Here is a 285,104-nt window from a genome sequence, read left to right on the forward strand (position 1 = left end):
CTGTGCAATATATTCATACTGCACTAATACTGCATTTATATTGTATATTTCAACTAATATTTCTTATTTATACTATTCTAGCATTTTAACACACTTTTAGATCCCATTTCTCAGCATTATTTTTAAACTGTTGTTATATATTGTAGTATGATGCACATATTTTTTACATATTTCTTATTTTTCTTATAATTTCTCTATGCTTATGTACATTTATTTTCTAGAATGTGAGCAACTGTAACATGACCCAGTTTCCCCTTGGGGAAGTATTTTTGATTAAAAGCTAATTCCCACAGTATGGAATATTATGGAAATGCAGCACTGATTTTAACTAGTTCACTAGTCAATTTATTACAGATTGAAGGAAATAAAGGGCATGTAGCCACACACACACACACACACACACACACACACACACACACACACATGCACACACACACACACACACATCATACCCTTTATATGCTCTTAAAGGCTTAAAATATTTGTGCCAATCCTTGTATAAATATTTCTAATAAATAGTCACATCACTAATATTCCTGTTTATTATTCTGCTCAGATTCAGATTTATAATTAATCACATGTACTATTTTTTAATTAGAAACAAAAGAAGACAGAACTTTTTTTCTCAAAGAAGGTGGTGTGCGTTTGTTTTGTGTACCTGCCTGCACAGTAGCTACATCACCAGACCGAGGGCGCCACCGTGCAGCAAAACCAGCAACACTTGAATATTTCAGCAGCCTGCTCTCCCTCCCTCTCCTCCCTCTCCTCCCTCTCACTCTCTCTCTCCATCCAGCCTCCCAGTGGTTGAAGGGAGGAAAAGATGGCACCTCAGGAGCTGCTGTCAGCCACTCCGCCCGGCTTCTCGTCCTTCGGACAGCGGCGTGCTGCCTGCTGAAATGGCTCCGACCGAACCACCAGCCGCCTGACAGACACCGGAGAGCAATCACTTATTTTAAAAGACAGACCTGAAAACTGTGGACATCCGTGTAGCATTTATCCACACCCTGTCGCCTTTCCCACCCCCCCTTCAACATCTGCACATCCAGCCGGCTGCAGGCTTCGCCGGCAGCACCGCTGTTTTTATTAAAACATCCAGAGCTGCTGCTGCTGTTGGATCTGGATCATTTTATAAGAACTGAACTGAAAGGACAAAACACTGAGCAGATAGAAAACATCATTCATCTCATTCAAACGGACAGGAGAGGAAGATGAGGTAAGCAGAAGCATGCGTTGCTCTTTTGCTGCACAATAAAACGCAGACTGCGGTGATTCTACTGCGTGTTATTATGAGATATTAAAGGATAAAGCAAGATAAAGACAAAACATCCTTTTAACAGGCATGCTGTTCGTTTTATTGGCGCAGTTTGACTCAGAGGCCTGTGATGTGCATGTCACCGCAACACAAAAGGTGTACCAGATGAACACGCGCTTTTATTGACCGGCAGGTCACCTGTTTGCCGACAGAAAATGAACCTTTAAAAGAGACAGTAATCACAGCTGAGCAAGATTTCCACATACAGAGCCAGAGGGCTTTGATATATGAAAGCTAACATCTCTGACTCCAGCTCTGTGATGTGTCACGTGGAGGTTGTCTGCAGAGAAAAGGATGTGTTGTCATGGAAACCAGACTACAACTGTGAAATTGTGATATACATTATGATACTTAATTGCGACAGACAGCTGACACGTTTGCATCATTTGAGCACACCTTTGTATGTGCTCACAGATGAAGCGCGCACACGCATACACACCTTCCCAGCTGAGAGCCAATCAGCTACGAGTATTCATTAGAGCATCCAAGTCACAGCTGTTTGCGGGGATGCAAGCACTGGATTTACTGGCTGACTGTGTCGGCCAATCAGGTAAAATGTTACTGCCAGGACTAGCCGGTGCAGCCAATCAGGTGTAAGGCTGCTGCTGCGCAGGGTGGGTGGCGCCAGCACCAGCATTTGGCACAGGTTCACCATAAACAGGAGGAACCCTGAGCTGACTAATTGCTGTTGGCGTTGAAATCTGTGTGTGTGAGTGTGTGTGTGTGTCCCAAGGTCAGAGTGGGATTTGCCACCAGAGTGCCCTGCAGTAGGTCAGTGTCTGTTTTCCCCCTCAATCTCTCACTGCTTTTCTTATATGGCTTGACATGAGCCCTTGAGCAAGGCTTTATATACTCATGTAAGTTAATACTGTAGTCTATTGTATGGAAGACGGCAGATTAGATAAATGCACAGTGACGTGACCAAGTGACACCGCTAATTACCATCTTAGATTTGGCAGATCACATGTTTTATTCCATCTTGGAACAAAACATTTATACTATTTCATATTACTACTACTACTATATACTAATTGTCATATTGTTTTTTTTCCAGATAAAAACAATAAATGTATTTCACTATTCTGTAATGTCTAAATTTTTGATTATTTTTGTTTTCTGAATTGTTCCTTGAGCTGTTACACCACCATCCATATTTTTTTATATTATTATAACTCTCAACAACAGTGTTCATCAAGTATTTTTTAGTATGCACACTGACTTTTTGAGCATACTTAGTATGTAGTATGCAGTTTTGACAAAGCTTTATTCCTGCATTGTGATGAATCTCATCCTCATCAAAACTAAAACATGCTGGCTGCAGAATGTACTTATTTCACGTGTGGATCCACAAACCGTTGCCAGTCGAAGGAGTGTAACTACAGAGGTGCTGGGTTTTTGACAAGCTGTCTGCTGATACTGTTATAGTTTGTGTGACAGCCACTTAAATACACAGCTATGATATAGTATGAGGGATTCTGTGCTTCACGGAGGCGCTCTGTAGGTGGCAACATAGACTATGACTCACCACAACAAGCCAGCACTTGGTAGAGTTTGGTTCAGCTCAGCTGGGTGCATGTGAGTGAGTCTCTGCTGGTCTGTGTGTGTGGTCTTTTGAATATATCTGCCTCTCTGTTCATACAGTGAGTTGTGAGCGTGACATTGTGTTTATCTTTGCTGCCCTGCTGTAGTGTGCATGTTAGTTGGATTTAAAAAAAAAAAAAAAAGTTGCTGATATGCTCGAGCTCCACCTCAAACACACCGTACAACTGAGGTCAGATACTGCAGCATCAAGTCAAAACACTAAGACTAAGTTGTTTTTAAGTGTTTTTACATGCTGCAGGTCATGGAAAAGGGTTGAGATTTAACATCAGCACACAGTATATATAAATATAAATGCTATACTTCAGAAAGAGAGAACAGAGTTGTCTACTCTATTGTTCAAACCAAAAATTCACAGCCACACAAAAGAAGTATGCACAATTTATACTCCATATTTTGTTCCATATTTGAGTTAAATAATAAAAAAACAACCAAGGCTCATGCTTTATAAATCCTGGTAACTGCTACTCCTATTTGTGTTTTTCCTTTCACCAATTATTGAAGGAGTGAAAAGCTGTATCTGTTTCTCATTCGTCAAGATTAGATGCATTAGTTTCAATTATCTCCAGCTGTGGAGAGGTGGAAGGTGCCTCACGTCTCTGGGGGAAAATATTGGGACAGTAAAGCTTGTGTCAGCGATCCTAGTCCGGGAATTTGGGGTAAAGCACTGATCCCTGGCTTGATGGAGCCTGTCTGTCTGTCTGATTCCTCTTCTGGAGGTTGAGCATTTCTCTCTTCAGTGTCCTTCTTTGCAATCCCTTCCTCTCTCCCTCTTATTGATTAATAGACTGTGTTTTGCAAAGGCAGCAGCCTCTTTTCTGCGTTAATCTACTGGTTTGACACTTCACCAAAAATATATGGTGTAGCTTTTTAACCAAACAGGAAAACAGTACAAAAACAGCTTGACAACACCGTCCTTGGAACATAGTGAGGGCCTTAAACTGCCCAACCATCTACCAACCACTGACTATCACGCATTTTTCACATTTTGCTAATGTTTGGGGAGGTTCACATCGTCACCCACTACACCAAATATTGCAGTGCAAGAGAGGAGTGGTTCAAAGGTTGTCCAAAGACCTCTGAGAGAGATTTAAAAATACCTGTCCAGTACTTAGTTAAGTGAAGAGCAGGACCAGAAGGAGGGAATAAGAGACACAGTCTGGATTTTACACCTCGCACATAAGGGACTCACCCCATATATTTTGGCAAGTTTCTCCTTAGAAAGATAAAGATATGATGTAGCTTTTTGTGGTACATACAGTAGACACTGCCATGACATCGTCTCGAGTGCTCGTTAATGCTGAAACGAACGGTTGATTAACTGACTTGTCAATCGAAAGAAAATGAATGGCCAACAAGTTTTATTATTGATTCATTGAGAAGTTACTTATCAAGCAAAAAAGCCACAAACAATGCTGAAACTAGCAAAAAATTTTCAGCTTTGCTTGTTTTTCATGTCAATCACTCTAAATTGAGAATTTCTGGGTTTTGAGCTGTTAGTTTTTGTGATTGTGATGTGAATTCCTGACACTTCATAGACTAAATAATTAAATAATCAATTGAAAAAACAATCGAGTGGTAACTATACAGACCACGAGGCATTTTATTTACTCTTTGCAGACAGATCTATAATTAAATTGCTAATGTGAGAACACTGAACAAACGGCTGATTTCTTATCTTTTTGTCCGTTTCTGTGATAAGACTTTTGGTATTATAATAATCCAGTTTGAATTTGTATTCCAAGTGGTCACCTCATTTATTTTGTATTACCATCTCTCTCATAAGCCCAATGCAGAACTGACATTTCACATATGGTAGAAAATATTTATAACAGATTGACACTAACTGTCAGTCTGCGTTGATGACTAACTGCTCAGACAAATGCTTCTCTGACTAACTTGTACTGAGGTGAAGCTTTGTGTAGCTGTTAGTTACATGTTAAGTGGTATACTGTGACTAAACGATCCCTGTCTTCATTTGCTTGTGACTGACCCACCCCTCTCATACAGTTTGACAGCAGGATTGATGTGTGGTTCAGCCTGCGGCCTCAGCCTTCCCGTGGTGGCCTCCCGCCATCGCCGCCTCCCACATTTGCGTGGATTGGAGTGTTTCATTATTATGCTCTGAAAGCAAAGTGTGGGCTCTATCGATCTGGCATCATCGGAGTTGCCTGATGTGTATTGACAGGAGTGGTTTGTGGTATGTGTGTGACCCATATGAAACAGCGTGCTGGTTTATGCAGGACAAGGGCAAACACATAGAGGTGAACTCAGTTTAACCTGGATGCTCATTCATACCAGCTGACTGCCTAATTCAGGTGCATGAATGTAGCTACTGTGGGTGTGTTCAACAGGAAAATCAGCTTCAAAGAGGTTGCTGATATGGGGGGGACAACTTCAGCATGTGCATTTCCTAAATACACCAGCACTGTAAACCAATATTCAGTGCATCTGGTGCCAGACCTAAAATAAATCATGAAAACGTCATGGTTTATGGTGTTGGCTGTAAAGTATTGCTGTACCACAGAGTCATGCCTTGCAGTGGAGGTCAGATTTCTCTCTCAGTGCATTGTTCTCACTGTACAGCTGTGTGCTTTGAAGATTGCACAGGTGTGTGATCTTGATTACAACCTCGTTATAAAGTTACAACCTTAAAAGTTGAGGTTTTGTTCCTGAAAGTGTTGGAATTTCCCGTCAGGTTACCAAAGATGCGACCATCTCATGTTCCCTCAGTATGGTAAACACGGCACTGCTTTTTCACACATTTTATAATATCTTAAATGTTCCACGGCTTCTTACCCAGTTAAACATGTCGGTTTGAAATGTGGCTTTCACTGTCTTCAATGTTATGCTAAACTGATAACAGTTGCGCTAATAAGATAAAATGCATAATGTCACAGCTAACAAAGCTAAACGGCAAGCACTAAGTTACAATTAATCACATGTTAAAGGAATAGTTCGACATTTTGGGGAATAGACATTCGCTTTCTTGTTGAGAGTTAGATGAGAAGATAGAGACCACTCATATTTGTGCTCCAAAAATGTAGCTACAACCAGCAGCCTGTTAGCTTAGCTTAGCATAAAGACCATAAATAGGGGAAACAGCTAACCTGGCTCTGTCCAAAGGTAAGAAAATTTGCCTACCAACATCTCTAAAGCTCACGAATTAACACGTTATATCTTCTTTGTTTAATCCGTACAACAATCAAAGCACAGAAATGACATACTGTGGTTTTAGAGGAGGCTATGTACCTGGCTATTTCTTTTTATGCTTTGATTTTTGTATAGATTAACCGAGATATAAAATGTTAATTAGTGAACTTTTGAGATACTTGTAGGCAGATTTTGTAACCAAACCAGCTTAGTTGTTTCCCATTTTTCCAACTTTTGTGCTAAGCTAAAGTAACCAGCTACTGGTGGTAGCTTCATATTTACCAAACAGATATGAGAATGATTGGCATTATCATCTAACTCTCGACAAGAAAGCGAATAAGCGTATTTCCCAAAATGTCCAACTATTCCTTTTGGTTTTAGACCACAATGAGATGGCAACATGTAGCCTTTCTGCTAACAGTTACAAATAACCAGGATGCTTTTGATTCATTTTGCTCTTGCCAACTACACTTTAAGCCAAAATTCATTAAAAAAAAAAAAATGCTGTTGATGGATCTGTGACAGTGTATGACCGCTGAAAGTTCAGCTGTGGTAGCTTGTGTAGTTTCTCTGCTTGCACTAATTAATGGACTTCCAGTGACTTGTATACATTGATATATTGCAGAAGCTGTATCTTACAGCTTGTACCATGTTGCTTGTGCAGCCACATTGCATTTTTGAGCAACAACATGCACATCTGTCATAATGCATTTCAACATACATGTAACCTGAAATGGAGAAGGATGTAGCACACTGTGATACATCCAGTGTCAGGTGCGAGGTCACGTGTCTTGTCTCTGTTGTGAATCTGTATATTAACACACACAGTGCATTCTGGGTAATGACAGTGTGGTTTATGAGTCATAATTATGCACACTGGGGCGTCACAAGGCAGAGTGTTGAGGCTTATCCACACAGACGCATGTGTGTGTGTGTGTGTGTGTGTGTGCCTGCGTTGCCTGAGTTGCCTGAGTGTGTTTAAGTGAAAGAGAGAGAGAGAGAAGTAATCCAATCTTTGTGAATGAGAGGGAAATCACTCCCTCCTCCTTTTCCCCGCTCTGTCTCCCTTCCCCCTCTGTGTCTCCTCTGCCAGCTCCCATTGGTGTGTGGCGTAATTAAAATGATCAGCTCATGTGAATCAGACATGTGTGTGTGTGTGTGTGTGTGTGCATTTGTTTGCAGCTGAAATTCAGTCCTGAGGCCTGAGAGGATGAGCTAGTGTGAGTTAACTGAGAAGACAGGAAACGTCAGAGATCTTTAACCTCCTCTCTGTCACACCTCTCACACTCATTTAATCCCTGTTCTTTCTCCACCTCACTTTACCTTTGTGTAGCGTGACTACATACAGGTGGATTGTGGGTGTTGAGGGGATGAAGGGAGTGGGAAGTCAGATTGGATTATACAGAACGACGTGTGACGTATGTGAATATAATCTGTATGTATTTGGACAGTGACACATTTTTTATTGTTTGGACTCCAGAACATTGGATTATAAATGAAACAATGACAATGAGGTCAAAGTGCTCACATTCAGATTTAATTTGATGGTTTTCACATCTACTGTATATTGCATGAACTGTGTAGGAATAATAGAGTCCTTCCTAAATCCCCCAATTTAAAAATAAAAACAATTGAACAATTGGCTGCTCAGGTGTTTCTTGTTAAGGTGTGTTTCATTTCATGGTAACTTGGAAATAATTGTCATCTCTCAATTTGAGGACTAAATAAGTGTCAATGCAAGTAAAGCCGGCCATCGTGAAGCAGAAAAATCAGAATAAATAAGAGATCAAACTCTTTGCAACTGTCCAGCAGTTAAAGAAGACTTCTGATATGTGCAAAAACTACCATTAAGACAAGTCAGCATGGGCTGGCACAACCTCAGAGAATTGATCACAAGCTTTTTTACGCCTCAAGAGTAGAGAGGCCAGGTTGCAGTGGCAAAAAAAGTTCACTTTTATTGTCTCCCTCAGGAGAAACTTTAATGTAATATCCATTACTTGTGTTTAACTGTGATATAGAGTTCTATGCTCTTTCACAGAGAACAAATGTCACAATGCAGCCAAAACAACCGGACATTTTTAACATATTTTTCTTAATGTTCCTTGGCCGTAACAAAATATGGAATAACACTGGTGGGGGAAGTACTACAACAGTGTGCCTACTCAATGGGGAAGTACTGCTACTTTAGTAAGTAAGCAGGCTAGCAACTGTACATAAAAAGGTGTCTAGATACAGTCCACACTTAAACATACTACACTTCTACATACAAGTGCTAAGTCTCAGTTTTAATTTGAGTAGGTTTACATCAATATAGAGAGAACTGTGTGGGAGTTATGGCCCTTTTAACACATGGTGAAGCACAGAGCTTGAAGAACCAAAAACTGTCCAAATACTTACTGTCTGGACCATTTATAGACAGATGAGGCAAAAAACCCCACAATAAAACACCACAATATGAAGATGTTCTGTTGTATTATTTTAATGGAAATGTACCAGCCGATTAAAAAAAGTAGTTATTTTTCAAAAAGAATAAAAAGTGAACTATGAACATTATGCATTACCCAGCACCTTCCAGCTAACCAACAGTGCTGCCTGTAGTGTATCAACACACTTCCCAAATCTGATGCCACCTTCCCTGCCAGTCTCTCATCAGCAGCATCATTTTTCTCTCGATCTTTGTTATATTGACCCTGTCCTGTCCTTCCTGCCCCATGTCACACACACACACACACACACACACACACACACACACACACACACACACAGGCACACTTAGTCATGCTGTGCGTGGGACAGAAGGCCATCCCTCCTGCTGTATGCTAATAGCCAGGTTGTTACAGTAGCAGTTGGCTACACTTTCTCTCTCTCCCTCCCTTCCTCCCTTTAACACACACACACACACACACACACACACATACACACACACACACACACACACACACACACACACACGCATGCATGCACACACACACACACATTTGCACATGCTCATACAGTGGAAACAGAGGTGTGTAGCTTTGAGGATTAGAATAAAATCTGCTGCCTGTTTCAAACCTGAGAGTAGAGATAGATTGGGGGATGGGTGTATACTGTAAGTGGAGGCTGGATGTCCTTTCACCCTTTCTCTATTCTCTCTCCATCTTTTTCTCTCTCCCTCCCCCATGTTCTTGCCCTACCTCTAACTCTCTCTCTCTCTCTCATGCAGCTTATCTTCATCCCTCCCAGTCATTTAACTCAGATGGACAGACTACCTGTCTATCCATCTGTCCACTCCTCTATCCCCTTCCCTCAACCCCTCCTTCTTTTTTCTTTTACTCCAAATATCCCAGCCTCCTCTTTCATCTGTATGTTATAAAATCATTCCTACTCTTTTCCCCATCTTTGACCCTTGATCTGTCAGTCTGCTGTGTTTTTTCTGCTTTTGTTTTTTTCTTTTACTCAGTTTCTCTTCTCTGCTCACATCGAGACTGAGGCTGTATACTCTCACAGTACCGCACACAAACACACAAACTAGAGTGAAGACTACAGTGGTGTCCATTTTGGTACTAGAATATGGTGGTAAACAAGTTGTTGACCTCCTGAAAGAAAGAGAAAGATGAATGAAGTTAAGTCAATGAGAGCTAATTTTCATCTTGCATCTTATTTTGAGCCATAAAGAATTGCTTGGTTACATGGATGCTCTTATGTCATAAAAAATGCCACAGATTTTAGATTTCTGACATAACTTGATTTGTCAGAAAGAGATTATATCATCTAACTGCAGATTTTTTGGCTTGTTTTAGGAAAATAAAATTTAATGTCTGAATAGCAGACTAAATGCCTTAATCCGGGATCAGACTACGTAATATCAGCCCAATAATGGACTGACCCACACTGGGGTCGACACAAGGTGCAGCATCATGATGTTAGAATGTGAGCATTTTTTGCCTTCTCACTTAGTTTTGCAACGTGCTTTGTGACGTTGACCCAGAGGAGCACAGAACGCACCTGTTGGTGCAATATCACCCTCTGTTCACTATTCTAAATATATGCCGCAAACCACCACGCTCACCCTCTTTCTGCTATGTCAGAAGGATAGAGACGACGCACCAAGTGACGATGGATGATCCCAGTTTCACTTTCATGCATATGTAAATATGTGTTGGTACTGTCAGGTGGAATAGTGAAGTTGGCCCCTGGCTCTTGCTTGTTCTCCCTCGTTCACCTACAGTATGTCATGGAAGTTGTATAGAACGCCATGATTGGTCTAATGTATAGTCTGCCATGTCTTTGGGCCAAACAATGGCAATAATGTATGACCTAATTTGACACAGTTACCATCTATAAGGTAAAACATTTTGTAGTCTGATCCCGGCTTTTTATTTTCCAGTGCATCATTGGCTTTTAGCAGCTTGTGTTAAACTATGTGGATTAATGTAAAATACTCTAACATTCATTGCCTGAACTTACCTTGTATGCATTAATCTGGCTGCATGGAGCTGTTGGGCACAAAAACTGTTTAACATTTAAAGTGGCTGCTGAACTGACAAAACAAGCTGAAACAGAGTTTGAAGCCACTTGACTCCACCAGTGAAGTTCAGTTTACTCATCATAGGAAGTACCACTCAGCCTGTAAAAACAGAGGTTTTTTTTAACAGAAAAGCTTGCCTTACTAACTGGCATGACTGGCATTTACTAGGCTGGGGGGAAGTATGGGAAATGTAAGACCTAGCCTTTTTGGCACTTGACCCAAACTTAAAGGACCAATGTGTAGGATTTAGTGATATCTAGTGGTGAGGTTGCAGATTGAAACCAAATGAATACACCTTCCCTCCCCCTCCCCTTCCAAGCCTGTAGGAGAACCTACGGTGGCCGCAAAAGTTGCGAAAAACGTGAAAGGCCTTCTCTAGAGCCAGTGTTTGGTTTGTCCATTCTGGGCTACTGTAGAAACATGGCGGTGCAACATGGCGGGCTCCATGGAAGGGGACCCGCTCCCTCTGTAGATATAAAGGGCTCATTCTAAGGTGATGAAAACACATTTCTCATCTTCAGGTGATTGTAGACTAATTAAAACATACTTATGAATATTATATTTTATTTCTGCCAAATCCTTTCCATTAGATGCCACTAAATTCTACACACTGGACTTTTTAAAGTCAAGATATCTCAAAATGTGTCTCTTGCAAGCCTCCCAACTTTGTGGAGCACAAAATCACTGGAGTACTGCTTTAAATTTGTGCTTCACTTCCTCTGGAACTGTAACGATGCCTCATCTCTGCACGCATGCTACATGATGCAACTTAATGCAATCTAATTTGAAGTAAATATCTTTCTCCAGGGTCTAGTAAATATGTGAACTAATATCACATGGATATAAAGAGCACAAGGATGAAATTAGATTTATTCCACTAGGTGAGACTTGTGGCCAAACAGCATTGTATGTAGGCAGAAAGCCAGCTCTAAATTGCTGTCAAATTGCAATGCCGACTGTCGTCCACACCAATTACAGAGCAAACCATGTCATGCAACAACTGTAAAACCAGTCCGATCAATGAAATTGCCTGCTGGCAAAACACAGCAGGACAGATATGATGTGGATGATGTGAGGGGAGTGAGCTGTACTAGAAAGAGACCACGGGTGGGATATTTTCCCGGGATATTGGAGTGTGTACAGTAAATATGTGAGGGATTTATTGGTTACTGGCAGACCAATGTGATTGGAACCTACCCAGAAGATTAGTAGCCACACACCACTTTACTGTATGTATCACTATAATCTACATGTATCTGGATAAATGGAGCACATGAATATTAAAGGGGCAAATGTTTTTATTGCACTGACAAATTTGGTGGCTTTCTTTGTGTTTTGTTGATAGGAATTGACCCTTATTCCACTGTTGCACTATTTTATTTTATTTTTTTCCAGCATTTTCAAATTGTATGGTGTCTTTTAGGAATATTTTATGAATTGAAAACCTGCAGAAAATGCTTTTCTATATTGTAATGTGGTTCACATTCATTCTGTTCACTGGCAGTTGAGGCTCATAGTAATGTATTGCTTTTTTTCATCCCACCTGTATCCTTTTTTATTAATGAACATCCATTATAAGCTTTCAGTTCATGTACGTACATGTGTGTGTGTGTGTGTGTATGTGTGTGTGTGTGTGTGAGACTGTGTTGCATCCGGAGCTCCACCCAGGCCTGGCATGCCACCTCAAATCATATGCGAGAAAGATGGGAGCCATCAGATGAATTAAAATCTGTTGCTCCTCCTCCTCGCCTCTCTTCCCTCTTCCCTCTCTCCAAGCGGGCTTACGCATCCTCGCCTCAGCCAATCCGGCAGCTGAGAGAGGAGAGAGCCGAGGGGGGGGTAGGGGGTGTGAGAGGAGGAGGAAGAGGGGAGGGGGAGGAGGGGCAGGACCAGCAGCCTCCAGGGCTGGCGGCCCATCGCTCTTGTCACAGCTGGGAGGGGAGGATGGCTGGGAGGGGAGGAGAAGGAGGAGGGAAGGGGGGAGGGGGGGGGGGTGGAGAGGGAGTAGGTAATCCAATGAGACACAGAGAGGAGAGGCAGTGCGAGGGCAACGCCTCACAGCACCGGGAATCTCTCTCTATCTCCATCTCTCTCTCTCTTTCCCCCCCTCTCCTCTGCCTCTGAAGCGTAAAAACCAAAGGACTCTCATCTCCCATTCAGTCTTCTCTGTATGTGGCTGAGAGCTGCTATCATATTTTCAAGTCTCTTTCATATTTTCACCATTTCTCCTTCATTTTTTTGCCTAATTTTGCCTCTCAACCAGCTAAAGGATGAATTTGTGACCAAAAACCAGGATTATTTTGGTTACTCGTGTGTGTGTCTGGGAGGCAGCATCTTTTAATGGAATCATCTTTGTTCTGAGCTCACAGCTGCTGAGTGTACAGAGGCTGCTAGTGGGGAAATAGGTTAGTGTGCCTGTTCGGTGCCGGGCAGCAGAGGTGATTGAATGTTCTGTGCACGGAGGAGACCGAGAGGAGGGGGATGCCTTCCTGGCGGTAGCGCTCTCTAGCCCTGCAACCATTCGGGGAGAAGGTGACCGGGATGCTGCCGCTAACCTCCGACCTCTAGCGAAGTGTCAGCGAGCAAATTCAGCGCAAACAAAAGGAGATTGTAGCTGAAGAAAAAGCAGCTGAGACAACAAATACAGACATTTTTTGTTTCCATTTTTGTAGTCGCGGAGCAGGACTGACCTGTGTGTCTGCTGAGTGTGGACACCATGGACATCAACCTTCAGTCGCACCGATTTTACTTCCCCCAGATCTACTGTGCTGATCCGGGGGCTCAGCCGCAGCTCACTGAGTTCAAAGTCAGGTAGGCAAACAGGGGTGGGAAAGGTGTTTATGATGGATCCATCACTTGATGAGAGATCTATCACTATTCCTGAATGGAGTCAGGTGTGATGTCTCCATTTGCCTTTGTCACAACTCATGTTTAGATCTACCTAAAATATAACCCGAACATCATGATAGTCTTTTACAACAGATCCCCAGCTGCTGTTGCTGCCGCTGCTGCTGCATATAAATTTTTGTATATGATGAGTGCCGCTGTGAGCGCCTGGTTGCCCTTGCAGGGGGATGGGGCTGCATGCTAATGTGTTAGCTAGCTGTGCAGAAAGTGTTAGGCTCCTGGGAGAAGCAGAGGGCATTGATGGCCTATGAAGGAGCTTGCCAAGTTTGGACAGAGGGGGTGACAGTGCCGCAGTTGTGTTATATTCGCCGTTTACTCCCTGTGGCCGCTGTAGCCCTCTTGTTGGCTGCCTCTGTGGCTCTTTTGTTCTCTGTGTTTGCGCTCTTTCTGCTAGTCTTCCTCTCCAATCAACGCTGAAAGTGCTCAGGGTGCCTTGTTGCATCCACAGCCGACGCCTGCCGTCATGGTTTCAGAGCGCTCCAAGACGCATGCTCAGATATGCAACAGCTTCCCTGCTCTTTGTCTTGTTGAGACATAATTGTGCTGGATGGAGCTGTTGCATTCAGCCGTGCAAGAACTCACACCTGATGCTGTGTGACATCCAGGCAAGAAAATGTTTCATTTCACTTCAGTGAGGCACACATTCACCTATTATTTTGGTCTTCTTTCAGCTATGTGTCCTTGTATCCATCACCATACATCCATCCTTGCATCCATGGTTTGAGATGTCCTTGTAATCTGGTGTGCGATATGTTTGACGATTCCTTCTCTAACAGCTCTGATTAGTGCAGCTTTAAGGGACTCAGCCAGAGTTTTGCCCCACTAAGCAGCTTTTAGCTTGGCCAGGGCTCCAGGCGGGAGCAGCTTTATGGGGCTACAGCGTGTCACTATCACGGCCTGGCCGAGCTCCCTGGTGGCTCTATGGGAGTCTGAGGGCCACATCACCAAGAGAAAGAGAGAGAAAGAAAAGATAGAAGTGAAAGTATCTGTATTTTTAACCATCTCTATTAAAAAAAGGAGGAGAAATAAGGAATAGTGTATGTCTTTACCCATTTCAATTTTTGTTATCTTTGATGATGACTTAATTTATCACATTTCTTTTAGATTATTTTTTTCAGGCTTTTTGATTTTATTTGACAGACAGTGTAGAGACAGGAAACTGGGGGGAGAGAGAGGGGTATGACATGCAACACAGGTCCCCCGTTGGGGATATGAACGCCATGGACGTTGCGTTCATATGGTATGCACCTTAACCATTAGGCCACCAGGGCGTCCCAATATATCGCATTTTTAACCCTAATGTGATACCGTATATGTCATACCTGCTGTGTTTTAGCATCGTCCTTTTAGTCCACAACGGTTATTTACACGACGTTTTAAGCCTAATAAACAATTAAACAGATTTGATCCGCTGCAGTCTCACTTCAGTGACCTTTCGTGAAATGTCTGCATCGGCAAACATCAGAAAATGTCAGCAAATATCAGCGTTTGATGTGTCTGTGTAGACTACAACCTCAATGGGGGAAAAAAATACAGTCTCACACATTTCCCGGCTGCGCCTTTACACCTCTGCTCTTCTTAGCTGCAAGAAGGACACACAAGGGAGCAACACCAACACACACAAACACACAAACTGCCTGCATTTGTAGAGATTAAAGAGGTTTAAAGTGTGATGTGTTTTCATTAAACCAATTCAAGCTCACAAATTAGATTTTATGTAATGATTACTCACAGACTGCTGTATCTATTTCTGTGCAGATTAACCACTTGCCATATTTTTCTTGAATGTCAAAGTTAGTTCAGCGCAATATAAATAGGAAACAGCTACACAGGCGGCATCAATAACCATATTATTGCAATTGCAAGGTGAACCTATTAGAGCTTGAGTGAGAGGGAAGATGAAGCAGAGAGACTGTAGATAAGAAAATGAGAAACCAGGAGAGACAGAGGAAGAGAAAAAGGCATGGGAGGGACATGAGATGAGAGGGAGAGAACATAAGAGACCAGGGGAGAGAGGGGGGATGGTGAGAAAAGCAAAGCTAAGCAAAAGGGAAGAGAGAGTGGATTGAAAATGTGAGAAGGAAACGGGCAGACTGATGGAGGTGGAATTAGAGGAGAAAGGAGTGATTGTAGGAAAAAAAAAAAAGGAAAATATGTTTGAATGTTTTGGTGGGTTTTTGGTGCAGCACATGCCTTGGAAAAAAACCTTTACAAAAGGATGCTGGGATATTAGCACCAGCCTGGGCTCCATGGTGACCGATGTAGCCACGGTATAGCCAGATAACCATGACAACCAGTGCTTGCCAATCCATGCGAGCACATAGACACATGTATCTATGTATCTACATGTATGTACAGACATGCACACACACAAACACATACAGAGAGAGTGAGAGACCTTCTGCTGCCGTACTTCAAGCTATAAGGGAAAACCCCTTCTTGTTGTGTTGTGTGTTCACATCCATGTTTTCTTTTTCCAGAGGATGCACAGCAATTATATTAATTCAAGAAAAGCAACTTGTTCATTTCGAAAACAAATAATTGTGTCATTTTTTGATTGTCCATCTGTTGACATGCTGAGCACTTGTTACAGCTACTTTTTTGATTGATATTTTCATGGGCAAAGAAAAAGAAAAATAATGAGGATAATCAACTCTAAATGTCAAATAAATTCAAAATGGAAGACATTTTGCTTCAAGGGGCAAGTTTTAACGACTGTAGCGCACTGAAACTTGCTAATTCGCTGATAAGCTACATTAAAATGTCAGCAGAACAGTAAGGTGAGGTTTTTTGACTTTGGTGTGTGATATCAGATAAAACTAACTGTGTGTTTCCCCTTTTAAATTAACCTAATTGACTTGTATTAGTGTTAATATGAGATTTGATGTGGCTGTAGGCTGACTGCTAGCGACGCTTTGCAGCCATTTTGCCACAGGGATGTTGACACTTCTGTAGTTCTTTTCACCACGAAGGAAATATTGTCAGAAATTCAGGATGAAATCACAATAACTCTGACTCAGAATTACAACTAGGAGTTTACATGATCGTTTTTTCCCCGCTCTGCATATCATAATTGAATGATATGATGTGAATGAGACATTAGCTCTATTAGCAATTAGCCAGTCTTCCCTCCGGGTGTGGTATCCACTGCATACAATACATTTGTCTTTAGAAAACAAATATAATGTGATGGAATTTCACTACAAATTAGTTTTACATAATTGATAATGACATTCATTAAAAGCAGACTGGATATACAGTATAAAGCTGTTTGTTTCTGTTGTTAGCTAGATAGGGATGCGCTTTTAAAGGGGGTCAGATAACGGATAACTTTACACATCTCAACATGCCCTGTGCTAAACACCAAGGAGATTAGATTCTTGCAGCTTTACTCCCAAAGGATGAAAGGAAAGAGGTGATCAGAGGACAATTCCTTTTTCTCTAAGTTTCAAATGTGTGCTTAAATCAAGACAACTTCAGATTTTCTGACCCCACCCACTCCTTTCAAAAAAATGAGATTACGGTTGTACTTGCCAATTCGTCTTCAGCTCCTTTACTTCATTCACCTTAAAAGCCTTTGACTTAAGTCCAAGAGCAGCTGTAATGTAGCCTAAGTTATTGCTTGAGGATTAAGTCTTGGGATGATGGAAGGGCTTTCTGTTTTTCAGGATTCCCAGAGGAGACCAAACGTCAGTATTATTCCCTCAGTGCACTGTGGTCTGACAGATTAGAGATGCAGTCCACCGCACATGCATGTCAAACAGAAGAAAGCACTGCTGGAAATTTGTGACATATTCTGGGTCATTGAATCCACTGAGCAATGATTTGTGGCACAAAGAGAGACGGCACACAACCACATGTCCACTGTGGCACTGAGTATGTTGCAAAAGATGACGAGTCGTCCAATTACAGATGCATCGGATGCCTGGGAGTGTGTGTTATGCAGACTATCAGGTCCTACTGTAGTCTGCAATTGAGAGCACTTAACCTAATGGCCCTCAGCAAACGTTCAACTGTAAAATGGATCACATGGAGTCATGTCTGCCTTGTGTGTGTTTGCATCTGTGCATATGTGTGTGTTTGTGTGTATACCTTCACAGTAAGTAACAGCAGTTAAATGGCATCATGGGGATCAGAGCACAGCTCCAGGGCATCTCCTCAGCTTCTCCGTCTTTTAAACCTACTTTTCCTACTTATAGATGGATTCTCTATAAGTATTGCTTTTACGCAATCGGTTCTCACCTACAGCGTGAGCATAGCCGGGAAAAATTTTTCCCCTCCGCCAAATGGAGACGCATGCATTTTTTAAAGCTAGCCCTGCTCTTCACTGTCGTCCCTATCTTCCGTATCTTTCTGCCTCCTCGATTTATCTTTCTATCTGCTTTAATCTCTCTTTTCTCTTCTCCCTTGTTCTCTTATCTTCCTGTCGCTTGTTTCTCCCTTTTTTTATTTTTGCTCGTTCTCTCTCTCTCTTCCTCTCAGCATGGGGTCTGACCGCCTCTGCCCAACCGTTTGATTCATGGCTCATGCCTGGGCTGATTGGGAGAGTGATTAATCCTGCCTGCGTGCGTGTACACTGACACACACTCATCGGTGGAAGTCAACAAAGTGTGATTCCTATAATATGTTTACAGTAGCGCTCAGCTTCAGCTGGAGGTAGACGAGGACAACCTGAGGCTCTAGACTCGCTATTAAACATTCCAGCAAACGCTCATTAAGCCGAGATCAAGATTCCCACGAACAACAAACTAGACAGGAATGTCTGGCTCCTTGCTGGACTCGGAGTCTTAAATGCCACAACAGAAATGAAACGTCCTTTAAGGTGATCTACGTGCACCTGCAGGATTCAAATCTCATCTACATGCACCTTATCAAATCTCAGCTGTTCACAGCAGATTTACTTGTTTGTTTAGGGCTGCAGACAACTCATCAGGGATCTATTGACCATGTGTTGTCTCCGCTGAAGCTTATGTTATGTCAGAGGATTTGGCCGTCTTTGCAGAGACATAAAGGACCATCCGAAGTCTAAATCCTCCACCGCTGAGTCTCTCGGTTATTTTCCACTCTCTCTTCTGTCTCCCTGATATAAACCCAATGGGGTCAGACATGGACAGTCCTTCCTTTTTATTTCAGTTGTTCTGCTTTGCATTTGTGACAAGTCAGGAGGGAGCAACGCGATGTGAGGGCGACAGTTAAGAGTTAAGACCATCCAAAGTAAGCTGAGCTTTTTTTTGGGAAGTCTCGCCAACTTCTTTATTAGAGCTTGCATACCAGATATTTTTCTGACGTGACAACACACCTTTACGAGCTTTTACATTTTATACAAAACACTCAAAACCTCAGGAAAATTAAAACATCTCCCTTCACAACCACGAACACACCACTTAAACTTGACGTTAATCTCTTAAGGCAAGATTTTCCCATCCGTCACACTTAATAAAGCATGCTGTTATTGGCCAAACATAAGAGTTGAGAGTACCTGATCTTGCATTAAACCTCTTGAATCTGCCCTCCCCAATGAAATTTCCCACCGCTGTGCTGCTTTTTCAGGGTCCCAGCATTAGCGCTCAGGGTTGAGGAAACTCTTAAATGCTTTATGTGATCATGTGGAGCAGCAGTAAAAGAAACCTCATCCTTGCTCTCTCCTCACAGGCTTTCAGCTGGAATTAAACCATAAATTCAGACCTGTGTTTTTTTACAGCACCAGGACGTGGCTTTATTCCTTTTGGACGTCCCAGCCGACCTCTGCGGGCTGATTCCGACACTTTTAAGGCTGTATTAACGGTTTAAAAAGAGAACAGAGAGAACCCCCAAAGCAAGGAAACATGCACAGTAGACACAGCAGATAGTTATATATGCTTTACGGTCTGCGGAGTCTGTCGCATCTGCCTTCGAGGCGATGGTTAAGTGGTTAGAGCTCATACAATATTTCATAGCAGCACGGCGACTCCCACACATTCACATGGATGCATACGCCCGTGCTAATACACAGTTGCTACCTCGTGAGATGAGTCGTTTGATTATCAGAGGATGAGACAGGACATTGTGTAGTATTGTTGCAAAGACGGTGGGGTCTGTAATTAAAGAGCAGACTGTCTGAAGGCTTATGTTGTATGCTGTTTTTTTTATTTATATCTCACTGCTCATTCATCTTTTCTTCACAGCCATATTTTCTAGGCCAAGCAAATATTCCACTCCAGTTGTCATGCCAACAGATTAGCGTGTTCTTGCGTGGTCTCAGCAGTAGAGTCTAGGAGTGTGTGTGTGTGTGTGTGTCTTCTCTGCAGGGTCTCCAGGCTCTGGCGTGCATTGAAATACACACAAGTTCAAGTACAGACACACACACATACACTCACAGTTTGATTAGCATGCTTTTGAATAACTTTATACATAAAGGTGTTTATGTTTTAACTCATTCTCCTAAGCATACCATAGCTTTATAGATGGATGGATGCAGGTGTCACACCTTCTCTCGCTCTCTTGTTTAAAAAAAACTGTCTTGAGATGATGGAAGAGCTAGGAAGTGCTCGTATGAAGCTCAGATTTCAGTATTAGTTGCCCAACAGCACTGAATTCACAAGCTTTGGTGCTGAAAAAAACACAAAGAACTCAGAAAACATCATTAAAAACATTATGTGAATTAGCATTAAAACTGCTGCTTAAATGTCAGCGCTCCTAGCATTTAAAGTACTGTCAGTCATAATGTCAACTTATTTCATGTCTCTGACAGCTGATTTTTCCACAGTACTGACTTGAACTGAAACCAGAGTCTGCCTTTAAGGTTGCAACAACACATTTATAAATTTAGTCTACGGCTAAAATAGCAGCTCTGTGAGGCTGTACACAGCAGTGTTGGGAGCTAAATGCCATGTGTCGACATGCTAACGTGCTCTCAATGATGTTGATTACATGCAGGTATAATGTCAACCATTTTGCCATCTTAGTTTAGCGTGTTAGCATGCTGATGTTTGTTAATTAGCTCTAAACAAAAAGTACAACTGAGATTGATGGGAATGTCTTTAGTTGAGCAGGTTTTGGGCCATAAACCAGATTAAAATATTGTGATGGTGGTTCTAGATGAAATGTTAAAGGATGACCAAAGTTATTACAAGTGGTTTCAATCAAAAACCAAGTGTTAACCTAATGGTGGCGCTAGAGGAGAAGTCAGAGAGTCAATCAAAGCCTTTACACATCGCACATGAATGTCTGTACAAAATTAGATGACAATCCATCCAATAGTTGTTGAGATATTTCAGTCTGGATCAAAGTGGTGGAGTAACCAACCAACCAACCAACCAACCAACCAACATTACCATCCCAAGAGCCAAATGTCTAGCCAGAGGATTGTCATAGTGGCTAAAAATACAAATAAATGTGATTGGTAGTATGTGGGCTTAAACTTGCAAAAACACTGGCATATGTTCGTTTAAACTGATATTTTCTGGCTATATTATGTCCCAGCAACTGTGTCATTGGTCTAAAACTGTGTACAGTTTGCTAGATTAGTTTGCACAATAGCCTGTAAAATTGGGCCAGTGAGTGAGGTGATTTAAAACTCCAAGTCCGTAGAGATGAAGTTTAGAAAGCGCTGTTCTATTTTGGTTCTCATATGCAGTGTCATATCCAACAATAATAACTATAACTGAGTCATACTTCAGCTTTCCCATGAACTGACTGTCCTCTCTGTCAGGTCAGAAGACAGCCTGTCCTTAACTACAGCATTTACACAAGCACACAGTGAGTGAATAACTGAGTGAGCATGATTCCCAAAAACGTGTAACCTAATTCAGCCAAGGCCAGTTATTTTTAGACTCTCCATTCTCAAGTTGTGCAATTTGGTTTGTTTTATAACTGTTTGTATTAGGGCCGGCAGCCTGTTTTGAAAGTCTGCTGTCAACGCAGGCCCATTTTTCTCTCTTCTGTCTCTTTTTACTCTCCCTGTTTCACTTTTTTCCACACACACCCTCCCACCCCCACCCCTTCACCACCAAAACCTCAAATACGCAAGCAAGCAAGCTGCTTATGTAACTGTCCTGCAAACCAGCCTGACAGTTCGCTTTCTTTTGGACCAGTTTTCATAGATATACACATAAACATGCAGTGGTTTATACCTCATTTTTGGATTCTTGTATCAATAAATGGGGATATTCTTAAATAAATGTAGAAAGAATCAAACTATAATATGTGGATGTCTTCACCAACATGTTAACATTAAATATGCTGTACATAGGCATTTGTACTGGATCAGAAATGACATATATAGCTATTTAGTTTTAATTTAAGAGGGCTTTTTACAACACATCCTCATAATGAAACAACCACATTGTACCTTATACCATTGGCTGATTGTACCTGCACTCCAGAATGACTCATCGGAGCGTTTTCTAATATGCTGCCTCTAACTGCAGTAATCGTAAAAAATAATGATGTTTTATGGTGTGACAACGCTGTGGTTAAGGTCTGGTTAGGTTTAGGCACAAAAACCACGCGGTTAGGGTTTAGGGAAAGATCGTGGTTTGAGTTAAAATGATCCCTTGAAACGTGGTGTGGGTTTAAGTTACTACTTAAAGTCATGCAACCTTCGTCATTATGGCAACAATAAACACCACAACACCCCACAAATCACCCCACCGTATCCCATGCAAAGGGGATGCATTATCTGCATTTATGCATGAATGTTGGACTATATGTGCATTTGTTAATTTTTTAAATAAAAACTCTTAATTATTGTGGACATATAAACTTTTCATTTTTAATTTCACTGCCGTTTTTGAGCTTTTAAAGGGAAGTTGTGTTCTGCTGTTGACCTGGTTATAGTTTTGTGCAGTAAGAGATGAACTCCATGTTAACGCCACACTTTGCTTCACGCTAAGTTAACTCCAAACCCAGTTGATGTTCGAAGGCCATTTCCTGGAAATAAGTGTGAGTATTTCAAAGATGAGTTGTGGTTCAGCGTAGGTGAGATAATAAGTTTTCTTGACATCTAGGTCTTCACAAACATAAGGCAACACACCTTTGTGAAATTAACATAGAAACACATATCACAGTGTGTGTTGGTGTTAAAATCACATGTTTTATTTTGTGTCAGAAGCACAGGCCACAGAAAGTGGCACAGAGAAATCTGTGCTAGAAGCTTGGTGAATTAGGGAATATTTGCTGGACCAGTTGGTACACTGCTGTAGCTGGAAAGCTAACCACGAACATGCTACCCAGCTGGGAACATGCAGTCATAATAGCTCCCTCAGTTTCTTTCTATTTCCTCTGTACTGTGCTGTTTACTCCTCCGTGGTATTTTGTTGTTGGAATTTGTGCATCATTTCATTCAACAGAGTTACTGAGGAAGGGGAAAAAAGCTGTCCGAGCTAACAAGCTTGTTCGCTCTTAAACTCAGTCGCTACATTTAAGTTGCATTCAAGCGAATTATACAACTTTGGTTAATGCTTGTTTACTATATTTTGTCACTGTTAATGTAAGGTGGTGTGCTGAAAGAGAAAAGCTTTTACTAAAAATTAACAGACAAGTTTTAGTTTTTTAATTCAGGGAAATATGGTTTCTATCTTTCTGTCAGTGTTGCTGCCTGCAGTACTTCTAGCTGAGTCTTTTCCACAGTCTTTTTTTGGGGAATTGTATTTTTGTCTCACTTTTCATGCACAGAGAATACATTTGTATGCCAAAACTTTGTGACTGTTATACAGAGTTTCAGGAGAACGAACTGCCTGAACATTTTTGCAGAGCAAACACGGCTGACATCCAACATAGCAAGCTCTAGTTTCTCAGATGCTGCAGCATCAATGGCATCTAACTGGGACAAACTCTTTCTGTCAGTGGTGCATCTTCCCTGTAGTAGTGATTGACAGGGGATGAGTGTTTAGACACTCAGATGGGAGCAGAAATTATTGTCACTTAACCAAAGTAGCTCCTCGTTATGCCAGCTGACCCCAGCGGTTGGATTGCAGTGACGATTTAGCACAATTTATTCGATTTTCTATTAAAGCTGAGGTTTAGCTCAGGCTAATGTAGCTTTGCCTGGCATGCTTATAAATGTTTAAGCTGTCAGCTGTTCTTCTTTCTGCTTTATGCAGCTTTGATGTTTCATGCAGTCGATGCTCACACATGCAGATACACACTTCAAGTCGGTACAGACACACACATATTGTATGCATGTATAAGAAGTGTCATTGTGCAGCATTTTTGGCCAATTTGCAGGCACAGGATCCTCCATCATTTTCCTCTTGTTTAGGAAAACCGAGAGCATTTTGTAAGAGTTAGACAAAAGTACAAACAATTTGTGGTGACAATTGTTCTGCCAGCTAACTCTCGGGATTCGGCTGTTCCCTCTAAGCAGCTGGCTGCGTGACACAAAGACACTTTTTGTGATCCGCTCTCCTCTTTCATCGCTACTGAACTACAAATTCAAAAGATATCTGTACCGCTTTAAGGTATACAATGAAAAGTTGTAAATTGAATCAGCAACTGTAATTGACAAAAATAAAGATATCCTACCACTGAGCTGAATATTGTTACAACCCAAATTGATTTTCTGTCTTGTCTTCACCTGTAGGGACTTTTAACATCCTCTTTAAATAAAACAGTGAATGTGACAGGCGCAAAGGGAATGAGTAGACTCAAATTCATAGTCTGTTGAGACACCAGAACAGCAGACAGAAACATTAGTCAGGAATGTTGGAGCTAAATCTTGGTCTGGGATATAATGGAGCCGCTCGTCTCGTCTCAAGGTCTCTGTGTAATGATTGTATTGAGGCTAAGAGAACAGGACTGTTGTTTTTGCAACAAATCTCAGAGGAGAAGCCAGTATTTGGTTTGCAAATGACTTTGCCAATATATTCCACCTCAGATCTAAGTCTCACCTTTAAAAGATCACACACACGCACACATTCTCTGTTTGACGGACAAGAAAAATGATATTTGATAGAGGACTGAAAATTATCTTCACTGACTGAGCGAGCACAGACTAATATATTATGCATATGTGCCATTTGAGCACAATTACTCACAGTATCTTACAGTATATCAGGTAATGTCATGCATCAAGTGTAAAGAGACAGAGAGTAGAGTACATTTAAGTGCAGTTCATAAGTGCAGACAGGTACTTAAACTTTTTCTTTTTGTTTTTCAAAGCTGTAGCCAGCATCTATTCATGTAAAATATCTGAAAATTGCTTAGTAGTATGTTTGTTTAGTAAATATAGAGGCATTTTTTCCTGATATCCTCTCATTTTGAGCATGTCGCGAAACCGCAGCTCTGTCTTGTTGTTCTGCTCATGTTGTTTTCAGTGTTTCCATCTCCCTCTGTGGTGGTGCGTCATCACAAGGTTTACTATGTATTAACCTCTTGTCATTGGACGGGCTAATCCATCAAATCAGTTTAGGACATTTTGATCTCCTAATGACAGCCACTGCTGCCCGCTGGCAGGTTTCCATGCGTCGACAATATTGTCAGTCAGTTTGTTTGCTTGATTGTGTTCAGATTTAGTCATGGCATGTCTCTATTAGACTGCAACCTGCAGACAAAGACTGCAAGAATTAATTTGATGTAGGTGGATGGTCATGTTTAATGGAATATTGTCTTATAGTATGTTATGTATGGACACCAGTTTTGTTATTATGCAGGATTCTTATGTTTTTATGTCCAAAATATTTGATCTGTTTCTGATTAAAGCTTTATATCATCGCTGGCCATCATGACACAGTGCATCCAGGATAAACCATCATGAGGTCAGATGGCCCTTCATTAACAGAAAACACTTCTTTGCTTGTCAGAGTTGTAACTTGTTAAAGATCACTGAAGCTTCGTTTGTTATAAGAATCCTGTGAGTCGATATTGTTAGAGTATGAGACAATGAAGTCTCAGCGTTGCAAAAGCCTGCCACTAACTACATGTTGAGCTTTCATGCGTATAAAAACAAGAAAAATAGAACCAGAAATGGATTGTTTAAAGCGAGAGTGATCTGTCATTCTCAGGGTGTACTGGTCTAAACCCTTAGATTCATGGTGCTCAGTTTGTCAAATGTACAGACTGGTTTGTTGACAGCTATATTTTTTCAGAAGAATGAAGGTTTCTTGGCTTTTCAATCTTGGTGCAGCAACTTGAGGACCAGTTTTCAAAATAGTATAAATGCAGCCCAGTTTGTGCTTCAAACTAGGAAAAAAATCACTGTTGTAGGTGATTTTCACATCCACTCTTAAAGTACTTTCATAAGATTTATATTGAAAACGTGGGGCAACTAACAGTACATTTTAGAGGCCCTTTATTCTAAAAAGCATTTTCTCTATATCATGATGCCTGATGTTGTCTCATGTAGATTTATGTGCTTCATTAACTTTAACACCGTCAAAACAAAGACACATTCATGAACAGTAAAAAGTTTCTATTTTGTGTTTCTGTTTCATTAACATCATTGTCAGTGCCAAGAGAGAAAAAAACACAACATTACAGTATCAGTCGCACACTGCTGGTTTGTGACCTCTGTACTATTAAAAACCCTCAGTCTGATTGTTGGGAAACGCCTGGGAAATAGTTTGCAGAACACTGAATTCACTCACTACTGTAAAACCAGCTGCAATTTCCATTTTCTGCTCATTTCCTCCATGCGAACATCCAACTTTTTTCATCATCAATCACTTATTTGAGCCAGTCAGGGTGCAACTTTCAGTCACCACCTATCTTTCGGTTACCTTTACGGTCTTTGTTTACCCAAACAGGAACAAAAATGTGAACACACACACAAATTTTCATGCAGCGACGTGTGTGGCTGCATTTCTATTTTGGGAGATTATTCTTTGTTGTTAGAGCACCGCTGCCTTGAGTGCAGAGGCCCCGGAAAGTGGAGCAGCACAATGGCTTTGATGCTGTGATGTCTGCAGGGTGGTGTAAAAGCCGCAGCCTGCCTGCTGTGTGGACAAACTGAGACGCATACGAGGCCATCTGACAGCGCAGATTAGTGTAAGAGACGGGCTAGGACTGACACGTGCAGGCACTTGCAGCAGCTCACACTGACAGGAGTGTGTTCACACAGGGAGAGCAGCACAAATGTTTGTAAGGGAATACACGCTTGCACTAAAAGACTGTGATAGATTGACAGGAATGCACTACAGAAGACATTACAGATGCTCAAGTCTCACAACTGACAGAGATTTTGGCTCTTCACTAACTTTCTCCCTCTCTGGATGCTACTAATTCATTAAAACACACAGAAAAATGAATGAAACTTTTTCAGCAATAGATACGCACTTTATTTATCCCGGAGGGAAAACTAATTGTCACAACAGCAATAAATTATATGGAAATTTGAGCGTTGCCACCTATACTGCAAAAAATGCCATTACCATGCAGTTATTGTGCTAAATTTAAATTCCACCTCCAACTGTTTTTGGCAGTTTCTTCAGCAGAGGAGAGGATCAAAGTGCTAATTATGTTTCATGCTTCAGAGGCTTTTATGTGTACACGTCTCTTTTTCCTAGGCGTTTGTACATGAGAAAAGATTTGTTTCCTCTGACTCAGAGCGTATCCCTCTCCTCTGACAGCTCGTGGTTGCGCCGTTCTTCTCGGATCAGAGAAGTGATGCTCGCGGAGTAAATTTAGTGCAGGCAGACAGGAAGTTTGGCACCAGAAATAGAGAGAGGGGGAAGTAAACACTTTGACACTGTTGGTTAGAGTGAGTGAAGTGTGTGACCGGGCCAGGTGTGAGCAACTTCTTATGTCCTCATTAGTCGTGCGAGGGCACTGCGGCATGCTCGTGAGCAAACACTCGTTGCATCAGACTTGTGTGTTGTAGACATAAGGGAAATGAGACGGGGAACAGAAAGTTTCGTTTTTGTGTGTGAGGGATGGTTCAAGGAGTTTATGGTTAAACAGGCATCCCAATAACCCTGCAATGACCTGAGACCCAAAGGAGAGCAACTTAATGGGTCTGTTGTGTGTGTGTGTGTGTGTGTGTGTGTGTGTGTGTGTGTGTGTGTGTGTGTGTGTGTGTGTGAAAGAGATGAAAAGAAGTGTGTGGGTGCATTTGAACAATAATTATTCTTTCCATCCTTGCAAACATTCAGTGGTGGGGATGAATAATTCATCTGTTTATCAGTACAGACCCTCTTTAATTTGGCCTTAGACAGACACACTGTCCTATTAACTTAACATGTTTGATGCTGAAAAGTAAAATCTAACTCATTTGGTTGTATAATATAATTTTATGTTATTCAGTCATTTACAAATCAGACTTAACAGGACTCTTTGGGATACATGTGGAGAGGTTTTTTTTTGGAAAATTTCAACTCAGCTTCATCATTAATTCCTGTAAGAGTTGGACGTTGAGTCTCTACCACGTGTGTTGTTTGAGTTCACACAGTGTGCTGAAAATCTTCTCTTCAGTTCAGAGCAAATTCATCACAGTCAGCAGTCGCCGAGCTGAACTGAAACTCTGAGCGGAATATCAGAGGAGTCTGAGAGCTGCAGCCATCATTTGCACACATTTGCACACATTTCTCCTGCATGCAGTCGCTCCCGGTGTTTGTGTTGCATTCGACTGCCTGCAGGTGTAGTCATCACTGTTTAAGACGGTCAAGACAGAGCCGCGGGGCTTTAACAGTGAGTGAGCATGTATTTGATTCCCCCCTGCACCACTCATAGCTGCTGCTCTGTGATTGGACAATTCTGTGGAAGGGACTGAAGGGTACGAATCCTGAGCAGCTCTCTGTGATTTCTCTGTCTGTCCCTGTCAGAGCAAGTTTACTGTAGTGCCAGGTAGTCATGAAGAGTGAGGAGGAGGAGGATGGCATTTAAAGTGTGCGTCTTGTGTGTGCATGAGCGTGTGCTGTCAAGGTAAATTCGGCAGAGGTCTGATTTATTCATGTCCTGCGGAGAAATTATTAATTTTTCAACGAGTGTGGCATGGTACGATCTACACTACACAGTACTGTATTTGTGTTGGAATGTGTTTGTGAGTGTGTGTGTGTGTGTGTGTCCCATAACTGTCAGTCAAAAACTTTTTTTTTTTTGCCTCAGCGCTCCATCATAGTCTCTCTCGCTCTCTTTTTTTTCCCCTTTCACTCGCCTTCTACTTGTCCTGCTCTCCTCCATTTTTCCAAGTCTCTTTTAGCACAAGAACCTCATTTATTCATGCTTCTGGGCCTTCGATGCCATTTTCAGCTAGTTGCCAAGAAGTCCTTTTTAAAAATTAACAGAGTCGACAAGTTAAAGAAAATAAATTAAACACATCGCTGCCCTGCTGGTGCTCAGGCTGATTTCAAGTGTGTGCACATCAAAAAACCACTAATGCAAGATAACGTGGGTGTAGAGTAAGACTCAACCTGGGAAATACTGTAGCTATTTATACCTCTGGTTTAAATTGCATTCAGAAGCTTTTTTTTTTTCTTTTGTTGTGTGATGTGAATGGATTCTGGTGTTACACAAGTGTCGAGTTTTCAGCTGCAGCTGCGCTCCTGTCAGTGTGCTTTGAAGGGAGGAGAAGAAAAGCTAGTATTATTTTCTTTATCCTAATGTAAGCTTGATGCTTCTTTTCATTATCATCAGATGGGGAAAAATATGTTGCTGTTTGATGCAATTTGTGCTCGAGTCAGACGCTGTAGCTTGCAGTGGATGTTCCACATACTTACGGTTTCGGTGAGGGATGCCGCCAAGACATTTTTTAAGTAATTTGTTTCCCAAATTGAGTCATTTTCCCCACAGTGGAATGAGAAAATTCTAAATATTAGCAAATGAAAATGTATCTCCCTTTTAAAAGTTTTGAATTTTGGGAAATGAGCTTTTTTTTTGCAGAGAGTTTGTTGAGAAGATTGACACCACTCTCATGTCTGTGCATCAAGTATTGAGCTAGTGGCTGGAGGTGATTAGCCTAGCTTAGCATAAAGACTGGAAGCAGGTGGAAACAGCTAGCCTGGCTCAGTCCAATGTTCGAAGATATGCATACTGACACTTCTAAAGGTCACTAATTAACATATTGTGTCTTTGTCTAATCCATACACAAACAGAAATGTATAAAACTCACTGATTAAACAATTTATTGTTAAACAACAGTTAATCCACCTTTGCAGTGCTTCTGTGAAGCCTGACAACCCCAGAGTGAAAACCATGCATCCAACCAGGGAGCAGTTCCACACACAAACTTCCCATTAAACCACAAACAGTCATTTTTACACTTCTGTGTGTGTGTATGGATTAAACAAACAAGATATAACTTTTTAATTACAGTTTCTGAGGTGGTGGTGGTGGGTGGTTGATGTATTTTTGACTATCGGACCGAGCCAAGCTAGCTGTTTCCCCTGCTTCTAGTCTTAATGCTCCAGCACAATACTCAACATACATATACATGAGAGCGGTGTCGATCCTCCCATGTAAATGTCAGCAAAACAAAAGCACATTTACCAAAATGTCATGCTATTCCTTTTATAACATTCCTTCCTTTCATGTATGAAGCACCACTATGCTGCATTCACTCACTTCTCTGCCAAGAGCCGAGACTGTTCCCTTTTTCTGTTTTTTCCTTTCTCTTCTCTGACGCAGCTTTTTCGTTCGGCCTCAGGGGTAGATCCACTAATTTTAGCTTGGCAGGGAGGCAAAGACACAGATGGGACTCTTCTTGTTAATCTCATTTGCAAGTCAAAATTGTTTCTCTTTTCCTCCACAGTGTTTTTTTCTGCCTTATGTCTCATATACTTCCACCTGATCTTCTCTTTTCCCTTCCACTCTGGGGGGATTCAGCACATGCCATTTGTTTGTAAAACACATGGAAAGGGTCATGAAACACCACTCTCATGATGGGCACTACTGTTTACTGTGTGTGTGTGTGTGTGTGTGTGTGTGTGTGTGTCTGGTACGGTGAGGGAAAGTGCGGTACAGGAAGAGAGAGTGAAAGCGTCTCAGTGGACTGTGATAAACACAGTCAGATGGGAAAGCGGGCAGACCAAACACTGGAGGCCACACACACACACACACACACACAAGTTGTCCTAGTTCACTTTTTGGGACATTACAACTGGACAAGCCGTCCTCAAGTAGCCTCTGACAGACCCACATGCACACAAACATACACATTGTGATCGCCTCTCATTAAGAACATCAACAGATGCTGGACAGGCGCTTGATTACATTTGGATTAGACTATTAGTGTAACACAGATTAGAAGACTGAGTTGTTGCTTTGTTCACTGTAATTATCTCACTTACCTCTAAATACAAAGCACACTTAAAAAATACTATTGGAGATATCTGCTGACTGGTGTACATTTTATTTTTCACATAGAAAATTCACACAATAGAAAAATCCGAAAAAGACTGAAACTAGCTTAAAACCTCTTAAATCTATGTCTGCTTGGGGCCTACTTCAACCAAAGACTGATTCTTTCTTCTCAGATTGTCTGATTTGAACAGTTTTGGAGGCCTGAAGACCTAAAATTACTCAGTAAATTAGAAAAAAAAGAAGTTTTTTTAAATTGACATTACTGTATGTAACTTTTTCTGAACAGTGGCCACTGGGGCTACAAAGCTAAAAGCTAACTTACTGCGCAGCTAAACTACTGTTTATCATTTAGCTAACAACAATGTGTTACATTGTGTGTCTTAAAAATCATTCCTGTAGCAGAAATCTGTATGAAACGTGTTTTTTTTCCCTCTACACTGTGCTGATGTGGGAAATTACAAAGTGTCTTTGACCCCGACGAGGCAGGTTGATGAAAAATGGATGATATCATGAGGTAGCTTGTGAAACATGTTCAACATTATAAATTAATAGTATCAAACAGTAAGAATATTCAAGGCTGGATATTTCCTTAAGTCAGTTGTTTCTTGAATGAACACTGATTCACTGTTGAACTGAATTCTACACAGTCTGCACATAATTAACTCTCTCTTCCTCATCTTTGTCCCTCTGTTTCACTCCCAGCGAGCAGAGTATCTGCCAGGCGCGGGCCTCGGTCATGGTCTACGATGACACCAGTAAGAAGTGGGTGCCCATCAAGCCTGGACAGCAGGGATTCAGCCGCATCAACATCTACCACAACACTGCCAACAACACCTTCAGAGTGGTGGGCGTCAAACTGCAGGACCAGCAGGTAACGGCCTCGACACGCAGGCTGCAGTGTGAGGAAAAAGGATTTTAACATACAGGACATTGTGGCTATTTTAGATAGCGTGATTGTGATTGTGAGTTTTCATTTTAAGTAACATGCAAGGCAAAATTGCTGTCATCACTGAAGGAGAGTTTAATAGGAGACATGGTGGTTTAAAACAGAAACTGGTGCATGTGAGCAATGAATGCATAGTTTGTGGTTATAGACACAGAAGCAGTGGGATATAAAACACACAGCAACAGGATTTAAAAAAAAATCTCTTTAAAAAAACAGGATCAGACACAAAAGGAATCAATAAGAGAATTGGACAACATCAAAGATGAAAATGGTATTAAAAAGTCTATAAAAGCACATCAAATTGAAAGCACATCTCACTCGCATTTACCACTTACATTTGTCAAAGTTATTTGATATGAGGTTTTTCAATGAAACAGAGTTGGACACATTTTGAAAGCAAAATATTATTATAACAACCAGAACTTTGCTCAGTTAACTGTTACCTTTAAAAAAGCCTAAAACCTAAGTAGAATGAAATGAAAAATACAGAGCACATACTCCCACAATCCAACCTAAATAAAAAAAATAACTTCAGTTTCTTTTTACAATAAAGTATTTAAATAAAAAAATAAATATGGAACATTCTGGCACATTCACCTCAAGTGGAAAAATGTAAAATAAGTGTATTTAAATATTTAAACATTTTCCAGCAGCAGACTGTAAATTTTCTTTGTGTGACCATATCTAATTTTGCTTTAAAGTGTTTTACCCATATATGATGATGTCGATGAATAGCTAAAAAAAAATCATGACCATTTTCATAACAGTGTTTGTTTGTTGCAAACATGTGTCTATTTCATATTTTCTATTAAAAAAAACAACAACCTGGTGGACTATGAGAACTACAGACGTATCTCCAGTCTCCCATTTCTTGCCAAACTCCTTGAACCAGCCAGCTCCAGGTTCATATGTCCAACAACAACTTGTGGGAAGAGTTTCAGTCTGGGTTCAGAACAAAACACAGTACCAAGACTGTCCTCAACAAAGTTACAAATGACCTGCTTGTAGCTGCGGACTCTGGTTACCTCAACATCCTGTTAGATCTCACTGCTGCTTTTGATACAGTCTGTCATAATCAATTAGCTGGTTTGAAACTCTACTTGGTGTCACTGGCACTCCATTATCACGGTTCAAGTCCTACCTCATAGCTAGAAAACAGTTTTCTTTCCATTACCAGCTTTAGGTCTCCCACATCCCCCCTTTCCCATGGTGTCCCCCAGGGCAACCTGACAGGCTGCTTATATGACATCAATGCTTGGATGATGTGCAACTACCTCAAACTTAACCAGGATAAATCCGAGGCTATACTCATTGCCTCCCCAGCCACACTTCACAAAGTGTCTCATCTAAACTTGGCCATCCCTGGTTTCATTACATCCTCTGTTGCTGAGGTCAAAAATCTTGGTGTTTTGACACATACACACACATCAGAAACATCACCAAAGTGGCCTTCTTCCATCTGAAGAACATTTCCAGACTCTCATTCAAGCCTTTATTACATCACGACTCAATTACTGTAATGCCTTTCTCTTTGGTGTACCCACTCGGGGGCTAAATAGACTACAGTATGTCCAGAATTCGGCTCCACGAGTTCTCTGCCACACGTGGTCCTGGGAGTACATAACCTCCTCTTCCCTTCAGCAACTGTACAGGCTCCCATTTAAATGCCACATTTGTTTTAAAGTACTTTTTCTTTTTTTTTACAAATCTCTCCATGGCTTGGCACCTCCTTACCTATCCATCCCTACACACCTACTAGCTCGCTACCTTCCTCTGATGTCCATCTACTCTCCACTCCCCCCTTCCAGGCTCTGCACTATGAGTGACAGACCTTCAGTGTAGCTGGCCCTAACCTCTGGAATGCTCTCCCTCAGGGTCCGCGCGCCAGTGCACATCTGTTGTTTCTCTTAAGTCGCAAATGAAAACTCACCTGTTTAGATCGGCCTTTCCTGGACATATTCTTTTATCTGTATATATATTTCATTGCTGTCATTGCTCTTATCTTTTATTATGTATTGACTGTCTTATTAGTATTTGTGAAGCGTCCTTGGGTGACTTGAAAGGCACTTATAAATAAAATGTATTGTTATTATTTACAGTGGGACCCATTTTTCAGGCAATAACATAACGGATTTATGAGAATAGCGATTATGTTGTATTTATCTCCCTTCCCTGCCATCTGTGGTTGTACATATATCATCTTTCGGATAAAGAATGGGTGTTTAAAACGAGAGATCCACTGTGTTTTTTTTTACATAACCTCATCTTTTATCTGCTCTCCTCCTCCTCTCTCACAGGTGGTTATCAACTACTCCATAGTTAAGGGCCTCAAGTACAACCAGGCCACCCCGACTTTCCACCAGTGGCGGGACGCCAGGCAGGTCTATGGCCTCAACTTCGCCAGCAAGGAGGAGGCCACCACCTTCTCCAACGCCATGCTCTTTGCCCTCAACGTCCTCAGCGCTCAGGATGGAGGTGAGCTTTCCCTTCATTGCATCACACACACACAATTTCTACACAAGGGAGCACACATGGAAAAATGTTTTGGAAGCCTATTTTAGAGGATTTCCTTATTTTAATGAAGTGGTCATTACCTACCTGACCTGCAGCTGCACCTTACCTTCTTTCCAGAGGATGAGATGGGATTTACAGGCTCATGTGGTTAATTCAAAAACCAGACTGAACTTGCAAAACATGGCAGATTGATTTGGGCAAACTATATGTCAGCATATAAAATGCTTGTCATCATCCTGATGAAGGTCATTTTTAGGGCAGGTGAGCTGGCCTGTATGAAGATAGTAAGTAAGAGACAAATAAAGGTTTGCAGTCAGACCCATATTCTTGATGCTGTAATTTATGAATATAGCCAAATATTAATATAGTCCATATCAATAATAAATACAGAAATTTAGAGAGCAGCAGGAAGCCACTAATGAGTAATTTAGACTGCTGGTGCTCTGTCACACATCTCGTCTGCTAGAGCAGCTAACAGTTCCCTCACTCCATCCTCCATCTATGTGAAGTATCTGCCTTAAGTTCAAATAAATATATTTTTCATCATCCTACTGCAATCAAGTATTTATTCCGTTGCCATAAAGCAACGGAAGTGGTAAAAGTTTACTGTAGCAAAATGTGGCTGTGGCTTGTAGAGAGTTTGCACATAACCTTAGACAGACAGTGTGTTTTTATAGTGTGTAGGTGTTTAGCATTAAAATATCTTGAGGATGATGATTAAATATTATCATTAGAAGTTGTAATAGCAGTCTGACAGAAATCAAGGCAGGTATATAATTTGAAAATGGAAAAATATGTAATAACAACGACTAAAATAAGGAACAGCCCAAAAGTCTAACTATGCGGTAAAGTGTGCTACTGTACAGATGAGCACTCAGGTACATAAGTGCATTGAATTCAAACAAATTTGATTTTTAGAGCATGAATCTGAATCCGAGGCTGAACAAAAAAATCAGCAGCAGTGTGCTTCTCTGTAACTGTAATCTAACTGTAACAACCAACACAATAAAATGCTTATATACAAACCAACAGAGCAATTGAAAGTTAAAAATAAAAACAATAATAAATCTGAATTAATTTGCACATTCACACTGTAAAGTAAGTTACAGATAATATAGTTGTTTTTAAATCTATTATATTTCTTAACAAATACTTTTTGCTATATACCAATTAAATGGTTTATAACACACTATAATGTAGTTTTAAGCAGATATAAGTGTTTATGAATGTATTTAACTCCTCCTGTGGGCTCCCACAAGTGGATGCTGGTATATAAACAGACCATGATAGACAATATAGTAAAACACAGTTGTAATAATACAAAATATGTCTATATAGGAGAGATTATAATTCCAGAAAGTAAGTTTATATATGCTTGTAACTATATTATTGTACTACATTATGCTTATGAATGCTAGATAGGGGAAATTAAAGATAAGTTTTATATTTACTGCAGCTTATGTAATGGTGACACCTACAGTACTCTCCTCTGTTGGTCACTTTGGTGAAATAATAACACAGCATCCTTGGAAAACGATAACTGAATGCAGATGCTGAGATACATGTATGATGTACATACAAGCATGATAATTGTAGGTGCAATTGGTATTGATCCTCGGTTAAGATCCTCACATCTTAGAGGATAAACTTATTTCCAGCAGACATTTCGACATGTCACTGCGGGGAAGAACACAGTTGTAATTTATGACATTAATAACAGTTATGTTACGCTGTGCTTGCTGGTTTGCTGGTATGACACCCTGGGACACATCAATCGGACGGAGCCATCGTTAATGTTATTAGTTCCACCTGTGTTTTTCCCGCTATGATGACAAGTGCCTGCTGTGAAAAAGGTCTATTTAAAGACTTCTTTCAGCTGTGAATTATACACATACATGACAAGCAATCATATCCTCTAGAGCTGTGTGTGTGTGAGAAAATGAGAGGGACAGACAAATATAAATTGGAGGTGATAGAATGAGAGACTGACAGACAGACAGAGGATCACAGCTTGCCAGTCGTTACTCCAGCAGCAGCAGCAGCAGCAACAGCAGCAGCGTGTCTTCCCCTGCAGTCCCCTCCAGCCTCTTAATTAGAATGAGTCATTGAGAGGATCTCCCCTGGGTCCCGTGCTAGAGAGCACATCTTTTCATCTGCCTAATAACACGGGACAGAGAACAAAGAGGCTCAAGTGACAAACACAAGTGCACAAATACACAAGCGAGGGGTACACACACTCGACAGATAGACTGATAGCTTTTATGTAAGCCAGCTCACTAGAATACAGCAGCATGAAGAGGTATATTCAGTGTGCTTAGGGGCAATAACACTATCACGCACATTCACGGGTGCACATATTTTTTCTATCATACATGGCAAAGCATCTGATTTCAGCACTTCCCTTCCCTCCAGCTGATTATATAAGACACATTCACACCTTGTAAAGCAAAGATCAGGCTCCTGTGTGATTTTTCCTCCACTCTAAGCAGGTGTGCCTACCCCCTCTAGTGGTAAGGAGGTCAAACCCTGACCTTTATTCCTCTCTATTGCTCTTAAATTGGGAGATAAAGTGAATACATCATGAGCAGTATAATGCAGGAGAAGGGCTACAAACTCAAAGAATTATTACATTTCCCATACTTGTTTTGATACTGGGTGACTGCAGACACTGCAGAACTGTGAGTGTAAAAAGGCTGGATATGTCAACCCTGAAAATCAGTCTGACTTGAGATTAAGAATAAGACCAATGTCAGTAGTTAGCTGATCAATGTTTGACGATCAGTTGATGAAGAAAAAATGTACTGTTTCAAGTTTTTAGGACCAAGAGTCAAGGAGACCAAGGAGTCAATATACCAACATTGTATTAGTTACAGCTTCACAAAAGGTTATTTCATATCATTCTGTATTAAATATTTGGAGATCAGTTGATCAGGCTAAACAAGTAGTTTTAAGAGATATATTTGTATTTTTGTAACTACTGTAATGATGGACATACAGGATGTCATACACGAGTTTTGGCATTTTATAGAGTAAATGATTTGATGACTAACTGTGGAAACAATTTATAGATCGAGAGTGAAAGTTGATTTTTGACCTTGGTAACAGTAGTTTACAAAAATCTCACTACAAGATCCAGTAGCTGTTCTGGAGCTTTCGACCGTAGGACACAATCTTCCTCACCTGTTGCAGTTAGCCCAGTTGTTGTTTGATGGTAGATGTTTCTAACGAAAAAAAAAAAAGGACATTTGTCCATTTGTCTGTGTAGGCTTAAAGGTTGAGATTGAATATTCATTCTTGACCTTGAAAGAAGTAGTTTTAGCTGAATTGAGAATAAGAATGAGCTTTAGCTACAAACCTATTCTGTGGATGTTCTAGTCAAAAGTGCTCGACCTTTGGCTGCCATGTCAAATGCCAACTGCTCAGTGAATAAAACACATCCATTTTCTTGAGTGACATCTTCATTTGACAGCTCATCGGACAATCCTCTTACGTGAGTCTCAGTATGAACTAGGGATGTGGATCAGCTCGCTTTAATATGATGTGTGTGTGTGTAAGTGGCATTAGACTGCGCAGCCTAAAGACAAACCTGACCTTTTGAAACATGAACCGGTGATGCTCGCTGCGCTGCTGCTGCTGCCTGGAGGTGTGCGTTACAAGGAGATGACAGATGATACTGTCTGTGGCTGGGTGTGGAGGAGGGGATGGAGGGAAGAGGGAAGCAGGTGAGGAGAGAGAGATTTAGGTGATGGAGGAGGTGGAGGAGGAAGGGCAGGTGAAGGCGAGAGATGGTCAGCGGGGAGTGGATTTGTCAGTGTCTTTGTGTTTGCTACAGCCGGTTCCTCTTCTTCAGCATGTCATGTAGGTAGCAGAGCTCTGTGTGTCTGTGTGTGTCTCAACTTCTGCATGACAATTACAATTTTAAGTGTGTGTGTGTGTAATTATACCATGTTCAAAGTTGCTGTGTCTATCCCTACAAGTGTGTGACTTGCTTACACTAACTGGCAGTTAGTGCTGCCATCAGCTGGTATGATTTTAATAAGCGAAGGCCAAATTCACTTTAAAGTCAACAATCATTTACTAAATAATGTAAATTAACCCAACTTTATCCTGTTATTGGTGCTCCATAACAGCAGTTAAAGAGTGAGTAATGAGTAAATGTAATGTTAACATACTGGTACTATGCTCGAAGAGTAAAACATAGCCCTTTCAATATATCAAGCTACTTTTTAGGACTCAGATTAGATATGATCTTTGTGACTTTGTGACTTTGTGAAAAGGCTGATTTGATAGAGTTTACAAAAATGTTTTTTAATAGCAAACAACCTTTTAATTCTTAGTGGTGGAATAACAGTGCAACATACATACAGCAAGAACTGGATTGAATCTTGTGTCAGAGTTTTGTCTTTATTGAATCCTGGAGTTTGATGTGTCCATGTATGCTGCATGTAGGTATATAACGCTGAAATAATCAGTTTAATTGATATACAGAAAAAAATAATTATGATAATCAATTAGTAGTTGATTGAAAGTAGTTTATCAAGCAAAGACTATATTCCAGTGGCAACAATTGCTGATTCCTTATACATAAAAGTTCCCTTGAACTGTTGATGATGGAGGAGAACTTGTGATGGACATTCCCCACTGACATTTTATTGATTAAACGTTTAACAAAGCCAACATCCATTATCATCCAATTCTCATTGCTCTTAGCCAATAAAAAATACACTATTTTAAAGTTTGAATTTGGCCTAGTTACTGAGTAGACTTCAATGAATCGGTAATGTCAAGTTCTGACATACACGTTGCCAAGTGACAGAGTAAAACATGCAGCATGGCTGACATGACCAACACATTATACATGCTTTTTGGGTTTCAAGAAGGTCTGCTTGGGGGATATCAGAACCCTAATTGGCCTTAAATCAACTGTAAAATGAACAAATACAGGGACTAAACTTCTCCAATAGTTTTACTATTTTAAAGTGACAAAGTCTAAGTAAAAGCAACATAGTGTTGGGCTTCCTATGTGCACATGTACAAACATGGTTAAAACTACTATTCATGGGTAAACTCATTATGAAACTGTATTTGTAACATTTTGTACTGTAAAAGTATACTAAAGATATGAGTTGACATAAAAAATGTAAATTAAAAATATTCTATTGAGTGGAAAAAATTTTGGTAAAGGCTGAAAAAGTAAACAGTAATTGGATTGATAATGAAAATAATCATTAAGTGCAGCCCTGATGTATTTATGTGTCATTTAGGGGAAACAAAGTTGTAATTTGTTGGCTTGTCTGTGGTTAAACAGTGTGTGTGTGTGTGTGTGTGTGTGTGTGTGTGTGTGTGTGTGTGTGTGTGTGTGTGTAGGGCGAGGTATCAAATGGGAGGCATGAGTCAGGTCTTTTGTAGTCCTGTGTTATTTTGGGGTTTCTGTTACTTGATCAATGGCGGCCATTAGCACCGTCGGCTCGCCAGAGAGTCACTTCCATTAGAGATGTGAGCAGTGGAGAGTATCGTCAGTGAGTATTGACCCTGAAAAGGGCCTGACTGCACTGAGCTACTCTATAAAACTGTTATGTAAGAACCTTTTGGATGTTGACCCAAATTATCTCTGTTCAAGCCTCATTAAAGGATGCAAGTGTTGTTTTTGTAGAGACTGATGACAACTTCCCATTAGCATTTAATAGCGGAGCAATCATAAATCAGCATGAAGTAAAACTCTTACCGCTGCAGGGCTTCTCATTCACTTCCATAAACCGTGTCAAAAAGAATAAGTGACTGAGCTACTTTTAGAAGGTTGATGGTTTCGTTTAATTTTTCAACTCTTAAAAAGACCCTGGTGCCAAGTTACAAATGTGTGCGTAAATCATGAACCTTTCCTCTAACGTTGTTCCCAGGAAGAACAATGAAGATTAATGTCCCAGAAGAGTTAAGTGATGAAGAAAGTTTCACTGAAAGCTGGTGATTCCCTCTGATTTGATTGTACTCCCTGGGTTGACGTCCTCTTGTCCTCATCTTATCATGTCTTAAATTAATTACATTTCCTATCCGTCTCTCCATCTGCAGATCTCATTCACGGTGTTAAATGGATTACATCGCAAGTGCCTTGTAGCTCTTGTCACATCATAAGCAAGACGGGGGGGGGATACTAGAGAGAGTTGCACATCTTTGATTATGAGCCTCCTCTCCTGCGATGTCTGTGCATCCGATACACTGATTTCACATCTTTTAACACAGAACTGTCCCATGCGATTGAGTTGAAATTAGGAGGGATGATGCAGCGTTCTTTAAAAAAAAATTAAGATTTCAGTCAGTGCTTCACCGCAAGCACACTGCACCAGACCTGCTTGCAATGTATAAACCAGGACGGCCCCTCAGGTCCTCTGGCACGAGTCTTTTAGTTGATCCAAAGTGCAGAACAAAAACTTTTGATGAGGCAGCTTTTAGTTTTTATGCTCTGAACAGTTGGTACAGTCTGTCTGAGGATCTGTGAGCAGCTGAAAGTGTTTATCTCTAAACATAAACTTAAAAAACAACCTCTTTAGCCTGGCTTTTGATGAGAATGTTTTAGGGCCATCATTTATCTTATTTAATTTCTTATTTTGCTGTATTGATGTTTTAAAATGTTTTATTTCCTCTTAACTGTTTTGTGTGTCATTATCTTTGTTTGTTGTTTTTTTTATTATGAGTTCGTCAGTAACCTAAAAAGCACTTTGAATTGCACTTACCTATATGAAAGGTGCTACACAAATAAAGTTTGATTGATTTGATTGATAAAGGGCATGCTGAAATGATGGTCAAACTCAGATGTCTCCTGTCACCTGTGAGGCTGCACTGCAGACAAACTTCCTCTGTTTCCAATTCAGGGCTGTCTGTTCGAAAATAGCAGCTTAAACACACACCAGACTTCATTTGCCTGCTCTGGCTTTACTTCCCCCTAACATTTGACCCACCAGCAACTTGCATTTCAAGATATACAGAGACATTTAGTTTCAAATAACCCTTAGTATTAATAATCAAATAAAGCATTGTGTATATCTAATAGAGCATTGTAGGTAACAGACAGTGTGACAGCAGGGCCAAGCAGCTCCGTCGACATGTGCAGACACACTTTGGATTATGTTCTGCTCGCCTTCAACAGTACAAGTGGATGAATCAATTTATGTCCCTTTACCTTGAGTGAGGGATTAATATGCTTTTCATTTCGCATTACTCAGTACAGAAGAAAGAGCACATAATGATCAACTGCTGTTTAATTCCCTCTCATTCGGTAGTTAATTGTCTTGACTGGTGCTAATTTTAATTAACATTACAGTGCTTGTAATGGATTATTCAGGTCAACTTCATTTAATCTGTGTCTCTTTCTGTCTCCCTGCTTTCATTTGCATTTTTAGGTCCAGCTGTCCAGCGCCAAGTCCAGAACGGACCAACTTCAGATGAGATAGAAGCTCAGAGAGCAAGGTAAAAGTTTGCTGAAATAATTTAAAAAATCATGTTTAGAGAAAACTCGGCTTCATATCTCAGAGCTACAAAATGCAAATTCTAGAAATCAAGCTAGAGCTAGCATGAGACTCTCCCTCTCCCTGCTCCGTCACCCAGCCCTTCACCTGTATCCTCGTGGTCGTGGACATCCAATGTATTGATTTCTCCTCTGGGACTGGAGAGGAGTTTGTATTGATTGACAGCTGTGAGCTCCCACCCCAGACTTTGACCTCCTCTGATTGGTTAGAAGGGTGAGGCTCACTTAAAAACTTGAGATGAGAACATCTCTGCACTGCTGCCACGCTGTTCAATGAGCCTGGGTCACAGAAGTCCTGGACAACACCGCTCCACAATAACATATGCTTTGGAGCATATTTCAATTAAAAAAAAAAAAAAAAGAGAAAAAACTCACATACTGTAGCTTTAGGTATTTCTCTGTAACATTAAACCAACATTCATTTGGACATTTAGAGACATATTATCACCTTTTAAACTGATATGGTGAACATGTTAGCAAACAGTCGCTAATTTACACATCCAGCAGAAATGTCTTTCTGGCCACCTGATGAATTTAAGTCTAATATTCACTCTCCTTTTATCTCTGTTTTGGTCTCCACCAACTCCTGAGATAACATCTGGCTCTTTAGCTGCTAAATGCAACACTATGTTCACAGGCAAGTCACTTACTTTGTCGGTCTCCCGTTTGCGTAGGTAGTGTAGAGTGGGTTTTTAGAGCTTTTTCACTGAAAACAGCTGCCTGCTGCATCTCAGTCCTGATTGAGGCACTGAACTGTGCGACATCCCATTTTTCCAAGTGAGCCCTCTGTCCACTTAAATCAGTGACAAGAGCACAGACAAAAGCACAAATACAAAAGCCTCTTGAAAAATTACCGAAACTGTTAAAACTGTGGCAGAAAACTGTGTATTCATGTAAGATCCCATCACTTTTAATAAGACACTCATTGAGAAAATAAGTTTTCAGGGCCTTTAAATAAGAGATGAGAGAGGAGCACTTTCTGGAGATAAGCAATGCAACAAAGAGTGACACTCCAAAGACTTTTAAAGGAGTTTAAAAAAACATTTTTGGCTATATTTAGAGCCTCACACCTGTGTTGTGACATTTACCATCTGTCTTCTTAAATGTTTACTGGTGAGACTTCTTGTATTTCAGTGAAGGTATGGTGGCTTTTGTTCAGGACATTTTACTGGATTATCTCCAAACCAGTGGATGAACGAATAATTTAGCATGATGATGATAAATAAATGCAATCTTAAACTACTGAAAACAGACCAACTCACTATACCACGACCGCTCAGACTCACTACCACCTATGACTGTGCACTAAGCCGAGGCAGAGCTGAGGAGACTGACTCCCTATCGTTACGTCATATGACGCAATGTTCGAAAAAAAAGCGTTTTTAGGAGCTTTGCTCAAAACGGCCACTTTTTCCTCTGAATATGTGCCCTTATGTCTTGTAAAACATATTAAATCCTGCATTAACTTTTCACATGGTCATTTTCACACAAGATATAAGTATAACTTTTGTAAAAACTGAAATTTGCTCTTTAAGTGAAAAGTCCAAACGGCGCAGTGGTTAGGATTAGAGTAGTAAATGCAGTCCTTTGTGTCTGACAACCTGTCACGCAGTGAGAATATGAACTCTAGCAGCTGAGATAAGCAGACAGCTGCCCTCAGTTCTCTTTCATCCCTCTTCCCCACATAATACCCTCAGTCTCCCTCACAGTACTGACTCTCATGGACGACAGTCAGATAAAGACAGTGAGCTTTAAAAGTGGCTAAAACACATGAAGTTCTCTCTGAATCTTAGTGGCAGATTAAGGAATCCAAAATAATGGATGAGCAGTATTCAAAATGATGCTTGAGGCAGTTTCCATGGCTCACGAAGCGGCTTGCATTTCTTCCACTGTGGCTAATATTCCTCTCTCTTTCCTTGTCTTCCAACAACTAGGTCTTTGTTGCTGTTTTTAAACCTATTTCTGCTCCTCCTATTCGTTCATCCAAATGCCAAATGCCAGGGCTTAAGAGAACAAATATGATGGGAGTTAAGTCTCTATCTGATCCCATGTCTGCTAAACTCTACCTCTGGCACAAAGGATTACAGCTGTGATTGTGAGGGGAGATTGTGTTTATACGTGTGGGTTTGGGGTTTGTGTCTGTGTGTCAGCGGATGCAAATTAATTTGACTGAGGTCTCTCCAGTGGTAGTGAGGCACTATTGCTCAGCAGCTCTTCTCCTGCAGCGTGCGCTGCTGTCACATCGGGGAGGTTGCTGGCTCAGCAGATCTCCTCTCCAACACACAGCTGGAAAATTCCACTTCCTCTCTGTGAGCTGTCTCCTTTCTGCCTCTCCTGAGTCGTGACATACATATGCTTCTCACATCAAAGACAAGAGATGTGAGGGAGAATGAGGAAGGTCTGACCGGGGTTTGCAAGGGGGAAATTGGAAATGGACAGACATGAAGGACGGAGAGTGACGTGGGTTTGGATAGACGAAGAGAAAGATGTTTGTTTCATACTGTAATGGTTCAGATGAAACTGTGCAGCAAGGCCAAAACATTATATTATAGATAGGGAGATGGCTTCAAGTCACATAAGTCTACAAGCTACTCAGATTAAAAATGCCTTCAGTATGATGACAGCAACAGAGAAAAGATCATATCTGCTGTTATTAAGAACCAAATTTGCACAAACAAATTAATGGAGATCTCTCTACACACCAGAGATAAGTAGATGAAACTAATGATGCCACCAAACAGCAGAAACTCTCTAACAAAGAATTGTCAATTTTTTTCTGACACCATCTGACACATCCGTAATATGAAAGGTGTCGCTCGTAATGAAGAACTAATAGAGTAATGCCACCTGACTCTGCAGTTTCCTTCAGCTCTATAGAGTGTTTTAGCATCTTTTAGCTCATTGTTTTGGTTTTACGGCCCACAACTTTACTGTTTTAGTTCACTCTCACTGGTCTCATCAGCATCCAGACACAGCAGGCAGCTGTTTTATGCAAAAAAAAGCACAGATAGATATACTGTACGCCACCCGCCCAGCACCAAACAACAGACAGACAAAGTTAGCAACTAGTTGGTGAACTTAGTAGCGCATTTAGCAGCAAAAAGGCCAGATGGAGTTGGTGGAGACCAAACCAGAGCTTAAAGGAGAATTAATATTACAGAGAATATTGGACTTACATTTGTCAGGTGGACACAAACATGAATCCAGATGAATGCGGATGTTGCTTCTTGTCTGCTGGATGTGCTAATGTGCAACTGTTTGCTAACATCAGATTAACTAAAGTGATAATATGTTAATGCTGTGTGGCCAAAAAAAACAATAAATGCTGCTTTTAACACATTTCTTTGAAAAACGGCTTGAGAAAGTAATGAGAATATGTAGTGCAATTAAATTCCTAATTCATAAATTCATTAAACGTGTAGACATGATTTAAGCCAAAAGAATTTGAAAACTGAGACGCAGCTGAAGACCTACGAGCAGAAGTCTTTTTGTAATTTTTCCTCTACTATTTGTTTAAAAAAAAACCTAAAAGAATGGAAAAGAAAGGAATAGACTACAAATTACATTCTTCAAGCTTTTATCCTTACTATATTTAGTACTGTTTGGTCACAACAGATCCGTTAATTACTGGGTTGGAAGATTTTACTTGCCACTACTCTTTTGGCCTGCTGATGGTTGAAGATTCCTGGAGCAGCTGTAAGCCAGGAGGACTTTTTTCTCCGGCTGCCACTGTGACATGAAGATGGCTGCATTGTTCCCGTAGGAGAGTAAGATGACAGAATCGCGGACATGACAGTTGTGATATCAAGTGACCAGCTGTGTTTCCTTCGTGTCCCTGTAGGCAGATGATGGAGCAGCAGCAGCAGATGCAGGCACACATGGAGCGGGAGCGACGGTCCTCCAACTCAGGTACTCTAAGAACACAGGTCTCAGTAAAATATGTCTTCATTCAATCATTTAAGTACATCAGAGCCCAAATACTCCTACAGTTATAGCTACATATGAATTGACCACACTGATTGTCCTCCATCTTCACTGGTCTCAAACTCTCTGCAGGTTCTCCTTTCCAAGGCCACCCTGCTGTGCTCTCCGTGGCCCCTCCAGTCATACCTCCTCCAATGAACATGGGTGGTGGACCTCCTCCCCCTCCACCACCACCAGGACCTCCTCCGCCTTCAGCAGGGGCACCCCAGCCTCCTCTCCCTCCTCCATTGCCCATGGGTGGAGGGAGTCACGGGGATGAGCCCCCAGCCCAGACGGGACTCGCCGCTATGATCGCCGGGGCCAAACTGCGCCGCGTTCAAAGAGTGAGACACCAACTTATCCTTGTGGCTTTGATGTTTTGATGAAATTTCTCCAAGTCATGCAAGATATAACTGGATTATCTCTGCCAAACCTGACTGACATACTTGAAAAGTTTCTTATTTGTACATATCCATATCAGAAGGTGACACGTAACTTTCTCCTCTCCTCAGCCTGAGGACAGCTCTTCAAGCGCCAAAAACGATGCCAACCGAACGAGTGGAGGGAGCGGAGGGCTGATGGAGGAGATGAACGCTCTGTTGGCGCGAAGGTCAGAGCAATGAGTTCAGGAAATCCACAAAAATCAATTTGACATCCTGCTACCTCATTAGAATTATAATTGTTCACTGAAGCCTTTAATCAATGTGTGTTTCAGTGTCAATCATGAGTGTTTATTATTATTATTACACTAGACTATTGACATGCAGGATTTAGTTGAAGTGCCTTGTTCTTACTTGAGGCTTCTTCTTGCTCCCAGAAGGAAAGCAGCTTCAGAGAAGCCAGAGGACAGCCAAAATGTGAGTGAGACGGTTCATGAAGACACTTTGAATTACTATCATAATTAGGATGATGATTGAAGTAGGGATCATAATAATGTTTGATGTAATTAGGTGAGCATAATACTGCAATGATCATTTTTACTTTGTGTCTTAATTTTAATTAATGGTGATGAAAAGATGAATGATTATGACAATGAGGGAAAAATTACAAAGAAAGGAATCAGATAAAATGAGTCTGTACTGGGTTTTTTTGCATTTGAGATTAATAAATCTGAAAATGTTAGTCTTAGATGATGATGATGATGATGATGATGATGGTACTGTTGGTAGTTATGCTTACCGATCCTTGTGTCTTCTTGTAGGATGACCCAAATTCTCCGTCACCCAGCACCCGGGGTGGACAGAACGCCACAGGTGGGAAAACTGAGCACAGTAAACCATCTACAGTTTGTTTATCTCCTCTTAGTCTCAGAAAAGTCAAACATAATAAATAATAAAACCAACTGCAGGCACAAAGAAACACATCCAATACACAATTTATGTGCTTAACCCAGCAAACTGGGGCTGGATTATATAAGAATCATTCACAACCATCCGGCATGAAGTCTTCATCTATGTACTGCATGTATTCAAGGAGGTTGGTCATTAGAGGATAAGGTTGATGATGCTCCTTTATATAATGAAATATTCAGTTGAAACTAGATTGTTTAATCCATAAATATTCCCGTAGAAGCCTGACAGTCAAAGAGTAAGGACGATGAAGATCATACACAGAAGAATATATCAGTGATTTTTAAAATGCATCTAAAATGCAATTAAAATGTGAAAGTAACTCTGGAAAAAGTAAGAAATCAATAAGACAAGTCAGGATATAAGGGGGGAAAAAAGGAGTAATTATGATCCTAGTGATGATCATGATGACTGAACAGTGTTGGAGTATCTGTAGCAGAGTAACAAACTCTCACCTGCTTTTACTGAGCCCTGTTCTTGCCCTTTCAGTCAATGTATTACCTCCATTTTTTTGTCTGAGTGTCTGTCTGTTGGTATTTCCCTCTGTACATCTATCTGTCTGAGAATCTACTCGTCTGAGAAGTGTCAGTAAATCCCCGCCGGTTGTTCTGTCTAACCCTTCTCCTTTGTCATCTAGATGGTGCAAAGAAGCCGTGGGACAGAGCTAACTCTGCAGACAGATCAATGGTTTCAAGGTGAGATTTGGAAGCACCGCAGCTTGTTGGATATGCCTGTGAAGCAGAACGACAGAATCTCACAGAGAGTTTTTTTTTTTTATTATGCAGGGTACGGCCTGTTGGGAGCGGCGGTGACACAGACTCGTTAGACCTTGATAGAATGAAACAGGTAAAGGAAAGACACTGTAATGACTGCACACTGATTCAAAGCCAGAATATGAAATTAACACTAAGCACCAGCCAACATTTGGATGAGGCTTGTACGCTTTTTAATCTTGTGTTTTGGCATGTCACCGCTTTCCTGTCCAAAAATGTTTCCCATCCAAAAATAGCTTGTTTTCCAAAAGCTAAAAAGGATGGAAAAAACTGATTCCATTTTTTTTTTGCTCTAAACATTTGCTTCCTGTATACAAAGTTTTATATAGTTAATAAATAAATGTGTGGTGTATTATCAACTTATTTTATCAAATTGTTTGTGCCACATCAGGAAATCTTGGAAGAAGTGTTCCGTGAATTGCACAAAGTGAAGGATGAAATCATTGATGGTATGTTTGATTTTTTCTTTTCAAAAAAAAAAAAACACTAAAGAGGGATAATAATCCACATATACAGGAACATGGTCTCTTTCCTAATTTATGCTAAAAAGGCATATTTAATTGGAAATCTATCAAGTGGAATGATAGGAGTGAGGTAGTTATGTAGAGTTGTGACCACTAGGTTGCACTATAATCCCAGACAACTGAGCACTTAAAATGTTCCAACATTAAAACCTACAATATACTGTATACAGTAGACAAACAGGATGTTGTAGAGACAGTTGTTGCACTTATAATGTAATTGATGCTGAATAGATCTGATTAGAATGTGCTGATTTGGCCTAGATAATGCAATATTCAGCCCTTAAGTTATTACACTAACTAACAAATATAGCCTAATATTGTAGACTGTTACACATACATTAGAAATATATTGTGTATATATACATATATTCTATTTTTTTTTTTATCTCTGTGGGTTTTTTTTTTGCATCATTTGTTGGTTTGTTTACTGTCTCATTTCTGCAACTGTATTTGTAAGATCATTTTTATAAACTGCCATGAGGAGATTTAAAAGAAACAAACAATAAGTTGAAAAAAAGAAACATCTTCATAGAATATTATAGTAATAAATTATATTAAACCACTAAATAATCCAAATTATTGAATAAATTATTACATGACAGAGACTGTGACACATATTTATACTAAATTATAATAAAATATATAATACATTACAAAATAATCCTGATAATTGAACAAATATTACATTATAGAGTGTGTAACACTTACATTAGACACATAATTAAACATTATGCACAAAATAATGACACAGTTGACTCATAATACAGTACTATATAATAATATACACACATAATAACATGTATAATATAATAATGTATAACTCATACATGATGCTGCACATTTTGATAAACTTGTTTTCTTTAACTCTTTGTCTCTCATGTTTTCCATCTAACCTGTATTATAAACCTAAACTTTGTTCCTATGTGTATCTTCTCTCTCTCTCTGTTGCAGCCATTAGACATGAACTCAGTCGAATTAGCACGACATAATCTTTCAGAGCCACTCCCCGACATGAACCACCTTTTTCGAACCGTCGCCCCTGCAGCAGCTGCTGTGGCCCTGAGGAGGAGGAGGAGGAGGAAGAGGAGGGGGAGTCAAGAACGGAGGCCCAAACTGTGACATCTACTCATCCTGTTCAGCTGTGGTGTTGAAGCAACGCGGCAACGTTGCTGTAACACCTCAGACATGTCTGTGTAACGTTTGGCTTTGTTGTTTGTTTTGGGGGAGAAAGACGTGAATGGGGCACACTCTCGCACTGATTACTCTGATTTCTTAACGTTTCTGTCTGTTCGTTAGCCCAGTTCGCCCCTCTGTCCTCGGCCTGAAGGAAAATGGATAAAAATTCAACTTATTTTATTTGTTTTGCTTTTTTCACAAGTTTTTTTTTATTATTACTATCATTTTCATTATCATTACTATCATTTTTATGATTGTCAATGTTAATATGAGTAGTCATAGTCTAGTGAGTACGATGGTGATAATGAGGAAATGATCATGAGAATATGATAGTAATGATAATGTTGATTGTTATTATTGCACATCATTTTATGTCAGCTTTTTGTATTTTATATTGGTTGTTTTCATTTGGTTTTGTTATAGATACAGTTGCGAGCACGTCCAAATGTTTTCTCACCATCTGACCTGGAACATTTTTTTTAAAAAGTTTTTTTTATCCTTTTCGCCAACACAGCTATGTGTGGAGCCATGGCAGAAAAAAAAACAGGCCTCGACCTACAAACAGAGGGTGGAATAAACTTCTTTGGATATTGCAATCTTATGAACAAAAAACAAAAAACAAAAAAAAAAAAAAAGAAATAATACACCAGAGTATTTGTGATCATGTTGTTAATAAAATGTTTATTGGCTGCAAGGATATGGTGAAGTATTGTTCATTTTATTCTCTCCTTTTATGACAAAGTGCTTCCTGGTTTGACAACAAAAAAAAAGAAAAAAGAAACGCACTAAAATGAATTCAAATAAAACTGTGAACAATGTCTTGGATAAATGAGGCCGTCTCTTTCCTTTTGTGTGTTTAGTGTTTGTTTGAGTACTAATTTAATGTCTGGGGCTTTTTGCCTGACTATGATTTTTACTTTCAGTTTAGTTTTTTTTTTTTTTTTTTTCCAAACACAAAACCTGTTAGTATTGAGTGGGTGCCAGATATCGGAGCTGGTGCAGCGCAGAGAAGTGGAAACATCTGAGCAGTTTCTGTGCAACCTTATTGTGCTATTTAAGTACTGCACACAATGTAGGATGATGTTGCACTAACATGCCCTGCTGAACATTTAATAAATAGATTCAAAACTACAAATAATCAAATAATTTTATACAATTTTTTTTTTACAAATTCATGTATGTATTTATTGACTATTAATGAATTAAATTCACTGTAGATGTTACATTCCTTGTAAATTGGTTGTAACACCAATTCATAGATTGAACCATGAGAGTTTGTTGTATTCCTTTGAGGCCCTAATTGCTGCAGCCTCTTGCATCAAATGAGTGTAGTTATAAATGTATAATTTCACTAAAACTACACACTTTTTCAACTCCAGCATTTTAGCTTCCTAAATACAACACTAGCTGTCCACTGGATGCAACTGGTGGGAACAAGAAGGCAGGAAGATGGAAATTAGCTCTCATTTTTTCCTAACAGAATCTGATTTTAAGGCATTGTCATAATTTCCACAGTTTTCTATGAATGTACAATGTTTGCCAGGCAGAATAATACACCCCAGGCTTCAAACAGACTCCTTTAGTCTACATGAAGTCAAGAAATTACTTTGGGATTTGAAAGAAAAAAAAGAAAATGTGATTCACAGAACTGTGCAGAGTTGACACCAAAACCCTCATTGACTCACAGAAGGCAGGAAACTGCTGCCGCACTGTTTTCTATGCAGGTCACACTCACATAAGTGATGTCACAGCAGGTGTTTACCTTCAGCTGTCAAAGGCAGAACACCTGCTGTGACATCACTGTTCGGGGTGCGGCCGCTGGTGCATCATGCTGGAAAGCTTGAACCCAAAAGACAGCAGTGCAGCAGCAGTTTTCTGCCTTTTTTCAGATTTAGTGTGGATGCAACCCTAAAACCAACAAACATGTCACATGAGTTGTACAGTGTATAATCCGTATATAAACTAGATTTAAAGTGTCTGATGCAGTGAGGGTATATTTATTATATATAGAGTATATAGATACATACATACATACATACATACATACATACATACATATATATATATATATATATATATATATATATATATATATATATATATATATATATATATATATATATATATAATATAGAGAATATATTAAGTATTCTAAATACTTGAGGTCACAGTTCATAAAAATTAACCATTTTTTCTAGCTTGAAAAACAAAACAAAAATCCAGTTATTCTGGACTACACATAATTGTGGGCTCGAGTCACTTGTGATGGACATTTTCTAGCCTATTTTTTTTTTACAATTTATAGACTTAAGTATTCAGTAATTAATTTAACATAATCCATGCGTGGATTTATAAATTAATGATAAAAATAGCTGCAGCTCTGTGACTAATGAACACTTAAATCTGCTGTTCAGTCCACTGACTGTTATTGTAATTAAACCACTATGAAGTGTATCAGCAGATCATGTTCAGATGAGTGTTTTGGGAGGCAATTGTAACTTAACTTCATGTCTATAAAGTTATTTTCACAATGGAGCTTACAACAGATTTACCATTTCAACAACAGTAACAAGGCAATGAGCGCTCGAGGTCATGCACAGATCATAATACATCAATAAAGAAATAAAAAGCAAACATAAACAAAATCAAATTTTTCACAGCTTTAGAGTTTGTGCAGTATTTTAGTGTGTCCAGGTAGGATTTTAAGTAGGACATGAAGATAGTAAAGTTAGGTTTCTGTTTTGCAAATTTGGTGGCATGTATATGGAATTATGCTAATTAAAAAATAAGATAATAACATTTTTTACATTTTCTTGAGAGGCACTTAAAAAAAAAAAAAACAAATTAAATTCCATTTTGAGTTTGAGTTGAGTATCTACTGTTCTGTTTAAAAAAAAAAAGATTAAGGTCATACCAAAAAAGTCTGACTAAAGGTGCAGTCCCAAACAAAGATGCTTCATCTGTGTGGTGACAGAAGAAACAAAGAGGAACATTTACCCTATATGTTACAATAACTGAATGAACTGGATAACACCTGTGCAATATTTTCAGACACCTCTAGCACCTTATTTGAAACAAAATAATAACCATGTTTTTTCCCCCAAATCTATACCAATATACAGATTATCCCAAACAATACAGTAGCAGGTTTACTAATTGTGCCCCTATGGATTATTTCCCTTATACATTTATTATTGTTTTTATACTAAAAAAAGGATCTGAATTCCCTTTATATATATATAATTCTGGTGTAGTAGTTTGATAAAGTTTGGGGAACCTCCACTAGCATCAGCAGCACACTTATCGCTTCAATGAACTCTCGCGATGTCGCGGAGAGCATAGTGGCGACGAGAAGTGGCGTGGGACGGAGTGGAGAGAGTTGTTATCGGAGCAGAGGGAGAGCAGGAGCCGAGCAGGAGCCGAGCAGGGGGCGTGTGTGACTGTGTTTGTGAGGTCCGAAAACAGGAGCACAACACGGCGTGAATGAGAGAGGCAAGCTGGCGGACTTCAACATGGCATCCGGAGATACGCTGTACATTGAGACAGACGGCTCGGAGATGCCGGCCGAGATCGTGGAGCTCCACGAGATAGAGGTGGAAACGATACCGGTGGAAACGATCGAGACCACGGTGGTCGGCGGGGATGATGACGACGACGACGACGACGACGACGGGCAGCCCATGATCGCGCTACAGCCGCTGGTCACGGACGACCCCGGCTCCATCCACCACCACCACCACCACCACCAGGAGGTGATCCTGGTGCAGACCCGGGAGGAGGTGGTCGGCGGGGATGACTCGGACCTACACACGGGCGGCGGCGCGGGGTTCGAGGATCAGATCCTCATCCCGGTACCGGCTCCGGGAGTGGAGGACGAGTACATCGAGCAGACTCTGGTGACTGTGGCCGGGAAGAGCTCCGTGGGTCGGGTGAAGCGGGGAGGCGGCGCCGGCGGGAAGAAAGCAGGCAAAAAGAGCTATTTAAGCGGCGCGGAGGCCGGCGGAAGAAAATGGGAGCAGAAGCAGGTGCAGATAAAGACACTGGAGGGGGAGTTTTCTGTCACAATGTGGGCTTCGGGTGAGTAACGTTACCGTGAGGCCGGCCGTGTCTGCCCGCTCCGGGTGTTAGCAGTTACATGTTAGCCGTTAACTTGAGGCCCTCGCTGCTAGGGCGTTGTCCTGCTGCACCAGACTAGTTCCTGGAGTGGTTCGTTTGCACCGCCGTGAGAAGCGACAAAATAACGCATGTTTTCGGTGCAAAAGCCCGACTTAGCATATCGAAATGTTTTTGTTTTGAAGGGAGGCCATGTTTTAGGTGTTGCTGGGCGCCGCCATATTTCCCCGAGACTAGTAAGTATGGCGGCGGCCCCCGAAACAGAAAAAATGGCGATATAGACGCGGAGATGGCGGCGGTGCTTCTTTTGGGGAGAGAGAGAGACAGCAGCTGGGGTTTTGGGATATGTGCAGGCCGCAAGACTGTGGCGCACTTACTCCTGAAATGCAGCTGATATGTTACGTAAAGTGTGTGAACGTCTAAATACATGTGAAATGTTTGGAGTTATTTACCATTTAGCCAGACAACCATGTAGCAGTTAGCTGCTGCTGGTAGTTGACCAGGCAGTTTACTGTCTGCATCAGGCCTCCGTGCAGAGTGATGCTACTGTGTGCAATGCAAATGTGTCAAGGTGGTTAACCCATCATCACTATAAGTAAGCATTATATCATAACTTATAGAGTTTATATTTGCTCGGGTTGTGCATTTCATGGCACGGCTACATTTAAAAACCTTTGAATAACACTTGCACCTAATCAGTGTGTTTTTAGAGAGCACACAGCAGCTATCTGAGGCTATTTTTAGTGCACTCTGCTGGTTGGTTCAGTAGTTATTATTTAGACTTTATTTAACACAGGCACATATTTGTTTATAAGTTTCACAATCCGAAATTAAGAATGAATACATGCAAACCAGATGTTAAGTTTATTGCACATCAAAGTGCTATTTTCTATATATTTTTGAGTTTAAAGGCAACAAACTGGGGTGTAATTGTTAGCAGGTTGGATTTATTATGTGTTTTTAGATTATTGTTAGGTTATTTCTTTTTCTATATGTTTAACTCTGCATGTTAGTCATGTTTCTTTTTGTTTTCATCAAATTTTGAGCAAACTGGGGTGTAAATAATACACCTGGAACATACATTATGTCATTTTCTACTAATGTAATTATGCAACAATAATGTGGTGACTCATATAACCTGAGGGCCAAGGCAGCTGCAGATGTTTTCAGGGGGGGGGCCTCCCCTCAGGCTTGTAGGGAAATATCAATATGTTATGCGTTCAGTCTCTGTAATTTATTTTTAGATGACAATAAAGACATTGACCATGAGTCGGTGGTGGAAGAGCAGATCGTCGGGGAGAACTCTCCTCCAGATTACTCTGAGTACATGACAGGGAAGAAGCTGCCCCCAGGTGGCATCCCGGGGATCGACCTCTCAGACCCCAAACAACTGGCCGAGTTTGCCAGGTGAGAAAATTCACCTGTTTCATTCTGCTAGTGTCTAGTTTTATGTACTCGACTTGAGCATTTATGAGAATTTTGCTTCTTTATTTATTTATTTTTCTGTTGTTACTTACAGTTGGCAGACAGGCATGTCATTTTATGTGCTTATTACAAATACTGATTCATGCTATGTGTATAATTTGTATTAGGGTTTATATTGTTATGACTGTAGGGCTGCAACTATTGCATTGATGTTGATTATTTTCTCAATCAGTTATTTTTTCCTACTAAATTGTCAAAAGGTAGTAAAATATGCCAACTGTGTGTTTTTTTTTTTTTTTTTTTTTTACAATTATGTTTGACAAACAAAAACAGTAAATATTAGAAATGTTTGCTTGAAAAACTGAAACTCATTAATAATAATAAAATAGTGGTAGATTTATTTTCTGTCGATCAGTTAAACAATTAACCTACTAACCATTTAAACTTTAGTTACCGCCAGTAGACCAAAAGGAAGTTTTTATTTGAATATATTTTGAGTTATAAATTAATAAATAATTGATCACAAAAAGTGTTTTGTTGACTCAAAGAGTCAAGTTGTGATTTTGGGGATGTCTGTTGCTCAGAGCTAAAGTGGCAAGTAGCAGTTATTTTCATTATTGATAATTATGCCAGTCATTTTCTCAGTTTATTGTTTAGAAAAAAGTGAAAAAATGCAGTTTTAAGAAACACTAGTTGACACATTCAAATTGATTGTTTTGTCCAACCAGGAGTCCAAAACCCAAAGATATTCAATTTACCACCACTGAAGACCAAGACCAACCAGCATATTTTGCAACAATTAACCGCAAGTAATAGATTATTAAAATTGTTGCAAAATTAATTGTCTTATTGTTTCAGTTCTGTAGTCTTGTAAAGTGCAAGTCAGCTAAATAGTAAAGGCCAGTGAATGTTCACAGGGAGTAGCTATCATCTAATTATTGACTATGATAACTTAACAGAATTTTTTTCACTCTTCTGTGCACATGTGCTGTCTGGAGGTGAAAGTGGAGATGTAACAGGCAGCCTCTTACTGAGACTGGTTATTGATTAACCAAAAAAAAAAAACAACAACATTAAAACTAGACTATTAGATGAAATGAGCACTTATGTTTTAAGGGATGGCCTTGAGTCATGTCTGTTTTTGTTTATTAAAAACAACAAACCGTGTCCTTTTTTTTTTCTAAACAGGATGAAACCCAGGAAAGTCAAAGAGGACGATGCTCCCCGGACGATAGCTTGCCCTCATAAAGTGAGTCTGCTGATTCCCGCCACTTACCAATAATGGGAGTTCATAGTTCCTGATCTTACATCGTTCATTGATTGCATTCTGTGTAACTGAACATTATTCTAAAGATGTAGAAGATAAATGAGGAAAGCACTTTAGTTTATTGTTTTTTTATGTACTTACAAGAACAATCAAGCTGCTTCTGAACTCAACATGTTCAGCTAATGCAAAGAGCGTAATTCCCTCTATGAGCATTGCTCTAATGGAGTGTGAAGCTTCTGTTAGCAATAAATTATCACTTCAGGAGAGAAAAAAGGATTTAAACCCGTTTTCAAAGATACAAAATGCTGCAGACTCCTCACATTTATATTTACGTACAAGAAACAAAAACCCTTTTTGTGCACCACTTTAGAGTTTAAAACCCTAGCTGTGCTGTTGGTCAACTCTGTTCTGCACTCTCTCTCTCTCTGGTCCCCAGGGCTGCACAAAGATGTTCAGGGATAACTCAGCCATGAGGAAGCATCTCCACACCCACGGACCCCGCGTGCACGTCTGCGCCGAGTGCGGCAAGGCCTTCGTGGAGAGCTCCAAACTCAAACGTCACCAACTTGTTCACACAGGGGAGAAACCCTTCCAGGTTGGCATCTGGACTAACTTCACACTCCTCCGAGCACAGATAGTCTATTTTTACATTTTAAGCACATAAGCTCATTTCTATTTGAAGGCAAATTGAAGCGAAGGAGAACAGGATGATAAGTACACTTATATGATTCAAAATGAACACCCACTAAGTTCCAAATGCCAGTAAAACTTTGGTGGATAAATCAAGTCATCCATCACACTAGTCTCTTCCTGATCTCAAACTTTAAGACTCTGCTCCAGAATTTTACTCAATCTGTTTGTGAGTGAGATTTTGTCAGGTGTTTTTTGACCTTTTCAGTCGAACATTCGTGACCTTTAATTACTTTTGCTACGCCTTTCAAACTTTCCGATCTCGCACATACAGTATGTTGTTGATAGCAGTGGCAGATTCACCGTTCGGTTCGGAAATTCTTCTTCATTCTTTTAAACAAAAGATTTTCCACAAAGATAGACAAAAGTAAACTTCACATTTCTAGCCTGCGGCCATCGCCTCCGACTGGCTTTTTAATGTTTCCAGTGACGAGAATCCAGTAAAGCATTCTCACCAGCTGATGATCCACGTAGAAGATAATGAATCTATGAAGTAACAGCATTTTTTTTCTTGTATTGCAATGTAGAGCTAGTTAGCCTTAGTATTATAAGTATGATATTGAGAAATGTAAGATCAGACTGTTATGTCATTATCTCAAATTAAGCCTGTACAACTGCTTAGCTTACATAGTTGTCTGTAATTTCAAAGTCTGTTTTCACATTATTATTATTATAATTAGCATTTAGGCAGCTTCCACACTGTGGGGAAATGCTACACAGTGGATGTGATAGTTGTTTTAATGTAACCTGTAACCCCACAAACTGATGTAGTTAGTTAATGATGAGCTTCTTGTCCTGGAAGTAACACTTGGATACTACTGTTGCTTAACATTTCGACTCTTTCTGCTTATTGTAGAGCAGAAAAACACACCGTTTAATCCATTCCTCGCACTTTATGTCTTGTGTTTTAAATTTTGGAAATGCAAAAACATATACACCACCCTCCAAACTCAGCACAGTTACAGTTGCTATGTTATGATTGGACAAACTGTCAAGTAAGTTCAGATGTCACGACACTGTATGATCAACTCTAAACTTTTTAACTCTTGTCTTTCCCTGTAGTGTACCTTTGAGGGCTGCGGGAAAAGGTTTTCTCTCGACTTCAACCTGCGCACACACGTGCGGATCCACACTGGAGACCGGCCCTACGTCTGCCCTTTTGACGGCTGCAATAAGAAATTCGCCCAGTCAACCAACCTAAAGTCTCACATTCTCACACACGCCAAAGCCAAAAATAACCAATGAGAACCCATCCACCACACAGACGGGGGAGAAAAAAAAAAAAAAAGAGCGAGGCACACGTGAAACCTCTTTTGAAGACGGGAATGGAAAGCTTGAGACTTTTTGATTTCTATAACAAAAAATCTGACAGAGAAAAAGACTTTAAAAAACACTGAATTTCAGCTAGTTTTTCCTGCGTCCCCTTTCTTCTGCTGTCATATTGGATGAGGAACACAGTGACTGTTCCCCAAAGCCCCGGCCAACACGGTCCCTGTGTTTCTCCAGTGGCACTCTGCTGCCAGAAGATGGAACCCATGGACAAACATCAGAGACTTATTTTTACCAGAGCGAGCAGAGAAGCAGCAATCTATTGGTATTTTTATTTTGTCGCATAGCTTTTATTTTCCTCAAGTGTGCATATTGTACACTTGACTCAGGCTATGTTTAGTAAAATTGTGATCTTCTTTTCCTTCAGCATTATAAGATCGTACCTATGATACAAAAGGCTTCGGCATTGTATGACCTGTTTCACATGTATGAGAAGTTCAAAAACAGCTGTATGTTTGCATTTCCATACCCTCTTTGGTTGTATTTTTCTCTAACCACAAAATAACCTTGTATACTTGTATTGTATGGCTGTATTGAAATTACGTAGACATAGATAGAGGTGTGATTTAAAGTGTTAGCCAATTAAACTTTTAGTCATGAGTTGCTTTATATTTTCTATGGACTGTCTTTACACAGAGAAAATGAATAATATGAACTTACTCAGAGCCTGTCTCAGTTAAAGTATCTTAAAGCGTACATTGAATTGACTGCGAGACCATCACTTTCTTTGTTAGAATGTAATGTACAGACGTCAAACCATTAACTTCCTTTGTTGATATTTACACCCATGTATCTCAACTGCCCACAATAAAATGGGTCATTCCAACCCTGTCGAAATACTCAAAAGCTCTTGCTAAGTGTTGCTGTTCATTCTAGACATCCCCCCTGATGTACACCAGACATTAATTGTTGACTGTTCTGATCCTTGAAGACCCCTCCAGATATGTTTAAAGATGTATATAAAACAATACTTTGAATAATAATGTGTCTAATATGATTTTTCCACAAAAAACAGTATAATGATCTTGTTAAAATCCTTAAAATAACATCTACACCTTCTCCCTCATTAAAAATCCAGATCTATGAATATGCAAATATTGTTTATTTCAAAAGTTTACATGCTGGGCACAAGATGTCTCCTACTTCTCTGGAAAAAAAAGTCAATTCTCATGGACTGTATGTGCGCTGGAGGGTTTAAGTTTCCACATCACACTTGTGTAAGTTGAATACTGGACCAGGATCAGCTTTAAACTAGTAGTGATGTCACAAATCATGCTCGTAGGTGCACAGCTAAAAGTTAGAAAACACAGAAAGTTTCCTTCTTCAGTAGATGAATATGAGAATAGTCTTCTAGTGTCAAATATACATTATTCTGCATAGTGAAGCTCAAACATCCAACTGATGTAACAAGAAGAAAAACATTTTTGAGTGGAGGGGGACTTTCAGGATTATATCAGCGTTATGGCATATGCCTACCAGACGAAAAAAGCAAACTGAAGACGTTACCATGATGACTGTGATTACACAGTAGCCTCCATGTTTTAGATCAGTGATACCCAACCAGAGTTACATTTATGGAAAGAGTGTGGAGATCAGCTAATTTGAAAAAAACAAAACAAAACAGGAATTATGGTTCTTTGGTGATTTTGTTCTTTAAAAAAGTAAACATATTTGTATTTAGGAGGAGAATAAACACACAGTTGGGTCTGCAAACTGGTGTGAGACTGACTGTCACAATAACCAACGGGCTGGAGCTGACGGGACTCTGACAGGATACCTGAACACCACATGCTGCATTTGAGTTTTGCCTGAAAACGACAGCAAGTGAGTAGAGAAGTCAGAGCAGCTAGTAATGAATAAATGGTTGTACCTTTTATATAATTATTAACATCCGGTTTAGACATGGAACATGAAGGGACATTTAAGAGCATCAACAAATCTAGAAATAATGGAAAGCCTGTGAGATTTGTATTAAATGTGCAAAAAAAAAATCACAAAAATCTAGGGCTACAGCTTTGATTATTTTCAGTATCGATTAATCTAAATCTTACTTTGTAAATGAATCATTTTTTGGCCTGGTCTTTGTTCTGTCAGACCAACAGTCCAAAACCCAAAGATTTTCATTTAGACTAAAAATATTCACAATTTAGAAGCAGGAATCAGTAAATGTTTGGCATTTTTGCTTAAAAAATGACTTAATCTCTCTAAAACTCTTGCTTTGAGTCTCAATTTCTGTCATTAGTGAACACACCACAGACTTCTTACAGTGTATTTTCAAGAGAAATCATAAAATAAAAAAAAAGTGGAAACACAAGTGCCATTCACTAACTCAGGATAACAGACTTTCTGAAAGCTGCATCAGCTCAGTGGGATTTCCTCCCTTCCTCCCTTCCTCCTTTCCTTCCTTCCCTCCTTCCTTCCTTCCTTCCGTCCTTCTTGTTTCTCACACTTGCAATTTCAAGTTTTACACATAAGTCTCTTCCTTTTTCTGCTCAGCCAGCAGGATTAGCACAACTGTCTACCTCAGCGTCCTGCTAAGATCCCGCTCTCTGGCCTGATCCTGTCCATCCTGCTGCAAACTCCAGACCAGACCAGCTCTCACTGCCCCCTCCTGGCAATAATCTGCAATGAACTTAACCAGCTGACAGTGCTCTCCATGGTGCTGATCCCCAGGCGGATTCAGCATCCAGCTGTGCTTACAACTATGCAATCAAGCCTCTGTGTGTGTCTGTGTGTGTAGTAAAATATGCTGTTTGAAGAGTTCCCTCTTGAGTTTCTTTTTCGAAAACTCCTCCTCTGTCCTCTTCGCTCTCTGACACGTAGGGCGATCCAAGAGGAGAAGAAAAACAAAAGTTGCTCTGTGTTTCTGGTGTAGAAATACATTGATTTAGCTATAGTGCATTCTTGATGTCTTATTGGATTTTTTAGACTCCAAACAGCTCAGACCTGCTGCTTGAAATTCAGCACCAGGTGCACTTTCCCTCTACCTGAGACCAACTTTGACTTGAGTGATGTGAAAGCCCCCACCAACCTCTGTGTGTGTGAGAGAGAGAGAGAGAAAGAGAAAGATCCGTGTTTGTGTAAATGTGTGTGTGTGTGTGTGTGTAAGAGAGAGTCGGAGTATGTAAAGGCTGATTCAAGCATGATCCCACTTGGGGTCTTTTTTTTTTTTTTTCTAAGGGAGCATTTATTCACAGGATTGGTTGTTTTGATTGACAAAGGCAGGGGAGAGTAAATGCGCTACTTGTTATGCAGCTGAAGTCTGTCAAGCCTCCAACACCTGCTCTCTTTCAGATGCTTATTTCATTATGGCTTCTCTCTCCCAGGAGTCAAGGCACTTGTAGTTTTTTTTTTTTTTTTTCCTTTCTTCTTTTTAAAATCCTGTGCTGCATGTTTACCTGGATGTTGTTCCCTCTCTCGTTCTCACTCTCTCTGCTCTGGCCGAGTTATTTGCAGCCAGCTGTGATCACACCTACGGTCTCAACGCCTGGATTTTCTTTCATTAGCCTGTCGCTCTCTTGCAAGCAAACAAAGGTTTATCACACTGAAACCATACCAGGCACCCTCCGCAGTAAGATACCCCCAGTTGCTGCACTACACTCCCGTCCCCCCCGCCAATCATCTGTGAGTGTAGACTAAATCAGGAAATCTGCACAGATCAACACCCAGCTCTCTGTGGTTTATTATTTATTTCGCATTTCTTAATAACACTCCTGCAAAGATCTTCCTCTGTGCCTGTGCTCTGCTTGTCAAGAGCTGAATTTCATAGTCACAAAGAGATAGATGTAAATAAATCAAAAATGTGTAAACCACAAAACTGTATAAGCTACGTCTTACATTAATTTGTGTAAATCTTCAATATTTCAGCTTATTAAAGGTGAGTAAGCTTTTGTCTGCTAATACAGAACTGCACAAATGGACTTTTATGCGCACCCTCCTCTACATCCTTGGTCACATATAGTCAGAGCCTGTCAATGACTGTTATGCTTAATCCCTTCATTGCTCCGTCTCACAGCCAATTTGATGGTAAGGCATGCAGAACAGTATACTCAATTCAGTCCGTAGGTCAAATCTCTGAACTTAAATCTGTTTCTAGACACATTTAAATCTCTTGAAGTGCCTTTTTTTTGCGGTGGGCACAGTAAGAGATGCTATTTCCATGCAGAAAATATGTTGCCAAGGTAACAGAGGAGAGAGTGTGTGAGAGAGAGGGAGGCTGAGATACCCTCTGAATACCAGGACTGCCGCTGCAGACGTAGAGCACAACGCTCCACCCTGTCAGCGTTGGTACAGCAGATTTTCAACCCGTGTACAACACTCTTTACACATCTGAAGGCTGTCTTGGACTGGTTTAAATGTCAAGGCTGTGGGTTTTTTTTCATTTCCTGCTTTATTTGCAGAAGTGTCAAACCACAGAACAATACAGGTCGTAATTCATCTTTCAGTATCTGCTCTTTCTGCATCTCACCCTCTTTCTCAACTCTGGTCCTCTTGTCTCCTCTCTCTCACTCTTTCTTTGAATCTGTCTCTACCTATATACAATATATAGACTACATTTCTCTCCTTCTTCTGCCTCAGTTTCAGTCTGTCTCTGTGTACACTCATCTCCTCTGGCATCCTCTCTGTGTCAATCAAATTCAAATTTGCTCTATTGGCATGGCTGTAATTAAGTCCAGCTTTACCAAATCAGGTTATACAATGCAAGTTTAATAATTCATAATTCAGAGAGAGAAAAAAGACAAATAGTTTGCATATTACTGCAAAATATATGCTACACTAATCACCATCTATTTTGGTAATAAACTCAGTAATTTATTAAGCAAAAAGGCCAGAAGTTTTGCTGGTACCAGGTTCTCAAATGTGCTTTTTTGCTGCTTTTCTCTCTTTTATTTAATTTTAAAGGATATATATTTGTGTTTTGGACTGTTGGTTGAACAAAACAAGCAATTGTAAGGTATGACGTTGGACCAAGAAATTTGAAATGGGCATTTTTCGCTATTTTCTGAAACTTAATAGACTAAATAATTACCCTGGTTTCAGTAGTGGAAAGTAACTAATTATATTTAAGTACATTTACTCAAGTTCCATACTTTTTTAATTTTCCCATTTTATACTAAATACTGTACTTTTTACTCCACTATATTTACTTCTCAGCTACAATTATTAGTCACTTTTCAGAATAAGATTTTACATTAAGAAAGAGCTTAAAATACGATGTATTGTTAAAGACTAAACCAGTGGTTCTCATTTGTTTTGGTGTGGGACCCTTTACAAAGAGAACTGTCTAGTTGGGAGCCCTTGTCACATGTTTCAGATGTATATGACTTGTATGTTCTACCAAAGAGTGATTGTCCTTCTTAAGTTGTAAGATGGTTTGATTTGAATAACTGTTTGAGGCCAAAAGAAGTAAATTATCCAGTATTTCACAAAAAAGCAAAGATTAGAGGAAAGTCTGGAAAATAAAAATAAATGTATGTAGTAGTATTTGCTTTGTTATTAATCACTTTGTGACACACTGGAGGAGCCCAAACCCCTAAGTTGGGAACCACTGGATTAAACTGCCTATAACTATAGACTATGTTTAAAGTAGTTAAAACTAGCTGCACCAGCCAACTATAAAAGAGAAAGTCTACATATGCATCAGTATCAACAACCAATTTATCAGTCACAGGAGCCATTTTTCTACCCCTGATACTTTCAGTACATTTGCTTCTAATACTTTTACATAAATGTAATTTTGAAAGCAGGACTTTTTAAGTTGTTGTATTGCAACTTTTAGTTAATAGTATATTATATATTATATATTATATATTAGATATATTGGTCTAAGAGAGTTGAGTTTTACTTCGCTCATGATCGCCCAGATAATCTGCCACTTGGTTGTGTCTACACAGTGTCAAAAAGAATTAAAGTTAACATCAGTTTTGTGGCAGATGTATGGTGGTTTATGTATTTTTCTTTTTCTTTTTGCTGTAATTTGGACGGTCCAAATGGTGTGAAGGGGGTGCTGAGGCCAGTACTGTTGCTCTCATTACACCAGTCTCCCCATCCCTTCATCTTTCTCTCTCCCATCAGCCACCAGACGTCAATCACAAATCGACCTTTATTTGATTAATGCTTCATCTCAGGATCCTCATCACGTCCCCGCTCCGCTCCACCCGGTCACTAAAGGTGAACGCTCTTCAAAAGAGCATAGCCACTGCATCTACATTTCAAATCACTGATTGTACGGCTGCGCAGAGATGTGATCAGCCTGCAGGTTCTACATTGCACACGTGGTCACAGTTAGATCAAAAGACCTTTAAAGCCTTGTTTATGAAGAGCTACCTGACATTTTCAATTTTGCCAGCAGTAGCTCTGTCCCATCAGCTGCAGCGGATGACAACCGATCAAACAATAGCTGTGGGGCCACTGCAGTCTTATTTTGACTGCCTATATCCCCATGTGTTTTTGCGTGTACGCTTTATACACCCAATTAGTGTAAAATTCATGTTAAATTTGACACCATGGTTTGATATCTCAACTTAACAAGCACACTAAGATGAGATCACTCTGAGCAATAAATAAGATTAGTACACAGAAACACAGTCAATTCATAATCCTAGTGTAAACTGGTTGTGGAAGCCCTACAGCCATGCAGATTTCTGTGTGTGGATGTAAAAAAAAAAGTTAATTCAACAGTGGCCAGTGCAGGCATGCATGCAGTAACATGTTATAGTTTGGGACCACTTGGTGTCTCTGTGATGGGTGAGCAAAATAATGTGGCCCACGACCTCCGAACAGCTTCCTATCCTCCATTACCAGAAGCCTGAAGCGATAACAAGATTAGCATAAGCACTTTTAGAAAGTCACTGTGAATGGGATCCTTAAAGAGGCTTAAACTGTCCCCCCTTCACCATCAGCTGATAGATAGTTGGAGCTGACTGGCACATCACACGCTGTTGCTGCATTCTTGTCTTAGTGATCTCCAAGACTGGCAAATCAATGAGAGATCCATCATTGGGGACGCTTGGCGGAGAGACAGAGAGCAAATCACTTCTATAAGCGATAGCAGCTATCAGGCAAATGGGCAGAAAATGGTTCCTAATGGTGCCTGGTATGTCTGGTGTAAACTGCAGCCAGCCTCTTTGTCGTCCATCACCCTGGAGCATATGTAACCGAAAGAGAGGAGGCAGCGGGAGAGGAGAGGAAGAGGAGGAAGCATCTGTTCGTTCAGCGTGGGAACCCCTCAGGGGGGCAAGACAATAATCTGGGTTCACGTCAAACCAAATCTGGAGTCTGTGCTGTGGGATGATGCTGTGTCACTTAGTAAGTCTGTGTGTCAAACAGTGGAAGTCATCCAGTCAGCACCCCCGGTGTGTGACCTTCACTCAGCAGACTCCTCCACTCTCTAATGGGATTATAAAAATGCTCACTCATTTTCTCTCTCGGCTTTGTCAAAAATCCTGTTGGTAATTGAAGCAAAGTTGACTCAAATGCTGAGATCATAAAATATGGATGATGCCGTTTTCCAAACTCCTTGAACCGGCAAAGTCGAACACTGGTCAAGAGGGGGGAAAAAAGTAGTTTTTCAGTATGAGCCATTAACACCCTAACAGGACACTTGGCAGACTAAGTTATCAGCTTTCATAAGCTTATCGTGAGTTTGACTAGACAGTAACAGTTGGTGCTGAGTAAACAAGGAAGTCTTTAGTTTAGATTTGACCATTTCAATTATTTCCCCCAAGCCAAGACTGCTGTTTTCCCAGAAACAGTAATCACATTCACTATTAATGAGCCATGATGTTCATCCTGCACCCATTTACTCCTCTCAATAATGCATACTCTTTGGAATTGCCTGTGCATATTTTACACTGCAACACCTCCCCCTCTGTGTGCTCCCCCCTGAGAGGGATAACACCGGTGTTTTGGTCGCACTCGCTATTTGGCCCCAGGCTTTCTCTACATGTACTCTCATGGATAATACTTGCCGGGGAAACAACAGTCTCACGTGTGAGTCAGACTAAGGCTGCCTGCTGTGTGAAGATAATAAAACACCGAGTTGCTGCATGGAGAGCGAAAGGTGCTAACACACTTGTTGAAGGACCTCAGTCGTCTTCAACTAAACGTTCCTATTACTCCTCTCTAACTGTGATTCTAATAGGCTGAATTAGGCCCAATGATCTCTTTAAATAAGACAATTGACCACAAATTGGACACATCAATGCCCCGATGTGATTTTCCCCACATCATGATTGTCATTAAAAGCAGGCAATTGTGGCATCACAGACGATGTTGTTTAAAGTGCTCCATAAAGAGACTCATCCTGTCAGAACCAACTGAAACTCACACGAAGGAATGAAAAGCCCATTAGCAGTGACAGCAGAAAATGAATTTAATTGACAGAACATTGAAGCTACTATTGAGAAGGTGGGGGGTGAGGGGGGGGGGGTTGTTTCTGACTTGATGGCATTCGAGCAGCATATCAAATCAGCCCAGATGGAGGAGGGATTGGCCAGTCTGTTTGTAGAAGGCAGGTCAGACTCAGAATCACAGAGATTGGCATGTTCACTTCTCAAGCAGGCCAGTGGGTGGGTGGTTGTGGGGTGTTGGAGGTTCGGAGGGTTGTTTAGGAGCACGGCGAGTCACTTGCAGTTGAGAGGAGTGAGTCAGCATGATGCAAGGCAGTACACAAGAGAGGAGGGGTGGTGCCGGGGGGGGGGGGGGGGGGGGGGGGGGGGGGGGGGGGGGGGGGGGGGGGTGTAAGAGGAAGACTAGACAAGGACCAGGAAACACATTATAAGGGTTTCGAAAGCGGGTCAGGCTCATGTGGTGTTGTGAAGGGGAGCGTGTGGTTCTGATCTGGCCGCAGGGCTCACTCCACTCTGCTTGTTGCCAGACCTTCAGCCAAGGTCTATCACCCACTCACCCCACCACTGCCCCCCCCCCTTCTCCCCTCGCCCCCTTTGTGAAGGTGCACTGAATACTGAAGAGCCAGAGGCTGCATGGCTGGCTTACAAAGGGTGCTCTTTTCTCTGTCTCCTGCATTCCCCGTTCTGTTCCACTCTACATTCCTTCTTACTCTCCGCTCCCTGCACCCTCTTTCTCACTTCTCTCTTCCCCCTCTTCTCTTCTCTCTCTCTGAGCTGTCCCGCTTTCTTCCCTGCCCCTCTTGCTCCCTCTCTATTTCTTCGTCCTCACCCCTGCCTCTCTGCCTCCCACCCTCCTCTCTGTATTTGTTTCACAAAACCTTCCATCTACCCCTCTCTGCTTCGCCTCCTCTCCTCCTCTCTTTCTCTGTCTCTCTCCCCAGAAATGCATCTATTATTAACATACACTTGCCAAAGACTGAACCAAGGTTCAGGCCAAGCTCCTCAGCATTTTAATCACCCATAATGAGAGCTAGAAATAATGAATAAAAGCGCTTGAATTGGGTGACAGCAATTAATTTATGTCTTGCATACTGTATGTGCAGCTAATCTTAACAGATTAACTCTGTGTTCCCCTCCTTAACTCTGTATTCCTAATAAGCCGTATCCCTTGAGGTTTAATGCTGAGAGAAGCATGTATATAAAAATCAATCAGGCAGCACCTGACCACCAAAATACGCAGTGAATAAGAGGTTGTATTCCAGTGGATAATGCATATTATGTCAGTCCTGCAATAGGAGACATGACTGTAATTGTAGAATTAGGTGCGCCCAGGTTCCTATTGCAAAGGTTGTGTTTAACCTCTCCTGTGGCAGGTTTCTGCTGTAGCTCCCATCTGAGGGCGCGGGCACAGTGCTGTCATGCGAGCGCGTAGATGTGCAGGCGAGAGGCATCCCCGGTGACTAGCATGGCCTCTTTTCATCATCTGCTTCCCTCCCCTCTTTGTACAAACACAAGGGCTCAGGGCAGGGATCTGTCAGAGGTCCACTACTCACACAGAGAAAGGGGAATTATGTTGCTGCAAGACTACTGAAACCCCAAATTCATTACCGCTTTGGCTGGTGGAGTTTGCTGAACCATGGGATGCATCTATTGTTTTGTTCTTTACAGCACAGAAAGAGAAAGCTGCTCTATCTTGCTGATGTTTTGGATAAGTTGGTAATTCACAAGTCAAGCTGAAAATGAGATAAAAATGTCCCTTTTGTCACTGGTTTATTTATACTGGTAAACATCAAACAGAAACAACAGCAAAATCAAGAGCTGACGTCCTTCCATACTTGTGATTATCATTTCTCTTACATCGACAAGTTCATTTACAATGGTTGTCATTGGCGTGTCATGAAAACGTCAGTAAGTAAAAAATATGGAAATTAACCATGTCTCATTCCTTTGAATCCTCATCCACATGTAATATCACATTACTTCCTGCACCTGTCATGCTGTTGGTGTTGGTTCAATCGCCGTCGAAATCAGTCATGACAGGAATCCTATCAGAGTTGAGTCTTTATGTAATTATGTGTTAAAAATGTATCGATTCAAACCGGAGGGCAGTATTAGGCTGAGTCGACTTGTGCCACAAAATGCTGCATTGTGCTGTGTCTGGGAGTGACGGGATGAAAAGATGGAGCGCTGTCTACTACATTCTGTTCCAGCACCTCTGGGATGTAAAGCACATTCGTAATCTCCCCAAACCACCACCAAGGTAATTAAGACATGTCACCATCTGTCTGTAGAGCTGGAGACAAGAATCATGTTCAAAGTCTACAGAGATTGTATCACTTTAAGTAACAGGCAATGAGACTGCGAGTATAATAAACCCACCTCCTGTGCGTTTCGTTCTTTGTTATAATACAGTATGTCCAGGTTACTGCATTCAATACCACATGAACACTTATTTTTGTCTTGAGATATACAGCATCTCACACAACTAAACATTTTTGTACATGAAGTTGTTTTATACATCGTTGTGCCTTTCATCAAACTTTGATCAAACGTCGTTATAAAGAAGACTTTGATAGGTTATAAGGTAGAAAACAAATGTGAAACATTTCCCATAACCCTGTATGTCCGCCTTACCCCCACATATACGAGGGAAGCTTACAGGTCTCTCAATGGAGAGCACAAAAGCTCAAAACAAGGCATAAAATCCCTGTCTGTTCCACAACGGGCCACAAATCCAATTCAAGAAAACAAGAGAACGCAGGTCATAAACTCCAAATCATAAAGTGCTCTCCAGAAGCCACTCAGACCTGGAGAGCTTGTCCCTGGCCCGGTGAATGTTTGTTGTGCTCTTGAGCTGCGGCAGCTCTCCGCTCATCGAGAGGCTCCGCTTGGAGCGCAGACTGGCCCCAGTTTTGGGGTAGGCCACATAGCAGCGCTCACTATATGAGTCTGGGTTAAGGGAGTGCCTGCGGTTAACCCTTACACCCCCTGCAGGCACAGTCATGTATTGTCGAGGGGCCTGGTGGGGCCGTGGACCCCTGGGAACCGCAGTCCATTTGGTGGGCTGCCCGGGTACAGCCAGAGCGACTGCGGAGGCTATTTTAACCTCCGAGGAGTTATTCCGATTCATGTTATCGAGCTCAACATCTGCCTGAGCTTCAGCTCGACGGGCCTCTGAGGGTTTTGGGGGAGCACTGGAACGTTTGGGCCTCGGAGCACCTGGGGAAGCTGGGTGCCAGCTGTGGCTGGCAGCAGAGGTAGACACAGTGCAGTCAGGGACAGAGGGTTTGGTGGTGGCTACCACAACTGGCGGACGCTGCTTGGTTGGCTCTGGGGGTGGCAGGGACACTCTGAGGCAGTCCTTGTCATTCTTCTCTGGACGCAGGACCTGCTTGGAGAGAGACTTAGGAATCCCACAGCCCTGCAGCTGTCCATCACTGCTCAGTGACCGAATATCCCCCATCTCCAGAGCCTGACAGCAGAGGAGACAGGAGACACGTATGTGAAGAGAGAGAGAGAGGAATGAAAGCAGTTTTATTAGACACCCCTGTTTCAATATTAACAAAAATAATGAACAGAAAAAGAGCAAACAGAAGGAATCATGCCAAACTGACCTTATCTACATCTCCTTGGTTACACACCCGGTAGCGCACAATAAGGAAGATGATAAAAGCAAGCACTGAGGCCACAATAATGCCTCCAATGATAACCACAATGGTGCCGCCAAGAAACTGGGACTGCATGAAATGGCACCTCAGGTACTGTGGCTCGGTGGTGAAGTGGATACAACCGATCACCCTGGTGGCCGTCAGTGATGTCACCTGGTCATCGTAGATGGCCAGAACACACAGATCATATTGTGTACCAGCCGCCAGATTGTTTACCAGGATGTTCTTACTGGTCGGGGGTATCATTCTGTAAAAAGAAAAGCTTTGTTGTGAGTTCTGACATAGATTAGGGAGGGTTAAATTGAAAGGAGACAGAAGCAAATCAGATTATCCGTCTTATTGTTTTGTAGGGATAAAATGAAATGACAATCATTTATCTCTCAGGGGGCTATTTAAGATCTGTCTAGGCATAATCTTTTGTGGCATTTGATTTGTTCTCTCCAGCATCATTACTGATAAAAGTTTGCTTTAAGTAGCTGGGGATGCCTCAGTTTGTTCATAACATCAGGATTACAGGCACGACTCTCTAATGTGCCCCCTGCTTTCCGTAGCTGCTGCTGAACACCATATGTGTTGGTGACTTCGAAGTTCATTCGCAAAAAAGGAGCCTGTGCGAGATGCTATCACATCACAGTGATTAGCACAAAACATGGAGTGTAAGAGGGTAGAGATGAAAGAATTCTGTGTATGCCAGTTTCTCAGATGGGCATGCCTCTGATGCTTTTTGTAAAATACTGGCTGACTAGTCTTTCATCTTGCTATCTGTCCACAGCTTAGTGCTGACATTCTGTTTTGATTTTGTTGATTAAGCATTATCAGGGTTTTGCACGTAGTAAGTGATACACTGAGACGAGGGGGGATTATGAATCGAAGAATAAGAAGTCAGATACAGTGCATTAGTCTGCACACCGCAAATAATCATGTTGACAATCAGGTCCAGTTCTTAATAACTAAATATCCAAGGGGATTTAAAAATTCAAATTAGACTATAAAGGTAAAACAAGGGTCATGGGATTTTTAATATCATTCCAATTAGCTTTGGTTTATTTGCATACATATTCAGATTTAAAGGGTCCATATTATGCACATTTTCAGGTCTATATTTTTAATCTGGGGCTTTACTCGAATATCTTTGCATGATTATTAGTTCGAAAAACTCCTTATTTATCTTATACTGATCCTTTACACAGCCCCTCAGTTCAGCCTCTGTCTGAAACAGGTCGTTTTAGCTCCTGTCTCTTTAAAGGGAAATTCCGGTATTTTTCAACCTGGACCTTATTTTCCCATCATTTTCGGTCTGAATGACTAATGTGGACAAATATTTTTGGAATTGTCCAGTGTTGAGCAAGATCACTACAGCCAGCAGCCACAAAACGGGCTGCACTGTAATCCTTGGGTGCAATAGTGCCTGGTCAAAGTACGTATGCTAAAAATTTTTGCCACTGACAGGCTCAGATTGTTATTAGTCAGTGTCTGACATGGAAAGTAAACACAGGAACTAGCCGTCTGTAGCAGCATTATCGCTAACTGCATAGGGAATTACATCCAGGGCAGTTTACATGTCAGTTTGTTTACGTCTGAGGCTGTGGATAGCTCAGCGTTTGTTCTTGCTAGAGAAGTAGTAACTTAGGAAATGAAGTAAAATGGTTCATGTCTGCAAGTTTCCAAATTGCAAAGATAAAGTGACAAGATCCGCACTGTGCAGTTTTCATGGATTACTGCTGGACGATAGAGATTTACATATTGTAATTCCTGACACAGTTAGTTAGTAATCGTATTTTCTTCTAAGCTGAGCATTTGGTCTAACTGGCCTTGCTCTTTTCATCCAGTTGATTCTGTGGAGGTGAAACAGTGTCCAGGATGACATTGCTGATAAACGCTGTAAATCCATGTGTAGTAGTTACACAGTTGGGATTACACTCATCAATGGACACACTAGATTTTCCAAGTCTGGCAGCAACAGGTCCCATTCTGCAGAAAAAGTTTTCCTCTTCACTCATCAGGAGAGCAGTGACCACAGGAACACCAGCAGTTTCTCTGAGGTAACTGTTACTGTATGTTGACTTTCCTGACAGTCCTGTTGCCATTCTGTCTCCATTATTCATTTTTCATTTGTTTTATCTCCTCTCTGTGTACTCAACTACTGATCAAAGAAATACAGTTGGCCAGTCAAACTGAAGTGACTCACAGTCATCCTCATTATAGTCCATGGGATAATCTGTCATTGTGCTTAGTTTTTTTTAGTTTCCTTACAGTCTAACCACGATGACAGTCAGCCTTATACATGTTAACAAACTGGTGTGCGCGGATGAATATGTGAGTGGTTCAGTTGGCCGGCAAACTTCCCCAGATGCAGTTTCCTATGCAGTTAGCTATAATGCTGCTACAGGCAGCTAGTTCCTGTGTTTACTTTAGGGGTGTAACAGTACACAAAATTCAAGGTTTGATATGTACCTCGGTTTTGGGGTCATGGTTTGTACGATTTCAGTACAGCAGGATGGAATGGCTCATTGGCCAAAACTATTACTGAAACAGTTTAGTTGCCGCAGTGGAAAAAGAAAACAAACTTTCTGTTTCTTGCAAGGAGTCAAGACACCTGCTGACAGCTGTTTAATGCTGATTTATGGTCTAATTTTCAGTCAGTCAGAGGGGCCAAACCACTACTTTTACTGCAATACTTTTTAAACTACATTTTGCTCTCTCAGAACTGGTTGTTACAGCGGGGGAGACATATTATAGTTTCACTGCTGAGATAACAGAGCATATTTTAATAATAGTGTTGCACTCGGTCAGTGTCAGGGTAACCAGGCTAACTTGGCTAAGCTGGCTAGCATACATCCGTGCTACAGCTAAGTAGCGCGCTGCCAAAACATTCCAGGAAGAACTCATGCTCTACAATTATTGTTCCACATGTCAGACTAAGTGGATTATTTAACTATTTTGACAGACAGTAACGGAGTAACGAATCCATGTACCATTACACCCCTAGTTTACTTTCGTTGTCAGACACTTATAACAATCTGAGCTTGTCAGTGGCAAGAACAAGCACTTTTAGTGGACGTACTTTGATGGGCTCGATTGCCCCCAAGGATTACATTGCAGCTCGTTTCGCAGTTGCTGGCTGAAGCGATCTCACTCAATACTGGACCAATTCCAAAAATTGTTGTCCACATTAGTCACCCATAATGATGGGAAAATAAGGTTCAGATTGAAAAATGCTGGAATTTCCCTTAAAGGCCCTCCACCCGAGGAGCCTACTCTGTTCTGATTTGTTAGCTTCCAGAGGCTGCATCACACGTGACTTCCAGCCGCTCGGGAGGCTACGTCAAATAACCATGAAACAAACTATAGTAGTAGGACTTCACTACTTTTTTAATATGAACTTTTCAAATACATCCATACATGTTCGAGCTGAAATCTGATTTGAAGTGGACAACACAAACAACATATGGAATAAACTCAGTAACCAAGGCTACAGAACAGATGGACGTTTATTTGCATGCACCACAAGCCGATGTCAGAAGCCACTTGTAGATGGCATTTCTACATATGTTAACCCCACGTTTTGGGTCTTTGACCATGTTTAACATCTGATATCATAGCAGTGTATAAATAACAAAAAACCAGAAAAAGCATATCATGTCCTCTCTAAGGTTTGTTTACTAGATCAAATTATGTATTTTGGCAAGTACTTTATTTCTCCTCACCTGTATACCAGTGAATCATCATAGCTTCCATTGTATTGGATCTGGAACATGCGGATTCCTGGAATACTCCTCTGAAAGTTAAACTTGACTAGGGCAGAGGTGGACGTGGCCTCGGCAATTACTACTTTCTTCTCCTGGCTTGTCTTCGCGTTCCCCAGAGGCACCCCTACTGCCTCCGCCCCCGTCTTGGTCACTGTGGCGATATCTGATGATCCAGGGTCAGGCTCCTGCTCTGCGATTGTGTTGTTGGTGATATGAGGGAGTTTAGCAATGACCAGATCTACGGTCTGCTGAGCTTCGCCGGCCGGGTTGGAGGCCACACAGGTGAAGGAACCTGGAACATAAACTGATTGGATTATCGCTCTCACTGATATCTATTATTACAGATAAGTACTGCAGGCCACACATGCATTGTACAATGTTACAATTTCATTTGGCAGATGCTTTTATCCGAGGCGACATACACATGAGAGTTAATACAACACAAACAAGGATCTAGTCAGGAGTAGTAAAGTTGCAATAAAAACATAACATATATATTCATTTAAAAGAATAGTTCGACATCTTTGGAAATGTTTATTTTCTTTTTTTGCCAAGAGTTAGGAGAGATGATATTTGTCTGTTCAGCCAGCAGCCGGTTAGCTTAGCTTAGCATAAAGACTAGAAACATGGGGAAACAGCTAGCATGGTTCCAAAGGTAACAATATCCACCAGAACTACTAAAGCTCACTAATTAACATGTTATATACATCCCAAGTGTAAAAGCACATTGAAGTTGCAGAGTTTATGTGGTGGACCTACCATTATGATTTGTGACATCACAACTAGTTTGGAAGCTAATCGTGGTCCAGTATGCAACTTACACAAGTGTGATGTGGAAACTTAAAGCCTCCAGTGCACATACACTGTGAATGGATTTTTCAATGAGGGTGAAAGAGGAGATGTCATTTTAAGGTTTATAAAGAGGTAATTGGAGTTTTTTGTGGAAAAAGCATATCAGTCACATATTATTATTCCAAACAGAATCCTAAAATGTGTCTGGAGAGGGTCTTTAAAGGTCTGAGAATGTTCATGTAATGAACTTAGCCATCAAGGTGAAAAAGTTATTTTTCACTCCATTGTGACTTTAATTGGTGTGCGAACCAACACTCTTCCACACTCTCAACTTTATCAGCCGCTGTAGACAAATACTTCAGTCCTATAGGCCTCTGCGCACACAAGCAAACAACTAATTTTGTTCAGTCAACAACACAAGCGCAGCCACTGAGTGTAAACAGACCTGAGTCCTTGACAGTGCTGATGAGGATGTCCAATGTGCCGTCAGTGTGGACCGCAGCCCTGGAGGAGTTGGACATAAGGCGTCCGTCAGGGGCGATCCAGTGGATGATGGGGTCAGGGTCACCCCTCGCCTTGCAGCGCAGAGTCACACTCTGACCCTCCAAAGCTCGCAGCTCCTGAGGCAGAGAGAGGCGAGGGCAGTTAATGGGAGGACCTCAGCATATGTTAAATACACAGGCACACTAATTACATGAAGCACTGAATCCAAAAACACTTTGGGCAGACAGTCATCTCTTTAGTCTGAATAACTGATATATTAATGCCATTACTGATGATGTTGTGTTTTATTGCTTTATTCCCTGTAAATATAATCAGCAATTGATGATTGTCATGATATTGAATTAGCACGATTATGAAGCCAAGATAATCAAAATGACAGCACATTGCAGCGTATATGCTGTACCCCAAGTAAAAGATAATTTTCTCAGCAATTATGTAAAAGAGGTCTGCTGAATGTAAATGAGATGCTATAGCTGTAGTTATTTGGCAAGGATTTGATCAGATAATTTTGTTTGGATGCATGAATCAAGGGCTAAATCACTGTAAGCATTCGCTGTGTAATAAGAGCTTCGCCACAGATCCATCATAAACCTGCAAACAGCTTTATTAAAATGATAACTGAAAATCCTGCTAGAGAACTTCTCGAAAAACTCTCCACAGGCCACAGTTTGATTACATTTTAAGTAAATCCTATATATTTTACAACACTCAGTTAGCTGAGTGGGCCAGATGAGTCCCACAAGTCTTGTAAGACTCCTCTCGCTCACAAAGCTAATATTTGGTGTGACAGTCAAAGAAAGCAAAAAGTGCCACCTTGGATTTACTGAGGCAGAATCCGATGTCTGGCTCAGAGACTGTAACTGTAGCAAGTGTTATATCTTACAGTACACAGCTCAATTCTGAGGTTATACCTGAGAGTGCCTGGTGATGAGAGGAGGCTCACACAGGAACTCTTCTTCTGAAACAGTCCAGAAATAGCGTCCAGCTAGGTGTTGTGGTGAAGCACAGGTCTCCAGATCATCCTCCCTGCGCAACCTCCGCAGCCAGAGCAGCTCACAGTTACACCTCAGAGGGTTCCCTCCGAAGCTCAGCGCGAACGACAAAGGCCCCATTATCCCAGAGGTGGCCAGGACCCCTGCTCTTTGGAAAATAGGGTCTGGAGGAAGCTTCTGGAGCTTGTTGGAGGTCACATCCAGCCTCTTGAGCTTCTGCAGGCCAGAGAAGGTGCCCTCTGGGATATAGCTGAGCATGTTGTGGTCCAAATTGAGGGTGTGGAGATTGGACATCCTCTGAATGGCCACCCACGGGGCACTTTCCAAGTTGTTGTAGGATAAGTCCAGCTCTTCCAGGGCTGTCAGGTCATTGAAGGCCCCAATGTGGATATGGGTGAGCTGATTGTTGTTGAGGATGAGGTGGTGCAACTTGGACATGCCGCTGAAGGTGTCATTGGTGATGCGGGTTAGCCGGTTGCTGTCGAGGTGAAGGGCTCGTAGGTTCTCCAGGTCTTTGAAGGCATGTGGCGCGATGGAGCCGATGGTGTTCCGAGAGAGGGTCAGGTCAACCAGCTTGGTCATGTTAGCAAAGTCTTTGCGTTTTATGCTGGTTACAAAATTATCCCCCAGACGCATCTCCACCGTGTGCCTGTCGATGTTAGGGGGCACAAACAGAAGCCCCTTTTTGTCACACAGAGTTGCCAGGTTAGGGTTAAGCACCTGGCAGACGCAGCGTTTGGGACAAATTTGAACTTTGTGGGCCTTCACAGCCATGCCGAGGACCATCAGATACACCAGGAGAGACTCCATTTGGCTTTTCAGTCAGGTTAATACACCTAAAAGAGATCAGGGCAAAAAGAGAAAGAGAAAAATAATCATCAAACAGTTAAAGAACGAAAAGCATTGCAATTTGTTTAATCTTTATCAAACTGTAATTTTTGTAGCAGGGTAATCAAACATGCACTGAGAAACCCCCTTTAAAAAGTGGAACTGGGGATTCTGCTCCTTGAAGTTGAAGCTTTTCCACTAGATTTGAAAGACTATCTTTGCCAGCTCACAGCCAAGATTCACAGCGAGTCCAAATTCTGCACAGGAAGCTAAGCAAGTCAATGCCTGAACAAACAATAAATGCTGTGCAATTAGACATGAAAGTAAATAGTCACCTGCAGACTTGAGAGTGAAACATCCTCTGTAATCTGTGATTTTTGTGACAGTTCTCCTTTTTACTGCCTGCTCCCCTGATCATACTTTTTTGATATGATAATGCCAGTCCTTTTATGTTTGTGTACAGAGGGATGAAAGTCTAGACTGACAGTCCAGGGCCTCATCAGAATTAGACTGATATCTCACAGGATCATATCGCCAATAGGAAGGGATGATTGGGCCCAGTGCCTCTGTGAGGATGTGCTATGCCTTGCTATTGATTTTCTCTCTGTTCTCTCTGCTGCTACTCTTACTTATGACACAGCTGAGATGGGGGATAAAGAGGGATCCATTTGATGAATCCTGAGACCTTGTCAGGGATATAGCATGTCATAAAACTAAGAAAGTGGAGATCAGATCACAGCTCTGCAAGTGCACCACACAATGTATCAGAATGAAAGCGACATTCATGTGATTATATTTAGAACTGAAACTTAGTGTCATTTTTGGTTTAACATGTAATATTTACCTCTGCCGGTGTCCCATTACAGCACACAGAAAGGAACACCAATCTAATCAAACATAGTGAACAAGAGATCCAATCCCACAACTGTAGTAAAAATCCAAAGGCTAACCTTTAAACACTGAAGAGAATGGCTGATTTATGATTATAGCTTTCTGGTTTGCTGGTAATACCTCCATTGTCGACAATGAGTCTTGGAAAGCGTGCATAAAAATCTTGCCTCAGCAAAGAGCCTGCCAACTGAGTACCTTCATGCTTCAAAAGCCTCTGTTGCACGGGAGCCGTGACACAGAACTCACGGTGTAATAACCTTGACAGTCGGAGTATGAAGAAAATATCATAGAGCAAAGAAAACATCAGACAGGATGGGAGTGACATGCTGCCGTGTGGGGGCATGTTTTTAACTTGAGCAGGGAGTGAAGGGAGCCCGGTGGCAATTTGACAGCTGGGTAAAACGTATCACAGCCTGACAAGGAGGCAGGAAAGAGGTCGCCTTCAAATGGCTATAATAGCAAGGGAAGGGATGATATCATTGGAGGGAGCACGCTGGGTATGACATTTTCATGAATACTGCTGATCAGGCAGCAATGAATCAATGTCTTTCCCGCCCTGTTTTTACAAGGGATAATTTGCCCAGTTCAGGGATCTGAACTGGTGAGAAACTCAGTATTAAATCATGACTCTCCTTAAAGGTGGCAGATGACTTCAGTGTCAAGCAGTGCTGCAAAGCTATGTGTGGTGATTCCCAAGTATGCACTGCATGTGGAAAGTGTGATATCTGCGTCTATGCGTATGAGTGTACAAAAACTAAGGTGTACGCAAGTGTGTGTGTGCTCATGTTGGTGTTCCAACCACCTTCTGCTCTGACTGTGAGTGGCATGGCCTCTGGATGTGCAATGAGGCGGAGAGGACCTGCTACTTCCAGACTCGAATAGCGCTGAAGACGTGATATTGATTCACTCTGTGGAGATGGGGCTTTTTTTTGCTGCTGAAAACTCAGCCAAACGTGAAGAGAATGGTTGCAACGGTAATCCCTACAAAATTCGTTCTGCGAGGACAAAAGGACAACCCCTCGCTGCCGAGACAGGGCAGGAAATATCTGTTGCTGTCGCCCTAATTTGCATTTAATTATGGGTGTTCCACCAAGATTTGCATAACATGCTGCTCTCATCAGGTACATGAACAAATAAGTAGATAATCAATCTATGTGTTCATCAATCACACACTTCATCTTTAAATGTCACCCCCCCCCCCCAGAAAATCATTATCCTACAAGTTGGGCTGTTCATTATAGTGAGGTGACTTGGGAGGGACACAAATAAACAACAAAACAGATAATCTACTGGTGCATTAACCATAATCTCATTCTTAGTCAATCAAATGTTCGTTTACTACCTCTGAGCAGGTCTTTTTGCCCTCAGAGAGCAGAACAGACTGACAGCACACACCCACACACGCACACCAGTGGGTGGATTTGTGCCTAATAGAGGTAGCTCACTACACAACAACCCCCAGCTATGGAGACAGACATTCATGCGCAGCAGCAGTATACTGTAGGAGAGGATATCTATGGTCTCCCTGGGGCAGCATTCGCCAAGAAAAGCCTTATGCAGCACACTGCATGCCAATCGGCTGGTGAGGTCATGGGGGATATGTTTTCAGATGGTCTAACTTATGCTGGAGCTCATGTGAGAAAGCCTCTGCAATCCACGTCTGGGCAGAGAATCAGGGAAAGCAGCCCTGCGAGAGAAAAGGTAATGAGATGAAGTCTGCTTGGTATGCCTCCACGCAGGTCGGAACGATGGCACATGGCAGCGTCTCGGCGGTGTCTCACCTGGGTTACTCAGGGAACAGCGGCCGGACGACTGCTGCTGCCAAAAATAAGCTCTGTTGTGTCAAGGAGGTAAACTGATGCTGCAACATGATGGTAAAATGGTATCGACAAAGCAGTGAAACAGGTCCTCAGCCTGCTTGCTTTATGAGACCAAATGGAGCTGCTGCCTCTGCTGAAGTGGATCATATTTTGACTAAGCTCGTAGAAAATTTTATTTTGTCGGATAAATGCTCGTTGTAGCCCGAGTCCAAACATCCTGATCAAACACTGATGCCGTTATGGCCGTCTAACTAACACATCTGTGTTTGTGGATGTGGGTATGTGCTGTGACACTCTTTTCCTACAGAGTCTGCCAATGTTAGAATGCAATAGTTCTTGGGTGACAGCCTTGATGCCATGGCAACATAGAAAACGTCAGTTTTGGGTGAGATGTAATCAGTTCCTCGTTTTCAGATCACCTAATAATATTTAGAACAAAGAGTCCTCTCTGGAGAAAAGGGCCCTGACAATTTAGTTTCAGATAACAATTGAGGTTCTGATAAAAGGCAAGAGCAACCTCATTGTACCATTTATGGCATGAAAAGAAAGGAGATTTTACACTCAGCTAATTTTGCATCAGATTCAGTATCTGGAGTGACTGAATCATTGTCACTTTTTCTAGTCTTGCACATAATAAAAACCTAAATGACTTGATGGAGAACTCTGATGTAGTTTGAATTATTTTTCAGTCAGACAAGCTTGTATGAGAAAGTGTGTGTGTGTGTGTGTGTGTGTGTGTTTGAATCTGCGTGTGTGCCAGGGGGATAGCATACTAAGCAGACCCCACTGCATCAATAGAAGTGCTGTTCATCAGCATTTACAACTCCCCTTTGTAACTCCAAGTGTTTTCTTGCACACAGTATCAGAAGAAATACAGAGCTGATATGCTGGATATGTCATGAGTGGAACATCAGTCCAACAACAAACAAACACTCCTCGTAGTTCAGGCACCGCTGTCTTGTACTGAAGCGGGAGACGATTTAAATGCTGATCACTGACTTTGGATCTTAATTCTTGCACCGCTGTGACGAGCCCCTGATGTGAGGGCCTTCTGACCTGGGATTTTCTTCCGGAAAGAGGAATGCAGAATCCTTGAACACCAACTCTGAATATCAATATGGCTTCCTCAAGTGAATATTCTCCACAGTGTAGGCTTGCACGTCTGCAGATTTTCAATTCTGCCTATTCTGAGATAAAATTTCAGGTACAGGAAGTGCAGGAAAAAGTTAAATCCCTTCCTATCTTTGTGAAACACAATACTCTATCGCAAGAGCTTTTTTCATGTTAGAGTCTAAATGTGGGGAAATAAGGGCAGCCGAAATGAAACCCATGATCACTATATCAATCGACTTATTTTCCCTCTCTCAAAGACCCTCAGGATCCTGTGCTTTCTACCTCACACAGCAACAAAATGGCTAAATAATGTATAATCTTCTCTCTTCTTATTGTGCTGTGTTATCAAAAAGCTGCTCTCACAGTAGTCTGCATGCACACACACATACATACATACACATCATGTGGACCAGGTGTGTGCATGCATGCAAGTTTGTGAATGTGACTGTCAAATAATCTCAATGTTTCAAATCTTGATGAAAGCATTTCAGCAAAAACAAATGCTCATTTTGTGTTGAGCAAAAAAAATTTGGGTCAGTGATCGTGAAGCTGGTCTGCAGAACAGCCGTGGTGCTCATGAACCACATATCACTTCTCTGCTATCAGTGAAAGGTAGCAGCATAGAGGCTACATCATTGAGTGCATTAACATAGCAGTAAGAGCAAATAGAAGCAGCAAAATGAGGCGTGGGCCTGGTTTCAGCGGTGTAGCAGTTACAATGGTGCCTCAGGCACTCATGAATAATAAGATATGTGACAATTAACACTCGACATAAGACAAGACCATTGTACCTCATCCTTTGAAAAAAACAAAAAAAACAAAAACACTTGTCACCTGCTTTCATCCATCACTTGGCAACATGTTCCCTCTGCCCACACACTTATCCAATTATCAGTTTTGTTACAAAGGCTAATTTAGACTTTATCACACCTTAATGACTGATGTGTAATTTGCATATCAGCCAGGGTTTAACCACAGCACAGAGACATTACACCAGCAGATAGCCTATCACTGGATCCTCTGGGCTGATAAAATACACAATGAAGCATCTTATCCTGCACGTATCTGAGAGCGGGCTGAATAATCTGCACATCAGGCATGATTCTCGTTTTCACCTGTAGGGACAAAAACAGCACACAATGCATCCAAGTGGATACTGAAATAAAATTGCTATCTGATTGAATATTTAGAGATTTAGAGATAGAGATTTTTTTTTGACCTTGCGGTACAGGTCCTGGGCTGGTGGGTTACAGCCACAACCCCCCTGTCACAGGGGAAAATCTGAGCCCATTCAGATGGGTCCTGAGAGAACTAGCCTACTTCAAGTCAATATTGCGCCTCTTGAAAGACAGTCCCCCCCCCCCCCCCCCCCCCCAAAAAAGAAGAGTTCAGAGGCAATTGCAGCTTGTAAAATATTGAATTTACCTTGCAGATGAAACATCAACCCAAGTCAAGGGAGGATGGATGTGAGCTGATTCCCTCCCAAGAGAGCTGAGAGCATACTGAGTGTCTTGCCTAAAATGAGACCGACGCTGCCTCTTGGAGATAATTCAGGTGTCCCGAAACACGCGTCTTGGCTCCTATAACATGTGACGGCCTGCGAAACCACCGATGCCCTTCAAGAAATCCATGACCATAAAGGACGATTCCTCTCCGATCTTCTCACATCGGAGAAATGTAAATCAGCTTTCCCTTTCGTAAAAAAAACATACTGGGAAAACGCAAACCTGAAGGGGTCCCGGTGTGGCTTTGAGGCTGCAGCTGTGCGGGATCGCCTCTACTGCGCATCTGCCTGTATGCACCTCCAGAAGAGAAAACGCCTTTGTAGCGACAGGCTGCTTTAATATCTACAGCGCTGTGAGTGACTGGTGCTGTGCTGAATCCAGCCAGATGTGCGTATCGCTTTCACGGGCTTTTTTTTTTCTCCCCCTGCCGATGCAGAGCTCAGAGCGAGTTAATCCAGATTGACTGAAAGGTTGCTGCCATAATATATCCCCCCCTTCTGCCCCCGGACTACTGTCACCCACCGACCCGGCTCCATTTCTGACCAGAGGTGCTGTGCTCGGAATGGTAATCGGTGCGCTCCGAGCTGCACAGAGACCATTTGTGTGCATAGACAGATGCAGTGCCTCCCAGCCTATCTCAAAGGCAGGCATCATAATTTATTCATGTAGATTCAACTCTGCTGCACGAAAATGCAGCAGGCCTATAATATTCTCTAAAAAATTAAATGAAATTTTAAAGGCACAGATATATTTATCAGATTTAGACATAAGGGAGATGCAGGTATAAACAAGTCTGTCATTGAAAATCCACCCATTCCTTTAGATAAAAACCTTTTGGTGTGCAGCATCTAGTCTGTAAAGCCAAATATAGCAGCCTATAGCTGAATATTCCTGCATGTATTACATAGATTATTGGCAAGAAAGTGTTGAGTTGGCTGAAAGTGAAAGCCCTGGCTCCCCGTGGGTCTGCTTGGCACTCGACCCATCACTATCTGATGCAATGATACTATGGCCTTTTGTGCAAGTTGGCAAAGTAGTGTGTATGTGCATGAGTCTATTACAGCAGTGCAGGAGTCTTCTTGGAGGGCAATACTCGCAGACTCAGTGTTTTTCCTCTGTTCCCAAGAACAATGACGTACACTGCTCGTTATCGTCCAGAGAATTACCCTTAGGATTTCTATTCCGGATCAATAGTTTCATCCAGTTACAACACATCCATTTGAGATCAATAGGAATAGCCAGAGTGGTTTAAGCATTTGTAGTGCCATCCTGAACTGGAATGGCAGATGCTCTTTAAACAGTTAATCAAATTGTGTGTGTGTGTGTGTGTACTGTGTATGTGCTAGAACAAGGTCAGAATATGTGCTGTTATCACTTAAAGTGCTGCAGTTTGTTTTTGTTGTTTGAGTTTTTCAGACGTAATTTTCATACTAAGTGAGCAATGGTTGGCAATCTGCACAAAATCCTATAGCAGAATAACTGATTTCTACCATCCACAACAACAACAACAACAGTGTAGGAGCATTTTGCTGGTGGGAAGTGAGAGAGGCCTGTGACCTACTGTGAGTGTCTAATCTTTATGAGCTGACAGCTGGCGATATGAAATGACACCGACACGTCTTGGTTTCCACTGTGCTCCTTTACTGATGTGACTCATTACAGCTCTCACTGACATGTGTCATCCAGGAACTGCTGGTAGGTGAGACTGTCCGCCCGTTCACCTGTCCGGCTCTTCTGCTCCAAGAACAGGCCCACAATGTCCCTCGGAGGGTCAGCGACGCTGCGGCTCCACATGGTCTCTGTAATCCCCAGCAGCTCACGCACATGAGCAGATATAGCCTGCAGAGCGCACAGCAGGGGTTGAGTCCTTTGATAAAGTACACATTTACAGTATCTAACATTAATTTAATAAGCTAGTCCTTCTGAGAGAGAGTGAGAGTGGCCTTCAAGGAGATCTCATCGAGATTGCGGCATCATGATAAGAAAGGGTTACAGGGTTGTGCTCCTAAAAAACAAATCAAGGACTTAGGGGCTACAAGTCTTGACTAAATGGAGCAAAATCAATTCTTTACTGTATCTGTCTCAGGATCCTTCATTATCAGTTTATACTCACAAAAAAGACCTTTTTTTAGTTTGATGTTTCTGCAGTAAAGCAGAGCTGAATACATAAAGACACTTCTAGCCAATTTAGTTCTGACTTTTAGGGAGAGATAAGAAAAACTGTCTTTTTTAAAAACTGTAAACAGCATATATGTGATACTGCTGATGTGAGGTGTTTGCTGGCAACGATTCTCGGGTACGATACACAACTTTAATTGGATGTCACACTGTTCAAAGGGGGGAGTGCACAAGATCCAGATGAGATGTGCAACTGAGTTGGCACCAACTAGTCTTCTGGTGCTTACAGTCCCCTCAGAGATTGCCGTAGAGACATTTGGAATACAATTATTGATGCAAGTAACAATTATTTATATTGCTTGTTTGTCAACTTAGTGTTTTTTTTTTCACAAATTACCAGAGCCCAAATGAGTGATGTCCAGCAATGCTTGTTAATTTTATTTGGTGAACTGGGATGCCTAAATGATTAATTACTTATCAAATTCTAAATAAATTAGGACGCTCTCATAAAGAAAATTAGCTTCAGAACCAGATGTTAGCACTGTGTTATTTAGTAGTGTTACGTAGTTAGAGCAGTGCCATCATTAGGATATCTTGTTGCTACTGAGCCTGTTGAATCTCCCTTGAATATTGTTTGAGCTTTCATCTTTCATATGCAAACAAGTCTCTGTAATAACATCAATCTCTTCTTAATACCTGCATGTCTTTAAAATCTGTGATTCCCAGTCTTGGCATGTAGACACAATTTACATAAATGAGCTTTCTTCCAGTGATGATGTTCTCCATGAAACATGCCTGCGACAGATATGAATAATAAGGTCAGAATTTTGCGAAGTGAAATATCATCATAGCGGCTGACAGACACTCAGTCAGTGTTATCTCTGTTTAGTCAGGTGAATGTTAACCTACTGTGTATTGTGGAAATCCTATAGACTCAATCCATCTTGCAACATCATGACAACTCCACTGTAGGAACTCCATGTTGCCTGTACGCATGTTGCCATGGAAACTGTTACCTGGCACTAGGTGTTAATAAGTGATTCCTTCACTCACAGAAACGCATTTTGGTCCAGTTATAAAAGTTGTTATGAAAAGAAAAAAAGAAAAGTCTGTCAGCAGGAACTGTCGGGCATTGTTAATTCAACTTCTCAACATTTTTTCCACACAAAACTTCCCGAAGAAGGCAAATGTCAAAATCGACTCCAGTGTGTGTTTATGGAATAAGCCAATCAGCTTCTCATATTCTAGGGCGGTTGGTGAATTGGGCGCAGCGATTGGCTTTTGAATCGGGTATGCCCCGCCCACACTAACCGGAAATGCCGCTAAGCTTCCGTCGATCAACAAATCATGAGGACCGGTGCTATTCACTGACATTCACACCATTGATGTCTTGTAGATCGTATAAAATCGCAGCATCGAATCCCACCGCTCCGTGGTCTGCAGTTCCTTGCCAGCTAAAGTTCTCTTTTGCACCCCCGTGTCTTGTGGGTCGGTTGAAGGGCTTCTGAGCAGGAAAAGAGACACCTGACTCCCCACAATGGCAGCAATTCTCCTCCGGTCACTTTCGAACAAGAAGGTAAAACAAAATTCATGCACATCTTCTTTTTCAGAGTGGTTGCTTTTGTTGGACGCTTATGCAACTCCAAATAGCTAGCAACCTGAGTGGGTTAGCTAACAAAGTCGCTGCATAACACCCACGCTACACACAGCCCTCCCCTGTTTTGCAAGCAATTAATATTGGTCGCACTTTATTTTACGACACTCTAATAAAAAGTAATAAATCGTACTTCGTATCAAATAAGACAAAAACTAGGAACAATACGTTATTTATTAGACGGTAAACAAACACAGTTATACCCTAATTAGACACCATACACCTAAATTATGCTGTATTAGACCCAAAACATATACTTAGACGTTATTACATTAAACTATACTCTAATTAGAAACCAAATAGGAGATCCTAATACACTATTAGACACCATTTTACAAGATTAGTCTATTAAAGAACATGTTATTTATAGTTTTTGTCTAATTTGTTACAAAATACAGCTCTTTACGTCTTGTTACCGTAAAGTAAAGTGCAATCTTCATATTTATGTGGTCCTAGCTGTGTAAGTGAGGGCATGTTTTATTTGCTTGACGTGAACAAGAGTGACAGTGGAGCAGTCAGACTTGGCTCTTGTGCATGGGGCCTTGGATAACGACATTTAAATGAATCGGAGTTGACTAATGCTCCGGTGTTTGCTTTCTTGCAGGCACCCCTCCAGCTGGGTCGCATGTGTTACTCCTCCTCCTCAGTGGTAAGAGCCTCCACTCACCAGCTTTCCTAACTTAGCAATGAATGAACCACAGGCAGTTCATATTGTCAGTTTGAGAAGCCTTCATACCTCATGACATGTGACACATTTTGTTGTATTATGCAGTTAATCGTCGTCATTATTGGACACACTTAATGCTTATAAAAATATTTGCAAAGATTGTCTCAGTTGGATAAACAAGTGAAAACCATGAAACTCCAATACAGTCCTGAGACGCATCCTGAGCCCTTTGATTATCCATAAGATGTCTCAAGATTTTGATTGTTGTGTAAAATTGTTGTGTTAAAGGGAAACCTCTGTGTATGTGGGTCCACAGTTTCCAGATTATCAGAGCATAATTGTGACATTTACTCAAAAAATCGTCTTTTTAGACCTAAAGACTGTGATTAAGCATAAATCTGGAAAACTGTGTAACATTAGTAAAGCACTAGAAATACTCAATAGCATTGCATACAAATTGAAAAAAGGTGAATGATTTAAAGTGGCATTTGGTTTCATGATGGGAACATGATGACTTGTTAAAGGCTTGAAACACATCATCTAGGACTTGAGTTAGACTTAACCTGTCTTAACTATAGACTTGTTCTTGCCTTCATCACCACAACTCGGAGACTTTACTTCTACTTTGTCCCACCTCTATGCACAAAATACTAAGAATAATAATTTACTGTTTTTGTTTTTAAATATACAAGAAACTAACATTCTTCACTTTTTTTTATACAAACAAATTGTACAATACAATATATTGACAGCTATCAATCAAAATGTTTTTCCAAAGAATTAAATATATGTTTGCAGCTCCTTGATGTACTATGTGCATTGCATTGTGGGACAATTGTGTACATCAATGGCACACTCAAAAAAAATCAAAAAACAAGTTTTTTAACAGATTTGATTCTGACTTTTTTTTGAAGAGCACCTAATTTTATTAGCTTTCCAGTGTAAATACATTATATAGTCAAAACCTTAGAATTGGTATGTAATATGGAATTGGTACACAGGTGATGTAACATAGAAGATGTTCTGAACCATCAAATCTACTAAGCCTACTAATGAGCCTAAAACATAACTCACTGCATACAAGTGTCTAAAACGAATGCTTTAGAAACTCTCTGTGTACGTAGTGATGATGATGATGATAGACGACCCCAATGAACTTAGTCATGATGTAACCAGACAGGAAGGGATTTAACTGTGTGCCTCTGTGATCCTCTAGCCCACCGCCAAGCTGTTCATTGACGGCAAGTTTGTCGAGTCCAACACTTCTGAATGGCTTGACATTCACAACCCCGTAAGTATTCCTAGATGAACTGTACTTAACCTGCACAGAAGGCTGCAGTAATAAGATCTGAACTAGAAGCCTGCTGCAAATAACCAGGGCAACTTTGTAGTAGTAAATTAAGACTGGAAATGAGTCTTGATATGCCAGTTTATACAAGATTAATTGGAAAAGCAAGAAAAATCAGAAGCTTTTCTACGTAGCCAGTCATGTTTTCTATCTTCCAAAAGCCCAGCCCTGTTGGTGTTCAGCTTGTGAAGTTAACACATCTAGCAAGGAAATGATAGGTGATTAGAGAATGCAAAAACAGCCATCTACTTTCATCACATAAAATTTCAAACCTGGATGTAAAACAAATATTTTGCGATTAATATTAATGAATTAATGCACCTACAGTAATATAAAATAATGACTTCCCCTGCTCTCAGTAAATTTATGGACTGTCTCCTGCTCCTTAGGCCACTAATGAGGTGGTGGGACGCGTTCCCAAAGCTACCCAGGGGGAAATGCTGGCAGCTGTCAACTCCTGCTCCAAAGCCTTCCACTCCTGGTCTGAGACCTCCATCCTCAGCAGGCAGCAGATCTTCCTTCGCTACCAGCAGCTCATCAAGGATAACATTGTAAGACATTCCATCGCTCACTCATATAAACATCTGTTAGTGTATTTAAAATGAGCTAGAAAATGTTTTTAAGATGAGCTAGGAAATGAAAATAAATAAAATATGTACTGAGCATTGGTTTATGCCTAAAAAAAAAACAACAACTTGCTGACGTCTTAAATTCATCCTTTTGTTATTTTTCTTCTTATATTTCAGAAAGAATTGGCTAAGAGTATCACGCTGGAGCAGGGCAAAACTCTTGCTGATGCAGAGGGAGATGTATATAGAGGACTGCGTAAGTAAACTCCCAGCTGCACTACTGGGTTTTGATATCCTGATTGAATTAAAGAGTGCTGGTAAATATATAGCGGAGCTCAAATTCCCTTGTTGAAGCTGTTGTCTATAGTATCTGTATCTCCTGATGAAAAGTCTGTAGCTTTGTACCCCTTTATACCGTGGCCTGGATGAAAGTTTGATACCAAGTGGCTGGAGGGCGTCCATTATTTGGGTGTAACCAGACACTCCTTGCAAAAGTTGCTTTCATTCTAAATTAGTAATGGGACCAAGGTTCTGTTCTGCCCATTTTGGCATATGGAGGCCTAAACTGCTGCCCCAATTAGAGGAAAATAACGGTTAAGGCAACAGGAGTGTGGCAGCATTACATTGTTCAGTCCTTATGTGACAGTGTGACTACCTAGTTTGTTTTTCTGCCTTTCTGCAAAGCTTTTTGCAGGCTATATAAAGATAATTATGCAGTTCCCCTCATTGAGGCGCACTTGTTCACTTTGGCAGACTTGCATCAACAAGAATCATGTTGAGAAATTAAGAGCCGTGTGCTCTTGCGAATAAAGGAAGATATATTTCAGTTATTACAAGACGGGGCTGCCAAGGTATTTTTTTGTACTTGGTGCAGCTCCCAGTTTTTGAATGCCCAAATAATTCTGGCTCGCTAACTTTCAGTTATCAGCTGAAAGACAGGCTGCATCTGCAGGTGTGCTGCCAGCATTAGAGATTTCCAGTACTGGGACCAGTGTTGCTTGAAGTTTTCACAAGTTTTATTACAGTTCACTCATAGGGAAAAGAGATCAATTACCAAGTAGGGGTTTTATTCTTAAGTAAGAGACCAAAGTACAAACTGGAAAATGCATTAGATGTAGATATCTTAAATAAATCATTTTGATTACAATTTTTTGCAGAGATGTTGGTGTGTATCATCCATTAGTTTGTATTGTGTAGCTCATATTTCAGATTCTGCAGCTCATACCAGAGTTTCTTTCCCCCAGAGGTGGTCGAGCACGCCTGCAGCATTACATCCCTCATGCTGGGGGAAACCTTACCCTCCATCACCAAGGACATGGACACTTACACCTACCGGCTGCCCATCGGTGTGTGTGCTGGCATCGCCCCTTTTAATTTCCCCGCCATGATTCCTTTGTGGATGTTTCCCATCGGCATGGTATGTGGTAACACCTACCTGATGAAGCCCTCTGAACGGGTCCCAGGATGCACCATGCTCTTGGCCAAAATGCTCCAGGATGCTGGGGCACCAGATGGTACACTCAACATCATCCACGGCCAGCACGCAGGTGAGTGTGTGTGTGTGTGTATGTGTGTCTGTCTTCCTGTTTTCTCAGAAGCATGCTATCTGTGTGTGTAATAAACAATGGAGAAAGGTCCAAGGATGATTCAAATACTAATCACACACCTCAAGGCAATATGTAGATAGGAAATTTCCATAACATATGCAGCCTATATCTGTAAGTAATTCACGAGCGTTCGAGGCAGGATGATTTGAATCTCTATATTGGAGGCCTTTGTGCTCTTAAATTGTGCCTTAAGGGTGCAGCACAGATGAGAGAATTTACAATATCCTTTGTATCTTTACGTAGCCGTGAACTTCATCTGTGACCATCCTGCCATCAAAGCCATCAGCTTCGTTGGATCCAACCAGGCTGGCGAGTACATCTACGAGCGGGGCTCCAAGAACGGCAAGAGAGTGCAGTCCAACATGGTACACCAGAACTGATTTTATTTGCTAAATATACTTCTCTTACATCAGGGATTATCAGTCTCACGGGGCCAAAATAGTTTCCATGATAACCCACATATTAAACACTGTTCCTATTACAGACGAAAACATACAATATCAATCAAAAGTTTGGAGACACTTTCTCATTCTAGTGAATGGGGAAGTGTGTCCAAACTTTTGACTGGTACTGTATGGAGCAAATCATTTGCTATTACTGTTACCAAGACAACAGCTCAGTGCTCGGCTGTCAATCACTGACATTCAGAAGATGCTATTACCACTGTGCCGCTTCTGTTTTCTTCTGTGTTGTTAGTCTACTGGATAGGGATCGCTCATGATTTTTGAATAGTCTAATTATAAAGAATCTAATGGTGTATGCGACTATTGTCTTATCTTAAAAAAATACATTTTCCCTTGTTTTTACCGACACCTGGTAGTAATGCACCTATGCTCATTTTTCTAAATACAAACATGGAATAGACTACAGGCCTGAAGAGTCGCTCTTGATTAGCCTTTTATGAAGACGGACGTGTTAGAATGAATGTTCATGACAGCATTACCGTCACTCAGGTATGCTCAGAATTTTAGCCAAGTTCAAAATCATTATCAGTATCATTATGGCTCAGTTGAGGTCAGTGCACATTTTCCCCCTGATGTATTAAACAGTTTGTCATGATACTGTCTGAAACGATAAACTCGCACAAGCACCTTTTCAGCTCTATCAACACTGATGCGTCGCTATATGAGAAAATAGAGCAATAAATCTGTCTCTTTCTTTTATTTGGTTTTGCTGTTGGCATAAAGGATTTTATTAGCTTTTGTTAGGCCTGAAGAGTCAGGACCGTGTTGCCTTAAACATACCGATTTGTAGTATGACAGGCTGATTCCCAATAACCTGTCCTGTGAAAGAGAAATGATCCATTTCTGTTTGTGTGTTTTATGGGGAAGGAGATGGCGCCGTTCATTATACTCTGCGTTTTATAGGGTTTAACAGTTCACATAGATTCTGTTGTGGATTGTAGCTCATTCAGACAAGCACTGCATCACTAGAGAACAAGATATCAAAATAAAAAGACCGAACTGTTGTGAATTGTGAATGGGTTTCTCTCTCTGTCTCTCACACTCACACTCACACTCACTCTCGCTCTCACTCTAGAAATGCCCATCCCTACTACAAGAAAGAAACCCTACTGAGCTGTGTCCTACATTTTGCTTTCCAGGGTGCCAAGAACCATGGTGTGGTGATGCCTGATGCCAACAAAGAGAACACCCTCAACCAGCTGGTGGGTGCTGCTTTTGGAGCAGCTGGCCAGCGCTGCATGGCTCTCTCCACTGCTATTTTTGTAGGGGAGTCTCGTGAATGGCTCCCAGAGCTGGTGGAGCGCTCCAAATCACTGCGTGTAAATGCAGGTAACTTCCATAGTAGCCATGTATTTGCTGAGCATTTTAATAATAGTTCTTGTGCATTTTAATATAAAAGGCTACCATGTAAAATTTCACTCTGTAATGGGGAAATGTACACATGTGTCTTGAAGGTGATCAGCCTGGGGCAGATGTGGGTCCCCTGATCTCTCCGGAGGCCAAGGCCAGGGTGGAGACTTTGATTCAGAGTGGAGTGAATGAGGGTGCCAAGCTGCTGCTGGATGGGAGAAATGTCAACGTCAAAGGATATGAAAATGGAAACTTTGTAGGACCCACCATTTTGGGCAATGTCACGGTGAGCTGATACAAAGGGCGCAACATGGCCGCCCTCTTTTTTTTTTCCCCAGATGTCAGTGAAAAACGTTTTGATAAAACTAAAACAGATGTTGAATTAACTTTATTTTTTAACATGGAGACACAGGAGAAAATGTACCCATGAAAAAGGTGAATTGCAAGAACTTTCTGTGAAGAAAGGAGTCAATCACGAGAACTTTCCATTAATTCAGTGTTTTCGAGGATGCTTGTTGTTATTTTAAATCCTATATTTAGCATTTTTTATTCCCACAATGTTATGAATGTACATAGATGTTGGTCTTATCATTGTCCACCAGATTAGAAAGTTGATGAAATGCTTAAACTCCTAAGCCTAAAAGCTGGACCGCGCTGTGAATTTTTGCGAGCTCAGGACTCATTTTCCAGGCCAGCACATGTTCTGTATGTAATCACAATGTTTCTGTATACAACACGGCCGTCACTCTACAGTACAGACTTATAAAACCATCACAAGATTAAACTGAAAGTGCAAGGGTTTCATAAAGTGTGTGCACATATATCCTACACATCCAGCAACTGTATGTCAGTGACATTTTCCCTACCCGTCACGGCTTCCTGTTATGAGTGCTGAATGTCAGACATGGTACATCTTAAAATAGAAAGTAGCTATTAGTGTAACTAGATACACTCAAATTACATTTTCCTTGTCTTCTCCAGGTGTCGATATAATGTCATGAACGTTGTACATGCCAGTACTTAATGCCAGTAAGAAACTTTTTTGTGTGATTATTTTGTTGTTCTTTCCAGCCGGACATGACATGTTACAGGGAGGAGATCTTCGGACCAGTGCTTGTCGTCCTGGAGGCTGACAGTCTTGACGATGCAATTTCTTTAATCAACAACAACCCCTACGGCAATGGCACCGCCATCTTCACCACCAATGGAGCCACAGCACGCAAATACACACATGAAGTGGATGTTGGCCAGGTAAGGGTCTTCAAGAGGGACATGAGGGAAAAAATTTGAATAAACATTTAAATGGTCTGTTGGAGGTGCGGTTTTCAAAGTGACTGTCAAGGATGTGAACTGGTCGCCTGTTAGTGACTCACCTGTGTGAAACTGTAACGAGTTAACAGATTTGTGTGGGAGGTGTTTCGGATTTAGGAAACAGACAATGAGACAATCATGTGAAGTGGAAATATTCACAGTGAAGGATTGAGGAGGAATAACGTACTCATGAAAGTGATACGTTTATTGTAGATTTCTCCTAATTTTAATAGTTAATCTTTTTTTTAAATTTATTTTGTAGTGGCATTAACTTGAAGATTTTTTCCATTTATAAAAATATAGAAATCAGCTTTTTATTTGCATAGATTTTATAATACAAAAAATGTGAATCAGATTTATTGCCAAGTAAGTTTTCACATACAAGGAATTTGTCTGTGTGGTTGTGAATAACAGTCAAAAAATAGAAAGTAAGAGAAAAAACAAGTATTTATACAAAGTGAGAAAAATAATCACAAAAGACAGGTGTTAAAAAATATATAAATAAAATTTGCAGAGCTGTAGAGCTTAAAAAATAAAATGTACAAGGTATTGACTGGGAATGTGCAAATGTTCACAGTATTAACAGTATGTGTAATGTGCGAGCGTAATAATACAAGGAAGACAAATAATTGTGTTAATGTAACTCACTGTGTTGGATGTGATGAGTTCACAGATATGCAATGTAAGATTATAGATTTCACATTAATATGATGTGTAGTGACTATCAGCGGGATAGAGTCAATGTCAGTGGGGGTGCCGGGTCTTGTTGATGAGGCCAGCTGCAGTCGGGAAGAAACTGTTCTTGTGGTGTGACGTTTTGGTCAAGATAGACTTCAGCCTCTCGCCGGAGGGGAGTGTTCGAAAAGTTTATGTCCAGGGTGAGAGGGGTTGGCCATGTTCTTCCCTGCTCGCCTCAGTGTCCTGAAGGGACAGCGGGTTGCAGCCAATCACCCTCTCAGCACAGTGAATGATACGCTGCAGTCTGCATTTGTCCTTGGCAGTGGCAGCGGCGTACCAGATGGTGATGGAGGAGGTGAGGATGGACTCAATGATGGTGGTGTAGAAGTGCACCATCATTGACTTTGGCAGGTTTAACTTGTTCAGCTGCCGCAGGAAGTATACATCCTCTGCTGAGCCCTCTTGGTGAGGGAGCTGCTGATCTGTCCCCCCTTGAGGCTCTCCGAGGTGGCCAGTTGAACAGCGGCCCGGACCCCCCCCCCCCCCGCTGAGGTCGGGGAGCTGGAGATGATCTGGAGTCAGGGGGGATTTGTCAAGACTGTCCTTTTGCCTTTCAAATTGACAGTAGAACTCATTCAGATTGTTGGCCAAGCGTGAGTCACTAGTGGAGTGGGGGGCTTTCGGTTTGAAGTTGGTAGACTGTCTGAGGCCCTTCCAGACAGAGGCTGAGTTCTTTTCTGAGAGCTGCTGTTGAAGTTCAGTTGTTAAGCATCTCTCACTGCCTCGCTAAACCTATATTTAGACTCTTTAAACCCGTCCCTGTCCCAACTGCTAAGCACTTCCTCCTTTTCCAACCTTAGCTCTCCGAATTTAGCTGTAAACCAGGGTTTGTCATTATTGTAAGTAACCCTGGTGCGTGATGGTACACAGCTCTCCTCGCAGAAGGTGATGTATGAGGTCGGGAAATCAGTACTTTGTCAACCTAAAACTTCCAAGACATGGAAGGTTTTGGACAATCCCAAGATGTTCCTTAATGCAGCAGGAGCCAATTTGCAGCGGTCTCACGTTTGGTCCAGATTACATGTGATAATCGAGTCTTGGTCCAGTGGAGTGGACTATTTTAAATGTACATCATCTCTCATGCAAACAGGCGTGAATGATTTTTCTCCAGGGCCTTCATCCAAGGGGAATTTATCTGTCTTTCTCACATTTACTCTTTTACAAAATAAACCAACTAAAGAAATTAAAAAAGACCTTTTGACGTGTGTGTGAAGCTGGAAATACAGTAGATTTACTCTGTAACATCTGGCTTTTAAATAACCATCCAAATGACACTAATTACACTTTGATCCCTGTTGGTTTTGCACCTCTGCAGTAGTTATGTATGATTTATTAATAATATATGTATGTGTTTGTACAGATCGGCGTGAATGTGCCCATCCCGGTTCCCCTTCCCATGTTTTCCTTCACCGGTTCCAGAGGCTCATTCAGAGGAGACACCAACTTCTATGGCAAGCAGGTAAATAACAGAAGCAGTGTGCAATGTTTTAGATCATCAGAATAATCTGTATCAAAATTAGAAGCTTTAATATAAATGTCCTGGGTAGCTACGTACTGTATATGACACATCTGTTGTCCTTTTCTATTTTTAGGGCATCCAGTTCTACACTCAGATCAAGACGGTGACATCACAGTGGAAGGCTGAGGATGCTACTGTGACAAGCCCAGCTGTTACCATGCCAACCATGGGACGCTAAGCTAAAATGACAGTACATCCAGCATAACCTTCAGTGACTTCTCATATGCCTTAAGAAGAATCCTGTGGAGGGGATGGCAAAAAAAGTTACCTGGTATTTTTACTGTGGGGGGATAATTAGTCGGTGATTGTTTAAACTCTGAACATCCTGGACACTGTTGTAGCAAAAACTCAAACTCTACACCTCCTACGGAGAAGGTGAAGATGACTTGCACTTTTGCCATGAATGGTGCAGTCAGTCTTCACGGGTGTGTTGTATTTTGTACCCGTTTTCTCCCTCTCACTTCCTGTACTGACCGGAGAGAGTTAATCATGATCATGATATCACATTTCTGAAAACCTACAGGAGAAATCAAAAAGATCAGGGATGCTGCTTCTTAGCAGTCACAGTAAACGTCTTCCACTAGTGTTCTCTGTGGTCCTGTAACTTGTTCTGTTTATCAGAGCACTGTGTAGATACTTGAAAAGTAGATATAAATGGATCAAATGTTACAATAGAACATGGACACACCCACTCTCTCTCTCCGTCACTCCATTAAGACTGAAAATGTGGTCGCAGCTCTTGTACTCTCACTGTGTATCCTGTACTGTGAAGTGTTGTACTTGGCGTGTCTCCTGTGTAGGATAGAGGTTTAGTTTTGTACTTACTGTATTCAGAGTGATACTTTTTTTCCCTGGTCATGAATGGTATAGAAATTAAATTGCAGTGTTTTACATGTTATGAACTTGGAATCTGGTATGTTTATAGGTCAGTAATGATGAAATTGCGGGGATGAAACTGTTTGTATTTGCGCTGCTAGACACATTTTCATCCAGAGTGTGAAAGCTACTTCAAACTTTGTCCCCTTCACCTCTCTCTTACGTCTTGATGGTGCAGATTAAGAGACACGTATTTGAGCCTATATTTCATTGTTTCAATAAAGACTAGTTTGACTCAACTGAATCTGATTTGTGATGAAATTGCCCTTTATGTATTGTTATTTACTTATTAAAAAAAACACATAGATATATTAGAGCAAAAGAAGGTGCGGATCTAAACGATGCCAAATGATCTGGAGAGATGATTTATGAGGTGGTAAGGTTTTAAACTGAGTTATTCTGGCTCAGCAATTCACAACCTGCAATGTTCCCATTGTGATTGTCTGCAAAACAACTTTATCAGTAGTGATGACGTCACTGCAAATTAGCCGTGAGGAGAGTGCTGCTAGTCGGACATCATGGTGAGCCTGAAACTGTGTTTAGCGTCCTGAAAACACCCATTAAATCAGCTACAAATGTGTGCTCTTTGTCGGTGGAGAACCCTTCAGGAGTTTTATAACTTTTTTTTAAAGCTTCTTAGAGGAGCTTGCTGGCTGTAACACGCACCAGCTAGCAACTAACGCTAGCTTGATTGACTTCACAGTTTAGCTTTCTTCGAAATGTAGCTAATTGACGGTTAGCTTCGCGTTAGCTAAGAAACGTACTGTAGCTGTGGTGAATTATGTTGCATGACAGTAGAATTAACAAATAGATGTCTCTGTAATGTGGGAGAGTCTTGGGGAAAAAATGGTGAGGGAATATCAACTACAGAGAGAGTCTCTGTTGAGTTTACGTTAAAATTAACGGCCACTAACGGCTGTCTAAAACATAAACGCTGAAGTTACGTTAGCTTAGATAGATAAACGTAAATGTGGATTTTTAGCAGCGTGTCCTCCGTTTTTTTGTTTTTATTTTAACCACTTACACTTATGAAAGAGTGTTGGACAAAACTAGCCTCAACGCTATGTAAACCCACTTTCAGACATGTGAAACCTTTAATTTGCTTATGAAAAAAGGGCGATTTCACAGTTTTCTCTTCCAGTGAAATCGCCCCTTTTCCGTTTTCACAAATAGATTGAAGGTTTCACAAATCTAAAACTGTGTTTAAATGAGTCTCTGGAATCTAATTGGCAATCTAATCCAGATTTGACAAGTCTAAGTATAGTGGTTTTTGATCTAGACCTGGTCTAATGTAGCCTTGATGGGGAGAAAAAGCAGTGAAATCGCCCCTTTTTCCTGTTTTCATAAGCAAAATAACAGCTTTAAGGCTTTTGCTACAATGTCTAACACTCTTTCATAATTGTAAGTGGTGACAAAACAGTGAATCCGCCTATGTTTCCCTTAAATCTCCCCTTAACCAGTGGACTATTAACTTTATGGACACTATAGTCATTAGGTTTTTATATGCCGAATGTTTTCTGGTTCATTGCTACTAACACGACACTAAAAGTACATTTAATTAAAAAAGATTCCATTGGCCAGCAAGCGTTTTTTTTTTATTCATTGTCTCTGAGGCAGCTGCTGGAAGATCAAGGATATGAGCATCTTAAACCATTACACCCAAAGCACTGATATGATCTCTACATGATTTAACTCTCATTAAACTTCTACCAAACCTTTGGGGCCAATACTTTATAAAACCTTGTTGAACTTACTCTTGTGGCCCTTTAACAGATGCAATCCACAGTGTTTGTTTTACAGGACAATTACCACTCAGACAGTACTGTTTGCAACTATGCAGCAATGTGATCATATTTTTAATAAGGCCCTAAAGTGTGAATTTAAGGATGCAAAGTCCCAGCTGCATGTATCTAGTGCCTTTAAACAGAAATGGGAATGGGGCAATTTAAAAAAAATAACAACCTACAAGCAACTAATGCTGACAATAAACAGGATTACAGGTGATTTTGGTAAATCATGTAGGTTTCTCATGTTCTCCAAGGCTGACACGCTCCCCTTTACCCCTCCTTTCTGCCTCAGAGCACACTAGCCACACTGTAAGTCCCATTTATTAACATTGAAACAGTCACTGGAGACTGGAAAACCAGTAAAGGACAAACAAGACTTTAAGCAAGAAATCTGCATGCTCTTCTCGCATGCATCATGTTTGACACTTTTATTTCTTCACGGTTTCAAGTGTCGGCATCATCCAGTCATACATACACACTCTCAGAGGAATGCACGCAGACTGAAATGTCTGATGGTTCTGTGAATCAATGAACGCTGATGTGTTTTGACATTTAGTGTTTCTATCTTTCCTAACAGAAAGCAGCTTCCAGTGAGCAAACATCCAGACCAGAAATGAAAATAATCTCAGCAGCAGTACAGAAATGATTCATTTTAAAGTTACGCAGAGGATCATGCCCCTTTCGTAATAGCCAAATAAAAGCTGAGTAATTAATTTATAGTTATAGATGCCACTTAGCCTCCGAAACATTTCCGTGATAGATAAAGAATAAATTGGCAAAGGCCTGTCCTGTAAATGTAAAGACATGCTGTAGACAGTTATGTGTCCATTTGTTGTATTTACATTTTTTTTTTTAAATGCAACTTTCTCTGCCCAAGAGCGCAAGTTCATTGTCTGAAACTTAAATTGTAATTCACAGACAGTACGTCTCTGTCCGTTCATCTTCTACGTCAGCGGGATCAGAACAGAGCGTGACTGAGACATCATAAATCCTCATATAAAGATATCCGAGTGTATTAAAGGGATGTGGAGACATGCGTAAGTTGCAGTGTATTGATCAAAGGATTAAAGTCCAACATGATGAAATCCTGATATTTTCTAAATTGTCCACAGGAGTTGACTCAGCAGACATGAGCTATGTCTCTGTGGTTGGTTAGAAAGTGTGAAGGGGTGTGGTCTGACACCCTGGTAAATAACTTGATTGCGTCTCTCTCTACTGTCATTAGTCATTCTGTGTTTTAACATCTCTCAATACGAGTCAGCGACAGTTTGAGCTGCTTTCTTGAGCAGCTCAGAACAAGTTAATTGTAGAACAGCTGCCGTAACAAGAACACCTGTTGTTCTCCGCTGATCCTCCAGAGTGAAGATGAAGCCCACCGTGCCACTGCTGCTCCTGGTCCTGCTCTCTGTCGCGGGGCCGAGCCGAGCCCAGGTGATGACGTCTCTCCTGGACCTGACCAGCAGCATCAGGAACATCCTTCCCAATCTCAGCCGCCCGGCAAACCACAGCCGCATCTTCTACGCGGTGATGTTTGATGCAGGGAGCACAGGGACACGCATCCACGTCTACACCTTCATCCAGAGTGACTCAGGTAATGGTGGGCAGTACTCTGACCTGCTTCCCTCTGATCTTTTACTCATGTAGGTTTTAGGATATCAGCTTCAAGGGGGAGAAACAATTTAAATTATAGGTGTATTTACTGCAGCAAGAATGACATGCACCTTATAGGCATGGTCTGTGAAACAGTTGAAAAGACCAATTGATTTACAATGCAAACAGCAGAGTAACAAGCTGTTTTGTAACCTCTCTGCCCGGGTTGGGTTAAAAAAATCGATTTTCCGATTCATATTGATCTTCATTTAAATTCTACTGGTACTGATTTATAAAATCTGAGATTGATCTTTTAATATATGCATTTTCCCCGTGGATTTTAAATCCGAAATCAATCCAGACATCCGCCTTTATTCTTGGCGTTGCCTTCAATAGAGCTGCTCACGCCATGTTGAACAAGATCTCGCACGAGATTTCGTCATCCGAGATCTTGTGGCCAGATCTCGTGTATGTAAAATGTAGCCTATGTTTTCTTGAGGTATTAGCGGTGTTTACATTACTGTAGGTATGTTTGTAGCCACCTTATTTACACTAATTACCTGGTGATTCGATTTAAAATCTAAAGTTGTTGTTTACACTCTGTACTAAAGAAAGCACTGTCTGGTCACTCAATACTCATTGACTGTAGAGCTGCACTATATTGTGTTGACTGATGTAGTGTGTTCATGTTAAATAAAAAGTACATTAATGTAACTGCTTTGGGGTCAATTCTTAATGTAAACATTAATATTTTTAATAATGCACCAGATAGAGTTTTCCTTGTACAATTTACAGCATTAGTTCTCTGAGAATCTCTTTCCTATCCAAGCTAAATTGGTATTGTAACGTGAAATATCCCTAATTGAATCGAATTGGGACTTTGTGAATCAAATCGATACCCAGCCCTTTCTCTCTGCCTTTTCTCTGCTTTTCTCTCACAGCCGCTCAGTTCTGTAAAAACCTACAAATTCTTACTTCAGGGGACATAGGTTATACTTGACTCCATTTACTTTTTAGTAATCCTATTTTGTCAAGCCAACATGCCTAATCTTGAATAAGGGGATATATTTTGCGTATGTATGCTAAGCAGATTTATGCCTCTTAATGCTTTTAATAGCTGCTACATATTTGATGTGGGTGGATCTTGTATCTTTATAGAGGAGCTGCCTGTTTTGGACAATGAGATGTTCCATTCCATAAAGCCTGGTTTGTCGGCATATGCTGACTCCCCTGAAATGGTGAGTTCATTGTCAAATCTAATCAATTATATTGAGCCGAAGGAGAATGTCCGCTGGCTCTACACTGTGTTCAGAAACGCTGCCAATAGCCTCCCTCTGTGGGGAATCACATTGCTAATGAAAGCAAGCAGACAAACAAGTGAAGATGCAGCACAGCCGCAAATGATACATAATACTTGAAATGTTTTCTCAACTTTAACAAGTCACCCCTTTGTCAAAAGACAGTTCAATGCTGTGCTGATCATTGTCTCTGTTTTTAAAGGCTGGACACACAGTGAGGATGTTGTTGAAGGTGGCCAAGAAGACTGTGCCTCGCCTGGAGTGGAAGAGGACTCCAGTGGTCCTCAGAGCCACAGCCGGACTTCGACTGCTGACCGCAGAGAAAGCCCAGGGTCTTCTGGACCAGGTAAAAGAGTCCACTAATACTGAAACATGAGATACGACTGTGATCTCTCAGGTTGTTGTCACATAATCCTAAATTTCTGTAAAGCGTGCATGCGTTTCTTCCAACGTAGGGGAGTTAGAAGTCGCTACATCGTCTGACTCTTTCAAGGGAAAGCACAACCTCTTATCCAGGCAGAAAAGGAAAGAACATTTCCAGTGATATGGCAGGTGATACAGAAACAAGAGGAAAAGTATTGTTATCAGAGAGGTGTGAGCTTAGTGCAGAAGGCTCTTGCGGAAGGGATAAGATAGTAATGGATGGCCCTGGGGCACCTTGGAAGATAAATGGCACTTTATTAATCCCCTTGAGGGAATTAATTAATCCCTTCAAGCGGAGGGCACCTCTGGATGAGCTACCATTACAGTAGATAACATTAAGGCCATTTCTCCACTGCTTTCCTTGGCTCCCTTATGCTCTCTTTCTCCCTCTCTCTCATTCATCCTCCTCCTCCTCCCTCTCTTCCTTTTTCCTCCTCAGGTTCAACACGTGTTTGATGAATCTCCTTTTTTGGTCTTAGACAACAGCGTCAGCATAATGGACGGCACAAATGAAGGTAACGTCTGCCCACCCTCCGCCCCGCCAAGCAGCTCGTTCGTCACTTATCACAGCCACTCGTGCTCTCTCTGAAGTGCGTCGTAGGTGGCATCAGTCATCCTTCTGCTTTAGTTTTAGTGTGCTGTGCAATTTCTGTGTTTATTGTTTTTCTGTTTTACTGAAGACATTTACCTAAATTGCAGTAGATTATCTTTTATGATGACACTTGAGAAAATGAAATAGCTTTTCACCACAAAGTTGTTGTGACCTAAAAGGTTGTAATTATGTGGTGAGAAAAAAAATGTTAAGCCATATGTAAGGCTACGGTGTAATTGATTTGTCAGCATTTCTACCTTGTTTTTAGAATTGTAGCTCTTACTCACGTGTTTGCACTTGTGTTTGTGTATGCTGTAACCATTGTAATTTCAGTGAAAATTTGTTGTCAGCTTTTCTTAAATGAACTTGTACATTCTGCCTGAAATCACTGTTTTCTGTTTCTTGGTAGGAATCCTGGCTTGGATATCTGTGAACTTTCTGACAGGTGAGTAACTGTATATTGTGTTTTCTGAGCTCAGCTACTGTATATCTTAAGTTTTACTCTGTCTGAATTTGTCTAATTATAGACGCGTGTTCACAAATAGGAGGCTGAACGCACACAGCTACGATTTCGTTACCTAAAGGAGATTGCTCTGATCTTCTGATCTATCAGGCTCAGCGCTGGGATTTTCTACTTTTGGGTTGCACATCTGTGCCAAACAGACCTTTTGAAGATAGCATCTAAAGTATAACTGATTAGGTCTTGTTTGTGGCGGTTGCCGGATTAAAGAAGGAAATGTTTTCAGGTCACCTGTACGCACAAACCAAAAAGACAGTGGGAATCTTGGATTTGGGAGGAGGATCTACGCAGATCACATTCCTGCCAAAGCTGAGGGTTAGTTTGTTTGTTTGCATGTTTAGACTATTTAAATTGAGCCGTTTTATGATGTGTAATCTACTATGTCCTCTATATTCCACTGTAGAAAACCATTGAAAGTGTTCCTGTTGCTGATTACGTTGCCAGATTTGACTTCTTGAACTCATCATTTGAACTGTACACTCATAGGTAACATAATTTATGCGGATTTACTGTAATAGACTGTCATAAAACATACCAGTTTTATATTTTGTATTTGACTACATCATATTCATCCCTGATTTAATCTTTATGTAAGTTAAGTTCCATAATACTGTGTGTGACTAGGACATTTTGTTCTATTTAGTCAGTAGGATGTGAATAATAGGCCAACAAAATGCTGCCTGCCTATTTTCTGAATGATTGATTTGTTACATACACACTCTGTTCCTGCTTGGTTTTGTGACAATCCTTTTACTTCCTCCAGTTACCTGGGAAATGGACTGATGGCAGCGCGACTGGCCACACTGGGCGCTTTGGGTGCAGAAGGTACTGTGCTGTACATGAAGAAAAGGTTCTCTGTTGCCATTAGCTGTGGGTCAGTCTTGTTCATCCTGAGTGTGTCTCTGAAGGATACTGAGACACAACAATGAGTCAGTTATCCAAGTGCTCTCAGATGTTTTTTTTTTCCCTCCCTCCAAATACTGAGGAGGAGGTAACGAAAGATAGATGTTTTTTACTTCCTTTCTAATGAACATTTGAGACAAGTGAGACACTGTGATGAATCACCAAAGGGCTTCTGAGTAAATAGTGTTTGTGACTGCGTGAGTTGTTTAGTCTCAGATCATGGTGATCATGTGTGAGGCTGTTGAGCCAGTCAGATTAAACGTGTCTGTTGTATCACAGGTTTGGAGTGGCGAGTTTTCAAAAGTTCCTGCCTGCCAAAGAAGTTTCAGGATGAATGGAGCTTTGGAGGGCTAACCTATCAAGTGAGCGGAGACCCAGATGGTACAATGTTTGCTTTTGGTATTATTGTCTTGAACAGAATAAATCCAAATGTACTGTTTGCGGAGAAGAATACTTAGAATTGTCCTTCAAATGTTCCCTTTGACTTTTCCTCGCACATGAATTGAACCAAGAAATTTAGCAGACTACAAACATCTTGAGCGAATGAGGTTAGGTGGCAGATTTGACTAATATACATGACAGAAGATTTAGTGACGGCAATCAAACATTAGCAGTAATGTTTGCAAAACCCGTTAAAATGGATTTACTTGGATTACACATCATTTCATAACGTTCCAACGTACGATGCAAAATTTACACCGCTGTCTCTGTTTCTTCTCCAGGTTATGCAGGATACAAGCTCTGTTATCAGGAAGTACTTAAGGTGGTGAAGGGAATTATTCACCAGCCGTATGAGCGCGAAGACAGCAACGTATTCTATGCATTCTCATATTACTTTGACAGAGCTGTGGATGCAGGCCTTATCGGTTAGTGCACACACACACACACACACCTCTGTACACACCATACATAATTATACGGACCCAGCAGGATGTTATTACCCATTCCAGTACTAGACAGAGGCAGGGAAATGTGAGTCATCTGCACCCATCTCAGTGGATTTGATGAGCTATAGGTGTGTAGTTATTAGAGAAATTGCTATCCTCAGCCAGTCTAAGCTGAAAGGGCACAAGCTCTATTATTAGTATTATGGAAATGTGGACCTGCTGTCGTAATGAATGGTATAGCATTTTAAAATGTGAAGAAGATGACCTCAATCACCTCTTGTTGCAGATGGGGTCCAGGGAGGGATGCTGGAGGTCAGAGACTTCAAGAAGAGAGCTAAAGAGGGTGAGATTGGCAAAGAGTCCTGAAACACTTGGCAACGCGTCGTTATTATGACCAATCTGCAGCTTCCTGTGCTTTAGACACAGTGTGCATCTCAATTGTCTGAACCTCAGAAATCCTGCCCTCATCCTCACAGTAGAATACAGATGCCTTGATTATCCAACCTTAAAAAAAAAGAAAAACATGATTTCCTTTTGTCTGCTCAGTGTGCAATAAGATGACCAAGAACCCTTCCATCAGTCCTTTCCTGTGTATGGACATGACCTACATCACTTGTCTACTCAAGGATGGGTTTGGCTTCAAGGAGAGCACCGTGCTGCAGGTGAGGCAGCATTACACAACACAATAAAAAGGCTTTGCAGCCTTAGAAAAGATAAAGACAGAAAGGAGCATTTTTCAAAAGGTTGTTGGGTATTATGAAATCAACTACTCATTTCCTGAAGTTGTCTAGATGAGTCTTTGTATGAATCACAAGCTGTTAACTGGCATTCAAAGACACAAACAGGATTAATTAAGCCAGAGCCATCAAACACCAAACTAGAGCCAGACAAAAAGTCAGCCATGACCTTCAGAAGAATATAATTCTCACTTTTAAAAAGTTCACATATGAAAAATAAGCTGCTTGCAGGATCTTTAAGATTCATAATGAGTAAAATACTGGCCCTCTGTCATAACGTAGATGAAAAAAAAGAAAAATCACACAAGTATCATGTTACTTTTTTATTTCAATAAATACAAAAGGCATTTGAGTGATTTGGTGTTGGGGGTTTTTTTTCTCCCTTCCTAGCTGACCAAGAAAGTGAACAACGTGGAGGCAAGCTGGGCTTTAGGCGCCACATTGGACCACTTCCACAACCTGAAGATCCACTAAGGAGAAGGGAGGTGGTGCTCATTAACAAACACGAGTAAATCCACACTACCTTATCTAACAGGCCCAGACATCTGCTGTTTGTGTCATAAGGACAGAACTAACCTCATGAGTAATTCTTTATTTCTTTTAAAAAGCAATTATTCTAAAGTGTTAATACATTGAGCTGTAAATGAGCAATGTGTTGCCTTACTCAGAGAACAAGTGACGCACTGGAATTTGACATTTGAATAACACACAGTTAAAAGGACCAGTGTGTAGGATTTAGTGGCATCTAGCAGTGAGGTTGGAGATTGCAACCATCGGACGACCCCTGCCCTCCCCTCCCGGCGTGTAGGAGAATCTACAGGGGCTAGAACCAGCGTTTGGTTTGTCTGCTCTGGGCTACTGTAGAAACATGGTGGCCCCCGTGGAAGGGGACCCACTCCCTATGTAGATATAAAGGTCTCATTCTAAGGTAACAGAAACACAATGATTCTTATTTTCAGGTGATTATACATTAATTAAAACATACTTATGAATATTATATTTGATTTATGCCAAGTCCAGTCCACTAGATGCCACTAAACCTTACACACTGATCCTTAATGCAGTTTTGGGCGTTACTGGATGCACTATTTGTTTGAGATGGATGTTTTTGTGTTTTACTCAGGCTGATAAACAAAGTGGCCTCAGCTGGGAATGACCAGTGTTTACATGCAGCAATGGGATATACTGTGCTTTAGCAGTTTTCCATGCTGTGTTTTTAGTAATGTTATAAAGGGGGTATACATGTGTCTGGTACATTTTGACAGTTGATCATAAGAGCCATCGAAGTTTTGGATAAAAATAAGTGGCATTCATTTTCCAGAGAGAATATCACTGAATATCAACCACAGACGTCTGTTTACAATGATAATGCACATAATAAATGGACATTATTTTCATAAACTTTTAAACCCGTCTCAGTTATTTCTTTGGGAGTATTTGTTTTCAAAAACTTGAGGAAAAAAGTTGTTTGTACAAACTTTGCCATTTCACACTTGTCAAAATAAAACCATCGTTGGCTGCTAATTACAAATATCTACAGGGGTCAAAGTCGGTGATTAATCTATTTACAGATGGATGTGTCGGTTTAGTCCACTGACTGTCAGTCTGATGCTGCTGAAATTGGCAGTGTGTGACAGACTTCATGATGGCAGACTAGAGCAGCGCCACCACATCTTCTCCATATGTATGGCCATCGGTCGTCATGGTCACCAGTTCATGTGGCTGAGAGAGAACTACCACCGAGTCTGCAGAGCCTGAAGGGAGGGAACGCAAACACCAAATTCAAAGAGGAGAAACTACCTGGTAACAAAAAATACTGTCTGATAGCGAGACACCTGTCAACCTGTACGTACCTACAGTCGGGGTCGGCTATAATCATGAGATGAAACACTTCTAAAATCCTTTCAGGGCAGAAACCTCTACTAATATATTTGACCTTGAGTTTCTGCAAGCTTTCTTCTGGTTATTGCCGTTTGGTTTTAATGCTGACAGGCCAATTTAGGAAAAACTGGAGGACACGCAAAGACACTCAAAATACAGAACCTATAAAAAGTATTCAAAGTAAAAGTAGTAGTCCACAGGGGGCTTAGCCATGTATTACTACAAGAGGTGGACAAAACAACACAACGGGAGTAAAAACCAATTAAGTAAAAGTCCATTTGTTATTTTAAAAAAGTGCACACCAGGATATTAAGACTGACACTATTTTCACTCTCAGCAAATCTGATAAAGCAAGTTGCGAAATGCATAGTACACTCCTTTTGTTTTTTAATGTAACCCGTTAATAAAATAGTGTCAATCCTAATATCCTGGTGTCTGCACTGGAATACTTTTTTTTTGATTTACTGTATTTGCCCTACATCAGCTGGCACCCAGGAGAGAAGCACTGCTGCACACGGAGTATCATCAGTTTTTTTCCATGTGTTATTTATTGAGACTGTCAGAGGTGTTGACTGAAATCTGGTCACTTTTTTTTTTTTTTTGCTGTATTGCATAGATACCCTGTTCAGTGAGTTTCAGCCCTTAACCTGTTTTTTTTTTTTGCAAGATGTAAATCAGAATTACAAAAGGCAGTTACACACCAGTTAAGTTGAATACCAATAAATTGTCTGTTTTACTTTAGTTGGTCATCATTTGAAAAATTGTCAACATAAGGCAAATTACACAGTGACAATAGAAAGACGTCAGATAGCTGCTGCCTGAGTAGCAGGTTCATTATTCAAAAAGTCTCAAAGTCATGAGAACTAATGATAAACACAGATTAACTGGGCTGCCGAGCGTCATCAATAGCAATTGGAAAACACTAAACGGGACATTAGCAACACCACAAACTACCTCCCTCAGGAGTCACCCCGCTGAATCAGCACCTTTCACATTAACACAACAATTATGAGCTTAAATAAAATGAGAGTTTGCTACAGATGTTTGTTATTTTGTCCGCCTCCTGTGTATTGTGTTAGCACTGTCGTACATGTGCTGACGCCTACCTGGTGATCTCAGCATAGCATGATGAAGATTCATGGGTTCCACCGTTGTTGTCATGGTGACCATACTGTCTCCGTTCTCGCCGTCTGCCTCCAGCAGGCTGCTTTGTGTCAGAGCCTCACCTGTCAACACATAACACACGCTTGACAGCATTGAACACTGTGGAACTCCTGTCGGTGGCCTAACTGCCTTTTCTCAAGCCAGTAAGTCTTGCTCGAGAAAAGCGGGTCAACTCGGCGTACAACACCTTAATCCGTGACCTTTATGTTGGTCCGATGTTGGTTGTGAGTCTAAGAGATCATTGCTCAATTCCAACCTGAAATTTTCATCGCTAACTTTCTACATTACCTTTTGAGCCTTGTGTGAAAATTTGTTTTTAGGACTGTAGTTACTCCTACACCGTCATTTTAATAATTCATCCAGTAACTCAGTTATGTATAAATAACACAGTACTACCCCCTCTGCTGCGAAGCCGCTTCTTCCTCTGCTCTGCTTTTACAAAAGACCAGCCTCTTTGGGGAGGCTGACCCGAATAAATCTGCTGTTTATAATTAGAGCTTTGGCAGCGTTTCCTCTGTGGTGATTCAGCTGCGGTGCTTCCCCGCTGCTACAGAAATGTGACAAGGAGGCAAATGTGCTGTCTGTTTTCATTGTTTCACACACACAAAAATTATTTAAGCAGATTTTGTACAATTAGTCCATATGTTGGAATTAAAAGGAGCTCAATAAGAAACCGATTTTAAGAATAGTGGCAGGAGTGAACTCACAACAGAAATTATCTCCTACAGCAGGAGAATGACTCAAGTATCCACTTATTTATCTCAGTAATTTGTCAGGTGACGGAAAAAAAACACATATTTGAATAAGGCGAGGGAAGCTTGAAGACATGAATTTGAGTAACTGTGCCATTTTAACTCAGTGATTACATACTTCTCTGAAGAATCTGACCCCATCACAAGACGCCTAACAGGCCTATTTCTGCGGCAGAGTTGTGCTGTCTCTGCTTTTTCAAAGATATGTTCAAGTCTAAAACAATTTAGCTGCTGGCCTTGAAGAATAAAAATTTTAATGATACTTTTTTTTAAGCGCTAGGAGTTATTAATAATTCAAGAAATGTTCCTAAATGTAACTCAACCAACACCATCTCTATGCACATTTTAAAATGTATGGGCAGCTTGCAGCTACATAATCCAAGGATTAACATAACCACCTACCACACAGGGAGTGTGTGAGAAAAAGATAATGTGTAGAGAAAGACCTGTTTCTCTGCTTTCATTGCTGAGCCCCTCCTCTCCGTGTCTCTTCCTCATGTGGACGTTCCTGCTGCCGGACTGAGAGAAAGTCTTCCCACAGATCCCGCAGTGATGAGGCTTCTCACCTGGGAAACACACACAAACATATGAAGAAAACATAAAAACACGTTTCCCTTGTGTTCCCCTCTGAACTGATACAGTATACATCTTTTTACATGCTGATATATTCTATCTGTAGAACACCAATTACAAACAGAGCTCAGCTGGGCAGCTGTTAACTCTGTCCCACTCACCAGAATGTACGAGCATATGTTTCCGTAGACTGGAATACTCTGCGAAGGATCGCCCACAACCATCTGCTTCACATAGGAAAGGCTTCTCTCCTGGAAGCAGCCACCCACCACACACACACACACACACACACACACACACACACACACACAGATTCTGTTTAACTCCACAACAGAAAAACTTAACATAGTAAACTCTGAATTCATCACATGTACATATGTTAAAAGTCATTTTAATGGCCCAACACACTCTAGTAGCTGCATCAAACTGGCAACACAGCTCATTTTTGAACCTGTGGTGATAAGCTGACCTATTCTGACGAAGAATAACGTAAAAAATTTAACACAATTTCCTCACACTGAGTGGATATTATAGCTCATAGAAAGCTGTTCTTCCAGACTTGAGCAAAATATAAACACTTTATAGTGAAGCTGGTCTGCTAACCGGTCCCCAGATAGAAGGAGCAGACTGTGGAACAGGCCATCAAAAATCTTAATGTCACCCTAAATAAAATATGACAGAGTCCTGTTAGTCATTGCAGCAGTGAAATGGAGGCGCTAGAGCTGCTGACTCTTCAAATCTACAGCCTTGACTGCACCAAGGAAGCATTAAATGACCGGACGGCCTGAGTCAGTTATTGCTTCCAGCGTTTGGCCTTTTTATATGCGGGTATCTCCTGCTCCCTACCTGTGTGTATGCGTCTGTGGTTCTTCAAGTTTCCGGCGGTGGTGAACTTCTTGCCACAGTTCTTCTCCTTGCAGATGAAGGGCTTCTCGCCGTTGTGAGTTCTCATGTGAACCTGCAGCCTCTGCAGCACGTAGAAGCTCTTCCCGCAGCCTTCGGCGCCGCACCTGAACATTCGGTCGTTCCTAGAAGCCAAGACGAGCAAAAAAAAAAAGACTTGGTGTCTCCTGTGCGCATGTTTCATTTGCAGCATCGAACCACAAGGTCAAACAGGGATGACCGCAAAGAGATTCCCTACACTGATGATAACAGAGCTTCTGCAGTAAAAATACACACTTTTTTCTGAGTCTCAGCTGTTTGCCTTCACCACAAATGACCTGTGTGAGCTGAGAAATACCACTAATATCAATAAGATACATTTTTTTCACCATAATAGAGAAGAACAGTTGCCCTGGAGGTGAAACTGATAGTGTCTTAGTGAAGGACACTTAAGCTGGATGGAAACCTGTTTCCAGGTGAAATGTTACACAGTTTTCTGCCACTAATATCACTGTATGCATCACTTGAGAGTTTGGTGTATATGACAAAACACCTGCATCACTTTCATACATATGAATTAGAAGCCTTGTGTTTAAATGAGGCATCTCATCCGATTCTTCAGGGGCACAGTTCAAATATCTGTGCTGCTTTTAGGCTTCAAAGGAAAAAACATCTTTGAATTTTCAGTCAGCAGCTAAGATTTGATTGCACATGTGATGGTTAAAAGCTAAAATGATAATAATTATGACCAGAAACTAGTATTTTTCAGTTTCAATTTTCTAGCCAGGACTTGGACAGGGTTTAATATCGATGCTTTGGCAATGGGTATCTTGTTGGGACGACTGCCCGAATCATTTTCCTCCACTGCTGTGTGTGAACGTCTCACCTGTGAGTTTTGAGATGGTATTTGAGATGAGCTGGCCAGGTGAACGTCCTGCAGCAACCTTCAAACGAGCAGCGGAGGATCTGCTTAGAGACGGGGCGGCTGGTCCGCGACGGCAGCTCCCGCTTCTCCCCGTCTGACGGCAAGCTGTGTGTGTGGTCGCCTAGGCAACCGGAAAAAGGAAAGTGAGTGGGGGGGCTATGAGGGAAAAACAATCCAGGAGTGCCAGGTGGCCGGTCTCTGGAGCCCGGCTGTAGAAAAGCAAGTCAACGGGGGCTGACCGAGACCTGGTGAACAACTGCAGCCAGAAGAAAACGACCCAAAGCTGAATGCAATCACTCCCTTTTAACCCGCATCACTTCCTGCTTTCAGTGCCTTTAACAGGCTCAATTTTGCTTACAGCTTTCCAGCAGTAATGCACCTATAACTGATACTGCACTGCTGAAGGAAACTGGTCTAATCTAATGCAGGTCAGTGGGAGGGCAGCCTTTACACTGGCACAGATGGAGGAGTTTCACTTACAATCCGCCTGCTGTAGACATTTAAGATCTTTACACTCGCACAGAGTAATATTCCTCAATGTGCTACTATGTGTAAAATGCTTCATTTTGGTTTTAAGAGATCATGTCAAAGACATTCAGGGCTGGATCCTTTTTTTTTTTTTTTTAATATTAAACTCTTACTTGACATTAATGGAAATATGAGGTCAAGGACAAAAGTGGAGAAATCAGAAGGAGGAAGGAAAAGAACCTGTGCTAAAATAGTCCAGCTGAACTTAAATTAGGTTATAAAATAACGTGAGTAGAGCTGCAACAACTAGTCGATTGACAGAAAATTTATCAGCAACTATTTTGATATTCAAATAATCATTTTAGTCATTTTGTTAATCAAAGTTGTCACAGTTTTGTCGGTTGCTGCTTCTCAAATTTGAGAATTTTAAGCATTTCTGTGTCACACATGATAGTAAACTTAATTTCTATGGATTTTAGACTGTTGATCAGATAAAACAAGACATGTGAAGACAACTCCATGGGATGTTAGACATTATAACGGGCATTTTTCACTATTTTCTGCCATTTTATAGACTAAACGAATGGATTGAGAAAATAAAGGAGGCACTGAAGTAGATTTTCTCCATATGTAAAAATAGAAAATACATGCGACATTAAAGTCACCGATAGTCTATCTAACTTGATGTAAATAGCAATTTGCAGCAAAGCTATTACAGCAACATATAAAGTACAAGTTCATACACCACAGAAAACAGAACCGGGTTGGGATGTGAGGAACTGAACTCAGGCAAGATGAGAGAAAAACCTGCAGCTGCAATTTGCCTCAGACAGGGGTTCAGAGATCAGAGATGTAGCTAGGAGTCAGGGAGCCTTGAAAGTCATGGGTGAATTCTTTATTTAACAGGCCGCCTGTGGAGAGAAGTTAAACCGGGATGTAATGTAGTCCTGACTCCTGCTGCGGGTCAACAGCTTTCTACGGCAACACTCTGTGCTGCAGGAGAGAAATGTCTCAGAGCAGAGAGCTGTACAGTACTGTGAGATGAGACGAAGGATAGCTTTCACTAAGCAAGCAGCGGATTAAGACATTACTTTGAGTTTAGTAACGTTTTAAGGGAATCACAAATTCTACAAGGGAAGCCCGTTTATCAACTTTTAACAGCTGATATAAAGACCAACCAACCTTCTTTCTTATTTTTATATATTTTATCGACTCGCTTCTCTTCTTCCTTGTCTTCATGGTTACTGCGACTCGTCTTTCCTGTTGTCCAAGTTAAACCTGTGTCTGTCTTTCTTGTCACTGCAGCCTTGAGGTCTCTCTCTCTCTCTCTCTCTCTCTCCCTCTCTCAGCTCTGCATTATTCTTATGACTAAATGCGCATTAAATCGTCACGGACACAGCACAGCCATATGTATTAGTGCGTGAATTGATGTTTCATGATAACATGGCATTTACCACTCCACTGGATATCTGCAGTCAGACTTATAAATCCATCTAGACAAAGCTATAAATTCATTTTTCATTTAGAGACGTATGATGAGAAGGGTTTCAGTTGGTGCGGATTTCACTACATTTTCATCTCGTCACTGACCTCATTTCTCTTCTTTGTCTTTGATGCCTGAATTAAGTAGACCAGCGGATGCCGTCCTCCTATACACAGGCATTTTTAAATTTCACTTTCTCTGTTTTTTTAACATTTTAGTCTCAAACTTGACATTACATTGCAGCTGGCTGTATTTCACACACCACCAGCAATTCACACATTGGTGATCGTGTTTGTGAAAAACAACACTATAAATCTGGAGAGTCTTTGGTCATCTTCTAACATAAAAAAATACATTACTAATAGTATTTTTTGGCTTTCTAGTTCAAAAGACCTCTCATTTTTGCTGGAGTTGATACAACAAAGTGACTTTACCGTTACTGACACTTGCAGTTCTAGCATCCAGGCTGGCCTTGGCATCTCTAGCAAGCTGTGCCCGTGTGGCAGCAATCAGGCTGTCATGTGCCAGCTCCTGCACCCGCAGATACCAGGGAGCACTGCCATCTATCCCGTAGTCCCCCGATGAGACCCCTTCATCGTCATCCTCCCCAGCGCCATCTGCGGCGAAGATCAGGGACTCTGAGGAGGCTGTAATGCCTGAGAGGGAAGAAAAGGCGGGGGGGAGAATCATCATGAAACAAGGAATTCGAGGCCGATGAAATATTCTGCAAGCTCATCACTGGCCAGAGCTCCTCTAGGTCACATTGTGAATTTATTATTGTCCTCACATCACGCTCTGAGAGTTTGAGGTTATGGGTTTATTTTGGGGGGGATGAGAGGACGCTGGCCAAAAGACACACAAACACGCTCTAAAAACATTTTCTTTCTCCAAGATTTGAGTCTAATCTAACAATAGACAGAAAGTGATTCTGTCTCCTGAGAAGTCTTTTCTAACCTTTGCACTGCTTACTTCACAAAAAGGTGTATGTCAGGAGACCAAAATTTATTTTTTGGCTCTCCTGCCAAAGCCTGATGAATCAAGAGAACGTGCCTGCCAAGGATCCTTTCATCCAGCCAAAATCATTTTTTTTGTTTGTTTTTTTTTAAAGAAAATGTGTCACCCAATTTCTTTTCAGTGTCATGTTGTGTGTAAAATCAAGTGTCATGTGAAGCAAAAAGTACAGAAACAAGAGCAGATTGATAGTTTTAATGTAAAACTTTCTCATCTTTTTTAAAATGATGTTCGCAATTCATCAGAGACAGACAACAAAAAAATACCAATTACTACTTTCCTCTAACATTTAACTGTGTAACAATTCAACAGTTTCACATGGAAAGTGATTTCTGCTTGGTAGGTGTAAGTTTCAGACTCTGGCATGTCTGAATGGTTGATCGGTTATTGTTTTAGTGTTCCTTACCCTTTGCGAGGTTCAGCAGGACGTAGGAAGTGCTGTCTGACTGTTGCAGGTCATGGAGGATGGGTGGGGGGCTGGGTGAGGCCCGAGGGTGATTGTGTGTCTGCACCACTAAAGGGCTTCGCTGTGACACCCCCCCAAACTCCGACAGGGAGGGAGAACTCTCAGGCTCATGGCTCAGGCCTCCGTCTGAGGAGCAAGTCAGTGCTTGTTAGTTTTTGTCTTGAATAACATTATGCACCTTATCTGCAAAAAGAATATGATTTAGACTGTTTGGTAGGTATAATAAGGTCACAGTGTTTAAGGACAGGAGTGTAAACTGTACCAAAGAGTATGATAACATAACTTTGCAAATGTTATACGATGCATTTGTTAGGTCTTATGGATGCATTTTGATGAGAAACACTGAATAAACATTGCTGTGCTTGCTTAAAGAAAACCACACAGAGTGACTTCAAAATATATAAACACATCAAGTATTTATGACTTGCTTTATCTACACTGTCAAATATGCACTGTTTTTTCAAAGAGCATTTCCAGGGAATCACACACACAAGCAAGAAATCTACTTTAATACCCCTCTTTTCCACAGCAGAGTCATGTGAAGCTTGTCAGAACATATTTAACAAAGGAGGATTGAAAGCAATGAAACACTGATTCAAATCTCAGCAGAATCTCTTCACATCTCCTGAAACAAAAAGAATATTCACAAAGCTGGAATACTGTGAGGAACTCTCTATATAAATGAACAAATGCAGGTTTCTCAATTGGGATTTTGTTTTTAAACTCTTACTTTACATTACAAAATTGAACATTTTCATTATCTTCTTGTAAATTTTTACACTTGAAAAAAACATTTTTAGTCCATAATTGTCTGTTACTTTCTGCATTTTGAAGCAGATCCAGATTCAAAGTTTCTGTGTTGTTGATTTTCTCTTATCTATCTACTAAATAATGACATTTCTTACCACTCTGTTCAACTTCATTATTTAGAAAAATTTAAAAATTGTCTAACTGCATGACAGAGAAGTAGCCTTCCCTCGCTACAAATATTGCCCATCAAGATGCAGTAAATAAATCAAAGACAACTGTTATATTTTTGTCTTCAGTGACACAGATAGTGTTATGTAGCAGAGACAACTGTCATGGCATTCACTGCATATTGCAGAATCATCTGTAAATATTTAAATATATTGTCATTTACTCAGCAAATTCCAAACCTTACTTGTTATACTAGTCAGAGTGGAAATCTGTCAACAATGCAGCCACCCACAAAGTGTAAAGAATCTAAAATGAGTAGTGACTATAAAAAATGAGTGAGCTCCGGATACCACAGCTAGTTGTTTGACCTGTGATGGACATGACAAGAGCCTGGAGCAGTGAGTGGCTGCTGACCTGTGAGCTCCAGCTGGCTGCACAGGGAGCTGTCAGCTGCAGCCAGCAGAGGCAGGCAGGAGGAGTGTTTGGACTCGGAGTCCTCCAATCCCTGCACCAGCGGGATGGATGCGTTCTGCACAAACTGCACCAGCAGCTAAGAGCAGAAAACAGGACAGTGAGACAGGACTAGTCACAACAGAGTCCACCACATCTGTCATAAAGATGATGCACGATGATGGAAAGCTTACCTCTGGTTTGGAGTCAAGCTCATCAGAAAGCATGAGTCACCCTGTGTGGAAGCTGCAGAGGAACAACAAACTGTAACCATCACATATTGCTACTACTGCCTCTGAGTTATAAGTCTAATAAAAACGAGACTTACCTCAAATGTGACCTGCTAAATGTGAGATTCTCAGTCGGTCATAAGCTTGAGTTGCCGGTCATCTTTGAGTCAAAACCATCGCCGAGGCTCTGAGGTCAAACGTCACAGGACAAAACGTCAAAAAGGCAAGTTACAAGCTAACGTCTTGACTTTGCGAGACGACAACGACTTCTTACAAGTTTAATTGACAATAAACCTAAACTAGCCGGTCAAACAATACAGCTAAATGTAGCTAAAGCTCGACAGCACCGTCGGTACTCGACAGACTGGCTAGTTAACTTATTAGCTAGCAAGGTTAGCAGTTACCAAACTAGCCACCGGGGCTACACGTAAGTTAGCAGCCCGGTGTCAAAGCCTGGCCGCTGACGACACACGGTGGATGTATTTAATCATATTTAAATGCTCAGCGACGTGAAATTAAATGGTTTACCTCGCAACTCGTTGTGTAATTGCGCTACAGCGTGAGAGCAGCTGGATAATTGTCTCAAAACAGAGCAGCAGCAGGTTTGCTCTACGGAGTCTCTGCAGGAACAAGTAAAGCACATGCGCGTTTTTTTTTTCTGTCTGCATCATCACTGACATCCAGTGGTTAAAGACTGGACACTGCATTTCAATGTTGGATAAAATTGGGCGTTATTGCCCTTTAGTCACAATACATAAATAAACATCCTGCTCCAAATACCTTAAAAACTGAAAGAAAATGTGCTGTAGGTATACAGAAATAATAATAATAATACCTTTGTTTATATAGCGCTTTTCAACAAACAAGTTACAGAGTGCTTTGCATAAAATTAAAAAAACATAACATAATAAAATGAATAGTTAAATCAATAAAAAGTCTAAAATATTGAGTTTTTAAAAGAAGACAATGTGTTGCCTTCCCTGATCTCCTCTGGCAGGTCATTACACAACTGAGGGGCCTGAACAGAAAAGGCAGTGTCACCTTTAGTTTTTAGGTTTGATTGAAGACTGGCCAGAAATGACCTGCCAGAGGATCTCAGGTTGCATTCAGGCTCGTAGGGGGTCAGGAGGTCAGCTGTTTATTCTGGAGCTAAGTGACCTGAGAAATATCTGGGTCCTGCTGTTATGGAATTTTTGGGTCTCTTTATTAGTGAAACCCTGTTACTTTTATTGCACCACAACTGCCACCTTTATCATTTTTATATGTACATTAAGTTTGGTAACATAACAGTTTCCAGCATAGGCCAGCATAACTTTAACCTGAGCAGAGATAATAATAATAATGATAATAATAATGCATTTAATTTGTACTGCACATTTCATTCGCAGTGAATCTCAAAGTGCGACAGCATTAAAAACATATCAAGAAAATAACAAGAGTTAAGATGAAAAAGCCTTCCTGAATAAAAAGGTTTTTAAGCCTGTTTTAAAAGAGTTTAGGATCTATTCTAATGAGAAGAAGTGAAAACACCAATGTGCACGTACAAGGCCTTTATAGTCACACTTTCCCTTGCCATGACATTTGCAATCCACCAAAGACCTTAATCTAAAGATTTAATTATTTAATTAAAGCTTTATTAAGGGAAAGTGTACTGTAGAGATTGAACTGTTAATCCTTTCAAATGGTGTGTCAACCACAGGTGTCCATAAATAGTAATCAGGATCTCATTTTAAATCAAATTAAGGCACATACAGTCAATGATTTAGGGTATTTGCGTCAAGCAAGGAGATTTAGATTAAATCTAATTTGAAATGTCTCCTGTGCTTGTAAAGTCCACATATTGTTGACAGTTAATTTGTGCTATAAGAGCACAGATTTCTATTTAACCTCTTGCTTCTTCTCAGTTTGCTAGTGATGAGAGAGGTGTGTGGAGAAATAAACACTTCAGTCTTCATGTTTTTCAGATTTCTCCAAGATTCAACAGCACATCAACATGAGGCGTATAACATCATACCGAACCGCAAGTGTTTCTTTGGAATGACATTTATTAAACAAGCAATGAGACTAACATGTACAAAAAGAGCCCTAAACATTTTACACAAAAACCTTTCTCAATCTGACTCTACTGATCTTTGATTTTGAATAGTTGAAGTTATCCATTAATTACAACAATTCCAATGTCCTCAGACGTTTTAGTGCAATGAGGATTATAACATCCATCTTATTTACCAGTTTACATAGTTTAAGAAAAAAAAGATTGCCGGCGAGCTCACACTACATTCATTCTGCATAATTCCACAAAATGAATCTATTGCATTTTCCCAACACAATTCTTGGTTTAGCATAAAAACAAAATTATTTGGGCTATAATGTTCATTTTCTGCTGGTGGTGCAACTACTGAATCATCTTGATAAAAACATTCACAAACATTAACAGCATCTTTAAAATGAAAGAAGGCAGACTCAAATGCACTGAGGAGTCAAAGCTGCCGACGTTTAGATGAGAAACTCAAAATCCAGTGTTAGAAAATGACTAACACTGGTCTTACTGTACAAACACCAGTCTTTACTCTTTTTTTATTCAATTATTAAGTTCTTGTTTTGGATGTAAAAACAGAAAATGTCACAATAACGGCAACAACAATCCGTGACACGTCATGTAGTATATATTAGTGGCATCAGACACAATGGTTTGATACAGTTCGGTCAATAAATAGTCAAACACATGTTTCAAGGATCCAGGAGTCACCACAGTAGGGTGGATCCATGTAAACAAAGCCAAACATTAGACTCCAGTGAGCAGATGGGAACGATCTAATAAGTAAATGTGTTGTACTGAAAGCTGATGACAGCAGACAAGAAAAACTATTTAAAAAGATGGACTCTACCAGCATATTTTTGTGCTATTTTCAGCCAAAAATTCATTGATCTTTTTCGATATTTCAGTAGCATCATTTATTCCACTGGCAGTATTAGTACAGGATCTAATTTTAGCCATTATACCATTATAAGATTTTCAGACTTTACAGTGAATCTTTAAGAAAGAAAAATATCAACATACGCCATCTGATTAAGGAGGACAAAAGAGTTAAAAGTGATCTAATTTTAAATTCAGGTAAATGTGTGAGATGTGTTCAATTGTTGTCCTCAATTATCACATAATTGGTCCAAGAAATAAAAGAAATATTTTCATGGGTAGAGTTCCAAATCTGAACAATACAACAGCTGTAAAAGGGGCACGTACACACTGGCATTTGTTTTTGGCCAAGGCAAAAGACCAAAAACAAATGCCAGCAGTCTTGCCGCCGTCCTGGCTGGAGTGTCTCAACAAGGCCCTCTGTAAAGGTAGACTATGCAGGATTGTTTCAAAAAACAATGTATAGACTCATACAAATCCCTCTCAATCCTCACTTATGACCCAATAGAAGTATAGCGGTGTATTGATCTCCCTCTGCCTGTATTTTCTTATTATTTTGCTGTGTTCTGGACGCTTCTAGGTGTCAACCACAGGGCAGTGGGTGTGTAGCCCCCAGCTAATAACAGCGCACAGGGTGAGAGGTCGGGACTTGTAATTTAACGACCAGGTCACATCTGTCTCTGTCTCTGAGCCGGGAAGGAGGGGCCAACTTTGAATGCTTTTTGGTGCTTACAAGCACCAACCAACAAATCCTGCATCGTATACCTTTAAGGATATGTGGCATTTGAACACGTAACTGGATCTATTACAGTGACGAAGCACAAATACTATACCCTCATGGAAATTCACAAGTCTTGTCTGTCTTTTTCCATGCATTCACAATTATTTTGCAATGAGCTGTGGCTTTTAAAACTTTTGATTTGAGAATTTTAAAAGATTTACAAGTGAGGTTGTAAGAGACATGTAGATTATGGCAGGTAGCAATTTAAATCATGTTTGCAACTTCTTTTTCTGACATTTTTGGAAAACATGTGCCATATTCACACAAACACAAAAATCACGTTTTGGTTCCCTCATAAATGAATTGTGGGTCTTCTGAACATCTGGATTAAATTATAACCACATTGCACACTAAGATTTTTTTTAACTTGGTTGTGTATCAAAGTCTACAATGTCACCGTGACATGACCTCAACATATTTTCCTGCTGGAATTTATCGGCCTGTGTAAACAAAGTTGACTGTATTCATTCACTTGAGCCACATTCATGATGATGGAAAGATACAAGGAGTGAAGATATGAGAAAGTAGATTTATACAAGTCAAGGATGTCACTCACTTCATGCTAAAGCAACAGGTCTGTCATGTTTTAGAAAATACAACTATGCCCCATTAGATGAAAATCTGCTGCACTTGCAACGAAATTGGCCAAAAACACACACATAGAAAAATCCATTTGAAGGGGTCAGTTATCAGCAACCAGCGCTATGTTTGGAGGGGAGATAGTGAGACGTTCAACCCCAAAAAGATACAATGCATCTGGGGCTGTTTTGCTGACAGCAGCAGTGGTGCACTGCAGAAAATGGGTGGAGAATGTAAGCTGACCTCAAACGTCTTCAGTGCAACCTCAAACTATCAGCCAGAGGGTTGATTATTAGACACAGCATGGTGTTCCAGCAGGATAATGACCTAAAACACACTACAGCTCTGGGTCAGGAGTGACTAAAAACTGAAAACTAATTATTTTATCAGCGTTTATTGTTGGAACAGACTAACATATCATCTGCTAGTGTCATTTTCAGAATCAAAATGTCACAGACATAACTGTTGAAATGTTGGTCTGTTTATAATAAAAGCTGAGAGTCAAAACAGGATGATTTAAAAAAAAAAAAAATGAGAGAGAGATACAACAAAACTGATGAGATGTTGTTTTAGGAATGCCCACAACAAATTTATCGAACCCAAACATCTGAGTTTTTGTTTGTGTGACAAAGATTTCCAAAGTCAAGTCAAGTCAGATTTATTTATATTGCACATTTCATACGACAGGCGTAATTCAATGTGCTCAATGTGCCAAACTTTTTTTTAAAAACAGACTACATGACCTTCATGAGTGTAAATGAACTTTTTTTTTTTTTTATCTGAACTGTATTTACATTCTGTTGCACACTGGTTAAGACTGCAAAAGTAGAATATAAAGAATCCCTTAGTTGAGATGTTAATGAGCCATTTTAAGTCAACATAAGCACAAGTATATTATTTTTATTACATCAAATAGTATAATAGTAAAATACACAAACATGTTTAATAATGCGAAAACTACTGGTAATAAAAAAAAATCCGACAATGTCATAAAATTCATGTAAATGTTATAAATGTCTGTTCTATACAGATAATATTTATACACTTGTAATGTGCTTATGATGCCTCATAATGCACTTCAAGTTAAACAAAGACTTTTGCAGTCTGCCTCAATTTAATAACCATAGCTGCCATTAAATTCTGCTCAGAAATGACTTCAGAGCTACTCGCAGAACATTTTAGTGCAAATGTAAAGTTCTGTGATATACATTGAACTTGGATATTAAGGCCATGATTTATAAACTTACAAAAAATTATTAATGCAGCATCCCAAAACTCCACAAATGTTCCTAATTTAGACGTAATTGTTGGGCTTTCTTAGTCAAATACAATTACAGGGCCCGAAGTTAATGCACAACAACTGGTCTTCATCAAGAAAACTGACTTGATGCTTGTCTAATGGTCTCCACAAGGTTCACACAATGAGTCATTTCATACCATTAAAAAAAAAAACAATAGAAAGAAACGTAAAAAAAAAAGTGTGCACTTAAATTAGACAATATCGCCACTTTAAATTATATCTATGTGCATATAAAAACACACACACACACACACACACACACACACACACACACAAAGACAAATAACAACTTTCACCCAAGACACTGATAACTGGTTGAACTATAGGAAGCACCCTTTAAACAAACAAGGAAGCCTCTGAGTAGCTTGTTTAGAGCTCACAGCCAGTTTGCACTGTCACTTAGAACAGGATGGGAATGCTAAACTGGAAACCGACCGTGCCAAATCTATCACCAAGTTTCACAATGCAGCAGGAACTAAAGACACTTTAGGCACATATTTGTCTATTTAAAGATGCTGACTGGTAAGAGGCCTTGAACACATTCAATGTGACATGAAAACATGTCCATAAGCCTTTCATATTCATAGATATTACATAACTGCTACATGAAACAATTTATATTATGTACAGACCATGACCGTTTACTGGATGTCCTATTAGGCAACACAGCAGAACATAGCAATAATGGAAAACTGTTGAATGTTATGAGACTGATTTGTCAGTTTTAGATGAAATACCTGTTAGGCGCTTCAATCAAGTATTCAGATATTGAGCCTGTATTGTGCATTCAGTAAAAAAAAAAAAAAAAAAGTTTTTTATCCCTTCATGCCTTAGATCCAAATCTCTCAGGGCTTTTGGGTCTTGATTGCCAATGAGCAGAACATTTCTGTGCAGAAGAGAGGCAGTTTCAGTGGAAGTGATCTAGTCAGGCTCAGGATAGCAGTACAGTGAGCTGTGGCTCTGTCCTCGTTTGACCTTTACGGCCTGACACACCAAGCCAACACTTAGCTACCAGGCAATGTGTGCAGCCACCCACCGCCCATAGTTTTTGTAATGTCTTTCACTTCTGGGACACGTCGGCACTTGAAACGGCGGCAAAAGGCAATTAGAGAGAGCTCTCTAACTGGTTGTTCAACACAGCAAATGTGTAATTTTACTAATTTAGCATGGTTTCTCCTTGATTTTCCACTCCACGTTTTTAGGACCACAGGCTGACAAAGCAAAGAATACAATTGCAACTTTTTAAAAAAAGGAGAAACATTGGTATTCACAATTCATAATTTAAGCATATAACAATAGGACAATTTTAACACACTGGTAAAAAATATTATTATAGTTTGTTTTGCTTCCCTTTCCGTGATGTTCCCTGAATCACAGATGCAGACTGCTGACTAAAATATTTCCTCTCACACAGGTGCAGAACATACTGTATGTGCATGCTGGCGGTCAACTGACCTCCAGCTACAGCCTTGCAATGAGTTACAGTGCAACTTTTAACAGAAGACGTGAAGCAATGAAAAGTCTATCAACTCGAATTCTTTTAGGTCGGTTTGGTGTGTCAGGGCCCTACGGCAGACGGCAGCCAAAATGTAGGCCACAGCACACTGTGTGAAAGAGTCTGGGGGTGGGGGTGTGTATTGTGGAGCACATTACTTTCGGTCCATCTGTCTGTTTGCTCCAACCCCCCCCCCCCCAACCCTGGCCTGCTTTTCCCCCCATGCCAGTCTACAGGATTTACCGTCTAGCACTAGTCTAGGTCTAATCTTCTTTTAAGCTGATCTGAGCAGCTCTCTCCTTCTCTTTTTCCTGGTCTTCCTCCTGAAGGCTGGCTTGCAGTTTAACACAAATGCTGGTGTCACCGCTCTGCAGAGCCTGGAGGAAGAGGTCTGTGTGTTCTTTTAGCCGGTCTAAGTCAGTCTGGGTGCGTCGGTTCTGCCTGAGGAGCTCCTTGGTGCGAAGTGTGATGTCTAGTAGGCCAGATTTGTTCAGGATGTTGTAAGTGTTGAAGAAGCGCTTCCTCTTTGTATCAGCATCACTGTCACTGTGGTTAAATTCTTCTGGTGAGCTGTCCTGTAGGGTGACCGCCTGGGAGACAGAGATTGGCAGGTTTTTGGAGCTAGTGGTGTGAGTGAAAGACAGGGAGGGGGTAAGCTCTGACTGGCTGACAGTTGATGAAGGCCTCTCCTTGGCAGGACTACTGCTGGAGCTGGTTTCTGTTGTGGGGAGAGAAAGTCGGCTCTGGAGCAGAGGAGACACTGTGCTGGGGGTAACAGGCAGAATAGGAGTGGTTGAGCCAGACTTGGCAATACCACCACACAGACTTCTCTTATGCTTCTCTCTTTGGTTGGAGGTCAGACTGCTACCTCTCTCTGACCCTGAAGTAGACGATGAGGAGTAAGAGGAGTAAGAGGAGGAGGAGGAAGTGGAAGAAGATGAGGAGGCAGTTCCTCTCCCTGAGGAACTAGAACTGTCTCCGGGATGTGGAGCAATCTTGGGGTAGGATTTCAGGATTGGAAGATACTTCTTCGGACGTCTTTGTCTAGAAGAGGTTTCTTTGGAGGCAGGGGAAGCTTGACGAGAGACGACAGGCTGGAGGAAAACCACCTGAGGCTGCTGGACCACTGGTTGAACCACTTCCACTGTGGGGCTATAGCCCCAGGGCTTCAGAGCAGGAGGATTATCTCCAGGCTGCGAAAGCAAAACAGTCAACATGGAATGCTTTTAATGACAGGTCCATGACAAGCATTTACCCAATTCACATTTTCTTTTTTTACTATTTACATTGACACACAAAGAAAAAAACACTCTTGACAAACAAAATGACAAAGTACCAACTAGGGCTACGCATAACCATTTCATTATCAGTTAATATTCAGATATTTTTTCTAAATAAAGAATTAATTATTTAGTCTGTGAAATGTTAAACACTGAGACAGGCCCATTACAAATTTGGACAAAAAGTTTCCTTCAAATGAATTACTTATTGACCAGCGGCCAAATTCCAATTCAACATATTGTTAACTTAATAATGAGAAGAACCTAACAATTTACATTTTTACTTGATAAATGACTAAATTTAGGCGTAGTTATAAAACAGAAACCTTCTGCTTATAAATAAATACAGAGCTGCAACGATCAGTTGATTAATCGATCGTCAGAAAATTAATTGGCAATTCTTATAAATCGATTCGTCATTTTGAGTCATTTTTTAAAGAAAAAAAATGCTGAAATTCTCTGGTTCCAGCTTTTAAAATCTGAGTATTTTCTGGTTTCTTAAAGGGGACCTATTATGCTTTTCCTTATTTTCTTGTCATATATATATATGATGTTACAATGTCGGATGTTCATATTAAACGTGGCCAAAGTGTCAAATAATGAGGTAAATGTATGTAGAAGTAATCTCTATGAGCAAAAAGCACTGGCTTCAAACTGCTCTGAACGCTCGGTTTCCAACGTTTTTTTCTACTTTCAGCCTGAGCCGACATCAGCTCGTGGCAGATTTCTTTATATGGTCATCTGCTCCACACACAATGTGCGAGTTCACTGCTCCGCTCCACTAACATTATGGCATTTTTCCATTGTTTTGGGGGTAGTCACGCCAAGCCATGACTCAAACCGAGCTGGCATCCTGTGAGTGGTTTTTTTTTTACCTGTTGGAGGTGTGCTGGTTGTCTGCAGCTCTTCATCAAACATCATCATCACTGTGGCTGTTTCTGCTTGTGCTCTTCCTCCCTGCATTATTTCTAACTGATTCGCTGAACAAAGAGGGCTTAAAGAGACAGGAGCTAAGACTGCCGGATAGAGACAGAGGCTGAACTGAGGGGCTGCATAAAGGGCCAGTATGATAAATAAGGAGTTTTTTGAACTGTGAATCATGTAAAGCTACTCTAGTGGAGTCCCAGAATAAAAATAGAGAGTCGGAAATGAGCATAATAGGTCCCTTTTAAGTTCTCTATGATAGTAAACTAAACATATATATCTTTGTGTTGTGAATGTTGGTCAGGACTAAACAAAACATTTTAGGTTGCATCTTAAGCTTTGTGAAAAATTTCTGGCATTTTATAGACCAAACAACTAATCTACTAATCAACAAAATAATCAACAGATTAATCAATATTGAAAAAAATCATTAATTGCAGCCTTAATTACATATTAATAGGGGAAAAGCCCCAATGTGATGAGGAAAAAGGCCATTTCTACTAATCAATGAAAACAAGAAGGTTTAACACAGACTAGAGTGAGACCATTAAGTTTAATTCTGCTGAACAAACTGTGGCAGAAATCATCTTCGAAAGTTGAATAATAAATAAAGTCATTCTTGTTTTTTGATTGCCCTGCCTTTTTTCCAATTGCATTTTTAAAATAAATTAAACTGAGCCAACTCTACTTTACTTCTACTTATCTGCTGTTTGTCAGCAAGGAGTTTTGAAACTATGTGAATGGTCAGCCTTTTTCTGGTGAAACATTCCAGGCAACTGTGACTAGACAGTGAAGACACACTCAAGTTAAACCAGCAGTGCGGAACTTTTACATATAAATGAACGTCTGTTACATTCAAGCCCTTGCCAAATGACTTCACACAATGGTGATTAAGCCTAACCCCAGCAGGTGAATCTCTCTATTTTTCAGTATACCAGAGTTTCTAATCTGGTGTCGGGTTTGACATTCCCACGCTGGCCGGATGAACGCATACTGCACATCCTCTATGGGCAGGGCATGCACACTAGAAACTTCCACCAGCCGAGTGGTTAACTTCCGCTTAGCTCTCTGATAACTTGAATGGGGAAAAAATAATTTAACTGTGCAGCTTTTCTAGACTTGGACCGAATGGATCAAATTCTGATACTGACACAAGTAATTTTGCAGAGGTTTGTGCGACGCTCAAAACAATTCATCCATTGTTTTACAGCCGCAACAGTAGCGTCAGAGTAGGCTACGGCGGAGCCTATGATGTAAGCATGCTAGCAGTGTTTTTGTAATTCTTCTCACTGCCAGAAGGGGGAGACAAAAGTCCCGCGATCCAACTTTAAACACAGGCGCAATAAAACAGGACTGTCACTTGTGACCTAATCATACCACTGCCTGAAGTTAAAAGGTGAGAATGAATGAAATCACAGTTTTTTTATGTCTACGCTACAGAGTTAAGGTTTTGCGGTGTAGCAGCCACATACCTGCTTAAGAAGAACGTTGTTCATGATAATCATTGGTGAGAGGTTTGAGTAGGAGCCTCCCACCACAGCCAGCTGAGAGGGCTGGGGCCCTGAGCCTGGAGTCTGTGGACCCCCAACAGAACAGGGTGAGTCCTCAGTAGTGTCCATTGAGCTCATGTGCTCTGAGCTTGCATCTACAGGCCAGGAAGAGGAGTGACTTGGGTTCATTAAGTCAAACTTTATAACTAAAGCACATTAAACTGTGGCAAGGGTGATTTCAAACCTGAGAATCCAGAGTCTCTCTCTGAATCAGCTCGGGAGTCTCCAGACTTCATGATGCAAGGTCTGTTTTCTGCCCTTGAGTGACTCTCTGCCTTCCTTTTGGTGCTCATCTTCTTTCCTGTTGTACTGACAATATCCTTGGCTCCACAAGCTCTCACAACAACTACATCAGCATATCAGAGGGTAAATCTAGGAATCAACAGACAACATAGAGTAGACCCTCTTTTCATGTCAATGACAGATGGCGGAGTTGTATCTTGATATATATATATGACACAAAAGGTGTTGGATGACATGTTCAGTTAGAGCTGGGCAGGATATCAATATCATTATATGGTATTTTTGTTATTTTAATACTATGATGTGATACAAACAACTCATCCTGGGCTCAAAGGCGGCATTGCAGTTTTTTAAGGTGAATGTAATGAACAAGCCTGTATTATTTCCTGTTTGGCCATAATTTTTCCACAAAGAGCATATCTAAAAGCCACCCATAGTTTCGAGCGAGTAAGCGTTAAAATCACTGTATGAAAACACCAAAAATTTTAACTTAGCTGCACAAAATACAGATATCAAAATATTGAGATAGCTAAAAAAAAATATAACATTATTACGTAGCGTTAACTTTGTTAGCATGGCACTAACTTACATCTTTAACAACCACAAAACGTTAAAGCTGTATGACAGTACAGGGTGTTTTTAGTTAACTGGGGTAACTAAAAACATTGTCTGACGCCCTAACTAACCAAGCTGCAAGCAACTGAAACACTGAAAAACTGAAACTGAAAAAAAAATGCAAACAAGACGGACGAACAATTCAAGTAACGTTAAGCACTTTGTCTAGCTGCACTACGCGTTAACATTGAATGTAAAGCTAATGTTAGCTTTTAGCGTTAACTGACACGAAGTGGACAACGGGTACATAAACGCCACAAAACGGACACACAAAAGAATATGCGTACTTTTCTCCTGGCGCTGGTCCGACGACGCTGTTTACAAAGCTGAGGGAACCGAGCCTGCCCCCCGGTCGAGGTGCCTACCGACTGTTTTTCTTGGTGTGGCGGTCGCTTGCTGCTGCTGCTGCTGCCCCGGCCTGTACTAGAACTCGGCGTCCCACGGTACTCTCCACGAGACACACCGCCCCTCCCCTGTCCGCTCGGTCACATGCGGAGCAAGGTGGCAACAATCGTTAACCGTTACCGTTTACTTGTCCTCTGGGAACATCCAAACTCAAGGTAGGCTAGTAGCGACCTGGTTGCTCTCGCCTAACCAACCGACAACTGTTCCTAGATGGCGAAAAGTGTAACAGGACAGGATATTCGTTGCAGCCATTCTGCCATATTTGGCGATTTGGGGCGTGGCTTTGTCTAGAGTACATGTGACGTCACTTTCTTTAGGCTTCTACGCCCGCCCACTGTGCCTGTCTCCTGGCTCCTGATTGGCCGGCGAAGCCAGCAGCTTAAAAACGTGACCGCTGCCGAATGTGTGGCAAGTTAAGGACATTGTGTTCGGCGTGCAGCCGGGAAGTGTACAGTCCTGTACAGGCACATCAAATGTGTCGACGGGGAGCCTGGTGACGTGAGGTTTCGAGTGTAATATTCTGGTGTATTATATAATAGCCTGGAAGGCCTAGAGCTAAGCTGAGCAAGTCTCCTCTGCTGCGTGTCGGAAGAAGTAAACACAACCACCCCTCAGAACAACACGTCCTCACGTGCAGGCACGCTGCTCTAAACTGCATTTACTTTTACTATGGACAGTCCGTTCCCAAGCCTGTAATAACAAACTGGAACAGAAGATAACCACCATTAAGCACAGTGAGAGCAGAATAATGGAAAGTTCTCCAACAATATGAAAGAGATTATACCTCGTAGTAAGTTGAAACCTACGAAACAAAACGTGAACATCAGGGTTATGAATGTGATTCAGTCATACATTTTAATGATTTTTCATCACTCAACAAAGTTAGCCTGGCGAGCTTGGTGACCCTGCATGGTGAATTACTTTGTGAGGAAGCTTAACTGTTTGTTTATTTATTCATTTAATTGTAAGGGACCATGTACATTGTTAAACATACAGTAAATGTTACCATCTGATGTACTGTACCAGAGTTAGATTACAGTTAATTTTCATCCGCAGTCCCTTGGCAGGTCACAATTAAAACATGTGCTTGATAACAGAACAGAATAAATATTGACTCTAACCACACTGTCATCTAATATGTGTCTGGAAGGCTGTGAATGCTGTCCAAATCAATGAATACCAGTGACCCCCTGTGCTTTGTTAACAATGTGCTTACTACAGAGCCTTTTCAGATACAGAGTGATACACAGTGTCCTCACATGTTACCAACCCTAATGATCTACCAAGGCAAATGAAGATAAGACAGAGGCTCCTCGTATTTGGAGTGCATTTTATTACAGGAACTTATCATGTCTCAAAATTAGGCAGAATCAGTAGATGTTCATCATAGAAACACAGCTGAAATAACACAATTACATTGAGGAAGTCACATAGATAGTTTGTTTTCTGTTTCCATAGCTGCATAAATAATGGAGGACATAATGGGATGTATGACATTTATAACAACGTGAGTCATTTTGCAAAAGTCACAATGAAAATGAAGTTATGGAGAAGGTCTCTGGCCTCTCTTTGATTGTTGCCATTGATCTAACAGATAATCAGTGAACACTTCAGGATGGATGGAGGTCTTTCTTGCTTTTATTCTTTTTATTTGTATTTATATTTACATTTTTTAATGTAATGTCTTTATCTTTAATCATCCTTTTATCTTCTCTCTACTGTGTTTTCGCGTCTCTCTTGTCTTCTTGTTTTAATGTTATCTTAACTTTACCTTAATTTTGTCTTGCTTTTGTTTGACTTTACTGATTGCCTTCTGAGTATCCTGCTTTTGCTTTGTCTGTCAATGCACTTTGTAAACTCTGTTTTTAAAGGTGCTATATAAATAAAGTTTACATTATTATTATTATTATTAATCCTTCCCCCTTGGCAACTGATAAGCTTTAAGCATTCCACCCATTATCTCTGTATCTCTGACATGTTGTATCCTGTCTATTTTTAAAACCCCGCACAAAAGAAACAGGAGTTTTGAAATGAAAACTGACAGGGATTGTTGGCTATTACCAACAGCAATCAGAGCTAAATGAGTTTGATACGGTTGTTTAATCAAAAAAGAAAACAATGCATGGATAAGATGCCAAGTTGAACATCTAGCGGATGCACAAGATGAGGAAAGATGTTTAGATAGATGTAGAAGATGAATAGTCTTTGCGATCAGTCCCCAGATGTGCTGTTGTTCACCTCTACAAAGTCATTCATCCAAATTAAACTTTGGATGGATGTGTGAATCAGTGAAGTCCTATCTTGTTTTGAGGGATTGATGGCACCTGGAGAGACAAAAACAAACAATAAAAGAAATTGAATTTTTTAAAAACACATTAGTCCTTTTACCCCGCCCTCCCCCTACATCAACAGAATTATGACTATTCAATGAAAGGTAATCGCTAACAATAAAGAAACCTGATTCAAACTCCAAATTGAAAAGAATATATACTGAGGCAATTAAATCTCATGTTCAAAGGCATCACTAAATACAACATAACATAACATTTCTTGAGTCTGTCTTTAAGCAGGACCTTGAGAACCCATTTGGGAAGTTATGTTTTCTATCTTACTCCTTATTTAAATGTCTCTGGAGTGAATATGATCTAAGAGTGAATTTAATTACTCTATAGGTAATTACACATCACATGACATGACATGTGGAGTTCCCCAAGGCTCCATTCTGGGGCCTCTTCTGTTCAACATCTACATGCTCCCACTAGCTCAGATTATGGAAAACAACAAAATATGTTACCACAGTTATGCGGATGACACACAAATGTACATAACCATATCACCAGAGGACTATGGTCCAATACAAGCACTGAGTAAGTGCATTGAACGAATTGACGATTGGATGTGCCAGAATTTTCTTCAATCAAACAAAGACAAAATTGAAGCAATTGTTTTTGGAGCCAAGGAGGAACGTTTAAAAGTCGGCACTCAGCTTCAGTCGATAATGTTAAAAACTACAAACCAAGCCAGAAATCTTAGTGTAGTCATGGACTCAGACCTGAATTTCAACAGCCACATTAAGACAATTACAAAGTCATCCTACTATCACCTGAAGAATATATCAAGAATTAAAGGACTTATGTCTCAGCAGGATTTGGAAAAACTTGTCCATGCATTTATCTTCAGTAGACTTGACTACTGTAACGCTGTCTTCACAGATCTCCCTAAAAAATCGATCAGACAGCTGCAGTTGATTCAGAACGCTGCTGCTCAAGTCGTCACTAAGACCTAGAAAGTGGATCATATCACTCCAGTTCTCAGATCTTTACACTGGCTTCCTATCTGTCAAAGAATTGATTTTAAAATACTGCTGTTGGTTTATAAAGCGCTGATTGGTTTAGGGCCAAAATACATTTCTGATCTGCTGCTACAGGTCACCTGGGACAGATCTGCTTTCTGTCCCCAGAGTAAAAACTAAACATGGAGAAGCAGTCTTCAGTTTTTATGCTCCACATAACTAGAACAAACTCCCAGAAAACTGCAGGTCTGCTGCAACTCTCAGTTCTTTTAAATCACAGCTGAAGACTTTTCTGTTTGCCGCTGCCTTTTATTAAACCAAATTTGAGGGTTAATATTTTACACTGCACTGTAACTTTTATTCTCTTGTTTTATCTGTCTCATTCCCTTTTAGCTTCTTTTTATTTCCAAATTTAACACTTTTTAATTGTTTTTATATGTGTTTTTACTTGTGTTGCTTTTATATTCTGTTTTGATGCTTTTTATGCTCTATGTAAAGCACTTTGAATTGCCTTGTTGTTGAAATGTGCTATACAAATAAACCTGCCTTGCCTTGCCTTTTCCCTAATAGATGAGCCTCCTAAACATAAACAACTGATCATCAGTCCAGCAGCTTTTGTCCCTCTTTTGAAAGTACATTCCAGTCTTTTTTCCCCATCCTACATTTGGTAGTTCTCCACAGGCAATGGTACAGCTAGTTCCAAAATGCAAGTGGACTCTGGGGATTATGAGACCCACTAATGAGCCCAAATACTGTCTCAAAACCGCAAGTCACAACTGGAATGATCATTTTGACTCCTCCATGAATGGATTACAGAACACCATTGCCCTGCCCACAAGGCACACACCCGGGGCCGAGGGGTCAGAGGTCCCTTCATGAGTGCCTCATTGTAGAGTGAAAAAGCAAAATGTTCTCTTGAACCACTGAGATAAATTCCTAAACATTCACTTTAAGGTTGTCACAAGAATGAGGCCATCATGGCGCCATTAAAGGGAATTTGTATCCCCCTCAAGTTTTACGTAGGATGTTTAAATCTAGTTGAGTTTATGTTCAGTACTGACATCAAGCAGTGGGTGGGCCCTCCGAATCTGCTGGAGGAAAGTAAAATGTCTGGCAGAAATTAAAACGACTGTTGACCACTAAAGATGGGGTGGAAGGGTTATGTGATGATGGGCCCGTAGACCTAAGCTATGGTTTACAAAGGAATGTAAGCCAAGGCAAGTCAAGGTGCGGCACGAGCATTGCACGTGACTCGACAACAGCGAGAACAACATGGCCACACACAGGCTCCTACATAAAATACTTTTGTGGGACAACTTGCAGACCCACATCAAACACAGCCTTCCAAAGTCCATATTCTGGCTTCACCATCTCTTCTTAACAGAGGAGATGGTGAAACCCTATAGTCACTGCTTCATCATCACCCGATCCCACCTGCTTCAAACCAGTGTTCCTTGTTCTCCAAGAAGGAAAAGTACTTAAATGACTGAGCCAATACTGATAATAATGAACTTTTAATGAAGATAATCACTTGATTCTTCCAACCCAGCTTCATATCAGCTTCAGTTGTCGTGTTAAAGGGATCTTTTTATGGCATTATGGACATGAGGAACGACAACAGCAACCAAAAGACAGTTTCCATGTACTTACAAATGAGTATTGTTGTGTTTTAGGAAGAATCTAGCCTTTAACTGAATCACTTCTTAACACTACACTACAACTTGTTTACCACTTAAAATTTTGAAACCTCACACTGTAGCCTTTTTTAGTTACCAATATTTATTTTGGGAATTTCATTCTTTAAGGCAATGTCTTCATTGTGCACTCTTTCACAATTGGTTACACAACAATATCCCTTGGTAAATTGGAAAAAAAAAGCAGAGAGAGAGAGAAGCATGGAGAGATTATCCGTGACACACGCTGCCCTTTTGACCTTTACGTCAAAAGAGGGAGCTCACAGACAAACAAAACACCAAACTCACTGGACACGAAACTCCCGTGTCTGTCTGTAAAAAGGAGGTGCTGTGTCTGATAGTGCTCTGGGACTGAATTGCTTGAGCTTAAAAGTTCATCGGGTCACTTTCTCACAAGGTGGATTTGGCTGCTTTTCGGATGTATCCCTTCCCCTGGTCAGTTTCGGTTTCAAGGCTGGAATCAAGCTCCCCTGCTGTTAAACTCTTACTCCAGTTGCACCATTATACTGCCATGAGTCATGCTGTACTATGTACTGATTGAATGGGATAAAACTATGAATACAAAGCTTTACTCTATGTGAGCTAGCTGTCCTGACTACCAGAGAAAATAAAACATAAAATTTCTTTATTTCTTTATTTTGTTCTTTCTTTTTTCCTGATATGTGAATGTGTTTTTTAATCTCAATAGTCCTTGGTTACAACAATAAGCGGCCTTGGATTATTGTGCTATGAATGCTCCGTGGCCTCGCTCAGAAGCACAAGCTCATCATAAGTGGTTGGCAGATTATAGGCCTCCCAAGAAGAGAGCAACACGATATATTGTGATATTGTTTAATCTCATCTGTCCTTGGTAGTCTGACAGTGTGGAGGAAAAGGTGATAAATATAGCAATGAATGTCCAAACATTATGAAACTGTGTGTGTATGTGCCACAGGGGGATAATCCATCTCTTACTTGCCACATCCGTTTGTTGTCTTCTTGTTTTTCCTCTTCCGAGATCTGTTCTTGATAGACTCACTGCTGCTATGAAGGAAGAGCAAAGTGCAATGAAAATATTGATGTGTTCAAGTCTGATAGATGAAATGTTCATCTACTGACCTTTTATTATTTAGAAGATTCTGTCGGAGTCTAAAAACAGCGGGAAAAAAAAGCATAGAGAACTGGAAGTAAGTTGCACTGTATACATTTGCATTTGCATCTCAATTTGCATTTAGTGTTTATTACAAACAATGGACTCTCAGTGATTTACCTGCATTCACATGTCTGATGCTCCACAAAAGTGAGTTCCACATATTGCAAAGATTTGATGGGATGAATCCTTATTACCTGAGGAACGAAATAAAGGAGGAAACTGAATAGAGGACCATATATGTAATGTTAACAGAAAGTGCACATTTAAATCTCCCTCCAGGTGTTTCTGTTAACAAAGATCTTTCCACACCTGCAGAGTGATGTTGCGTTGAAGGGTAGGGTAGCACTCCGTGCTTTCATCGACACAGCAACCGGAGCATCGCCAAAGTGGGACGCAAGCAGGTTTGTAGATGTGCTCCACTTCTCCGGGGTACTCCTGCTCCACATCCACCAACTGCTCCATGGGTCGACACATGCTCTTCGCCCAAACCTCCTGGAACTCCATCACTACGAGACAAGTTGAATATTTAAATAAGGTCTAACAGCAAGCGAATGATAACTGTCAAATTATGATTGCATTACAGTTTCATGAGCACAACTTTTACCTCTTGAGAGACTCTCTTCTGGCTGTTTTGAAATCTGCAAAATACATTTTTTTGAAAGTTTATTTCATAAAAATACTGTAAGCGTGGTTGTAATGAGAGAAACTTGACACAGGTGAGAAAAGAGTGGGAACATGAATGATTAGAATAGCAGCGGGTTCATGGAGCAGTTGCAGAGCTCCCTCTTGTGGCAAAGAAGCAGTAGTGTACTCATAATAACCTAATATAAACAGTGATGCGGCACATGGTTTGAGGAGTGTACCACTGCTTGCAAATCGGCAAAAAAGCCCGCAGCAAAAATGAGCCAGCCAACAACAAAAGTGCACTTGATTTCTCAACTTGTTTTGAATACTAGCTGGTTTATTATCACAAGGAGTGAAGTATGCAAAGAATAACAGCAAAGAATAGCTGCTGCCTTGACTCATGGGAGTTTTAACACACAATAAACACTGCTAAAACAAAGGATAGCACTGAGCAGAATCATGACACAGCGTGAATTTTGGTAAGTTCTCACAATCCCGGGCTCCAACTCACAAAGGCAACGTTCCCGAATTTTGTGAACGACAAATTGAGCAGAAACACAAGTGCAAAGTTGATCTTGGCTCTCTCTTTCTTTTGAATATCAACTATCTCTTTCTGACTCCTCACCTCTCTCCTGCTTTCCCCATGCCTCCCTCTATCTGCCTCTATCTCCGAGAACAGTGATGGGAACATTGTCTTCCTAAATGTCACATGCAGGGAATTGCTTCAGGTTTTACTGCAGGATTTTTATGTTTACAGCCCAAACCTAGATGACCCAGATGCATAACAACAGCTGTAATGAGGGTAGGATATGCAGATAAGACATACAGGAATAACACAATGTGATGATAAAGTGGTTCGCCACTGGATATGAATCACGATGAGCTCCACAAATACTGTGTTTAAAATGGATTGTCGGTTTTTCCACTAAGAGCGAGAATCATGGAAAAAATTTGTGCATCTTCACTTCCCTTTCTCCTCTTTGCTTTTTTCCCTCAAAAATTTAAACCCAGTTTCGAAGGCAAACCGCAACAGTTATTTTAATACAGTACAAAAATTTTAAAAATGACATGAGATAGGGGTGTTAAGTTGATCTTGGCTTTCCTCTTTCCTTTGATTTCACGTCTTTCTCAATCCCACTTTCTCCACCTCTCCTCCTATTTCTCTTTATATGTGATTTTGAAGTGTCACGTGTACAGTATGTTTTAGTTCAGTGTTTTAAGAGATGTAATGGAAAACCCATACTTTATATCCTCTGCATCACACAAACAGTTATTGCATTTTTGATTAACTCATATTGTATAACTATGGAACATGTAACCATCTGTGCTAATTATATTTGACACTGGATCAGAGTAGGGAGTAGCCTCATCTTGGACATACTACAGTTCTTTTTTAATTAGTTGGTAGCTTTGATGCCATCCAGTACTGCACCCACATTCTAATATATTTACCACAATCCTCGCCTATAAAAAGTAAGTACACTTTGTAACTGACATCAGTCTGCAATTACACTCTGTTGTGCTGATCCCTTGCAGGGTTTTTCATTAAAGGAAAAAAAGACAACTTGGTCATTGTCAGCTGTTTATTTTCAGATTTCCACCAAAGAGACAAATAGTTGAAGGTGTATGGTTTAGTGCACTGAAAACACTGAAGTCTTATTGCGGTTGATTTGGAAGAATCTAGTAAACCAAAGTATTTGCCAAGGTCACTGTCCAGATTTGATCTTGTCTTCAGATTTTTGTGGATGTTGTTTTTTTCCCCCAGTTATCAACCTAAAAATGGGAATCTCTTAGTAGAGTTTTGACTTTGACTGCAAGCTGGGCTTGACCTGATTCTGAAACGCCAAAGGCAGGTGAAAAGAAGTGGTTGAAGATCCCAACTTCATTAAAATTTATTGTGTATAGAGTTCAAGCTTACAAGGCAAACCTTTGACACTTGAATGCAAAGGTCGTTGCAATCTTGGAAAACCTCTTTAAAAGGGCACTCCAGTGATTTAGCATTGCACTTTTGTTAATTTAGGGGACTCACAAGAGACAGGCTGAAAAAGAAACCGTCAGAATCGAAGCAGCAGAGGTCGGGATATCACGACTCGAGTTTGTTTAAGCTCCAAAAACAGGGGACACAATCCCAGATAACCTTGATGACATCATTAGGGTTATCATCAGGCTTTAGAAAGCTCACAGACAACATTATGCAACTCTTCACAGAGGTTGAGTAGTACTCCTTCTGACAAGTTAACTGAGCTTCATGTGTAAAATCAGTGGAGTACTACTGTGCCCTACATGCACAGTGCCATTCATGTTATATGACAAAGTGTAGATTGGTTTTGTTCTCATCATTTAAAAAATTCCTCCAAACATGTTTTAAGATACATAAAAAACCTTGCTTTGAATAATAGTTTGTGTATGATATGGTTTTTTCCACAAAAAGGTTCAGTTAACTAGTGAAGAATTCTTAAAATTACATCTACTCCTGCCTCCTCATTAAAAAAAACAAACCAGAATCCATAAACATGTAAATATTGTTCATTTACAAAGTTTAATTACTGGATGCAAGACGTCTCCTACTTCACTGAAAACTAAATTTTCAGTGTAACTGTACTGGAGGCTTCAAGTTTCCACATCACACTTGTGTAAGTTGCATACTAGATCACAGTTGGCTTCCAAAACTAGTTGTGATGTCATAAATCATGCTTACACGCCTTAAACTCAGATTTTTGGCGAGTACAGAGAAACTTTCCACCTCTGGCAGATTCATTTGAACACTTCATTATAGTGTCTAACTCTGCACATACATTATTCTGCACAGAAAAACAAATTTTGTAGCATTTTTAGTACAAATATTAAGATTTCTATTCATGATTTCTTACCCTGAAGACACAAACCCTTGTTAAACACATAAGTTCCCTTTAAATGTTCATTCTTTCAACCTCCTGTGCTAAGAGACTGCAATGCAGTTTCCCTATATGGCATATTCACTGTGCAATTGTCTGCAATTGCACCTGTGCTAAACCAGAGATATGGAGTATTTTAACCAACGTCACATCCAGAGGAGCAGAACCTGGAGCTACAGCGTCTCCAAACCACAGCCTTCGCTTGATTCAGCAGAGTCAACTTTCTCCAAACTTACTGATGCACCTCAAGCTGTGCACTCTCTCTCTCTCTCTCTCTCTCACAGACTTGGTTGAGTTTTTCACAGTTTCGCTCTCAGATATGTAATTCTATAAACCTCTCTATCTCGATCCGGATCAGAGAAACATGCAGCAGCTGCATCTGATACAGCTGGTTCAGTAACTATCTGTACAGATGACTGTAAACATGCCAATTCCTAAACCCCTCAATGCAGATGGTATCTTAATGGTGGGGCACAGGCAGTCAAAATACAGATAGTGCATAAAAAGGCTGGAGAGTGTAACAGATGTATCATCTCAGAGCAAAAAAACATTAAAATTTGACTCCTGTTAGCTTCAGTAATAGTTAGTAATAGTAAAAATGAAATAGTGATAGTAAAAGGAGTCAAATTTAGAGGAGTGATTGAAAAAAAAGACAAGAAAACTCCATCACTACGCATCCACAATGTCACAAAATTAACACAATTTCAAAAGGAATTTCACAAGTCAGTCAATTTGAAAAATAACAAATCGCCTAAGTAACAAAAGTAAATTCCAATCTTAACAAGAAAAATAATCAATAATGCTTGTTTTAGAGTTATTTGATTTACCTGCGCAGGTATCAGCTGCACCAGAAGAAGCGCTAAAAAATGTAAGACTACGAAGAAACTTTTCATGTTGCCAAAGAGGACAAGTTATCGTCTCTTTTCTTCAGTCGGTCAGAAACAAATGAAAACGCCTATAAAAGAGGTCGATTTTGTGACGCGGCTGGAAGTTTTGATTGGCGCGCGCTTCCCGCTGATGCGCGAGCTGGGATGGAGAGCGTGCGCCTGACTCGTGAACATATATATACAGCTGATGATCAATGGAAGAGAGTCGAAACATGAATTTAATTTAAAAAAAAAAAAAGAAATGATGATGTAAGTTACTCCAGCCTGTCTGACTCTCTCTCTCTCTCTCTCTCTCTCTCTCTCTCTCTCTCTCTCTCTCTCTCTCTCTCTCACACTCTCACACACACACACACACACACACACACACACACACACACACACACAGAGACACACACACTTATTTTTCTATCTATGGACTTATGAATATTATGGATATAAACATCATAATTAATGTATAGATAAAACATTATCATAAACTATTATAAACAGAAGATTGATTTGATTTCATTTGGATCTCTTTTAGCCCATTAGTTAATCTTCCAAGAGTCTACATTAAAAACATTTAAGCATACAATAATTCATAAATAATTCCACACATAGCCTAATTGTAACCCATACACTGGCATATATATTGTATGTACCTACATATTCATCTACATATGTTCACATATAACACCCACAGACTACAAACTTGCTGACAATGCAATACTGTGATGAAAACCACATTTGAATCTTAAAATCTTGCCATCAACAATCCAGCTGCCGTACTGTTCTTGAGTGAGTTATTGTAATGAATTCTCCAATTTAACAGTTCAGAAAATGAAAGTCTGTCTTCCCATTTCAAATTTTATATTTTGGTTCTACATAATGATTTTTTATCTCTGTCTCATTTGTTAACTTGATGTTTATCACGTACTGACAGAAGAACAGAAGAAGTGCAGTCTAAACAAAAATGTAGTGTGTTAAAGAAAAATACCAGCACTTTTGTAAGTTTTAACCCATTTAATACAAACTACATATACTTTACAGCTAACCATTTTAGGAATTTTAATGTATTTTATCTTGAAGGTAGTCATTAGTTTCCCTTTATTTTGAAATGTGCTTGAGTTTTGCAGCTCATCAAAGTGAACATCAAGTGTGCATTACTTTTCTGTCAAAGTTACATTATTGTTATGCTTAGACTTTTCAAATCAGTCTGCACTTAAACTCTATTAACACACAACAATAATATAACATTGAGTAAAAGGTTTCAAAGGCCTGCTAAGTGATTATCAGACAATACAGAAATTCATGGAAATCAATAAATGCCTGGACCAGTGGGGGTAAAAAATAAAAATGGGCAACAAAATGTGAAGTATTTTGCAGTTACTGAGCTAAACCCACTAATATGATCCTTTAAGCCCCCCTGTCCCTTTGTTCTTGGCCCGATGGTGATACTGAAACGTAAACTGGCAGTGCAGGGAGTTCCCTGTATCTCTGTACTCACATACATATCAGCTCCGGGTTCCACGACTGGATCTGGTTCCTACTTGAAGCAGTTTGGCTCTTTGGTATTGTTTATGCACTGAGCCCTCCTGAGTGTTGCCTGTTTAGTCTTGGCACGGCGCAGCAGACCTCAGGTTATCAACACGGCTGCTGCAAGAATGAGCAGAATGTCTCAGAGGTTACCCTCCTTCATTCCTCATTTTGGCTTGTTTATGCACAATCGTGTTTACAACAGATAACACATCTGGTATGAGTGGTGTAAACAACTGTTGTATAAATATAGCCTTCCTATTATATAATATCTGACTCCTTGTTGTTTATTTACAGTTAATGCTGACAACTAATAACATTCACATCCCAGAACCGCTTGCAGGTGCAGCCGAATTAGCTCATTCTGCAGGGTGTGGCTCACATGCACCCAGCTGCCCTTCCATTTATTAGGATGGTGCGGATGTGTTTTCACAGCCAATGTGATTTACGGGATAATTGGGCTGCTGTGTTTTGAAAAACAGCCTCTGTGGATGAGATAACGAAGATGGATGATACCTTCCCCTCTCATTGAGTCTCCCTCTCAGTCCTCAAAGGCTGCGATGGTGACCAGTTTGGGTACTTACGTAGGAAATGAATCATATTTATAGTACATCACCTTGTACATGAGATTAATTAATGTATGAATTGTTTAGGATTCATGATGTTACAGAAAAAAACAAATCTAGAATCTCAGAAAGTTATTTCAATTCAATTTCACTTCCGGGTGTTTTCAGCCATGGCATCATCATTTAATCATGTGAACCCATCACTGACAATAAGTGGCTATTATATTCTGAAGTGTGAACTTTTTCTGAACTTCCCCGTGTTCCAGCGAGCGCTTTGCCAGCACTCCTTACAAGCCGGGCTCACCCACTTTCCGGGGAGTCCCCTTCCCGCTCAGACTCCCAGTCTGACATACAGAGGTCAGACGGACAGCTGCTGCTTCCTGTCTCTGGGAACCACACTGATGGTCCAGTCCCAGTCCCCATCAAGGGAGGATGGGGTTTCCCTAAGCTGGAGCAGAGGCAGCAGGTGGGACAGTACAGCTCTATATGGTCCACAACGGGGTAAACAAGCAAGCCCAGCTTCCTTAATGTACGGGCAAGGCGGTGGCCGTCATCTGAGGATCATTTGAGGATATGATTCATCGTAATTTGTACAAAGATAGGAGGTGTGCACTCGTTCTGCTTGAATACGAGCATTTGAATGAGTAACAACGCTTTTGTTTTCTTCTCCAAAACACATCTGGAGTCGATCAGGCTCTATATCATTTATATCTTTTAAAATTAACCTGCATCAGAAGGAAACAGACAACTAAATTAAATTAAAACATTAAAAAAAAGTAGTCTTGAGTTTCGAGCCTAGATTGAAACAACTAACAAAACAAAAGGATAATGAATGTTCTAGGGAAGTAGTTTGACCTTCGACCTTGAGGGTTGATGAGTGTACTGGGGCAGGACAGATGAACAGATACACACCTCTTAACCTTCCTCATGTGGAGACGTTCTTAATTGCAGTAGTCTCTGGTTCTCCTCCCTCCGGTCAATGTTTACTTTTCGTATTTCTGTGATCAGAATCCAAAACTGTATCCATTTCCCACACTTTTTTTTTTTTTGCCAGTTTAAAGCTGCAGGTGCATTGTGGGTAATGCTACTGGTTCCCAAGCTCAGCCAGACGGATCAGCATTCAGTGATGAATGTGACCCAGAAGGCCAAACAGATGTAGGTCCATTCTGGGACACACACAGACATTAAAAAACATGTAGAGGATTTGTGCTGTTTGAATTTATGGGCGACATGCATTCCTGTGTCTCAGTTGTATTCATAGTGAAAAGGATGCCGTCAACTATTCTGATGTAAGAATTAAGAATGAGGTGTAATACACTTTAAAAAAAAAAAAATCATTGCTTGTTTTCCAGCTTTTGGTGGAAGGTTTCAAGACTTATGAAACGGATGTGTTGTTTATAATTCAAGCTGGCCACAACAAACTATCTTCAAACAAAATAAACAATGTCTGTGTCTGATCTACTACCCCCCCCCCCCCTAATTTTTCATTCTTTAAACATACAGCATTACAGGAAAAAAATGAGAAAACAAGTCTGATTCAATTCTGAATATATATTTGTTGGAATAGTTGAATTTAAACAGACAAAAACTGGCTGAAAGATATTTTTAAAGCTCATACACAACTATGGATGACACACACACAGGTGTTTCTCCATTATTTTGCTTGATTACACCTCTCTGCAGGACTGTATGGGTGTGTACGAACATGATTTTCGGGGGGTATTTTCACCTCTATTTGAGGTGAAGTGGAACCATCTTTATGTCTCTTCTGAATAGATGAAGTTTAGTGACCTCAGTAAACTCGCAGCATTGCTCCATCTCATGCTAAATTCAAGAGGATGTTATTTTTTTTAAGAATAACTGAGAATAACACCTGTGTGAGTGTGAAGGGCCTTTAATGACTTCAGCAAATCACTTTACACTTTGAAGTACAAACAATAAATAAATGAAACGTTTTTTTTCTTTTTCTGAAAAAAACTTCACGGGATGTTACCGTCATAACCGAACTTTCACACTGTATCATACTCAAATGAAGATGGGCGATATTTTCTGTAGATTTACTGACAAACCAATGACTAAAAGTTCAATGACGTGACTCCTTTCTAAGTTTACGTTTCTCCATATAAGTTGGGCAACATTTTCTGTAGATTTACTGACAAACCAATGACTAAAAGCTCAATGACGTGACTCCTTTCTAAGTTTATGTTTCTCCATATAAGTTGGGCAACATTTTCTGAAGATTTACTGACAAATCCATGACTAAAAGCTCAATGTCGTGACTCCTTTCTACATTTCTGTTTTTCCTTATAAGTTGGGCAACATCAAAACAGCAACGTTCAATGATCTGACACATTTTTGTTTTTCCAGTTTAACTGTTCAGTAAATTCAAAAAACTGGAGTGATAATAAGAATTAGCACGTACAGGTTGTTTTCTCTTGCCCAATGAGACTCCCAACAAGGCTGCACATAGCGCATGAACCATTGAAATTTTAACACTGTGATTTTTTTACTCACTGATGTTCATATTTAGTGGAATACTCATGTAACGACCTTGAATCCCAATATCTGTTCTGTCTCGTAAGGTCAGAAAACAGCTCACCTGATTATCAAACAGTCCACAATCAGTGCATACAAAAACTTAGGCGTGACTACTAGATATTAAAAACATCTAGAGCTCTTTGTTTAGGTAACACGTTAAGTCGTTTTGTGTGGAAATGTTACATTAAAGATTACTGGACTGTTCTATCAGAAATTGAAGTACATTGTTTGAATTATATTGCAGCACAATCTACTTCTCTGTGGAGAAGGCTCTCTTCATGAGTGGAGGAGGGGTCTTCCCTGCTTCGTACAGAGATTCAGGAGGAGGGGAGCTCAAGCAGCACCAGTCTGGGATGCGGCCTGTCTGGTTGTAGTAGTCCCGGGACACCGACCTGCTGCCCAGGATGTCTTGCAGCGCCCCAAAGATGGCACCTGGTGAGCAGAGCAGAGGTTGAATACAGAAAGGGGACTGAAAATTACATGAGAGGTCACAGCCAATAGTTTCCAAATATCTTCTTGTTTAGAACCGAAAAAGGCTGACAAAATTGGTGCCCTATGACTAGTGAAAACTGAGAAAAAAGCTGTAGATTCCCCACACACCGCTCTTAAGGGGGAATCCTACAACAACAAGAATGCATTGCGTGTGTCCCGTCCAACAAGCTACCAATGAGCTACTCAAGGTGTGTTTATGATGGTTAGCAAAGACTGAGCAGCATTAAATCTGTTTACTGAGGCTTCTTTTCATTTACAAAACGTTTTTCCTCATCCAGTCTGGACATGCTGCAGCGCTTCTCTCTTGGCTGCAGCTGTAACGTAGCTCTGGTGGTCGCTTCCTCCTCCACGCTCTGTTGTGTCTGATTCTATGGCGCGATATTCTGCCTCATAAGTTGTAACAGTAGCGCCACGTCTCTGCTCCGACATTATATTGTAAAGATAGTAGTTTGTGTTGGTGTTAGGACCACGGGGAAACTCATTAGCTCATTAGCATTAGCTCTGTTGTGTCTGATTCACAAGTATTTTTCAAGTATTTAGTAGTATGATATTTTAGTGTCTGCTTTTCCCTATTGCTAGCATAACATGGTAGATGGGAGTGTTTTGGGAGACCCACATTTTAACTTCCTTGAAGGCACAACTACAGAAAATGAGGAAACGTAGTTTGTAGTCTGAGGCTTATCTCCAATGTCATGTCACCCAGTGAACTTTTACTCACAAATGAGCGAGGAGCTCTTGGTGCAGGCAACACGGAGGGAAGTTAAACATTTGCATGTACTACCCACATTGTAATGATAGGGTGCTGGTTGAAAAATGGCAAAGTTTCCCCTTTGAGCAGGTGGTGATGAATATTTAAATGAAACCTCATGTCTGACCTCCGAGCCAGGCGGTGCAGTTGGGCTTGGCGGGTGGAGCGTGTATGCGGAAGCTCTTGCTGGCCAGGACGTCGCTGTACTTTGGTTTCTCCACCAGGAGGCGGATCTCCGCCAGTAAACGGTGCAGGAAGCCTGGCAGCATGGCTGTCCCTCCGATCACCACCAGGTTCTCAGAGAGCACCTTACGTGTGTCAATGGGGCACTAAAGAGAAACACAAACACACATTTTCTCAGATAGTTTTTTTTCTTGAAATAAATTAGAGGAGCATTACAATGAAGAAATATGTTTATCAGCCTTTCAGCAAACAAAACAAATGAAAAAGAAAGAAGGAAACCTAAACAATCATCATCCACCTCTGTCTGTCATATTAGTGCTGTAGGAGAAAAGAAAAGGCAGGAGGAGGAAGCAGCAGCTCCACCACTAAAGATTATATCTTCTGGTTATCAGGACAGGTGCAGACTAAAACAGAATGGATGAAAGTAGCTGCGGCTGGCTTTACTGCAGTGCCTTCTCTAGTGTATAGAGCTCTACTGGTGCTTTACATCAATTGATCGTGAGCAGCGTACTGCTGCTTTAATATTGCTGTAATGTCTGTTGCGATATGTATTAAGATTAATGAGGCTGTCCGGGGCTGACTTGAGCCTCACATGGAACAACAAAAAAATACACTCAGTTCCCTGGAATGGCCACAGCTGAGCATCGCCATGGCAACCACATTATTAAGTTAAAACGGTATGCTGGATTCCCCTGTTGGACAATATGGAGAGAGAAACTGGGACTCTACATTCCTTCTGTGAAAGATACTGAAGCTTTGCAGCAAGATAGTAATGAGAAACCACATTAACTAAGATATATCTGGAGCTGGAAGTAGATGAGAGAAAACACTCCTTTCATATCAAGGCTCGTTGCTCCTGCCTCGATGATAGCCCACTGATGTGCAGTTCATAACAAGTCAGTTACAGATTCCCCTCACTCATGCCGATACATAACACATTTAAGACTTTTCCTCTACCTTCACCAGAGCGTCAAGTATCAGAGAGGCCACACTCTTCTCCTCATTGTCCTGCTCAAACAGAATCTCCATCACAGAGTCCCTGTAGGAAAAAAAAAGAGAAACTCATGATCTCAGCAGCCATGACAACGAAACTATGCAATGACTCAGTACAAGCAACCAGCGAGTTAAAGACAAATAAGTAGAGGCAGTCCAGCAGACAGACAAACAAAGAACACAGCTTACACAGAAAAATAAAAGAATGTGCAAATCTCAAGATGTAAGACACACTTTTAAAGAAAAATACGACCCCAAATTTTCAGAACTGTCCACTCAGTGAAAGGTGAACAGCGTCATTTGATGACCTACCTGATGGATCCTTTGATATGCAGGATTTTCTCTCCATCCAAAGGGTAATCAACATCTGGAGGAGGTGCTGGACGCTACAAACACAATCCAAAGAAAGAAGAGGTGTACTTAAATATTTGAATACAGACTGAAGATAACTGAGACAATCAGTTAACCAACAAGATGTCGCTCACCTCAGCGGTGCCGTCCAGGTTAAATTTGGCTTCCTGAATCTTGAGGCCTCTCTGCAGGTCACTGACAAAGCATGTTCTGACTGCAGGAAACCAAACCAGCTGTTATATAACCGAACTTACACGATAGGTACATTTTAAGCAGTTTCTATAATTGCTTTAACCAAAGTGATCTCTTAAAGAAAACAAAGCATCAAACCTACCCTTGATATCCTCCACAGTCTCCTCTGGGATGGTCCCTGAGGAAAAGATGGATAAAAAAAAAAAAAGAGAGAGAGACAAGAAATGGAAGTGAAACTTAATTTCCTTTAGCTCACTTATGCAAAGATAAGCCTTTTCCCCCCCGTTTCACTATGATGAGACTGAATCAGCGTTTGGGGAAAGTATGAGCTGACACTGCAGCAAATGGCGACTGTGACTGCTTTGTGACAAATCCCTTCAGGAAACTTCTACATCGTTGCCAAATAGAATTGTTTTGTTTTCTGGTGTTTTGTCACCGCTTTCCGCATTCAATTTTCTTCTTGAATTATGTGCGGTAATGATTTATTGATTACGTAGCCCTTCTGTGCTTAATGCAGAGATGCACTTTAACAGTCCAGTCAAGTGAGTCAGCCTGCTATCTGTCTTAATTATTGATGTATATATGTGTAGTTTCCCCTCACTGTGCTGCAGCTGTAGATCTCACAGCTCAACACTATGCGTCAAGAAAAAGTAGGAACTCTAAAATAGACCGTATGCATATGTATAATTCACAAATTGAGAAAGGGATTCACTGAAATGTCAAACAGAAACAAGTTCTTCTTATGAATAGTAAATGATGCATAATAAGTCAAAGCAATTATATTCTCCTGCGCTCTGCACTGTAAAACAAATCAACAGTCCATGTCAGAGTTACACATCTATCTTTTTAAAAAGTAATGGTTTAGAAGTCTGGTATGTAACAATAATTACCGATGACAGCTGGTACGGTCTGCCCAGTGGTGGCGTCTGTGTCCACGGTGCACTGTTCCACAAGAAGTCCATCTAATTCTCTACAATAAATACAGACACATGAAGTTATATGACAAAAAAAAACAAACACATCTAAAAGAAAGTTTCATTTTACAGTCACAAGGTTTCAAGTGTGAAATAGAAGTGTTCTTTCCACAGCAAAGTGTTCAAAAATAGGACACCATCATGCAATGTCACACTCTCCTCTTAAATCTGTTAGAGCTACTTACTTATGGATGGCTTTTCCACCCAAAGGCAAAGCCTCCCAAGCTGGCAGAATAGGAGTGCACTCATAAACCTGGTTTCACAGTCAAGGCGGTAACATACAAATCCCAAATTGAAAATTAATAAGACATTTCTGTATCTGTTTTCTACTACCAGACGACAGGAAAAGGATACAGGAAGCACCAGCGTCTCTGTGTGGCCACAGTCCATCACCAGGGCGGAGTTGATACCCAAAGACATGATGGCCATGAGATGACTTGGTGCAAACAGCACAGAGGGCACCTGGGAAACACCACCAGACACAGAATAAAACATCAGAAAACCTACTACAGAATGTAGCTAACATTTATGACTAATTTTGTCTGTTAGGTTAAAAAAAAAGGTGCGTTACTATATAAGTCAGTTAATTTAGATTATGTTTGGAACAAAACTATTTATTCTTGCCAAACTAAAGTTAACATCTAGCAGCACTTGCTCAAAACATGATCTGCAGCTTTTGGTACCTCAAACTGTTTGAAGAAAACCTTGGTGAGCGTCTCCCTGAAGTGAGACGGGCAGAGGATGGACTCGATGATGACCACTCTTCTGTCGCGAGGGTTCACCAGCAGGTGCCTGATTGAGGCAAATACGAAGACAAACTTACATATGATGAGGCTGAATCACTCAATTTTCAACTGACAGCAGCATATATTATGTATAGTTATGTATCTATTATGTCATGCACATTCAAGTGCCAAGCCCACATGGACTAAGACAACAAATACAGTTACAGTGGTGAAACATTTATCAAACATAGACAAGTAGAAAACGTCTTACATTATATTGCAAACAAAGAACTTTCATTCAGAAAAAATCATCAGAAATTATGGACATTTTACTAAATAGTGTGGCCCTGAAATCATCATATAATGAGCAATAAAGTCAATAAAGTCAATGCAATTAAAAATCCTAGTCATTGATTTGTTACAGTATTCATATATATGTTCACTGAGTTGCAGATGACAAACAGTATAAGTACTTAACTAACTTCTTAAACTTGCTAACAGCGAAAATCAAGAGTAGTAGAGTCTCACCTGAAGTACAGTATGTGGATAAACTCTTTGAGGATGACATAAAGCTCTTCTGTGTTGATGTTGTACTGAACCACTTTGGTGGCCTGTAAGTGAGGCATCACACACCAGGTTAACATACATTGCTCATTTTCCATACATGCTTCCAAAAAGCACACCGACGTCTCACCTGTTGCTGTCCTGGCCTCCGGATCTCGCTCGGAATTATGAACCTGGGCCCCGTTTCCCCTGCAAAGCCACATCTGCAAGAGAGGGAGGCTGTCAGGTGAACTGCAGGCAGAGGCAGCAGCGTGTGCATGGGCGGAATATTAATATTTTCATTTCTGATTGTTCAATAATGTTAACTATCAAGAAATGCAATCATATACAATAATATATACAATACTACTGGACTGCGTACAACTGAAATCATGCATACCGACATGGCAATCATATTTTTATCGAAGAACACTTTGTATTCAAGGTGCAAACACTTAACTAGAGGGCGCCTCAGATGCTCAAAAATAAAATAAGCAGCTCTGTGTGTGACAGTGACTGCAGACAAAGATATCTTTGTTTATTTAAGTAAACCAAAAAAAGAGATCAGTCCTCTTGATCTTCATGTGATTTGCCTCAGGCTAATCTGTTGTCTTAACATTACATATAATATCTTCTGCTGAATTCCCACCAAGTTGCAGTTCATTACTTAGCACTGAGGTCATAAACACTGCCAGCCAAATTGTTTTACAACTTTAATTCAGCATTTAGGGGAAATCTCCAGTAGTTTGTTCACCTTGACCAGAGCACCAAGTGACGTTTAGTATCAGACAGCTTTAAGATGACTAGGTGCTTAACGTTACACACAACTATTTAGGTCACTGACGCAGCAGTAAACGTAGGAGGAACGAATCAACAACAGACAGGCAGGACATTTAGTCTGTTGTTCAGTTTCTCGATTACTTCTACAGTACTTCAACTTTCACCAACGAAATAAAACGCTTCCACTGCATGTAAACAACGCTAGCTACATGAATATGATAGTTTTGAGCTTTAAATAGGCCCAATGTCTAAAAATGACCAAAATACGAACATGTAGGGCGTTTTATTTATCAGTATAGCTGATTATGTTGCTGCTGATATTGAGTATAGATGTTTTTCTTATTAACGTATTGATTAATATCCAACGCTTTCATAACGCTGACACGTTAGCATTAGCGTTAGTTGTCGGTGTTTACAATTATGCATCGTGTCTTTGTGAAGTTTAATTCCTGTATCAGGCTTAAAGCACCAGGACACGGTCGGTTAGAAAAGAAAAACACAAAAAATATACGAAGATAGCCACGTTAGCATATTGTGCTAACCGAGCAGCTATGCTAACGGCTGATACTCACTTTGTGTAAGCTGCTCCTAAATCAATGACGATCGCAGTCTTCTCTGCTCCACTTCCCAATCCATCAAATAATGGCATTTTACCGATTTGTTTGAAATTAGTGTTTGTAATTAGCGTTGACAGTGGCAAATTTGCATCGTATAAAAAAAATCTGTTGTCTTCCTGTTGGGCTGGGTTGGGTCTTCAGAGACGTGATGACGTCACGCAGAGTTGCCTGATCAAAAATACGCACAAAAGATGCGACTTGAGCAGATTTATTATCGATAATATTAACTCTGATTTCACTTTATGTCTAGAGAATGTTTTCTTTGGTTTCAATAAATGTAATGACAATAAAATCAAAGAATATTATATTATCAACCTAATCATTCTTTTGGCAAAATCCACAAATCCAAATTTAATAACTTTAAACCCTTGATTATTATATTTGAAAAATGAAACTAAGCAATACATGAAACTATTTTCTCCTACAATAAAAGAAGGCTATCAAGACAATAAGTTTTTTAAAAAATCCTCAAAAGATGTATGCTGATGGAATAACTGTGGGGAAAACTTGTTTTTCATGGCAAACTAAGAATAAAAATAAGGCAATCTGTCAACTTTTTCAACAAAACATCATAAGTACACCCTCTGCCTTATCATACTGGTCCACATTTAATGAGAAACAGTTTGGCTGTTGTCACATAAGTTTTTTAGGGTTGTTTTTTTTTTTGACTAACAAAGTCAAATGCTTCACGTTTTATTCAATAATTATCCTAATTATTATTTACAGAAACATTGATGTAAGCGGTTACTTTTGTGGGGACCAACTGTGGAGTAAAATGTCACAATTTATTGCTGCTGACTTTGGAAAAATACATTGTTTGGATTCACTGAATATGACAGGAATCTCTTCTTGCAGTTCTACTTAATTAATTTGCTTACCATTTTGACTCAATTGTATATTCACAAATCAAAATTCTTAGCAAAAAGCCAAACTTTTCAGAGCTGACAGTCAATATCAACAATACATTTCTTCAATATCTGAATGCACAGATAAAAGAGGTGTTAAAATGAATAACCACTGTAAGATTTACAAAATATTTATTTAATTTACTTTTATTACAACCTTTAGCCCCTCTGGTGTGTTTGTGATTGTAGACTCAAGTTGTACACACAAGGCGCTGTAAACCTGCTGCATACTTGTTTCAATAAAGCACAAACATCCTTTTATGCTCTCAGAGTGAAATAACAATGACATTTTGACGTCATTTAAATTTTCATGTTTTCAATACCACTAATGTTACTCACAGTTTTAAAGATATAAAGATATAATTTGTTACTATGACAACATGAATAACAATCTCTAAACTATATTGTTAACTTTTTTTTTATTTTATTGGGAAAACAAACAAAAAGTTCCTAGGTTCCCAAACCTCTTTCCCTCTATTTCTTGATTGAGTTTAAATCAATGTGTAACTCTTTTGCTCTTAGAATATTACAGAAATATATTTGATGAAACCCCCTGAGGTCAAATTAATTGCCCTTTTCTAATGTCTATCCTTATTTATTTACTTATTTATTTATTTATAATAATTAATTTTTTGAAAACATATACAACTGTCTTTATTTTTGATTAATCTTTTTTTACTATACTTTTATTATTATTTCATTGTCATTGTCCTTGACAGTGACCTTGACTTGATTATAATTTCAATTAAGTCTTAAGTTATTTTGACTGTAATGAAATGGAATGTGTTATGATAAATAAAGTTTAAATTAAAAAAGAAAACCTCAAATCATAAGATTAATAGAGACTTATATTCAACTAATAAATCTCAGATGCATCAATCAAATGCTTTGCAAATAAATACGAAAACACATTTTAGAAATTGCCAACAATGACAGACAAGTTCAAATTCATTCATTCATTCATTCATACTGTGTACAAACAGTATAACTTACTGTATCTTCTTTGAGATGTGGGTAACTCTTGGATTCTAGAGGAGTCTGGGGACAGTTGTAACAGTGAAGAGCTGTAACATCACCGATTCAATTGACTATAAGCAGGAAAAAAATGCATTTAAAAGTTCTCTTTCATAAAGATGACAATTTTTTAAAATATATGACCAACAATGCACAGGTGTAACTCATAGTGTCACCTCACTGTGCCACCAGTGGGGGTCACTGGAACTTGGTCTGTATGCTCAAACTACAGTATATTGCTGTCACTATAAGCCTACTCCAGTTTTTCCAGGCTGTGTGTTCATAATAAAACTTATGTTCATGTCCCCACAGGATTCCCATGAAGCAATTATATCATTTGTTATACAATTACCATACCATGTTATACCATTAACTGCTGTCGATGCCATTTGATTCATATATCCGTATGTCCCACCTCACTATTCTTCCACAGCAGTCCAATATCTTGCAGTATGTTTCTTCTACCACTACTTTATTGTCAATGCATCCAACAGCTAGTTACTCATAAAGTTACAAATAAAATTTATTTCTATTGTAAGGATGGGTTGATTGGATTTAAATCACTTTAGCATATCTGACTTTTCAGTTCACAAAAAAAGTTGAATACAATATGTAGGTTATAGACACCGTGTTTACTTATGAAGAAACTGACCAGTCCTATTCAAAAATGTTTCTTAAAGGTATACTATACAGGATTTTCCTAAAGAAAACAATGTATAGATTTACTCAAAAGTAATCCCTCTCAGTCATCACTTATGACCAACTAGAAGTATGTGGTGGTGTATATATCTGCAGAAACTCTGCCCTCTGCCTGTATTTTCTTATTATTTTGCTGTGTTCGGGACACTTCAAGCATCAGCCTTTGGGTTGTCGGTGTGTAGCTCCCAACCTTTGTCATGGATGGATTAAGAGCCGCAGATCTGTGTGTCTTCTTGACCAAGTGTGGGGCTGAGCCACAGCAACGCAGAGCAGAGAGGCCACAGCGGACGGGATGAAGCTAATGCTGCTCCCTCTCTTCATTCACTCTCTAGCTTGCTTGACCACTGCTGTTTTAAAGAAAGTATTGGGCCCCAGTTGTTGAATCGTACAAAATGGTACAAAATAAATATGCAGATCAGAACATGTTTCATGTCTGGATGTATTCCTTAAATTGATACCATCAGACCAGACACTTTCTGCAAAGCTGCATTCTTAATCATTGAACCTGTGTTCTTCATCAGATAATGATGAGATAAAATCTTATGTGAAATAAGTTTGACTAAAATGAAAAAATTATTGGTTTTGGCTCAACTACATTGACTGAAATGTTCAATATAATGTGATGGCTAAAAAAAGACTGAAATATCAACAGTTTTCATTGACTAAAACTATACTAAAATAGTTTTTCTTTGACTAAGGTAAGACTAAAATGACTTTTAGTCAACTAAAACTTGACTTAAAAAACAGGATGATGTTGACTAAATATGATAAAAACTAACAAGGACTAAGACTAAGACTAAATTTAAAAATAGCTGACAAAATTAACACTACTAGTAAGGAAATTGTGTTACAAATGTCCCTTGTCTCCCCTATTCTCAATGACGAGCAGGCGACCTTTAACTTAAGGTTAAGGAGCTGTCCAATCAGCACCACCAGTTGTCTGACATGGCCTGTTTAATAAGACAAGGAAAAAACTATCAAAGTAGACAGTGCAGGCGAAAAATGAACTGCTGATTATACAACAAGGAATTGATGTAGCGGAAAGGAATTGCACAGTTATCACAAATCAGAGGCTGAACCCGTCAGTTTTAATGAATCCGTGCAGATTTGAAGCATTTGGTGGCAGCACTTCAGAAGCCCGGGCGGGCGGACACACGTAGAGAAGACAGAGACTTTCAGTCTGTGACGTTGAGCTGCACAACAACAAGCCTCTCCTTCAGCTTGCTTTCCACGCAAGACTACCCCGAATTTGTATTCGTGCGTCTTGCATTTTTGTGCAAGCTGCAAGAGAAGCTCTGCATCCTCCGGGCAAAGCATATCCGTCATGAACTCTGGAAGGTAAAGGCAGTTTTATTTTTAGCCATATGCGACTTTAATTGTTCGCTTATGTAAATTTTGCTCTCAATACCAGAATATGATGAGTGCTTCGATTTGGGGGGGTGGGGGGTGGAGGGGGGGTGCATATAGTCAATGTGAGCGTATGTATAACCCCAATATGATAATCCTGTGCAGTCAGACGGGAGAAATGGGATTCAACACCGCAGTGTGAATTTGTTTACAGTCCATATGCTCGAGCGCTTCTGTCGTCAGGTGGTGTGGACTGCATGATCAAACCGGCAGCTCCGTGCATTGATCACAGGGGAGGTGCGCAGGCAGAAAAGTGGGGTTGTACTGTGTCATTGATGGACTGTGCATCAGCAGAGCTTGATGATGATGATTTCTCTCAGACGCTCGTCTGACTCAGGCAATATGGATGGGTGCCACCCTTTTATCATATTATTTATTAACATAGCGGATTCTTAACGTGACGTTTCTGTCTGTTTCATTTTCTACAGCTGTGATTGATTGATTATTGCTATCACATCGGAGAAGCAACAAATGTGCCACATACACACACACAAAGATTTGACTCACACAGACTGATTTGTTTTTGATCAAATGTAGCATTTGGTCATGTGCATATGTTCTGTTTTGAAAATTGTCCTGGTTTAAAGTACAAATTCAGCATTGGTGGATCCATCTGAAGAGGATCCTAGAGGATAGAAAACCTGCTGCTATTTATAGGTGAAGTGCGGAGGGGTGCTAAGGATTGCTGTGTCAGATTCCCTCTCTCTCTGTGTTTGTCACTCTCCCTCTGTGTGTGTGTGTGTGTGTGTGTGTGTGTGTGTGTGTGTGTGTGTGTATGCGTGTACACGTCCCTGTGTTTCCTTCTGTTTATACAAAACGTTCAGAGGAGTCTGAGATGAAAAGGAATTTCATCCGAATTAGCTGAGCCATTCAGAACGGTGCAACCGCAGCATCAAAGCAAAGGCGGGCAGAGACGCACAGTTAATCCTGTTCTCTGTGCTTATCACAGGCCATGTGAAGTTCTCAAATGAAAAACACTTGGCATTCTGACCCTTTAATCTGCCATTGCACACCTTTGTAATGTGTGCCCTTCCACCTATCGTCCTCTCCAGACACCTCCACTTCTGCTGAGACTCTCTGTCTGGTTGCCAAAGCGTAGAAGTTGTAGGAGGGGAGTTGTTTACACCTCAGTTAAGCCTATTAGCATTTATCATTTGCATCCACTCTCACCAGGCATTGAGACGAGACAGAGATGCTGATGTCCGGGACGCTCCATCGCCTCCTCCTCCTGGCTGGTACTTGTCTCTGTGTCTATGGAAACCCTGTCCACCTCCCAAACTTCACCCCCACGCAGGACAGCAGCTGTGACGGGCAGTGCGCCAGCTCAGTGACAACTCACCCCACAGAGTCTAAACCCTCAGATAAAGAAGATCTAAATGGCCCAATATTGAATGTAGGTGCAGGAGGAGGGGCTGGCTCACATGGACGCAGAACAGGACCTGAGGGGATAGCTCCAGTGACGCAGACAGAAAACGGGGACAGCCTTGATGGAAGATCTAGGCCGAGTGTGGCTGGCGGAGAAGCATGGAGCCAAAGCAGTGAGGTAAAGAAGGTCGGGGGTGCGTCTCAGATGGGAGACGCTCACAGACAGTCAGAGGTAGATTCAGTGTTGTCTGCTGATCCAGAGAGCACAAAGGAGCCTGTATTAACTCCCACAGGTGAAAGGAAGCAGTCACACATGGCTCTTAGTACACCAAGATTGACTCCAGATGGATTTTCGGCCTCCTCTGCAGCACCACCGCAGACAGAGGCGTCAAGCCTGAGTAAAGAGCTTACCCAGGAGAAACAAAAGAATAGCCAAAGTGGAGAGGACAGAACAAAACTACCTGAAGATGGGGATTCTCTACAAGGTAAAGACACAGAAACAAGCTGGCCGTCATCCACAGAACCTTCAAATCCCTTGGTGCGGATCCAGAGACTGACCTCTCACAGCCCCATCCCTCCCTCTGTCTTCGCCTCCCCTCGGACCTCTTTGTCAATGTGGGGCCACGATGGAGCTACAATATCCACACTCCCAGACCCCCTGTTGCCTGAAATTGGACCAAACCTGGTGCCAAGAGAGGACGGCCTTGAAAGCCTTTGGACTGAGGCTGCCAGACCAAGTGGCGGTAAGTCTAAAAAAATTAGAAAAGCATAATTAATGTTGCAGGGAAATGAAAACATTTGGGTAAAAACTCTTTTTCATGGGTAATTAGTTCCATGTATGGAAACTTGAGACACACAGAATCCCTCTGAAGTGGTGTAAGGTAATGCTCTGCAGTCATTGTCACCCGATGAGAACTTCTTCCACAACAAACCGTATTTTACGGCTTTCTGGAGTTCGCAGGGTTTCAGGAGGCTTCATTAAAAAGTGCGGCGGGAAATGAAAACGACACATCTAGCGGCTGAGATTGCCTTTGATGATTGGCAAAGAAGGCGCCCGCTTTTCCACGCTCCACTTTGAACCCCAGCTGGGACCCGTGGCAGTCTAATTACTTTCTATTCCTGACCTGACAACTGCCAGGAAAAAAGGCTGGTGGCGGGGTGTGTTATACAAGTCTTTGGAGGATTCAACCCCTCTCTATCTATACCCCCCCCCCCCCCCCCCCCCACACACACACCCAAATCTCTTCTCTTTCTTTCTCACCCTTCACACTCCTCATATTGTAAAGAACCAGGCAGGTTATTATTCAGAGAGTCAGAAGAGGGAAATGGATTAAAGGAGTCTGTCTGAGCCAATATGTGTTCCTGCCTTCCATAGGGGGATTGTCTGTTTGATGAAGCTTCCTCCCAACAGAAAGGAAGCTCACAAAAAAACCTCAATTCCCAAAACGGTATTATGTAAAAGGATTTATAAGTATTTTTACTTTTTTTCCCCCTCACTAGCTTTAGAAATGCTTTGGACTAAAGGAAAAAAACGCCTGAGAGATGCAGTAATGCAGTAACAGTTTCTCCTGTGAGCCCCCCCGCGGTAGACTCTTATCTAGAAAAGAACCATCTTTTTAAACAACCCTTTTTTTCATTGTGTCATAGCTGCACTGTGAACTCGGCTCTCAGCGAGTACAAGTGCCTCTAATGAGAAAATTACATGTCCAAAAAAGGCACTTTTTTCAGAAAGCTGCGTTCTGACATAAATACTTAAGTGCTATATGCTGAACAACTTATACATTTTTAATTTTAACTATCAGCAGAGTTACGTGCAGAGCTGAAAACTGTAAGATCAACTTGGCGTCATTTATTTTCCCTGGTTCCCTCACTGAATTCAACCCAACATAAGCACTAAAGTTTTTCAGACTACAATGTTCTTCTGACATTTAACAAAAGGTCCAAACAATTCTGCCCTTTGGAATTGAAATCCTCATGCTATGTATCATGACCCTGATTGTGTGCTTGTGTTGACGCAACTACAGTGGACACTGTGGTCCCGCTGTCTCAGGATGAAGCCACAGAAGGTACCATGTCATCAGAGTCTCTCCCTCTCATCTTTGAGCCTTTTGAAGATGTCACTCCAGAGGGGGCAGCAGCAGGAGCAGCAGTGGCGGCAGTCACCCTGGTGCCTGGGAGCCCTCAGCCTCCTGCTGCCATGGCGACCAGAGGCATGCCTCTGTCAGAGGTGGACCTTGACCAGCTGGTCACTGTGGAGACAGAGAGTGATGGTCCCTCGCAGGCTCCGCCCCTACTGATGCCAGACTGGACGTCACCTTGGCAGACATCCGGCGCCGAGCTCCCAGAGCCGATAGGCTCCTCAGTTCCATCTCTTTCGCAGCGTCGTGGTGGAACTGAGCCAGGACTGTCGGAGGATCCCTCTGATAAAGGTGAGAGAAGTGATGTGGCAGGACTTTGAATCTCAATGTCAACATGAGGCTCTTGAATTAAGGGACCACGCTACATTCAAATCACAAATTTAGAGATTTGAGAGTTAGCGTGACACAGGTGATTTATCTGTAAACATTCGCCTGCATGAAGGTCTTTTGATTGGTCGATGGAAAACATCTCAAACTTAAAGTCCGCCTCTGATCAGAAATTTGTTTTTCCTTTTTGTTCCTACGGTTAGATGTTTGAGCTTCACTGTGCAGAATGATGTATGTGCAGAGTTTGACACTTGAAGGCTGTTTTCACTTTATCTGCTGAAAGTGGAAAGTTTCTCTGAGCTCACTGAAAATCAGATTTTAAGGGGTGGGCCTACGAACATGATTTGTGACATCACAACTAGTTTGGAGCCAATCATGGTCCAGTATGCAGCTTACACAAGTGTGATGTGAAAACTTGAAGCCTCCAGTGCACAAACACTGAGAACAGACTTAACAGTGAAGTAGGAGACATCTTGTGTCTAGTGGTTAAACTTTTGAACTGAAAAATATTTGCATATTCATAGATTCTGTAATTTTTAATGAGGGCGAGGGAGTAGATGTAATTTTAAGGATTTTAACAAGATAATTTAACTTTTTTTGTGGGAAAAACCATATGAGACCCAAATTCTTACTCAAAATAGAGTATTTTATATATATCTTTAAAAAGTCTGGAGGGGAGCTTTAAGAGTCTGCTGCTAGAAACTAATGTAAGAAGCTACCACATTATTTGTGCATTTAACAATGTCCACGTTTGAATAATATTCACCTTTCAAGTTTGAATTTACAACATAACTTGCAAATATAATGCTGCTTGGCATCTGACCTTTAGGTTTAACATTTCTTAAATCCTATTATAGTAATTAGATATGACTTTTTATTATTGTTGCCAAGTTTCAAGTCTGTCCAAGTTTATTTGACTTTGACATGAACTGGCACCAACGGCAACACAGACAGTTAAGAACACACATTAAATAAGGAGGAATTCATCAGTCTAAACATTTGCATCGTCTGCAAAATAGTTTTCTGTCATTTAAAGCACAGTAGTGTAATGTGATTTGTAAATAGATTCATTTTTGCAGATGCATTTGTTGAATGTCTGACTGATTGAGTTCACCCAAATCTAAACAGGCATCTTGTCTCTCACACATTATGAAAATGAGCTTTGGTTGTAAAAACTGTGTGAAAACCTCCACTACTCTTGTTTTCTCCTTGTGCTGTGTGATTTGTGTAGATGCAGCGAGGACACCAAACCTCGAAGAAAACCTGCCAACCAGTGACCCCTCACTCTCATCCTTCCAGCATGCTACGACAACAGTAACCATGGCAACCCGTCAGCCTGTGCATAAATCCAGATCAGGGTTAGAGGAGATGGAGTCTGAGGGTAAGATGAGTTTTATTGCCCACTGAGACTATTTCATTTTAAATATCATTTTTTAAAAATCTCAACCATCAATGAGTGGAAAAGCTACAAGACTAGAGTGATCCTTCCTTCTTCCGCTTTGTTCCTCACAGAGGAGCCAGATGAGGATGATGAGGATGAGAACTCGGAGGAATCGGTGGAAGAAGAGAGCGAAGAAGACCTGACAGAAACCCCTAAGACATCCTCAACACAGCCTCCATACAGCCTCATTCCTCCACCTCCTGTCTGGGTTCAACGCAACCAGGGGCTGAGTATGAGAGAGCATGAAAACACACATTTATAATTCATCCTTTTACTTGCCTTAGACTGTTTCACTTGCTGCCATCATTAAAACTACCAAGCCACACATAGACGCAAACAAAGAGTCTTGTAGTTTGTGGCTTTGCTTAATTTATGGCTCTTTTCTTCCAGTGCGTAGCTGGGTAGAGCTGATCAGAGAAAAGGTAAGACTGCCCCCTACTGTCCTTGAAAAGTCTTGTTTTTCAGTCAAAAAAATGTCAACCAGTGGTGAGAATTTGTTTAATAATTGAGATTTGTTAGATAAGATAACTTAGGTGGAGATTAAATGGATTTACCCACACTAGACATATTTATAACCCAGCTACTGGCTCTATGTACCTCCATTTTGACCTCTGTGTCTCCACTCTCGGCAGGCGGGCTATGTGTCTGGGATGTTGGCCCCTGTGGGCATCGGCATCACAGGGGCCCTGCTAATCGTCGGTGCCCTCTACAGCATCAGGATGATTCACCGCAAGAGGAGGAACAGCTTCAAACACCAGAGGAGGAAGGTCAGACAGCCAGAGGTCAATACCCCTATTGTATTAATCACTTATTGTTGTGTATCGGATAACAGTGAGGAGGGATGATTAGAAAGATCGTGGTTTGCCTGCCAGACAGTGAGATGTAAATGATTTAATTTTTCATCCTAAGCAACCTCACGAGCCTGGCACCAGTCGTCAGGACCAGGCCATGCTGCTGGCCGACAGCTCCGAGGACGAGTTCTGATGACACCCTGATGCTGGCTGATGCTCCTGTTTCAGGAGGCTCGGCGAACATCACCATCGCTATGACTACCGCATCTCCAATCACCTTGGGCTGTTTGGCAATGACTCATCTGTTCCACAGAGTGTGACTGAGTATAGGGCACAATTTGCACAGGCTGCACAAAGGTCAGCTTTGTATCCCCCCCCCCCCCAATCCCTCCCCCCCTTTCTAAAAGTACCAATGTGAGCACTTTTCTGAATGTTGTCAGGTGATGTTGACTCTAAAGGCTTGGCAGGGCTAGTGTGATGCACTTTGACATAAAAAAATAAATAAATAAAATTGCTGCTCCTAAAGACAAAATATGCAGGGGTATCAACAGCCAGAAAGTGTTGCTGGTAAATTGAGGATTTGTGGAGTTTCGGTCCAGCAGGTTCTCTGTCAAGTAATAAAAGGGCTGTAGAAACGCTACATAACATAAACAATGTAAATATATGTACTGTATATGTAGCTGACTTGGGGTCAGTCGTGTTAGTGTAAATAAAGTTTTCTTTCTAGCTACACGTTAAGGATATTTAAAGTAATAGTTCTGGGAAATTTGCTTATTGGCTTTCTTGCCGTGAATTAAATGAGATGATCAAGCCAGCAGCCGGTTAGCTTAGCTTAGCATAAAGATTGGAAACAGAGTGAAATAGCTAGCACGCTTCTGTCCAAAGGTACCAAAACCTGCCTACCAGCACCTCTGAAGCTCACTAATGAACACATTATATCGTGTCTGTTTAATGCATATAAAAACTAAATAGTAGCGGTTTTACAGGTGGTTATATACCAGACTACAGCGGTGCCAGGAGCAGTGACTACTGGTCAAGAAATAGGCCCTTAAAGGACCAGTGTGTAAGATTTAGGGGGATCTACTGGCACAATAATCATGTTTTAATTAGTATATAATCACCTGAAAGTAAGAATAGTTTTTTCATTACTTGAGCCCGGTATATCTACATAGGATGCAGGTCCTCTTCCATGGAGCCCGCCATGTTGCACTGCCATGTTTCTACAGTAGCCCAGAAGGGACAAATCAAACACTGGGTCTAGAGAGGGCCTTTCGCATTTTATACAGCCACCGTAGGTTTTCCTAACATGCTTGGAAGGAGAGAGGGGGGAGGTGCTAGATGCCACTAAATCCTATACACTGGTCCTTTAAAACGATTAAGTCACATTTTTAAACTTAGTTTTTTTCTATAGCTATAATGAGATATATTGTGTTCATTTGGTGAGCTTTAGGGGCGCTGGTTCGTGGATTTTGTTACTTTAGGACAGAGCCAAGCTAGCTATTTCCCTACTAATCCAATCTCGAAACCCATCGGCTATGCAGATATCTGTTTAAAGAGATTACTGCTAATCTAATCTAAGCGGCTACTAGCGGTAGCTTCATACGTACCGTACGCAATTTTTTTTCTTTTAGGATGGCGAAGTCAAGCCCTAACCCTAAGCAATCTCACTCCTCATGCCTAAACCCAACCAATGTAGGTAGAGTACTATAGTACTAGTAGAATAGGGCGCGTCATTATGACTTTGCCATCCTAGTTATTGATCATCACATCCAATTCTCAACAATAAATTAGTGCATTTCCCAAAAAATTTGAACTATTCTCTCTAAGAAAGATTTCCAAACATTTTTAGAAACCTTCACTTGAGATTCATTTGCATTAATATTTGTGTTTAAATGTGAATTTCGTGTAAATGTTTTATTCAAGGCTCATAAAAGTTACTGTGAGAAGCACATCTGAAATACCATCCTATAGAAGTATGTAGCATAATACGTACAATAGACGTACAATATAACTCTGTATAAGGACTCATATGAACTCATTCTTTTGCCACTTTTTTTCTAAATGCATGACTATGTCAAAGTCTATTCATACACAGACTTAATGCAGAAACTTCTTTATAATGAATCAAGTGTTTCTGTTGGCTGGAAAAGCACAAACATTGAAGACACTGGGGTAGTTAATATTTTCACAATAAGTGTTTTTTTTTTTAACCAGCTCAGTTTGCACAGTAGTGTTTTCTGTGTTTTAATCTGGTTCAGAACAGAGCAGATACAGGAGACATTTAGTCGGACACGTTTAGCTCAGAATGTCACGTTGATGAGATGCAACGAGTCAGATCAGGTTTTGAGTCTTTACTTCATGACTTGAGAGAAACAAAAAAAAAAAAGTATTCATTTATTTAATAGAAACATCTCTTCTGCTGTAGTTCAGAAACAGAAAAGATGCAAGAAATATTTGTAACACTTCATTTGAGCCAGTCTTTTGTTTAAAGTAAATATATTTTCTGTAACTTCATGAGCCATCTGATATGCTTCATGTACAACTGCCTGTGTATATGCAATAATACTGTTTTAGAGTAAGTGTGATGTAAAATAGTGACACTTTTTTGTCTATTTATGTAGATATGAAACCAGATGTGATCAAATAAACAATTCTTTCAGATGTCTGATTGTGTCTCTTTCTTAAAATACCGACTGTTTTAAATGAAACCCACTCCAGACAGCAGACAAGATAACCCAGTTTACAGCATTAAAAAAATCAAATAATTTATTTCTGTGTTCTTTTTCCACATTAAATAAAAGCTATCGGACATTTCCAGATCAAAATCAAGAGAGGGGACGGGGAAGAGGAACAGGGGAAACAGAAATCTGACATGCAAAAAAACCTTTTTTGCTCTCCCCTTTGCACACTTGGTGGATGGCGGTGGAGGCGGTGCTTGCCGCCCCGAAGAGACTTGCAGGGAACCCCTGTGGTTGGTTGGCTGTTTTTGGGGACCACAGCGTTTTGTGGTGCAGCATGACTTCCGAGACAAATGTTACTACCAATAATCTGGTTTCTGGGGGAATTTTATAATATAGGATGGTAGATGTCGCCCCGGGTGAGGACAGAGAAGAGGGAGGGTGGGATTGTTAGAATAAGCCACCTGGGCAGCGCAGCGGACATCCAGGGTGAAGACAAAAAAAAAAAAAAAAAAAAAAAAGCATCTGTGAACACTGAACTGGCATGTTGTGTCAAAACTTACAACTAATTCCAAATGCAGAGGAGACATTGTCTGTGAGAGCCGGGTAAAACCACCCGACACCACAAGCCATGGCTACTAACTGATATTGATGACGAAGCCCTTCAGTCTGTGATCATGATCTAAACAGAGCCCTTTGGCTCAGTGTGGCAGGCTGTAATGCCCTTATACCCAGTGGAACTGCCAGAGTTTCACAGGATTATAACACAAAGTAGATAGCAGACCCCTTTCCTTCAAAATCTAAAACACCTCCTTATGTTGACAACTGGTTTGATAGAACGAGATAGGTTTATTTGTTAAGGTGTCACCTATCCTGTCCTTTCATCCATCAGTAGTCACTGTGTTAAAGGCCCAGACAGTGAGGGGAACAAGTGTCCGACGCAGGGACACAAGATTTTAACCTCCAGAATAAACCGGAAGGAGTTTGAAACAGGGTGGAAATTGAAATCTAAACAGCGTCAGATGAGCAGAAAAGCAAATAGTCGGCGTTCACGGTCCAAATAGTTTTGTATGCCCACAATGAACTGCTCATCACCTTCTTTGTAACATCTCTGGATGGGCTAAAGTTGCACAGAAATTTAAAAAAAAAAAAAAAAAAATCTGATAAATCAACCAAATCGCCCCTCCCAACAGATGATTCACAAAAAAAAAAAAAAAACATGCTCTCAATATATCCAATGAATAGAACAACACTCTTATACAAATCTGAAAAAAAAAAAAAACACAAAACAAAAAACAAAAGAAAATAGGTCATCTGATCCATTGTTCCAAATGCACACAGACACAAACATACACAGGCTGTTATGGTGGGTGGCAACTCTGTAAACATCTACTCTCCCTTCCAGTCAAGGGCTCCTGGGGTGTAAAAGTTCAGCTGAACCGCTGAAAGGGGAAAGAAACCTAAACTGTGAGCAGGGTCCTGTAGTGTCACTCATCCGTCCTTAAATCCTTAAAATATATGATCAGTATGAATGTTTTGCTGGAGACTTTTGTTTGTTCTGTAGACAATATTTGGATTTTCAGTTGTGCCACATGTCAGTTTCTTTCAGTGCTTGTAAGCAGGATAAAAGCACACAGATGTCCAAATTGCATAATTTGAAAAACTAGATAAACAAAAATCTAGCTGAAATTGCAATTACAACCCGACGTGAAGGTTGTTTCCAAATTTGACGAATCAAAGCCGACTTAGGGGTTTATTCTCCCCGTAGCTATCAACCAATCTGTCTCCTTTCTCTCTCTATCGCATCAGGCACGAACCAGAATCCTGGAAAGCTTTAAAAAAAAAAAAAAAAAGCAAAAAAAACAGTGTGTGCTTTTGTTCCTTCCTATTAACACGTCCTGTTGTCCTTATTAGGCTGGAACAAAACACAGCACCATAAAAGCTAGGGATTTTACTGTGCGGGGCCTCTGAAAGTAGAGAATAAAAAGTCTATCAGAACAGATCCACACCATTGTCAAAATAACGAAAGACACACACAGACACATTCAAACTTACACATACACACTGCAGCAATTTCCAAAGAAGTGCATCTGACCATTGTTCATTTTACTTTTGAAGAAAAACAAAAGCGGTTAAAGCAAACTTTCTTTGCCATAATTAGTGTGGATTGGATCTATGACCAGTGTTCCAGGCTGGAGATCTTAAAATGTTAGCGAGGTTGGTTGTGCATCGAGCTAGGGCACCTGGGAAGTGCATTGTGGACTCAGCCGCTTATGGGCGGCGTGAGGTTATACAGGTGTATATTAGACAATCTAAATAAACTGAAAGCGAACAAAAACAATAAAATATAATCTGCTAAGAATACTTGTCTATTTTCCTTTTTTTTTTTTTTAATCAAGAAATAAACACACACACACACAGCATACTCAAACAGGAATCCAGCACGTGTAACACTTCACCTCCAGTCTGGTGCCGAGGCAGACCAGAAGCGGGCCGAGACCGCAGTGTGCGCACCGCCTGTTAGCGGGCGGATCATTGCAGACGTGGCGGAGAGTGCTGATGGATTGAGTGGCACTTGCAACGAGGAGAATCAGACTGATAATCTAAAAAGGAGTAAACTGAGATGGTTAGGACATGTTTGACCACACCATCATTGGCAAGATGTCTGTTCAAGACTCCATTTTCTCCTTTTTTTGTGGGGGGGGGGATTTTGCAGCGGCTGGCAGTGCATTTGGGGGAGAACAAGTTCTGATCTGCAAAAATAGGAAGAAAAAGAATAAACTCGTCACCCACACTCCGTCAGGGTTTGATGAACTGAGAGATTTAGGACGCTGAAGCGAAAAAGGTGGCAGATCCACCGGTTGGGCAAAGTTTGAGGTGCTAATGGAGTGATTTTGTTTCGATCAACAGCTCTGCGCCAACATGCTTACACCAAACAAGAGGAAGGGGTTCGGAGGGTTAGCCTCAGACTGGGTTAGTAAACACACACACACACACACACACACACACACACACACACACTCTTCACGCTCATTCTCGCACTCACATTAAAATAAATGCATGCATATCTTTACAGGCTTCAGTCCTGGAGGCTGAGGCAGGTGATGGAAACAGCAGCAGGGAGCTGCCGCGCCCACTGGACACGATGGGGAAACAAAAACAGACATCGGGGGGGAGAACAGTACGCACAAATTTCCAACCAAGCATGCGCTCACACAGTCACACGAACACGTTCACTCGCTCACAGTGAAACCAACCACGCCACGTACACATGCACACAACAATAGACCAAACACTTGCTTTTCCAAAAAAACATGAGGCGGTACAAACACACAGTCATACTAGAGCTTTTCCGTCCCCCATCCAACTTACAAGGTTAAAAAAGAAACACAAAAATAAACTCCACAAATATTTTCTTCCCAGTCTGTTTTTACCGCCCCCCGCTTCCTTGTTTCACGTGTTGTTGTTGTTTTCTTTTAGTTTGTTTTGTCCTGTGTTCTGCAGGATGATTTGGTGTGGTGCCCTGTCCTCTGGGGTTTGGACGCACGTCCTCACCGGAGCTGCCTCACACCGAACGTCCCGCTCAATGCGGATTCCAAGCTTGAAGGTCAAAAGGTCATCTAGTCCCCAGTCAAGGTCATCCCAGAGACCACCCTCACTCGCCCCCTCCTCGTCACAAAAAGTATCAGGGGCCCCGTCATGAAAACATCTGGAGGGATTTTAGTCTGTTTCTGCCTAAACAACAGTTGTTCAGAGGTCAAGGACAAAAGTAGGGTGTGTTTGCGTGTCTATGCATACCTATGTGCATACTCTTTATGTTTGTACACAGGTGTGTGTGCGTGTACTGTGTCTGTGTGTGTGTGTGTGTGTGTGTGTTTGTGTATATAAGTGTGAAATGACCAGGGCAGAGCTGAGGCTGTCAAGCTGATAGTGTACGAGGTGAACAGCACCTGCTGTCCCGTCCTCCCCTGTCCCCTCTTCTTTCCTCTAGCGGAGCCACAGTTTGAGCCGCAGTGCGTCCACTCCGTTCAGGTAGTATCTGAACAGCCGCTTGTCTCTGACAAAACCCAAGTTCTCGTAGAGCTTCAGGGCTGATTTGTTGGTGATCTCGGTCTCTAATACAACCTGTCGACAAAAAGACGGACATGTCAGTGCTTTGTTTTGTGAAATATGAGACTAACTGATCCGTGTTACACCATGTGAAAGTGTCTCAGATGTGTTTTTCAGTTGTTCGTCTCATACGCATCTGACGGAACAGATACGTTTTCCATTTTTAGACCGCTGTCTACACAGGCCAAAAAGCTGGTGACCTACACTCAACATTGTACCTGAACACCTCGTGTGTAGACACAGAGCACTCGCTGCTGCTGCTTTACTAAGGTGCTGCTCATACTACGCCTGTAGACATTGTGTTAGGTTTATTTCAGAACCTGCCACAAAGAATTATTTAGTTTTTCTGGACTTTTTTTTTTTAACTATGCTTTAGCATAATTGCTTATTTATCAAGAAACAAACGAAAGTATTGATATTTCTGCATGGTATAGTGATAGCTCTATGACATGTTCATCATAATTTAGCACAAAGACTGGAAGCAGGGAAAAGAGTTATCCTCTGTCATAAGAACATAAAAACAATATCTGACAACGTCTAACAACTCCAAAACCATCTCAGTTACATGCTGTATGTTGTGAGCTAGCAAGCAACTCACCGATATGTTAAAGGGTTTGCTGCGTTTTGTTCAAAATTACCAAAGTGTTTGAAGCCTGCAACTCAACCACAATGTGTTCAGTTACTGGTCTAGCTGGTGTTGGCCAAAATAGCTTCAATTAGAAAGCTAACTGCTTATTAAACTACAATGTCACATGCTCTATTTCTAGATTTATTAAATGACACACAAACAACATGTAAATAAGGCATTTTTGGAGTTGTTGGGATGCATCTTTGACAGAGCTAGGCTAACTAGGTTTCCTCCTGCTTAGAGTCTTTATGCTAAGGTAGGCTAACCGCATCATGGAGCTTCAACTGTATAAACATTTTTTAGAGCAGACATTGTCACTTGTTATATTGCAGGAAAAACACAGGTGTTACTACACAGGTATGAAACTTAAAGTAACTGGCTGCTGAAGTATTCACACCCTCCTTAAGTCAATATTTAGTAGGAACAACAAAATATATGTGATAAAAAGTTCTACTTACGGTCACTGTGATTCAATATTTTAAAATGATAAAAAAAATTATCAAGTCCAAGAGGGGTTGAATACTTTAACATTGTAATCTTTGCTATGAACCATTTCCCGTGTACTCAAGTTTTTAAAATGATTTTCTTCCTTTCCAGAAACTCTTAAGTTTCCATTAATTACTCTACAATTTACAAGTCAAACAGCCAATATTTTAACCGTCATGTATCACAATGAACATTCACAACTTCTACATTTTTCAAACGTGTGTTGTTATCATGTGGTAATGCAGTTGCAAGACGGGGTTTTGAAATCTTTCTTGTTGCTATGTTCGACGGAGTATTTACAGCACAAGAGTCAGTTGCTAAAAAGAATCGCTTCTTCCAACAAACGCTTGAGAGCTCCAGCACAGCCAAAAACCAGTAGCTGCCTGGAAGGTCAATCAATCAATCTTTACTTGTCAGTAAAGATGAATTTTAGAGTCAGTGGGCTGTCAATCTGTTCAGACATTGATACATGCACACTCCTTTGGCTTCTAGGACTGAAGTATTAATGATTCATTTTGATGTTCTTGATCCACACAAAATGTCCACAATAAGCAGCCTAAGTGTCAACAGTCACAAGCTGTTAAATGCTTAATTGTTACATTTCTAAAAAAAAAAAAAAAAAAAAAAAAAAAAAAAAAAAAAAGACATATTCTGTCTCCTTGTTTGGACAATCATACCAATGATAGAAAATTAAGTGGTGAATCACATTGTCCATTTTTAAGACTGTGGTTCATTTCTACGTCATAAAACTGCTCTCTCTGGAGATTTTTAAACGATGGTGCGTATGTGTGTAAGAATCACGTGGGTGAGTATGCGACTATTCAGTGAGAAGCAGAATAAGTGAAATAGTTTGTAGATACTATAAGGCTTAGAGCAGCTGACAAGATTACCAGCAAACTTAGATAAGCGAACGACAGGGCGGGAAAACTGGACCTTGAAAAACTAGCAGCAGTTTGAATCACAGCTGTGTCCAACATGAATTAGCATAAAGCAGATGAAATTAATGATATTTAGGTTCAAAATCAACACAATACTAATATCAAAAAGGAAGGATAAGCTAAAAATTACCTAATGCCCAATCAGAATGAACAGTAGATGTGCTATGAATTACTAAATCCTTGGAAAAAAACAAAACAGAAACATAATTTTCCTGTTGACCCAGTTACAGTAAGAATTAACCAAACATCATTGTGTAAGGATGTAGTTGTCTTACAAAAGGTAAATGTTTAGGGCAACACAAACCTACAGCAAAGAACCAAATGTCAGAAAGGTCTATTTTAATAATCAATAGTCATTTTAGGTATTACCTTGATTTTCTAAAGATTTCTGGTTTCTTCTACATTTCCTGTACAATGTGTGCTAGTAAATGCAAGACCGTCTTCTGCATATGACTGAGGTGTAAAGCCTTGTGAATGTCGTGAGTGTGTTTCAGGCTCTTATCTGGGACTTTAATAGTCTCTGGATGTATTTATATATTTGAAACAGAAATGAGAGTCTTGTGTAGCCCTGTCCACCTCGCAGTGGAAATGAGTGTGGGTATCTTACCTCGTCACAGTCACCCTCCACCATGGCATAGATGGCCTTCTTCACCAGATTAGTACCTGGAATAGAAGAGCCCAAGTAAGTAACGACATGTGAATAAACAAAACCTCTTACAAAAATAACACCCAGTTTCTCTATTTTTAATGGCTTTGAGTCTGATACTATAAGGCAGGCATCAGCTGAGGAACAAATGTAAAACATAATGTTACACAGCAACCCAGAGTGTATAATTTATCTAAACGCCGCATTTGCATAAAAGAGATTTGGCTGTCAAAGAAAGCGAGACACTGCTGTAAGACTTGGTCTAGGTTCAGGATTGTGATGAGACAGACTGTTCGGTTCTGTTTGGGACGTGCGGAGCGGAGATCTCACCGATGCTTTTCCTTCTGTGTTTCGAGTCCACGGCCAGCATGGCGATGTAGCCACGTCGGAACATCTTCTTGTGCATGTCAAGCTTACATACAATGGCTCCGACACACTCCTGCTCCACCATGGCCTGTGACACAAACAAACAAACACACACTCGCAATTGTTAGGGCCTCTGAGTGTCTGCTGGGGTGGCCGCTGCAAACCTAGCAACGGTTCCTCTAGAGTCCCTGTCATCCTGCCAGTTCTGCCGGCTGTCTTAGCTGACCTCTGACCTCTATTTCATGGCACTTCCTCTTATGTCACATGCGGCGTTCCAGTTAGACTGGAACTGGGAAGTTTACGACCTTGGGGCTCCAGGGGATAAACAAAGGCAGTAGAAAACCTTCACTGGACACTGTATGTGCAACACACAAACACCTAGTTATATAACACGTTACTGTCTCCTAAAACTGAAAATGAAGGTTGAGACTGAAAGATTGAGCAAACGTGAAAGAAAAAAGGAAATGTGAACATGTACAATTCCTTGGCAAGTGGGCAAACTCCCACTCCCAAACTACTGAGAAAGACTGCATGATGTGGCCGAAAGCTGCAGAACAGCTACTGAATAGACCTTGAGGTGAGACTGGTTTAGTCAGCTGAAAGTTTTAAGAGTCTTCTTTTCCTCATTAACTGTATACAACTGACTTGACAGGAGACCCTGACGTTATTGATGAACTAAAAGGTTTGCTGTCACGACAGTTGGACCTTGTCGACACATACACCAATGCTATACAAACTCCAACCCAATGTGCTGTCTCAGTGAGTCATTTACATACTGTGTGTGTTTATCTATAGCACACATCAGAGCTATGTCCGATGTGCGAGCTGTGAGTGTGAAGTCACACCCGATAATGCTATGCAACTCCAGGTAACAAGCACGTGAGTGTCCAAGCTGCACCCCTCCCACCCTGCCCTCCCTTTTCTTCCTATTTTCCCCTCGTGTTCTCCCTTTTCACTCAGGCGTCTCTTTGCTGGATCATCACCCATCCTGGAACCCTCTCTGCTTCCCTGGTGGTCGGTGTCATTTCCAGAATCAGTTGGATCCGGTTCTTCATCCCATAGGAGTTTCAGCCTCACCTCATGTGTCTCTCTCTCTCTTATGTGAATGTTGTCCTGTCTCTCTCTCCTGTCTCTCTCTCTCTCTCCTGTCTGAATAATGTCCTGTCTCTCTCTCTCCTGTGTGAATTTTGGAGTTTTCCTTATTCAAATTGAGGGTCAAAGGACAGAGGATGTTGTATTGCTGTACAGATTGTAAAGCCCACTGAGGCAAGTTGTGGTATTGGGCTATACAAATAAAACTGACTTGCAACCAGAGTCCATGGGATATAAGGGTAGATCACACATTATTTTAAAGAAGTTAAAAGGGTGGACGGAGACATTTCCTTCACAGTTAGGGGCGTGTTGTGTCATACTCACCAGAAAGCAGAGCTGCGGCCAGTTGTGGATGAAGTACCTGTACGTGTAAATGGAATAAGGCTCAGACAAGTCCTTGGTGATCAGTCTCATGATCCACGGCATCTGCAGCTCGGACTCGTAGCGGACATAGCGGATGCCGTGGCTTTCTTCTTCCGCTCGGCCAGGAGAGCTGCTCAGGTCCAGCCGGGCCAGCTCTGCCGCTGGCGGCTGCTGCTGCAGGTCAGCGGGGCTCTCCTCTCCGCCGGGCCCGGCGGCGTCCGGCGGCACGTCGCTCGGCGGTCTCGGGGGCTCCGTATGGTCAAACTCCTCCTCTTTCCCTCCGTCCTCGGGGTGGATATGGGCCGCCTCAGTTCTTGTGAACCCCGGCATCCCGTTCATGCTGTTGTTAACCAGGGGAGAGTGACTGCCGTTTTTAGAGCAGGGGCTGTGGCCTTCGTGTTGGCAGTGCTCACTATTGTTTCTGGCGGCTGAAGCCTCCTCATTGCTGCCGCTGCTGTCACAGTTGTCCACGGACGGTCTCGGGTTGTCAGGCCGGTTTCCTGTGTGCTGGTGGCCGTCGGCGTCCTCTGAGGGACTGGCCAAGCCGTTCAACTGCTGCTGCTCCCGGGCTTGCATTTTAAGGTGCAGCGCCGCCGGGCTAGCTCGGGCTAGCATGTTTTTCTGCTTCTTCTTAACCGACCCTTTGACTTCGGTTAACGGCTGAGACTTCTTCCCTGTACCGGCGGGGACACACTCGTCCCTGTGAGAGGCCGGCTCTCCGTCTTCCCCCGCCGGCTCCGCGCTCCCAGCCCCGGGGAAAGGAGGAACTTCAGCCGGGGATGCGGGCAGTGCGCTACTAGGCCCAGGCGGCACTGTGGCCATCCCACCGCATTAAGGTGGAGATTCACGCTTGGAAAACGTTGAACACAATCTCATTCACAAGGCGCAGGGAAATAAAATCAATATACACGTTACTTCACCGAATATTGCATAAATCCGAGGATTACTGAGGCGATAATATCTCCGCTGGCGACGATAGTCGCTGCTTTCTCCTCGATTTCCCTGCTGCCGCAAAGTGCTGTCGCAGCAAACGCCATTGCAACACCAGACAGAGACGTTTTACGACAGTGGTGTAACGCATCAGAGGTCCTGATTTTTTTCAAAGGCCAATTAATTTTCTCACATATTAATAAAGTATATTTTCCCTTTTGTTACATGCTAATTTTGTTGACCTTTATTTGCATTACTACTACAACGCCAGGATGCTGTCTTGAACTACATGCAACAGAGAATTAGCGTACAATAAAAAGAGCAAAAAACAGAAAAGCGAGAAAAACTGAACGAATTAGAACAGGGTCATGGTTCCATTTTTTAAAAATAATTGATTTTTTAAAAAATGCATAGTGTAAAATTTTTATTTCCTCTCGAGGTACACCGTTCAACTATCTGAAACCCTGAAAGACGTTGCAAGATAACAAACAGGCCTTTGGCTCGTGTTTTATCTGATTTACATGATTTTACGAACCAAAATAGGACAGAAATTAATTGTACAATGATTAGTTGTGCACACCTTTTATTGTATTTTTATATCACTATTAAGCGAATAAGCTATGAATTAGAATAAATTGGGCCAATATTGTGAAATTGTCTCAACAATGGAACTATCAAAGGTGATTTATGAAGTTGCTGGATTGAACGGTCAACTGCCCTGTAAGGTCAAGAACTAGAGTTGCCTACTTTCCTACCAGCAGAGGACGCCAAGTTCAGGATAGTCTTGATTAGAGGATTTTTTTCTTCTTCCTGCAACAACACTGTAGTTTCTCCAGTAGATGTCACCAGAAGATCGGTTTCATTGATCTCTTCCCATCACTCTGCATCCCGGAAAGTGACAAAGTATAAGAGCAGTTCGTTTTGAGATGAAAGCATTCATCTTGAGTTGTGAGACTCTGTACTTCCACTCTATTACCCTCCAGAAGGAAACATGTTATTTTCATTTCACTACTGTCTGTATCTGACATCAGTTGCACTCATGAGATATTTGCAGTTTAAGGTTTTATACAGTCCATTTAAAACACCACTGAGTGTGTTCAAGTGATGACAGTAAACAGACACTGAGGTAACTGCACTCAGGTGTTATTTAGGTTTCTGACAAAATCCCTGTTGTAGTTTTTTTTTTAAGCGAATAGAAACAACAAATTCAAATTCAGATACAAAGTTTGAATGCTGACAGTCCAAAGACACATACTTGGTCAGTATTTCTAATGTGGTTTTGACTTTGGCTGATGAACTCCAAGAACTGCAACAAAGGGGGAAGTGATGGATTCTGGTTCATCACTCAGCATGCTGTGGAGCAGGAAGACTTCATGGACAAAAGTCTTCAGCTGCCCTGAAATGTTTAAAAAGTCTCTGAGGTTTTTAAAGAACTGCATACTTCAACATCATGCTAAACAATGCTATGGTCATCATACCGTAGACATGTATTTGTGCTAAGTTCTTTATTATTAATGACACTATCAAATAAAGACACCAAATGCTTGCAGTGGTCACTGAAGAGAGCACTGATGAGATTTTGATAATCACAAAACTTTCTCAAAAATTTGTTTTTACAAGGTGTTCCAATGAGAATGATTCACTCTTTCTGCATGCACAGGTCAAAAACCAACATTTAGACAAACATTTAAACGTATAAAACTACAAATAAAGGATAAGGATAACTTTGAGAAAGGGTAAAAAGGACAGGATAAAAACATATGAAATGTCTCCAAATAATGTTCGTCAAGGAAGAAGTATGTATTTTTTGTATTTATCATTTTCAGTAGTATATCATGTTGTAGCCTCTTAACATCCACCCTTTTTTTTTGTAATTTTTGCCTATTTGGTATACCCAAATGGAAAAGCTTATAACAGAAGAACTGTGAGGCCAAAATGCATGTATTAGGCTTCATTTGAAAAGAAACATATTTTAGTTTCTGGAAATGGTTTTATTTGGCATGTGGCTAAAACACAACCAAAACTAAATCAGTTCAAATATGTCTCAAAAACATGTTTTTGGTCCTCGTCTATAATGAGTCATATTTGAATAACAATAACTAGGACATGCTTTATATCAGAACTATGCAAACCACCACATACCTCCTACATCTTGTCAACCACACCTGTATAAAATTCCAGACCTCTAGACCTTTTTAGTTTGTGGTGTCACTGGTGTCCCTGAACCTCTCCAAAACATCTCCAAGTGGCCAAATTGTGTCAATTGCTTTTACTCATTACTACAAGATGCTAAGCTGCTTACAACTGGCTTAAGTGGGTTGCTGGCGACCCGGTGGATGTTAAGAGGTTAAAAAGGGAGTAAACCCCTACCACTTCAGTGTTGAATTGTCATTAAAAACATTTTTTAAACATTTTAATAAAACCACACATTTATTCATCCAGGATATGTCTGTCTGTGTCCCCGTATAGCTGCAAAGTCTGCTTTCATCTCCTTGAAATATTGGGAGCTTTCCTGTAAATGGAAAGAAAGAGTGAAGTGTGTGATGAATGCCTTAGATTTCTTTGTGGCTGTTTAATATTTAGGACAATGAAAAAGTAAATGCACCCAATTCTCAATGCCACAATTTGACATGGAACTGATGAAACTCACGTCAGTCAGACTGTGAAGTTTATCTGCAGGATGGTCTAGTTCATACTAGGAGGCAGTGTTGCTCTATCACGTCCTGAAGCAGGTCCATGTACTCAGAGGTGGAACACTATTCGGACATGATGTGAACTTTTAAGTCCAATGGTGTTGCCTTGTTTCCTACAGCTACATGGTGTAAACACAACTGTATTGTATGTCATCTAAAGAAAGAAAGACAAATAGATTTCTATTGTTAACATACAGTACATGAGCTTGATATGTGGAAACAGGAAGACGCATGTTTTGTTTGTAAATATGTGCTCCAGAGAAACAGACGGAACGATAGACCGGTAGAGAGACGGCCCTTTGAAAGCTAAGCCTTGGGGCTGAGAACTCTCTGAAGAGCTGGAATCAGACATGCACAATCAGTTCCCCTCTTCAAATCTCCTTTACAGGCCTATCTACTTGAACAGGCTTCTCTTAATTACTTTCTCTATCACTTAGCGAGCTGTGCCTGGGACTCGGAGCAGCGTCTTGCCAGAGACACTTGGCTGGTTTGAACCCATATTTATATATCTTCTTTCTCACAATCCTGTCCCGTACCTTTTTCTCTCCCCCCCCCTCTTCCTACTCCTCCTCCTCCTCCTCCTCCTCCTCCTATTTTTCCTCCTGCTTTCATTCTACACTGCTCTTGTCTCTCTGTGGCTCTCCCCATCCTGTCTTCTGTATCCTTTTCCAAATATCTCCAGGGCGTCAGTTGCGTCATGTGACTGGTGTGCTTGTGATTACAGCGGTTGGCACCAATACCAAACTGAAGAAGAACCCAAAATACCTTGAAAAACAACAGCATGTAAAGAAGTGCAAGGTCAGTATGGAGCTCAGCGGAGAGTGAGAACATGCTTTGGAGATTTATGCATCAGGACAACCCAGGCTGACATTGAAACCCAAATACCCTCCTCCTTCGAGCCTCCCTCCCTGTCTTTCTGTCTGTCTGAACCGGTCTCAAGGGCTGGAGGCCAAGCTTTGGATCTCCATCCCTCCCCCCCCCTCTCTCTCTCTCCTACTCCTGCCTGTCACATTGGCTCGCTCCCCTAACTTAACTCACTTCCCGGTGTCCTCCTTCTTCTTCTCTTTTTTTTTCTCCATGCCTGGCGTCTGGTCCACTAGAGCTGTATTTAATTAGTTTCTGTTGGGTTAATTAGGGGCTAAAGTTAGGGGGTCGGACCAGAACAAAAGCGGGTCAGGCTGGACGGATGCAGGTGCTCCGGAGTGCTTGCCAGATTCCACCGTTCAGATTAAGATGGCTGCAAATTGTCTGGAGTATTGGAGAGAGCCACCAGTGATTCGTGAGGGGAGGGGTTTACCACCACATACGGGATGGCAGCTCCTTATACGCCCATGTAGGCATCATTGTTCTCCACTTTGATGATTATTTGAGGAATTTCAACATCTCCTCTTTGCATTTTCCACAAGAAACCACCTCATTTTCCTCTGGATTTGTGCTTGCTTTCATGTCTTTTCCCTCTCATATTACACTGGCACGCATCAGACGGAGCTGATAATGTACGGTGTATGCAAGTGATGTCTTTGCCAGCCCGTTTTCCCTGTTGCAATACAAAGTGCTGTGTAGTATGTACTCATTCATATTGTTCTCAGCGCTCAGTTCCTTTTTCATCTATGAGTGGCAGCTATACCCTGTTTCCTTTGCTTTGTTGGTTGGCTGTGTAGAATGAAAAACATGTGAGGGGGACATCAAATGACCGAGCAAGTGAAGTATACATAAAATGGGCAATTGAGGCCTGTGAAGTGTACATCAGTTGTTGAAATGTATCACTGAAAAGAATGAAAGAACGAAAACACTGGATGTGAGTCTAAAAAAGCTTCAGGCACTTGTACATTTGACATATATTTGAAAAAGTAAAGCATATTAAAGTGGAAAACTGAAACCTTTAATTGATATATGACAATCATACACATAGATACAGACTACATGTATGACATTGACTACAGAGAAGAGGAAAAGGAGCAGAAATAGACACAATTTGACCTTTTCTTTCCATCCTGTGGAGATGAAGAGGAACCAGATGAGCTGATATGAGCCAGTGAGAGGAGGAGAGGAGAGGAGAGGAGAGGAGAGGAGAGGAGAGGAGAGGATCTCTGGCATGGCTGGAGCCCCTCAGTGAGTGAGGGTCCTGGGGCCCTTTAGACAGGCGCCAGCCCAGCAGGGAAGCAGAGACAATCACGCAGCACCAGATTCAATGCACAGAGATGGAGGGATGGAGGGAGATGAGGACTGAGGGGGAGTGGTGGGACAAAGAGCACAGTTGATAAAAGTGGAGGACGTGACAAGGAGAAGAGTAGGTTCAGGTAGAAATGGAAAGAGCTGCTGGGGAAAAAAAGACATGAGAGGCGTGCTGAAAAGAGATGGGCGGAGAGGCGGAAAACGACAGTAGATCAAGAGGAGGTGAGAGGAAAAAGGAGTGAAAGGAAGAAAGAGCAAGCTAGAGAGAGATAGTATATATTCCCTCTGTAACAGTCTTTATCACCAGCCCAGATCGTGGCGTATGAACAGTGATCCAAGTCAACCATCTGCTGAGGCTAGATAAGCCTGGGAGAGCTGGGTATTGAGCTGTCACTCAGGGAGGAGCGCAGAAAAAGAAAGAGAGGAGGGGAGAGAGAAACAGAGGAGAAATAAAGACAGAACGCAGGGAGAGAGATCGGCAGGGAGGGAGGGGCTCTGTGCAAGGTAGGAAAATTCAAAGGAGAAGATTTGCGCAGACTGGAGAGCATCCGTCTTGTTTGAGAAAGACTTAACGTCAAATAGATGTCCGGCCCTGTCCCGCCTGATCTTGAAATAATCCTTCAGCTAATGAGAAGAACAATAAAAAATGAGGCTATTTTATTGGTTTCTATTTTCGTCAACCCACGTCTTCCATGTGCACATATACGCACTCACTCTTGCACGGACACACACATCTACTCACATCATCCCACGGCTAATCACGCCACTAATGAGTCTGTTGTTTTTCTGTCACTAATAGACACATATTCACATGTCAGTATCAGTTAAAAAAAATTGTTTGCCATTTAACTTTCTTCAAATAACTTCATAATTCACAGGTTATCATGGTAAAAAAGTGTGTCTCTGTCTCTGGGGGGTTGTGCCCCCACTATCATAGTCGATTAGACACCTCTACTGGTGGGGAGGATCTCCAGAGTGGAAGATGGGTTACTAGTTGATTAAGCCCATGTGCAGGTGATTAAGTTAAATCCCACTTAAACATACCCCCCTAAACCACTTACTGCATAACTATGAATGACATTATTCTGCTGTGTGTGCATGTGTGTAACAAAGACAAAGTGAGAAAGATTATAACATGATCATATATTTAGGTGATTTGTATCATCATTCCATTGTTTTTGACTTTTTAAGGTTTATAATCCCAGTTCTACATGCATGAATCTGGGTGTTTGTGTTTATAGTGTGATACTGTGGTAGTACAGGGGCGTGATTTAAGGCTGGGGGGGTTAGTGGTGGGGGGGGGGTCAGGCCTGGGAGTGGGGGTTAGGAGGGGATTAGCCGGGGCCAGTTGGATCATTTTACAGGCAGAGGACCCCCCCTCACCCTCTGCAGTCTCCTGGACAATGAGGATTAAACTCCTCTTGTTCCTCAACTCTGAAAACGGCAGGACGACAAAGACACTATTCCTCCTGGGTCCCTGGCTGTGGCTGGGAGCTGAGTTGAGGAGAGGAGGGAGGGAAGGAGTAAAGAGGAGGAGGAGGAGGGAGGCAGAAGGAGGCAGGGGGTCCATCATAAAATTAATCCCTTCACAGTTTCCTCTGGGTGCAAAGTGAGATATGAGGCAGACATGTCTAATGAAACGCTACAGTCATCTAAGGGCACAGCGATAAAAGCATATATTAAACTAATGGAGCTCGTTATTAGTGCCTCTATTAAGCGGATCGAGAGGGTTGTGCTCTCCTTTGGTGATCGGCACAGAAGATTAATCAATGCATGCTGTTCCAATAAAACTCCACCCTTCCCACATTGCCCAGTTACAGAGTTCATACAGTAGTCATATGGCATAATTTAAGTTCACACACTGCATGATCTTTGAGGTCGAAACCATGACTAGACTCACTTTCCATTTGCTGTTTAGATTAAACGAATAGCTCAACATTTTAGGGAAATATGCTTATTTGCTTTCTTGCCGAGGGTTAAATAAGAAGATCCATACCACTCTCTTGTCTGTACGCTTAATATGAGGCTACATCCAGCAGCTGGTTAGCTTAGCTTAGCATTAAGATCGGAAACGGTAAAAAGAATAGCCTGGCTCTGTCCGAAAGTAACAAAATCTGCTGAACCTCTAAAGCTAATTAACACTTGTTTGTTTAATTGTTTAATGCATAAAACTCCAGGGAAGTCACTGCTCTCGACCAAGAAATAGTCTTACACACAACACCCCATAAAACTACAAATTGGCTAATTTACACTTGATTTATGTATGGATTAAACAAACAAGATATAACGTGGTAATTAGTGAGCTTCAGAGGCGCTGCTAGGTGGATTTTTTTTTAACCAATGGACAGAACCAGCTAGTTGTTTCCCCTTGTTTCCAGTCTCAATGCTATGCTAAGCTAACCTAACCAGCTGCTGGCTGTAGCTCCATATTTAACAGACAAAGTGGTATCAATCTTCTCATCTAACTAAGCGTATTTCCCAACATGACAGACAGTTCCTTTAAAATCGCATTGTATGACACAAATACCGACCACAATATATCACTTGGGCACTCTGTGTATCCCAAAATCAGCAAATTGAAATATAAAGCCTGTGTAAAAGGCCAGTGTTGAGAGGTGTTGATCATAGCCTGAGGCAGAATGATTAGGGATCCCAGTATCTTTCCTAGGATGTGCTACTGGGCTAAGTATGTGGCACATTGTCAGACTTAGGGAAATAGACGGATTTGGTTGCCCTCAGTGTTTGCAATTACCATTACTGTAACCGTTACTGTTGCTTATAGAGCAGGAGAACAAAAGTAAATTTGTGATGTTGTGATGCTAAGGATCAAATTTACTGGTCAACATCCAAGTGAGAGGGACAATAAAAGAGGAAGACAAAAAAAGAGAAGTACTTGGTTTTAATCTGAGAAGAAAAACGAGGGAGTCAATATAAGAACGTAAAGAAACGAGTGAAAGAGGGAACCGAGGAGGAGGGCAAGGAGCACAACAGAACCAGGGGGAGTTAGAGGAGAGAGGAGAGGAGGGGGCTTTCATACAAAAAAGCCTCTCTTTTACTTATAGAAAAAAGAGCAAAAGAAAAGCTTCTTCTCGCCTCCTGGACGCAGTGTCAAACCCAATCAGTGTCTGGCCTGGCAGTGCTGCTCGTCTCCCAGGCACCGGCTCACAATGGAGGCGAGCCACGGCCGCCACACCTCTCACTTCCAATCTGCATCCTCCAGGACAGGCCTGAGAGCAGGGGGCCGTGGGGAGGGACAACAATGCACCTCAAATGTTCAAATTCTCATAAAAAAATCCCTGTGTGGTGAGAATTGGATTAGCGAGTAAAAGTGGAAAAAAAAAAAACACTCCTAAAGTAGCTTTAGATCAGTTCATGTCGATTTGGACAGTTAATATCAGATTTTATTGTTAAAAAGCTGACGTAAATGTGGCTTAGGATAAATGGCAGGGTGTAGGTAGGGCTATTGTTCTTAAAGATTTTCAATACAGGTGGAAAGAATGGGACTTAGTGTCAGGGTGTACACACGTAAAGCCAAACACAAACATGGATAAACTGCTCGACGATTACAACGACCAACAATCCCTGAGCTGCGGAGTCCCGCGCTAATAAACGTGAGCAACAAGGCTTGATCCTTAAAAACCTCGCCACTCAAATAAAAAAATGTCTATCTTGAATAGACACCCCCCTAAATCGCATTGTTGAGCAAATCCTGTATTAAAAGGAAAGAGTTACTCTGCATTTATACTCTTGAAGACTTTAGTTAAGCCAGTGCCTCTGCCACTTTGCAGCGCGGGCTTCATCCAGCCTGAGTAAATCCGTCTCTCAATGGCGATTGGCTGAAGCCGAAGGGGCCATCTTTTTCACACGCTTCCTCACTCGGCACCCCCTCCCTCTCGGCTAGTGTTTACCCGTCACCAAACAATGGCTGGTTACTGGCAATTAAACAGCATTTTACGAGGAATCCGTGGCACTGGTCTAATGGCATTACTGTTGGATGATTCAATCCTTGAATAGTCAACAGGATTTTGCCTCTCACCAGGAAAATACTGCTTCATCGAATTACCCGTATTACATAGATTTACCCAAAGCTTATGATTCAGGGTTCACAGATTACTGCTTGACTAAAAGATGGCGGGAGAAAGGAGTGATAGGCCGGGAAAGAGATGACTCCAACAACTCAGAGGCTTCAGAAGTCTGTGGATATTTATCTAAAACCTTTTGCAGATTTAGAAAAATGATACCTGAATGCAAAGATTTGTTCTCTTTTACTGTTAACTGTTTTTCTGACTGTACCTTTAATATCCATTTGACGTTGCAAGTCTTGAAAAACGGTTTACACAACAACATCTACAGTCACGACTCGACAACACACACACACACACATATACACACACAAACATATAGAAGCCAAACTGCACATTGTGCCCTTTGACCTTTCATGGGTCGAGTCGGGCTGGGCAGCTCGGGGAACCAGGAAGACCGGCCAAGTCCATTATCTCACAATGAAGGGCTAATTACTGGGCCTGCAAGCCTCAAATCACACGGCAGCAGACTGCCTGTCTCTGTCCTCTGCTCACCCAACATCTTAATTGCTCTTTTATTCTCTCTCTGTTTTTACTGTGCCTCTCTCCCCAACTCGCCTCAGCCATTTCACACATAAAAGCAAGATGCTAATTGCCTGCTATGGAAATATTGGGCCTGTGATTAGCAAGGCGGAAGGTTTGGCTCGTCTGAGTTTCCCTGTCTGTATGAGGTAGTGTCGAGCCAGCATGACGGGCGTAAAAAATAGGAAACCGCAGTCATTGGCGGTGAAAAGAAAATTCATTTTTCTGTCATTCACATGCGGGGCAGGGTTGACAGTGTGAGGACTGTCATTGTGCTCCAGTGGCAATTTGTCAGACTGCTATGTTGGCAAAATGTTGATAGAAAATCCGCTTGAAGAAAATTACAGGAAAATTAGCTCAGGCAGAGTTTGTGTGTTGTTATCATGAGCATTGACATTACTATGAGACAAATTATTTTGTCTCCTTATAGTTTAAATATTATGCAAACAGGGAGTCAAATGCACAGAGCCCAGTCTGGACCACTAACTGTCAAGCTAAGTTAATAAAAGGATGGTCATGATTGGTTGATGAATTATTATCAAGGTATTGTGTCATTATCTATGATGAGTAATTTACCTGAATTATGTTCTCCTCCCTGACTTATTATCTCAATCTAATAATGGCTGCACATAATCATCTAATAAGACAACAAGGGTTAGTTTTAATAGACTCCGTCTTCTGAGGTATATACATACTGTATGGAAATGAGGCCCAGTGGGGGAGTTTGCTTCAGTTTATGCTCTTTATAACTCTCTAATCCTCTTTTTTTTCTGAAGAACTGCTGCTGTTACAAGATATTTTCTCCACTTTGCAATTGAGTAATGGCCAACTTTAACACATTTGTTATGTCAGTCTCTTTTTCATCAGGAAGCAAACTAAATATTTGTGTGAAAATGCATTTTTACTACTATTTTTTCTACTTTTCAAATTGTATCCATTACCAATGAAAAATGTTTCTACATGAATTATATATTAATTAATTAAAAATTTATATTACAGTTTTACAAAGTGCTTTGTAAGAAGAGGAAAATAGAAAGAGGGAGATAGAAGAGACAGAGAAGACACACATATAACAAGGTATATGATAAATGTATAACCAACTAAGTAAAAGTTATAAAATCAAGAAAAATCCAAAGAAACAAAATGAATTTTAAGCACTGACTTGGCAGCCCTGAGAGTCAGCTAGTGCAACATCTTCCCCTCTATTCATTTTTTGTACTATTGTGTCTTCTTGCTAATCTTTAGCAGGTTATTTCAGTAACGTTCCTTCAGTCGGAGTCACCTGCCATTTGACCTCAGACTTGTCGCAGTACCAAACCAAAGCTTTCCGAGAACCTTGGCGGATATTGAAATGCTCTTTCAGACACTTTCTCGGGTCCCCAAGTGCTTTGTCCAAGTCTCTGGAAAAGATGGAAAAGGCAGAGAGCCTGGTTTTCCCAACGGTGGGAGCAGTGGAGTGTTTGGTCAACGCAGTGATTGGTGGTGGGGGAGTTTGGGGGCCAAGGGGGTGCAGGTCGGCTGTTCAAAGGCTGGCTTTTTGCATTGTTGGTCAGTTGGGGATTAAGGTCCTCTGTGCAGCAGAATAGCCCCTCTAATTAAAAAGGATAAGAAGGCAGAAAAATAGCGAGAGGCACGGGAGGAAGCAAAGAGAGAGGGGAGAGGGGAGAGCAAATTTGCGGAGAAAAGAAAGAAAAGAAAAACTGTTTTCAGTGTCACTCCTGCAGCCGGGCCCATCAATTCAGACTGGATTAACTTTACACTCCTCCTTCTTATTTCTCTCTTTTTCTTCTTCTTCTTCTCTCTCTCTCTCTCTGTCAATCTCTTCCTCTGTCTCCCTCTGTTTGCTGCGATGCTGCAGTTTCCGAACTTTGAGCTCCACTTGCACTTTATCCTCTCAAAAGGACCAAAGTACAGTAAACCAATGCATTCAGAGCATGTAGATGGACCTCAACAATGCTGGATTGACTTACTTCTGGTTTACAGCGATAGATCATGTAAAAACTCGGTCATTTAGAAAAAATACTTTTCAGGAATTCAGCTCCTACTGCAGATTTTCGAAGAGTGAAAATGTGTGCACGGTTGCATTTTGCTATGAATCCAGCCACTTGCACCAGTTTGTGTGTGCGCATGTGTGTTTATGTGTGTGTGTGTGTGTGTGTGTGTGTGTGTGTGTGTGTGTGCTGCTCAGTATTTGCCATCATCAGAATGTGAATAGAGGGCTGTGTGCTGTGCCCCAGATGCTGGCTGACAGTAGGTGGGCTGTTTGCCGTGGGGATGCCAGGTTGTGTTTTTGTTTGGCCCTCCTCTGTCCTGCCTGCCTCCCTCCCCTTGCCCGGTGGGAGGTCTGGGGATTCTGGGGCTGGTCCCTGCTGACCAATACCCAGGTATGAGGCCTCTCAGTTTGGCAAACACTAGCTGTAGGCTGTGGGAGGTTAACGAGGTACCAGCAGGGACAAGACATTCAACCCTCCCATGGGCAAACCACAAGTGGTGTATGTATCTCAATGAAGGGCATGAATATGATATGATGTAAGCCATGTGGCAGTAGGTGCATAGAGGGTTAAATGCTAATAATACTGCAGGTGCAATAATATTCACTGACACTCTATCTGACACTATCAAAGACAAATTCTTTCAGCTAACTAGATGTACTAGATGTAAGTCTTAGAGCCCTGTAACACCAGCAATGCTTGTTGCAATGATTGTAGGAATGCAATCAGTGAATTAGCAAACCGTCTTAACATTGCTGACCTTTGAGGGAACAGAGAGCCATTAATGGAGGAAGTAATTGTAGCTTATTAGCTGTGTTACATCATCCAGTAATATTTAACTCTCCTGTGTGAGGAATGATTTACATTTATGAGACAAGAATCAATGAAAGAAATATGTAAACTGTGCTAACTTATCCTCCTGTTAGTAGCTGAGATGCACAATATAGTAAATAGGGAGTGATTTTGGACAATGACTTTATTTAATGAAATGATGAATGTAGAGCTGCAATGATTAGTCGATTGATTGATTATGCGATCAAAAGAAAAGTTATCAGCAACCATTTTGATAATCGATTAATCATTTCAGACATTTTTTTTGAGCAAAAATTTCAAATATTCTCTGGTTTCAGATTCTCAAATGAGACGATTTGCAGCAAAGTTTTGGACTGTTTGTCAGACAAAATGAGCAAACTGAAGACATCACTGTCGGCTCAGAGAAATCGTGAATGTCATGTCATTCGTTCTATTTTTTAACATTTCATCAACTAAACAATGAATCATGGCAATAATCGTCAATTAATCAATAATAAAAAGTAATCATAAGTTGCAGTCCTAGATGAATGAGACTTATTGTGACTGATCAGTGCTCACATGCTCCCAGCTGGCTTAGCGGTTACATTGCCAGCTACAGAAGTTCATGAACTAGCCCTGCAAGTAGTCTCTACATCATCAAGCCTCCAGCACGGCCTGTTTCGTGGAGACACGATGATGAATGTGTGACAGGACCTTAAAGATGCCTGAAAACTACAACTGACATTTTGCAAAAAATTACAACCAGCTTTGTCTCAGTTGTTTTCCTCAGAAACACCTGCTGTTGAAAGCGCACAGACTCTATTCATAACACAATTCAATATCCATGGACGCTCACTGTGGTTCCTTATTGTAGAATCATCAATATTGCTACCTCCGCTATGCCTATCAATAAATCTATCAATGTGAGGTTCTACAGTGCAGATGGCAAAAAAAAAAGCAAACAGTCATAATGTCCAATACAGTGCTGTGTGTGTGTTTGTGTGTGCGTCAGTGTGTAACAGATGGGGTTGGTTGAGTGGGCCAAGTCATTGATTTGACCTTGAGATGGACAGCTGAAGTGGACTGAAATGGTTGGTTCAAAAACTGAAGATCTGATGATATTGAGGACTAACATGATTAGATAGATAGATAGATAGATAGATAGACAGATAGATAGATAGATAGATAGATAGATAGATAGATAGATAGATAGATAGATAGATATTTCAAATATAGATATGTGATTCACAACATGTATGCAAAAAAGAGCTATAAAAATTAGGACTGCACCAGTATATTGTTTCGAAGCAAGCAAGCTCTAAAATATTAAATAAAATATTAATATTACGGCCATCGCCAATAAGGTTAAACTTTTAAAATGATTTTACAGTTTATTAAGTGACGTACTAATGAGTTAGGTTCTAAAATAGATAACAAAAATGCAAATTCCATAATTGACCAAATGTGGCATTAAAAATATGAAATAATGCTTTTGTAAAGCTCATTAGCTGCACATTTCTAATAATAGATAGATTGACAGATAGATTGACTGAATCCAAATGTGAATTTGTGGAGATGCAATACCATTTCCACAACATTTCTTATGATTTTTATTATCATTACTTTTCTGGAGCCATATAAATCCTGTTATGGGGAGCAAACAAAAGGCTGCTGGAAGAGGAGGAGGCAGCACATCAAATACTATACATATACTATACATATACAGTACATATACATCCTATACATCATACTTTCCTCATGCCAGCCAGTATTATCCAGCAGCCTACACTATGTGAGAGTGAGTATCTCAGTCCCACGATTCTTAGCCTTCAGATCGTCTCCGTAACAGCAGGAGAAACCGTGACTTCGTCAATTGGCCTGGAGACAGGGGGGCGGGCATATTGCCACAGACGTTAACAAGCGACTTCACCTTTTTACAACCACGGCCCCGTTTAGCTGAAACGCTCCCCGGGGCTATTAGATATTTTTCCGATGAATTATATATCACAGCTGAAGATGAAAGGACTCTGTGTGAGCCAAGAACATAGCTGTGGGACAACAAGAAGACCAAATGAGCCCGGTTAGGCTGTTTGTTTTATTATGGCCGTTGAGGGAAAATGGGAAAAGTGGACGCGAAAAGGAGTTTTAGTCCCAAAATGAAATTAGGTACATTCAGCCTTTAGATAATATTAACAAAAATATTTTTTCCATCAGATTTTCCTTCAAATAGACAAAAAAAGTGACTTTTCAAGCCAGAAAATAATGAAATCGCGCTTAATTATAAACAATAAGATAATCCATAGATAGGCTACTGTAAATGATTTTCTATGGAGTCCGCAGTTAAAATGGTCGTATTGATTTTAAGCTTGTCTAACAACCCACCAGCCTCGCAGTCTGTTCATCTGGCATGTAGACTCCTAATTAGTCCTCTAACCTGCTGGTTGTTTTGGGAGCCTCAATCAAGACCTTCATTAGAGGATGCTGGAGGCCAAAGTTTGGTCAAAATGGGACGAAACCAGTTAAACATTCAAACTCACTTTGATTCGCGGGGTTCAAAACGATCGAAAAATAGCAATTATTATGAATACGGCACAGGCGTTTATCTAATCCAGAAATGTTACTTGTCCCCTTGGACGCAAATTGGAAGGGTGTAAGGGTAGGTGGGGGTATCAGGAGGAGGTAGAACCTATAATAAAGTAAATGTTAACGCCAACATTGCGTCGATAAAATACGTTTTCAAGTCATGCGTGTAAGAAAAAAACATGATAAAAACGCATTATTTGGGCTGTGGTGTTATTGTTTTGATTTTAAACAGAGAGAGAGAGAAAGAGGGGGAGGTGGGGTGAGGGGTGAGGGGGTGTAGGCAGCTTCACGGGACATTTTTAAAATCCTCTTTGGTTACAGAATCAAACCGTGACAGATCCCCAAGAAGTTATTTTCACCTCTAAACGCAGCAATGCTTCGGTTTTGCTTGCTCAGCTTATTCTGACAATTAAATATAGCTGCGACTTTTTTTTTTTTTTTTTTTTTTTTTTTAACTCACACTGTTTTCCCATTTTGAGGTCGAGCTTATTTTACAGATAACTATAGAGCCGACTGTAAATTGGGGCTTGGGTCTGATTGGCTGCTCTTCTCTCGGTCAAGTCCTGGGTGCTGACCTTTAAAGTAGACCTGTATACTTTGTTTGCTATAAATAAAATGTAAACGTCTGATTATTACGGCTGAAAAGGTTGCGTTCAATATTTTCCTTGATTTATATAATAATACTACAGATGCCTTCATACTGAATAGTCAGAGAGGCTTTGCAGAGATGCTCTGGAGTTGATGTTGCCACCAACAGGCCACTTTTTACTCCAGCTGCATCCACATCTGCCCGTCATATTTTCTCTCATTTCCATTGGCTGCTAAAATTCCTCTCCAGTCTCTCTCTCTCTCTCCCTCTCTCTCTCTCTCTCTCCATAAATACTAAGCATCTCCTGCTATTATCCGCTTCCAACAAGCTCACCCGGGAGAAAACTAATCAAAGCCGCTTGATATTACCCTGCTCTGCCGAGGACAGGCTTTTTTTAAGAAAAAGAAACTGTTTCAAACGTCAAACAGCTGAAGTAAGTGCTTTATTTAACTGTTAAAGCTGATATTTTCTCTTGTGATTCAGTGAGGTTTTTTTAGCTGCATGAGGTGGAAATGAGGGTTGATGCACACGGGGGAGATAATTGGGGAGGCGTGTTTTAAGAGGAAACTTTTCTCCCTCTCTGCTGCTCTCTGATCCTGCTCCGAGCAGAGAGGCGTTCAACCGACTAATAGCAGGACAGCGGAGCAGTCCACAACTTCAAATAATGCTCACTAACTGCTGCATGTTTACAGCGCTCAGCCAGAGAAGGGAGGGGGTTACCAAAGTCAAGTTGTAAGCTGACAGCATTTTTTTTTTAAAATGTTAAATCACATATGTAGCCTAAATATTTCACTCTATGTAATGAAACTTCCTGGAAAGTTTCATTTAGATTGTGGCAATTTTATATAATAATTACAACTTACCTATTTTTTTTTAATTTATTGCTGAATTCTGACAATAAAACTTTTGCAAAGTCTTTTAAAAAAATGAGTGAAAAAAAAGTTCATGTAGCCTAAATGCATTGCAAATGTACAGGAAGCCATTAGACCCGAAGCAATAATATCTAATAATAACAATAATGATCATAATAAAGCTCCATATGAACGTGCATGTGTCAGTTTGGGAAAGTGAGTTGTAGGGTTGTTATGGTGGTAGTGGGGGGGTGATGGGGGGGCTGTCTGGCAGTCAGCTGGTCTGATAAATACAATGCCAGTCTTTGTTTTATTTTCGTGACGCAGAAAATTAAGGAGGCCTGAATGCGGAGTCGTGGCTGGCGTCCTGTAATCAGGCCAGCGCGTGCCATCCGGATTATCTCGTTAATTTCTTACAGAAAGACGAAAAAAAAAAAACAATCCTGTAGCCAATAATAATAATTAATGACTGGGTATTTATTATTGAACGGGTGTGGAGCAACCGGTAGCTGGGGGTCTGGGTAAAAAAAAAGTGACAGATTGAGTATAGGAGTGGCCGTTATTGGCTCTATAAAAATGGAGTGGTTCAGCTAAAGAGAGGAGCACCCCGAGGTCCTGGGAGCTTTATTCTACAGGTAGGTGTCACTGGAAAACATTCAGCAGCATATGAAAGTTAGAGGAATGAGCTATTAGAGAAAGGAAATATGAAATCCATCTATGTTTCCAGTGTTTTTTTAATTAAAAGTTCTCCAACTAGGCCTAAATATGGCCATACCAAATATAATATAATGTATTTAATAATGAATATGATAAATTGTTGGGACGTAGTTTGTGTCTATTGAGCTCAAGTGAATTTATACTGATGTAATTTCCTGTGTTAGGCCTATACTAATTATATGATATTCCAGGTAAAACACATATTGTCTGTAGTGAGCATATTCCTCTTCATGAATTAATTATAGCCCTATAATATTATCATGGGAAAGCAGTATAGCTAAATATCCTTGTCAGTGTTATTTAGGCTGCGCTGTTTCTGTTTGTTGTAGCTGTAAAACTTATAATAATTTTCTAGATTGTTCGATTATTTTAAGATCTTACGGCCTCATACACTACGCCTTGAACCGAAAGGGAATAATGTTTATTATGTAAGGAAAAAAACGCGTATCTCAACCCTATATTTCCTTGTTTGTTTATATTAAGATTAAGTGCCCCCCCTTGCCCCCCCATCTAATCAACACTTTACGATAGTCTCACCTTCCAAATCTAATTACCGGGAGCAATTCATTAGGGAAGGAGGGGGAATCACCCCGAGGAGTGTCAATAATATGTCAGAATTAGCCTTCACTTTGGGGAATGTCTCCGTGTTTCTAATTATTTGCTAAAGTTGTCCTTCGTATTTTAATTTCGTTACATTTGAATGTACAAGGGTTTTAGTCGAAACACACAAAAGGCCCCCAGATATAGAAATGAAGATGCTTAGTTGTATCTGAATGAGCGCTCAGTTTGCAGTATTGGCTTCTTTGTTTGTTCCCTAAAGTCTTTTGTTATCAGCATTACTTATCGGTCAACAGTGGGCTTTGTTTCTGCAAATGGCCCCCCAATCAGCTGTCTATTTAGCTTCGCCTAACCTGCATGAGGGTATATGCTAATTGAGTGCCCGGTTGGGGCCCAGCGAGTGTGCGCATTTTAACGACAATGTTTTGTTTTTGGTGGTACTAGGAGAGGAGGAGAGGAGTGTGTTTTGGGGGGTAATAAGGGGCGGGGCTATAGTAACAGTTAGGGTGTGTGTGTGTGTGTGTATGTGTGCGTGTGGTAGGGGGGGGGGGTGATGGCGTAAACGCCTGTCAGCCAGACAGAGCATCCTCACTACAGCAGGACAGCTGGGGGTCTCCACTCGGCTTTAAGAGCCCTGCAAGACCAAGGACGCCCACTTCTTCAAACCCACCGCGGTGCGTAAAGGCTGCGCGTAAAAATCAGCGGACGCAGACGAATCCAAACCATCTCTTTAAAAGAAAAACAAAACAAAACAACAAACACTTATTTTTCCTGTTCTGTGTCCTCCTTCAGATTGACGTGGACCAGGTGAAATACCAAACGGAGACGCGAGAGGATTAAAAACACAATTTTCTGCCCTATTTTTCAATTTTTTTCCCTCATCGGTGCCCCGATCGTCCGGCCGCAGCATGATGTCCTATTTGAAGCAGCCGCCCTACACGGTGAACGGACTGAGCTTATCTACCTCAGGAGTGGACCTGCTGCATCCTTCAGTGGGATATCAAGGTAGTAAACCCCACGGTGCAACTATTTTCGTTAGAAGAAACTACTTTGGTAAATATAAATATAATAATTTGACTGGTTTTAATATCAATAAAGAATTGTTACCTCTATCAGACAATATGAAATTGTTCAAACTAATTTCTAATCATTTGATTTAATCCGCACGTCTTTTTAATTTTTTTTTTTTTTTTTTTTTACATGTTTACATCAACAGCTTACTTGTTATCATGTTTTAAAGTTCTTCATTATGATCATCTATAATAAAACCTGCTTTAATCATGTATAATATGGGGTCATGTGTTGGAGATCTAGTCTATTTCTGACAATTGAGGTTGTTATATGTTAAATAAGATGATGCTGCCTATAAAATCAAGCTGTATTTCGTTTCCTGTTTCCATTAACAGTTTTTTTTTTCTTCCTTCTTTTCTTAACAGCAACACCTCGCAAACAGAGGAGAGAGAGGACGACCTTCACCCGGGCCCAGCTCGACTTGCTGGAGAATCTGTTCGGCAAGACTCGATATCCTGACATCTTCATGAGAGAGGAGGTGGCCTTAAAGATCAACCTGCCTGAATCCAGAGTGCAGGTGAGTCTCACAAAAAACAAACAAATAACTGACCCACACAGTCCATTCAGTGACAGTAGATTCATTTCAATTTGCCCATAAAAGGTGAGACACTTGAGGGCAAAGTCCTCTCCATTGTTGAAGGAGTATCAAGTCACCTCTTGAGAGCATTTGGTCTTTCTTGCTAATTGATCCCAGTGTGAACTGCTCAGAAACGCATTGTATAATTTACCCACTTTTCTATTTGGATAATAGAGTTTATACACCTTATAATTAGGCCTATAGTGATAAAATGTCAGGAAAATAAAAATCCATACGTTTCTGAGAATAGGCTATAAAATGATTTGGCCATGTGATTAATTGAGTTCATAGAGTATATTTTTAATACTGGAAATAGTTAAATGAACATTTCCAACCCCTAAATTGTCTTCACAGAAAATGAAATTAATCCAATCGCACATTTTCTTCCAGGTATGGTTCAAAAACAGACGAGCCAAACATCGCCAGCAGGCCCAGCAAACCCAAAGTGGAGTGCAGAGCAAAGCTGTCAGCAAGCCGGTGAAAAAGAAAGGCTCTCCAGTCAGAGAAGCCAGCTCAGAGAGCGGAGCCAGCGGGCAGTTCACGCCGCCCTCGAGCGCCTCACTCCCGGCTGTGAGCAGCAGCGCTGCGCCGGTGTCTATCTGGAGCCCGGCCTCCATCTCCCCGCTCTCCGACCCGCTGTCTACCTCCTCCTCCTGCATGCAGCGCTCTTACCCCATGACCTACACCCAGGCGTCGGGCTACAACCAGGGCTACACGGGCTCTTCGTCCTACTTCACCGGGATGGACTGCGGCTCCTACCTTTCGCCTATGCACCACCAGCTATCCGCCGCGGGCTCCGCCATGAGCCCCATGGGCACCAACGGGGTATCCAGCCACCTGAGCCCCGCGTCATCCCTCTCCTCGTCGGCCTACGGGGCGGCAGGGCTGGGCTTCAGCGGCGCTGCAGACTGCCTGGACTATAAGGACCAAACAGCTTCCTCATGGAAGCTCAATTTCAACGCGGATTGTTTGGATTACAAAGACCAAGCAGCGTGGAAATTTCAAGTGTTGTGAAAGGAGAAAATTAACAGGACAATTTTCCACAGACTGCAGACTAGGCTACAGGCAAATAAAGCCCAAGGTTGGGAGCAGCAAGTGCAGCGTTTTTACACCACTAGGCCCCAACTTCAGAGCAGGACTGCCAGCCGGCTGTCTCACTTGTTGGGTTAACTTATTGAACATTCAGACTGACTTCTCCCCAACTTTGATCAAGGACACGGAACAAATTTGCTGACCAAAAGGAAAAAAAAGGATCAAGAGAGCGAAAGATCCAAGCTTAACTTGGTTGAGTTTGAGGAATAGGTCAGGTTTTCTTATAAGCTCCTTAAAGACTCCCCTCTCTTGTCTTTTTTTTTTTTTATATAATTTTGTTGGCACGCGGAAGGGCCCCTTTGATCAAAGCGTTGTGCATGAATGTGTGTGTGTGCATGTGTGCGTTATAGAAAGTGTGTGAGAGCAGCTCTGACATGAACTGGATGCACTACTTAATTTATGAGAAATATGTTCTAAGTCTAGTTATAAGAGACAATCAGCCCGTTTGCGTGTGCTCATAAAATGTCCCTTCTGTGTTTTTGAATTATTATTTTCACCCCTGTGTTAGATTTTTTTTTTTTTTTTTGAAAGTTGTGATTCTTTGTAGGCTACTACCTGTATGCGCCACAACCAGCTGTCAATTTGATAGTTTTTTTATTTCCATGTCTCGAGTGTTAAATGATAAATTATTATAAGGACTTTTAGTTGAATGAAATATGGGAGTAAATCAAACGAGCAAGCAATGCAAAGTCCATTTGAGCTGTATAAAAGGCGGCGAGAAGGCCACATACACACACTAAATAACAATAAAGATCACTTGACCTGACCCAACGCTGTGCCTGCATGTGTAAATCCATCTAAATCTTCTGTCTTCATTCAAAGTTTTTATCACATGTTCCTCTACACATCACCACAACATGTCAACCAAGCCTGTCTTTCAAAAATTATTAATGATTTTACACACTTTTTGGGGGGTTTAACATCTATCTTATTGGCCGCCATTTGATCTTTTGCAGGAAAATATCAATTATTTGACCTTAGATGATCAACAAAATGTAATATTATTTCTACTGCTACATTACAGCCTATAAAGTCCACGATTTCTGTCACAACTACCTGGGCCGGCAGGAATGTGAATTATGGGAGAGAGTTATGTTAATCCCGTCTCATAAAGAGGATAATCCAACATTTTTATTGACGGCTGCTCTTTGGTTCTGGTTCACCGCTGGCCAGTTCACACGGAGAGATGTGAATGAGCTCTGAGGCAAACATGACTTTAAAGACAAGTTATACAAAAAAGGAAAAGTAGACAAACTGCAGACTAGTGGACGTTAAACTGTCACTCTCTCGTGACTCGTATAGTAAATAAATTCATTTTGGGAAACTGCCACAAAAAAATAGGCAAAACATTTCAGAAAAGCAACAATAAGTGGAGATTCTTAAAGACAACATCATGACTAATAGGTGAGTGACTGAGTTCAAACAAAGTATATTAAGAATCTAATATCAACATTATATCCAGACTCACATTATCGTTAATAAAAATGATAAAAGATTCACTGTATCTACCAAATCATCTGTATCACATCCAGGCATCTGTTGCAGGGATATGACATTTGGATTTGTGTATTGCGGACATAAACCGGGACATGCTGAGGGGTTTTTAGGAAGAGAGATACGAGCCTGCGCAGGTCCAGAGGCTCGTGCGTGGATTAAAGCAGAAGAAGGCTCGTGCTATCCGTCTAATTAGGATGTGACAGGAGAGGCTTCTTATAACCGCAGTGACTTTTGAAGGGGGCTTTGTTGTCCATTTGACCCACAATTAGCACCAAATGACACACACAATTAAAGAGCGGCCAACTATTAATGTCATATTGCTGTTTTTATTGTTACTGGATAAAGCTTTAAAATCAGTTACGTAAGGATTTGAAGTTGGCACAAGTCTAATCACATAGAAATTTAAAATATTAACCAAGAAAAGACATTAAAACAGTTGTAAAAATGATGTGCAGGTAAAAGAAATTTTAATAATTCATATAGAATAATGAGTCATAATCAGCTTTATGGGAGGAAATCAGTCCCATCCAATGATGTATAGATGAATAAAACAGTCAAATCTATGAAGATTAGAGCTCTTACATTATGTTTTTCTTAAGGTCTATGATTGAAAATCATATAGATAATATAGGATTTTTTCACAATAGTCCTCTAAATATATTTCTTTCTTGATCCAAGTATCATATTCAAAGCTTCAACAGGTTCAATAAGCAGTAAGTCAGTCCCTCTGCAGCAGGAGGACCGGGGCCCTCGAGTATCCATTCGGTTTTAATTAAGCACAAGCGGCACTAAAGGGGACATATGGGTCCGGCAGACGCGCTTCATTAATCCTCTCATCTCATTTGAGGATGTTAAACAATAAAAAAAGAGCCTCGGTAGCCTCTTCTTGGCCGAGGCGACCGCACATTTTGTCGACCACCGTCGCCCTGAGGCAGGGCTTTCCCAAGCGGCTCCACTTCACCGTGGCCCGGGATTTCCAGTCCAGGTTTCCCCGCCGGGGGAGAGGGGATCCAACGCCGGAGGGGCTTCTCCATCCTGCTTCACAGCGGCGAAGGACCCGTTATTTAAAACTACAATAGGCTTTCTTTACTGTTTAAGTGCTGACAATAATGTGACACGAGAAGTTAGGATACTCAAAAATGTGTCACAATCAACATTTTTTTTGGTCAAAATATACTGAAGCTGTGTGTCAAATTATAGCCTTTAATCAAACATGGTAAAATAATCAAATAATTAAATGACATTTTTTTCTAAAACATTGGCAGCCTTGTAATAAATCTTAAATAAGTCTTTATTGCCTAATAACATACTGTATTGCAGTATATTACTGGGCTTTATCATTGTACATTGTATTCAATAAGATTATTTGGTTCATTTAGGTTTTTATTTATTTATTTCATGTTATTGTTTATGACTTTTTATTGTATTTTGCTGCCTCATTTGCTTCAGGATTTATGTGACCTTGCTGCTGTAACACTGAAATTGCCCATTAGGATTATTAAAGTACAAACAACATGATTTTAAAAAGACATAAATAGAGTTATAAAAAAACAGAGGGGTTGAGTTAAGATTTTATTGTAAAAGAGGGATAAAGAGGATGAAATCTTTGAAAGAAAAATCCACTCAGGAATACCTCGATTAACACAACTATCAAATAAGTAACTAAAGCTTAAAAGCCTTTGTATAATCACAGAGAATCTGTTTTGCACCAGCATTTGAAGTAAAAAATGCTCTTTATTGGTGATAACATGCTGTGTAATATTTGTTGCTTGCCTGCTAAACAACATTTTGATGCATCCCTAATTATTATAGCTCCTTCATTTGTTTAATCCTAAGTAAACCAGAACATTTATGGACAGTGATCTTTTTTTTTTTTTTTTGAGTCAGACTAATACATCAGGCTTAGTGGGAACAGACCAAAATGTCAATTATTGTCTGGAGAAGAAGAAAGGCATGCAACAAAACATCAAGATATGTTTATCATGAACAATTCATGATTTAAACCGTTGAAACAAGCCTATCAGGGTGATTTTAAATAGGTTATGTTATTATCAGCTGCACTATGTCACTGACAGGCATATGACTTTGTGTTTTAGGAAATAAGGATTAGTGAAAGTATTGGGGCAACAGTAACCGTTTGGTAAAGTAGAATATATGGACCTGATTTTTTTTTCAACAGCAGTTGCATAAAATAAGCAGCAGATAAACAAAATAGAGTTTCTTTTATGAAAAAACAGAACATAACAGATAAACGGCAAAATTTGTCGGTGAGAATATAACTGAAGACTATTGTTATGCATAAGTATGTGTCCTACATTCCCAGGGAGGCAATGTCTATCACATATCAGCACACCAACACATACATAATTCATCTGCGACAACAACAGTCATGGAATCTCATTTAAATGAATGAAACAATAGTGTTTCTGTACTCCTGTCAGACTGGCGGTTGAGGAATACGTTAAATGGTTAGAAGTACATGGCGTTAACACTTTGTGACCCTCTCCATCCGTGTTAAGCCGTGTAATGTTTAGAGTGATTTCATCTCATGGATTACACAATTTGATGAGATTAAACTCGATGCACACAGTAAATGTTGCCATGTGAGGGTTTTAAATGGGACTTAAAGCAACGCAGAATGTTCTTTTAATTGCTCCAAACGCTCTACTAGGGGTTGACTTTAAAGTAGGTGCAGCTGAATTCATGTTAAATTGACTTTCATTTACACTGTCCCTATTCTGGCCTAAATGTTGATTAATGTGCAACAAAGTAGGAGTCACAGAGCTGTAAAAAAGTGGACCACAGTTCATATGAAACTGTGAGCAAATGCACTACTTTTTTTTGGATATAAGATAAACACGTGAACATGAAATTGCAATTAATTGCCAGTGTATTGGGTATAAAAGGCTGTTGACTGAGCCAGATTTTGTCTACATGGAGAGTTTGGTGTTATTGTGCATAAAATCTGGATCGTGTGCCTGTGCAGCGGGTGTATTACAGGGTTTATTTGGCTTTCTTCCAATTTATGGCGGAAATTGCTGCAGAAAATGTTTACAAACTGGACCTCCTGAGTGCTGCTCCAATAATAATGGCTGCTTTCACCTTCTGTTGATGCTATTTTTGCATTAAAATCATGGCATGCTACATGTTTTTTAATTTCCATTGTGATGAAAGTGACACTCTGCCTCGAACAAACACAAAGGCAATTGTTAATACAAGATAAAATGATCAGCAACATAAATTTATAGCTTTTTTCCGTGAGCAACTGAAGATCATATCATGACGAAGGCCACAGGGTGAAATGTTTCATCCTCTTTAAATCAATTAAATGCTGTTTGATTTCTCTTAGTCATCTTTTTGAGTGGAAGAACTCTGCGGGCAAAAAAAAAAAAAAAAAAAACCCTTTAAAGATTTCAGGATGAGCACAGGCCTGCTCTGAAATCATAGAAATCTGATTTGTATCATAATCTGTACATTAATCTCACCCAATAATAACTCAATTCATGCAGAATTAACTGATTTTCAAGACATTAGCCTGTTACGAAAGTAGGCAAACCTCTTACAAAGAAAACATTAGTGAAATATTAAACTAAACGAGTGGTGCTGGGATTTGAGTTTGAATTCTCTACCATATGCCTGGAGCTACAGAAGTGAACCAAAATATATTGCTGAGATATTGTCATTCAATGAAATACAGCAGTGTAAAAACACACACAAACACATATATATAAATACACACACACATACAGACATAAAGCAGAAAGCTGATTACAGGGTTAAAGGAAATCCAGCATATGTAAAAGAGAAAAACGAATTGCCATTAGAGAATTAGTGCTTCACATAAAGTTAATGCCTAGTTAATGTTTCTTTTTTTTCCCTCAGAAGCATCCATTTAGCTTCAGAACCAATACAAACTTGGATTATGTCGACAGTGGACATTCAGCCAACAAAGCACTCCAGCCCTTATGAGAACAGACCATTAGCAGTGGGGGGGAAAAAAAAAATCATAAATCTCCTTATAAGAGCAAAAGGGAGATGTTATAATAACAGATTACATGCATTTAATGGCCAAATTTACATCCATAAGCTTGATGCGACGCTGAAAGCATTTGACACAAACAGATGTTTTGCTGAGTGACGTTTTGTCGAGGAAACTATAGGACGAGGAGGAGGCGATGTTGTAGGCAGCTACGGAAACGGTTAAATCATTATGAAATCACACCCGCACAGTGGTTGTTGCCAGTTTATTCAGCAAAGTGTGATCTGAACCGGTTGTTCAGAGGCTGTCGGTCTTTTACTGTATAACACAGGCACCGAGGAAGTTTCAATCCAGTGTGCAAGCTTTTTCTCTTTCAGAAAACACCGACTGACTGAAGCTTGTTGCTGTAAATATTAAATCTGAAACGTAAAGCAGGTGCTACACTTGCCTATAACTTTGAAAACTAAAATCCCAAATTACATACCGTTAAGTCTGTTCATGGGGGATATTTGTACTTACATAACCAAAAAGAACTGCCCTTTATTCATACGAACAACATATGTATGAACTACAAATATGTAGCTCTACCTTAAAGTGACAGTGATTATGTTTGCTTACAGTATGTTAGTCATGTAAACAGATAATCATGTGAGCTACCAGTGGATGTTGTGTATTTGGCCATATAGTGGCAAAAATATCAGCATACAAATGGACATTAGAGAAGTGGATTATGCTGCAGGATGGTTTTGAGATGTTTCTACCGACATTTAGATGCTTATTTTGCATCATAAAAACTTGGAATCCATGGTAACGGAAATGAATTCGAGCTGACTATGACTGGTGTTCTCTATGAAGGATGAAGGTGATTGTTGGCTACTAAAAAATATATAGTTTGGTTGGATTTTTTTATTTTACAATACATTATGTGAAATATTTGATGAAAAGCAATCTTAACTCAAGGTCAACTTACTAGCTTTTTCTTGAGCTTTTAACTGCATCCCATGGTCATCCTCAGCAGACTGTAACGGAGAAGGGACATGTTCATTATCGAGTGGAGATTTCTTTTGGCGAACTACTGTTTCAAATGTCGAGCATGAACTTTCACACTCAAATAATGTGAAATAATTTACACTAAGTTTAACCCATAAAAACAGACCAAGAGCCGAAGCAAACAGGTGTCATGACAATTTTTGTAGTTATCATACAAATATTGTTTTTGTAAGTATTCATTGTGGTATTTTACGCCTTTATTAGAGATGTGACAGTAGAGAGACGACAGGAAATGACTTGAACAGACTTGAACCATCATTCCAAAAAATTTGTTCGTCTTTTTTTTATACAAATAACTGCAAGAATACCTTAAAATAAGGTCAAATCAGTGCCGACAGCACACTGAGTGGACAACATGTTAGACACGCAGTGACCTCAACTGTCAAACCTATCCTGTACTCCTGATACAATACAGAGGTCAAAGGTCAAGGGGCCTCCTCTTGCCTCTCAGACCACGTTACAGTATAGAAAATCATACAAAACCACATACAACTCTATTTATGTGCATCTCTGCCACGTTTAGAGACAAGCAGGACATGATTTATGAAGAGGAATCCGAACTACAGCTGGTGAGCTACACGACAGGCCTCATGATTACAGTTTCCTAGTTTCCACTGCTTTATTTAGCTTTCTCGTCATTCTATGTGTGTCTCTCTGGGCAGATGGAGAGGTAGTGCAGTAGAGGAGGATGGATGCAGAGTTTGTTGACAGATGCCTCTCTCCCCGCCCCGCCTTGTCTCTGCCCACCTGTTAAGTGAGCTCCTGGAGGCGAGTGTGTCTGTTGTGGACGCACGCAGGGAGGAGGTGGCCGGGGAGGGGTGGACTGGAAATGCTGGTACGTGCTTCCCTGCGGCGATCTTTCTCCTGTAACAAGTCTGGTACCCCCGGCGTGTGTGTATATGTGTGTATGTGTGGGCGTTAGGTGTGTGTGAACGAGTGCAGGTGTGCGTCTCTATGTGTGTCTCCTCTCCTCCTGTGGTAATATAAAGCGTAGAGTGCGGAGCAAGCCTTGATGCGTTTGTGGATCAATCATATGTGTGCGAGTGTGTGTGTGCGTGTGTGTGTTTAGGGGAGCAGGAGGCGTGTGCCCTCCCTGCACCCCCACAGCCGCCACACGCCTGGCCACCTGCTCTGGGATTAGAGAGCATGCGGATTACACGCGTCACAATGGAGATACACAAACACAAATATGCCCTCGGCCAACAAAGGACACACACACACACCGGACAGTCTCATCACTAATCGCTTTTAGCATCTTCAATATTTTCATAGTTTGGGAAATAATGGCTCTGGACGTTGTGCACGACATGACAGATGCTATTCATGCTTTTGTTGACTGATGCTTTTAGGTGCAGGAGTTGAAATTTTGAACTTATGGATTCATTTCTGTATGTTTATTGAGGAAGGCTTAAAGAGAAAAAACGTTCACATGATTGTGTCAGTTGGTTTTTACATGTGTGTATATGTGTGTGTGTGTGTGTGTGTGTGTGTGTGTGTGTGTGTGTGTGTGTGTGTGAGAGCTGCCCAGGGAGGTGTTTTGCGATGCATGATTCACTGTGTCCCGCAACAGATCTGCTGTCCTACTTTTCAAACATAAAAACACTGTGACGTCACACACATAGAAACCAACAGGCGATCTCGACCACCTAAGGTCCACAAAACAGGAACGCTGCCGTTAACAACAACAGCGTGGACAACATAAACACAAAAAACAGAAACTCACATTCACGGAAACCCAAGTGACAGACGCATTACTGGCAGCCCTTGTGTGTTATTTAAAGAGTCCATCCAAACATGACTCAATGGGCTTTTCTCTACACAAAGTCCTGTGAAGAACAGTGACTCAGGGACTCAATGAAGCATCAACAGTCATAGGCTCGGTTGTTGGAGTGAGTTTATTATGGGCTTACTCACCATACGGGAAAACCTACTGCCCTGTACACAAGAATTTAAATGGTCATTCAAACAATTTTACATGCCATTCTAGTCTACTCTACTAGTCATGGGTAGCACTACACAGCATTTAGAGACAGTTGTATGTGTTCTTAGGCTTTTAGGGACTAAAAGTCAGGATATCTCAACCACTACCGCACCAATTTTGACCCTTGTTTTTTAAAAATCTGCATCTCACAATCTCCCAACCGTAATGCAAGTGCAAAAATCACTGGAGTGTCCCTTTAAATATAAGTTTACAGAAATAAATAATGATGAAATCACATAATAATAAAGGTGAATTACATTTTTAACCAGCAAACACTGAACACAAGCATCATTTTCCACAGTTGACATGAATGTCTGAATGGAACCATATTGGACGCAAATTCCTTTCCTTTCCAATTAACATCTTGAATCACAAGTAGATTGTAGTTGTATGACTTAGTAAGGATGTTAGTTATTGGTGTAATTTCTGAAGAATAGCTAGATAAATTAATAAATGAGTGTTGTCAATGGCAATGATTACCAGAGTGGGGAGCAAAGGAGGACATTATTAGAAAATTCATACATAGTCTTGAGAGTAGCCATCAGTTGCTTGCATGTAAATTTTTACAGTCATCGCTGTAACATTTGCTGTTGTGTGAATGATGTAATGTGGCAACAACATGCAGCTACAGTGTCATTTAATCACATTATATATTGAACCTATCAGAGAAGTGACTGTATGCTGATGTAAAAGGGTGCCAAGATCCTGATGTATAGCCACATATGACCTACTAGAACTGTAAATGTTTAAGGACATTTTAAAACATTTGACCTTTTAACACTTGTTGGGTGATGGTGAAGAGTAAGAGGCCTTCAGGTGTCTTGTGTGTGTGTAAAGTGAGTCATGGTGGGATGGATGGATGGAGGGGGGTATCTTCTACCAGTCTTCCCCCTCTTCCTTGCCTCCTTTTGCCCCACGGGGTCGGCGGGTTTGTTTTGCTAATGACCCCATCCCGTTATGACCTCATTCAGTTTGCGCTCAGTAATTGGTGGCACACTGATACACTGCGGTGCCGGGGGAGGGGCTCACGCCTGGGGGGTGGGGGATCCCATTGTAAACATTCCTCCCTGACAAATAAAGTATTGTTATTGATGATTAACGGCAATGAAGGGTAATGTGAGTGTGTGTGTGTGTGTGTGTGTGTGTGTGTGTGTGTTAGGGCAGGGAAAAGAACAATGAGGATGATGTAGGGAATGAATGATTGAATGATGGTGACAAGTGAGGTGTTACCACAGATTAACTTCAACATGGAGGGAAGTGGCAGTGATGAAGATGACTGAAGAGATGAGATGAGGTGATTTTTTTTATGTCATGCTCTATTGATGACACTCTTCACACCTGCAGCCACTGAAGTTCCCTTGAGTTACACTGCTTAATAAAACTGTATGTGGATGGATTATTATTAGTATTATTATCAGAAAGTCACGGGTAAAAAGTAACTACAGGTACAATGTTGAAGTATTTTGAGTATTTCCACTTCATGCTACTTTATTCTTCCACTCCTCTAAATGATAATAGATAATATTGTACTAAAATGCATTTATCTGACAGCTGTATGTACTTTTAAGATCAAGATATTACATACAGAACATGTGATCAGCTTATAAAATATGATGCATAGTACGAGAACAAACTACTCAACAGTATCAAGTAGTTAAAATAAGCCTCAGCTCCCACTATTTTTTCATTTCTCACATCCATAGCTCACACTCCTCACTCTTACTCTTTTTTTTCCTTAAATGTCCTGTTTAATTTCTCTGTTTTCTATTTATTTTTTTCTTTAAACTCTATGTTGAGAATGTTTTCACCTAAACTGCAAGAATGTGTAAATGTATTACATTTTCTTTCTCCTTTTCAATGTCATGTGCACGTGTTTGATTTTCACACAAGGAAATGAAGATGGGAAGCAGAAGCTCTGCTCAAACAGCAAGAACATTAAATGCTACTTACACACTGATGCATCAGTAATAATTATCCAATAATCTAATATAACACTGACATTAGTTATTCTGCTTTTACCTCTGATATTTTAAGCATATTTTTAAGCTAACACATTTGCACTTCTACTAGTAAAATTATGAATAAAGACTTTTACAGGCAATAAAGGATATTTTTACATTTAGATATTGCTACTTTAACTAAAGTCGAGGATCACAATACCGTCACTGCACAAAGAGAAGATCTAAATAAGTTTCACTAATGTGTTGGATATCGTTATTAGCTATGACAGAAGGGAATAAGTTCCTGTCTCATCCTCCACCTCTCTCTTTCTAAAACTTCCTTTTCACTCACGGATGGAGGCCTCTCTTTTTCCACGGATGGAAGGTAAACTTGTAGACTCATAATATGGCACGAAATTATACCCTCGAGATGTGTGTGTGTGTGTGTGTGTGCTTAAGCGTTAAGTGGCTGCATGTCTCCTGTGAGAAACGCCTGGGGTCATTCATGGGTTTTTCAAATGCGTCTGTCTACATGCCATTATTCAAATGAATTCAAGTGTAAGTGTATAAGGTGTGTGTGTGTGTGTGTGTGTGTGTGTGTACTAATGATTTCCACTGAGGAAATGCGCCATCGATTGTACATCAAAAAAGTCACATGATAGTTATCAGTGTTAATTATCATGTACTATGTGTAATATGTAATTACACAGACATTATTCTCCTTGATTATAGAGCATTTATAAATTTAATTACCATGTATTATGTCTTCTATGAGCATGTGCGTGTTCTGTATCAACGGATTTGTCAGGTTAACAAAATGCTCCGCTGGTGTTACATTGTGTGTGTCATGCAGGTGAGCACCACGGGACCCCCAACACCCCCACCTCTCCAAACAACATCAAAAATAACGAAAAACATCAGGATGACAGTGCTTGTGTTTGCGTCTGGTTTATATCTGAAAAAAACAAACACTACACGTGTGTACATGCGCCCATAAATACCCACAAACGCAAACACACACATGCACAATTTTGCTTTTTTTTTTTTTTACTTTCAGCGGGTGGTAACAAAAGTCATCCCTGCAACCACCCTCCTCCTCCTCCTCCTCCTCCTCCTCCACATCCTCACCTCTCCTCTCCCTCTCTCCCCTCTCCTCATCCCACTATCACATCGGACAGGGTCTACTTATAGTACCACGCCAGAGAGGAGAGAATGGGGAAAGAAAGGGTATTATGACAGTGAGGAGAGAAAAGAGAGGGAGCGAGAGAAAAGAAGGGCAGACAGGGTATTATGAGAGAGAGGGATGAGAGCAGTGAAGGCATTTGGAGTCTTTATTCGCCTTCCTAAGCCACGGGCTCCGCTCCCAATCCGATTGGTCGATACGGCCAGCCATGTAAATGAAATGCAAAGCAGAGAGACCCTGACTTCCCTTTGCCAATTTGTGGGGCCCTTTCTCTCTTCCTCCGCCGATGGCTTCGTTCTTTTATCAGTCTGTCTTCCTCTCAACGTGACGCCTTTCTTCTTCAGTATCACAGTCTGCCGCCTTCAACCTCTGATTCTTCCTCTCTCTCTCTCTCTCTCTCTCTCTCTGGAAGATAATGATTTGCCTTTTTTTTTCCCTGTAAGAGCTGAACTCTGCACTTCTGTAATGTTCAGCTCGAAGGATTTAATCCACCGAGGCTTTTTTATTTCCTGGGAAACTCCAGTGGTGATTAAGCATATGCTCTTTTGCATGTGTGCGACCCTGTTTGTGTGTACGCACAAGCACCGCACACTCTCTGTATAATGTTGGATTTGAGGCCGTTAGAGGTTCTTTTCCACTTGCTGCCTCTTTCACTTGCAGTTTTCTTTAGTTGCATTAGAGGAAACTGCACAGGCTTCTCTAACACATTATTTGTTTATACCAAAACACTCTAAACCACTCCCCGATGTGGTATAGACATTTCATTTAATGTCCATGATGGAGACCCTCCTCCACCCCTGCAGCAGGAGGGTCTGTTGACACTAAACTCTTCCCAGGGGGTAGACTACTAGTAATGGGGGCTCTGGCTGCGTAAAACCCTGGCTGTGAGATTTAGGTTGCAGTTTATTTATTTTATTTATTTATTTTAAAGAGTCTAATCAGCTCCAGCAGTGTTTCGTGTTTTTTACTTGTCTTTTTTTTTTTTAACAGGATGGGATGGGGGGTGACAGGCCAATAGACGGGGCAGGACTGATGATGATGTTTTAAGTGGAGACAAATGCAACAGTCTGTTCCAGATTAAAGATGCCCACCACCACTGTAATCCCTGTAACGCTGCCAAATTGGTATTTTCCCTTCCCCTCCCCTGAACTGAACTGCACTGAATGAGCAGAGACTGGGACAGTAAGAGAGTGACATGTCTGCACTGAGCTGACTGAACGCCCTGGCCTTGTGTAGAGTTGGACTAAATTTCTCACTTAATTGCTCTGAAAAAAACCCTGTTTGTGCCCAGGGTTACTAGAAATTAGTTTCAGGCTCTCCCCCTCTCTTTCAGACGCTTTGAAAAAGTGCATCAGGCTCAACTTCAGCTCTACTAAAGAAAGATGTGTGAGTGGAGCTGAAATATAACTGTAAGCAGGTAATGTGTATGAATAAATAAATAAATATACAGTAGAACAATGAAGAAGTGATTGGATGAGTACAAATGCAAGAATAGAACAAAGTGGAGCGCAGAACAAAGTTGAGGGAGAAGAACTGGTCTGTTGGTCAGCAGCGATGCTCCCAGATTGTTTATCATGCAAACACTGCCACCTGCAGGCTGCTCTTCAAAACATAACTACCTCCTAATACATGCACAGAACCAACACAGGACTTCTAACACTCACACAGACATGCACAGAGATGGTGGGACAGAATATACAGTTTGTATATTCCCTCCAAAATGCATCTAAAAATACAACTGCTGAAACTGATCATGTAATACCTGCTGATAATGTCAAACCACAAGCCAAAAATAATCCACACTTAATCCACACTGAAATTCTCAATTACACACCTAGACCTCTTCCCCCACCGAGTGGAAGTGCAAAAGAAAACCCCAGCGACATCCTGCACTGGCTTCCTGCCCCCCGACAGTGCCAGTTGTACCAGTTACAATGCTGGAGGCTCTGAGGACAGGAAGTGAACTCATGTCTTTGCCGTGGTGGGCCACATATTTTACTTAAACACTTAAAATCCTCCTTATCATTTAATTTGACTTCTTATTACAATGTCTTTGCATTTTTCTTTGAAAACATTAACACCAAAACTAATAATAATGTAATAAAAATCACAAAATTTAATAAAACTTATTACAATATATGCAAAAAATGATTACTTTATGCATTCAACATTTTTATATAGGCTATTATAAGCAGTAATAATCAGTTTTGGTTAAAATAAATTATATGCAGTAAATACATCATCTGCTGTTGATATATTATCATTTTCTTCCTGAGTTATAGGTTTTTTTTTCTCAGAAGACATTTTGACATGTAACAGTAGGAAAAGCACAGCTGTAAATAATATAATTAACAATGGCTGAATTCCATTTAACTGCTTCAGTTTCAGGATTGTGGTATTGTTCATGCAGAGCTCACTGTCGTCATGACTCACTGAGACACTTGAACAGAACAGTCATCATTAATGTTATTAGTAGCACCTGTGTTTTTCCTACTATGATTTGTCAAAAATGTCTGCTGTATTAGGGAGTTTACCAACAAAATAATGATAATAACAACCCTTTGTCAGTTTTTTGACAAAAAAATTCTCATCTGGAGTTTTCTTTTCCCCAACGTCAACTGAGAAAACTCCATCCACCGATGAAGGCCACAAAATGAGGCAGAAAGCTTCAGAAACTGAAAAAAGTTAACCTTCTGACAAGAATTATTTGTCAAACTGACTTTCCAAAGTCAAGAATGCACGTTCAAGCTCAACATTTCGTCAGCTTTGTCTTTTCTGCCAAAGTTTTGCATTCATGTGGAAGTAAATCTCAACTCAGAAGTAAAGGAAATCAAATTCCATCTCGACATTTCATTTAAAAACTGCTAGTAGGTGCTGATGTTGCAAAACCTCAGCAGTTAAAAAACTACCTGCATGGTTAGATACCACTAGAGATAAGTGAGACAACATGTTTGTTTTTTTATAATGTGGGTGAATTGGCATTTTATCAAACAGCCTTTCAACCTCTGCCGTGACAAAAGCCAAAACCACCAATATTTACTCAAGAAACCTGGAAATATGTGTGTATTTGTGTGTGTGTGTGTGTGCAGGTCTGCACATGATGGGCAATGTGTGGGAAGCTACATTACAGCTTCCTGACAAGAGGGAGGAGGCCTACCATAACACTTGTCAGAAAGGCACAGAAACACACGCACTCACACCCTCCTCATCATCCTCTCCTTCCCCGTCCTCCCATCAACCCTCTCTTCGTTCCTCCCCGAACTCTACAACCCCCCCCTCCTCCCCCCCCAACACAGTCCTGCCAAGCTGACAGCTCCAAGCTCCGTGGAAAATGAGTCTCGCTCGCATTACAATCGCACGGGACAGATTCCATTAGCACTATCTGAAATTGAGCGCGGGGAGCAGAGAGCGGGAGGCAGCGGCGCGCGCCCTTATCAGAGGGAGAGGGTGAGCTCCACCGACGTCACTAATCCACCGGGCGGGATTGAGCAGGCACACACACACACACACACACACACACTTACACAGTGAAAGACAACTTGGAGCACACACAGGGGAAGACACAGAATGCACACACACTCTTTCATATAGTGAAGAACAACAGGCGCAAACAGATAGAAAGACATATTCACACACACTTAACGACAGGAAACTAATAAAAAAACTCATGAACACACACATAAAAACACACACACACAGTATATAGATACAACATCCTAATTTCTCACATTCTACAATATAATAAAAAGGACCAAAATTTGCATTTAACTAAAGGAAATGATGAAACTGGTAGAAAACAGGCAACAGATCAACAACTCTCACACAGCCTCTCTGCCTTTCTGTGGCTGTGTGTGTGTGTGTGTTGGTATGTGTGTGTGTCTTTCTGAGTCTCTTCCTGAGGAGTGCTGGCAGGTCTGTTCAGTGCTGCTGCTGGTGGGATTTGTAACATGTCAGTCCGTCGGTTTGAGATGAAGCTGAGCCTCTCTCACACTTGCTGCGTGATCTCTACCTCCCTGCTTGTGTGCAGCCAGTCTCTTTCCTCCTCACTCCCCCCCTTCTCTACTCATACATCCATGTATGCATACAAACACGAACACATTATACCTATACATGCACACACACATGTGCATTTGCAGGAACACCCCACGTGAACCCCCCCAAGTGTCCTCATCCTCATAGTTATTAACCCTTGACACATAAATCCAAGGGTATGTGGGTGTGTGATATTAGCTGCCTGTGTGTGTGGGTGGGAGGATGGGGGTTAATCTTTATGTAGTGGGGATCTTTCACACAAGATCGCTCAATTTAAATAGAGCGGGAACACTTTGATGTCTCCAGCCCTCCCTCTTTCGTTCGCTCTCCCTCTCTCATTCACCCCTCTAATTTGCTTCATGTTGGCCCCCCCTCTGTGCCCCAGTGATAAGGTGTAATAAGAAATGTTTTCAAAACAGCTCTCACCTACCATGCGATGCTAATTGAGCGTGTGCTTGATACAGCCAAAGAGGAGAGCCCTCATCCCTGACCACTGAGGTTGCTGAGGAGAGGAAAAAAAGAAGAGGAACACTCAGTTCTCCAACCATGGATGGAGAACAGTGAGTATAATAGAAAGTGACACATGTGCTTGCATCAACAAAGTGCCACTGGCAGCCCTGCCCCCTCAAACACACAAAGTAATAAGGGGAAATACCATCTTCATTAGTTGTCATTTACAGGGAATTATGGCAATGCCTCCTCGGGGCTGTTATTGGTCACGCTGAGAGCAAGCAGCGAGCGCAACATCGGGGAGGAAAAGAAAGAACTTTGCAACGATGTGGAAACAGAAAAGTGTTTGGCCTATATTCATTTAGAAGCGGAGGCAAACCACAGGAGCCCTTCCCTCATCATAGTGTGAAACATGAAAGGGATTAATTATTAAAACATGAACACAAATTGAAAGACAAATTAGCTCAGTCTCAACCACAAATAAAAACAAACAGGAACAGGAGTTATTATTGAAATGAAATGTAAAATGATAAGCACAAACACTGCTAAAAAGATTTGACGTAGAGGCTGAATACAAAATAGCAGCATTTCTCAGCTATAAATGAGGTTGGAAATCTGCACTGTGATATTTAAATGACTAAAAGTAAAAGAGACTCACATGATAGAGCTACAAAGATGCCAAACTATCGTCCCTAAAGGAAGACAAATTGTATAAGTGTCACAACTTGCCAACATGAGTTAGCTAGCTAGTTAATTAATGTTAAGTCTGCACATTTAAGCTAGCTATTAGCTTAATTTGGCCAGATAGCCATTTGGAATTGGATATTTTCAGAGAAAAACAGCCAAATTGTAAGGAGAAAAAACAATTATGTTATACTTATGTATTGTTTCTGTTAAAATATCGAAATACCTGTTAAATAGGTGATTGGGAGAAACTTACCACACTCAGTCCATGTGACGAAAAAGATTCAGTTCAGTTTGAAAGGAGGAGGAGGTGGGCCGGATTAAAGTAACCCCAACACGGTAGTTTTACTATGCAAGTTTTCACCAACTCTAGCTGGCATCTCACTCAAACTAATAACTCTGAAAGTGTTGATGTGGTTTGACACTGTTTGAGCTATATAGTGAAATTTACTACATAAACTGTACGGAAAAACAGGAAAAAACTGCTTATTGGAGATGTGAAGGTCATGTTTTCAAGGTCATGACAACATATGCAAAAACAAGACACACTGCATCAAGAGGTAAACAGTCACACATTAGAATTAATAAACAAAGATGACAACAGTTGGTTGATAAATACTTTTACAATGTAGAAATTTCCTTGTCCTACTTTCTATACTGCTTAAGGCTATAGGTAAACATTCAATATTAGGTTTATCTAGCAGGTGATTTATTAATTTTTAACAAGGGGATGGCCCAATGGGAGGGTAACCCTAGGACTACAGGATTATCATATAGGCCTATCCTGATTCATGATATTATAATTGCAATTATAATTTAAATTTAATAGAACTGCTGTTAGGCTAAATACATATTTTGTGTAGGCCTATTCTTTCACTAAATGTGGACATTAAGCATCTATTTGCTTACTTTTCAAAACACACCGTAGTTTTGATGGTATAAACTTTACCTTGATTTATGTAACTCTTTTTGTTACAGAGGTGGCTTGGTCTGGGAGTGTATTTTCAACAGCACAGATGCTACTGAATGATCATAGAAATATTATAGGAATATTATAGGAATACTACAGGCAGCAGTGTGTCTCGATGATCCTCTCGCTCTTGTCACTTTGATCATGAAGGTGACACTACTCTATAGAGTATTTAGGCTACGATATGGTATAGAATTGAGTATTTATAATATATAGTTTAGAGAATATTATAGATCAAAGATGAAACTGACAGAAGGGTGAGACTGAGAGAAAAAGGTGCAATTACAAATCCGTCTACAACTTCAGCACCACGGACAGCGCCATGGATTTATCAATGCATAGCACAGTTAGGCTACTGATATTTCATAGCAATATTCGGGCCATAGATTCTAACTTGCACAAAACTCAGTCAGATAAAGGATCAATGACCAACATATTCAGCTAAACAACCCTTCTGCCCCTGCACTCTCTCTGCTACTAGAGGATGTCAAGGGGGGATGGCAGCTTAACAAGGGGAATGTATTTTGGTCATTTTGCTAACAAGGGGGATATCATCCCCCCCAACCCCCCCTCAAATTCCCTAGTGGGCTTATCAACTTTCAGTGGTAGTCATGCATTAGCATTTTATTCTGCTACTAAAAAAAATGTAATTGAACTGAACCTCAGTTTGATTATTATTTTTTGATTATTCTATTGTCATTAAAGGATCAGTTCACCAAAATGATTTTTTTTTTCAACCTTTTTTCCACTCTAATGGGTTCAAGTAATGCAGATAGCTTTGGTTTTCTTTGTCCAGGTTTTGAGGTATACATCTCTGAAATTTTGCCTCCATTCCAGTGCAGTGGAGATGACTGGAATTTCGTGTGTGGTGCTCACAGCCAGCATTTTAGAAATACTGTGGTCAATAGACCAGGTTCACCTTGAGCTCTTGACCGGAAACCAAGACGGTGTGGAAAATACTGAATAATTTCATTATTGGCCTACGAGTAGTCCAATTTAAATATATAGCCTAATGGAGCCAGTCTATAGATAATCACCATATGCATATTTTGACTGCAGAATGTGAAGTCCCATTAAGTTGCTGAAAACCCCCAAATTCCATGATCTCATGGTCCAATAGCTAAGACCCTCCTAACAGCCTTTAAACATTACATTAAAAAAAATCTCAATAGAAACATCTCTTTTGAGAAACAGTGACTCTGTACTCTGGATGATCCTCACTGTCAACAGTTTTCATAAAGACGACTTCTTCCATAAAGTAGTTCAAATTAATACTGTCCACCACAGAGACAGATGTCTCAAAATGTGGGCAGAAGTATCTGCACAACTAGATTCCTTTAGACGTACATGAAATAGGTTTTTTGTGAGTGTGGGTGAACCCTTTCATATACTGCCGCTGTATATTAAGTTAGAGGGAAACTGCTAGAATGATGTATTAACAAAAGTGAGGGGGATTAGTCATTGGAGAAGACTGGGTGGGTATGAAGTGAAGTGCCATTATCAGCAGGTTTCACACAAATGCCACAGTGAGGACATACACTGTACATTCCTGACAGCTGAGGTTAGCCGTATATGGCAGGTGTTGAAACAGATTCCCTCCTCTGTCGTATTCTCATCCACTCATATCTAGGTTGGGCTTTTTTTTCCCAAATAGTGACATGTTGCATCCATGGCGGCAGAGTGGGAGACCACTTGGTGAGACACAAGACAGTCTGGATTACCAACCCGCTGCCACAACATCACCTCCCTAACAGGATAACACAGCATAATAAACTCCATAAAATAATCAAACTTATTACAACTCCTAACCCCTGTTTAATACATTCTGCTCGGCTTACGTGAGCTGGCATTGACTGCTAGTCGAGCCACAAAAGAGAATAGTCTTATAAGACTAAAGAGAACACAGAACAGCAGCTTGTGATGCCTTAATATTGGCTTTAATTGGATTTGTAAATTATGTGGCTAAATTAACACTTTCTATGGCTCGGTGACTTAGTGAAATGTGTATAAGGGAAGAAAAAAGAAGTGAAGGTCTTAAAGTTAATTAATCGTCTGTGGCCCCAGCTTAATTAAAGTTTCCCAGTGTTTGTAGTTAATGGGTGGATTGATGGAACAATGGTATGAACGCCCCCTGCTACCTCCAGAGGGAGTCCGCAGAGAGTTACAGAGAGAAAAGCACCGACACAGCACCGACACACACACACACACACACACCAGCTCAGATGCCTTTACATGCTACTACACAGACATATGTATGAAAACACACACACACAAACACACACACATACACACAGACAGGAGAGTCCCCTTCAAACTTCCTGTCACACATACCCATTACTCCCATTGAGGGTTTCACATTAATTAGCTGGGATCAAAACCTACAAATCCCTCCACTGAGAATTTAACTGTATTACTAAACCCTGCCTCCATCATCTATGCTAGGTCCCCTGACACACACACACGCACACACACTTCAAGCATGGCTGGATAAATATGCTAGGGGGCTCCGGGGCAATAAAGACCTGCTGGGCCCCTTTTAACTCTCAGTTTCTCTGTATTGTGTACCGTATTTCCAACACTCGCAAACATGGCCCCAAGTTTGCTGTGCAGTAATCTGATTTAACACAAACTAATTCAGTAAAACACAGCCTCAACTTGACATATTGTGGTTAATGTGTTTGCAAACAATTACCTTAACCTAAATTAACACATCCAGCAGAGACAGAGCGACATCAAAGTTCAGTTATAGTTGTGTTTCTGGCGACCGGATGAATGTAAGTCCAATATTCATTCTCCTTTTAGCTCTGTTTTGGTCTCCACCAACTCCTGAAAAATATAACTGGGTCATTAGCTGCTAAATGCTCAACTGTGTTAACCAGCTAGTTGTTAAGTTTGTCTGTCTGACATTTGGTGCTGGTTAGGTATAGTGGCTTTTTTAGAGTTTTACTGGTGAAATCAGCTGCCTGAGCTGTCACAGTGAACCAAAACAGTAAAAGTGTGGGACGTAAAACCAAAACAATGAACTGAAAGACACCAAATTGCTCCGTAGAGCTGAGGAGAAGTGCAGAGTTGGGTGATGATTCTTTGTGTACTAACCCCATTCATATTACATAGTTATATGAGTCATTGTTTATATTCAAATATCAGTGACCCTTACCATGCCAATTGATATTGTGCTTTAGTACATATTCCCAAAGAAAGTAACAATTAATTTTCCATACAGTGACCCAGCAGCTTCTGCAGGGTGCTGGCGGCCTGCAGTCCAAACCTTGACATCAATAATGAATTGAATTGAACACCAGGCATTTCCTCCAGCTCTTGTGTTTCTGTTTTCAACCATCCAGTCCAGTTTCGTCTACATCCAGCTGTCACCCTGTTTTCTTGACTGTACTGTAAGCAGAGTGCAGATTAATTTCTGGCCAATATGTATCAATCAATATAATATCTACAAATGGGATCATTTGTCTGACAAGGTAGTGAGTTGCTTCCCTACTGAAATGTATCCGCTTGGTGAAACTCAGGATAAAGCAACAAGAAAATATTGTCCTCAGTCACAGTGTTTCAGACATGAAAAAATGATGCAACCCATGAATTCAAAACTGACTCTGCTCAACACATCCACACTGCTGTTTTTGTATTAAGTTATGGGCTTTGAATATAATGGCCTGCCCCCTGAAAAAAGCAAAACTGCCCTCCTAAACCTGTTCATACCTTGGGGGAAAAACTTTGCTGTTGAAGTTTTAACCTTCAACAGCAAAGTTTATATTTTTGAGGAATGAGAAAAGCCTGGTGTGAAAATGTATAAGACTACTTATATATTGTAAAATGCTTTCTAAACAAATGTGTGATATAACATACTGACAACTAAAGAAATGTATCACTTAAAATTAGTTGAAAATTGTTTGTACATCTTAAAATGTACCATAATTAACTTACCTATACTGTCTCTTATAGAGTCTGAGGAGGTTTTTGGATTTCTCTTCTTCTCCCTCCCATGCTCTGAAACAGATTAAATGTTGTGTGGCACTGAGATACCCATGAAATAGGCTCCATAATCTTTGGAAGAAAAAAAAAGAAAAGCCAACTCCCCATGGTTCAAGAGTGAAATAATTTCTGAACAAACTTCTGAATAACATCACTCTCAGCAGGTCTTCAGGAGTCTTTTCAGCAGACATCCTGAATTCTTTGCAAAGGGAAAGAACTTCAGTCTTTTTAAAATTGCTATTTTAAATCAAGCGTTTTGTAATTTTGCAGACATTTGCTGCTTCTTATCGCTTCTTGCGTGGTGATGTACATGACTGCCAAAACGCCTCATTAAAATGGTTGATTATTTTAAAGAGGTGATGCAACTCAAAGCAACCTTCATCATGGTGGAAGCGTGAGTAGCGGGCGCCCTCTGTTGGTCTCAGCACAAGTGAAGCGCACATTTTGACTTCATGCTGCTCTATTTTCATACCCTGAAGAAGAAGCAATTTACAGCAACAAAACAGCCACACAAACAGAACAGATTCAACTTTTTAACAGGTTTATTGACATGTGTATAGCGATTGTCTGTGCACCATACGATTACAGAAGAATATGATATAAAATAATACAAAATAGCTGTACATAACGTGGATGTTTGTTTTCTTTTTTTTTAAAGGAATGCTTTGTTAACTGTGAGGTTTTTACGCTGTGTATTACGTGTCAGCTACTCACTCACCTAATAAGATGAGTTCATAAGTTGAGGCGGTTCAGGTTTTGTCATCTAGAGTGAAAGTTGATACAAAAAAAAAAAAAAAAAGGAAGAGCTAATAATGTTACTGATGGCATTAAAAACAACCTGATGGCACTCAAAAATAGATACTGTATCTGAATTTTTCAATAATACTAAAATCTAAAAACAAGGAAATTGCATATGGACACCTATAACCTCAGGAAGGTTTGAATTATATAGAATAAAATAAAGGTGGAAAAGTAAAGAAAAATGTAAACTAAAACAAACAATATAAACTAAAAAAAGGGTAGTGCAACGGTTCTTCCATCCACATGCCAATGGTGTTACAGTAATTGTTGTATATATTATCTTCAAAAGCAGGATTCACTGGATTTGGCGTGCTTAGTAAAGGGCAGCAGATCGAGGTGTTTTCATAGCCTGTTTGTGCCTGTTTCACTAAACCCCTTTTTTTTTTTTTTTTTATTAAGACCCGTATGTGACTGATCCTGGATCTGTGCTGATCTACCTTACTGTATGCCTTCTAAAAATTTATCCATTACATCAGATACATATCCTCACACCTAATGTCCTATTTATGCGTTTTGCAGTTCCGAAACCTTCCTTCAGGCCTTGCCAGCTGAGAATCTGAGATTACACACTAATCCTGAGCTACAGTAATTACAACACTACGTCAATTATCCACCACACTAGGGAGTTTAAATCTAGTATTTAGACTTCTTTTAATTCCTCAAATGGTATCACTTCTTTGTTCCAAGTGGTATCTTATTTCATCAGCTTTATATTTTCCTTGATCGGTCTAAATACAAAATGAAAACGAGTGTCGATGTGGATATCTTTCTGCAGTGAATTAGTTTGGTGGAAAATATTAGCATAGTAGTACAAAGTGGGATTCGAGAGGTCTCATTTACAAACGTCACGCATCTATCAAGTATGAGGTTTTTTTTAGGCTCTCTCTCTCTCTCTCTCTTTTTTTTTTAAAGTTTTTTTGAGAGGTCTTCCAAAAATAAAAATAAAAACAGAAATGCTTCAGTTTTAACAGCTGAGGACTCGGAAGACATCTTAGTCTGTCTCCTCTCACGAGGATAAACGCTCTCAGTATGAAGGAAGAACAGTTTGGCAATCCACCGTGCAAAGTTTTCGAGTAAGTGTGTGTGTGTGTGTGTGTAGTGTACATACTGTATGTGTACGTTCAGCACATGCAAGCTAGACACAATTTCATGTGAGTGTGTGTTATCAATTATACGTCTTCCACACTTGAGGCTATTATTGAAATTATCGGACTTGTTCAAGCTAGATCGTCACCAAGCTACACCATAATATTCAGTTACAAAAATAGTATCACAATATAGACCATTCAATATGAGCACCAGGGAAGGCTAAATATAGCCTGAGTATTTGGCTACATTCATTGTCTGGGCAATGTTTTTTTTTTTTTCTTTTTCTTTTTTTTAAACGGTAGCAGTGTGTAAGTGTGTGTGTTGGACACAGTGTTGGCAATGTTTTCTCACTCACAAGCTCTCCTACATCTACCATACGATAATATTCTGAAACATACAGAACTTGCTTACACTGAGTAACAACAGTTAACTAAAACCGATTATCAGTTAGAAAAATAGTTGTTGTTGTTTTGTTTTTGTTTTTTTAAACACTGAACATCTGAAAGAATTCCTCCCACCTCCCCCAAATAAATCCCTCCCCATTTCCTAACAAAATAGTTTTCTTTGAAACAAAAAAACAAGGTTATCTTTTGAGGTTATGCAAGGTCAAACCTTTTGACACTCCATCACACTAACATAGACCCTGTTTAGCATAATTCAGTAACCAGAAGTGTGTTCAAGTTAACACAATATGACAATACAGACTGCCGTGCTCCTGCGCAACCTAAACACGCTGATTTCTGTCGGCATGATCGGGCTACTTGATGCGTCTGAGATGATTTAAAATAAAAAGGTATGTCAGGTATGTCATCGCTAACTCAGTTGTTCACTTTGAAATTCTAGTGCTTTGGTTGCATCACACACACTTAGATCATTGGTCTGAGACCTCACTTGGAGATAAAAAGAAATCCTGAATTGAACACACCTCTGGTTGAGCCCTTAACCTGGAAACATTTCAGCCATGTTTGAAGTGAACGCTGACTTAACACTTGGCTAAAAATAGCAAAACATCTAGCTTATCTATTGGAGTGCTATTATTGCTTTAGAGAGTTATGAAGTGGATTTTACCCAGTTTTGTTCCAAGCCCTTGTTTGTACTCTATCTGCTTGATGATCGGGAGGAGATCTGGTGTGGACAGGGGAGTTTATTACATTATACATTAAATTAACATTACATAGATGTAATGTTCCCTCAATGCTAATCAAAGAGTCTGCAGGGTTTCATTCCAACCAAATACTACAAAAGAAGCCTCATTTATAGAGGTTGCTGTGTGTAGATTTCACACACACACCAGCAAAAAAAAACCCCAGCATATACTGAAAATATGCTGAATAAAAATGGTTTATAATTTCCCCTTTCATGAATCGCTAAGAACTTGAAATGCTCCATTAGAGCACAAGCCCCCAATCCCACCTTGTATCCTTCCACATTTACCATAAGTGGTTAATACTGTCCGCTGAGAATGAAGCTATGAATATAAATCAGCTGGTCATTTAGGCAGCTTGAAAAGAAAAAGTTTTCACTGCATGTGAGAGGAGAAGGGGGGTTGTTGCAAAAGTTGCGGCCAGATGGGTTACATAATTTGGTAATCAGAGCGCTGGCACAACCAATGACGAAAGAAAGCATTGAGTGGCAGCATTTCACAACGTCCGACCATTTCAGAAATTAGTTAGAAGGAAATCAGAAGTGAGAAGTTGGTAATCAAAGTGAAGATGTGCAATACTACATCCCTATTACTGTACAATACTGGCATATACTGCTTTTTCACTGAGTGAAGGACACACACAGACGCTGCAGGTGATCCAGGTAAACAGACATTTCCTTTCTACTGTGTAAAAAAGCTACCTGTCGTTTCATACATGATTTCTGAAGCAGCATTGATTAAGCTTCCTGTGTATATAAAATATGAGAATCTTCTTTTTTTTGAAAGTTGGGTAATCAGTGAGACCAGCTGGTGTAGTATTTGGTTAGAATGACAAATACCAGACTCTTCCATGACAGAGAACTGGATTTCAATTAGATTTAAGAGGAAAACTGTCACATGACAGTATTGACTATTCAATTATGTGTTATTTAGTCACCTATCCTCCAGATCCTGAATCAATCAACAAGCATTGAAGGAGAAATAAGGGGAAGGAATCCTCAGCCTAAGGCTTCAGTCAGTAATGTAATGTTTGTTGTGCACTCAGAGCGAGTGCCCTGAGAGTAGAACACACATGCTTTTATAATCCAAATTACCTTTCAATACTGAATACTAAGCAACGTTTGCGACATGAATGAAGCTCAGGCATCTTTCTGTTACTGTGATAGTGGTTGCTGTGGTGCGGTGACTAGTCGATAGGGCCCTGGAAGATGAGCCGTGTCCAGCCGGGGGAGCTGAGGGCAGTGGAGCAGAAGGGGCAGACGGGTCTGAAGGCGTGCGTCCCGTGTGGCAGCGGGGTCTCAGCCCAGTACCTGGCTGTCCTCTCTGAGCAGACGTGGCCGCATGGCACAAAACCGTGAGTGGGAGCACCGGCGTCCACGTACACGGCGGGCTCACACCCCAGCCACAGAGGCACGTAGGGACCCACGCTCCTGCAAAGGGGACATTCTCGGCGGACCGTGGAGCCGTCGCCCTCTCCTGGTAAGTCTTCTCCCTCGGATCTCTGGCCCCAGTCGTGGCGTCCGTGGACATGGCCGCAGGTGAGGTAGACCCAGGGCTGTCGTTCTTCAAGGCTGAAACAACAAAAATAAAGATGAATATCCTGATAGGAAATAACCAATATTTTTCAAACAGTAACTGACCAAGCACACTGTTGTATACTCAAGTTCGTGGCACCCACCTGTGGCTGCGTGGCAGGCTGGGGAAGGCCAGTGTGCTGAGGCCTACAGGGCACTGAGGCCGGGATGCGTTCAGCTCCTGGCGAAGTGCTTCCAGGTGACGCAGGGTGGGAGCACGCAGGAGCCCCTCTCCCGTGCGCCAAAGCAGGGTGGCACCGCACAAATCAACCAAAGAGCCGTCACGTAATGCGCTGCTCTCTCCCTCCGCCTTGCAGAGGATGACACACAGAGACACGTGCTTACAATCAAACTAAAAATAAACCCCACGCATTCTTCATCACTTCGCTCCTCTAGAACAACCTAATAAGTCTAGATGATTCTATCATTGATTGATATAATTCAACAGACTGTCCAACTCTACTGCGTGTAAACATATCTGCAGTGACTCACCAGTTTGCCCCGGCTGGGTCCAGAGCGTGTCTCCCGAAGGGCGTAGACATCACCGCAGACAGAGATCTCCCTCCACAGACCTTGCTTGGGGTCCTCCGGGAACCCCTCCGGGTGCATCACTAGCACCCCGTTGGTTGTCAGGCCATCCATGTGCCCATCAGGGTTTTTCCATTTGGTAGCTTTCTCCTGCGGTAACAAAGAATATTTTAAATGACTGAATCTAAATATAGAAGTTGTTTTTTTTAAGCCATTATTGGATGTAAGTAATGACATGAAATCTGTACGATCACTGAAGACAAAGACACAAAACATCACAAGATAACCGACACAGGCTGCTCATTCTTTGAAATATTTGCACCATTCCCTCTAATCTATTCCTGAGTTAAAATGATCTTTTACAATATTTATATATTGTGACATAATCAGTCTACGTACCCCTAGGAAGATATTTTTGGAGGAGTCAAAGCCTGCGGCATAGATGCGTGCAGTGTAGGGAGGGTTGCGCTCACACACCACTCTGCAGGCAAAACGCGAGATGGTGCTGGGAGCGATGGAGGGGTCCTCCCCCTCCTTTCCCCCTCCGGAGGTGTCTGTCACCACGAAGTCAATGGGGCTTTCTGTGGAGCGTCCGATCTGCAGGGGACGAAACAGAGAAACACCCACTGTAACATTCCTGGAAACCATTCATCAAAACAAATGCTGATTTAAAGTGATAGACGACATCGGTGCTGAAATAACTGCAGTCATAATTTTAGACTCACACTGGCTTAATGTAGGAGTTTGACATAACTGTGACTTTTAATGCTGTGAATGATTTCTTCATCACTTGTACATAAAATGAATGTATGATACTATCATAGGAGCGGTAAGCTTGGGCAGTATTGAGATATTATGAAGGTATTTTCTATACCATCAAAAATACAGACGCTCCTCTTTCTATTAAACTGATACGGAGACACTATATTGAGGTGAGGTACTGTAGTGCACAGCACGTGTCACCAGAGGTCAGTCTCTACTGGTGGAACAGGCAGCTGAGCTGAGAAAGATGACGACTGCTAGTGGGGGAGATGTTACAGGACTAGTAATAAAGAAAAGTGCCCCTGCCCCTGTTTGGAAGTATTTTGAGTTTAGTCCCGATGATGAAAGGAGAGTTAGCCTTCTTCCAACTACAAAAGCAGTTTATTAGCCACGTGATTTTATTCAACTGCCCGCATGCCACCACCACCCGCACATCATCTCCATTCAGGCCACTGACGTGTCGGTATCCGCCGTGGCAACAAATGTCACTGGGTCCTCCTGCAAGAATCTATGGAAGAAGGGCACTTATTTGCTATATATTCATTATTCTATGGGTCATAAGTATTTAAACCCAGCAAGACTTGTCTCAGTAGGCTAATTGCATATTAGATACACAGCATTGTAAGTTAGACAATGTCATACATGCTACACTGACTATCACCTCACCAGCAGCTCAGCTTTTATGTTTTTGTTTTTTTACACACCATACTATCATGTACCCCGGTGGAATGTCAGGAAAGTATGAAGGTATGAAAGATACTGCCCAAGCCTAAGGAGCAGTATTGTGAATAAATATAGACTTTCTTAGAGATTTTACACATAAGCCTTTATTTTTAATAATAAATGGTCACCGTCCTGAACCAAAATAATCTACCTACTGCAGAGAGTCCTTTGATGACATTACATAACAGCATATTTTGGGAGACACTTGCTCGCGTTCACGAATTCAACATCATAGGAAAAATGATTAATCCTTGGAGAGGAATATTTTGTTCATGACATGACTTAAGGAGGATGGATGAAAAACCCTGACCATGTTAGTGTGTGTTACCTGGAACATGTCTGTGTTGTTGTCATGGCAGTACTCAACCACCACTGTCTGGTTCCGGGACAGAGTGAAAGAGATGCTGTGCTGCCCCCTGCTGTGCACAGCCTGCAACGACACCGGTGACAAGCAACGTGAGCTGAAGCACTCATCTTCTGGAAAAAGTCTTTTAATTTTTGTTAACCACACATAAGTTTGACTGGAAGACGACGTCACTCAAAATGCAACAAAACGTACCCACATTCACAACTGTAAAAATAAAAAGTTTCATACTGTAATATTGCATGTGACAGCAGCATGTGAGCATGACCTAACGCTGGTGAAAATTTCTTTGATTTTCCTACATCGTCATGTGTCACAAATCATCAAAAAAAATCATGCATCTATATGTAGGCAGACACACACAAATGGACAGCACACATTCGCCACATGCCATGCTTAGTCACCCTTCCTCTGGCCCATTTATGAAAGAGAACAGGGAGTCACAGGAAGGAAACTAATGCTAACACACCGGTAAAGCATGCAGTACACAAACATGCGTACACACACACACACACACCTTGCTGTCCTGTGGTGTGTTGAGGATGTGCACAGCGCTGGGTTTGACACCATTGGCCTTGGCCCTTCGGTACAGAGCGAAGCGGCTCTTTCTGCGCCCACGGTCTCCGCTTGGAAGAGAGCCATTGTACCTGAGAGAAAGACAAACAAACACGAGCATGGAACAAAAATAAGAACATGGAAACAAGGAGAATACAAAGGCCACACGTACGCAACTTCATCAAGCTTCATTGAGGAAGCCAAATGGTAGGGAAAAAAAACCCCACTTATCTCGTTTGCAACTGTATTTGTGGTCTGTGTCGTAACTTGTGGGTAAATAAATCTATTAATAAAATGCCACTGATGCTGCCGAGATGTCTGAAGAAATAACTGCGAGGATAGAGGAAGCTGAATTGATTTTGTGCATCTTCACAGCTATATTATCGCAGATTCTTTAGAAATGAATTAAAACAGCACACACAGGGCCACTCGTGATTCATATTAAACTGCCGAGCCTCGATGAAAAAGAGCAAATACCACTTGATCTCGCTCGTTCAGGCTGTACTCGAGGCTCATGCTCACTGTAGAAGAGCTCGCTCTTTACCTAACTTTTTTTTTTTTTTTTTTTTTTTTTTTACAATGAAAAGCATTTGCAGCACGGCAGAGTCATTTTCACCATCCATACGGCGGCTGTGGCTCAGGAGTTAGAGCAGGTCGTCCGCTAATCGGAAGGTCGGTGATTCGATACCAGACTCCTCCTGTCCACATGTCGAAGTGTCCTTGGGCAAGATACCGAACCCCAAATTGCTCCTGATGGTTGCGTCAACACCCTGCGTGGTAGCTTGCCGCCATCGAGTGTGTGTGAGTGTGTGTGTGTGTGTGTGTGTGTGAATGGGTGAGTGAGCAGCAGAAACATTTTGAAGTGGATAAAAGCGCTATATAAATACAGACATTTACCATTTTACCATTTATCCATACAATAATAATAACCATATGGCCTTGACTAAGTGCTGTAGTTGGGATTCAAAATGCGACTTTAAAGGTTTGTGTTCATTAATAGAAGCAGACATGTAAATTTAGGATTCTTCTTATGAAACTGATAAATAATAAATTCTGGTTCATGAGTGTTTTATAATTCAATATCAACCTTTTTCCTGAAAAGATGATCTCAGTTTTCATGCTTTAATTAATGTGGCATGATGTCAGCTCTTTTCTGGTGTTGGATCTGACTATAATACTGACTCTGTCCTCCATTTTTTTTTTTTTTTTGAAGCTGAGTCAAACAGAATTTTCACAGTTTGAGTTCACGCAGAAGGCAGTCGGCTGGTTTTAGGCTTTTTCACTAATCAGCAGTGCATGGTCCTTAAGAGAAACTATTCACAAGATACCCAGCGGAGAAGAAGACTTTGTGAAGGACAATAACTCTGCCTTCGCTTGCCTTCAAACTGGTTCAGATCTGGGGGCATCTTGTCTGATCTGTCTCACAGTGATCTCTCAGCGAGGGGTGAACTCCATCTGCATGCTCTGACAGTGTTTGTACAACACAGCTCTGCAACTGTGATTGATTGATCAAGCAGTCTTTCATAAGACAACAACTGATTATGTGATTCATCAGATAAAAATGCAAATAAACAGCTGTTTATAGCTTTTTAAATGCAAATATTTACTTTCCTTTATCCTTTTCATGGGAATACAAATTGAATACTCGGCCAACAAAAACAGTGTGAAAACAAACTTGTGATAATGATGATGCATTTGTCATTATTTGTTACATTTATACCATAATTGATTGATTGGTCAATTGAAAAAATAATAAACATCTGTTTAGACACAAATAAGGATTTTTTTTTTACTAAAAAGAATGTTACTTTATTTGACTAACTTAGATGGCCAGCCTCATTATCTTCAGATAAACTTTTAAAGATGCTTTTGCTCAAAGCAAGGACTGTGGATTTTATCCCCATCACTTACATTATAAGCACAGTAGGAGGGGATCTTTTAACGGTCAGTATGATCAGGAGGAATGATTACAGTGAGCAAAAACCTGCTTCAGTGATCATATGGGCACCTGACTATTGTTTTAAGGCAGACTTGAAATATAGTGAATCTATCTTTTAACCATATAATGCACAAATTAATGGGGTACCAAGAAATTAACGGAAACAAAAGTCATTTTCTGGCATTTCTAACCAGATCTGCGGCAAATACAAAGTCTCTCTAAGAGGCACAGTGGATTTCAGAAGATATGTGCACATTTAACTTGATGTACATTTTATTCATGTTAGTGCTGGTAGTTCTTTTTTGTCCACTTTTTGGTTAGAATTAGGATGTGTTTCAGTGGTTTATTTTGCGAGTGTGAGGCTGAGGCCAGTTGGTTTGCATTTTTAATGAGCTCTACTTCCATGAATCTTAGGACAAAAAAACTGAGTTCTTTTGGGCAACAACCCTGAAGTCAGAGTAGGGCAAGCAGTCACAGAACACTGTAGACATCAGGTGCGTTATCTAGATAAACCTTCACACAGGCCACATTTACTTATAAATGTAGAGTCCAATCACAGAAGATGACTCAGTGCTATATGCTCCCTCCGTGGCCCTGCCTGTCAGTTCTAATTGGACCCTGTCTGACAAGAGGAGTGGTGGGTCAGGAAAAAAAAAAAGAAACATGAGGAAAGGCATCTGAGGGGTCTGGTTAAGAGGCAGAAGATGTGAAATGAGACCAAGGATGAGAAGGCACATGGGAGAAAATCAGCTTACAGAGAGAGAAAAGGTAGCCAGTGCTCTGACAGAAACAGACAGAAAACCAGTCTGAAGTTATCATGAGTATTTCTGACAAAAAAAAGCAAAGCAAAATGGATGAAATGTAGCAGAGCGCAGGGAGAGGAGATGGAGAGAAAGGGGCTGAGAGACGACGCGAAGCAGAAGGTCGAGGGGAAAGGCCAGTGGAAGAGCAGCTTCACTGGGTATGATTTGACTGGGCAGTTCTGGCCTGCATCACGTGTGCATCATAAAACACTGTATGAAATATTCACTCCTTCTGCCCCCCGACACAGGGTTTATTTTCGTTGAGGGCACGCCACCGAGGAGGGCCTGCCTCCGTGAAAGTCAGCACTCAGCAAAACTGTGGCAGGCTGGCAGGGAAGAGACCGGGGTGAAAGAGTGAGGTATGCGACACAGACGTCGTGTTAATGGTGAGATAAAAAGGTGTGGGGGAGATAAGCGGAGAGGGCAAGAGGGTTTATGCATAGTGATGGGAAGAGGGTCATGAGGTAGGAGTGAGTGGACAGGGCAGCGCAGTGTGGCATGGTGTCCAGGCTAACTAAGGTAATGAGCGATGGCAGACAGCCAATGCAAAGATCACATGGCCGGCACTGAAGCAGGCATCGACCACACGGGGCATGTGATCATCAAGGCTGACAGATGCAAAGTCAAACCACACTTGCACAAATGGGCCAGGAAAATATGACATCTGACAGGAAGGAGCAGAAAGAACAGCCTGTACTGACGGGTATCTGCTGTCAAAGTCATGTACGTTTGGGGGCAGACGAACTCCTATCTACGTATATCACCCATCTCTGTAATCGAATTATGACATTTTTAACATACTGTAAACTGTGTTACATAACAGAATAACAGTGAAAGATAGTATTTCAGCTATAACTGTATCTATTTACCCCATATCACTCAGCTCTTGTTCACAACCACAGACAGGATACCTCTAATAGGCTGCTAGCCTGTGGCCATCACTCTGGCAGGGCAGGATCAAACCAAACCTCAACCACTACAGTTTAAAAGTGAGCTAATACGAATGCATTTTCTACCCACAATGAAGCACATTAAAAGTTTCACAGAGAGCACACACCGCAGAGGCCGCTTGTGTTTAAGCTGCGTGGCCAAAACTTCCCAAACAGGCCGTTAAATGAACACTTGTGTATTCTGATCTGAGGACGTAAAGGGCTGCTCTGTTCAAACAGTCAGATGAGGAGGAGGAAGACTAATCAGTATTCTGATGCAGGCAGGCTACAGCCTCCTCACTCCATGTTCAGCCGGAGGGGAAGAGATAGGCCATTAGGTCAGTTATCTTTGGCATACACAGGAAGCTCTGCAGGGCAACAGGGAGGCCTGTGTAAGCCTGAATATGACTGTGTGTGTATATATGTGTGTGTGTGTGTGTGTTGTGGCATTTTCTGGTCCCTGCAGACCGCTGCACAGTGTGGAGCTGTAGGGGTGGAAATGCTGTGGAAGCTGGTGGCTGTCATCAGCACATCCTGCCTTCTGTATATGTGTGTGTGTTGGTGGTTTTCTCCTCCTCCAGCTCCTTCTTCTTCTCCTTCTCTGGCATGGATGGTCATCTGGCTGCGACGTTTTATCAATTAGTAATAAAAGATGACATAGGCTTTATGACTAAATCATATGAGCAAGTGGCATGGCTTTTATTCCCAGAAAATGATATCATCTTCAGTCCTACTTTTAGCAATCACATACCCGGCATAGTATGACATCATTGGGATTTTCAGCCTGAGCAACCCAGCGCTGCTTACCCCTCCACCCCCCCCCACCCCCTCCTCTACAACCATTGATCAAAAGGCAGCTAGCGTTACATCCGTAGTAGCCTTATATACTATAGCTATGGCAAAATCAGCTCCTTTTTACACTCAAATGCAGCATTCATGATGCTGAAACAATGAGGGGGCACAGTTTCAAAGAGATCGTGATTTCATTTTGGAGCACAAAGTTAGTTTGTGACATTACTACACAGTCTCTTGACCGGTGGTGGGAACGGTGGCAGTGTAGAATACATGAGAAATGAGGTAAAATATGCTAATGTTACACATGTAATGTCCGAAAAACGACGACAATATCGATATATTTTATAAGAGCAGTGGATTAAACCTGAACTCACACGTCATCTGTAGGTTTATTGTGCGGATGGAGCCGCTACACATTTAGCGTTAATTTACCACTGGAGCGTTTCTGCATCCTACACATTTTTTTTTTTTACTATCGGTTTAGGTTTTTAAACAGACTTACCCCAAAATGACCAATTCGCCGTATTTTACCGGGTCTTTAACGGGCACATCATTATCTCCGTCTTTTTTCGGTGAATTCATCAGACTGGACTGCTCCAGAAGAAGAAAAAAAAAAACGCGTCCAATGGCAATAGTGGTGAGATAAAACAATGCTAACACACTCGAAACTGTAGGGAAGTGATTTGGGTTGTAGTCTATCAAAGTTTGGGCACAGTTGGGCAAAGTTTTCCCTGACTTCTTCTTGTTTGTTTTATTGTTTTAATCCCGTGAAGGAGCATCTTTTCGTGGCTTTAATGCCAGTGTGTAGCTAGTTTGTATCGCGACAAATCTGTTCAGTAGCATAGGATACAACAACGGCTAACGGCAGGGAGTGGGGCATACCATGTTTTGTAGGGGTGGTCGCTCGAAACACATCTCTAAATAGTGAATAGAATTGCCTCTACGTGCAATAAAACACGTGTATCGCATTTATATATGTAGATGAATATTGTACTAATGATTGGGAGGGAAGAAACTAATCCACATTCAATATATAATTTTACTTAAGCAGGATCCCTCCTATGGAACAAGAAGTGGGTGCAGCCTTGACGAGAAGCTGGCTCTCACACTGATAGAATAAAATGAGGCATTTCGAAATGCAGAGGAAGTGCTCACATCCTCTGGCATGTAGAGGCGTCCTGGAGCAATTCAAGTTTGTAGGCTGGGGTATTTTATGTTAGGGATGAAAACCATATAGCTGTGATCTCGTGGGTCATTATGGAGTCTGACGTAATGAGATGCTACAAGAGGGGGTGTGGTGTAGCTGGGGATGTGGGTCACCATTTGCGCCCCAGACGAGACACCTTTTCTTCATGTCTGCCTGCATGTGGGAGTTGGGACAGATATAGGCCGGCTGGAGCCCACACTTCCATCTCTCTCTCTCTCTCTCTCTCTCTCTCTCTATCTCTCTCTCTCACACACACACACACATACACACACTCACTCACACACATACACTCAGAGAGACAGAGAGTTGTGTACTTACTCATAATGTTGTGACCACATGAGGGCAGTGCACTTCAATTGCAAAGAACAACTTTCTAGACTATGAAGTTAGTGAAGTGTAATTATTCACACCAATATGTATTTCTAAATAGCATGTCCACCTGTACATTGTCCCATTACTGTATACACCTATGTGTGTGTTCTTGTTGGAGGTAATGCATCCATACTGGAGTGTTTGGAGTATTCTTCTGATCCTGTATGGATCGGACACACCTTTCTAGTCACTGACTTGTCACATTTTCCCCCGAACAACCTGGTTGTTGTTCATTGTTATTTGATGAGACAGAAAGCAAAGCCTCCGCTGCAGGCCTTTTTGGACCGAACCCAGAGCTGGACAGAACCCAGAGCAGCTGACATTTAATCAGTCTCCACAGCGGCATGGCTGCCTTCATCTGGAACAGTAGCCTGCTTCATGCTCTGGCTGGGTGGTGTAACATGTAGTGGCTTGTATGCAGGGTAAGGCACAGAGGCGCCATGTGGTATTATGTATGACACTGCAGTGTGTGGTCATGTTGCTATCGGATATGTTAGTGTCATTCACACATTTGCCTGTGCAAATTTACACACATTACCTGAATGATATGATAACTTCAAAATGGAAATGATCAGGCCCTCACTCACACATAAGCTGCATAAGTGCTGCGACTACAAAGCGACTGTTGATGACAATGAAAAGGTTGATGACTCATGGATGAACTTCAGCATAAACTAAACTAAGTAACCACACCCGTCGTCTATGATTGATAACCCGCAGCAGTCAAAGAGTAACTAATCAACCCACTGGAGTGCTGACTCATCTCACAGGGGTTACATAGTGGAAGTTTCGCTGTGTGTATCAGAAGTTAAACCTCCAACATACTTTTCTTGTGAGATACAAACTGGATGGACCAGATGTGTGTGCGCGTGCGTGCGTGTGTGCGTTTCACTGAGAATGTGTGTTAAGTTTCTTATCCACACCGGGATTAAGGTCACACCCTTCTCACTCTCTTTCTTTCTATTCCTCTATCCCTTCTCATTTGTTGTCTCGTTCCCCTGCTCTGTCTTTTCTTTCTGGCTGTCCCTTTTTGACTGAGTTTCAGCATTAAACCAAAAAAATATGTTTGGCCTCCATCATGCAGAATGAGTCCCCACTGCTTCCCTTAACTGACGTGGTTTACGGCCATAACAATCAATCAACAGGGCAACGGATTAGTTTGCACTGTGAGGATGATTTACTCCTCAATTTCAAACATTCAGAGCCTAAAGAATGATCTAACTCTGAGTCAGTTCCACTCCATGAAAGTTAATGACTGTATTTTGTCATGATTATGTAGTACCTTATTAATCATCAAAGGAGAATTTCTCTTTTCACTGAGGTCATAGCACAGGTTGCACAGGGGTTCATCAACCTGCTCATGGATACTTAGCAGGACAGATGCTTGTTGTCACAGTCGGTTGTTGTTCATAAAATGTCTCGCTGCTCACAACATCACCCACACTGCTGCAAATAGGCAAGGAAACAGTTTATATTTACAGTGTCTTTCCATGATATCACCAGTTCTGCCATTTAGATCCTTTTTCCAGTTAGCGCTATCCAACTAGTGTAATGAAAAAAGTTTTGATTGACAACCGCTTGATCTTCTGATGGTCTCATGAGCCCAAGAAATTTCTCACAAGTTCATCGCAGTGTGAAGTCTCGGCTGGCTTGCACGTTTAGCTGTTGCTACTGCAGCACGTGGCCGCTGCTGAGTGACTGAATTTACTGCCAAGAATTTAGTGTTTGTATCCACCATTCACAAAGTATACATACCTATTTGAGATACAAATGCCGCACAGCACTTCAGCTAAGTGAGTCTGCATTATACAACAATATGAAATCTCCTTTTATGGCAGCTTGCTTTAAAATTTATGTCACCAACATCACTGTAAAGGATCTAATCAGCCAAATTGGGGAGGAATTTGTAGTCTTTACCACAGTGTGTGGTAGCGAAACAACCCTTTTGCATCATACAAGTTATCTAGAAACCATATTTGGTGAGCAAATCACGAATCAGATTGTATGCCTAATAGTGAACATGTGGAATGCATTACTTCTGCTATCATTATGCAGCATTTGGCAGCGTGTATCTCAAGTCAAGCAAAGCATAGCAGAAGGGGTGGCCACTGATAATTTAGAAGTGCATGTTCATGTGGAATATATACAAATATGACCTATGTATTAACAGACAATAAATATTGTGTATAAGTATGTAATTAAACTAAAGAGACACAAGGATAAATCATATTATTTAAAACAGACAAGATAAATAGATAAGAACTCTCTTCTTTTAAACACGCACTACATATTTGCATGATATCGCTAATCCTGTGGTATTTTGGTTTAGGAGCCCATTTTCACATACTGTATACCATAATGACGTTCTGCGGTCTCAGCTGACTTGCAGAACAGACAGAATCCATGATGAATGTGACTTCGGGATTGCTTCTGGATTGTTTCCATGATTTCTATCAGTGACGTAAAGATGCCTCCGGGCTGACTTCCTCAATCTGGATTTAGTTGATGCCAATTTAAAAGATGGAAATAGATATCTGGTCTGAGAACGGCAAGTAAGGGATGGGAGTCAAGACAGTCAATTTACCACTTAGATGTGCTACGGCCGTCTGCTGCTGAGTCTTTGTCAATGTTGCCGTGGCTACCAGAGCAAACAAAGAACAGGTATTTCTGTTATTTAGCAACCCCATCTCCCCTCTTTGTAGTTAAAGCTTAGATAGGCCAGAGATGCAGAGATTTTGAATAAAAACCATAAAAATAGAGCAATATTATAGTTATTAAAACACTAATACAGAGAATAAAATCACAATACAATCTGGTGCAGGTATATGTGTGTATGCATGCGCAGGTGACAAGAAGACTGTCCTACTGCACCTGTGTTGCACCAATACACACATGCGGAGGCAGACTCCTCCTCACAGAGCAGACATGATACTGCAGATAGCTCAGCATATTCCCCATTCTCTATAGGCACTCTCACACAACAGGCTCTGCTAGTGATTTTGGCTCCCTACAGGGAAGACTAATTGCATACACAAGCAGGTTTGTTGCAAAACACAGAAAATTAATGGCGTTATTAACTGTGACAAATGCTCGTAGCTATATATTGTTCGTAATCGCTTTAACAGACTGTCATACACATGTGCAGCTAGTTGTGAAATATGTGCTGATTCTAGGGCAGTTTGATTGCACGTCATGGTGAATGGTTTCGTAAATTCTGCGCATTATTGAGCAAGACGAGAAAGATGATGTGAGATCATGTGAAAAGCAGGAGATAGGGAAGTAATTTGAGGACATCATAGAAAAAAAAAAATTCTGAGCCAAATCACAGTCAAGAAAGTACCAAACCTGCTTCCCTTCTCTTTGTCATCACAAAGTTGGGCAATATACTGTGTGTATTCCATTATTTTAGTTTGAAAAAAGTCCTCAATTATGTCACTGCAAAGAACAGGTGCATTATGTGCAAGGGGAAACACATTAAGTCTGTAACATCATTTAAAAAGTACTGTGACACATTTTTGTAAACTGTTATCTTGAGAAAAACAGGAAACACTGCCCCAGTGTGGGTAATGAAACTACACTATACCAGGAGGCCTTTTTAGTAGGACAACTGCAGCTCAGCTTAAACACTGACTGGTGAGCTGAGACGTCCTCTCACAAATCATTGAGCTCCGTGAAGCACCCTGCCATACATGTACAAGACCCAAGCACTAGACTTCCACACGCAGCTGCTAGTGTGAGCTACGCAGACTGCTTTACACGAAAGCAGATGGCTCTTCAGACGGGTCATTAATAAGAGTCAGTGGGAAGGCGGTGTGTGTGGCGAGTTATTTTTGGACTCTGTGTTGTGTGTTATTTAGGGATAAAAGTTGTATTGGTGATTCTATTTTGGTGTTTTAATGTGTGAGTAGATGGTTGCCAACAGGCACCAGAGAGAGCGAGAGAGAGCGACATTTAGAGTAATTGGCTCCCTGCTCAGTCCAACAATATTCCACAGCAGACCTATTAATAATTACACAACATGCGGTTGACAGCCTTTAACCTGAGTCCAACAAGTTTTATTATGTGTTGAAACATAGTGACACTTGTTGATTTTTTTTTTCCTGTCACTGAAAATAAAATGGCAGAGGGGAATTAACTGAGAATTAATTAGATAAATGAGTGTGTTTACATATGCACCGCTGTCCTGGTTATGATCAGGTTTTTGGAGTATCCTGGTAATAGTTTGCGCATGTAAACACCTTATCAGGATTTCTGAAATCTGGATAAGCTCTTATCCTGGTTTTCAGAAACTTGGATACGCTACCTGTAGTAATCTGATAGAAACCAGGATACTGTGGCATGTAAACATCTTATCCAGGTTTCTGGACGTTCTGTTGGTACAAAACATAGTGGCTTAGATGTTGAGGAATCAAGACACAACTGGACACAGATGATCAGAAACCTGGATACTGTTAGAATCACGTAAACATGTATATGAATAACCAGGTTTCTTATGTTCTATGTAAAACGCCATACCCAGAAAATGATCAAAACCAGGGCAAGATTCAAAACCAGGAAACTCGTGACTGCACTATTTCTCAGTTTCACAGCAGAAAGTCAGTCATTGTAATTACAATGCTGTTTAACACACACATAATTTACTTCATAATAACAATACTTCACCACTACTTCTTCACTTTAGACATGACATGATAGCCTAGGCAGTCTATAACACGTATCTCTACTATCCTGTTAATCTTATTTTTTTCTCAATGTGTCCATCTGTTGCTGTAGTGTGCCATGTGTCACACAGGAAGGTTGCAGCATATGTCACTTCCTGTCATGAACGAAAGCACAACTCTGCGCTCACCCGTCACTTCAGGTCTTTATCTATAGAGGAAAAGTCTCTCTGTAAAATAGTAAATCATGCAACTTCCTGTTATTTCTTTCAGTTAGTTTTTAGGCTAAAAGTCATAATTTGCACTAAAATTATAATATAATATAGAGATTCTACTTAGTCTTTACATCCTGTTTCTTTTTTTGTTGTTGTTTACAGTGAAATAAAGTGCAGATTAAATACATTGTGAGCAAAACCTCGTCCACAAGCAAAGTGAAAATCTGCATGTATCAGTTTATTTCACTCTGCTTTTCACAGGTTTATGCAAGCTCTCCACCTGCCCTTGTTTACATATTTCATACAATAAAGATTCTGTTTTTTTTTTATTATTAAGGCTGGTAAAAGGCAAGAATTGCAATGCACAGCCTCCGTTAATTACATCTGGGAGCCCGAATCACTGCTGCTGCACAGGGTCGTGGCGGCACACATCCCTCCCACTGCACAACCTCTCCGCCAAATGCAAACACAGGCCTCAGGGCTCTCTATAATTATTAGCACATTGTCCAAGGCTGAGGGAAATGCAATGTGGGACAGATTCTGAAGAGCTTACAACTGCCTGCAAGCTGAATGTCACTCGGCATGCTGCTTTTATGACACTGTTTAAACCGGCCCCATGACAACCAAGACACTAAGACTGTCTGAGCAGCAGCTCCGGCCCGTCCAGCTAGTCCTAAAGTCCCTTTGTGCGTGTCAATAGTGGATGTTGTTAGACAGGAAATACTTTTGATGAAAGGGGCTGATAATCATTCAATCAGAATCTGTGGTTTTGAGCAAGATCCTACTACAAGGAAAACAAAAGCAAGGGTGAATCTTATTAAGATTAACTAAATCATTGGTTTGATAAGGATTATGTGTTGGAGGAGCACACAGTTTTTCAGTCCTGTTGCTCATGGCAACTGGAGGACGCACTGTCCTGGGTTAGTAATACTCCAGAGATATTGGAGACGGAGGCAGTAAGAGGGTTGTGACGGCTAAACAAATGGCTGTAAAGTAGATTATATGAGCTTCCATACGCTGAAAATATATTTCTCAAGTGATGAACAGCAGCTTGTTTATGTATAGAAGATTTCTAATGAACTATTTAATTGTTGCTTTTCATATGTCATGGGCGCAATCTTACAGTATAACCCAAAACAGAACAGCCAACAGTTACTGACAGGGCTTTTTAAAGACTTCAGTTCTCTAATTAATCTCGTTTAATCTTGTTAAATTAAAAAGTAAATTTAAAGGGAGATACAAGTGCACACAGCAGTCATTACTGTAAAGGAAAACTGTGTTTAACCTCCCGCTTCATCGTAGGTGGTCCACATAATTATGTTTTGTAAATGTTGTCAAAACTTCTCGTTCCAGTTACTTTACATTCCACAGGTGCTGTGCGTACAGTATCTATTACACCAGGCAATCAAACTAACATTTAAACACATTTGTACAAACATGACGGGAAGAAACTTGAAGGGCGAGACTTTCACCGAGCGCTTCACTCGGCCTCTGACTCTTTAACTAAAGTGAGCATACCATCTCTTAACTCACCAGTTCTATGGAAACAACTGTAGGCAGATATAGACAGCCTGCTCCCGAGGTGTGAGTGTGGAAAGTGTGTCTACTTCAGATATCACTACATAGGTGTTTGTGTGTCTTAAAACACATTCCATGCGTGTAACTGCATTCAGCAAGTAGACATAACATGTGTGCTGGCATGACACACATCACTGACAGCTCTGTTCAGGACCGGGTAAAACAGGTGGATATTTCCTCGAAAGCACATGCTCATGGTATTCTTGTCACATTTTATGACTATGAGATCATCAGCAGCAGACTGCTTCATGTTGAAATGCACATTGTCTCTATTTGATGGTTTCCTGGTCCGCTGAATGAAGAACCCAAGTGAGATTAAAATCAAAGAGGAACGCCTGAGTAAACAAGTAACACAGGAACTGCCAATAAGCGCCATTTATAAGTATTGTTTGAAACCAACCCCTTCAAAAGGCGCACAATAGTCCGGTCCACCCCCACCCTAGCGACACACAATGGCAGCGCTCAGGGCTGAACCTGAACGCGAAAGCAGGTCTGCTCAGGCTTTCATTCAAATCCAGCTCACTCGTGCTTCCGTAGCAGCTTTCGCTAGGAGAATGCTGGCAGGAAGCACATTTCAAGTGAATCACATCTGAGGTACTGATGTGACTGTGTCTTTAAAGGAAAAAGACTCCTAGGAAACTGAAAGAAATGTCTTATTGTATGTGCGTGTGTAGGTTTTGACGAGCATAACCACCACTTCACATCATGAGTGTATGAAAGTTGTCTGTCCGCAGCGACGCACTGTGACAGCTACTTCCTGACAAAAAAAAGTGTTAAATTTAACAGTTATAGCTGGTTAAATAAGTCTTACAATGTGTCCTTTAACAGAGGACCACAGGTGAACCTGACAGCATTTGACACCAGCCAATGTGTGCAGTGCATCTGCTGCTGAGTGCAGTGACAGCTGTACAAAAGGCCTCTGACATGTGCAGCATAATTCACTTGCTCCTTGCTGATGTAACATCAGGAGCTGTTTCAAACTGTTTTCTCTCTCTCTCTGTCCACATTTCCTCTCCTGGATTCATCCTGAGAAAAAAGAGAGAGACTTCATTTTGGAATTTCCACATCCACAATTGAGAGTCATGGGTGGAAAAATCATAAGCAAACAAGATCATACTTGACACTGCCGAGGCACTGCCCTCGACTGTTCAAATAAAGCGGTTTCATTACAATAGCCCTCTCTGAAAATGCAGGAAATTCCTGTAACTGAGGTTTCCAATTCCCCACAAAAATATACAGCAGGAAAGTGACAGCAGTTTCAGGAGAGATAATGGGCTGCGGCATTTGTCTGTCTATCTCGGTTTAACTGCCTGTCCTTCAATGCTGGACGCGTCACATGCATGGTCCTGCTTTCAGCACAGCAACAGGTCAAACTTCAAATCAACAGGCACAGAGCAAACACTGCATGAGCAAACAGAGCCTTTCCAAATGCAGAGAGATAGAGAGCAAGCATTCCTGCACAGGAATTCTAGGCCTCTGACTCTCCTGAACATTGCTGTAGTGACATATTAGGGAAAAAATCCCCAAATATAAGCTTTTCAGGAAATTAGATAATAACTGTCACCCCTAAAAAACAGAAAATATATTTAAACTGCAGTTGTTTAAACTGCTTAAGTTCAGCAATAGTTCAACCAAAAACCTGCATTTAAATAAGATTTCCATATGACAGAAGTATTTTACCTGCCTGTGTTTATGTTTAAGTCACTTATTCTTACTGTTTTTGCCCACCAACAGGTGACTCACCCTTCAAACCACCAATTTCCATGACAACTATTATCTTCTTCAAATGTTTCCTGACTTCACACGCTGATGTCACTCCCTTCAATTCACACCCGCCTCTTATGACCTTAGACACACAGCTCTCTTCCCTTCTTATGGTTTGGAAATGTATGAGCCATGATATAAAGCAGGAGAACAGAATAAAAAATGAATGGCTCTGAAATGGTGGCCTGATCTCAGTTCTGCGCCTTAGGGCAAACTCGCATACCCAGGGCAAAATGCCAGACTGGCAGAGAGACCTTTTCGTGAGGCTGTCACCCTAACCTCAGTAGTTACACAAGCATGAAGTAAGACACTGCTCTCATCCTCAGCCAAGCAAGTTCTCAGTAACCCAAAGTTGCTCTGCTTTATGAACAAAATCTCACCAGAGTGTCAGATTTTTATCATGACACTGAAAGAGATGACAATATAAATCTTGTATCGTAAGATATGTGTCATTTCCTGTTTATGAAAGTGTTGATACTGCTGTGTATTTGAGTCCTGTATGTCCCTAAAATGTCGTGGTTTCCACATCACCACCTTCATTATCTGGCTTTGTTTGAAAATGTCAAAAGGCATGTGCAGAATCAGCGCCCTGATGGACAAAGTGATACTTCAAGAGCGTCAGCAAAGCAAGGTTTACCTGACAATCACTTCTTTGAAACCAGATATCTCATCATTTATTCACAGCCAGTGACTCACACACGCAAAGCAGAGAAAGGAAACAGACTGGCGCTTGCTAACTAGTCCTTCTTTCAACCATTATAACGCCCCAAACTCTCACTTCCTCTTTCATCAGCTCAACTTTTTCAGAAGTGAAATATTACTTTTGCTCCTCTCCACACATAACGGTTGCAGCTGCTCATTGAAAAGGCGTCACTTCCGTACTGATCTGGATATATCTTTTTATTATTTCAATCAGCATAGCAAAAAAAAAAAAATGGAACAAAAATAAAACAGAGCAGTATCTATGATCTATTAACAGAAAGTTGGTTTTGGTCTGTAAGACCTTAGGTGTGTACAGGCAGAATGATAAAAAGAAGAAGAAGAAGAGGGTCGCAGTCACTGAAGCACCTACATGGAGGTGGCAGGGGGTTGGGAATTCCGTAAACACTTGTTGGGGTCCAAAAGTCAGTCACAGAAAATCAAATGTGCACAGCCAGCTAACTGGTAATCCCTCCCCATCCAAAAGTGCAAACTCAGCGGTTGAGAATACCTTCTGCCGTAGTAACTGTCTTGATTTTGGGGGCACCTGTAAAAGCCGGGCCCCTTCTAAGGCAGCTGAAACTACAAAATACTCAACAGTAATGGAAGCTCTGGGAGAAAAAAAAACAAAACAAAAGAGGCAATAATAGTAAGACTGGTGGTAACAGATTCAGACCCTGAAACAACAAAAATATATATCCATATCACAGTGTGTGAATATCCAGCGTCCACATAGTGTTTTTCCAAACAAACCACCACAGTAGACATTATGGATGTAATCACTGCACAGGAAATAAGTACGAACACATTTCCTCAATCATCCCAGTAATTGTACAATCAATTATGAAAACAGTTTCTTTTTTTTTTCTTTTTCTTTTTTTTTTGAGGTCCTAACATATCCGAAATACACATTCTTACAAATTATAGGCAGTTTGAGCCATGAAGGTGATATGCTGATGCAGGCGATGGTTTCTAGGAATCCATGTGAACAGGTTACGTCCTCAAAAAAAGGGGAGGGGGGGGGGACTGGGCTGATCCCATCCTTTGGATACGTAGCTGGGTCGTGAAAATACTGAATGAGAGCTAAAGCAGGGGGGCAGTTTGCAAAAACAATAAAATGTCCCAAAGTCCCCTAAAAGAAATTATACAAAAAGGAGGAAACATAATAGAATTTGCAGCAAGAGCTCAAAGAACGCTTATTGTATATTTAATCAGTACTGATTATACAGAATGTGAGTGAAATACTACAGAACCAAAGCGAACTACGCAAAAAATTAAAGGAAAACCAGCCAAAAAACAATAGTCTTTTGTCTAAATGAAATATAGTGAAGTCATCATTATGAAAAAAAGAAACAAAACAAAAATATAATTGCTACTCTCTTTGATACATATACTGAGCAGAGAGGTTGTGTTATTAATTGCTTCAGATTGCATTTTTTTTATCCTTGTGTTTTCATTCTCAGCTACTTTTCTGCGCCTGTAGCCTCCAAGTGTCCAGGCTGGTGAGGGGAGAAACATTAAGATTTGTAATTTGAGGTAAGCCAGGTCAGGCCCTCGTATAGTCCATCCCCTGTTGTCGCACACGAGGGCTGAACGTACCAATTCCTATCCCTGATCCGGGTCAGGCCTAGCTTCTCCTGGATCTCGTGGGGCTTCATGGCATCTGGGAGGTCCTGTTTGTTGGCGAAGATCAGGATGATGGCGTCCCTCATCTCCCGGTCGTTGATGATCCGGTGGAGCTCCTGCCTCGCCTCATCGATCCTGTCCCTGTCGGCGCAGTCCACCACGAAAATCAGACCCTGGGTGCCTGTGTAGTAATGTCTCCAAAGGGGCCTGATCTTGTCCTGCCCCCCCACGTCCCACACGTTGAACTTCACATTCTTATAGGTGACGGTCTCCACGTTGAATCCAACTGTGGGGATGGTGGTGACCGACTGTCCGAGCTTCAGCTTGTACAGGATGGTAGTTTTACCAGCAGCATCAAGTCCAAGCATCAATATTCTCATCTCCTTGTTGCCAAAGATCTTTGACAGCATTTTCCCCATCTTGTTTGCTGTGCATAAATACTTCAATAGAGGGAAATTAAAGCTTCTCTAATGAGAAAGAGAGAGAGAAAAAAGTTTGTTTTCAGGGCAACTTACAGTAATGTGTGCTGGGGAGCCCTCCACGTGATGACAGCGGTGGGCTGACACAAGTGTCAATATTCAAAAAAGGCAGTGACTCTCAAGTTTGTACAGTTGGATAGCGGACAATTTAGTTGGAAGTAATGACAATGATGATGTGACCTGAGCCGGCGACTTTGAGCAATTCAAAGGGAGCAGTGTGTGTGTGTAGCCCTGGTAGAATTGGGTGGGGATATATTTTCATGATCCACTGCCCTCCGATGTAAGAAGAAAAAATTACATCCCCTTGTTTCAAACTAGCCGTTGAGCACAGACTTGCTTCAGAATCCACATTTCAAGTCTGTTTTCTCGTCCAAAATCCCGTTGATATCTCAGTTAAACTGGATATGATAGAGAGTAGTTTCTTTTTTTCTTCCTTTTTCTTTTTTTTTTTTTTTTTTTTTTTACAAAAGCCTTCTACATAAATCAGGCCCTGTCCAAGCCCGGGGTTCCCACTTCCTCCTTGGCTGCCGGCTGTCCACACTTGCCCTTAGCCAATTCCTGTCGATGGATTTCAAAGCAGAGTGTTTTTCTTATTTAAAAAAAAAAAACCGCACACACACCCAAATGCAGCTATAATCTCCGGTCCGTTTCTGCACCGGGACATCCAGAGGAAGAGCGCTCAAAAGGTCATTGATTCATCCGACTTTCTTCTCTTCCCCCTGTGACACAAGAGCGGTCCGGAGAAGGGAGGGGTGTTAGTACAGAGGACAACTTTGGATCCGAAAAAATATTCTCTATGCGGGTAGAAAAGCTGAACAAGAGCAAGTAACATAGACAGCGGTGAAAATACCTTACGTCTGCGGCAATCATCCTCCAGTCCCCGGGCCGTTTCTCCCCGCTCTTGCCGCTCTCTGTCTCTCTTCCTCCCTCTCTCTCTCTCTCTCTCTCTCTCTCTCTCTCTCTCTCCAGCCGTTCAGTCACAGCGGTGGCGGACGGTGCTGCTGTGTTACCGGAAAAGGTGCGGACCCAGATCAGCCGCCACTTCCTCTACACTGCTCACACACACTGGTGCTGCATTCAAATGCTCCGCAAAAGCTCCGACATCTGACGACACAAAAATCATAAAGGCGTAAGCATGGAAACTGGGGTGTGCCACCTGAATATATTTTGACGTTTCCACTAGTTACAATGTTTTTTTGTGCCTAATGACCTGTAGTTGGTCATAAAGTCGCTAACAAATAGAGAAAAGGAGTTGTTTTTTGTAACCAGCACTTATCTTGTGGATGTCTACACAACTACTTTGTTTTCATTCATATATTTTGACATTAAGAGTGTTACAGTGCATCAACTGATAACTGAAAAAGAACAGTTATAAACATATTAGTGTTGCATAAAAAGGATGTATGTGTAAAAAACTCAAAGTATAAAATCTTTCATTTGCCAATTCTAATACATATTATTGGTGATAATAATTCTGTCCTACAACTTACAAATTTTTTAAATCATGAATTGGTAATATTGATTCCTATTTAAAAGTGTGTCCACCCATTGACATTGAATTATATAGTAGTGTGGTTGTTCATCTCTCTCTCTCTCTCTCTCTCTCTCTCTCTCTCTCACACACACACACACACACACACACACACACACACACACACAGACACACACACACAGAGGCCATTATAAGAAGTCAGAGGCCTCCCAGCCCTTTATTTTAAGCCCCTAGGGGCCCCTCTTTCATAACCGATAATAAAAAGTATCCAACCAAATAATACATTTAAAAGGAATCTTAAAGGATCTGAAAATGTATTTTCTCAATCAGCTTCTTACTGTGACTGGTAAAAGTTTTGGTTATTTCACATTTGAGATTTCTGTTTTTCTTTGTCTCTGTGCTCTTATTATCGGTTTAAAGTGGGCAGGACTTTGTTAGAAAATTGTATCACATACTTCTATGACCCAAGTTTGACACATTGTTTGGTTACTGTCAACTGAATCTGATAAAACCACACCCATACAGAACTGCTGAAGTAGTTTTTGAGTATTAAACTCTTTGTAAATAAATAAATACAGTAGATGTTTTTTAAAACTTTGTTACTGACTACATGATCAGGGATATTCAGTGTCATAGAGAAATAATCCAGATTTGAAGTCAAGTTTTCAGGGCCTTTACCACCAAGTTGAATCAGCATTTCACTGCCTCTTCTAGTTCAAAGTTTCAAGTCTGTTACACCTCTGACCACACCTAACAGCGATGTCAGGGTGTACTGACACACTTTGGTGTACCCTTCTACATCACCACAGCGAGCCGAAAGATAAAAATCGCTGTAGCTCAGCATAAACAAGATTTTCAGCTGCTATCAAGTTGCACTTTAAAGATGTTCAACATTCACCTACAAGTTTAATGAGATCCAAACCACAGAGCAGTGACAGGAGCTCTAACTGGTCAGATCCCTATTTAAGTAGGATTATTGAAGACCACAGCCAACCCAGCTGCTACAGTCTGGCAAGTGGTACAGCAGCCTCAAGGCCTGGACCAGCAGGCTCTGGGACAGCTTTTTCAACCAGGCCACCAGGCTTATGAACAACGGACACTAACAGCTTGCAGCCTGCCTGATGTCACACACACATACATAAGCACATATATTTTTACACACACATATAACGTACACATATAACTACTGATTCATATATTATAGGTAGGACACATGCACACTGCACTTTACATACATACACTTACATACATATGTCTTAGACTATTACTTTAACTATTTTTTTAATATTTCTTTTTTCCCTTACTGCATTGTTGAGGAGCTGAAACCCAAGATTTCTACTCTCTTATACTTGTGTAATGAGATGTAACAATAAAGAACTTGAACTTGAACGATAATAAAGACACATCGAATGATTAATTGGTAAATTAAATGATCTCTTTTTTATTTTATTAACTCATTATTCAAATTCAAATTATTGTTCAAATGCATAACAGATATTTAAAATATATTAATTTATCATAACTGTAAACATCTTAAGTCAAGGCTTCATACAAACCACTGTGGGCACTTGTCAAATTTTGACATTTCCGACTGCACCCAAAGGCACCATACGCCATTTCGCATGCGCGCTGTGAAAAAACTGAACTGCAGACCGGTCCATTAGCTTGTGTGGACGCCATTTGAGCTCTCAGTATGTGTTTAATTGCCTGTAATGTTGCATCTGCCACAACAATTGCACACAGACCTTTACATTTTAAACAGATCTGAAGATTTAGTATGTCTAATGGTCTCAGGAAGGGGGGCTACCGGCCGGGTCTTTCCGACATGTCGTATCATTCATTCAAATATGATTAGTCTGTGACGTGGAGCTTGTGTGTGAGTAGGGCGGGACCGGGGGTTTTGGGGGGTGGGGGGGTCGCACCCTACTATAGTCTAAATTTGACACCAGGTCATTAAAACGGACTAAAAACATAATAAAGGCTACACTGTTTATTATTGAAGAGCTATGTCATGTAGGGGTAGGATATAATGAGAGCAATTAATGACTAATAATTAAATTGTGATTTCAGAAGCCTATAAGAGAGGGCCTGACAATGTAGGCTGCAAAATATACATCAAAAGATTTGAAACTTTACAATTATTGTGTTTTAAGCATGCAATATAATTAAGTTAATTACCTTTTGAATGTTAGTCTATTTTGGCAGTTGAGGAAGTGCATCATTACCATTTTAAAACATGCTAGTATTACATTTGAGAAGAGGAAGCCCACTCAAATGGTTTAGGATATTTTCAGGAACCTTATCAAAACTGGATTACACATTTCCCCTTGAGCATCCTACACACTGTCATGTAAATCAGTTCTGTGCATCGGCTTTAAATATACTATACAGACTATAAACTGTCCTCATATGTCCACAGGCGCCCGCATATAAATAAACTGTCGAGTAAATTATCATGATTTATTGCTGCTCACATCTTTGCTCACTTACAATGTATTGTTTGGATTGGCTGAATATGACAGGAGTATCTGCTCGCAGTTCTATATTCTATTTATAATCAATTCGCTTATCATTTTAACCAAATTTTATATTCATAAATCCAAATTATTAAGCAAAAAGACAAACTTTTCAGAGCTGACTGCTTATATCAAACAATACATCTCTTCAGTATACGAAAGTGCAAACAAAAAAGCTGTTAAAACGTTGAACTACTTTAAGCATTACAAGATATGTATATTTTGTTTAAATTTAAAAAAAAAAAAAAAAGTTTGTCGTTATCATTAACATTTAACCTATAGTATTAACCTCTAGTCCCTCTGGCGTGTTTGAGATTGTGGACACAAACTGTATACACAAGGTGCTGTGAACTTGTAGTCTTGTTCCAATAAAGCTGTTAAAAATACATATTTATGTCTACAGGCCAGAAAGTTGACAGTGAAAACAGTAAAACTACGTGCAAATTGTGATGTGGTCCACATTAAGGATTAGAAGTGTACCCAAAAGTTAATCGCAGTTTGGGTGAATAAAAAGTAGTGCAGCTACAATCTAGCGACTTTACATTTTGGATGAAATGTGTAAAAAATTTTGTCGAAGGTTTCTGTTGTAACTGCGGGCGCTGCGCTGAGCATGCGCACACTGAGCCTTGGTTCTTCCTGTAAGTTGATAAGGATGGTGGGTGAAGCGCGCCTGACCGTCGTAGGTTAGATAAAGTGACTGAGAAAACTGCTCACAAGTTCACGAGGTTGTCCACAGTTTCATGGAAGATACTGGTAAGATCCCAAATAACTTGTCTTTATTCATGAAATTGTTGCAACGTGGCCGAATTCAACAACCAACGTTAGCCGGTTAGCTAACGTGGAGAAGCCGTTGGCACCGACTATTAACTGGAGACTGAGGCAAATGGCGTTACTTAGCACGTTGTAGTTGTTCTAGTCACCATAAGGTCAACGGCAATATAAGGTAATCAGTTACGGTTGAGTAAACTTTTTTAATATCAAAACATATCGGCATAGCTTTGGTAAGTAGAAACGCGTGATTTGACGTTAAACGAGAGCTAACGTGAAGCTAAACGTTAACTTCTAGTCACTTCACGACACTTCTCAGGAATTAGACACGAGTCAAGGCCCAACTTATGGTTGAACTTTGACTGTGCAAACAACGTCCCGGGTGAAACATGGCCGCGAACCGCAAACAAATCAATTTTTGAGGGAACACGTAGTTAACTTACCATTGCAAGTAATTGAAACAGCCGTGCATAATGTTATTTAACTAACCCGATCACATGGATGCAGTATTTTTAGTGGCTTACGTTAGGATTTAAGCTAAAGCTGGCATCCGTTTAAACAAGGAAGTATCTGTTGCTGCAGCTGCTGCTTCTAACGGGGTGACCTTTTTTGGTGCACTGGTTAACTTTAGATTACCGTTTGTAACGTTACATGTTAATATGAGCCTGTGCAGCTAAAATATGATACATGTTGAGAAAAAATTATTAATGTACCACTTTGATAACAATTGTTCAGTGAGGAAGTAATTTAGTGAAACCAGTTGGCTCTTGCCAAACAAACGATGTCGCCAAACGAGTTTTGGAAAATTCTTGTACGTACACACTTAAGGGTTGTTGAATATTGTATCCTATCAATATTAAATTTGTACCAAGTGGTACATTTTGGCTCATTGAGAAGTACCTGTACACTTTTATATCAAACATTTTTGAAAGTCTATCTTGACTTTTTATTGTATTTTCAGAAACTAGCCACTATGAGTCTTTATGGTAATTAATAATGTAGCTAATTATCTTTTCTTATCTGCCTAATAGGAGTGCCATAATCCCTACTATATTTCTGCAGTACTTGAAATGATAGTCCAACCTTCTTTTCAACAGGTCTTCACCTTTCAGACGATCCCATTACTGGAATGCTGGAAACTGAGTCCCCTGCCATGGAGAGCAATGGGGATGGCTTCCTTCCTGACCTTCCTGTTCTAGGCCAAACCGCTGACTGGTCTCTAGACCAGGTTGCTCCAGAGCCACTCACAAACATCTTGCCTGAGGACTCAGATGCATCCCAAGATGCTCCGGGGGAACAACATCACCCAAACCAGCAGATGAATTCCACAGAGCTGGGATCTGTGGAGAAGGCTGTGGAACATTTTCAGATTGCCAGTGCTCAGCTCTTCCAAGAGGAGCAGCCTCCACCACAACCCACAGAAGAGGGAGAACAGCCATCAGAACACAAAGCAGAGTCTACGGAGGCTCAGCAAGACAGCCAGCAGATGACTACAGAACCAGAGACTGCAGCACAGGATAGCACTCAAGGTAAATGAAATAGTTGGTGTTAATCTAAATATTTCCTCTTAAAGACACAAAGTGACAATATTACAATAAATATAGTGTCACCATTGGCCTTACATTGATAATTTAACTAATTTCAGACCAGTAGCAGTAATGTTTTTTGAAGTAAATATTAGTAAGCAAAGCCCAGTTTGCTGTTATATTTGTGTTCTTCCTCTTAATGCGTCTTGATGACTCCTTGTTAACTTATCTAGATGGGACTGAGACACCACAAGCGGCAGAGGATGGCATGGAGCTGGAAGAACCATCCAAAGAGACAACACAAGACCCAGCTGTTCCTGCAGAGCCAGCAGAGCCACAGCTCCCCAGCGAGTTTGAGAAACTCTTCAAAGGATGCGAGGACAACCCAGAAGACTTCAATGGTTGGGTCTACCTGCTGCAGTATGTGGAGCAAGAGGTAAAAGAAGAATATTTCTAGAACTGAACAGACGGGGTGTCAAATTTCTATTCGGACATTCTTATATTGCCAAGGTTGAGGCTAACTCAATTGTTATATTAAATGGGAAATTATAACATTGATTTTGTTACTTCCTCCTTGCAGAATGTTCTTGAAGCTGTGAGAAAGTCCTTTGACATATTCTTCCTGCGGTATCCCTACTGCTATGGCTACTGGAAGAAATATGCTGATATAGAGAAAAAGCATGGGAACATACAGGTTGCAGAAGAGGTAAATATAAAATCATTTTGATCTTTTTGGACACACATTTGTTGCTTTCTTTCTCTGGTTGGCTGACCTTTTTAGAGATTGCATGCAGCAGCTAGTGGCAGAGTGCCTCACCAGTTGCAGCCTTATGGCTGGGTGGCAAGGAGCAAGTTTGTAGGTTACTATTGGTTACTGACAGGCTTGTTTATGCTTGTTTCCAAGGTGTACAGAAGAGGCTTGCAGGCCATCCCTCTCAGTGTTGACCTGTGGCTGCACTACCTGACCTACATCAAAGAGAACTCAGACCCAAGTGACCCAGAGACAGAGGGACGCATTCGAGCGTGAGTAAAAGACTAATGCGGTTATGTGACTCTTCTCAGCAGATACTATCTATTAATATTGTGGCAATTTTTTGCTATGTTTAGTTAAACATTTTTCCTACCTTTGCCCGGTTAAGGCAAAAATTTTACTATTTTCAGTCATGAAAAACAGAATCATTGTCTGTCTTTTATTGTACTTTTAGTGCCTATGATCATGCAGTGCTTGCGGCTGGCACAGACTTTCGCTCAGACCGTTTGTGGGAGTCCTTCATCAACTGGGAGACAGAGCAGGAGAAACTGGCTAACGTCACTGCCATCTATGATCGCATCTTGGGCATTCCAACCCAACTGTATTCCCAGCACTTCCAGAGGTAAGGGGAAAGAACAGGATAAAAACTGTGGTTGCAGTGATCTTTAAATGTTGTGTTGTATTGTTACTTCCTCAGCTATACTTCTATGCACAAGTTCTCTGTAATTGGAGGGTGAAATTTATGTTTTATCTTTGCAGGTTCAAAGATCACGTGCAGAACAACAACCCCAAACACTTCTTGTCAGAAGAGGAGTTTGTACAGCTGAGGCTCGAGCTCTCCAAAGCCAACCCCGTGGCCATGGTCTGCGAAGACGAGGAGACACCTGTTGCTCAGGAGGAGCTTCCACCTGGTACAGAGGACCTTGCAGACCCTGCTAAGGTACAAATCCAGTGCCAATCCTGCAGGGAAGAATTATACAAATTAATTGCGTTCAGGGGTTAGTAGGCGCTTGCCTGTTCTCCATGATGAAATGGAAAGAAAAATTTAAGGTTTGAAGAGGTGTCTTTATGTCAGCAGCCAAGCCAATGAATGCCAGGGGGGATTCAAGTTGGCATCCAGTCAGGGATTCGCCCTTAAACTAAAAGGATCAACTGAGGCCCATTGACCCCAGCACCTGCACCCAGAGGCTGATATGCAGGGTGCATACATACCTCCCCCCTCTACAGTCCTCTTGTCTCTGGCAAGCTAATGGTGATGTAAATTCTTGGCTGCAGGACTAGCAGTTTTTACATCAAGTGGAGAATGTGATACAGTAAAGCATACATGACAACTCTGACTGTGTATTTTTTTTGTGTGTTCCTGTGTAGAGAGTGACGGAGATCGAGAACATGCGCCACAAGGTAATCGAGGTCCGGCAGGAAGTCTTCAACCACAACGAACATGAAGTCAGCAAGCGTTGGGCCTTTGAGGAAGGGGTATGCATCATTTTCTCCCCAAGTGTTGATTATAGGTAATATGTTTGGAATTGTTATTCCTCAACATCATCAAACTAACATGAACTCATGTCTTTTTAGATTAAGAGACCATACTTCCATGTCAAAGCCTTAGAGAAGACCCAGCTGAACAACTGGAAGGAGTACCTGGACTTTGAGATTGAAAATGGGACTCCGGAGCGTGTGGTCGTTCTTTTTGAACGATGCCTCATCGCTTGTGCTCTCTATGAAGAGTTTTGGACCAAGGTAATGTGACCTTCAACCTCTCTCTCACTCCCGCTACCTCCCTGCACTTCCCCATCAACGATGATATCACATCGACACAGTAAATCGTCCTGCACTCTCTTTGCGTGTAACGTTGATATGTGACTGTATCTGTTGTATTAGGGGATGGCCAGCTTGCCACACAAGATTTGACTGCAGCATTTGCCAACTACTACGTTGCATCTTCTTCGTCTCCCACTACCTTACAGAAACTTATCTAATTGGTTCCATGAAGGTGCTGATGGGTTTACACAGAAAATTTCTAAAAACGATCTTGTCAATGAAGAAATTCACTGTTTCTGTCAACTGAAAATTTAGGTTTAAACGTGTTTGTTTTGCCTCTCTCTTTCTCCTCTGTTCTTTTCTTTCTTCTCTGTTCTTTTCTCTGTCCTCTCCTGCATTTCTTCCAACTTCCTCTCTCTTTTTCACTCTGAAGTATGCAAAATATCTAGAGGGCTACAGCACTGACGGTGTGAGACATGTCTACAAGAAGGCTTGTACCATCCATCTACCCAAAAAACCAGCCATCCACCTGCTGTGGGCAGCCTTTGAGGAGCAGCAGGGTGAGTGACATTCAAATACTCATTCAAAACAGCATGAAAATAAAGCTCAGACTAGTTAACCAGAGAGCCATGAGGGCATGTCCCTTTATTGTAATCAAATAATGACCCCTTAGTGTGTGACTACATGTATAAATAGTGATACAGACTTATAAAAACCAAACGCCATGCTCACAGTATTCTGCTTTTCTTCGTCCAGGCAACGTTGAGGAGGCCCGTGGAGTCCTGAAGTCCCTGGAGGCAGCAGTCCCAAGTTTGGCCATGGTGCGCCTTCGGAGGGTCAGTCTGGAGCGTCGCCATGGTAACTTAGAGGAAGCAGAGGCACTGTTGAGGGAGGCCATGGAGTCTGCAAAGAATGCTACTGAGACATCATTCTATGCTGTGAAGCTGGCCAGGCAGCTGATGAAGGTGCAGAGAAGTCTGAGCAAAGCCAGGAAGGTGCTGCTGGATGCGATTGAAAAAGACCAGGTGAGAGCTGGTTAATCTCACCTCTCTAAGAGATGTACTGTGTATGTGAAAGGTTTGTCTAACAAACTCAACAGAGTCTTATAAATAACAAAAACATTTTAAACTGTTTGTATACTGTTTGTTTGTTTTTTAAATCCAGAGTGTAATGTGAGAGAATTGTCCCACCTTTCACTACAGTTGTATTACATGAGTTGTGAGATGCTTACACTAATATTTTTGTGGCTTTACAGACGAGTCCAAAACTGTATCTTAACCTGCTTGAGCTGGAATACAGTGGAGATGTGACACAGAACGAGGCAGAGATCTTGGCTTGTTTCGACCGAGCCCTGAAGAGCCAGATGCCCCTTGAATCCCGCCTCCTCTTCTCCCAACGCAAAGTCGAGTTCCTCGAGGACTTTGGCAGTGACATCAACGTGTAAGTTTGTTGTTACTATTAAGAGAGAGTAACGGGTGAATCTAAAGCATAATGCACCCTTTCGTTAAATTTGATATTGTGTAATATTCATTCTTTTACATCTTTTTAGGCTTGTTGCTACATACGAGGAACACCAGAAACTACAGAAAGAAAGCGAGCCAACCAAGAGGAAAGCGGAGAACGGGTATGACAGGTGGATAATGGAACAGGGCTCGGGTCACACCAACACATTATTTTCATAAGCTGTTCAGATAACTTGGCAATCAGGGAAGAGATAGGTAGCAGTTAGACCAAAGTGTCCTGTAGTTACTCATTGTATCACAGTGCACCCATCTGTATTGGGTGTTGGACAATAGCTTAGCAAAATCTAAAAAAGTTAGAAATGTTAGGCAACAAATCTAAAGATGTAACTAATTTTCTCTCTCTGTAATTTAAGGTGCACAACCTTAAATTACATTTACTAATATGAAACTTCTTCAACGTCTCCAGCTCTCAGGAACCTGACGCCAAAAGACAGCGTGTGGATGAGGCTTCCTCTGGTGCAGCAAACGCAATGACAGACATGCAGGCGAACAACTCTGCCTACAACTACAACTGGTACCAGGTGGGTTTCATATCTGATCTGTTGATGACACTGAAAGTGTCCCTCAATTCCAGTTCATGCTTCTTAAAAGTGTGTACGGATTGCTATTTACAGCTTGTATTTCCTAGTGAGAAGCTGCTATAAGTGATGTTCAGTGATACATTTCTCAACTTTTTTTCACGTTCTCCACCTTTTTAGCAACAATACGCCGGTTGGGGACAAAACTCTTGGGGGCAGTACAACCAGTATGCCCAGTATAACCATTACTATCCCCCTCCTCCTACATGATGGACAAAATACTGACATGAAGATGGAGACTCAGCGGAAAGAATCCTTTATGATCTGCCTACATCTCTTAGCAAGGCTGTTTAACATGGTGTCATGGAGGGTCAAATGTGTTTAGGTTTTCAATCTAAAAACTACAGGAGCGGATTTAATTGATAAGTTCTCTGATTTAAAGTGTGCTAATTAGTTTAATTACATGTTGTAGCTGTTGGTTTGAATATAATACACTTGGCACTCCGTGGCAGTCATATTGATCAGTCATGTTGTTTAAAAAGACATTATTTGCTACAATGTCATCTCCAACACTGGCTGCTTTTTTAGGTTCTTTAATGCATGTTGTTTGTGAAGGCAGATTTATTTTTCCCTGTGTGATAAAGGATTATTAATTTTTAGATTGGATGACTTAGTTTGGTCTCTTATTGCTAAAAGTTTAAAGGAGGCATTCTTTGATGTACCTCTGAGTCATGTGTTTCTCCTTCTCAAATTGAAAGATTTTTAATATTTCATGGTTATGTTTCCATAAAGAAAAATGAAGAGTTCCTCGTTTTTTATTTTGACTTGATTTCATAATAAAGAGATTGATATCCTGAAGTTTCTCTTGTTGATTTTTGTCATTCCTTATGATTCATAAATGGCTGTTGCTGTTGATAACTTGAGCTTTGAAGAGACATTACACACACACACACAATCAATCCTTCAATTAAGTACGTATTTCCAAGCACATGGAGTCTCCCAGATGTTCCAACATTCAGTACCAAGTGCAAATGATCCAAAGATAATAGTTTGTGTAATAATAAATGGTAGTTTGTCTGTATTGAGTGATTAGTGTGAATAGTGAAGTAGTGCCAGCTTAATTTATTAACTGCTAAATTAGGTATGAAAGAATTAATCCAGTTTGAAACTACTAAAATGCTCAAAATGAACCTAAAACTGCTTAAATGCAGCCTCTTAATATAATGATTGTGTCTGTCTGAGGTTAATTCATCTTTGTGCTGTTATAAAGCAAATATAATGACCTACAAATAGAAACACACTAGACGTATTAATGTGTTACGTATTATATTTTAGCATGAGAACTACAATTACCAGCCCCCAGTGCGATGGGCGTGACTACCGCTTCCGAACTGGTCTACGTAAAGCTGGCACATGCGCAGTACCGTCCCTTAAACAGCCCTTTCTATGCTCTTCGTTGAACGACTAGCATCAAACGAGGTAAGGCCTGGGCAAATTAAGTGAAAAATCCTAATTTTTTAAGACACTAACATACACTGTTATTCAATTAAAAGACATATATTACCACATGTCAGGAGTTGTACCTTATTTTCAACAGTTATGTTACATTTCATGTGTTTTTACGCGACTTAATGGTACGCGTGCCCCATGTGGCTAGTTGAGCTAGCATAGCGCTAGCTTACCGAGAGCATACCGAGAGTATGGTCCAACTCCGACACGCTGCTTTGCGCTGGTTCTCTTACATTTTAATTGTGCCAGTTCAATAACGGGGTGTATTTTGACGTTAAAACTGATTTTGCCATCTCAGACATACCGTATCTGCTGTCATAAAAAACTCAAGCCATAAACTGATTTCCGCAATAGTTATATTGATAATGGACTTTGAGCAATCTTGTTTTTCTTCCAGCATCATCATGCAGCTTTTCTTGCGTGCCCAGAACACTCACACCCTTGAGGTGACTGGACAGGAGACTGTCGCAGACATTAAGGTAAAATGTTAACATGTAGCTGAGATTGCACCAGACCTTCTTGAACAGAAAGTAGTCACCTGGTTATAAGGGGACCATGAAAAATGCTTATTCTTTGGTGTCCCTCAGGCTCATGTCCAGACTCTGGAGGGTCTCCTGGTCGAGGATCAGGTGCTGTTGCTTGCCGGGTGCCCACTGGAGAATGAAGCCTCTCTGGCATCCTGTGGTGTCTCAGAGCACTGCACCTTGGAGGTAGCTGGCAGGCTGCTCGGAGGTCAGTATATTCACCAAACTTGATAACAACTCTGCACTGACAACAAACTTCAACTTTGACCAACAGGTGAAGTTGGTGATTCAATCGTGCTTTCTGGACCTCCGGAATATCTAAAAAATTAGATCTTTTTTTTATCAGCTAAGAATCTGGAAACTGTCATTCATGCTTTCATTACATCCTGCTTGGACTACTATCATTTGCTGTATTCTTGTCTGTCAATACATCCTGTCCAAACTTCAAGTTCAAAATTCTGCAGCACGATAACTCATAAAATCCAATAAGAGTCCACGTAACACCTATTTTAGCATCCCTGCATTGGTTACCTGGACGTTTTTAAAATTGATTTTAAAATTTTAATGATTACTTTTAAAGCACGTATGGGGGTGACCCCTGATCATATCACCGACATACTAACCCCTTACGAGCCTGAATGCAGCCAGAGATCCTCCAGCAGAGGTCTGTTAGTAATTCCTAGGTCAAGGCTGAAAACCAGCGGAGACTGAACCTTTGGAGTCAGGGCCCAGTGGCTCTGGACTGACCTGCGCTTCCTGTTAATCTCAAACGCTTAATCAGACATCATCATCAAAGATGAACACACAGACAACTAAAAGATGTTTCTGAAAACTATAGCCCCAACAAAGTGTTTTTAACAGCAGGTTCATTAACATCTGAATAATTTCAGGAGCTTTAGTCTGTCCAGGAAATAAATGTTTTTCTTTCTTTTTTCTCCCTACTGTCCACCAGGTAAGGTCCACGGCTCTCTGGCCCGTGCCGGAAAAGTGAGGGGACAGACACCCAAGGTAAGATTTTACGTTTTTTCCTGAATGTCGTGTTCCAATATAATATAAAAACATTGGTACATTTTTAGGTAATTTAGTGATCTTGATTTAACTAATATACAGCAGCTAGAATGACTTTTTATATGTATAAAGATGTTTTTTCTTCTGTTTTGATGAGCATGGCGTTACAATACATAGAACATAAAGATCTGTGAGAATTAACAAATGTCTTTTCCCTGTGACGTCCAGGTTGACAAGCAGGAGAAGAAGAAGAAGAAGACTGGCCGTGCTAAGCGTCGCATCCAGTACAACAGGCGCTTCGTGAACGTTGTGCCCACCTTCGGAAAGAAGAAGGGACCCAACGCCAACTCCTAAGTGCTTGAATGCCAGAGAGGAGACACATGATCACCCGCCATTAGTTTTTACCAAGTTAAATGTTATACTGCTGTACAGAATAAAGATTTGGCTTGGACAAAAGATATGTTGTGTATCCCACTGGAAGTTTTTTTCGTTTCTAAAATCAAACATGTAGCTATTTGCCATTTCTTTACAAAGACCTGCATTTAATTTTAAGTACATGATCCTGTAGGAAAGGTGTAAGTTTAAATGTTCATATGACAGTTTATGGTAATGCTGGACAGTTTGATTTATCTTTATCAGAGTTTGAACAGAGATGGTAGTGACGTTAAGATCAAATATTCTGACTTGATGAAGCTCTGAGTAGGGGATGAAACTCTAGATTAAACTTTCTTTGCTTGGAGTGTGCAGGTGTTACCTTTCTTTTATTGAAATTGCTTTCTAATAGCATTGCACTTATGTGTATATAATTATGCTCCTTCAAACAGTGAATTTAAGTTGTACATAAAACTAGTGACAAATCTTTGCAGTTCATTGCCTGCATAGCTCAGTTGATAAAGGTAATAAAAAATGTCATTTGAGAAAGACCAGTGCTCATAGATGTAGTCATACAGGAAATTATTTTATTGCATAGGATGACCTCCTATTCCTCGTGCCATTCATGTGTGGTTAACTGCTAATCTAAATGTCCTCGTTCAGTAAGTAGTTGATGAAAATAATATGAGGAGAGGAAAGAAAACCCTTACAATTACTAAGATCTCTGAAACAGGTTTATTTATTTAAATTGTACATGCAAAACAAAGTACAGAGAAAAGTGTTTAAGGGTGTCTCATATGTACATTATTGACATGCCATAACGTTTAGGGCAAACCGCTTTAATAACTGGACCTCTTCTTAATCGTTCCTGTCGTACGTAAAATGATAAATGAGACAAAGGAGACAACCTGGAACCAGGCACAACACAATCCAAGTGCCATTTTGACTTCTACAGCAAGGCCACCAAGTTCGTTTTTTTTCCCTTCATCCTTGAAAAGTAGTGCATGCTGGCCAACGTTTGTTAGTTTAATCAACGGCCACCAGCTCAACCTCGAAAATCAGCTTTGCATTGGGTGGGATTCTGGTAGAACTGGAGTTAAGGAGAAGATGGGAGTCAATGCAAAAAATGGAAAAACACTACTGAAATCAGCTTAGTGTCACATTATGACGTGCAAATACTGATGCAAATGTGCCAAAGAAAAGGATACTTGGATTCAGGGACACCCTTCTTTCCGTAGGCCCACTCTGGTTCAATCTCCAGTCGAGCTGTTTCACCCTTGCTCATTGTTAGAAGACCCTCATCCCACTGTCAAAACAAAGGTTTACTGGTATCATCTTGAAGAACCGACAAAAGTTTGGATGCACAGAGCAGAAAACGTAGGAATAACTAACTTACACCTCTGATGACTCTGCCCAAGCCAACTTTGAAGCTCAGTGGTTTGGTTTGCTTCTTCTTTCTCGCTGCTGCAGGGGGAGAAGAACAATGATGGTTTAAACCCGAGGACAGTATCTTCATCACAAGATATTCAACTAAGGTAGGGTCACCATTGTGGTTTCATCTGTGACCATAAAAAAAGCTGCCCATGGTTACTGTGGATCTATTCTGGGGGAAAAAACCAGGCCCAGTAAATATCATGCATCCAGCAACTAGTCAGTACCATGGGCAAGGCGCAGTATAGAACCAGGACAACTGCATCATATTATAATATAATATTGGCTATTGTTTTTATCTGTATTTAGCCACATTTGGAACAGACAGATAGCAGAGAAGCCGATTATTCTGCATGATCAGTTCAAAAAGCTACGATGGATGTTATGATATATTTTATCACTGTGAAATCTTGTCAAATTTGGACTCCGCTGTATCGACTGTCAACCAAAGCCGACTATAACTGCCGTCTTCTGTGAAGGAGCAAACATTTTAAATAGATATGACTTTGGGTGAAGTACCTGCGGGGATATTGGTGTCGAAGACAGTTCCATCCTCCAAGGTACCAGTGTACCAGCAGCTCACAGTGTCACCTTTCTTTGGGAAGTTTGTCTTGTCACCTTTCTTCAGCACTGACTTTGTGAACTTTGGTGGACCCTGACAAAAAGAAACAGGAGCAGTTCACAAATGTGTTGACAGTTAGCATGTGTGCAAAGCAGAAATAAAAAAAACGTATTAATTCATCATTTTGGGCCAGTACCTCGTCCACAACTTCTGTCTTGACTTCTTTGGGCTTTTCATCAATTTTCACAGCTTTAACTTGCTCAGTCACTTCCTCGATTGGCTCTGTGCCCTTAAACCTCTGAGAATCACAACGACAGCATAAAAAAAAAACACACACACACACTCATTAATTTATCACACGGGCAGTCATCGTATAGGTGCAGCATCACTGTATGTATAACATTAAGTCACATTACCATCACTTTAGAGCTGTAACGATTTATCAATTAGTTGCAAACTATTAAATTAACTGCCAACTATTTTGATAATCGATTAATTTGTTTGAGGGTTTTTTTTTTAAGGAAAAAAAAGTCAAAATTCTCTGAGTCATCTATGACAGTAAACTGAGTATATTTGGGTTGTGGACAAAACAGGACATTTGAAGACGTCATCTTAGGCTTTGGGAAACAGCAATCGACATTTTTACCATTTTTTGACATTTTATAGACCAAACAACTAATCAATTAATCGACAGATGTTAGTTGCATCACTACATCACTTACTTTGCTTTCAAAGAGCTGATTGTAGGCAATGATCAGTTGTTCTTTCTTTGCTGTTTTGGCAACATTTTTTATGTTTCCCAGCAGCTTGTGTTCATTAAGAAACTGAAAGAGAAAAAGCAGTTAGAAGGAGAAAGTTAGTGGATGATGATGATGATGATGATGATGATGATGATGATGAGAACGTGTTTGTTCAAATCAATGACGCATGACTATCCATAATGTCAAACTGTAAATGTAGCTGTCTCAGATTGTGAGCAGTGGCTTATACATGTTTGAACCGTGCAGCACTTTTTTAAAAAAATTTTTAAATAAAAACATTATGATGTATTGCTGTAATTACTGTCTCGCTACATGCTAAAGCACAACAGCTCCACTTAGCTAACCCTGTGATGCCATGCAGCCTCCTGCAGCTCAGATGGAGCTCTGACAGTTTAACTTGCAGCTAAACACAAACTGTAAATCACGAAGAGACTCGAGTGATAAACGTACCGAGTGGGCTGCATTGTCCTGAATGAACTTTATGATGTCTTTTTTTGGTAAATCATCACTTTTGAGCTGCTCATCGCTCCACTCCCGTGTTGGTTCAGCCGCCATTTTGAGAGGCGAGCTGAACTTCTTCTTCTTCTCTCAGTTTATCGGCGGATCGCAAATAAGTTCAAGGTGTATACCGCCACCTGCTGTACCAGTGTGTAACTTCATGTAATTTACCCATGCATTTACCCTGTTAAATTAAGTTAGACCACTAACATTGTGTCACTGAAGAAGGTCAAGAGTCTGACTGAACTTTGACATTAGCAGCGAATATTGCAGACTAATTTATAAAAAAAATTAATTTATCTAATGACTTGTCATATAGAAATATCACCAGCTAAATTTACTTAAAGAACTAAGTAAAAGTACTTGTTTTGCAGAAAATCAGGCTATGACTGATATGTTAAATACATTTAATAAAGGCACATTTTTAATACTGATGTGTCAATACATAAGCAGCATTTTATTGTTGTAGCTGCTCGAGGTGGAGCCAGTTTGAACTGCTTTTTGAGGGTCATGAGATAAATCTGAGGTGTTTTGAGATGATAGATTGGGTAGGAAAGAAGAAAAACATAGTTCTACCACATAAATTTGGATTCATTTTTCAGAACTTTTCTTTAATCTTTGCATTTTTGTGAAATATTGGAGAGTTTTACCTATTTGGACCATAAACAGGTATCTATTTGAAACCATGTGAGGGGAAATGTCTCTTTGGTGGAAGTGCAAACAACTCATAGATATCTGAAACATGACAAAGAGACACAAATGCATGCAGATTGTATGTAAAGGCCAACAAGCCAAAAAGCTTGGAAAACACTGGTTTAATTTTCAATAATGCAGTGTAATTTATAAGCTTATCATTATTTTATGTCAAGTTTTGATCAGAAAAGTAGCGAAAGCTGTCAAATGAACATAGTGGAGTAAAACGTACAATATTTCCCTCGGAAATGTAGTGGAGTGGAAATATTAAGTAGCATAAAATGAAAATACTCAAGTAAAGTAAAATTTTACTTAAGTACACATGAGCAGAAAACAGTTGTCAATATCATTGGCCATCATTCCTGAGTGCAGAGAAATATAGACTTTTTTCCTCAAAACTTTATTTATTGGGTTTCCAAACAGATAAACAGACAACACAAAGCATATCGAGTTTCAATTCAGATTTTCAGTAATTATAAAACTGAACAATCAAAAAAAAAATAAAAAGTCTTGATTTACATTACATAAAAATTATGTTACATGACAACTATAACAGTAAATACATATGTTTACATATAGATTTACACATATGTAGTGAAGTACACAAGGGGATTTCCGCCTGACAAGAATCAGGCGTCTAACGAAAAGAGTTACAAAAGCTTCTCTCATATTTTCAAGTATTTCATATGATTTGATATTACAAGTGTCAGGGTGACTCAGAATAAAGCAGTGACTGCAGACGGTTTGACAGAGAGAAAGATAATTTGTGAACTTGTATTAAATATTTCCAACCAAAAATTATGCTGCTTGGGATACATATAGTCCACATTTTAACCAAAGACTTGGTACTTGATTCTTTATAAAATCCTATCCTACAGAAATCCTAAAAAAAGAATAAAAAATGTTTCTTAACTCTGTTATGTTCTCAGCTAACAGTCGGCACAGAGAAATATGTTACATTAATTAATAAGGTAGATCTTTTTCTCTGTAAACAACACGCATCTGATATGAGCATGATTAGAAGTAACAGATTTGAAAACAGTGACCTGTTGTATTTCATGAAAATAAGTAGATAACTTTAATAATAGCCTTCCTTTGTAAAGTATTAGTCAATTTTAAGATTTTATTTATGACAACTTTATTTGTATAGCACCTTCTCATACAAGAAATGCACCTTATTTTCTTAGTATGTTTGACAGACAACAAAGCTTATGATTCAAAACATCTGTCCATCTTTTCCCCCAGCAGTCCCCAGTGTACTGGAATAAATAAAAACTGTAAATTCTCATATGTTTTATAATATTTAAACAGTTCTAGTCTAGCTCAATATGAAAGCAATAATTCAATATATTCTTCAATATGAACACTCTTAGCACACATCCACAATTAGAACATCTCTTATGTGATTCTCCAACATACATTTGTCATCAACTTCTTGTGTTTTCATCTTTTGACCAGTCTGTAAGTACTGGAACAGTTGTATAACATATTCTATTCATCCTCAATAATTTACTTCCTTACAAATCCTTAAAGAAACTCTTCTTCTTCTTCTTCTGGTTGTTGCATTAGTACCACCCTCTGGACTGAGTTCTCCTTCTTCTTCTTCTTCTTTATTATTGGGAAGGTGGTGTCACTTATGTTGCATTAATTTATCACTGTATTCATATTTCAAAGTGAACCGTAATATTTAGAAGTATTACAGGTGTGAAAGTTGTACATGTTGTCGACTACTTCTACACCTGCCAATGTGCCAATAATACAGCTAGTCCAATGTAAAGTTGGCCTCACCTAGACTGAATGCAAGAAAGAAAAAAAAAAAGAAAGACTTTTGATGGCCTTTAATAAAAAAGGCACTTAAAAATAACAACAGATACAGCTCCTCCTGAGAAAACATAAAATAAAACAAAATCACACCTCACAGACGCCTGAAACATCTATATGAAACTTTGGGGAGAAGCCATTTCTATTTTGCTAGTTTGGGGACCTTAGGTAGCCTTAGGTAGAACCTCCTCCAAGATATTCTTGACCCAGCCTTTAGCACCTCTAGCACCTAAACTCCTGCCTGACTCCATTGTAGTCTCCCTGGCAACTGTGGTGGTCCACCCTACCCCCATAAAACCACACAACAGTGCCTCACTCTTCACCCAGTTAACTTTGGCGGAGGATACCCTTTCCTATGTCCGTATAAAGAAAGAAGCTGCAATAACTGTGAGTAATCTACAAATGTAACAACCATCAAAATCAAATCAAATTTCCAAAAATAAATTGTAATTGTAAACACCTGTTCATTACATTAAGTTCTATTGTGAAATAATTCAAGGCAAATACAGTGGATTAGACATTGTAATTAAGGTTTCTGCAAAACTGATAGCTGACGCGGGGTGTCTGATTGAATATGAAATTTTCAATGACTACATATAGCCACTGAATTCCAATTTTTTTTTACATAACCTATATGGACATAAAAACTAATGTTACATTTAGAAAACACAACAGGTACACTTTGATGCTAGAAACTATTAACATTGCACACAAGTCAAACTTTTTTATAGAGGTTAGTCTGTTTCCAGAAGTAGTCTGATTGCATAATCCAACAATAGGTGCCGTTTCTTTTTTCATTTTCGGCAGAGAAACAAGGCTCTATAAGACAAGTAGCTTTATTCTAGATGAGAAGTCGCATGAAGGCAGGTTACCATTGATAGAGGCTCATGAGTTCTGTCAGTCTGCAGCCTCCTGCTGCCTTTCTCAGAGTTAACATGTCAATCTCATCTTTGTTGCATCACCCAGCCTTTCTCTGTGCACCCTGCTGTCAGACTGTAAATCTCGGATTCATGCGTCGACGGTGAGAGAGATCCAGCATGAAAAGACCTGCATAAATATGTCTCGTAAATAACCTTGATAGCTTCTCTTCATCAATAACCTTGAAAAGATGTGAGATGATGATGATGATTTGCCACCACTATACCTAGTAGTGGAACAGGGTCATGAAGAGTTTTTCTTACCCTTGACTAAGCATCAACAGTGACGCTGCTTGAGAAGCTCATGAGGAAGAGGAGAGGGCTAATTATCTCTTTAGAGGAAATCTCCGATGTCTCATTTCATCTCCTTCGTCGCTCATGAAGGAAAGACAGTCACAACAGCACAAACTGTGGAGATGAGTCGGCCTCAGAGGAACTGAAATCATTTTACAATTCTGTACTTTGCGAGATAACGGTGAGGTAGCAAACAGAAAAATAACTCAAATCAAATGGGCCTCTCTATCTCTCTTTTCCTTTTTGTTTTTTTTCCCCTTCTCTGTTTCTGTTTGTTTTCATTTTTATGCTGCCAGAATCATATTTGCTTTTGCATTTTGGGGATGAGGAGCGCGTCTGGAGTGTCTGGAGGAAACTTGCATCACAGGAAGTTTGAGGAGAGAAGAGAAGGCGACTGAGGATTGTTGTCTGGTGAATTGCGTTGTGATGAAGTATTTCCTAAGAATGCAAAGCTGCAGCGCTTAAATGAGCTCACATATCAAGCGAGCGAGGAATCTAATTTGATGCAGCTCCTGAGAGCTCTTCACATCTGCAGGTTACACAAACAAGTAATACACATTCTCTAAAATGTGCCTCTCAGCACTGAGATCGAAAAAACAATATAATCCTCAAGTTATATTGCAGAACTATGTCCTTAGTTACACCCAGTTCAAGCACACACACTGTCAGTCAAATGCTTATTAACAGCCTTTTTGTCATTTTGTGGTTAAAGCTCAGACAATGCATATACATTATATCCTTTCAACAGTTTAAGGAATAGCTATGTGTGAATTGATAAGCGTTTAGCACTGTTTTATTGCAAGTGACCTTGATCTTGATCACAGTTAGAACTTTTTCATATTTTGACATGTCAGAACAGGAAAAGCACAGGTGTAATTAATAACACTAACGATCACTGTCATGGCTTGCTGGGATGCTCTAATTGAACAGAGCAGGTGTTCATGTTATTAGTGACACCTGTGCTTTACTTGCTATGACAAGTTATAATTTCCCCTGGGAAAAAGTGTGTTATCTTGCACTGCCAGCAGACAACATTTGTACATTTGTCATAAAGTTAATACTAGTATAGTCACATTTTAATGTCCCACTCCGCTCAAAATGTTCTTTTCTTCTTTCTTTTACCTTCAGGTGGATGTTTGAGCTTCACTGTGCAGAATGATGTAAGTGCAGAGTTTGACACTTGAAGGTTGTTTTCTGAGTTTAAGGCGTGTAGCATGATTTGTGACATCACAACTAGTCTGGAAGCCAATCATGGTCCAGTATGTAAGTGATGTGGAAACTTGAAGACTCCAGTGCACATACAATGAGAATGGGCTTTTCAGTTAAGTAGGAGACATCTTGTGTCTACTAGTTAAACCTTTGAAATGAAAAATGTTTGTATATTCAGAGATTCTGGGAATGAATTTAATGAGAGAAGGAGTAGATTTATGGATTTTAACAAGATAATTGAACTTGTTTTTGTGGAATGACCATATTGGACACAAGTTATTATCTGAAGCAGACGATACAAACTGTATATACAAGTCTGGAGGGGATCTTTAACCATAACATTAGGGTGTATTGAGTTAGACAATCTTTCCCTCCTGAAGTAATAATAATTTGGCGAACTCTCATATCCTAACAGAACTCATAGTTAGTTGATTATTAAAAGCAGGTGAATGTTCTTCAACCAGGTAAATTAAGCCCACATATGATAAAAACTCATTGACGGTGAAATATGTTGTCTCTGACAAGTGCCAGATTAGAGTGATCAAAAAGAATTCCTAATCAATTACAAATCTATAAACATGAGAACAACCTTAAACTAAGGTTGCCAGCATTACATATACATTATATTCATGGATGTTCAAATGAGTAAGGTAGAGTAGGCTTGTTCTATCTATCTATCTATCTATCTATCTATCTATCTATCTATCTATCTATCTATCTATCTATCTATCTATCAGGGTCACTGAGTTTGTCATGTATTCTGAATACAGTTACAACTTGCGGCCTCAAGGGGGTAGTATGTGCACATCGTTGATATGGGTGAAGCAGGTTTGTCTCCACATTATTGTAACAAAAGATTGATATTTTCAATATATGAGGTTTACAATAAGGCTTGACAGGAGGGAAAATGGCCATGATTCATCCTGTTGAAGAGCACAACAATAATAAATACCATAACAGTGTAAATAAAGGACAGGTGCATGGCGAGGGAAAAATAAGGTTTGCAACGCTGCTATGCCAGTAAGTCAACAATTCACTGTCTGGGTGGATGTAGTTCATATATAGTTTATGGTAAAAAAATTCCCAGTGTGGATGTTATTTTAGGTATGTGAAAAAAGAAAAAATAGTGGGAGTTATTCTGCACTGTTAACCATTCATTTTCCAGCTTTTTTTGGGAGAAATTTTACAAAAGGAAGCATAATTATACAGTACTTTGTGACTACACCCAAATAAGGTGACTTGTGTGTCTTTTTTTTAAAAAAAATTCACTTATTTTGTGTCTCTGACTGAACTACAGATTTACTTGATACTGTGGCTAGATCTAGCATAAATTAAATCAATCAGCCTTTTTATAATGTTTACTACTGAAATCAGTGTAAGGACAAAAGGAGATATGAGCATAGTCATCAACACTAAAGACAGCAATGTTACTCCTTTTTTAAAACTTGTTTTTTAAATCTATTCATTTGCAGGCCTTGAGTTTCCTCATTAAACTTCTCTTGTATTTGTTTGCAGCATTTTTTTTTTTTTTACATGACACCAAACGTACAAACATCCTGGGGGTAAGTTTGATTCAGAGAGCAACATGGAAAAAGAGAAAAAGATAAGTCAGAGAGGTCAGATGGCCATTTGTATTATCAACCATGTAATTACTTTCAAAACTGTGTTCAGGGGAAAAAAAAGCCGAAGACAACACATTTCGCTTTCAATGCCAGTAAGGAGTAGACAGGCCTTGAAGATATCATCCACCCCAGCACGAGCCAAGTGGTTTGCAGTGTGCAGCTCCTTTCCTCAAGCATTTTTCCACATTAACACCCCCCTCACCCCTGCCTACTCATACCAGTGGAATTAAAGGCTTTCATAATGGAAATCATCTCTCGGTGGCCTTGGTCCACTGTGGATAATGTGTTTTCTGCTCAAAGCCTAATAAGCTCCCCCTAAGCCATATGGCAAGCTGAGTTCACCTGCTTGTGCCCTGGGCTGTGAGAACATTTCTTTAGCTTCATATGGAAGATGATTCATATGCTGCTGTAGCTCAAACCAATGGCTCGCACCTCATACGATGTAGGCAGAGCATCTCCGGGGGGCTCTGTCATAAGGAAAGGTGGTATAGGTCAGCAGTTGAAAGCCCTCCCAACATCTGGCAGCGAGAAAGTTGGAACTGTTAATTTTTTCCATAAAACTTACACCTATAAACATGTCTCTCGGGGGGGAGTAAAGGTTGGATTAAGGTGTGGTGTAGCAGGTGGGTTGGTCAGTAGGGAATGTGGAATTTCTCACAATCATTTCTCTCCATCCAACAAGCTGCACCAGGCTTTGGAACATTTCCAATCCAGAGCTTAGCCTGCAGATCTGTAGTCTCAGTACTAGCCCACGCCTGCCCTGTCAGATCTAATCTCTTGGCTGCATGCCGTGAAATGGGGCTTATTAAGAGTTTATTTGAGATCAGCCCAACCTCGATCTGAGGCGTGCCAAGGAAAAGGGAAATCGCTCACCTGAAAAACCTCAAAATCACGAAAACTGGGTGGCATAAGGGTTGGTATCAGTCACCGGAGGCTTTGCTGTACACCACTACGTGCTCTCTCCCTTCTGTCTCTGGGACGCATCATCTGTTAACCGCTAATTAGAAACCAAAGAGAAAAGATGGATTTGAAGTTTCAATTGGAACTGGTCCCAGTTTGATATCTTGCAGGGCTTAAAGGGACAGACTTCTGAGCCACATGCTCCCCAAACTCTTGTCTCCTCACATTACTCTCACGCTGTCTGTTTGCATTTAAACAATGAGATCCATGACTGCATCCTCTGTACGAATTATACATTAAAAACACTGCATTGCCACAGCTCATCATTTACTTGTTCTTATGCCTTAAAAATACAGTTAAAAATACAGATTATTATTATTATGTTATTACTGCAGCAGTGGGAGGTTGCTCTGAAAATTTGGCATGGCTCTAGGGATGGCAATGTTGGACTGTTGGTTGGTTATGTCGTCAATTTGTTCATTACTCTGATCCAGAATGAAATATCTCAATAACTACTGGATGGATTGCCATGACATTTTGTAGACATTCATGGTCCCCAGAGGTTGAATCCTAATGACTTTGGTGATCCTCTAACATTTCCTCTAGCACCACCATGAGGTCGACATTTTTGGTTTTGAGTGAAATGTCTCAATAACTACTACATGAATTTCCATGAAATTTGGTATGAACATTCATGTCCCACTGAGGATGAATTGTGATAACTTTGGTGGCTCCTTCACCTATCCTCAAGTGCCATTATCAGGTCAAAATTTGTTCAATATTATGTTTTATGGCGGCATATCTGCAACACTAAAGACATTCCCATCAACCTCAGCTGTACTTAGTGCTAATTAGCCAGTGTTAGCATGCTGATACACTAAACTAACATGGCGAACAATAAACATTATAACTGCTAACCATCATTATATTAACATTGTCATCGTGAGCATGTTAGCATGCTGATGTGGCAAAATGCTGCCAGCAAGGTAGCAACTGTGGTATGCCTGTGGTAGCCTACTGGTTGACACTCATGTCACATAACTGCAATGTTCATGGTTCAGCTCCAGCATTGGACCTTTGTTGCATGTTGTTCCCCATCTCTCTCTTTTTCCCCTCATTTCCTCATCATCTCTCTACTGTTGCTATAATAAAGGCATAAAATTCCCTCCCCTCAAAAAAGGCAGCAACTGCTTTTCCCAACAAAACATAAGTGGCTAAACAAATGAGTTTATATAGGTAATCTTTAGGAAACAGGGTTGTGCAGGCAAGTATTAAACAATTTTTTATGAAACATATCCAGTTGATGATGAAATGAGGATGAAAGTGAAGATACACTGTCCATATCCCGTTCACACATGATCACACATTCATAAATACATAAAAACACAACCGAACGTGACATGATGTCAACCCCTACAGTGATATTGAGTCACCCCTATGTCCAGTGATCCCTTCTGGCCAAATAGGCTGAGATCAAGGCTGATCTCACCCAGACACTCATCATCCAGTCTCCCCGCCCTTATCCCAAGGATCCATCACCAAATGGAGCTTTGATTTGTGTTTACCAACCTTGGGATGACGTTCACACATGTCCCCCAGTGTTACATGCTGTAAGCTCATGCAATTCTCGGTGGAAAACCTCAGGAGGTAGATGGTCGATAGATGGTGATAGTGAAGGGAATACTGAATACAGGAAGAGTTTTGAGTCAGAGGCAGAACTAAGTGACAGTGAAAGGCATATGTCAAGACTGCATGGTTTTGATTATGAGCTTTTTCCCAGCCTAACTTGATTTGGATGTGAAAATTGCGCAGCATAACGGAGTAAACAGAATAAAGGGAATTTGGGCACATTTGTTACTGATTTTGATATTTTTGATTTGTTCATTATTTTAACATATGGTATGCTGATTTTATTTTTTTATTGTTTTTTGAATTGCATTGTTTTGTGGCTGAATATCTTACAAACTTCCTTTAACGTATTTGCAATTTGTGTACCAAAGTGATTCACTGCCTGTTTCAGCCTCCATTAAATCCATGCCAGGATACTCAGCATGGCCTGGCACTAACAGACTGTTGCACTCATAAAACATTCAAACCTACAAATAACAATTGAGCTAAATGTTTTTCTCAGTCATAAAAAAAGAACAGCTTACCTTGCCTTATCAGGAAAAACACCAAGCAATTTTGCTCTACTTACACTAAGCAGAATGTGATTTCAAAGTTGGGATGCAGCGACTTTTTCCACATATTTTGTCCAAGATTGAATTGCATTTTCGAGCAACCCCTTTCCTTTACAAGAACACATACACGCACAGGCATACACACACGCTGAGGGGTTTTTGTGTAATTGATAATGGGTTTGCGTTCAATAGATGGAATTCCATTTTCCTCCTTTCGGTTCCATCACCAGGATGAAGCAGGTTTCACTGTGGCTGCCATGTAAAATACATCACAGCTAGGGAGAGAAGACGACTTCTTGATAACAGAACATGTTTCTTATACACCTCCTAAAGGTTTTTCCTGAGGCAGAATCCCAATACATAATTAGAAAGATGGGCGAACATGTGACAGATAGTGTCATGAGAGTCATGAACCCATTATTGTGTTTGCAAATAAAATTATACTCCATGAGCAGCTCAAACCCTGGAATGCCACTTTTTCCTTTTTTTTCTGAGCGTGCATGCGTGTGCTTGAATGCACTTTGGAGGAAGATGAGACAAACTGGGAGAGCGAGGGCATTTGAGGGATGAAGTGCTGTGTGTTAAATCCTGTGCATGCTGAGGGTATGCACCTGGTGCAAAACCACAGGACATTAAAGCACAATGGCCATGAAAGAGGTGACCAGTCTTTTTTGTGTGTGTGTGTCCACTCCAGCCAGCTGAGCCACTCCAACTCTGAGTTTGATCAGTAGGTGAAGCCTGACATGGACAAGGCACCATGTAATGAACATGAAAGGCTCAGCAAACACTCAAGCACTGGCACACGCACAGTTACTCACGCAAACATACGCACCAATCCTCACACATTTATTGTTTTATGTGCCTTCCTCTCTCATTCCTCTGCGTTTTGGTCATAAAGGCTCAAAAGACACAAACCCAACCATTCACACGCTGTAGCCCCCCATGCTGTGCCGCACTTCTCCTTCACTCTCAGGGTTTTATTCATCTCAATAATGGAGAAGAGAAAAGTGCCAGCGTCTGATTGTCTGTGGCACCTCTACCACCTTGCATTTTTGAAGATGCCAACCAATCTGTCTATCTGACAAAATTCATGAACGTGCCACTTTTAAAGAAGAGGATGAAGAAAGGTCGTTTTTGAATAATGAATTGTGAACTACTGTCTCAGACTGTCTGTCTGAGTTTCTGCAAAGTTTCGTCAGGTGGATGAGGCAGGTTCAATGTCTGTCAGAGAAACTTGAGGAAAGATAGTATGAACTTTTCATCTAAGAGAATAAATTGCTCGAACAAAGAACAAGGGAAAGCGTGGGAGTGAAAAAAATCAAAAAACAATCACAAACATTTTTACCATTTTGTTTTGGTCTTGCATTCCAAATAAAACGAAATAGAGACAGAGGGAGATGGCAATCATGATGATGATGAAGACTCTGATATTATGGCATTGTTCACTTGTATTAGCAGAAGGTCAGACTCTGTCCTGACAAAAAAATCCATTATCTGGAGGGGTGAGATGGCCCACTGGGGCCCTGGGCTCATCAGTGTAAAGGACAGAGAGGGAGGCTGCAGATACAGTAGGCAGGTTGAAGTGTCCTAGGATGGTAATAACAACCCATACAGAGGAGGTAGGTGTCATTAGGAATGGGCAAGGCTATTTGGCATCCCCAGTTTTGGCACAGACAGAGACAATTTGATTAATTTAGTTCTGTGTCACAGATTGAAAATGCAGCGAAGTGAAAAATCACATTGAATTTACGGCCTTATAATGCAATCTCTCCTATGGATAACTTTGTCTTCACAGGTCAAGATAATCATCTCTCACAAAAAAGTGTGTCATGAATTAAGTTTTAAATATGCGTTCATTGATTTTTTGGCCACTTGGGGGCAGCACAATAAGCTGTAAACACAACACTGACATATTATCACCTTTAAAGTTGTTATAGCGAATGTTTTAGCAGTTACACTATCAGTTGCCTGTTTATACATCCAGCAGACACAGAGCAATATTAGCATTTATTTTGATGTCCATCCGGGCCACCTGTCAAATGTAAGTTCAGTTCAGTTAACTTTGTCAACCATTTGGTGCTGATCAGGTCCTGTACTGTTGATCACAGCCTGCTGCTTCTGGAAACTACACTGATGTGAGACTGAACCAAGACAGTAAATTTGCAGGCCTTAAAACCAAATTAGCTGAAAGACCTTCAAACGCTCTGTAGAGCTGTGGGGACTCCTGATCTATTGTTAATATAAAATATTGATTAGAGCAGCTTTAAAGTGTCGTCTGAACTAGATTTAAAAAAGCTTTGATAAAACTTAACTATTACCGAGACCAAGATGTAAAAATACTCTAGATTTACTTGGAACCAGTGTAGCAAGATATATCAATGCAAACCTCCTCCTTTAAACCCTTCTGGGAAGTGCCTGACTGCAACAGCAGCTGTAAAAATTTATTTCAGATGAAAAGCTGAAAACAATAAAAGAGACAGAAAAAAACCCCCACTTCTCACATCCTTCATGTTATAGAAATCTGTGGTAGATTTTCTCTGTCTATTGAAGTCGCGTTTTCGAAAAAGGTATTTCTGAACTAACCCGAACATTGATTTACAACTAAATTTAAAATTAAATATCCTGAATCAACCAATTATTTATACCAATCACTCAGTACAGATTCTTTACATCACCATCATTCATTGTCTATATTATTGATTCGACATGGGAACACCTGATCTGTGAGTCACGCCGGTCTCATGATGCGACTTAACTATTTATCATGACAGTATGTTGGAGTGTAATAAACAGGAAACACTTGAGAGGTATATGTATAAAATGATTTAATCAGCTATCGGCAGACCTGAGGAGTGGCCTCTAGTGGACATGAGCATCTGCTGAAGAGTGAGCTGAAGAGTGAGCTGAAGAGTGAGTGATTCCCTACATAATGATGTATGAAAATATAGGAAAAGAGAGTAGGGAAAAACACATATGTGATGACGCCTTCGGGCTCAGGCAAGGATGTTGATGTCATTAACACACTGTCAGGATATATTGTGTGCATTAACTGTGTGCGTGTTATGTTTGCTTGAGCTGTGGCTGGCACTTATGCAGGTGGAAATAACGCTTGCAACATGCCATACACGTACACTTTCCACAAGGAAGCAGGTGAAATCAGCTGTTTCACTTTAACTGCTTGCCTTTGCATGATCCTGCACCAAGGTATCCGAGTTATAAAGTAGAATGATGCAATTTCATGTGCAAAACCCCCCATAGGAATATAAAGTGAAGGAGGGGTGGAGTTCTGCTTTTAAGGCTTGACCCTGCTCCCTGCTGATACTGCATTCAGCAAGACAAGACTACAGCTCATCCTAATTATTTCTAACTGATGGGCCAATCCATCAAGAGAGACAGTTCGAGAGAGGGAAGAGAGGAGGAGGAGGAGGTGGTGGTGGAAGGAAACAGGGAAGGACGGTAAGAACTCCCGCTGAGGCTCAGTCACTCTTCCTCTGAAGCATCTCTCCTTTCTGTGGTTTTTCTTTCTTTTTTTTCCTCCTCTTTCACCTTTCAAATCTCTTATTGCTTTTCCTGTCTCACTTATAGTGAGTCAGGAAAAGGTGCCTTCTTTTGTGTTACTGTACTGTACATTTGGCAAGGTGTAGTATACGTCGATAACACAAATACATGGGGTTGTCGTCACCGTAGTTTGTAATGCACAAGTTAGCGATCTTCTGTCTGAATGAGTCAATGTGAATTCAGGGAACCTATTTAGCTTTATTCCTCATATGAGGATTCCATGAGAAATGTCCGCAGTCCGGGCACATCGGGTCATTAAATTCAGATTTATAAGATTGATATCAAAATACTAACGCCCCCTTACGCCATCAAAGGCCCCAGGCGCCTATTCTCCCCTCATGAGGAGAGAGACGGATGGACTGAGAGAATGGACAAGAGTGAGGGGAAGAGAAAGGGATAGATAGAGAGAAAAATTGTCCTCAGCCACAGCAGCTGAGTACGATTCACCATCGCAGCATTAGCTGACATCTCCTGATAAAAATTGTAGGGGATTAATCAGTATTCTGTGCATAGCTTAGGGCTGCACTAGTCCTTTATCACAGCAGCAACTGTGGCCTTCCTCTAAAGGTAAGGTTAAAATGGAGATTACGCTTTGTTCCTGCGCACCTTCTCTAATGAACCTTATCTCCCCTCACTACCCATCTCTTCATTCTGCCTCGCTCACACAGAATAACACACCTTCTGCCCTCTTTCTCCCTCTCTGGAGGAAAACAGAGAAAAGCTCTGTTTTGAACGTCTCTTTTTTGAGTGCAATGGGCCAGTCACCCTGCTGTCTCTTTCATTTCTACTTTGAGTCATTCGCATTGTAGTATTTACTCCTCTCAGCTGCTTAGAGGTAGGCCTGTTCAATGTCAAAACAGTGAGTCAAAATCCCTAACCGTAGACTCATTTGCTCATAATGCTTTATAATTACTTTCTGCTTTCATGCAAAATGCAAAAGTATAATACACTATTACAAACAAGTGAGCAATGCCTATAGTTGAGAAGAAAATCTATTTACTCTGACTAATTAAAACATTCTGTTGTGAGTTCGATGCTATCTGTCACACGTGCAAAACCACAAACCAATTCATATACAGTATATGTCAAATTACTGCCGTTAGATATTACTGAAAATTAAACTGCAACTACCCGAAGATGAAGATATAATTTGCTCACATTTGAAAATATGTGCTGTCAACTTCACTGGAGTCATTTGCATCAGCTCTTCCTAAATTCAAACCTAGCCTAGTTGAAACATAAGTGTTTGTGTAAGTGGAGATTTAACCATCACTAAATGAATACAACATAAACTAGTTCTTACGTATAGTTGTTATTAAATATTTACATTCAGTAACTGCCAGATGTAATGGTGTGTAACATAGCTGAGTCAACTGAGAGCTAACGTTAGCTTGCTAATAAAAAAACTATTTTAGAGTGAGGAGTAAAAGAGGTAATATGGTTGAAATATTTGACCTTACTGAATATCCTGTTTAATGCTGTAAACAGAAAAGATATTACATTACATTTCACAAAATGAACACAATATAAGCCTACCGTAAATTACATTAAATGTTGTGCTGGTGGCTAGTTCTAGCTTTGAGGGTACATTTCGCATCTCCCAGACAAACCTTTTGTTGTCAATCAAATGAGACCCGGGTCGGGTAGACACACCTCTTCTACTTTCATCCTTAACACCGGAGCACCTCAGGGCTGCATTTTGAGCCCCCGGCTGTACTCCCCTGTACACCCACGACTGTGCAGCCACTTTTGACTCCAACACAATAATCAAGTTTGCTGACGACACAGCTGTGGTTGGCCTTATCACAGATAACGATGAAAAGGCCTACCTGAAGGAAGTAGAGGACCTGACCCGCTAGTGTCAGGTAAACAACCTGCTCCTGAACGTCAGCAAGACTAAGGAGCGGATAGTGGACTTTTGGGAAAAGCAGTGAAGGAATCATTAAGGATACGAACCACCCGGATAACGGCCTTTTCTCCCTGCTGCAGTTGGGAAGAATGTACTGAATATACCACGCCAGCTCTGAGAGTCTCAGGAAGAGCTTCTAACCTCAGGCCATTAGGATCCTAAATGAGTTCACTGCTTAATACTCTTTGATTAAGGTGGTAAATTGATAAAGTGTTCTGCAATATTAGAGAACGTTGTAATTTACAAAATTTCTGTCATCGGGCTCTACAATACAAAAACATTTCCTTGCCTTTTTGGAGGCTCTTTCCAGCCTTCTTATTTCTCAAAATGAGAGTGCCGGTGAGGGCCAACTTAATGAATGATGTGGTAGTTTGGGACAATTTTAGCTTTCACCCGTCTGCTCCTAAAAGGCAATGATTTCCCTTGTGTGAGTTCCTCACAATGCATTCATTGTTTATCCATTCAACTGAGCAATTCCTCTCATCAGTTTCTAGAACACATTCATATTATTACTGGATGCTGTAGATGGTGATTCTGGGGAATAACTGCAGAGCCATCTATCACAAGCAACAATGTCAGGTGTGATGTGAATGAAATGTTGTGGCTAAACAGAAAGGGGACACTGGAAGAAAAGAGAAATGGCAGAACTTATACTTTTAGTATTGAATAAAGGAGCTTCACTTTTTGCTTTAGGATTTGATATTTTACATTTACTCAACTGTATGTGTACTGTCTTCCCCAAGGTGTTATAACTCCAACTAGACAGCCACCCAAACTCCATACAAATGACACGGGGGTCAGCATGTAGCGTTTCAGCTCCGTATTTTATACCAGACTCTATGTACATGTGGTTATGAGTCAGGAGTGAAACTGAAAAAATAGCAAAGTATAACACAATTAACGAGATGTCCTCTATACAAAGATAAATTGTATGTATCAAAATAATAAACAGGCTAACATACAATTTATGCGTGTCTTCGTGCTGTTGTTGTTTAGATGATCTATCTTCAACAACAAGAACAAGGAGTCCTACAGCAGATGGTATGGCCCCCAAAGAGACTTGATCTCAACATCATGGAGCCAGTCTGGGACTACATGTAAAGACAGAAGCAACTGAGACAGCCTAAATCCACAGAAGAACTGTAACAAGTTCTCCAAGATGCAGAGATAACCTACCTGCCAAGTACCTTGAAAGACTGTGTGTATGTATACTGAGGAGAACTGGTGCTGTTTTAAAGGCCTTGGCATTTTCCGATATGTGTTACAACATAGCAAAAGGCATTTTTGGCAATCAGCTAGGCTAAAAACAAGACTGGTCTCATCTTGAACTGAAGCATCTGCCCACTAAAGTTAGGCAAAGATACGATATGAATAAATCCCTGTTTGGCAAAGATCTGCACTCTATTGAGTGCACTCTTTTAGTTGAAATATAAAAACTATTCATGACATTATTTTTGAAAGCATCCTCACTTTACTTTTAGTGCCAGAAACCTTTACACAGTACTGTACATTCAGCATATATTGGAGCAACACTAGAGTTCCATAAAAAAAACAAAGGTTATGAGACTCAGATCAAACAGCGATGTAACACTGACATTCATTTGGAGTCGTGTTTTTGGCCATCTCATGAATTTATGCTCTGTCTCTTTAGCTGCCAAATGCTCCACTGTGTTCACCAGGTAGGTGCTAACTGTCTGTTTGCCATTTGATGCTGGATAGACAACAGATAAAACAGCTACCTAGTGCGGCTGGAAACAGGGTTGATGAGAACAGTGAGAGTGAATTAAAAGTAAAAGTTGGGAGTTGTGAAACCAAAACAATGAGCTAAAAGATACTAAAACGCTCCATAGATAAATTGGGTGACAACTCTCTGTGGGTTCGTCACTACAAGACACTTTTCCCATCACACATACTAAATTGACTAATTATTCTAAAAACATTGACTAGTGCAGCTGCACTTGTTTAAAAATCTGTAGTAGCGGATGGTGAATGGTTTAAGTATTTTACCTCCGGCTCCTTTTCTTGTTGCAGTCACCATTTCCACCGCCAGACTTTTGTCTGCCATCATAAATGCCCAATGTGATCTACCATTTACTATTACAATTTTCAACTGTCTTTCCTTCTCTGTCTTCACAGGGTATCAACCTAGTTTCCCCTTTTGTGTGGCTGAAATGTAGATCTCAGCATGCCATTTGCATAAAAAACTGTGAAAAATTGTTGCATCGGCTTCAAGGGACATATCTTTTGTATATGCACTATTGTTCATACCAAATCTCTGCAGAAGCGCTCAAGTCATTTCTCTGCATGAATGCCCTTTCTAAACCAACAGGCTTTAGATGAATTCTAAATCACTCAATGTGCTTCACTCTCAGACCACTCAGATCCAGAGCTGGCATGATAAATCTGTATGCACATCTGCCAAACCATCCCTGTCTCCTCTCCACCTCTCTCCCTGTTCTAACCCCCCCCCCCCACCCTCTCCCATCCCCTCCCCTCCCTCCATCCCTCAGTCCCAGACTCATTTGATTTGGGGTGTAATCGCGGGTGCAGATCTGTGGCAGGGTGTGGAGAGGAGCGATTGCTGTGCTCCACTGAGTGCTGAGGATGAGATAGAAGAGAACTGTGCCCAGGAGACTCCATGCTGCTATAGCTGGTTACCTAGACTCATACCTTGATCCAAGCGCACTTCAGTGCCAACGGGAAGCCGAGGTTGGCTTCGCCAGTTTAAGTCTTTCTGTCTTTGCTTCTCTCTCTCTTGTTCTCTCTTTTTTACACTTGACTTTCTCCCCTGTGGTAGCTCTTTATTCTCTATTCACCTGTCTCTCTTATTTTCTCTCCCACATTTTTGCTTCTTTTCATCTTCTTTCGTGCTCTATTTGTGAGTCGACCACCCAAATGGCACAAAAGGTTAAATTTTGTTTTCTTATCTATCTATCTATGAAAGCTAAAATACAATATTTCTGTCTGTTTTCTTCTTCCCCACTCTCTCCACAAGCATGCAATTTCAAATTGATGTGGACTTAGTTTGTGCAGATTTATTCTTGCTGGGGCTTGAGTTACCAATTACCACGCCAGGTGCCCTCACATTTCGATTTCACATTCACTTGGCTAGAGAAGTCAACCCAAATATGTGTGAATGCATATTACAGATGAACTGCGGGATGATTCTTTTTGTAAGTGTTGCTGTGTGGAGCCTTAGTGTGCAGCCCGTCAGGGTGCCAGTCAACCTCGAACACAGGAAACAGTTAGGTTTACTTGGAAAAGCTGACGTGTTTTTGAGTGATCAGCTGTGCAGCTTCCTCACACTACACAAGATCTAAGGTTTGCTATTAACACTCATGACAGTGTGTGATGATATTTACTTTTTCTACAGTGGCTGGCCTCAAAACTGTAACAATCTCAGTGGTGCAAGCTGGTAATCAAGTCCCTCAAACTGCATAATTACTCCAACAGCCGACTGTTAAAACCCATCAGCCTCCTGTGGTTCCATGCCAATGTATTAAACAGAGGTATAGTCTGTAATTATACTCATGACACATACAGTATAAAGTGAATTGCCTATGGACAGAGAAAAATATTAAGCTAGCTCCCCAGTGAGTTAAGAGCCTAACAATTAAGTCCCAACATGCTACAGTACATAGCAATCACATACACAGGGTTTTAAGGCTTAATTGCATGACGTTGGCATGCAGAGCTTCCCCCAAATTGTCTCCCTTAAGAAATTAACTGTGCTGCGTTTGATAAATATTCTAAGTGAAGCTATTTTGGTAAGGTGAATATACAGACTCAGCTCCCCGCTCTCTGTCATGGCCTTGAGATCCACACAGTGGAGATTCAGGAGGGAAAAGGTTTTGAGTCTGGGAGCAGTTGATCCACAGGACACTCCAGGCCTTCACAGGAAATGATTTATTCAGGAAGTAAGCGTTGCAGCAGGCCATGGGGCCTCCCCTCCCATCATTTAGGTGCATGCGCCTGCTTCATTTATCCTCCCCCTTTTATTGATTAATTCATGGCCCTGATTAAATTTTCACAAGTTGCCAATTGTCCTTCAAAACGTCTGACTCCCCTGTCTATCCGGAGCCAGTGGGGACGACTGCCCTCCTGGAAATGGGAGAAAAAAAAAGACGCTGCTCTGGAACGTTTACTCCCTCACCACAGACAGAGCTGGTCCAAGAGCTCTCTTCTCTGAATATTTTACAAATTGCAGCCTATTATAATCTTTCTTTTTTTGGTTACCAAGTGAGAGATCACTTAAATATTGATGATATGGTAATTCATCAATAATTGCAGGCTGCTGGGATAACAGCCCACATATGGACAAAGTATAGTATCAATTAAACAGTCACTCATTTCTCACTATGAGTGTACACTGAGTCTGCATTAGTCTAACATGTTTCACAGTATGCTTTGCATTAAACAAAGCGCTATATGCTTAAACGTCCGATATCCGATCTCCGTGGCGCTGAGATTTATCTTATTATTCATAAGGCTTTGAAGAAGCTCTGGCAGGAAAAATAATTTAAAGGCGGATGCAAATGACAAGATTTCTTAAAGCCTCTAGAAATCTGGCTTGAAATAGTTAAAATGCATATATGATATCAAAGTTGAGTGTCTTATTAAGCATCCACAAACATCTGAGTGGAAATAAATGTTTAGAACTATTAGAAAACCTAGTTTCAAAAACAAAAACAAAAACAGACCACTTCTCATGACCTGCTACTGGCAGGTACTGCGAGTCGGGCGGCGCTCGGTTTTGGCTCATCCGTTTTGAACACGGCGGGCAGGTCACAAACTCTCTCATATTACAGCTAAAAAGTACACTTAAATACATATCTGAAAAGATTTGAGGCATTGAGAAATAGGCAATGCAGTAACAGAATCTTGATTCATATTTCATCAGCACTGCCTAGTTTGACAGTTTGATCCAAGTTTCGTGAGCCGTGAGTTCAGGGGCTGCTTTCTCTGTGTTTCAAAACACTTTGCTGAGAACACGAAGGAAGGTGGGAGGGGTGAAGAACGTGAAATGATTGGTTCATGGAATTAATTACTTAATTTTTGTAATAAATGTCCAAGCATAACCACACCTGGAAAGTTTATGAAAACGTAAATGACAATATTTTGAATTTGGATTGAAGCTAATTTCTAATACTTTGTAGATGCTTACTATTATGTACACAAGACCCTAAATTACATAGTTAGAAGGCTATTGTGGATTTGGGTTTCCGATGGCTTTAAACTAATTATGCAGCCAGAAGCCATATTTCTTAAATGAAGATACAGTGGAGGAAACTCTAAGAAAAGCTGTGATTTCAGATGTAAATTGGAATGGGATGGCAAGGGATGGTGAGACACCTTAATACATTTAATGACCATGTTCAAGACAGAAATATTACAAAGATACAGAGTTTGACATAAAGTATGTTACTAAAAAGGCAGAAAGAAAAGGCTAACTTAACTAAGTTTCCCTAAAGTAATAGCTGAATTATCTTACAGGCTTTGGATCTATCTCCTGAAGTATGCTTTTTTCTCTTTCATGTTCCCCTTTTCTTAAGGCTATGACATATAAAGCATGAAAACCCTTCTGACTATGAGAAATCACTTTCATTTCTTTGCAATAATAGAGTCAAAACCTACAATTATTCCCACACTTCTCTGCCTGATTGTCTGATACGCAGCAGTGCACACACGCACACACACACACACACACACACACACACACACACACACACACACACAAAACATACAGGCAAAAAGAAAAAAAAAAACATCTAACTTTTCTATTGGGATAGAATTAGACTCTCAAGAGCTATAGATCAAGTTCATTCCCATAACGAGATGATACAACTCTGCAGCATTATCTGCCCACACATATTTGGATGTAAATGGATGTGTGTGTGTGTGTGTGTGTGTGTGTGTGTGTGTGTGTGTGTGTAAGTGTGTGGACCTGTATGTTGACCCTAATGTTTGTATGAGGTCAGCAGTAGATCAGCCTGTTTTCACCAAACCACAAAAACATCCACATGTAGTGTGAATTCTTGTGGCTTGTCTTCAGTGGGATGAAGGTCACAGCTGGGTTTGATGTGTCCGAGTGGACCTGCAGCCGACTGTCCCCCATCGTTTATTCAGGCACAGGCATGTGACCAATGGTGCCAGAACGGGGGGGGACAGCAAGACTTTTTGTCCCCCAACTTTCAGGTGTTAGGGTAATAAAGTGGTAACGTCTAAGCCAGGTATTACGGTAAGCCTACTCCGATCTACAATGACAGAGAAATGGCTTAGCAACCTGCTTTTCCTGCACATCTACAAAGACCTGACTGATGACTTGGACATGAACAAATTGTTAAATAGCTTTTGCTTTGGGAGTGATAGGCGCTCTCTGTACTTTGTAAAACAAGCCTAAGGGACTAAACCTCCTTCTGCTGCAATGCTGTCTGTTTGTATGTTAGTAGGCATGACTCTACGTTCTAATGGGACATGGATTTTGATTCTCTTTCAACATATTGACTGGTTGGTTGGTGGATTGATAACAGTGTAACAGTTCTCAGTGAAAAACATAAGGGTCTGTATCAACAGGAGCCAGGACGCTCCATTTGAGTTTTCAAACCTTTTTAGCCACTTATTGGCAGACCACTGTGCTAAAAAAAAAAAAAAAAAAAAGCTAATACCATTTTGATCTGGAAGTACCCTGATGAGAAGAGGGACTGCATTTCTTTCCATATTTCAGTTGTACAAAAACAGTAGGCTAAGCTGAGATTGAAAGAAAGTTGATGTGAAAAAGTTCACCAGCCTGTTACATCATCTAAAGCTGGATGTCCCCCCCTACTTCAAAACTCATTCTGGCGTCGCTGCATGTGGCTTCACAAGAATGACCCCTGATTTAATTCTCAGACTCATACTGTAACCAAACACAAGCATACTGTGAAAGATCAGAGCGGTTTCTGTTCTGATTCTGCTCATCCTGTGCTGGAAAACATCTGGAGAAAACTCAAAAGCCTGTAAAAATCTATTTCATGAAACCTGACATGAAGGGCTTGATTTCACGCACAGCTTTGATCACAATATATTCAAATGAATAATACACTTAATGGTTACAAGAGTAAAGCTTGCCCTGCTAACAGTGTTAATCACTTTATGATGATTTTTTTTATTGCAAAATGTAAGGATTATCTTGATAATGACAGGGAATGAAAAAATGATTCTCAGTATTTTATGCTTAATGTAAACATTAAAAAATGGTTCATATACTGGTTGATAAGAAGTTTAACTTAAATATACAATTAAAGATAAAATATGTGATAAATTGCATTTCACAAAAAAGGAATTTAACACTTAAACAGTATTATAAAGCAAATTAACTGGCAAAATACGCTTTCCAGTCTGACTGATGAAAAATGACTTGGGTTAGGGAATGATCTTGGTTTGGAAAAAAAAACTATTTCAATAAGGTGGGGACCTTTATCTTTAGGGAACAGTTAAAGAAACCAACATTGACTGTCAGTAAACAAGGGGAAAGCATCCTTTTATACGGTCTTTGTGACTCTATTACAATCTCACACTATTTCCCCCATTGCTCCCGATAGACAAAGGAGGGCTTTATCACTTAAAGGTAAATGTATATCATAATTGTACATTTTCTGAAACAGCTGATACTGTCATACAACTCATTCTTTGTCCACTTGGGGACTTTGCAACAGCCAAAAACAAAACACTGATACATCCTTAAGTTGTTATGGCGAACATGCTAGCAAACTGTCGCCAGATTACACATCCAGTAGACATGGAGCAACATTACCATTTATTTGGAGATCTGTTGAATGTAAGCCCAATACTCACTCTCCTTTGGGCTCTGTTTTGGTCTCACCAACTCCTGAGATATATCTGGCTCTGTAGCAGCTAGCTGCTACGCTACGTTCACCAGCTAGCTAGCTTTGTCCGTTCAACGTCTGGTGCAAGGCAGGTAGTGAACAGACGGTTTTTAAGAGCTTTTTTGTTGAAATAAGTAACTCTTTTCACATTACACATGGTAATTTGATCAGTTGTTCATATAAAAAATAGTGATTAGTGCAGCTTTAATGTGGTTATCTTATGCATTAACTGATGTAAACTGTAATCCTACTGTTTGTATGGCAGAAAAATTATGTCACATTAACTCCAGCCCAAGTGTGTAAAACAACCCCTCTCCTGTTCACAGACAGCACAGCATGGAAGCTGTCGGACGGGTATTTAATAACTGAAGTGTGATCCAAACTGCAACCCTAAAATTAGTCACCACATTCAGTTGCCATGGAGAGTATCAGACAGGGCTTTGTCTGTGTGTCAGGGAGAAGCATAAATCCCACAGCCCTGCGATAAAAGCCGCTAGATTAGAAACACGGGAATGTGCTGGATGCATCTTTCTATCTCTATCTCTCCTTTGTTCTCTGCTCACTTTGTTATGTCCTTTCTCACTCCTCTCATTCCAATTTCTTTCTCCTTACCACCAGCCTAAAGGGAAAAATTGACTTTTCTCACTGCCATTGTGATATCAGCCTGCAACTCAAGTGTCCTCCTGTATGAGCATCATTTCCACACACGTCTTTTACACACTTGTTTCCTCACTCCGCCGTCTCTCACTTCCTCTATTACATTGACACTTCTTAATTCACATTTTTACACCATATTTTTTTTCCTTCTTTCATCTTCTTTCTTTGTTCCTTTTTCTCTCCCTCCCTCCTTCAGTCTCTTTCAGACTGAGGGTTGCATGGTGTTGCCCCTCGTGAAGGCACCATCCCACTGTAAACGAATGAGTCTGTCACACCGCAAACAATCTGCATTCATCATGTCTTATCTGCCTGGGCCTCCACGGCAGCAGTCATGATACCAGGGCAGAGTGAGTGTGTTTGGACCCGTGGCGTGCAGGGTCAAGGTCTACGGCTCAGGGAAATAGCGCTCAGGCTCAAGGCTTATTTGGCGAGCTGGTGCTGGATTTAAGCATCAGGCTGTGGAGGAGGGGACAGACGACTTGACTTATCCTTGATCCAGGATAACGTTCTTTTTCTTCTTTTTTTTTTATTTGTCCAAGGATGGTTTGCTGACCATGCATGCTCTTTTCTGGAGTGCCTGGCCTCTGATTCATACAGCTGCAGCTCACATATTAACATCTGGCCAGATAATAGGATAACCAGAGTCTTAAACCTAAACATAAACAGGTTTAAGTGCCTTGCTTGAGGGCTTATCATAATTAATTGTTAAGATGAGCGAGGACAGGACGCTGCTTAATTACTTTCCCCACTCAGAATTTCTCTTCCTGTTGCAGCATTTTCGTTCGCATCTAGCTTAAAATCATGCATCATTGATGTTAGATGTTAGAAGTTTGGACTCAATCTGAGAAACCATATGTGTGAAATAAGTGTTTACAGCGACCGATTCCAAGTTGAAATATGCTCCAGCGAGGCATAATAAGTCAAACAACACTTATGTTGGGATTGCCAGTTATCAAACTTATTACTAGAGACAGAAACATTCAAGCTATTTCTGTACACAAAAGCAGCACCATGGAGTTCGTATTGACGGATTCTTTGATGAATATACGTTTAGACAGTAAAAAATGCTTGTCAATATCAGTGAGATAGCTCATAGAATTTCAATAGAGTTTATTGCATCCAATAAATCATTGGGAGCTGATGTGAATTTAGATTTCATTGCCGTGTTGTGATGGTGAACAATAGTCCAGAGGGTAACAAGAGAATAACAGAAATGCGTGAAAAACCTGAACAACAAAGACATTTTTCTTATCCTTTAATCCATAATTCATCAAGATGCAATATCTGGAGCTGCTTTGGCTTTAAATTCTTGGCTAAAATTTTGGCACTTAGGTGGCCTTGAAACCATAACCATGATATGAAAGTGTTTATGAGCACTGTGTTTGGAAGTGGGATTGAATGATGGTGCTGGTTTGAAGGTCAGAGCCGCAGAGATGACCGAGCAACAGAGTCACTGACTCCACCTGCTGCCTGGCAGACCTCTGGGCTACCTATCACTCACCCACCTGGCGGACAGCCGCACCCAGGCCAACTGGACTACACCTCCCAGCTAGCCACTCTATCACTGCAGACAGTGCTCGTGGGAGCGTGGGCATAGGGCATGTTGGAGGTCGTAGTCAAGTGCACACTGTTCCATCTGGGGACTGGTGTTGGGGGGGAGCAGAGAGGTCAAGGGTGACATGTACATTTTGAATGACTGACTGGACACGAGAGGGCACTTTACCGTAGCAATAAACATGTAACTTGGTGGAAATATTGAGCATTTTCAGAAGATAACATTTGTTGCAATAATTAGAAATATTGTGATGAATGTACGCAGCTGACCATAAAAAACACACATGTACCGACACATATGTTTAGGTTTATATAATTAATAGTATTAAACCCGAGCAGACTGCAGACTGCAGTAGTGGCTGCATGCTGTCAAATTAAAATCCCATCTCAGAGTTCCTTCTTCAAGTCACCCATCACTGAAACAAAAAGGCAGATGTGTGTTGGGGAGCAGAAAATGAAAAAAGAAAAAAAAGAAAAAAGAAAAACCTTCCCAGTACATTCCGCAAATCAATTTTTCATTTTCCCCTCTTCTGCTTCTGAGTGAATTATATATAATATCCTTGAAGTACCAAGCAGGAGTTAATATAAGTGCGCTGGTTGTGCTGTGATTATTTCTTTTGTTGTGTGTGTATGTTTCTTTTTCATTATTCAAATCGCTGAAGGGAGGTTTATCGCTGCAGGGGGAGGGAGGGGGTCATGCAACACCACACCAGGAGACTTTAGTTCCCAGCTTGCGAGGATAGGCGCAAGTTAATGAGCACCTTGAACAATGTTCTTCTAAACAAATCGAGTTAACCCGCATTTTAATTCATTTTGGCCTTGATTGAGTTGTTAGCTCTGGGTTTTATTCAGCTGCATGCGCATATCTATGTGAGAGGTAGAGATCCAAAACACCTCCTTTTGTAGTTGGGCTCATTCTGCTCCCTGCTGCGATGTGAATGGATTCGCCGATGGATGCAATGTGAATAACAATTAACACAGATAATAGTAATGACCACTAGAGTTACTCACTGCACTTACAGAGACATGTGAGTGTTTTGTATCTGTTCATTGCATTAGCATCTATAATTCAGACAAGTACTCTGATGGACAATATCTAAAAGTGGTGACCTTTCCATTTCACCCCAAACAAGTTCTGTCCTAAATCTCATGTGGTCCGACTGCAAATGTCCACATTGAAATACACTATTCCTGACTGATAGGGACACTGCTCCACTAATGCATATTTAATTGTATGAGCCATTACGATGCTGGAATATTTCAATTACATACATGCATTATACTTTCCTTGGAGGAACAGCGCTGTGTTTAATTTGATTCCTTATAATTACTGTAAAATGAATTTTAATTGTTATATCCAATCCTAAAATAAATTGGCATATATTTTGTGCTCCCCACAGTGAGGTGACTTTTCATTTGGATTTGAAACATTGCAATCAGACTATATTTGGCTAAATTAAGAAAATGGAGTCCATCTTGATAACTTTGTTTAAGCAAAACCATGAAGACAGTAAGTGCTCTATTAACCCACTTTACAGCAGAATCTAGCCCAGAGGAACTCTCATCACCAAGGGGTGAAGTCGCACTCGACTCTGAGTGGATTTTACTGAAAAATGGGAAAAAATGTTTTTGTTTTACCATCATCACACAGCAGTTTCTGACAAATCCTGATTGGCTGTGTTGTTCCTCCATCCAGATCTTGTCAAGAACATTACAGGAGTCACAGTAGCCTGAACATCTGCTGTATTTATTACAGTTGGCTGCCTATTTCTATTTTAAAATGACACTGTCACCTGGGTCTTTGTTGCTCACTATGAAATTTTCTCTGTTAGAAGATGAAATATATGCATCCCTATCTCTCTCTCTCTCTCTCTCTCTTCCCCGTCTCTCTTTCCCCATCGATGGCTTCTTATGTCCGAGCGGATCCAGCAGGTTCCGCTGGGTAGAGATGAGCTTCCCCTATTCGAAAATCAGGAGACACAGCCGCCTCAGAATTAGATTTGCTTTCTGTGTGGCGCCAGTCCCTTCAATCTAATCTATTTATGCATTCCCTCTTTCAGGCCTCATTGAGATTCTATCGCCTTGTATTTGTACCCCGCCTGTCAAAACGGCCTTCTTTTCTTCACAATTTTGGGCTCATTTCACTGGCGGAGATGGGCGATGATTGCCCGCTGGTCTCATCACAAATGCAATGTGCTGGAACTTAAGAGGCTTCTCCTCGCTCTTTAAAAAGCTGGAGTGTGTGTGTGTGTGTGTGTGTCTGTGTGTATTTGTTTAGCAAGATAAGACATATGCTCGGTTGTGGGATGTGTTTGTGTTTTTGTGTACATGCGCTCATGTGCTTCTGTCTCTATAGTATTGATGTGGACATCAATAAATAGTTTGGATGTGAGCATGAGGGTGGCAGAGGTGTGTGGTGGTGGTGGTGGTGGCAGCAGGGGGGAGGAGGAGCAGGAGGAGGTGGAGTGTTAAAGTAAGATTAACTTTATTGATCTTTGGGAGGGAGAATTGGTTATTGTAGGAGCAAACAATAGGCCATGGATGAAAATGCAATAAACTGAACATGAAGATACCGTGCCACCGTATACCAAAATAGATGTCTTCTTGGCTCACTGTAAATGGATTCTCAAATCACACATTATTGTAGTTCTCAAAGTAGTAAGATCTAATGTGCAATTTTCTTCCCCAATTTGTGAGCCTGACTCCAAGAGATGAACTGGTTTACTTTTCACACTATTGTATTAGCTGATATTAAAGTGATACTGTTGGAAAGATTCATGACCGGCATTCAGTGGGTCCTGCTTCCAAATAGTTCATACCCTCCATTCCCGGTTGATTGGGAGCATCTCTATATATGGCTGTCAGAACGGATGTCCGGTAATTTACGTGACTACACCACTTGGCTTCACCGTCAGGCCTTTTGCATGGAAACAATCGTTTATTATGCTTCC

General features: G+C 40.8%; 17 protein-coding genes and 2 long non-coding RNA genes across 34 annotated transcripts; 8 read left to right on the forward strand and 11 right to left on the reverse strand.

Annotated features, from left to right (window-relative positions):
* The first annotated feature begins 725 nt into the window (after nt 1-725).
* Nucleotides 726-50,285, forward strand: evlb (Enah/Vasp-like b). Of its 4 annotated transcripts, none has more exons than XM_042391481.1 (14): nt 1,961-2,083; nt 13,247-13,385; nt 31,395-31,563; nt 33,936-34,113; nt 41,547-41,613; nt 45,513-45,580; nt 45,728-45,978; nt 46,147-46,244; nt 46,452-46,491; nt 46,836-46,887; nt 47,621-47,678; nt 47,769-47,829; nt 48,148-48,205; nt 49,232-50,285. In XM_042391481.1, the coding sequence occupies exons 2-14, from the start codon at nt 13,291-13,293 to the stop codon at nt 49,267-49,269; spliced, it is 1,233 nt and encodes a 410-aa protein (XP_042247415.1). In that variant the 5' UTR covers nt 1,961-2,083; nt 13,247-13,290; the 3' UTR covers nt 49,270-50,285. The 4 variants fall into 4 exon arrangements, with proteins under 4 accessions (XP_042247418.1, XP_042247415.1, XP_042247416.1 ...); XM_042391482.1 differs by having other exon boundaries at nt 46,455-46,491; XM_042391484.1 differs by lacking the exons at nt 1,961-2,083; nt 13,247-13,385 and adding an exon at nt 726-1,213.
* Nucleotides 50,286-52,709: 2,424 nt separating this feature from the next.
* yy1b (YY1 transcription factor b) lies at nt 52,710-59,126 on the forward strand. Of its 3 annotated transcripts, none has more exons than XM_042391167.1 (6): nt 52,710-53,533; nt 54,814-54,976; nt 55,723-55,803; nt 56,183-56,243; nt 56,698-56,856; nt 58,014-59,126. In XM_042391167.1, exons 1-6 carry the CDS (start codon nt 52,969-52,971, stop codon nt 58,194-58,196), a joined length of 1,212 nt encoding a protein of 403 aa, XP_042247101.1. In that variant the 5' UTR covers nt 52,710-52,968; the 3' UTR covers nt 58,197-59,126. The 3 variants fall into 3 exon arrangements, with proteins under 3 accessions (XP_042247101.1, XP_042247102.1, XP_042247104.1); XM_042391168.1 differs by having other exon boundaries at nt 52,711-53,533; nt 54,826-54,976; XM_042391170.1 differs by lacking the exon at nt 55,723-55,803 and having other exon boundaries at nt 52,712-53,533.
* Nucleotides 59,127-68,404: 9,278 nt separating this feature from the next.
* On the reverse strand, nt 68,405-82,736 carry lrfn5b (leucine rich repeat and fibronectin type III domain containing 5b). Of its 2 annotated transcripts, XR_006092090.1 has the most exons (7): nt 82,414-82,736; nt 76,256-77,172; nt 75,286-75,460; nt 74,007-74,340; nt 70,246-70,546; nt 69,011-70,103; nt 68,405-68,924 (listed from the first exon to the last, which is right to left on the reverse strand). XR_006092090.1 is itself a non-coding variant. In XM_042390700.1 (6 exons), exons 2-6 carry the CDS (start codon nt 77,144-77,146, stop codon nt 69,408-69,410), a joined length of 2,397 nt encoding a protein of 798 aa, XP_042246634.1. In that variant the 5' UTR covers nt 77,147-77,172; nt 82,414-82,736; the 3' UTR covers nt 68,405-69,407. The 2 variants fall into 2 exon arrangements, 1 of the variants encoding a protein (XP_042246634.1); XM_042390700.1 differs by having other exon boundaries at nt 68,405-70,103.
* Nucleotides 82,737-84,113: 1,377 nt separating this feature from the next.
* LOC121882324 (sterile alpha motif domain-containing protein 15-like) lies at nt 84,114-85,876 on the reverse strand. Its single transcript, XM_042390497.1, has 3 exons — nt 85,521-85,876; nt 85,308-85,406; nt 84,114-84,332 (listed from the first exon to the last, which is right to left on the reverse strand). The coding sequence occupies exons 1-3, from the start codon at nt 85,605-85,607 to the stop codon at nt 84,159-84,161; spliced, it is 360 nt and encodes a 119-aa protein (XP_042246431.1). The 5' UTR covers nt 85,608-85,876; the 3' UTR covers nt 84,114-84,158.
* A 168-nt stretch (nt 85,877-86,044) lies between these two features.
* Nucleotides 86,045-96,953, forward strand: LOC121882322 (methylmalonate-semialdehyde dehydrogenase [acylating], mitochondrial-like). The gene is made up of 12 exons (XM_042390495.1): nt 86,045-86,187; nt 86,870-86,914; nt 88,149-88,223; nt 88,670-88,831; nt 89,027-89,105; nt 90,094-90,396; nt 90,700-90,821; nt 92,060-92,249; nt 92,375-92,556; nt 93,342-93,521; nt 95,680-95,778; nt 95,912-96,953. Exons 1-12 carry the CDS (start codon nt 86,149-86,151, stop codon nt 96,014-96,016), a joined length of 1,581 nt encoding a protein of 526 aa, XP_042246429.1. The 5' UTR covers nt 86,045-86,148; the 3' UTR covers nt 96,017-96,953.
* A 155-nt stretch (nt 96,954-97,108) lies between these two features.
* On the forward strand, nt 97,109-106,374 carry LOC121882323 (ectonucleoside triphosphate diphosphohydrolase 5-like). Its single transcript, XM_042390496.1, has 14 exons — nt 97,109-97,235; nt 99,860-100,092; nt 101,250-101,329; nt 101,592-101,735; nt 102,252-102,327; nt 102,814-102,849; nt 103,151-103,239; nt 103,328-103,410; nt 103,688-103,749; nt 104,107-104,208; nt 104,550-104,693; nt 105,001-105,057; nt 105,261-105,376; nt 105,842-106,374. Exons 2-14 carry the CDS (start codon nt 99,867-99,869, stop codon nt 105,923-105,925), a joined length of 1,299 nt encoding a protein of 432 aa, XP_042246430.1. The 5' UTR covers nt 97,109-97,235; nt 99,860-99,866; the 3' UTR covers nt 105,926-106,374.
* Nucleotides 106,375-106,414: 40 nt separating this feature from the next.
* znf410 (zinc finger protein 410) lies at nt 106,415-117,292 on the reverse strand. The gene is made up of 12 exons (XM_042391192.1): nt 117,183-117,292; nt 116,753-116,841; nt 116,619-116,670; nt 116,389-116,524; nt 114,997-115,182; nt 114,014-114,235; nt 111,590-111,749; nt 110,668-110,849; nt 109,983-110,072; nt 109,695-109,814; nt 108,439-108,558; nt 106,415-107,205 (listed from the first exon to the last, which is right to left on the reverse strand). The coding sequence occupies exons 3-12, from the start codon at nt 116,649-116,651 to the stop codon at nt 107,105-107,107; spliced, it is 1,350 nt and encodes a 449-aa protein (XP_042247126.1). The 5' UTR covers nt 116,652-116,670; nt 116,753-116,841; nt 117,183-117,292; the 3' UTR covers nt 106,415-107,104.
* A 1,389-nt stretch (nt 117,293-118,681) lies between these two features.
* On the reverse strand, nt 118,682-139,381 carry cipcb (CLOCK-interacting pacemaker b). 2 transcript variants are annotated; one of them, XR_006092067.1, is made up of 8 exons: nt 139,207-139,381; nt 135,466-135,499; nt 135,171-135,367; nt 134,979-135,055; nt 134,828-134,857; nt 134,684-134,752; nt 128,626-131,067; nt 127,775-127,852 (listed from the first exon to the last, which is right to left on the reverse strand). XR_006092067.1 is itself a non-coding variant. In XM_042390471.1 (4 exons), exons 2-4 carry the CDS (start codon nt 127,771-127,773, stop codon nt 123,990-123,992), a joined length of 1,212 nt encoding a protein of 403 aa, XP_042246405.1. In that variant the 5' UTR covers nt 127,774-127,852; nt 128,626-129,011; the 3' UTR covers nt 118,682-123,989. The 2 variants fall into 2 exon arrangements, 1 of the variants encoding a protein (XP_042246405.1); XM_042390471.1 differs by lacking the exons at nt 134,684-134,752; nt 134,828-134,857; nt 134,979-135,055; ... (1 more) ...; nt 135,466-135,499; nt 139,207-139,381 and adding exons at nt 118,682-124,919; nt 127,403-127,575 and having other exon boundaries at nt 127,665-127,852; nt 128,626-129,011.
* Nucleotides 139,382-143,225: 3,844 nt separating this feature from the next.
* Nucleotides 143,226-150,645, reverse strand: actr10 (actin related protein 10). Its single transcript, XM_042391433.1, has 13 exons — nt 150,439-150,645; nt 149,238-149,310; nt 149,072-149,154; nt 148,502-148,610; nt 148,173-148,280; nt 148,004-148,071; nt 147,735-147,814; nt 146,987-147,022; nt 146,787-146,866; nt 146,614-146,687; nt 146,266-146,347; nt 145,253-145,454; nt 143,226-144,317 (listed from the first exon to the last, which is right to left on the reverse strand). Exons 1-13 carry the CDS (start codon nt 150,513-150,515, stop codon nt 144,136-144,138), a joined length of 1,254 nt encoding a protein of 417 aa, XP_042247367.1. The 5' UTR covers nt 150,516-150,645; the 3' UTR covers nt 143,226-144,135.
* A 3,522-nt stretch (nt 150,646-154,167) lies between these two features.
* naa30 (N-alpha-acetyltransferase 30, NatC catalytic subunit) lies at nt 154,168-173,112 on the reverse strand. Of its 2 annotated transcripts, none has more exons than XM_042390215.1 (5): nt 171,839-173,112; nt 170,387-170,510; nt 170,018-170,073; nt 167,199-167,373; nt 154,168-154,432 (listed from the first exon to the last, which is right to left on the reverse strand). In XM_042390215.1, the coding sequence occupies exons 1-4, from the start codon at nt 172,697-172,699 to the stop codon at nt 167,236-167,238; spliced, it is 1,179 nt and encodes a 392-aa protein (XP_042246149.1). In that variant the 5' UTR covers nt 172,700-173,112; the 3' UTR covers nt 154,168-154,432; nt 167,199-167,235. The 2 variants fall into 2 exon arrangements, with proteins under 2 accessions (XP_042246149.1, XP_042246148.1); XM_042390214.1 differs by lacking the exon at nt 154,168-154,432 and adding an exon at nt 159,920-160,005.
* On the forward strand, nt 155,345-160,942 carry LOC121882189 (armadillo-like helical domain-containing protein 4). Its single transcript, XM_042390213.1, has 7 exons — nt 155,345-156,616; nt 157,898-158,302; nt 159,570-159,719; nt 159,851-160,009; nt 160,170-160,201; nt 160,412-160,546; nt 160,689-160,942. The coding sequence occupies exons 1-7, from the start codon at nt 155,701-155,703 to the stop codon at nt 160,761-160,763; spliced, it is 1,872 nt and encodes a 623-aa protein (XP_042246147.1). The 5' UTR covers nt 155,345-155,700; the 3' UTR covers nt 160,764-160,942.
* Nucleotides 173,113-175,098: 1,986 nt separating the features above from the next.
* On the reverse strand, nt 175,099-210,222 carry LOC121882192. Of its 5 annotated transcripts, XR_006092043.1 has the most exons (5): nt 210,153-210,222; nt 209,193-209,264; nt 199,547-199,595; nt 175,458-175,654; nt 175,099-175,319 (listed from the first exon to the last, which is right to left on the reverse strand). It is a non-coding gene; the product is annotated as an uncharacterized LOC121882192 (long non-coding RNA). The 5 variants fall into 5 exon arrangements; XR_006092044.1 differs by lacking the exons at nt 175,099-175,319; nt 175,458-175,654 and adding an exon at nt 177,243-179,169; XR_006092046.1 differs by lacking the exons at nt 175,099-175,319; nt 175,458-175,654 and adding an exon at nt 180,895-180,971.
* LOC121882191 (homeobox protein OTX2-like) lies at nt 190,914-193,548 on the forward strand. 2 transcript variants are annotated; one of them, XM_042390216.1, is made up of 4 exons: nt 190,914-191,034; nt 191,153-191,413; nt 191,797-191,948; nt 192,399-193,548. In XM_042390216.1, the coding sequence occupies exons 2-4, from the start codon at nt 191,269-191,271 to the stop codon at nt 193,020-193,022; spliced, it is 921 nt and encodes a 306-aa protein (XP_042246150.1). In that variant the 5' UTR covers nt 190,914-191,034; nt 191,153-191,268; the 3' UTR covers nt 193,023-193,548. The 2 variants fall into 2 exon arrangements, with proteins under 2 accessions (XP_042246150.1, XP_042246152.1); XM_042390218.1 differs by having other exon boundaries at nt 191,153-191,365.
* Nucleotides 210,223-215,374: 5,152 nt separating the features above from the next.
* On the reverse strand, nt 215,375-227,725 carry LOC121882599 (E3 ubiquitin-protein ligase pellino homolog 2). Its single transcript, XM_042390954.1, has 7 exons — nt 227,359-227,725; nt 222,353-222,482; nt 221,800-221,901; nt 220,386-220,583; nt 219,951-220,136; nt 219,563-219,768; nt 215,375-219,455 (listed from the first exon to the last, which is right to left on the reverse strand). The coding sequence occupies exons 1-7, from the start codon at nt 227,436-227,438 to the stop codon at nt 219,071-219,073; spliced, it is 1,287 nt and encodes a 428-aa protein (XP_042246888.1). The 5' UTR covers nt 227,439-227,725; the 3' UTR covers nt 215,375-219,070.
* Nucleotides 227,726-237,535: 9,810 nt separating this feature from the next.
* Nucleotides 237,536-245,055, reverse strand: arf6a (ADP-ribosylation factor 6a). The gene is made up of 3 exons (XM_042390076.1): nt 244,674-245,055; nt 240,305-240,558; nt 237,536-240,173 (listed from the first exon to the last, which is right to left on the reverse strand). Exon 3 carries the CDS (start codon nt 239,392-239,394, stop codon nt 238,867-238,869), a length of 528 nt encoding a protein of 175 aa, XP_042246010.1. The 5' UTR covers nt 239,395-240,173; nt 240,305-240,558; nt 244,674-245,055; the 3' UTR covers nt 237,536-238,866.
* prpf39 (PRP39 pre-mRNA processing factor 39 homolog (yeast)) lies at nt 244,068-251,167 on the forward strand. 2 transcript variants are annotated; one of them, XM_042390072.1, is made up of 15 exons: nt 244,068-244,215; nt 245,328-245,759; nt 245,990-246,192; nt 246,337-246,462; nt 246,661-246,779; nt 246,962-247,129; nt 247,267-247,447; nt 247,876-247,983; nt 248,083-248,247; nt 248,702-248,828; nt 249,025-249,293; nt 249,524-249,708; nt 249,818-249,901; nt 250,198-250,312; nt 250,490-251,167. In XM_042390072.1, the coding sequence occupies exons 1-15, from the start codon at nt 244,203-244,205 to the stop codon at nt 250,577-250,579; spliced, it is 2,385 nt and encodes a 794-aa protein (XP_042246006.1). In that variant the 5' UTR covers nt 244,068-244,202; the 3' UTR covers nt 250,580-251,167. The 2 variants fall into 2 exon arrangements, with proteins under 2 accessions (XP_042246006.1, XP_042246007.1); XM_042390073.1 differs by having other exon boundaries at nt 249,818-249,892.
* Nucleotides 251,168-251,679: 512 nt separating this feature from the next.
* faua (FAU ubiquitin like and ribosomal protein S30 fusion a) lies at nt 251,680-253,808 on the forward strand. The gene is made up of 5 exons (XM_042390077.1): nt 251,680-251,788; nt 252,216-252,297; nt 252,406-252,550; nt 253,295-253,350; nt 253,579-253,808. The coding sequence occupies exons 2-5, from the start codon at nt 252,223-252,225 to the stop codon at nt 253,702-253,704; spliced, it is 402 nt and encodes a 133-aa protein (XP_042246011.1). The 5' UTR covers nt 251,680-251,788; nt 252,216-252,222; the 3' UTR covers nt 253,705-253,808.
* A 32-nt stretch (nt 253,809-253,840) lies between these two features.
* fkbp3 (FKBP prolyl isomerase 3) lies at nt 253,841-257,070 on the reverse strand. The gene is made up of 7 exons (XM_042390074.1): nt 256,927-257,070; nt 256,438-256,539; nt 255,912-256,013; nt 255,673-255,808; nt 255,119-255,186; nt 254,931-255,028; nt 253,841-254,803 (listed from the first exon to the last, which is right to left on the reverse strand). The coding sequence occupies exons 1-7, from the start codon at nt 257,029-257,031 to the stop codon at nt 254,749-254,751; spliced, it is 666 nt and encodes a 221-aa protein (XP_042246008.1). The 5' UTR covers nt 257,032-257,070; the 3' UTR covers nt 253,841-254,748.
* Nucleotides 257,071-263,388: 6,318 nt separating this feature from the next.
* On the reverse strand, nt 263,389-267,583 carry LOC121881809. Of its 2 annotated transcripts, none has more exons than XR_006091915.1 (3): nt 266,628-267,583; nt 266,000-266,113; nt 263,389-264,527 (listed from the first exon to the last, which is right to left on the reverse strand). It is a non-coding gene; the product is annotated as an uncharacterized LOC121881809 (long non-coding RNA). The 2 variants fall into 2 exon arrangements; XR_006091914.1 differs by lacking the exon at nt 266,628-267,583 and having other exon boundaries at nt 263,389-263,997; nt 264,404-264,527; nt 266,000-266,345.
* Between the last annotated feature and the right edge of the window lie 17,521 nt (nt 267,584-285,104).

Source organism: Thunnus maccoyii, chromosome 17, assembly GCF_910596095.1.
Source record: "Thunnus maccoyii chromosome 17, fThuMac1.1, whole genome shotgun sequence".
NCBI classification, from domain to species: Eukaryota; Metazoa; Chordata; class Actinopteri; order Scombriformes; family Scombridae; genus Thunnus; species Thunnus maccoyii.

What these genes read in the sequence shown, in the direction of transcription:
- evlb (XM_042391481.1), top strand. Translation starts at nt 13,291, where the DNA reads ATGGACATCAACCTTCAGTCGCACCGATTTTACTTCCCCCAGATCTAC. An exon ending in ATAGAAGCTCAGAGAGCAAG is followed by an intron (nt 41,614 to 45,512) that starts GTAAAAGTTTGC and finishes GTGTCCCTGTAG; the next exon opens with GCAGATGATGGAGCAGCAGC. An exon ending in ACCTTGATAGAATGAAACAG is followed by an intron (nt 47,830 to 48,147) that starts GTAAAGGAAAGA and finishes GTGCCACATCAG; the next exon opens with GAAATCTTGGAAGAAGTGTT.
- yy1b (XM_042391167.1), top strand. Translation starts at nt 52,969, where the DNA reads ATGGCATCCGGAGATACGCTGTACATTGAGACAGACGGCTCGGAGATG. An exon ending in CAACTGGCCGAGTTTGCCAG is followed by an intron (nt 54,977 to 55,722) that starts GTGAGAAAATTC and finishes TTGTCCAACCAG; the next exon opens with GAGTCCAAAACCCAAAGATA. An exon ending in CAGGGGAGAAACCCTTCCAG is followed by an intron (nt 56,857 to 58,013) that starts GTTGGCATCTGG and finishes CTTTCCCTGTAG; the next exon opens with TGTACCTTTGAGGGCTGCGG.
- lrfn5b (XM_042390700.1), bottom strand. Translation starts at nt 77,146, where the DNA reads ATGGAGTCTCTCCTGGTGTATCTGATGGTCCTCGGCATGGCTGTGAAG. An exon ending in GATGATTCACTGGTATACAG is followed by an intron (nt 70,547 to 74,006) that starts GTGAGGAGAAAT and finishes TTCTTTTTACAG; the next exon opens with AATGATACCCCCGACCAGTA. An exon ending in ACCAAGGAGATGTAGATAAG is followed by an intron (nt 70,104 to 70,245) that starts GTCAGTTTGGCA and finishes CTCTGCTGTCAG; the next exon opens with GCTCTGGAGATGGGGGATAT.
- LOC121882324 (XM_042390497.1), bottom strand. Translation starts at nt 85,607, where the DNA reads ATGCGTACAGGCAACATGGAGTTCCTACAGTGGAGTTGTCATGATGTT. An exon ending in TAGGATTTCCACAATACACA is followed by an intron (nt 85,407 to 85,520) that starts GTAGGTTAACAT and finishes TATCTGTCGCAG; the next exon opens with GCATGTTTCATGGAGAACAT. An exon ending in CAGATTTTAAAGACATGCAG is followed by an intron (nt 84,333 to 85,307) that starts GTATTAAGAAGA and finishes TGCGCTCTGCAG; the next exon opens with GCTATATCTGCTCATGTGCG.
- LOC121882322 (XM_042390495.1), top strand. Translation starts at nt 86,149, where the DNA reads ATGGCAGCAATTCTCCTCCGGTCACTTTCGAACAAGAAG. An exon ending in AGATGTATATAGAGGACTGC is followed by an intron (nt 89,106 to 90,093) that starts GTAAGTAAACTC and finishes TCTTTCCCCCAG; the next exon opens with AGGTGGTCGAGCACGCCTGC. An exon ending in CCATTTTGGGCAATGTCACG is followed by an intron (nt 92,557 to 93,341) that starts GTGAGCTGATAC and finishes TGTTCTTTCCAG; the next exon opens with CCGGACATGACATGTTACAG.
- LOC121882323 (XM_042390496.1), top strand. Translation starts at nt 99,867, where the DNA reads ATGAAGCCCACCGTGCCACTGCTGCTCCTGGTCCTGCTCTCTGTCGCG. An exon ending in AGTGAGCGGAGACCCAGATG is followed by an intron (nt 104,209 to 104,549) that starts GTACAATGTTTG and finishes TTTCTTCTCCAG; the next exon opens with GTTATGCAGGATACAAGCTC. An exon ending in AGGAGAGCACCGTGCTGCAG is followed by an intron (nt 105,377 to 105,841) that starts GTGAGGCAGCAT and finishes CTCCCTTCCTAG; the next exon opens with CTGACCAAGAAAGTGAACAA.
- znf410 (XM_042391192.1), bottom strand. Translation starts at nt 116,651, where the DNA reads ATGCTTTCTGATGAGCTTGACTCCAAACCAGAG. An exon ending in CCTGCTGAACCTCGCAAAGG is followed by an intron (nt 114,236 to 114,996) that starts GTAAGGAACACT and finishes CTTCCCTCTCAG; the next exon opens with GCATTACAGCCTCCTCAGAG. An exon ending in AACTGCAAGTGTCAGTAACG is followed by an intron (nt 111,750 to 114,013) that starts GTAAAGTCACTT and finishes CCGGTTGCCTAG; the next exon opens with GCGACCACACACACAGCTTG.
- cipcb (XM_042390471.1), bottom strand. Translation starts at nt 127,773, where the DNA reads ATGAGCACCAAAAGGAAGGCAGAGAGTCACTCAAGGGCAGAAAACAGA. An exon ending in GAGAGACTCTGGATTCTCAG is followed by an intron (nt 127,576 to 127,664) that starts GTTTGAAATCAC and finishes CCTGGCCTGTAG; the next exon opens with ATGCAAGCTCAGAGCACATG. An exon ending in ACAACGTTCTTCTTAAGCAG is followed by an intron (nt 124,920 to 127,402) that starts GTATGTGGCTGC and finishes TTGCTTTCGCAG; the next exon opens with CCTGGAGATAATCCTCCTGC.
- actr10 (XM_042391433.1), bottom strand. Translation starts at nt 150,515, where the DNA reads ATGCCATTATTTGATGGATTGGGAAGTGGAGCAGAGAAGACTGCGATC. An exon ending in GGTGGAAAAGCCATCCATAA is followed by an intron (nt 147,815 to 148,003) that starts GTAAGTAGCTCT and finishes TATTTATTGTAG; the next exon opens with AGAATTAGATGGACTTCTTG. An exon ending in ACCTGGACGGCACCGCTGAG is followed by an intron (nt 146,688 to 146,786) that starts GTGAGCGACATC and finishes TTGTGTTTGTAG; the next exon opens with CGTCCAGCACCTCCTCCAGA.
- LOC121882189 (XM_042390213.1), top strand. Translation starts at nt 155,701, where the DNA reads ATGCTGATGTCCGGGACGCTCCATCGCCTCCTCCTCCTGGCTGGTACT. An exon ending in AGAGGAGATGGAGTCTGAGG is followed by an intron (nt 159,720 to 159,850) that starts GTAAGATGAGTT and finishes TGTTCCTCACAG; the next exon opens with AGGAGCCAGATGAGGATGAT. An exon ending in TCAAACACCAGAGGAGGAAG is followed by an intron (nt 160,547 to 160,688) that starts GTCAGACAGCCA and finishes TTTCATCCTAAG; the next exon opens with CAACCTCACGAGCCTGGCAC.
- naa30 (XM_042390215.1), bottom strand. Translation starts at nt 172,699, where the DNA reads ATGGCCACAGTGCCGCCTGGGCCTAGTAGCGCACTGCCCGCATCCCCG. An exon ending in GGCCGCAGCTCTGCTTTCTG is followed by an intron (nt 170,511 to 171,838) that starts GTGAGTATGACA and finishes TTTGTGTCACAG; the next exon opens with GCCATGGTGGAGCAGGAGTG. An exon ending in ACACAGAAGGAAAAGCATCG is followed by an intron (nt 170,074 to 170,386) that starts GTGAGATCTCCG and finishes CTTCTATTCCAG; the next exon opens with GTACTAATCTGGTGAAGAAG.
- LOC121882191 (XM_042390216.1), top strand. Translation starts at nt 191,269, where the DNA reads ATGATGTCCTATTTGAAGCAGCCGCCCTACACGGTGAACGGACTGAGC. An exon ending in CGTTAGAAGAAACTACTTTG is followed by an intron (nt 191,414 to 191,796) that starts GTAAATATAAAT and finishes TTTTCTTAACAG; the next exon opens with CAACACCTCGCAAACAGAGG. An exon ending in TGCCTGAATCCAGAGTGCAG is followed by an intron (nt 191,949 to 192,398) that starts GTGAGTCTCACA and finishes ATTTTCTTCCAG; the next exon opens with GTATGGTTCAAAAACAGACG.
- LOC121882599 (XM_042390954.1), bottom strand. Translation starts at nt 227,438, where the DNA reads ATGAATTCACCGAAAAAAGACGGAGATAATGATGTGCCCGTTAAAGAC. An exon ending in ACACACCACAGGACAGCAAG is followed by an intron (nt 221,902 to 222,352) that starts GTGTGTGTGTGT and finishes GTGTCGTTGCAG; the next exon opens with GCTGTGCACAGCAGGGGGCA. An exon ending in CCAAAAATATCTTCCTAGGG is followed by an intron (nt 220,137 to 220,385) that starts GTACGTAGACTG and finishes TTGTTACCGCAG; the next exon opens with GAGAAAGCTACCAAATGGAA.
- arf6a (XM_042390076.1), bottom strand. Translation starts at nt 239,394, where the DNA reads ATGGGGAAAATGCTGTCAAAGATCTTTGGCAACAAGGAGATGAGAATA.
- prpf39 (XM_042390072.1), top strand. An exon ending in GCGGAGAACGGGTATGACAG is followed by an intron (nt 249,902 to 250,197) that starts GTGGATAATGGA and finishes CAACGTCTCCAG; the next exon opens with CTCTCAGGAACCTGACGCCA. An exon ending in ACAACTACAACTGGTACCAG is followed by an intron (nt 250,313 to 250,489) that starts GTGGGTTTCATA and finishes CCACCTTTTTAG; the next exon opens with CAACAATACGCCGGTTGGGG.
- faua (XM_042390077.1), top strand. Translation starts at nt 252,223, where the DNA reads ATGCAGCTTTTCTTGCGTGCCCAGAACACTCACACCCTTGAGGTGACT. An exon ending in AGACTGTCGCAGACATTAAG is followed by an intron (nt 252,298 to 252,405) that starts GTAAAATGTTAA and finishes GGTGTCCCTCAG; the next exon opens with GCTCATGTCCAGACTCTGGA. An exon ending in TGAGGGGACAGACACCCAAG is followed by an intron (nt 253,351 to 253,578) that starts GTAAGATTTTAC and finishes TGTGACGTCCAG; the next exon opens with GTTGACAAGCAGGAGAAGAA.
- fkbp3 (XM_042390074.1), bottom strand. Translation starts at nt 257,031, where the DNA reads ATGGCGGCTGAACCAACACGGGAGTGGAGCGATGAGCAGCTCAAAAGT. An exon ending in AGGACAATGCAGCCCACTCG is followed by an intron (nt 256,540 to 256,926) that starts GTACGTTTATCA and finishes TTTCTCTTTCAG; the next exon opens with TTTCTTAATGAACACAAGCT. An exon ending in AAGGGTGTCCCTGAATCCAA is followed by an intron (nt 254,804 to 254,930) that starts GTATCCTTTTCT and finishes CAGTTCTACCAG; the next exon opens with AATCCCACCCAATGCAAAGC.